Source organism: Passer montanus, unplaced genomic scaffold (genome assembly GCF_014805655.1).
Source record: "Passer montanus isolate IOZ18808 unplaced genomic scaffold, ASM1480565v1 scaffold48, whole genome shotgun sequence".
Classification (NCBI taxonomy): Eukaryota; Metazoa; Chordata; class Aves; order Passeriformes; family Passeridae; genus Passer; species Passer montanus.
In genome coordinates, this window is record NW_024369707.1 from 4,731,389 (window position 1) to 5,018,154 (window position 286,766).

The window sequence follows — 286,766 nt, forward strand, 5'->3', positions numbered from 1 at the left end:
CACCAATGAATGCAAGTCTCCCAAGGATCCATGTAGGTACTGAGGAGCCTTTGAGGAATTACCATTGCCTCTACTGGCCACAAAATTGTTCTCAGCATGATGCTATGGGAGGGCTGGTTTAATTCTGCATGAAAGGTCTTTGCTGGAAATCTGGTGTTGGCTGCCAATAAATAAGACAGAGATCAGGAGTTCCCAGACTGTTTCTGCCATATTACAAATCTGGCCTCTTCAGCTGTATTCTTGGCTTTCTTCCTTACCACAAAAAGTGTGTGAACATCGTGTCATACTCACTATACCAGGAGTTTGAGACCCATACTGGAATATTCATCAAGGGAAACAATGTAATTTGAAAATATGCAAAATCTTGAACAAAGCATTTATTTTTGAAACAGATGGAATAAAGTTTTTTCATCTCTTATAGTAATTTTTTAACATTTTTATTTTTGCCCTTCATAATTTAAGGGAGTGGGGGTTTTTTTAGCTTTACATTGTATTCAAATTACCCTGCGGATTTGGGACAATTTTATTCTTGGTTTGAAATATTGTGTAAGGAGCATTCACAATGAAATCATGTTCATAAGTGTAGCTTTGTTAAAGACTTATATAAAATAAAAGAGAAGCTAGCTGATCCTTCTCTGTCTACCTTAAGTCCAGAAAAATAATGCAGATACTGCTATGGTAACCAGAACTGAGTATTGTACCAAGACTAAATTTATACTGCTTCTCTAGTTTCTTTACCTTGTATGTGGCTATTGAATTTCAAGAATGTAAATCTTTCAGATGAGGACCTCAGAGCCAAGCTAACTCTTTGGTTTAAAAAAAAAAATTAAATACTGTACAAATTTTATGTGGAAGTGAAACTCCTTTAACATGCTCTTTTGAAATGAAGTTTTCTGCCTTGGTTTTCCTGCTCACAACTCTTTCTTTGTAGTCCTCTTTGGCTCAGTGAATATTTAATTATCTACCCAAAATGAAACAGTTCCAGCAGGAAAGAGGCAGACTCTATAAAGTCTACTGTTAATATTATAGCTTCCTTTTACAAAAAATACAATGAACTTAAAATTCTGGTAACCAGATGTGCTTTGCCATGACTCACAAAGGTCTGATATTTCCTTCTCAAATGCTTTTTCTGTCCCTGCAAGCTTTCGCCACTAAAAACCTTCCAGAGAGGAGAGTAGGTTTTGCCCTGTTCCTGTATGGGAATGAACCATTTAATCTGACCTTGAACTTAATTGTGTTCTGCTGCCAAGTACTGCACCATGGACACAAGAGCCTCTATATGGTAAGGGAAACTGCAGGAATTCATTGTCAGGGCACTGACACAAAGAGAAAGGGATATGAACCTTTCTTTCCTATGTTCCTCCCCACTAGGATATTATTTCAAGGTGAAAATTCTAGTTTTGGAGAGCTTTTATTTTCTAGAGGAAAAACGTTCAATCAAAAACAGAAATTACACTTTAGCCCTCATAGCAGTTAGCATAGAAGGCCTAATGAAAGTACTTTCTGGATTTAAAAGAAAGTGGTTAGATATTTCCCTCAAGATATACTTACTTGCTAGGCTACTTTTGTGGGTGGAAACTTTTCCTTACTGGTGCTTTCCAGACAACCACTACTCCAAACCTCTTTGAACAAGAACATATACCTTTTTCTATAGAAACTAATGAAGCTTCCAGAGAAGTCTGTTATTTTGGAGGAATTTTATATTTTCTACTCTGGCTGTCCAGGCTACCTTCCAACTCTTGTTATGCACAATTTAAATAACTCCAAGTAGAGGACAGGAATACATCTCCTACTGTCTAAATGTAGTTTCCCTATTTAAAGGGTTTGTTCCTCATGTTCTCTGTGTTGCCTCAGAATTTAATAAGCACAGAGTGTCTCCTGGCCAGTGTTGTCCTCTGCCAAATCCATAACTAGAAAACAGATTCTCAACTTCCTCACACAAGGATCCATTTGAGCAAAGGTCTGTGCATATACTCTGCAGTTATGGACCAGTTGCACAGGGCCATTTCTGGCAATGGCATTTGCTTCCAGTTTGCAAGAAATCTCTGTTACTCATTCAAGTGTGACACTTTGGAAAGGGAGTAACTCGATACCTTTAGAGGAAGGATAACATTCTCTGGGTATTCCTGTTGTGGAATACAAATGAAGGTTTACAGCTGGTCATTCAGTAAAGCTTATTAGAGTGAGCTTCATTAGCTCTTTTGTATGATTTTGCTAAAGGCTAAGCAGCATTCTTCATGTCTTTGTTACTTTTTGAGCATGGCTTGTATGTAGGCTAAATATAGGAACCTAGAGAGATGGAATTGGTTACAGAAGACACAGCTGTGGAGTTATTATTTACAATCAGATTAGAGAAAAAGAACAATTGAAGGGAACAGAGACCCCACTAATAACTGCTGGGAGCCTTGATTGAAGTACTCTTTTTTTCTTATATCCAAATATATCATTGAGAGACAAAAAAATTCTCTATGGTTGTTTTATTATTGCAGTACTAGATTGTGTTGTTTTTTCTTTGCCAAAATTTACTTTTTGTACTACTACTGTATCATATTAATCTGCTGCTTTGATTTTTCCTATTTTCTGTCTCCCATAAATTGCTGGGTTTCACTGCAGTGTTCTATGGAGAAAAACATCTAAAGGCAGCATTTCCCTTCCTGAACCCAAACCAAACTGCAGAGATGGTACTACAGAGATTAAATTTCCCTTTCCCAAATCAGTGATGTCTATCCATCATGTCACTGGCAGATGATCAGGCTCCAAGACTAACATTGGCATCCTAAGAAAACACAAGTTCTGGCTGTATGGTAATTTAAAGCCCACCTTCTTAAAGTTCAAGTCTGTTCAACAAAATTCTCCCACACATCTCCCAAGAGATCGCTGTGTTGGCTTCAGTCACATTTTGTGACAGCAGTGTCCTGTGATGCTCCTGCCCTTTGAACACCCTCGTCCCAGGCTGTACTTAACACTCTGCTGCAACCTACTGATGCTCCGAGGAACTACAGATTGGGCAATCCCTCCTCAGCCCCACCCCAAGCAGAAGGTTTTAAATAATTTACAGTCCATTTTCAGCACTCGTGGCATCATTGTTTGGAGGGGAATGCTCTTCTATTTTGGCGTTTCTATATTGGAAAGTTTCCTGAAATGCAAACTTAAAATGAGTTGCTGGTTCTGAAAATGGCTGTCAAGTTTGATGAGCACAGCAGGATGAACAGATTGTAGAGTCACTAACATGAGGAATTGTTTCCTTCTCACTGCTACATTCTTTCTAGAACTTCAGTAATTTGTCTGAATTTATGCAGAACAATTAATGAAATCAGCTTTGATAACAGTTAGAAAGCACTCGCGGTGCAGGAGCAACTTGCTCTATTAAGCTACTCAGAATGATAATTTGTGTAGAAGGTAGCAGAGTTTTTCTCTAAAGTGCCTCAAATCAAGGTGCTGGGATTTTTCATTGTTCTAGCATGACAATTACTATGTGCCTTATTAGTGTTTTGTCTTCATAAGCTGTGCAGAGATAATCTGGAATTCTCAAAGGCACATAGTTAATTTAGTAGAAATAGGGAGCCCAGCACTGAGCTGGCATGAGATACAGGAAGATAATTCCTCTGGTTGTACAGCTGAAATGTTGGTTGCAGAAGGATACACTAGTGTTAGGATAAGACTAACAAGCCAGACCTACCACAGATACCTCTACAAAGATGATAGGTGGGTGAGGGAATATCCAAGCTCAACTTTCAAATTATACTATCTGACAGGTGGTGATGGAAGATAGAGCTTATGATTCTAAGAAAAATGAGTGTAAAGTAGGATGACTAAATGAGTGGAAAAGGTAACTATGGACACCACAGTAGCTGTACTTTCTGGTGTGCTTTGGAATGACCAGAGCAGCAGTGCCCTGTGTCTTTCTTTGCAAACTGTCTGCACGTGGCACCTGGCTGGAGTTCCTCCAGAACCAAGGCTCCCCCAAGCAGAGAGAGCAGCAGTTGATGAGGGCAGGTGTGGAGCAGTGGCTGTTAACAGGTTATAGCATGTGCATTATGGCCATGCTCAGAAAGATCTTGGGACCACAGCTGGCTCAGGGGGAGAGGCAGGGTCTGGCAGGAAGCAGTGACTCAGGGATGGTGTTTCTGCAAGTCTCATGGAAAGCCAGTCTGCATCACCAAGCTGGTCACTTCCTTGCTGGTGGAGGGTGATCACATTTCTGAAGAGCAGCCTAGAACACCACTTACTGCTCAAAATTAAATAAGTATTAGTCAGAGAACCAGGGGAAGCTCACAGTCTCCTAGAAGCTGTCCTAGTGTACTTCTTTAAGATTTTTAGCATTTAAAACAGTTCCCAAATTACACACTATCAAAATTATTTCAGAGCATGTCATGCTTTCTATTCCAGTGTACTTGAAGACGAGCTGAGGGGGGGAAAAAAAAAAAAACACCAACAAAAAAATAACACCTGGAAAGAAAAGTGTTGTTCTCACGTTCTGACTTCACCAGCCTACTGAGCCAGCTTCAGGTTCAAGCCCAGACCTCAAGAGGGAGCTCATAAGTACTCTATTGACTTACTTTGTCCTTCACATTTGAACTAAAAATATTTCTCATTTTAGGGCCATGCATCACTGGTCTTAATTGTAGTTCTTTTCCCCATGTCTAATTTCCACATGTAAAATGCACCACAGTGCTATTGAGTAATGCCTGCCATTGTGTGAAGAGCTTTGGAATATCAGAGCCTGATCTGGAGCTGATTTATGTTCCTACACAGAATAAGTCAGAGAACGAGAACATACTTTTGTAGTTCATAGACATACGAAAAGAAACAAGGAAAAGCATTTTGCAGTTTAGTCTGAAAGGACAGTTCAGCAGACAGGACATGGGCACTTCCATCCAGTGATCCTTACCTGCACTGCTTTTCCCTGACGCAGGTGTGTCAGAGATGAGGGTGCCAGCTTTTCATTGTCCCACTTTACCAGCTCAAGAGCTACTGCTGGCACCCTGTGACTTCCCAGTCACCTGGCATGGCTCAGGCCTTGCTGCCAGCCCAGCAGGGACTTCCCAGGGAGAGCTTGATGTGACAGATTTGCTATAATGGGTGTTTGGCTCAGCCCACACACTGCCCCCTCTCAAGATACATCACACAACCTTATTCCATTTCTGAAGACTGCCTTCAAGGAGCCGAAGGCAGCAGCCTGAGGCTGTCTGAGGGGTTGTGTTAAGAAGGCTGTCTGGCATTGTGTGAAGTGTAGAAAGCAGGTAAATTGCACAGAAACATGGAGGAAGTGGTTCAAGGACCATGTGCTCCAAGGGGAGAGCCCATGTAACAAGAGCTGCAGAGTTGCTGTGGGTCTGGAAGGCAGCCAAGGGCTGCCAGGACATGCCTGAATTGTCCTGTTCTTCCCACATTACTTCCATGCTCTGCCACCTGCTGCTGCCTGAGCCTGAGCTGTTCTCTGCTAGTTTTGGTCCCAATAACCAAACCAGAGCAAACAAGTTATTTCCCTATTTGGGCCTCCAGGTGTGTGTTCTGCACAGAATGGTCCGGGGGATGAAAAGCTCCTGAAGGAAAACAGTCTGGGAGCAGAAGTTCATTAGGCTGTGAATGGCTTGGGTAAGGACACCTAGGAGAGAGCTATGAAATACTATATTAGTTCTGGGGAGTGGGGACCTCTCCCCTTATTCTCTAAAGGAAAGAGGATGCTTTAATTTAACACTGGCAGAAGAAGATGGATTATCTGAATACTTGGAGGAAATTGTGTGAGGAGATGAGTTAAGAGCTATTAATCAACAAGGATTGCTAAATTGAAACAAATGCAATCCAATATACTTCAGACTGTCCTGGGCACCAGAACACTTACACAGATTGGGATCACAAAAAAATAATTTATGCTGGGGAAGTTTCAACCCAGGAGGAAATTATAAGCATATGTTTTGGGGCAGCTGTAACCTAGAGCATTGTGGAATATGATTCTTAGTAATTAATATTGCAAAAGCAAGGACACCAGCATCTGAAGTGCTACCTATAGTATATTAGCAAATTACTCTTAGTAATAGGAGTACTCCTAGATAACAGAGTTCCAGCCTTATGCTGGCAAATTAGTTATTGGATCAGAGAGAGTGTCCTGGTGATTAGACAAAGTGGCTGAATAGAAATAGAATAGACAATGCATTATATAGATGGAAAATACATTAGAAGAATGTTAAACATATGGAAAGCATTTAAGACTCTGAAGGGGGAAAATAGCTGGATCAAATCTTAAGTAAGAAATGTGCTCTGTGAGACACAGGGGTTTTGAAGCTAAAGAAAAACCTTGAGGATTGTGGTTTATGCTTTTGTTCTTCCTTTCTTCACTTCCTTATAAAATGCCCACTCTTATGGGAACCTGCAGGTCCCAGCCAGGCACAGAGCAGTGCCAGGCACACTTGTGGTGTCTCTCCCTTCCCATTTCTGAAGCACTGGGACTTCTCTTTCCCACCCTGTGCCACCCTGCCCCCAGCTCCACTTTCCCAGACAGTGTGATTTGCATGTTTTGGTAGCACAATTATACAGTACTTTGACTTCTCCGGAAGAACTGAGAGAGGGATAGAATTTAAGTTTGGAAGTAAGTAGAACTTTAGGTCTGTGATAGAAAAGAATGCCCACAAATGGTTCATGTGAGGCAAAATGTCCTCGAAATACAGATCTTGTGGGTAGACTGTTGGTAATGGCTTACACCTCCATGAAGAACATGCAGAAATCTGGCACAGAAGATCATGTAGGCATTTTTCTAGGCCATGACTCTAGATGGGTGTTCTAATGTTTGCCTTTCTGAAAAAGTGGTTGTGATACTGCAGACCATTATTTCTTTCCCATTTTATCTCTTGAAAACAGCATGTCAAGTAGCTTAAAATCTGTGTGTTTGGAAGCTGCTCTGAGCTGGTTGGCTTTCCTGGAGAGTCTTCTAACCATCTGTAGAAAATAGTAGATTGGGCAAGTTTTTCCCTTTTTTGAGAGATTTCAAGCCCATGTTTCCCATTCCTTTGGCCATAGTGTCAGCAGCAGAAACTGCCCAGTGTCTGGCTGAAGCAATACCTTTATACAAAACCAATTCAGCCCTCTGGAAATACACAAAGACAGCAGGAATCAAAAAGAATGAACATGCTCTTGCATTTTGGCATTATGCAAGAATCCTGAAGTATTGTATGTCAAATAGTACAGCTACTTTTTCAACTGGATTTCTGATCTAGTTCAAAGTAATTCACTACTGTTTTTGCAATAAAGATCTTTGCCAGGGCTGAAATCCCAAACAAAGTTTCCTGCCTTCAAGTCTTCCTTTAGTACCTGAAAGTACTGTATTCTGATGTTGACCATTTTGGAAAGCAATTTCCTGCTTCCCTTTTCATGAAAATCTATGTTAAGAGGAGATGCATTTGTTTTTTACCTTGTTAATGCTATTTTCTCATTTAAATACTGGTGTTTCTGTTGCATGAGTGTGCATGTAACATTTGTGTTTATGTCTATGTAGCTTCATAACTTCAGAAAAAGTTTGAAAACATCAGATGAAAAGCTGAGAAAATAATTTGTTATATTCATAGGTTGGGCAACAAGTTTAAATATGATAATAAAAAATGAGGGTTAAATATAGACTAAATGTAAGTCAGTTGTAATTGTAAGCAGGCAAAGCCTGTGAGGAAGTTGGGTACTGTACTAATATTTGGTATTTCATATCATGTCATACTCTGACCAGGAAGATGGTATTAGCAGGACTAAGTACTGTACTAATATTTGGTATTTCATATAAAACTGGACATGTCATACTCTGACCAGGAAGATGGTATTAGCAGGACTAACTTACCCAACAATATGAGTTGAATGAGAAAGAATTGCAGAACATTCCAAATTCTTACCAGTCTGACTTTTTCTTTCTGATTTTAAACAGAAGAGTTGCAAGTGTATGGTACTTCTATTTGAAAAGCTTTCACTGGGAAAAGCTCTTAAACTTTTATTTACTTCTATACTGAATGTATTTTATTTGAGCACTACTTTAATCTCCAATGTTCTTGTTGCCTGCAGGACAGCTCTTGAGTGTTGCTGTCCTATATACACACAAAGACAATGTGTGTGGGAGTGGGTTATATTTTTACACTGACTTAAAATCCCTGATCTCCAGGAGTCATGGACAGGAATAGCTAAATGCTGCATGACTGGAACATTATAGATAATTGTTTTAGTGGCATAACACATGTGCAGGCACTGATCTTTACCTCTGCATACTGGGTGCAGGGTTCTGACACAGTAATAGTGCAGGTAAATAGAATCATATGGTAGAAAATATTTGGGAAACAGATGCCATTCTCTTGGTGGTGCAGAGCAGGATCTCATTTAAATTTTGTATTTGATATCATTCCATCGTAATTCTGAATGTTCTGTTAATAGATGTTCTCTTAGTCCAGGCCTTTTGGTGTCCTATAGCACAAATCTCCCAACAGAATCTTTTTTGTCTTATACATCTAAGAGATATTCAGCCAGCATATTAAGTCTCACTGTTTTCCAGGCACAGAAATATAAAATCTCTAGCAATCTGAATAACTTAAAGCATTGTTGTGATCAGTGCTTTAGCTCTTGAGTGACTGGGCTGTGTTATTTCCACTCATGGACAAATATCTTGCTAGCTGCAAACTGGAGAAAAGTGTGTGCAGTGCTCTCAGTATGTGACATGCTTAATATTCCTTGTAAAATAGAAAGACTTTGACCCTAACAATAACAAACTTTTGTTGTTTGTTCCTTGATTCTATTCTTTAAAAGAGTTTTACAGAAATTGTTTAGTATGTTGCTGTATCTCCTTATTTAACTACTTGGGATAGGAACATCACTGATTGGTTGTTTCTGACTGATTTACTGCTTTGAGCCTGTGCCTAACTCTCTTCTCCCCACCAGGCCTCTGCTCCCATTCTGGATCTTTACCCTGCATTTTCAATCAGCAAACAACAAAATGCAATCACTGACTGACTATGGGAATTAACAACATTCCAAGGTGAAATACTTGACTGCTACTTCATTGAAAATTCAGAATTCAGAGGACTATGACTCTGTGCATCTCCTGCTTCTGTCTAAACTTGTACCAGAGTCCCAAGTCATCACATTTTGGCTTCTTGAAATCCCCCACAGTGTCTCACTTTAGTAAGTATTAAGTACCAGTGCACAAAATTAATGCTTAGTCCCTTTTAGGATTCATGGTCTGCATCTTTCTGACTTACTCATCTGCAGGGCACAGGCTGATACATTCCAGGTCTGCCTGACAGATTGGGGCAGGGATCTTGTGGAGAACATCCCACAGCAGTGAAAAGAAATAGCATGCACGCCTTATCCAGCAGCTCCATGGCTGGGGCACGCATCTGAAATGCTGGAAATCCCAGATCAGCTTTCTATTTAGGTGAGTTAATCTGAATCCCTCTCTCCCAGGATAAAGCCCTAGTAAACATCTATAGGGTTGTGGTATTCAGCCTTCAGACCAGTGTCTGCAGTGCAGAAGGACACCACAGACACTCTACAGCACCTTTCCAGTTTTCCTGAGGATTTTTCAGTCCCTTATCACTGTGTGACTGTATCTCTGTCTCTTAAAAGCAGCAGGGTGCTGGAGTTACACTTGGATGTGGTCACAGGCTGGTCAGAGCACATGGGAAAGCTGGAAGTGAATGGCCTCACATCTCCATTTCCCTGCTGCAATAAAAAGCTGGAATACTGTTGCCTTTTGGGTGCACACAGCAATCAAATAAGGATTGAGGCAGAAAGGGCATGAAAAACTAGAGGTACTGACAATTACCCAGAAGAGGAGAGGCATATATATCTGTGGGGGGATTTGCATCTTGCTTATCCTCTGTGCACTCTGTAGCCCAATTTGTCTTCGCAATAGATATGTCAAAGCATTTGCATTCAGGCAGTAAAATTTTCTTCTCTGACAGACCAGCTGACCTCCCAGAGCAGGGTTGTGCTATGTCAGACACGTGGCACACTGAGAACACATTCTCACATGACATTCTCATAAACAGACTAAGGCAGCAGAATCTAGATGAAATCATCATTAGCTGAGTACACCACCAGCTGAAAACTGTCCAAAGGTCAGATGTCAATTGGTTTGCTGAAACAGAAGGAAATTTCAAGAGAAAGCTGTCCTCAGCTTAACTGTAATATATCTCTTGGCTATTGATATAAGAGTAAAACAAAGATGGTCTATTAACATTTGTAGATGAAGCTGTGCAGGGAAGGGTGGCAGTACTTTGATGTAGATAACCAGAATATTCAGACATTTAATAAATGGTCTGAAATTCACCACTTGACATTCAGTCCAGGTCCAAAACATTGCATTTCAGAGAAATTGGGTGGTCAAATATGAAACAGGAGAGTAATCAGCCAAGCAGCAGAAAGATGCAGGAGTGTCTGACACCTCAGTGGGAGTACCAACATGGTGATGTTACTGTGAGGGCAGATCTCTCAGTGACGAAAAAAATGAGAGTTTAGTCCAGGAAGGAAAGGAAAAGGGTATGTGGAGGAAAGAGACCTAAGCCTTGAGGATAGCCTTGGCCCTGCCTCCAAAAAAAGATGTAAACTCTTATGACCCCTATGCCCTTACATGTCTTTTCTACATAAAGGCTTCCTTATCTAATCTGAGGTAAATTGAGGTAAAATGAGAGAATATAAAATAGAATAAATAATGACAAATGAATTTGGCTTTTAGGATTAATGGATTAATAATATTCTTGTTTAATCATCTAATTGTAACTTTCACTATAGGTGGGAAACCATTTACAGGGACAGAGCTTATCTCCCACCTGTGACTAATCAACCGGCAGAAACTCAAGTGTCAGCCCCCCCAAGTGAAATCTGGGTAGGGGAAGAGCTTTAAAAAGGGACTTTACACTGTGCATCTATGGGGAGGGAATGACTTGAATATCCCCATTTTTGTTTATGGCATGTGTTATGCCTAATTTGCCTGCATCATTCCACTTCTGTGTAAATGTAAAATGATGAGAAGGTGGGCCTAGAAATTTTAAATTGTTGGGGTCCACATAAAACAACATTTAAAGACACAGTCAGGGACTCTCTGCATGCTAGACTGGGAATTCAGGGAACTATAATTATTAACGTGCCACTAGTCATAAATAAATATTAAATAGTCATAAAAGCAATCCTGATGTTAGCCCCTGATGTTTTTGTTATTATCCCTCAAAGGAGCTATTAAGTATTACAGATATTCTGGCTGAGCAGAGAAGAAATGTTTTATTCCAAGGCTGAAGAGGCTTTAAGGAAGATGAAGCAGCTCAGAAAACAGAGAAGTAGTTTAATTATGATGGGCCCAGAGCCGCAGCCAAAGTCACCTGGACAGTTTATCATGAGGGCAGATGCTGAGGCTAGAGACTGATTTTTAGGTCTTGATATCTGCCTACTGAGCCCACTTCTCTAGGAGAAATACATGCACAGTAAATATCTCTGTGAATCTGCAGTACCAAGTCCCAGGCAGTGCACTAATGCAGCCCTGCATTTTCTGGTGTTTTCACTTATCTTGTACGTGTGACACCTTTCAAGTTGCATCTTTTTTCAGCTTTCTGAGTGCAGTTTTCTTTTAAGAACTATTCCTTGTGAAAATGGCACCTGCTCTGAGCTCTACCTGCTGCTTGTAGTGCCAAAGCATTTCCAGTTTTCCTGTCCCACCACCTCTCCAAATGTGGGTAGAAGAATTTCTGTTTGCTTGTCTCTGACCCATGAGCCATTCCCAGTAGTTTATTGCCTTATAAACTAATGAGAGACAGTGGTCGGTAGTAGCACCTCATTTGGAAAAACCAGGTGGTTTACTATCACGGCATGTTGAAGGCAGAAGGTGGGCCAAAAATCAAAATCTTCCTTTACATGCAATATAGATGCATCTTTCCCCTCTGCCACATTAATCAATATATGGAAATTGAATGAGAATACGTGTGTACACTTCAGGAGAGAGTTTTTCCCTCATGTTAAAGATGTACTTCAGTAGTTAGTTGTGGGTCCCTCTTGCTTATGCAGGGGAGAATGTCAGAGTCCAGTAAAATTAGTGGTTTTAGTTCCATGAACTTTAATGAGATTTTGTCAGTCTCAATAACATGATGTATTGTTTCTATCAAGTAAAAGCCAGAATCTGATAACAGGTTCAGAGTATAGTTGCAGGCCAGTTTTTAACACTCTTCTCTAGTTACATTAAGTATATAGAGTTACCCTAAGCAGAGTAACTATTATTCCATCTTGTTGAATGTGTTTATTTATGAGTACAGAAAGAGAGATGTCTTGGCACCTGTCATTGTTACAGACAGAGGGGCAGAATTATTTTACATTGACTGATGCTGGCAGAAGTTCCTGTTCAGATTTTCAGTTGGTCTCCATGGCTAGCTCTCTCCACTGGATGTTATGTAGCTATGGTGCCCAGCTGTGCTCTCATTTAAGAACAAATCACTTTCTAATAATTTATTCATATTTTTGTACACTATTCTGTATTAGAACTTCTATTTATAGATTTTGTGATATACTCCAAAGATTCAAGAAATCCATCAGAAAGAAGAATTTGATTCTGCAATGTGGAGTATGCTCATGCAACCTGCTGCTTTCATTTACATCATATGAGTTACAGTCCGAGCTTGACCTCAAATTGGCCTTGTTGCTGGATAGGTGAAAAGGATTTTTGTTTAAAATACAATAATTTTTAATTTATTATGTGTCTAAATTTAAGTTAAAAGTAAACCTATTGCCATTCTAGTATTGCTGTTTGTAAATATCAAGTGATTGCCTGAGGGCATACAAACTTTGTGATGTAAGCAAATTGGACCCAGCAGCAGCTCTTATAGTCAAAGAAACTAAACTACATAAATTGGATTTTCATTTACATAAATTGGTTACAATTACCTGCTAAGCAAGGAGTTTATACTTGAGGGATGACATTTTCCCCTCTTTCTCCTGCCAATGCATCTGTGTGAGTTTTTGAGGTTTTTAGTATTTTACCTGTTTGTCACTGAATAGGACAGAGGGAAGATAATTTGACTATCTCCCTTCTCTTATTTCACAAGTTCCCTTGAAGAAGAAAGCAGCAAATTTTAGCAAAACTAAACCTCTAGAGAGTAAATTTCAGAATGCCTGTTTACATTTTTTTTCTGACACATGTTTATGGTGTAGCACTTTGTTCAACCCTTCTGACTCAGAAGCGGGAGTGGGCCCAAGAGTCTTCTAACTTGGAAAATTCAAGTCTCTGGACATTTTATAAAGAGCCAGATTACATCAATCTGAGTGTTTTCCACAAGGAAATCAGCTCTGGCAATAGTGTTCTTGCAGTGTCCAGACAAGATTTCAGAGGGGTTGTGGAAGACATCTTAAATCTTTCTGCGTTCTGGTGGCAGAGAGAGTGAGAAGATTTAGGTCTCACTGTGAGCGTTTATTCATGCAGTGAAACCAAAAGGGATTTCAATCACTTTGTGTGAGAGGCAAGAGGAAATAGAGAACAAAACTTACCCCAAAGCCACATGATGTGACCACATTTCCACGTCAAGGAGCAGGCTTTAGTAGCCAGCGTGTGAGTGTTTGTGGCAGGCACAGGATTGCACAGGGCTGCTGCTGTGGCTCCTACTCACTTTTCCAGCACAGCAGTAGAACAAGAGTCTGAGAGGGAGCAGAGGAAAGGCCTCTGCTTTTCCTGTGACATTTAAGGACAATTCCTCCCCCTGTGCAGTCAGGGGGGTGGGAGGAAGCCAAGGATAAGGGCAGAGGCCACTCACTGATGTTCCTGGCTGTATTTAGGGATGTGCAAGCTGGTGGATGCATTTCCTGAACAAGCCCTTCCAAAATTTGAGTGCTCTGACAATGAACTCCAGCATCTAGTCTTTTTTTTTCTTCTTTTTTTTTTCTCAAATGGAGCAAGAAAGAAAAAAAAAATTTTCCTCCAAAAGGAAAGTACTGAATCATGTCTAGTACATTTATCCTTTTCACTCCCATCTGGTCATGCAGAATTTCAGAATTTCCAGTCTCCACCAGCTGCTTCCCATTGTGGCAGCCATACATTGCTATAGGTGTTGCTGCATCCCAACAAACCACCAAAAGACAGGGGCAGTTGTAGGTTCAGCCTTTACTTCCTCCTGCTTTAAACTGGACCTGTTCTCTGTTGAAACCTGTGTCTACCTTTATAAAAATGACTGAAATACATAATGGCTTTCTGCCTTATTTCTGTTGCCTGCTTTGTTCTTGGTTATGGTTATGTCTTCCTCTTCCAAAGAGTTGACTGTTTGTGAATGTGCAGAGCCCAAGAGTTTTGGCAGAAGTAAAGTCAGGTTGGCTGGTTTTGCTGTTTATTGTTTTATACCATAGATCTTATTGTCTATGTGCTCTGCATTTTCATGAAGGAAAAAAAAACATTTGTGCAACATCTGCTTTTAAAAAAGGAAAATATGACAAAGCATCCAGATTTCATACAAGAGTATTACCCATTAAATTATGGTTACATTCAATTCTCATGCCAGTTCTTTTCCATTGGGAATTTTTACCTGTGAGGTAGCAGGCCAAATGCATTTTAAAATTTAAATTTAGAGGTCACAAGACCAATCCCATTAATTATTTCAAGCAGTAGAAAAATCAAGCACACTATGTATTTAGAAAAGAAAAAAGAGGATCCTGGAATGCAAACCTCAATGCCAAGTACACTTTGTATAGAGTATAATGGAAAAACAGCATTTAAAAATGGAAAGGTCAGGATCTTGACCTGGTTGACTTCCACAAATGGTAAAACATGCTTACTGTGAAAGAAGAGTATGTGCTATGGAGGTATGGGACATCAAAGTGAGAATTAAAAGCATGAAGACAATTAATCTTGCCTTTAGTATCATTTATAAGTAAGGTGAAAAATGTGCAGGTGGAGCACTTACTAGAAGTTTCAAGCTGCTCTGAATATTCCTAAATTAAGACTGTGATCACAGAGAATTACTTTAAGCTTCTGCTATTTTATATTTAAATTTTCTGCCAATTTTTTAAACTAAAGAGGTGGCTCTAATGATGCACACTTGTCAAGTGCTACATGGAACAGAGAATTTCTACTTTAAAAGGGAAAAGGCTGCTTGAGCTGTAGTTTAATTTGTGTGATTATGTGCACTTTCACCAATGCAAAACATGACAGAGATCTGTTTGTTGTGACAATGGACCTCAGTCTGTTTACAAGAGGGTTGGTGTCACAATTAAATCATGCATGACACTGCATCCATCATACCAAATGGAGCCTCTCAGCAATGTATGTTTAATGTAATTGATAATTGAGTCATATTTTGAAATTGAGAACCTATCTTTCATCCAGTGATTAAGATTAACTTGAAGTTGATTTGACGTGATTTTCCTTGCAGCTTCCACGTTAGAATTTTATGAGAATTTCCAAAATTATTCTGATGACTTGACAGAGAGGGGTTGTGAAGAATGAGTCTTAGAAGGGCTGAAGTGCTCAGTGCTGCCATGCTTGAGAATTCATAACAGCTTTGCAGAGAGAAAGGCTTAAACACCAAACTTGTTATTTTCTGCACACTTAAGAAAAGCACTCTGTATTTAACGATGTCTCTAGTCCTGTGAGTGCCTGAGCACTTACAGGATGAGTGTCTCATGAATCACCAAGTAATGCTTCTGCTCCATAAAGGTGCTTCAATCCATGTGTGAATCTTCTCCTGAGAGGCTAATACAGCTGTCACAAATTCAAGGGTTTGCATTGGCACAGCTGAAGTGAAAAGAACTTTTTTTTGTATGTTCCAGCTAGGTATTTATAATGCTGGTCTGAATGCAGTGTTTGAATGCTTTATAAACAGCATTGCTCTTGCATTTTTACCATAGTAAAGGGGAAAGTATTGAAACTGTTTATTGGGAGAATGATTAAAGTGAATTATACAGCTGACAAGAAAATGGAATATAATGGATGGAATTTTTTTGTGAAACTCCAGCTCTGAATGAGACTATTCTTACAAATATTTATGTATAGCCATAAATAGCCTTGTTACTCATTTGGACCTTGTGAGCTAAACATTTGAACCCCTTTATACTACACCCATGGTGAGGATACAGTTTTTTCCATCCTCTGGAGAAAGGTCAGATAGAGAAGATAAATCCTGCAGAATAGGAATCAACACAAGTGTCCAGATTATGGCCTTAACCATTAGGTAGTGCCCTCTCAGGTTTAAAACCAAGCCACATAAAAACTGGCAGTAAATGTTATGCCTATTCATGATGCAAAGACATATTACCCTAAAGAAACTGGTTTGGATGAATGAATGCTTCTTGTAGTATTAAATTTAAGGGTGTTGGGATGGGAGAGGAACTTATCTCTGAGTTTAAAGCATGAATGAATCCAGAATCGCAAGACATTCTGGATTTTCTGGCTGCTTATGTGATTGCATGCCCTGGTCAGAGATAACATTAAATATGTATTCATCTTTGTTTTCATTTAAATTGTGTACTTGAGTACTTTGGAGGCCTTTAAATATGGAAGGGGTTTTTTTAACCCTGCAGTGTTCTATTCTTCTTAACTGCTTGAATTTAACTCTCTAGAAGGACTAGAATTCTGCCCTGGTATTGTAACAAAATATGAGGTCAGATTTGATATTCTGTAATTAAGAAATGGGGTCAGATTTGATATTCTCTAATTAAGGAAAGACATTCTGACCTTGCTTAACATGTGAAATAACAACATGGCCTGTCTTCTACAAGCAGTGCATTTTCCAGTAAGCATTTATAAAAACGATAAGAACACTGTTTGCCCAGTGTTTGAGATTTAATTTAACTGCCAACTTGATCCTGATTCATTAAAGACATACATTTGTTAATCACAGTTCCACTGTGATCTGTCCATTGTAGCTCTTCAGTGATGAGCCTACATCCTCACAAATCTAGCAGAAATAGTTAAATTTATATGCATTCACAGAGCAGGTCATAGCATGAAGCTTGAAATATTTAGAGCCACCCTGTGACCCTCTCACTTGCCTTGCTAAAATAACCCTACTGATGCCAGTGATGCTTCTACTCAGGCAGCTACACCCAACCTGGTGTCTTAGGGAAAGGGTAAATGAAGGGCTGGAAACTTATTTCTCTTAATATCCTTTATGCTCTCAGCCTGTTTTTACAGAGTGTAACCTTTGCAGCAGAGTGGGCCTATATGTGTAGATATTAAAGGCATGTACAAGAGTATTACTTTTGCAGTTTTTAATTCGAGCACTGAAGGAGGAATTTTGTGTATGCAGGTTTTAATTTCCTTCTGTTGCTATCTTGTGTTATGACACATTAAGCTTCAAACAGATCTATCACCTCGAATTTGTTGAGCATATCCACTGTGAGATGAAGCAGTGCAGATGCAGTGCAGGTATCAGCTGTGGAGGGAGAAAATCTCTCAGTTCTGTGCCTGGGCAGGCTGAGCTGTGTTCCAGAGCAACCGTGCTCATCCTGTGAAGGCAGTGCCTGTGAGCAGGTTGGATGTCATGTTCTGCAGGTGGCAGAACAATTAAAGATTGTGCAATGCTGTTATTTGTAACAAATCACAATTACCTGGGAAGGGAAGAGTGAAGACTAATAAGTTTCTGAGTTACTGGACCTTTGTAAAAGGCACTTGCATTTAGAATCATGTTAAAGGAGTCAACCTTCTTGTGCTATTAGTAGTGATGGAGATTCCTAAATTCCATGCAGCAAACATCTGCATCAGCCTTTAGTGACAACTTAAAACTGTACTAGAAGCTAAGGAAGGTCTCATGGACAGGAAGATTCTCTACATTGCACATGGGAAAAAGTTCAAAGCCCAAGAGAAAATGAAGCTACACTTTACAGTGTGTTTTGGGGGTTTTGCAGCTCAGATGATAAAAAACCCACAGCAGTTAGTTTCACTTCGCAGTTAGTGCATGCTGATAAGACAGAAATGCATTTGTGGTCAGGAGCAGAAGAGGCAGGGGTGGGGGAAGGTGTTATCTCAATTTAAAAAAATGCTTGTCTTGAATGTTTGCGTGCACCAGCTTAATGGTAAGAGAAATACGTAAGAAATGCCTTTTTCACTAATCAACTTAATGACCATTTCAGGGACAAAGAAAACTTAGGTAACATGTTTAAATGCACACACTCCTGAATGACCTGTTGGTATGAACTAGAATCCCCAGATAACAAAGCTGGATGTGTGTGTTAGAAAACTAATGTATATTGGGTAAGTTGTGCCACTACAGATATATAAAATGACAGATTTCTGTGATTTTCTTCAAAAGGCAGCTCTAGAAATGTTAGATGACCAAACATGCTAAAGAAGCAAACCTAAACAGAGTGTCACTACCTTTTGTTTTGGTGTCATCCTGGGGGAAATGGCCAGTGGGGGAAAGGGAGTCAATTCTTTGATGCATTTGTGAGCAAGTGGAATTTTTGTCTATTCAAATTCACACAGAGCCGTAAAAGAAAATAGTTTTCACGGTCTTGCTAAACGGAGACAAGATTCACATGGCCTTGCTATTTAATGCAACTGCAAATTGAAGGGTTTTGCTTTTGATTAGCAGTGGTATTGAAACAAAATTTTTCCAAACATTCTTGAAATTTGAAAAAAAAAAGTGTTCCAAATCTAAAGCCAACTTTGAGTGTGAAACCCAGTCCAAACAGTTACTGCCAGCCATTTTATGCTGTGCTGAAATTGCTCTCCATCAGTGATGCTACATCATCCATCCCTCAGGGACAGCCTGAAGTAGTTGTAGGAAAGGGTTCAAACTCATGTTTTAAGAATGACTTGTTTCTGTAAAACTAAATCTCTAGTTCTAGATCAGTTGAATATCCAAAGTTACAACTCTGCTGCTGCTATTTTACTAATGCTAAATGTGTGTTTATCAAGGTAACAGCTTTTTAAAGGTGGGGAATTAACAGCTTATAGCATATACACCTTCTTAGCAGAACCACACTATAGGGTACCCAAAATCAAATGGAAAGCCTCTTAAGGGAGTGCAGTGGTCTTGTGTAACAATTGACAGAAATCTGAAAACCAAAGAACTTCTGAAATACAGAGGAACTCTATAAACACACCCAAAGAGTGCATCTCTTGCATAAGAGATTTTGGTTAACAACCACGTGCCTGTAAAATCCTGGCCACTTGTGCTTTGCACTGTGTGAGACAATTTGAGAGGCTCAGCTTGTCTTTGACAGAGGTCCTTTCCTAGACTATCCCTGAATGTTTACTTCGAAGGAGGATAATAAAAATTGTGTTCTATTTAATCTTACTGCCTTTTTTGCTCATTATTTGAGTATTTGTGGATATTTCTTGCTTCCCTTCAGGCTTGAAAATGTTTGTGGTGTAGAAACAGCTGGCTCTTTTACTTCTTGATGTCTACTAACAGATTTCAGCAGCCAAATGCTCACTGACAAGTATCTGCATATTCACTCAAGCCCAGCTTGCTCATGTGCAGTTGTGAAGGGAGAAGTAATGTGGAGCACAGGCCTGACCACAGAGCTGACCACATCTGAGCAGGAGCAACAGCACTGTGCCCAAAGGCAGAGATAGCTGGACATTTCTGGTCTGCTTTATGGTGATGATTTTCTTAAAACCATTTTTCGGAATGTACATGCACATACTGAATGGAATAAACCATTAATTTTCTTTGTCCTTTCTCACATATGCAATGTGTGTTTTCTTTGCTGTCTGCAATAAATTGCAGTCGAATTTATCCTAAATTACATCCTTGTGTTGAGGCACAATGCTTCCCTAGTCTCTGAGGCTACGTACTCTTCTTCTTTGTTTCTTTGCAACATCAGGCTGCATTCCGAAAATGAGCCTTATATGGATTGTTTGCAAATTGAATGGAGTCTCCTTTTTCATCTCACAGTAGCTTTTTGTGTCAAGTTTCTCAAGAAATCTTTTCCAATCCAGTAGTATTTTCTTACTGAGCTTTAGCTTCAAACAAATGTCATCTCCAAGATATTACAACGTAGCACCTGTTGCCCAGTAGAAATGCCTGGACTAGAGTACTTAACTGTTTTAAGCCAATTCTGGAGCACACTTCAGATAATTCACTTTATGGGGAAACATTTCCATTGCTGCCTTTGGTATCTTCAGTAAGCTTGGAGGAGAGAACCGGGAGCCACGAGGAGGCTGCAGTGAATTCGTAGCACACTGCAACCTGCCGTGCCTTACAGCCAACTACCTCAAAACACACATGGTGCTTCAGGGCAAGGACATAATCCAGTAGATCTTGCAAAACTTAATTCCCTAACACAAAGTCTAGCTAAATGTTAACTGATTCTGTGGGGTTTTGTGTTTGGGCACCTTTGCAGCTTCAGCTGTTGCACTCACACGTGCACAGCAATGTTGCCCCTCAGGATTACACCTAAAGCTCCTCGGGTTTTATTTCAATCTTTTCTTGCAGGGATTGCCATGCACTGAGGTGTGTTATCTCTCATGGTTCCCTCCTTTCCCATCCCTACCAGTTGAACTGGAGAAAGAAAACGCTGCATTACAGAGGAGAATGTAAGTATTATTGAGCAAAGAAATTAAGATACAGCTCTCACAGCAATCCTTTATTCTCCACACTGCAGCTTTAGTGTTAAGGCACAAAGCTGTGTTCCTAGCAGAAGGTATGATTGCTGGGCTGGGGGCTGGGAGAGCTGTGACTATGGTGTAATTTCTGTGGGCTTAAATGGCTAAACTTAATTGTGGATCGGCTGAGTTTTCCATGGTGAAGAGAGAGGGATGCCATTGCAGTTGGCAGAAAGACTGGGAGACATCCAGCCTTGATCTGTGCAGGGTCTCCGTGCTGCCTGGAGAATGCTTTCTAAGAGCTCATGGACTGTGACCAGATTTCTCATGAAACCTGGACACCACTTCGGTGTCATTAGAGCCACCTGGACACCCGAACCGCGGTTCGCACCTTAGCAAGCGGTTCACACCACGAGCAGCCCTTCCCGCGCCGAGCCCACCCGCATCCTTGCCGGGAGAGCATCCCTTGGTGCCCGCCCGCACGGAAAGCGGCGTGGCCGCGCTGGCCCGGCCCGGGCTGCCCCCGGAGCCCCCCGTTCCCCGGGGTGCGCAGCCGTCCCGGGCGGCGGGGAGCGGAGCAGCCGCGGGCAGCGCTGGCCGCCAGAGCCGCTCCGCTCCGAGCCTGCCCGCGCTACGGCCGGCGGCTGCCAGCCTCGCTGCCAGCCCCCCGGCAGCCTCCCTCCGCCGGTGCGCTGTCCCTCCGGCTGCGCTCGGCGGCGCGCTGAGTGACAGCCGGAGCGGGACGGGCGCGGTGCCGGTGTGTGACAGGCACGCGAGGGCCGGTCCGCGCAGCCCGGCTGTCACCAGCGCTGCCGGGGCGCGCTCTGTGCGCGCACGGTGATTCCCGCTGGAAACCCCGCGGAAACGCAGACCCCCTGTTCTTCCTACTTGCGTTCGCTTTTGAAATGCACTGCCTGAGGCTTCAGGCCCCGCGTCTCGCCATCAGTGGAGTGTTCTCCTCCGTTACATAGGTGTGCCTAAGTCCTTAGCTGCGAGGCATAGATGGCAAATTGCTAGGGTTCACGAGCCTTTTCAAATCTCTAGGTATTTATGAGTCATTTATTAGCCATTTTGATATTAAGATTGCTTTGGACTTAAAGCTATGTGTTATGAGACTTACATGACTCTTTAGATGATTAAACATATCATTTCTCTGAATCATTTAATTCAGATAAATATTTTCCTTTTCTAGTTTTTCAGGCAAGACAGCTCATGAAGTAGAGGGAAAGTTTTAAGTGAAAGGTCATCAGTCATCAGTTTACCCCACAGCACTGAATAGTTGCAATACATTCTCTGTGCATAAAACAGAAAGCAGTTCTGCAAGTGTGTTCCCATAAAGTTCATGGGTATTTTCCATCATCTGAGGGGTCTTACCCAGTACAAATGGACAGCTGTGCTAAAGCAACTGCTGGGCTTAGAGCCAGCAGCCAGTTCACAGTTCCTGGTTACCTCTACATCAAATGTGAGTTGTTTTCTTTACATGACTGGATTTGAAGTGCTTTTACAGTCAGCTTTGAAGATCTTCATAAAGTATTCCAAAACTCCTGATTTTTGAAAACTTAGAAGAAGTTACGTGTCTCCCCTGACTTTCTACAAATGTTGTGCATGCTGTCAGCCTTTGTCAAATCCCAAAGCATCCCCACAGCTGCACCACCAACAGATTTACATGGTCCCACCTGCTGGGCACAGAGATCAGAATTTGGCTCATTATCCAGCAGGATGCACTACACTGATGGAGTTTTGGTGGAAACCCTCAAGGAACCATCGTGACTGGTTTGGGCTCTGGCCAGACACTGTGCTGAGTAGTTGTCCCCTAAGAGTCTATCTTTCAATTCAGGTACCAGATAAACTATTGTATTGTCTCATTGCATCTTGGAGTATTATAAATGAAGTTTTGTTAGCAATGTATTTTACTCTGCTGTGCCTTTGCTGCAAGAAACAGAAACAAAACAGAATGAAACTGATGAAGCGAATCTGAAATTGATCATCTGTTTCCTTGGAGGACAGTGGCCTTTTTCACGTGTTGCTAACAAATCTTAGACTATCTTAATATAGCATTTAATTACTCTTCGTGTATTCAAACTGTATTTTATTCAATCTGTCTTTAAAACATCGAGACACCAGAACTAGGGTGACAAAAATCATCTGCCACTTCTGTGAGTCTTCTGTGAGACTTCCTGTTGACTGATGAAACACACTGATGCTGGATTTCATCAGGGCTTTTGATGCAATATCTGAGGCAAATACAGTCAGATCTGAAAAGATGGTCTTTGAAAGATACAGAAGTTAAGATTTGAAGATGCCAGACCAAATTCTGGTTTCAGTTATACCGCTCAGTGGGATCACTTAGGGACTTCCAGATGTGTTTGATTCACCAGCAGGCACAATGGTTCTGAAGTCTGAGTTGCTTGCTGTGTTGAATATGTACAGCTCTGGGGAACTTGAAGTTACCATCTTTTTGCCATACTTTTTTGGGTTGCCAGTAATGTTGCCTCTGAAAGGCAAAGTTTTATAAAATGCCTTATGCTGAGGTCTCATGACAAAGCTGCTCCCTTCAGGGTTAAATCTTCTCTACCTGTATCAGCTAGATTGAGCAGAATTAACCATTGCATCTTGGCTGACAGGCAGATCTCTTGGCAGATGTGCCAGGTTGTAAAAAAGTCCCACAGAACCTGAAATTTCTGGCTGAATTTCAACTGACATTTTGTACCAGAAGTGAATATTCCCACAAGAAAGAAAAATTTGATGTATTCAGTGAGGTCTGTTGGTTCTCAGCACATCTTGCTCTTGGTGCATCAGCACTTATATTCCAGTTATACTAAATCTGGTTTGTGTTGGAGTGCCCTGAAAGTTGGGTCAGCTGCTGTCAAGACTCTGCAAGTAACTGGCAGCTACAAAGGAGGGAAAGCATAAACGTGTGATGTGTAAAGAATTATGTGTAAAGAGCAAAGCACTAAGCCTTCTGGTACTGCTTTTGTGTATGTCCTGCATTGAGTTGCAGCTGGACTTCTGCTGGTAATGTTTGGACAGCCCCTGCTCTAGGTGCAACCCTTCAGTTCAGTAGGAGCATAGGGATCAAATGTCTAAACTCTCTTAGAAAAAAGTGTTGTGTCTTACAGCTCTTTACTGTTTTCATGTAGATTGCTTCTTCTTTTGTGTCCTTCACCTTTACTTCTGCTCATTTATTCATTTAATAGTTGCTAGTGTTCAGCACACAAATCTGTTTGTAAAAAAAGTAGGTGCCATTATAATCAGGAAAAATGAGTTGGCAGAAGTAAAATGTTTGTCATTTGGTGTTGTATAAGAGAGGAACTTCTGCAGTGCCCAGAAAGATAAAAGTGGAAATAGAGACTGAAGGTGGAATATATGTGTGTATCTCACTGCTAGGGGGTAGTAACTGCAGTGTTTTGGCAGAAGTAACACATTGTACATTAATTACTCAGCTCCTCAGCAGGTGGCAGGAGTGGTGCTATCAGGTGTTAATGGTGTATGGCTGCACTTCAGCTTGTTTCCCTTGCCTCCTTAAGCTTTCAAGTAGTAATGGCAATTCACCAGACTAGCTGGTGAAATAGATCAGCATCATCTAGAAGGTAAATAATTTATTGTATTTTGAAACTTTGACGTGAAATTCTTTGTCTCTTCTAATAGAGAACACTTGTTTGAAAGTTGCTTTATGAACACTCACTGCCACTGTCCAGGAGAGCTGAATAGCCATGCACAAGAAAGGGAAATTAATATTGCTGTATGAAGTCTGTTGCTTCCTTTGTGTCTGCCACTGCAGCAGTATTCTACTGGAAATTTTTAAAATGAGGATGGGCCAGTCAGTTCTCCTAGAAATCAGCTTGCTAACTGCTCAGCTAGTACTGAACTTGTTATACTATTATTTCCAGATCTCAATTAATTTGGCTAAGTACTGCTGGCTGCAGTCCTCATCCTTTACATAAAGTGTTGTGACATTGCTTTTATAAAAGAGCTGTGGCAGGTCTTGCTCCTCATCTCTCTTCCATCGTTAAACAAGTTAATAGCAGTCTGGAATTGGGCTGTTGCTCCACGTGTCTTTTTTTGGCACAGGTTTCTTTCCATCCCACTGCAGCCAAGTACAGTCGTGGTGTCCAATCCCTCAGCACTGGCTCTCTCTCACGTGGAAGGCTGGATTACATGGCTCTCTTCTGCACAATATGGGTTCCTCTCCTTTTTACCTTCCCTGAAACCACCATAATTCCTCCCTGGAAGATTAGATCCCCTTAGTTTCCCATGTGTATTTCATGTGGTATGTACTTTACAAATAATAAACAACATTCTGTTTATACTGTGGTTGTATATTTCTAGTTTTGTGTGGGTAATGAACTGGTTTGTGACTCCAGTGGTGTGTTTCAGTCTCTCAAGAAGAGTGATGTGTGTGGTTTCCAGCCTCACAGGGAGCACCCACCGGTACCTGGATAATGATACCAGAGCTTGGACTGTGCCTACTCTGTGTGGCCTCTTCTCATTATGTGATTGGGCTTGCATGTTGTGAATGAAGTATCAGTGAAAACTCCATCTCTTGAGAGAGTACAGTGCTACCTGAGCTACTTCAAAGACAGAAACTGCACTGTGAAAGACTCCTTTCCCTTAAGGATGTTCTGATGTCTTCTGTTAGTCCAGGGTGAACCCAAGTATATTTATAAAGGCAGTGAGTCTGTCGTGGTGTTGTACCCAAAACTGACTCTGTGCTTGTACACAGGTGCACAGGCACTGTCTTCACACACCAGCCACCAAATCTTTTGTCTATTTCCCTGAGAAAAACCCCAAACTGGTGCAGTAATCTTAAGGGCATGTGCATACACAGAAAGCCTCATCCTGGTCTAGTGGTTGGGAGAGTTTGTTCATGACACCAGTGTAAGGGAGCATCACCTGCAGGAGCTGGAGCTCTGTTATGGCAGGCCTTGGCATTTGAGATGACGTAGGGTTTGCTCAGGGCAGACAACTTGTCAGGCATATTTAGAATGTTAACAACCTTGTTCAATGTTGAAAAATTAAATAGCTTGTCTATATTTGTAATTTACCTGTGAACTGTGTTCACAAATCTACACTCAAAAATTTACCTTTCATTTATAGCCTCTGTGACATCCCTTACTTGCTCAAGCACAATACCCACATTATTTGCAAGTAGTCTCCTTTATTAGGCATATTTTGCTGTTTTGAAGGGTCTGACTAGTAATTCTGTAGATGTTTTTCAGCTGGGGTATCCCAAGAACACTTGGTCTGGCCTGGGCAAGGCTCTGATTGCTTTCAGCTGGCTGCTGGAGCTCAGATGTAAGGGCAAATCAAGCAAAGGGTACAGGCAAGAATGCACTACTTGCACATTCTCCAGCTGCAAGGCTCCCTCCTCTGCAGGCAGACAAAAGGGGCAAAGTCTGCTTCTGAGCAATTCTAGGAACTTCATCTGGCACTGGGGATGAAATTGATGCAGAAATGAGGAAAAGGAGATAAGGAAACAGAGCCTCAGAGAGGGTGGAGACAGAGAAGGGAAGAAAATGGTTTAGAGAGAAGAAAAGCATTGGAGAAAATGGGAGAAAAAAGAAAAGACTTTGTGGGGAAGGAGAGGCTGAAGAAGACGATAAAACGAAGGAAAGAAACGAAGAGAGCTGCAAGAAAGTTTCGTCAGGTTGGTGAATAACTTGTGCAGATAAGCCATTAATGTGCACCCCTGGGCTGTCATTTAGGTGGTGGGGAGACCCAGGCACTTGGATTTAAAGGCAGGGTTTTTACTCTTGTCTTGTGTTTGTCACTTGACTACCACTTTCTTTTAAATTCATGGAAAGTGAGTCAGCTTGAGTAACTCAAAATGCTCTCAGTTTGTAGAAGTTGCATTAACTTTTTTTCCTTTTGCCTGCAAGATGAAACAAGGAGTCTTGAGAGGGACAGAATGAGCATCAATAGCAAAGAGAAGCTGGAAAATTAAGCCTTGTGTTGTCTTTGGAGGAGGATGGATACACAGAGAGATAGTTGAATATTGTTGTGGTTTCTAACAGGCAGTTCTGCAGTGCAGAACTGTCACTTCCAGAAGTCAAAACATGTTTGTAACTTTTCTAGCATAAAGTCAAAGGCCTATGAAGTAGTGACACAGATGTGATTATTACACAAAGACTTGCTTTTCATGTGTATAGTATTTCCAGTTTCATAGAACTGGAAATGCATTTCAGAGAACTCAATAATAATTTTCTGAATCTAAATTATACTCGCTGTTTTATAACAACTGTATATTCTTATTTTAGCCAAAGCCAACTTTATCCCTGCTTTTGTTGATAAGAAAAACAAAACACCAGGAGCTAACTGCCCAAGTTCATGCACTAAATCTAAGTAAAAGCTGCAGAATTATTGTCTCCAAGTTTATCCCCCTCACAGGCTGCCCTGCCCCACATGGATGAATAATTTGCCTTACTTCATAGTTCCCCTTTTCCTCTCATTTCTGACATGGGAAAATTTTTCTCTCTCTTGTAAAACGTAAGAAAACTGAAGGCTGCCTGTCCTTTGCATGCCTGCTTAGTGTGAACGACTTCAGCTCAACTTGTCCCTTTTTGGGCAGAGCACGAACAGACAAATAGCAGTGTTACAGGAGGGCACTGAGCTGCATTGGTGTTAGGTGGTGATCTGTGTCAGTGAAGCCTTCCAGAGCTGGGAGGGCTTTTTCTACTTCTCTTTTATTCTTTTTCTTTTTTTGAATTTCCCAGGTCTCCTTACCCCTCCTCCATTTTTTAGTTTGGGTGCTCAAGGCAGTAGTTTATTATTTTTTCTCCTTCATGTCAGTGATGCATAATCACTACCTAAACACATTGCGTAAATACATTTTTTGTAGATTACTTATAATTTCTGGTACTAGGTTTTTTTCTTCGTGATACAGACAGGAAGAGGTCAATGTTGCATTTTTGTTCTTAAATTTTGCACAGGAAGAGATGTCTCTTGGAGCACTGGGGGTAGGTGGTGCTGCCCAGCCTCCCTCCCATCGTTATACTGGGAGCCAACATCCAGACTCTTTACTTGGGTACTGTGAAGTTACTCTTCAGCTGGAACCCAAATACTGCATGTTTTGGAACACAGTGTAATGTTTTGAGATGACATAATATAGATGTTCTTTAGGCTTGTATAAAAGTACATCAGATGGGGAAATCTGGATATATTTGTGATGTGTGTGGGCTCAGACTGTGCAGACAGCAGTGTGAACTGCAGCTACTGTCATTGGGATCCCAGGAAAACATGGGGAAAGGGAGATGGGTACCTCCCTGCAAGGAGTGTCTTCTGCTGCCTCTGTGAAATGAGGTTTTATCTGCAGACCCAAAGAAAAAAAAAAAGGAAACCTCAAAAGTTGAAAGATACCCTGTATTGCATTTTAAATTCCTAATGCAGTCATTAATAAATAACGATTAACTTGCTGCTAGACTTTCTTCCCCTTACTGCTGTTGTGCAGCTGTATAATATTAATTGCACTGAAGCTTAGTATGCTGTCAGCATTGCAGCGACTTGTTTAATTGCAGTGTAGTTTTTCCTTCATGGAGTGTGGAGGAAGTGGAGGGCAATTCTGTCACTGAGTCTGAAAGGGGCTGTTCAGGTGGGAGAATAATGCAGGCTGACTTAAAGCAAACATGATCCTAGGTTACTTTGACATGTTGACCTAAATTAAATTATGTAGATATAATGCAATTTAATGAATGCAATTGAATTGGATATGATAGAGGGGGCAAAAAGGTTTCATTTTTTTTATGTGTTGCTCTTTATCACAAGACTAATACAGAAATATTTTCTCTGAAAGTGGAGTGACTAGGAATGTTTAGAATAGCAAAAAGAAAACCTATTATCTTTGTCTTTTAGTTTTTAAATTATCATCATCTAAATGTATTACTTGCCCATGCTAGATGTACCTGCTTTGGTAACCATGTTTAGGTTGATGATTTTGAGGAGTGTACTTCTAATTTATAGGCAAGAATGAAATTCTGGACTCTTAAGTGTCTTGTGGCTTTGCTTTTCAGGGGTTAAACTAAAAGCTCCCCACATGGGGAGCACAATAGCTCTGCAAACAAGGCCTAGAAGCATCTTTTATCCAAAAGCTGCCTGGAACATTTCAACCAAGGGTTAGTGTGTCTGTCTTTTTATGCAAATTCCTCAGTGATCTTTGTTCTGGATTGGGTTTTTCTTGTGGTTTAGGGGCAGAGGTTGACATGGTTTGAAGAAAATGTATTTTTAAAGTGCAAGAATATTCTCCTGTGATCTGGGTATTTGCCAGGCCCTGGAACAGAAAAATGCATAGGAGAGGGAGGGGGAAGACCGCTGTGGTGTCCTCTGGCCACAGTGGTGTGTAACAAAGCCTTAAATTACTTTTTCTGTCTCTCTCTTCTGCTGTGAGGTGCTTGTTGCAGCTTCCTCCTTGCCCACTCTCTACTCCCTGCCTTCTTTCCCTCTTAGTCCTTTGCAAGCTCTGGCAGCCCTGGGCAGAGTCTGAGCCAAAAATTCAACAGAATAGAGGAAGGAAAGGCTGCCTGTACCCAGACACTGTGCAAAATGTATGTTCAGTTTGAGGGAGGGCAGGGTGCCAGCCTCCACATCCCCCTTCTCTCTCCTTTGGAAGCAAACACAGCACTCCTTTCCGTGCCATGAGTAGGTGCAGGAGAAAGGATTCAGAGCTTGTTGAGTCTTTGGGTGAAAGTGGTGGGCTGAAGTCAGCCTGGGGGCTATTGATTGGACTGTGCTTGTTTAGACAATAAGTCATCTTTGGAGCCTGTCCCGTGGAAGAGCTTTCTCCATTGCTGTGCAAGTACCATGGCACAGGCCAGGCTTGATGTCTTTTGTTAGGAATGCCTCTGTTGCATTTCACAGGCCATAAATAACTTGTGGTATTTGTAGCAATCTCAGTCTCTCTTTGAAGATACAAGTGCACAGCCTTTTTTCCGGCTTCTCTTTTTTTTCTTCTTTTTTTGTTACTTAGCCTCAAGTGGTCTCAAGTCTGAAAAGTGGTTCAGGAGCCTAAATGTGGCCATCCTTGGGATAGAACTGTTTTGTGGCTTTGAACTTGAAGCTGTATGGCACAAAATACATAAAAGTTTGTTCTACTGAAGAACAGTGACAGGGAGAGACCTTGGGCAAACAAGTCCTGGGTCATACCTCTAATTCTGTGTGTGAGAGAGAGTGATGAGTAAGTATTAAAACCAGTAATGAGCAGACTTTGATATTCTAGAATATCATGTGGTGTGTGAATACCTTTTGTATTCACATATTTGCAATGCATAGTAAAATATGTGCTGAGCCATCACATTTCTGCTGTCAGTATATAGGCACACAGTTTTCCCCTCCAATTCATGGGTGGCAGGTGGAGTTCCAGCAGTGGATAGAGAGCAATTACAGAAGCAGTGCAGACGTTAAATACCGTGCGGGGCTCTCCTCTGAAAGCAAGTTACTGAAAAGCATCTGCCTGTTCCAAAGCTGCATCTCACTTAGGCAACAGTTGCCTTTTACATGAGTAACAGTTGTCTTTTGCTCTGAGCTGTGTGATTGCACAGTGCCTCTGTTCTGCTGACACCCTTTCATTAAACAGCTAAAATCTCAGGCACTGATGGAAACGAAGCCATACAACATTAAGTACATTGAATTATACTGGTCTCTTTAGTGCTGCATGAATTTATCCTCATTGCTTCCCCTGAATCAGTGAAAACTCTTTCGGAGGTTTTGTAAGAAAACCTACAAAAGAAGAAATCCAGGAGATCCATGAATAGAAATTTGGCTTTTCTGGTCAAATAATAACCTGTTAGGAAATCCCTAATACAAACCAAAAAAAATTGTAGTCAAGGTAGATGATTACTTTTCTTCAGGTGTCTTTCAGAAAACATCTGCTCCTTTTTATATTTCAAATGCATACCCAGTTGTTTCCATGTTTCTGTGTACTTTCTAAAAGGAATGGAGCTCATGTAACACACCAGCTCCAAGTGGTTTAACTCCAGTTGGCTTGGAAATGGAAGAAGATGGAATGGTAGTTTTGGAGTTGTGTAGCCATGATAGTTCCAGCTGGCTGGAGATGTTGGCAATGAAATGCTTTTTGCCTTCTATGCCTTCTTTCCTCAGAAAGGGTGAGGAGAAAACTGCTTGCAGAGGGGTTTCAGGTGAATGTTACAGTTGCTTGTGTTGCAATAAGGATAGGCAGTAGTACAGTGGGAGACAATGTCTTACATGCCTTAATGTGAAGTTTATCTCCCCTTTTTTCCCTGGAGTTTTTCTTACAGTGAGAACACTTCAAAACCACTCTCCATGGCCTGTATGTTGCAGTTAAATATTATCTTTCTCTCATTTCATTGTCACATCTGCCCACTCCCTGCTTTGCTGCCCTCACCCCTTGCAGTCCTGGATCCTTGTTGTGCTTTGTGTCCCTCTCCCACTTGTCTCAGTGCCTCTGTTAATGCCTCTCTGTGCAGGGAACAGTGTGTCAGTTGTGTCAGGCGCCCTATCTCTGCCTGCCATCCGCGCCACATTAAAACCCACTTCTTCCAGGAATGCTCCTTGCCACTTCTGCCAGTGGATAATCTGTGTGCCCCTGCCCTGCTGAGCAGCTGCCCCGTGCTGCCCTGCCCAGCCGTGCCTCTCTCCCCCAAAGTGGCAATGGAAAGCCTTTGGCTTTGGTCACAGGCCTCTTCTCTGCCTTCAGTGTGAGCATTGAGCACATGGGTTTGTATTGATAGGTGATATTTGAATCACTGTTCACCAGATAAAATACAGTTCAAATAACAGTGAGTGACTCTTCTTGAGAGAAGAACTTTTCCTGTGTCTGTTTCGTTAAAGGAAGCAGTGGTTCCCTGTTCAGTGTAGTGTGGAAGACAAGTCCATGTCATGATATGTGAATATATCAATGGATTTATATATATTTTAAACTCAACTCAGATAATAGGGCTAAAATCAGTTTCCTTGGAATAATGTGGCATGCCTCGTTTGGGGGGTTTTAAGACAAGAACTTTGCATTTAAATTCCATGATGATGGCTGCTGAGCTGTGCTGGAATGAGGTATAAGGGCTGCTCTGCTTGGTCTTTGTGCCCCAAGGTTTCTGGGTTTCTGTTTTCTACCACTGTTTCCCAGTGTGTATTTCACAAGATCCTCATTCCTAATCCTGAAATATCTGTTAGGGATTCAGATAAGACATTTGAGTTTCTTCATTTTGGGAGAAGATTTTGAGTGATCTAGAATGATAGTCAGCAAATTACTTGTAATTAGAACTTGAAAACTGAGGTGTGAAAGCTCTATGATGCACAATGAAGGGATGCTGCTCGGTGTGTAACTGGGTCTGTCATCATCCCAACAGCATGTCCTCAACCCACCTGGCATAGTTTGCAATGCAGCTGGTTGTTGTTAACATCTATGAAGTAAAAGGATAATGCAAGAGAGTTGTCTGACTTTTTTTGCCAGTGTCAGAGCTCCAGACATGCCCCAGAGCCAGTATGCCAAGCACATCCTGCTATGATTAGCTAACAAGGACAATTTAACAAACACTTTCTTCTGTCATAAGCGTGCAAAAGAAATGAAAATTGAGCCATGACTAAAGAGTAATACATTCTAGTTGCTATTATACTGGGCTCAGCTTAGCAGATTTTTTTTAGCTTTTTCATGTCTATCTGTGAGATAACAAGAATAAAAGCCAGCAAAGTGCAGTGCTAACGGTATGACTGCTTTTAGACAGTTTGGCAGGAAATGCTGTTTCCTGTTCTTTTGATGTTCTGTTGACTTTCTCATAAATATTAACCCATCTGGGGCTTCAACATTTGTTGTTACAGTGGGATAGACAATGTCAGTGACAGCCAAATTTAAATGTAGTTATTCCTTTAAGTAGATTGAACAGGTTCTGGTTAAAAAAAAAAACCCAGAATTATGCTGTAGTTCTTTTGACTGCAGTGTAACATCTTCAGATTTCTGTCTGCATAGTCAAGTTGGAAAGTGGGATTAGATTTGCCTTGAAAGTATAGGCTCATACTGGTGTATCTTGCTCTTCTGGATCAGATTAGAGCTTCCAGAAGTCCTGTGTCATGGGCAGATGCCAGGTTCTGTAGGCACACAGTTTGTGGTGATTGGGATGGGGCTGGCCCAGCCTCATCCCCAGTGGGCACAGCTGTGAGCAGCAGGTGAGCAGCACTGACAGCAATGAGCCACGGAGTGCCCAGGGGCACTGAGCAACCACCAAAGGGAGCAGAGGGCACACAGGGGCAGGGCATCAGCATGAGGGGATAAAAGGCTGGGACAAAGAACAAGAAGGGCAGATGCTTGTAGCCTCTTGAAGTGACCTGATGTTCCTCTGTATTGGCAGTTACCTGAAGCCTTCTGTTGAGGTAAGGTGTTACTGTCGATGGGTTGGAGCTTTCTGAAATCATGTGGTGATACTCTGTGTATCGTGGCCATCTCACCTGTGACATGTGCTGTCACAAGGTTCTTCAGCACTCCAGGTAATTATTGTAGTGCCATTTGATGTGCTTTGCAGATCATCAGATAAATTTATATTTGGAATAAGATGATAGATCCATCTCCTCCATTACTTTCTTGAGAGGAGTTATGTCCTTGTCTCTTGAGACACCAAGCAAGAGCTGTCCACTGGGGTGTCAAGGTCCCTTCCAACCCAAGTTCTTGTGTGACAGAGGTGAACCTCTCTTAACCTCTCACCCTGCCTGCTCCTCTTGGCTGGCAGTCATGTGAGCGCTGGTTCAGCAGGATGTTTTTGTTAGGGCAGTACCTCCTATCAGGGCACACCAAGCAGTCCTTTGGGGCTGGCTTTGAAACTTGTGGTTTTTTCAAATCATGTGCTGATAGATGAGATTTGAAAGGCAGAGGGTGCTGCTTGTCAGGGAGCTGAGCTCTGCAGACAGTCTGTGCTGGGTGGAGGCCATCTCTAGGTGTCTCCCTGGAAATGCAGCAGCTTCTATTCCCAGTGTCTGTGCATGCCAGTGACACGGTGCCCCAGCAGCCTCCTCAGTAAATTGCCAGCCTGATCTTTTGTGAAGAGCAGTCGTGTTGAATTTAGTGTTACTACATCAAGAGTGAAGCACTGATACTGAGAGTGAGTAATTGTAACCAAGTCTGCCCTTATGCCTGACAGCGTGTGTTTGGTATTTAGCTGTAAGTGTTCCTAATTTGCTCAGCTGCTTGACAAAAGCATAAATGACATCGAGGTGAGAGTTCTTCTGTTGGCTGCAACTCTGTGTTACCATGAAATAATTGTAACATTACATAGAAAGTGATACATGATTGTTAACTTTAATTAGAGCACTAATTATATATTGAAGTGAATTTCAGCAGTAATGAAAAGTTGCTTTCTCTGCATTTAAATTTCCATCTGAAATGAAGAGAAAGTTGAGAATATTTTCCCTTGGTGTGAGAAAGGGGTGTGTTTAAAGGGAATATGCATGTACCTTCCTATTTTCACTTGGATATCACATGTTCTAATGAAAGCTTTGGCAGCATAGCCAACCATACTTCCTTAAAAAACAACTATAAACAATCTTTTGGGTTAAAGTTTCCATGTGTACTCTGTAACATTTAAATCATTTACTTATGCATTTGCACTTTTTCTACTGGAACTATTAAGAACATAACCCTGTTGAATGCCCAGCTGTTAGTGAGGGGGTGGCCTAGGAAGCTGGGCAACTGTTTAAAAATCTAATTGCACGTTGCACACAGGGAACTGCTTAATGCCCTGAAGTAAATAAATGGCTTTGTGAGTGTAAATAGTTGTGATTTCTTGAAAAACACTATCTGGCTGATCTCTGTTTCCTGCTTGATTGAGAAGTCTTAAAAGACTAAAAAGAGAGGAGGTCAACATTTGGGCACTACCTAAAATTACTAGGGTCCTTTGGAAGTTCGTTTGAGATTTGTCATAATAATAGAGAGAATGACATTGCTTCTGCTATATACTAGGTAATTTTTTAAAGTAATGTTCTAAAGTGGTTCTGTAAGAACGGGATATTTTCATAAATATGAGTTAATTTTACAAAAAGTCAATAGCACAGGCTATTAGGAATTCAATAATAAAAACAAATTACTTGTAACCAGACATTTCAGTCAGTAAGAATGAAAGCTCTTTGCACATATGTGTATTTAGCTCATAGTTTCTACTCATATTTTAATCTCCCTTGGAGTTCAGTATTAGTCTTTCAAAACACACATGTTACTAATCAAAATATTATTCTTCTAAGGATTTCTTCCTGAAATACCAACCAGAAGACATATGTTTATAGAGACTGTGTTAGAACTTAACAAATACAGGCCAAACAACTTATAATTGGCCTAGTTTTACTTATTTTGTATTTTGTTGAATCAACAGCCTTGTGGATGTGAATGTTAATGGATGCCAGAAACCTAAGGGTCCTTTAGTTTTATATTTTGTATGATTTTATTATCTTCTGGAGGTCAAATAAAAGAAAGGGAGTGAAATCCTGACAAGAGACATAAAATGAAAACCACATGTTGTGCAGAAAAGCTGTCCAGGGGACAGTGTCACTCATTAGCTGCCACAATAGCTGTTCCTTGGTTTGATATAGTGAGCACATTGTTGTGCTGTGACAAAAGCCCAGCAATATTATTTCTAAAAGGGGCAGGATGCTTTTTGATTGGGTTGGTGTGTTTTGTTTTGCCTTTTGGGGTGCTTTGTCTTTTGCATGGTGATAAGGGCAAAGCTGTGGGTTTCAGGCACTTCCTTGGGTGTGGTGTGAGGAGCTGTGTTTGAGCTGCTCCTTTCTCAAAGGGTGACAGTGTCCCAGTGAGCAGTGTGGCTCTGAGGGACCCTGTCTCTTTTCCATGCTCTTGTCTGGGTGGTCTCACTGTTCCATTGTGCAGCTTGGGCTTCCTGGCTGGTGTAAAGCAGGAGGAATGTGAGCCTCCCTGAGCTTCTAGATGTGCTAAGAAGGGAAAGGTTTTGGGGCTAATCAGCCCCCACATTGCAATCAAGAGGATAATGTCTCTTACAGTATTGGCACTGTATACACCCAGATCCCTTTTCTTGTCTTGTGAGGGCTGATGTTTATGCCAGTAGGATTCTCTGTAGGTGGATTTCTCTGTGGAAATTAATAATTTTCCCTGTGTGCTTTAGCCCAAGAAGTGTCATGGTTAGGTGATACTTGACATGGTCGAACAGGGAAAAGGTGCTTGGCTGGCTGCCCCTGGACTTGTCAGATTTGGGTAGGGTTTTTTGAGTGATACGTAAACAAACAAAAAAAATCAAGACAGCTTTGTAATATTTATAGCCTTAAAAACTTTCAGAGAGTCCTAACTCTTAGCTTCTTTATTTTGGATTCTTGGCACTGATAATAAAAAAGGAATCTGAAGCCACATTATTATACTGCTAGTGGAAACAATCCATATTCTTCTTGTGGGATCTTTTCTGTCAGACACAAGGATACATCTGCAGCTGCTGTGTTTGGGGGAGTGGGGTGATGGGAGAGCAGCACCTGAGACAACACAAGTTTTTGCTGGCCCCATATGTACAGATTTTACTTTGCATTTCTTTTTTTTTTTACTATGTCCACATTTTGTGCCTAATTTTCCCTTTTGCAGCTGTAGAAGCTTATGCTCGGAAATTGAATGAGATTGTTCCTTTTGGTTCCTTGCTTCTGGCTGAACTCTTTGTATATGCCTCAAAGTGAAATTGCCTTGAAATAATAAGCAGGGATTGTACAGCTGACTTAGAGTTGAAAGAAGCCTGATTGGGAGCCTCTTTTGTTCATTTCTGGGTTAGGTTAAAAACAGAGCCTTGTGTGAAGAGAAATTGTATGGCCTGAATGGCCAGTTCATCACTGCTAGCCTTTGGTTTAAGGCTTTGGCTTAGGTGGCTCTTCTGCTTTGGTTGTGTTTGGGGCTGTCCCAAAGAAGGCAAAAATTCGGGCTCTTGTTTGTTGGGCTGAATAAGCCATGTTCTTACACATTCATGAAATAACAGTTTGCAAAGACATTCTGGAGGTTTTCAAGTCCAGCTCCCTGTTCAAAGCAGTTCCACAGAGATAAGCTTACTCAGGACCTTCTCCACTCTCCAAGGATGCCTTGTCCCTGTGTATGACCATCCTTCATGGTTAAAAGTTTATTTTGCTGTGTTTAATTGAATGTCCACTATCACATGTGTTCTGTTCGTTGTCTCATCCCCTACTGCTATGTCTCTGTGGAAAGCCTCTCTCTCTCTCTTCTCTACACCCTATGGGAGTGTAGACTGTCAAGGTTTTCCATCAGCCTTCATTTCTTAAAGGCAGGCAAAGGTATTTTCCTCATAATTTCCTCCAGCCTCAGTCTGTCCTGGTGATCTTGCAAAGTACTCACTCCTCTGGGTCAGTGGAATTGTGCTGGGCATCTGGGAGCTGGACACAGCAACCACATTCATTTCCTGGGCACGTTGGTAGGTCTGTTCTGCAGCTGGTTCGTTCTTGAAGGTGGCCAGGCCCGTTCATGTACTTTCAGTGATGTCTCAGCAGGGTGTTCATGTCATTACTTTAAACACAGTAGTGTAAATACTCCCTTTGCTAGAGTTACCCTCTTCCATGGGAAGAGCATCTTCCCAAGTATCTGGGTGTATTTTGTTCTTTAAAGATTATTTGTGAAACACCTAGACAAAAGGCTCTGGAATTCATGCGTGTCATGGAGATCTTTGACTGTGACAGGTAACAGACAAGTAACACTCTATTTAGCTGTAAGAAATGCCACAAAACCAACATGCTAGAGGGAAAACAGGTACTGTGGTCTTTTCAGGCTTTTTTTCCATGCCAGTTTTGGTTTTTAGATGCTTTCCCATTGGGCTAGTGAAATGGAGGTCACCTGAACACACGATCAGCTGTGGACAATGCACTTTGAGGGGTTGTGTGGAAGTTAAATGTGTACTTTTCTGAAAAAGGATAATCATTTGCTACCAGTTATTTTTGGGAACCAGTGGGGTGGTGGATGTTTTCTTTCTGTTGTGACTTATCTGTAAAATCTTTGCTTTGGAAGTCGGAGCTCAGCCAGGGTTGTAACTTCTGGTGAAAATTCTTCACAGAGTTTATCTTAATACATTATGTTTTTAATTTGTTAATGCAATCAGCTGGAAGATCTAATGGGAGAAACCTGTGTTGGGGCCATGCCGTGTGGTAGTAATTGAGAGCCTTCCACACATCGTCTGTGGAGCCCTTTGCACCAGACACCGACGTGAAAGAGCAAAGGAACACTGAGAAGGGAACGCCTGTGCCTGTCATGGGAAGCCTGTTTCTGAGTGTTTTTCCTTTCCTGCCGTGTCTGCAGCCGTTGTTGTTGCTGTGGGCAGGAGGAGCGGGAGCAGCTCTCGGTGCTGTCCCTAGAGGGTGCCAGCCGCCCGCGCCGTGCAGGGCCCGCGGCCCGCCCTGCCAGCGCAGCCACAGAACGAGCTCAGGCCGCCCTCACACCGGCACTGCCCTGTGCTCCCCTTCCCCTTACTGTAACTTGAATCGTTGGTCAAGGATAACTTTGTGAGAAGGAAAGAGTTTCAAGGTGAAAAAGCTGCAGATGGTTCAGGAGTTGTGCTGACCGCTTGCGGCAGTAAATGCCTGCTTTCCTGGGTTACTAGGGAGCAGCTGGTGGAAACTAAAGTTACAAAGCCTGTGTTTTCTGACTCTTAGTCACCCCCTCTGCCGTTTGAGACCTCATTGTTTCTATATTTAACAATATTTGCAGCAATATTTCAAGATACAGTGCATGAACATTTTGAAATGAGTGCAACGTCATGAGTGGAAGGCACAGATGCTATTTTTGGCTTGCAGCACCTGTGACTGCCTAAGCTTTCCTTGAAGTAAATGTGGGATCCCTGTCTGTCCTTTAAAGCACTTTTTTTCTCCTCCCTCAAAGCATATGGCAGCAGTCGTTCAGCCTAGCCCTGCACAGCCTCCTGTTGGCATGTGAAAGGTTTGGGACGTAACTTTTGGAAAGAGAAGACAGGGCAGCTCCTTGAGGTGTGTTGGAAATGCTGCCTCTGTAGCAGTGAGAGATGCCTCTCTAACATGGTATCCTCCACATTGCTCTAAGGCTGTAGTCATAAGAAAAAAGTGCATGGGAAGACCTGAGCTTATACTCGAGTATATGTACTTACAGCTTTTCCTCATGTATAAAATGTGCAAGGAAAAGTGGCCCATTAATGAGGGTTTGTCTCGTTAAGCTGCCTGCCATGAAGACTCTCTCTTGGAGCACTGCACGTGTCTGAGCTGATTCCTTGGGGGCCAGTTAGGGTTCCCCTGTTCGATTTGGAGTAAGAGACCATAAGAGTCTTTCAGACTTGGGTGTGTTTGTTCCCCTCTGCTTTCTTTGCAAGTGCCTTCAAGCCTTTATGAAAATAAATATTGGAGACAAAGATCTTTGCTAAGAAAACTGTATCAGCTCTTTTTGTTTTGAAAGGGTGGGTGATAAATATTTAAGTGTTGAGAAATGAGACATGATCTTACCAAAATGTGAGTGATCCTCGTTTGCATCAAGGCAGAGACTGTAATTTTATTGTCATGTCTTGCTTCAAATGTTTATCTGCTACTTGTATGAACTAACTTAAGAGAAGTTTTACTCTAAACTGTGGTTCTGTGTGTGGAGCTGTGGGTGACAGCCACTGGCCACTTGTGTTGTTTGTGTGCTGCTGGGGAGCTGCTCATCATCTGTAGCAGGATATGATGTATGTGGATTGGTAACTTGTAATGGTGGCATGAGCTTTATCATTTGTAACAGTGAGTTCTTATTGCTTGTACTGCTGTGCTGCCTTTAGTTCCTGCTGCTGGCTCGAGGCTTCTGTGGGCCTGACTAAACACACTGCTGTAAGCAGTTCAGGGGTGTCCCTGTTCATTTTGATGGCTCCTGAGCTCACCTGCACTGCTGCTTTAGGATTGTCACACTACAAGAGCTTCTGTGGAGCTTCTCAGTATATGTCATGCAAAGATACCATGGAGGGGCAAGCTTTTTTTTCCAGATTAAAAAAAACCCAACCAAACAAAATGGTGCCTGTCATGCTGGCAGCTGAGAAGTCTCATGGCAAAGGGGGGCTGCAACCTGCAGCCATCCTCCTTGTTGAGAAGAACACAGCCTCCTTTGGGGGTGGAAGAAGGATCAGGGTTGAATTTGACAAGTTATCCTCTTACTAAAATATCTTCTCCGACGCTTGCCGTTGTGCCTACCTCTTTAAAGCTCTCAGCTGAAGACCAAAATACCAATAGATTGTATCCTGCTTATTATGATCACAGGAATTCAAATGCCACAAAGAGCAAGGAAAATTAATGGAATAAAGTGAGCTGTGGGAAGGAAAACAGCTTTTAATGTGGTGTGCTAATGAGGTATGAAATAGGTGTGTAAGAAAATGTTTGGTAGCATCTTTAGAAAATCTTGCAGGCTGCAGAAACAGAACAGGAATGCTGTGGAAGAAAAATAACTCTGTGCTTGAAGGAGAAGTAGCTTACTGTCTGCTGCAGACTTAGTATGAGAAAGAGTTTCTCTCTTCACGCCCTGGCTGCCCTTTTGTAGGGCTGGCATCTCTTTCATGTGGAAGCTGAGGCTGGAATAGCTGCAAGCTCGAGGATACAGATGCCTTTGAATTCTGTTTTCTTATCATGGACTTTATAAGACATGGCAAGTGTGACCCACTTCTGTTCCTGCACAGCTCGGCTGCTACACAGACCCAGCCCCGGGAGTGTCTGAGGACTGGGTCATTGAAATCCTCTAGGTTAAAACAATTGTCTTGCCTATCTAATTTTTCTTTTCCTTTTCTTCACTGAGATGCCTTTAGCAGTCTCCTTCCAAGCCTGTCCCCACAAACCATGATTCTGGTGTTACATGTCCATGTAGCATAGCTAAAATGAGTGGTGGATAAGAGTGGAGTGAGAGTGGGCAGTGGAAGGTTTCCAGTGTGCATATTTCTTAGCCCAGCATTGCTGCCAAAGCCTTCCTAATGGGGAATTAAAGAGTTGCTTGGGCAAAGTAGTATTTTGCTTCCCAGGGGGTTTCACTGAATTTTGTTTCTGGATTAAAGTGCTAATTAATACAAAACAGTGCTGAATGCCTCACTGTAAGAGTAACTAACACTGTTGATAACTGGTGAATAAACATAATGTATGCTAATGAGATCCCTACCTTTGTAAAACAAAGCTGTTGATACTCTGTATGTGTCCAGGCATTTTTAGTGGGCTGGGAGGTTTCCTTTCCAATGATAGCTCTTGCCTCTGTGAGATTTTCTTAAAACAGAAGGGATTTTTTTTAGCTCCTCAGTGGTTTCTTTTCCCCTGTGCATTAGCTGTTTTTCAGTTCTTGAATTTTGATCAAGAGCTGGAGGCTACTTTTAGCTGGCTTTGGCTTGTTAGTTTACTTGCTTTCAGACTGTGTCATTTTCTCTTCAAAGAGTCAAAATGCCAAGATGGTGTCATTTCTACTTCTAATAATAGCTTAATCCACAAATAATTGTAATGAAGTTACTAAGGCCCCTGGCAGAGAATAGTGTGATCCCAAGACCCCTGCAATGAATGGGATTCCTCTCTGAGAACAAAGGGAAGCCTTGGGTCGAGCCCCAGGGTGCTGTTCCAGAAACACGTGCGTGCACATGTGCGACTGTGTTGGGCTGTGCTATGGAAACCAAATTTCAAAAAAATGCTGCCAGCTCTCCCAGCTGAGCGCTGGTGAGTGCAGGAGGATGCTGTACAGACAGACAGGAGATGTGTTAGCAGCCCCCAAGGCAGCAGAGCAGTTGCCATAACAGCCAGCAGCAGATGTTACCCAGGATTGTACTGCTGCTGCTGCTGGAATTGGAGGTGTCCCGGCTGCCAAGTGCATCGGTGCTGTGGCCAAGGTGTCAGCTGCAGCTCTGGAGTAGCAGGGGGCTGATGAAAACACAAACAATAGCAGCAGCAGCAGGATTGCTGGTTTGCTGCAGGAATTACTCAGCTGTGCCACTGTGCCCTTGTAATCCTATTAGGAAAGTCAGACTCACAAGCATGGTAGGAGGCCCCCTCTGCAGAGTTTGCTGGTGAGCAAAGTGTCCCTGGGGAACAGGGACATCTCACCAGCCTGTGAAGGGTGTGCCCAGGAGGATCTGATGGGGAAGAGCCAGGTGTGTGAATTGGCAGGACTGGGGGTCAGGTTCTGCAGTGCCTGCCAGTGCTGCTGGACTGTTTTCCACATGCACTTAAAGCTGTTTGCTCTGAAGAAATAAAGGCAAGAAATAATGGTGATGAGTTTGTTGTTACTAAAGGACAGATCTAAAGGATTTACCTTTTCTGGGAAATGCTTTAATTAGAATTATGATGTCTTTTGCCAGATTGCTGAGCAATTAAACTCTACTTAAGCCCAGAAAAAGTACTTCCATAAAAAGTTTTCAGTGTAGTTCCTGGCTCAGATTGTGAGGAGGGTATTATGTACAAATACCTCATTAACAGACATAAAGTTGATTATGCCCCCGTGGGAATTGATGACAAAACTTTTCATGGCCTTCATTAGAAATGAAAACCTTTTGATGCAAGGTAAATATGGTTTTGGGTGTGCACATAATAAAATTATACATATTAGCTTAAAAGCAGCTGCTCTGGAAACCCTATTGGAAATTTTTAGTTTTCCTAATGTGTAGGAGAAATCCATTTTCTGTAGGTATTTTTAGTGCTAACTTCCTCTCCCGTGCTATTATCTTACACGCTCTCCCATTAGTGCTTGCTGTGTTTCCAGGTCAGCATGTGATTGCCGAGCATCCCTGCCTGCTTTTTGACTGACTTGCCAGGCAGGAGCCAGAGGGACAAGTTGTTAGTGCTGGCTGCCAGCAGCAGCTTCCCCCAGCCTGGACCACTGATAACACACAGAAACCCTCTCCTCTCACCCTCTGGGGAGGTCGTCCCTGTGTGGTTCAGAGTGCCGCCCTGCCCCTGTGTGGGTGTCCAGATGTTTCTCTGTGAAGGCAGAAGGTTGTGTGTAGGAGCACAGAGCTGCCCCACTGTTGAGAGGCATTTCAGAGCCACTGCTTCGCCTTGAGCCACGGTTGTTTCAGCATGAGCTGGATGAAACACACAGATTTCTGCCTTTTTGACACTTGTTACATTTACAACTCAAATGAACTTGCTGTGCTTCAGAAAATTGCAAGAAGTGGTGAAAACATTGCAGGCAAATCCCTCTGTGAGCTTTTTTTTTGGGGGGGTGTGTGTGTGGTAAAAAAAACCCTTAGGCAAAGTGTTTTAAACCCAGCAGTGCTGATAATGAGAGTTAATAACTTTGCAGATATTGGCTTTTTTCGTACATACAACTGTTTTAAAAAGGTATTTAAACTGATCCAGCCAGTTGCTGTGGGTGCCTCTGTGTGTGTTTAATGAACAGCTGGCTCTTTTGAACTGGGAATTTTAATACTTTCAGTTCCATGAAACTGGAATCGGAGGAGGCGGATGAGTGTACAAGAGAGGGAATGCATTTTCTCATGTGAATTCAGGAGCAGAGAGAGGGAGGGCGAGGAGAGCATCGTAATATTGCGTGTGTTTCTGTTTCAGTGGATCAAATCTTTCCTCTGTCTGCATCCAAGCTATTTGGTTGTGATCAGATGATCAGAGCTCAAGGAAGCGATTGGAGAGCGAGCTGGCTGCAGCTGCACTGTAGGCTGTTTTCAGGGACAAGGAGCCACTGTTTTTCAAACACAGCATAAACATAGAAGTTATTTTGTAGGCTTCAGGATGCAGATATGGGCTGTGCTGCCAGCATTGTTCTGCTCCAAGCCTTTCGTTCTGTGGTACAGAGGAACTGTCCACATATCTGCAGGCGCCGGCGACGAGAGGAGTTGTCACATGAAATTCTGCCGCTGGATAGTGATGATGAAATGAGCAGACCCAGGACTCTCATCATAATGGTATGGTACACTTTAACCATGAGAGAGGTGACAGAATTATTATTACAGATGTTTTGTGATTATTTTTTTCCTTTGAGTATATATTCATAGAGAGAGAGCATTGACAGGCAGTTTGTCAGTTCGGTTAGTTTGCTGCTAGATTTGCTGTATCTATAATGTTACTTTATAGGTGAAGCTGTAAGCTGCACATAAGCTCTGTGTAAAGTAAATGTTCTTGTATTTAATTGTTGGTGGGTTTTTTTTGTGAGATAGGCAGCACTGGAGCCGGTAGCATGGTTATGTTTTATTTCAGACTTGGAATTCCAAACAGCAGACAGCTTAGAAAATGTTTGCTAAGTCTGTTCATCATAAAAACAAAAACAAACCCAAAAGCCAAGCCAAACAAAACAAAAAACCAATCTTTACTTGCACCCAGGATGCAGTTGGAATTCATATGAAGTTATATGCAAATAAACTCCCATATATCTTTGCTTCAAACAGTTTGCAGCAGCACAATGTTTGCTGGATCACTGCTTTCCGGGTTACTGAGTTGCTCTGTTCTTTAATGAAGGAGGGCTTGAAAGGATGTCTGTCTCTGAGCGTCATTTTCTTCCTGAATTAAATTTTTATTTTGTCATGGGAATATAATAAGCACTATAGGTTTATTAGAAATAAGTGACAGGTTTGTTCCTGATTATAAATCAATTCTGTTTCAGAATGAGGAATACACTTACTGCCTAGTTACTGCTCTTCCTTGCCAAATACACATATGGTGAGCATTTCCAGAACCCTGGAGTGGTTTGCATCTGAGGTGGTAATGATTTGTTACTCTGTGGCTATCACTTGATAAAAATACTACAAAGACACTGAAAAAAATATTTTTGTCCGTTTGTCAGGACACTCGTTTATATCATTTAAGTGGTAGAGATTTGATGAAGTTCAAAGTGCACTCCTGTGGTACTCTGATCCCACACAGGGCTGTAACTTAGTGGTAAAGGGTAACATTAGAGAATTTAATAGCTGTCCTGAGCAGCTGTTTTAAATAGAGCATTGCTGCCCATGGAGAGGTGTGTGGTGCGCTCATGGCAGCCATAGCAGCAAGGACCCAGCCTCATCAGTGCTTTTGGTATCAGCTGAGGGTATTCTCCAGTGCAGGGGGGAGTTACATGGTCATCAAGAGGAAGGAAATTGATTTCATCATTTTTAATCTGATGTTAAAGCTTCTTCTGCTCTAAAAGTATCTATATCTATGCAGCAAACTTTTTTTTTCCACTTAATGGTTAAATAAATGAGCTCAACAGCATTTAAATGAATAAATGGGTCCTTCCTGGTGGTAATTTCAAGCATGATGAAGTGAGAAATATCTGGAAGCACATCCAAGTGTGGATCATCTGTGTTACTTGCTTCAGTCCCTGGAAGAAAAAGTTAGTCTTGGGTGTTGTGGCAGCAAACACTGTGCCAGCCTTGCCAAACCCAGAAATACTCATCAGCAGCTTGAGTTGTTTTTTTTTGATGGTAAGTCCTGTGAGACCAGGACTCCAAGAGCAAAGGTCCCTGGGCTCTCAGGGAGGTGAGGCTTTACCCTGTAGAGTGGAGGGAGCTGTGGGAGGAGGGACATTCTGCTCAAGATGATGTGTTACCTGATGCTGGATGTGGGCTCAGAGATCCCCTCAAACACATCCCCCAGCTGTGCTAACAGGGGCTTAGCTTTTCTCTGTCGGTGCTTAATGCACTGGTGCTTGTCCTGCCAAAAGGCTGCCCTTCCCCAGGAGCCTTGTGAGATCATTTTGTCCCTCAGTCCCTTTGAGAAGAGGAGGAGTGGTCCAGCCCTGTCCTGAGGCTGGGCTAGGTGCAGGCAGGCACTTGGGAAGAAAGCTGCTGGGCAAAGGTTGACTTTAGGCACATCTTTCTCTTCAGGACGTGTATTATTACCATGCTTTTGTTTTGAAGCTGTCAATTGTGTAAATATCTAAGTGAATTTGCCATTAAGCTTTGCAGTTAGTCTCAGGAATGATGTGGAGACCTGACAAGCTGAGAAAAAAGTGCTGCTTCAGAGCACTTTGTGGCAGAATGGATGGTCCTGTTTCCATCTGAATTCATGTTACTTGGAAGAGCAGCACTTGAAAAGAGAGCTGGAGGCTACTGGGCCTTAATACAACACGTTATGGTCCTAACAAATTAGTTTTTCCCCTGGGTCTGTTGTAGATCATTGAGGATTATGTCTGGATAATAGAGTGGAGGCAATGGTGTGGACGAGCAAAAGAGTGTTTGGTTCCCAGTGCCATTATACACATTGTGCAGATGCCAGGAGCTAAACTGGTCCAAATGAGATTCCCAAGTGCTCTGTGTGAGGGCAGTGAGTAACTGGAGTGCCCAAGAAGAGAGGTGAGGAAATCTCAAATGCAGAATACCAGAAGTACACTGATGGGCCTGGCTGTGATCATTTGGCTCCTGCCAGCTGAAGATCTGCCATTTTGTGTCTTCCTGCCTTCAGATGAAATGGTCTTCCTCTGTAGCTTGTGTGCCACTGTCTGTATGTGCCCTGCTGAAAGTGTGAGCCTTTGGTATTGGTTTCAGGAGACAAACTGTGCCTTCTGGTTGAACAGCTTTTTGAAGTCACCGGGCTCTGCTGTCCTGTGTGTAGCAAAAGTAACACCTTGGTGTTGCCTCGATACAGAAAGCAACCCTGAATCACAGAGAGCAGCAGTCTACCCTGAAATACTTCAAGTAAATAAACAGCTCTAGGGATGTGCCCCACTTTCCTTTGTTAGTCACTGAAGAGGAACATCCTGTGGAATATTCTTCTAGGAATTGTTTTTGCCAGTGGTATCTCCAAACAGGAGATTCTGTGGGTCCCTTCTATGAGAAAAGAAAGGAAGAAGTCCCAAGCAGAGCCTCCAGCTGTTGCTTAACGGCTACCTACTAATCACTGTATGAAGCCTTCAGGTATCACAGCAGGTGTTTGTAACATTCTGGTCCTTGCAGAATGTGAGGATTGATGTCTTTATTTGGACAATATATTTTTTCTTCTGTTTGTTAGTTTAGAAATCTGGTTTTACCCTTAGGCAAGACAGATAAATCATTAGTTTTGGATCTTGACTGGATCTACAGAGCTGGGAGAGACATTGGAAAGAGAAAACTGTAAATTCTCTGTCAATTACTATGGTGTGTCATCTTCTCTTGGATGAAAACCTGGAATTTGCCAGAGACATGGAAAGTAAGTGTCCAAACAACCTCTAATATGATGTACAAGTTCAATCAATTTGTTCAGTGACAGTGATTCCAGTGACCCTTGTTTTCTGTACCTTTAAGAGCATGTCTGCAAGAACTGGCTTTCAAAATAATACTGAGATGTGAGGTTTGAGGTACTGAAAACCTTTCTAGAGTGAATGCAAATGGCTGTACATGCTTCCACAACAAAAAGGAGAAGAGGAAGATGCCTGAAGGAAGAAAATGAAGTACATGGGTTATGTAGAGCTGTGTGGTGTGTTAAGGGGGGCACTAACATTCAAGATGATGGTTTGCATTTGGAACTTGTGACATGGACTTGAGCTTCATCTAGTAGGTCATTCTTTGGGTTTATTCATGCAATTTATTACAAACTGTGCCAGCTGAGGTTTGTGCGATAAGAGCAAAGTGTATTTGAGGATATGATCCTAATTTCCCTCACCCCCAGCTCTCCTGCCCTTGGTAATAAATTACATAAAAATGTAAAAATTATTTTGCATTTTGAATAAAATAGTGTAACTTGAGCTGACTGATTTAGCTTGAACACAGCAATATTCACTTCATTAGTGCTGCTCAAGGTGCTTCTCAGGCCACTTAGTTTGTAAATTAATTTTTACTCTTCTAAAAGTAGTAGAGAGAACAGAAGCATGGCTTTGAGAATTTTCCATCATCTAGTGCTGAAGTTTACCTCCAGAAGTGTGTTCCTTAAATGTTGTTGTATGGTCTGTGTTAGTTTTCTATTTTAATTGAAATAATTTTGTGCACTCATCTCATTTGTATGCATTTCTCTCCTGAAGGCCAGTACAATAAAAGTGCTATCAATGGGTGGCAACTCTAGGAATTGCAGGATCTCTGACTCATAACTTACTGGTTTTGAATGTGGGAATGTCTCTGTGTATGCTCAAATGGTGGGGAATTGCAGTGCCTTTTGGAGGCTCAACCCTGGGAAGAGAATGGTGTTCCCTTCTTGCAATGTCTTGGAGGAGGAATTGTCTTTGCAAAGCAAGATTACCCAGAGTTGCAAAATTTAAAAAAAAAAAAAAAAACCTCAAAATTTTCATGACTTCTTAGCTCAGGTCAGAAGCTTCAATGTGTAATACAGTTTGAAGCAACAATAAGCATATGGAGCTTTATTTGACCTTAACTTCCACTTCAGCACTTGACCTCAGCAGGAACAGAAACAAGCTCATGTTTGAATAAATGAATAACATTAGAGTGTAAAGAGGAGAAGTAGTAAGTGATGCACAAAATGCATTTCTGCTTCAGAGTCATTTTGGCCACTGTTCTTTTACCATTGCAGCTTCTCTGTGTGTTGTGCCCCTCAGACCTGTGAGTGACTGCCAGCCTGTCCCCTGGGCACCAGGGACACTGTCCCTTGCTGCTCCTCAGCAGGATGTTGGGTTTGTTTGGGTGTTTACCTGTTCACACAGCAGCTGTGGCTCTGGGCAGAGTTTCCTATATACAGAGGGGAGGAAATGTGGGTCAGTTTTCATTCTTCAGTGTTGCAGTACCATGTAGTGTATGCATATGGTTCAAGAAAAGCTGGTGTTAAAAGTGGCCTTTTACCACTGAGCAAATCTTCTCCATCTGACTTCAGTTCTCTGAGCAATGTTTTATATTGCTTTCACTTCTTATTAGTGTTGCAGCAAGATGTATAGTATGACAGTTTGTGAAATGTAATTATTATGAATGTGTTAACCAAATTTTTTATGACAGCTTATGAAGAGTGTGGGCTCAAAGCAATAAAGTGATGAAAACATTCTCCTATATATGGGGGATTTATTCTCCTTTTTCTAGGGAAAAAAAGAGAGAAGTAAGCTATTTATTTTTAAGCAATGCCTACCTGAAAGAGTAGGATATAAATTAAAGAGGCACAGAAAGTCTGTAAGTCTCAGTCCTTGGGAGTGCTTTGGGAAGGTGATTTATGCATTTCACAAAAATCCCAATTTAGGATGTGTGTTCAAAATACTACTTGAGAGACCATAAAATTGACCTACAGAAAGGCAGAGGTACTTGATTAAAGCCAAGAATACAAAGAGAGAAGCAAACCTGCACAAGAAAAGCAGGAAAAAGACAAGTCAGGTTTTTCAGGCTTTGGCCATCTGCAGGCACAGTGCTGTGGCACAGGCACACGTACAGACAGAGCTGTGCACACACTGCTTGGTTTGTCACAGGTTTGTCAGTGATGCTCTGCAGTTCAGCTTGGCTCCAGCTCTCTTGGGCTTTAGCAAATGCAAGCTTTCCATATTTCTCTTCATCATTTTGCTCTTTGGATTGTCACACAGAGGAAGGTAGGAGAGTTAAGAAGATCCCAGTGATCTGAGTAGTCTGGGATTTTGGAACAGGGTGAGCAGTGGTTCCAGTAACCTGAAGCTCTGAACGTGGTGTGGTTCACTCATACAGCAAGTCAGCCATGAGCAGAGATTTTGCATTTGTTTGTGTCTCTCCTGTGTTTATCACAATATAAAATACTTTAATTAATTATCACAAAAAGATAAACTGAATAATAATTAAAATACTAACATAGATTTAAATGCCAAGTGCTAGACACAGGATGAACCACCTAAAGCAATCTCAGTAACATCTTTGAAATTCTGGAGACTTGATTTGAAGTGCATTTCACACAGAATTTAGTAGAGGTATTTTCTTTCATTCTGACAGTAGACAGTGTCGTGTTGGATAGAAATATAAAACATGTATGTGTGTACTTGGAACCAGCAGCCTTTAGGTATAACTTCAGAGTATCTCTGGGTTTTTTTATGCATGTCTTGAGCTGCACAAGGAGTTGCAGATTCATGATTTTGTTAAAATAATTTGGTCTTTTGCTTCCTCCAGTGAGGTTTTGGTACTGGGGTGTGTGGCTGCTGCTGGTGCTGTACTGACCTGTACAGTGGGAGTGGGCTAGGTTGATAGTTCATATCTACATAATTGAAGTGGTAACAGTGATAACCTGCTGCAGTGTCTTGGCTGGGAAGCAGGTGGTTCCCTGCTCCCTTACAAGGAGCCCGTCTCCATTAGGCAGGATTCACAGAATCACAGCACACTCTGAGTTTAGCAGCACTGTCACTGCCCGTGGCTCACAGGAGGCAGGCTGGGGCAGCACAGGCAGTCTGTCATGCCAGAGGAGTGCAGAATCCCCTGTGATGCTCCATTCCCACTCCCAGCACATCACAGTTGTTTGCACTGCATTACCAGTGAGAGCATTCCTGCAGGGATCTGCTGCTGGAGCACCAGCCTGCCGTGGGCAGGGCAGCTGGACAGCCTCTGGCTGGCAGGGACGGTGGCAGCAGGGACAGGGGCAGTGTGGAGGCAGCAGGGACAGGGGCAGTGTGGAGGCAGCAGGGACAGTGGCAGCAGGGACAGGGGCAGCAGGGACAGGGGCAGCAGCACTCAGCAGCACTCACATCTGAACGTGCGCTCGCTGTCCCTGGCGCAGCTCTGGCAGACTGGGTCTCTCTGGCTGAATTAGGGGGAGCTGCAGCTGGTTCCAGAGGAGCACAAAGGAACAGTATATTAAGCTCATGCTTTCAGAAAGCGATATTAGTGCCAGCCCTCAGCCCTTGCCTCTTGCTGGCCTTAACTCACTGCTGGCTGCAGCCCCGAAAGCAGGGCTGGGCTTTCTTTTTCCTGCTGTTGTCAATACAGAATCCTCTGAGTAGCACTGAAGTGGACTTAAATGCATATGTCTGAGTCCAGGGTCCATTTCAGGCCTTTGGGCACAACTATGGGATATTGATTTAGCTTGGAAACGGTTCTGCCCTGTAAGAGGTGTGCTGAGTGAGAGCCATAAAGACACCGGGCCCCTCAGAGAGCTCTGGCCAACCAAAAGGACTGCCAGAGTAAAAGCTGCTGGGAGGGAGGGCTGTCGAGGCAAAGACAGTGTGTAAGAGAGGAAGAGTTAAGTGATGAGAAAGAAGCCAAGAGGGAAATTTCTTCTCATCTGAAATTAAATAGGCACACTGCTGTTAAATTTTGGTCAGATACTTGATTTCTACCCACCATTGCTCTGTTGATATATCATATTCTTATGCTGCTTTTTGCCTCCCACCTTGTTTTTTTTTCAAAAGCCTTGGTTTTACTTCAGAATATGCCTCTTCCTTGCTGGTATTAAATTCTCCTCCCTTGCCTTTCTTACTTTCTTACTCTCCCTCTTCCCAAAGTGTAAAATCATCTTATGCTTTGACTTCACCATAAATATGCCCCATTCCCCTCCCCTGCCTGGATTGGAAATCTACATGGAGTGCAACAGAACTGTTCCTGATATTTCTCACTTCCATGACATTTCTTCTTTACAGCACCAATTCTAATACACTTGTTCTAAACAGAGTTTGAATAAACCAGAATGCCACCTTAACACATTTCAGACAAAAGCATTTCAGACAAAAGTTTCACTGCTCTTGAGAGACAGAAATATATCTCTGAACCTTTATCTCCATGCTTCATACTCTTCCATCCATCAGAACTATTTGGTTTTGGTGGATGTGGAGGGTCTCTGTTGCTCTGGGCAGCAAAGCAAGGTTATGTGGTGACAGGAGTCACTTCTCTTCATGGCAGCTGCTCAACCATTCCACCATCAGCTGTGCAGAAAGCTGAATGGAGGAGTAGATACCGTGAATGCACGTGCAGCACAAAATTAAGTGTGGTCAACTGTGTGCTGCAAAACCTGGTGTGGGTAGCTTTGTTCTTGGTTTTTTCTGTGCACCTCAGGGGGATTTCCACCTGATTTCAAAAAACCTCTCAAGAGATTCTGACTTCTAGATTACATTTCCTGAGCCATACAGGGTTTTGGTGAAAGGCAGCAGTGCTTCATGGCTGTCAGCTCCCTGCTGTCATTGAGGGGGTGAATACAGAGCAGCTCCAGCTTGCAACATCTCCTGTAGTGGAGGGGGAACTGGACAAACACAGGCAATGGTTTTGATGTTCCCTTGACCAAAGAGAGGTTTGTAAAGGCAAAACACAGGATTTAATTTCTAGGTCTACGCAGCATTTCAGCCGATTTGAGGATGGCAGCTAGTACTGGCAATTATACTTTTATGGGTAAAACAAAAATTAAGTTACATTCTGAAGTACTCAACTGAACTCTTGTTCCCTGCAGTAATGTTGTTCAGGAATATAGGAGCAGGTTTGTTATCTTCAGAGTGTTTGGAGCTAAGGAATATGAAGGAAAATGGACTGTCGAGGAAATGTGGGAGCCATTCCTGGTCTTTCAGCTTTAAATCACTTCCTTGAAAAATCAAGGCTTCCAGTTTGAATTAATGATTGGAGTGAGGAATACCACAATAGTGAAAGGATTAGGATTCAGCATCTAAAAACCAAGTCACATGAATACTTCAGGATGTTTTGGGTGGCAAGGGTTTGACATCATCTCAAGGCACTATTCCAAGTCCAGTCCAGCTGAAGCTGGCTCAGACCATGGGCCATGATCTCCTGTGCCAAGGTGTGGTAGCTGTGCATGTGTGCACACATTTACAGTCAGACAGAAACAGATTACTTCATTGTTCTGGGGCTGAATGATTTCTCTTATTTTAAGCTCTGTAAGTAAATATATTCTATAAAAATGTACTTTCATTATCCTCTTAATGTTGTGCCTCTTCAGAACAAAATGTTATTTTCTGTCCAAACAGAAAAAAAAGCTGTGTGCAATATCTTACTTTACAATTGCTGTCTGTTAATAATTATTGCCAATTTGTGGTTAGCTTAAAAAATAATAGATTCTCCGTGTGTGGTTTTTGATGAAAAATAGCCATTGTGATGTTTGTTGGACTTTCTGCCTCAGGGATCACTCTGAGTACAGTGTATGGAACCAGTTGAATTGAATTCTTCGTGTCTTTGGTGTTTGTTTTTCCTTGCTTCTCATCTGTCAACTGCTGTGCTCATTTTCTTTTCATTAGTATTGATACTTGCATGAAGATGAGTCAGCCAGATTCAGTTCTCAGTTAAATGTGTGCAAATCCAGCAAAATAAGGTTTTGACTTAAAGCAGTAAACCAGATCAGAAGTTTAATTCTGTGCTGCTTGCATGTTTCTCTCCAAAAAAAGAAATCATGAAGTTAGAGTGGAAAATGTGTGTGGCCTGGCTGGATCAGTCAGTGGTTGGCTCTGAAATGGGGATGCTGGGAGTTGAACACCATGCCACCAATCACTCCTGACTTTCTTTGGCATTTCAAGTAAGGGTTTGGTGTTATTACCTTGATGTTTTCCACAGGTTGTGACTTATGTGCTAAAATTAGCTTGTGCAGAGTATGAGCCTTAGCAGTAAAGAGATTAATTACTGAAATGTAGATTCCTGGAACCAGATGCTCCCCCATCGTCTGAGATGTTTCTGCCATTAGTAAATTATGTGCAAACATTCATTGCAGCCATCACTATAGGAGATCTGATCTTAATGAGATTACAGGGAAGTTCTTGAGAGAAACTGCTCTTGGAAGTGGGCCTATTCTTTCTCGTTTTTGGATCCTTCTCTTTCATGGCTTGAAGTTAAAGAATAAAAAGTGCTCACACAGCTGATCTTTTTCAGTGCCTTAGCCCTTTCCCTGTTTTATTCTCCCACGAGCATGAGGAGACTTTTCCCCGCTCCCTAGAGCTCCCCAGAAAATGCATCCAGCTGCCTGTTTGGTCTCTGCACCTGCCAGGTGGTGCTTGAGCCTGATTTGTTCATTCCAGCTGTGACTCTGGTTGGCTTTTGCAGTGCTCGAGTTCCTCCAGCTATTGTCCACTGTCAGCTCTTTGGTTTTAAGCAAGGGCACAGCCCCTAAGGAGGTGCAGTGTTCTAAGCAGTTACCTAATAGCTTGTTTGTTGCCAAGAATGTCCAGTTCCTTTGGCCTTTCAGCCTTGCAGTTGGCTCTCCTTTTATCTTTTAACTGGGCTGTTAGGAAAGAAACCAAGTCCCTTGTTTGCTGTCTGCTCCCAGGTGTTGGACATGTGCTCCCTAGGACATCCAGATGAATGTGAGCATCACATGTGTCAAAGGCAAAGGGAGAGCAATCCTAACCTTGAATCTGGTGCATCCAGCAGGAAACATCCACTGTTGCTTTGCACTTTCCAGTGTTTCAGATACACAATATATTTTGTTGTTCATGATGCAGCTGATTCTTCATGATGACCATTTGCCCCTTGTAGCAGCTGATTTTATTTGTGGTGACAGTGCAGCAAAGGCATCACTTGGGGAGGGACTCGTGACTGGGGTGTTTGTGCATCTGTCACCTGCTTTTGTTCAGAAACCCTCTGACCAAACAGCTCTGACAGACAGCATTCTTATTCCTCAAACTCTTCTGCAAATGCAAAATATTTTAGCAGAATGTATGGAAGTATACAAAATACTCATAAGCACAGTTTGAACTGAAAAACTATTTGGAAATAACAGAATTGTTACTAACCTGTGCTTAATTCTGCTTTTTATATAAAATATTAAAGTGAATCCAAGCCTGGAATTATACAAGTATGTTTTAGTCTGTCATCTCTGAATCCAAATGAAATTGTAAGTATCAGTTAATAAAATGCAATTCTGACACGTTTTATTGTATAAAAAAAGCCAGTTTTTGAAGAATGCACCAAGGCAGACCTGCCCAGATGAAATGTCTGAGATGAGCTGACACAAAAGTTTGTACCAGCTCCCACTGAGAAGTTTCTTTACACAGTATTTTTAAGCTGCCAAAAGCTTTTGTACGTGCTAAGTGCTTGCCAATTTTTCCTTTTTAAAAGAACTCAAAGGCAATTTTAAGTTACATGAGCCTGCAGAAAAAAATCTGAATTTGTGGCTAAACATTGTGTTTTGTAAAATGTATTCAAAAGACAACTGTATTTCTTGGAAATATTTTCAAAAAAGGTTTTGTTCCTACAGTCAGGACGTGTCTGCAGTGTTTCAGGCAGAACAAGGAGCTGAGTGAGGAGGAACTGCAGCAAACTCTGCTTTATTTCCCATCCACATCCTTTTCTGGCACTTGTTTATGCCTGGCTGTAGTGTGTATTTGTAGGAAATCAGAAGTTAACCTTTTAGTTTCTGATTTTCTGACAAATTCTTTTGTTTCCAGCTCAAGTGGCACTCAATAGAAACAAGAATCATGATGTTCAAGCAATTTCCCAATGAAAGGGAATTTTTTGGACTTTCCAGAATTTCCATATAAAACCCCCCCCAGATTTTCCAAATTAAAAAGACTTCTTGATTCAGTCAGTTGTCAGTGACCAGTTCAGGGTTGATATCAGGCCAGAGTGAAGGTGCAAACAACTGGGTTTGTGTGTTGGATACAAAGAGCAGGGTATGGGAGGGGGGAGAAAGACAAGGGGAGGAATACTGGCTTATCCCATTGGAGAAAATCGTCCAGAAAGGGTGAAGGAAGAGGAATCACTATGATTCAGCTCTCTGCCTTGCAGGGACTGGGACCTGGAAGCTTAGAGCAGCTTTACTGTGTTAAAAACGACATCATTTTGGAGCTGTTTTCCAGTTCACTGAGAAGTCGTAAATACATTTTGCTTTTTTGTCTATCCTTGGACAGAAGAGTTCTATAGCAACTTCTTGGGAGGCCTTTAATACCTCACAGGATTCAGACAGACTTACAGGGATTGGAAAATTACAGGGAAAGGCGAGGAGAATCAGCAAAATTAGTCCATGACTACATTTGTACATAAAGAGTGGACCTGAACTGGCCTGAGAAATAACTAACAGGGGATATGATGAAAGTGATAAAAATCAAGAATGGTCAGATGCATGTAGGCTTTGCTTGGAGTTTTTTTCTCAGAAAAGTGAGAGAAGGTGGACTGAGAATCATCAAATTAAACTTGTGGGGGACATGTTTCAGGGGGAAAAATATACAGAATTAACATTAAAACTGAATTTCCTTGCCACAAAATGTGTCGGTTTGAAGAATGACTGCAAAAATTTGTGAGAGAAACGTCTTTGAGAGCTAGTAAATATGCTGGTGCTGTCTCAGGCTGGGAGCCTGCATGAGTGCAGATGGAAAGGGTATTCAGGAGCAATTCTCTTCCAGTGACCACATTCTGTACTTCTACCTAAGCCCCTGCAGACACAGGTGCAGAAATGTGGTTTAAATCCTACTTGTTATGACCATACTTACAAAAACTGACATTTGGAGTGGGATAACTGAAGGAGCAGAATATGATGGATGACATTATCTCTTTTTTTGGTCAGGTTGGCTTATGTGTAGTTTTAATGACTTCACATGGGTTCACTCAGGGATCCTAACTAAGCACTGCCACTTCGGTATTTTCCTTAGGGTTTTTGCCTTCTTGTTTTGGTAATACTGAAGATTGCATATTGTTTTATGTCTCAATTTGGATAAGCAGTTTTTAATTAGGATATTAATCACAATGAGCTGGAATGGGGAGATAATTCTCTGGGTTTACAGAAAGTTGTGACAGAGTGAGAAATACCATATCAAATGTTGGCACAATTTGATGATGTTTGAGTTCCTGTGTTCCAGGAGAACAAAAAGAGAAGGGCAGTGTCAAAAGGACACAAATTGTCTTTCTCTCTTTTCCACACACCAAATTTAATTAATGTAAATCTGACTTCTGGAGTTCTATGCTTCACACCTTTTTTTTTTTTTTTTTAATGAGAAAATAATCTTGCTTAATTGCTTTTGAAATTTGTGTGCTTTTTGTCTCTTCCAAAGTGCCATTATTAACTTTCAATTATAGGATCCAGATGATGAATTATTACATGCAGTTGTTTTCTCAATTGCTTAAGATACCCACAGGCACTAGAAGAGGGAATTTGTGACATTGAATGTAAGTTACAAATATAGGATATCGAACACAATAATGATTGTAAAGTGAGCTTGCACATGTACAGAAGAGTGTTTTAGTGTTAAAAAAAAAAAAAAAAAGAAGAGGAGAGGATTCTAGGATATTTTATATCAATATTATAGCATTGTAGATGTTGATTGTGACCTTGAGTAAATGAGTTGCCCAGCCTCCTTTTGCTTCAGTTATTCCAGCTGGAAAATTGGGTGAAAATGTGGATTCTCTTTATAAACCAGATGTCTGATCTGAGGTTTCTATTGGTAAAGAAAAAGAAAAAATCATTTTTGCAGCATAGCATAGACCTGAATAAAAAGGATTAAAATTACATTCAGAAAAGCAAGCAATAGGAGCCAAAGTCACAGCTGCATTTTCATGTCTGGAGATAGTGTAGAGTCAGATTATTAAGTTATTTAATCACCTTTCATGTCCCTTCATCACTATGTGTGTTGCTATCAAGGGCTGATTCCAGTCCAGGCAGATGAAAACAAAAGGGGTAATGCTTATTTGAAATTTCCCAATGGATAAAGCTAAAGCAGAAATTAAAGTAATTGCATATTTTGCTTTTGTACACATCAGCAGGACAGCATTTCTAATGGGAAATTTATTCTTCCAACCTGATCGCTGGTGCAAGAAGCAGGATTTAGTTTGCCTAAAGAGAGTAGGTGCAGCCCAGTTTGTGCCCAGTCTGTGGTGGCTGTGCTCAGCTGTGCTCTGTGGGGCTGCAGTGCCCTGGGGAGCCTGGCACTGGCACAGGGCACCAGCTGGCAGCCCCATGGCACAGAACCAGTGCCCTGCTCCCTGTGCTGCCCCGGGGCTGTGTGCCCAGAGGGGTGACGGGGTGGGAGAGGAACAGCAGCAAACACGAGGGCTGAGGTGATGGTTTCTGTAAATGAGACCTTCATTAGGTTCTCCAAGGCCCTTTTCATTTTCATTCAGCCTTGGGGCAGAGGAATGTATTATATTGGTGCCAGGCACAGGTGGGTTTCCAGCCTGGGAAGCTGCTGAAACGATGCTGCTGTTCCACCAGTGGAACGTCTTGTGGGGTGAGCTGACAGAAATGTTGTGGTGGCAGGTTGGGAGCAGGATGGTGTGTGCAGGGGAGCAGCATTCTCAGGCTGTGGGATGGGGAGGGAATGCCTCTGGCTCAGCCAAGCCTGCTTCCCTAACAGGAGGGCATCAGGATGTTCTTTAGGAGCTGTAAATTCAGCAGAGAGGGCTAGGAAGTGGCTTTTGGGGTGTGGATGTTAGCAGCCAGCCCTTGTGTTTACAGGGGCATGTTGAGGTGGTGAATGGGTGGTCATTGATGATCAGGCTGGGAGCTGCGAAATTGCTCTTCCAAGGTTTCTTCTCACCCATTCAGGCACCCCTTTGGCCCTGGGTGAATTCTCTGGCAAGGCACAGACTGGCACAGACAACCTGTGCATGGCTCCTGTCAGCACTATGTGAGCTGGAGGGGCTGTTTCAGCCTTGCACTCAGGGCAGAGACACAGCAGCCTCTCCCAAATGTATTCTGTGTGAGTGTGGATAGCTGGGGCACAAAGAGAAGGTGAAGGCACAGAGGGAGGAATTGCTGAGATCAGCACGCTGATCTGCCTGGGAAGAACAGAGATGGATTGACACAGGCAGTCTCTGACATCAGGGAGTGCTCTTGGAAAGATCTGTTAGCAGAGCTCTGACAGAGAGAAGGGCTGCTTTTCGTGGATATTTATGCAGGGGCACTGTTCCCCTGCCCTGGAGAGCTCACCTTGTGTGCTGATGTCGCTTTAACTGTGATGGATTCCCAGCCCTTTGCCTGGTCAGAGTGAGCTGTATGGATGTATGGGCAAAATGCAAGCACCAACTACTCTAAAGGCTTTGTGCAGTGTTTGTATGCAAGGCTTCATGTATCAGATTAAGCTGTTAAACCATAGGTGGAGTCATATTTCTTTTTTTAAAAAGTCATTCAATTTCAGTTGATTCAATACCAGAATGGCTTTGCAAAAGGTTGCTGTAGGTGTAGTTTTTCTAACTCAGTTGTTTTACCTTTCTGTTTACATTGTTTTGGTTTCATATTTTTGCTTTTTATAAAAAAAGGCCATGTTTATATGTGTATGGATCAATAGTGAGCATTTAATTGCAAAATACAACCTCTTGGTTGATTTGGGAGATTTTTGATGGAGGGAGGAGGAGAGGAGAGAATGTTCAGTCTTTGACAAAGGGATTGGGATGGAGGTCACTAGTGCTTTCTGTGGTCTTTGTTAGGTGCTAGTAAAAGGCAGCAGTGTGTATAGTGATGTGCTTTACCTGTCCAGCATGCAGCTTTTTGCAGTGCAGTTTTTGGGGCAGTCTCACACCACCCCAGAGCGCGCTGTGCCCGAAGCCCGGGCGATGCAGGTAAGGTGAGCGTGGTGTGCAGTCCCTGTCGCCTCAGCTTTAGTCTCACTGTCCCTCTAGGAGGCTTTTGACAGTCATATCTGAAAAAAACACATCCAGTGTGTGGCCACTCATTCAGTCAAAGTCCTGGAGAGCATTCTGACCATGGAGAGGACAGTGTGTAGTATCTGATCCTGCTGGCTTTGTCCAAACACAAAACTGGCTTCTGGCAGCATTGCCCTGGTCAGGGTGTCACAGAGCATGGTGGGGCACTTGCTGGGGATTAACACTGAGGACATGAAAAGCAGCATCAGCCTGTGTACCTGCACTGCCTGGGTGCTGTGGGATATTAACTGTATAAATCTCCTCATTATTTGCCTCAGAAGATGAGTACACCAGCTAGACCTCCAAGTTTTGGAGAAAATTATGTGAAAATACTAAAAGTTAAAAAGAAAAATATAAAGAGCTCTTTGTGACCCTCTCCAGGAACCATTATTTTTCTTCTTCTCCCCAGTACCTGAGCTACAGGTGCCAGCCTGTAACCGTGGTCACAGAGTGCAGGATTGTGTCTGCTTCTAGCCCAGGGGCTGGGTGGTACCTGACCTAATTAGCTGCCTGTTCCTCAGGTGCCAACCTGTAACCGTGGTCACAGAGTGCAGGATTGTGTCTGCTTCTAGCCCAGGGGCTGGGTGTTGGGCAGGGCTGGCATCCTCTGGTTTTAATTCTGTGACTTTGTTGTAGTGGTTCTTCCAGGAAGCTGAAGTGCTACAAGTGCCACAAGCCATTCTAGGGAGGTTCTTATCTGCACTCTGCCAAGCTGTGAAACCTTAGGTGTGTCAGAAGATCTCTCAGTCCTGGTCTGGGCTGCACAGAGTTTCTGAATGTCACTGTCATCACAGGGGCCTTAGTTTAAAAATGAAACAAGGTTTTTTTTTGAAAGCTTGTGTTTCATTTCAGAATTTCACCTTAGCTTAGACATAATATGCAGTTGATGCAGCTTGTTCTCGCAAAAAGGAGCTTTCTTACTTGTTAATTAAGCTTTTCCTCAAATCTGTGAAACAAAGGGCCTGAGTCAGGATTATACAATTATTCATCTATACACTGGCATAAGTCAAGATTGTGTTTTTGACTTGCACTCTGTTCAGGTCAGCATTGCTCCCAGACAGAGCTGAAGGGAAGCATTCATTCCCTGAAATTTGCTATGAATTTGATGTTTGCGTGAGATTTTTTTTTTTCTTTTCTAAATCTGGATGGAAAAAATGCCAGTGTGAGACACAGAAGTAGCAGTCCTTGATCCTTCTTGGTTGGAGTTGGTATATTGTATTATTTTAGAAGGACAGTATGGTGAATTGATTATTTGCTGCACAGCAAATATTCAGCCTGTTTTGGGGTGTCTTTTATGTTGGTTGGAGGTACACACTTTAGGAACTGAATTTTTTTATCTTTCTATGCCTTCTAGCAAAGCACCATTGAAATGTATTTTCTGATGATCACATGATGTACTGTAGCAGTGAATTTGTTTTGTTCAATGGTATTTTTTGCATATTGCTGTATATCACAATTCAAACTGAAGTAAATGAAGCATGACAGTTAACAGATCTAAAAGAGAAATGAAAAACTCTAGAAGAAATGGAGGAAAAGGGAATTAAAGTTACTAAAGAGCTTGTGACCCCCATTGGAAAATCAAATGCTACTGGTTCTGCAGCAAAAGGAATGCATAGTTTTTTTCCTTAACTGGAGCAGAGCTATCAAATATCATTATTCTTCCCATCTGGATATTTCTACATTTCTGAAAACTGCTGGGAGCAGATGAACATGTCCCACAAAGCAGAGCAGAAGGCAATTAAACACTTAATAGACTACTACATAATGGATTGCTTTTTGAAGGGCTACAACATCCTTATTCTGACTCTATGACTTGGGTACAGCAGTTCACAAATGTAAACCAAGGCTTGTGGTTTTCCTGAGGCCAAATACCTCTCCTCTTGGAATACCTTTGAGCTATGGATAATACTTCTCACCTTATACATTATAGCTCTGAATTTAAAAGCAGCACAGTAGCTTTATTCATATTAACATAACCAATTTTGTAATCAAATTATCTGGCATCTTTAACTGAAGAGATAGAGAAGTCTTGAGGAAAAGTTAGGAAATCTTTTACAGTCATACTGATGCTAATGAAGTTTGTTTTATACTTGCTAGAGGGCAAAGCATTATTAGACATTTGAATGGTTTTGTTATTCCCCGTTACAAGAGGGATTTGCATCCAAAACAGATCTAAGAAAGTGGAGTCTTTATTTGCAGTTGTTTACTATTATTTTGGTTCATATCTCTGTGTGAATGATGTAGCTTATTTGTTATTTTAGTGCTTCAACTTTTTAATGCCCTGGTGTTGAGAAAATACAGTGATTTTAGTATTGTTCCTGAAAACCTATCTGCCAGAGATATGGCAGTAAATGAGGATTAATAATAATATTAGGAATGAAAATCTTTTGGACAAAAGACACTCAGTGGAGTAAACTGGATGAGGACCAGCTGGAAGCTTGAACCTAAGTTCATCTTTTGTATTATTTTGGAGTAATTCAAGTTCATTACAGTTTCAGGAAGTGCTAGTGACCCTTATCTCAGTGGGAAGGGCACCCTGGACAGGCTCCTCTGTGCTGTGGGAGGCAGGAAGCTGAGGGAGCCTTGCCAGGGGAAGGAAGGATGAGCTCTGCTTGTTCTGTATGACAGCTGAGCTAAGGAGTGGATAAGCAAAGGAGCCTCAGAGGAACTGATACCTGCCCAAAGTTAAGAGCTGATGATTCCAGCATTAAATTTAACTTCTGGCGAGGAGCTCTGTCTTGGCAGCCACATTCCCTGTGTTACACGAGAGGCACCAGGGACTCCAGCAGAGATAGCGTGGTGGTTTGAGAGAAAACAAGGGTGATTCCAGCTTGGTTAATGCTGTGCTTCTTTATTGGTAGCTACTTGAAATGTCTGCATAGCTTGGCAAAGGGTTTCTGTTGTCTTTTTTGTTTCCTAGGGCCAGACAGATGCCTTTCACCACTAAGTAGGAGTGTAGTGAAATCTGTTTTAGGGCGTCACACAGCAGGCTGGTAGCACTGAGTTTAAAGGAGGTGATCTTCTCAAAGGCAAAGCTGAATGACAAAGATAATGCTGAGGTGGGGGGTTAATTCAAGAGTAGCACTGTGTTTTAAGTTTGGAAGAGGAAAGCAACTGATCAGACGGATGTGGTTTTGTAGTGTTCAGGTCAGACGTGCTGGGCTCAGTGTCTCTGCTCTCCCAGAATGGAAACCTAGCATATGGAACAGTCCTTGGAACTCCTGCAGAGGTTTGTTACTTTGAATCAAATGTTTCTAATCTTGAGAAATGTGTGAAAGAGTTCCTAGATTTTGTAGAAGTCAGAATTATTTGTTGGAAAGGAAAATAAATGGTGCTCAGTATAAAGTTGCAGATCTCAAACAGAGTAACTAATTAATTCAAACAAGTTGTGAGAATGATGGTTATTGTCCAATTGGCAAAAAATACAGAATGAGAAAGCAGAAAAACTATCCCTTTGTCTTAGCTATGCACACAGATAATAAAAATAAAAACCTAATGCATGCCTCATGAGGGCTGTGTGCATAGGGGAGTGCAGCATTGCTGCTGCAGCAGGATGAATCCTCAGCTGGAACAAAGAAGAAAAGGGTCTGTGTGTGTGCCTGCACATGTGTGGGCACTGAGGGAGTTTGTTCAGTTTTAAAAGACCTTTGTGCCCTGCCAGCCTTCAGACAGCTGAGCACTGGGTGAGTCTCCTACCTTAATTAAGAATAATTTCACTGGCCATGTCACTGCTCCTATTGCCACTGCAGTTCTGAGGCACTGAGTACTGAGGGCTTCTACATTGCCAAGGTGCTGCCAGGATTGCCCCTGTGTGGGGTGGTGGGCAAGGGGAGCTGCTGGCATTTCCCTTGTTTGGGGCATTTGGGGAGCAGGCTCAGTCTGGCAGCTTTACTTGTCCTGGGGTGAGAGCAGGGTGTGGAGCTAGAAAGTTCTTAGCTGGCAGGTTACAAGCACTTCTAAAACCTGCTTTTTACAAGACAAAAATGTATTTTGGGCATCAGCGTATGAATTTCTCTGTTTTCCCCTTTTTTTAACTGTCTGCAAATTTAGGAATTTGCAGGGCTCTTCCTCTTATTGGTGTTTCATGCCCCTTTCAAAGGGGAACTGCTACCTTGGTCCAAAAGCAGCAATGGCCCTGGCAGCACAAATCTGTCACTGCCTGCTCTGTGGTCCAGGTCGGCTGCCGACGGGCTCTGTAGGAGATGGCTGTGCTGTGAATGACTTTTTTTATTTTTTTTATCTTTTTTTATCAGACGCACACACATGAAGTAAAAGTGCAGCTGTTTTGGCTTTCGAATCGGGGAGGGTGGTGAGGAGAAAGGATGTAATGGTGTTTGAGACAAAGATAGATGTTCACTTGCAGTTTTTTTTCTACAACTTCCTATTTCGATTTGCATTAGAGGTGGGGACTGGGTGTATTTATGGTTTAATGAGACGCTCTTGCCTTAATAGCAGAATGTTGTTCACAGGAAGAAATGAGTTATTGCTGGTTTTCTTCTTCTTTCTGTTCAGTTACTGTGGATACAGCATGTAACTTTTAGACCTACTTCTCCCTTGAACAGCATATGCAGCTTCCAGTTGTTGTGCTGAAGCTGCTGAAGGAAGGAGGTTATAGGAGCACAGCTTTTAAACAGATATTTGTTGGCTGCTTAATTCCTACGGACGCAATGAGCTTCCGTGGGAGATTCAGAAGGGAGGCCAGTGAACTGCGGAGGAAGAGAAGGACCACTAGGAGAGTGAATCAAGGAGAAATTCAAAGATTAAGCTGCGTGAGTATGCACCCTTCTTCCACCTCTTCTGAGAAATGGCTAAGAAATTGCAGGTCACTCTTAGGAGTATGCTTTGGAAAGAGTAGGATTTATTGCTTGTTTATGTAGGAGTCACCAAGCCTCATTCAGTCTGCAATTAGGGACTGAGCACTGGAGAATGAGACTGAAACACAGGGAGTTCAGGAATTTACAGAACTCGGGCGCATTAGGGAGACTTCTATAACCTCACATTGCTGATCACAAACGTTCTGAGAGCAGCAGTGTTTGACAGTCTCTCTGGCACCTATAGCAAGTGCCTGGAAGTTCCATGAAAATTCGTAGTGCTGCTTCTGGAGTGGAAAGTTCCTCTGTGCCATTTCAGAGTTCGTGATCTGTGATGGGCACCTCTGAAGGCCAGGAAGAGGAGGAACACAGTGCAGGGAGCCACTGGAGACTGCTCCAGAACCTTTGGTGGAAAGCTAGGGTGAGGTTCTTCCCATGGGCTGCGCAGCAGCTTTGCCACAGATGGCTTTGGGACGGGACTGAGCCTCCTGAAACTGAGCCCTCCTGGGGCTCTGGGAGGCTCAAATTAACTGCACTGTGCCTAAACTGATGCATGCCTCCTTCCTAGGACTGAGCCTCCTGAAACTGCACTGTGGGGCTCTGGGAGGCTCAAATTAACTGCACTGTGCCTAAACTATGTGCCTAAACTTTCCTGGCTGGAATTGAAACTGCAAACAGCAAGAGGTAAAATCCTTAGAGCCTGCTGTTGAAGAGTGGTAGGCAAGTACTGGTTTTCAGTGTATTCTCTTCACTTCAAAGTCTACTTTAGTTCACAAAACATTTAATGGCTTCCCCAAGAAGAGTTAATGAATCCTATTCCTCAAGGCAAGAGGTGTTTGGTTTTCTTCCGTAGTTTTTTTCATCCAGTTACTGTGTTTGCATGTGCGTGCCAGGGGCTCTTTTGAGGCATGTTCAGTGTAACAGAATCAGTGATAATACAACCAAGAAGAGTATTCTCATTTTCTTTTTTAAATAGGGAGGAAAAGAGCTTTGCAGTTGTAACACTTGGTCACCAGTTAAGTTTGTGGTTCATATAGTAGTGTATAGTTTTGTTCATCCAGTTACTCTGTTTGCATGTGTGTGCCAGGGGCTCTTTTGAGGTTTTTCGGCATGTTCAGTGTAACAGAATCAGTGATAATACAACCAAGAAGAGTATTCTGATTTTCTTTTTTAAATAGGGAGGAAAAGAGCTTTGCAGTTGTAACACTTGGTCACCAGTTAAGTTTGTGGTTCATATAGTAGTGTTTGGGTTTTGCTTGTGACTAGCTGCCTTTTTGGATAGGTACTTTCCATGGAAGTGGCTCTTTTTGACAAGGCTACTTTATGGTGTAGTTTCTGCTGCCCTGAGCTATTGGCATGCAGTCAAAGATGACATGTTTGAGCTTCATGGTCAAGGGTCCCGGGAATCAGCTGCTGGTGCTACTGAAAGCATCTAACCCTGGCAGTTCACAGGGCTTTGGTAGGAGGTAGGCACTGCTTAGTTGACTTATCCTCTTCAATCCTGGTGAGGGGGCATTTTTGTAATTATGGTATAAATCCTCACTGTACTTTACTAGGGCTCACCAGAAGTGGTTACTTGACTTATCCTCTTAAATCCTGGTGAGGGGACATTTTTGTCATTATGGTATAAATCCTGACTGTACTTTACTAGGGCTCACCAGAAGTGGTTACAGCCCTAGAGGAAAGGATGGCTGGAAATAAAGTCCAAATGGTAACAGTAAGCCAGCAGCCTGCCTGCAGATAAAGAATATATTTGTTCCCTTGTGCGTGTATCCTCAGATAACAGAAACTGAGCATTCAATTTAGTGGTACTAAATAGAAATATCAACAATGCATTGTAGTTTGACCTAAAACATAGAGCACTTGTAACCCTGAGCCTGCTGCCTGTAATTGAAAATAGGAAACAAGCTTGTTTCATCAGAGGCTTGTGGGTCACGCTGCGCTTCCCCTGACGTGGGTGGCTCCTTTATGTCAGCTACACAGCTCAGCTTTGCAGGGGAATCTGTGCTGATTTCTGTTCTTTTAAACATAAGATAGACTAAGATGGGTCACTGTGTCATATTACTCTGTAGATGTATTTCTCAGTAGTTTGTTTAGCCCTTAGGAAATGCAGGCACACTTGGCTTTACGTTTGTGCCTTGCAATCTGTGCCTTTCTGCCCAATATTTCATAATTGGAGCATGTTAAATCTTTGGCCTGCAGGCACTTTTTGCTATCAACCAGCAGCCAATCTCTCCTTCGTGCTTCAGCCCTCTGCACCTCCACACAGATTTCAAAGTGATGTCAGCTCCCACTGCAGCTGTAAAGGATTTTGTATATGGGGACCTTACTCAAAGAGTGCATTTCTTCAGATACTATTCTTAGACCTGTGTTTGCTGTAGATCGACTCGCATTATTTGCTGGAAGCTCCTTTTTTTGTAAGACTAATTATTACCTGATTGGCTTTAATTGTTACTAGGTTGATGATTGAGTTCTGTGTGGTTGACCAGATTTTCCTCTCATTTACATCCTCTGTGTGTAAATGCACTGATAGTCAGATAATTGACTGGGAGGGGAGTTGATGTCAAGGAAACAGTTGCAAGTCTAACGTCATTGTGAGAGCTGTTTGTAGTGGTCATGTATACATGATGTTAAATTTACAAAAAAAACCTCTGTGGAAATACTTAAAATCATTTACTCGGATATGTAGCACGAGAAATACCTATCACTTGTGAAAAAATGAGTAACCATAGTGCAAGCAGAGAAAGAGGTATATTCATTGAGTAAAATGAAGCAGAACACCATGCATGAGATTTGTCCTATGGGACAGTGACTTATTACTAAGTACTCTTGAAGTTAAATGATGTCTTTGAAAAGTTTATTTAGAGCTAAAATGCAAACATTTTTATTAGTTGTTTTTGCTTTAGGAGCTTCTGAAGTGCTTGAGCTGTTTTCAAAAGGGTTGTTTGCTTAGTTGACATGTCTAGGTTTTCATACATCTAAATTTTAGGTTTTAATGGAAAATGAACAATGGATGTCTGCCTTTGCACTGTGTTGAAACTTCATCAGATGTACAATAGTGATCAAAGTCTTTAGCATCAGAGTGTGATCTAATGAACAGACATTAGAGCTTTCCCTTCAGTCCTTGAAAAACAAACTCTTCTATGTATTCTAAAACCAAAGTCTGCTAAAAAGAAATCTTAAGTTTCAAAGTAAATAAAACTGTTTTGAAGACAATCCCGTGCTGTGCATGGTGTTATGTAAAATCTACCCCATTTTAGCAGCAGGCTTGTGCTGGATGAACCTGGTGGAGGCTGGGTGAGGTAGGAATGCCTGGCACATGCTTCTTTTTTGTACTTTTCCTGAACCTGTACACAGGTAACCACGGGTAGGTCCCTCTGTCTCACTAATGCATCCAGTTTCCACAAACAGAGGGGACCAGTTTGCCTGTTGCTCTATCCACTTGTCTTATTGCTGTGTAGATGCTATGGGTGTCAGAGCTGGGCTTCTGCCTCTGCTAGGAGTGCTGCTTAAGGGCAAAAATTGGGAGTAGCTTTTCTTCAAATGTAGATTTTCCTGAGCCTACAAAGACTGTCTAGGTGAAGTTATACACATATATATATATATATTTCTGTGTGTTTGTATGTATGTATGTGTGTGCACACATGCTCCAACAGACTCAGAAGTGCTGTTTACATAAACTTTATTCTGGAAGCTGACAAGTTTGGGTCAAATCCACTGTGTGCAGCTTGTAGGCTGGTTTTGTTAATGTTTCTGCTTGAGGCATGGCTCTGTCTGCCTGAGACTGCTGGAGGAAGCAGACATTAAGCAAAGCATATCCCCAGAAGAGCTGAACTAGACTCACTTCAGCATCCCCTTTGTGGTGCACAGGGCAGGACAATGCCCTTTTCCTTCCCTGGGCTGAAGTAATCACTAACGAGGCAAGTGCCTGAGCAGAACACTCCAGCTCTGTTGGCAGCTCCTCTCTGCTCCCCACAGTCTCATCCCTTCTGCCCAGGGGAAGAATCCACCACATCCTACCTGTCTCTTCAGATGCCTGCATGAAGAGCAGTGAATTGCATCTTTGGCTTTTGCTTGCTTTCTTCATGAATAGGTTCTGTGTAGTAGATTCAAAGAAAGCCTTTTGTTGCTAAAAATGCACTTTTTTTCCCAGGTTTAGGTCAGGTAAGGGGAGAGAAAGTGGCTGAGTGTTGCTAGGTTAAAGGTCTATGTAAATGATTTAAAAAAAAAACAGCTTACGATGCTTTACAAAACTTTCTTGTTTTTCCCCTGAGGTGACCTATGGGCAAATATTTAGTCTAGGCTTCAGAAGTCTTCACTATTTAGAAGCTGTTATTCTAGACATTTTGAGAAGCCAACTAGTTAAATCCAAATTTAAAACTTAGTACTTTCTTGTCAGTGGCTGATTTTAGTAGTTTTATGATTAAATGAAATTTTTTAATCTCCTTCCTAAGGAGAGTTTCAAGATACTCCATAACCAGAGAGAATGAGTAAGTTGTTGCTGTGTTATCCTGAATGGTTTTTCACAGATTGTACTGAAAATTTTACCAACTGTCTAAAAGGACAAGTGCTAGTCCATGAAGATGGGCATTCCAGAGTCACAAGGCTGCAATGCCGGGTGCACAGTCATGGCTGGGAAGCAGAATTCAGGAAATGCATATGACTAAGTCAAACATAGCACAAAGCATCTCCTCTCTCCCCCCAGCTGGATGCTTTGCTGAACCAACAGTCCTGTGTGGCTTCCACAGTTTAACCATGAGGGAGCTTTCAAAATTCATAATGCAAGGAAGGATAAGTTCTGTCTTGAGAAAGAAGAGGTGCTGGGAGGAGTGGGTCACACCCAGTTGCCTGAGAACAGCTCTCTGTGGTTTGAGCAGCCTGGCCGCTCGTCGCTCGCCGTGCCGGAGCAGCTCCCTGTGCCACTGAAGGCTCCAGGGCTCCAGCTGGACCATCAGTTGACATGAAAGTTTTGAGTTAGCTCATCCACATGAGAGGTGTTTCTATTTTTCAAGACATGCTGAATTCTCTTACAGTAATTTTTAAAGCTGGAACATAATACAAAGTAGACTTACAAAGATTGTGATCCATGAAGCAATGGCAGTATAGGATTCATCCTCTTCCAGCTGTATTTGTGTAAAGTAAGTCTCATTTAGTGAAGCAGGTCACTTACTGGTATCAATCAGAATTTTCTTTGAATAAAGATTGAAATATTGAAAACTACTTTTCACTTTTGTTGTTCCCAAAAGGGTCTTCAACAGGTTTCCTTTCTTTTGCTCTGCTTGAGCTGATGGGTACTATTGCATTTTGGCAAGTAATTCCTGAAGCACTACGAACTGGGGGTTGGATTCTTCATAATTCTTTGTGATATTCTCTGTAGCAGAATCGTGTGGGAACTGGAAATCCCCTTAATGAAATTTATTGGCACGTTGGCTTCAGTGCTGACACTGAAGAGTATATTAGTTGTGCTGTGCAGCCCTGACTGGATTCTTTCCAAGTGCAATTCTCCGAGGTTTACTGAAAGTCACAACAAATTAAACATTTTGGACCCTACAAGTGAATGTATTTTAAGGTGGAAGGGGATGTGTCAAAGAAAATTTTCTTTGTGCCACTAATTTTAATAAATTTGTTGACTGTGGATCACATACTTAGCCAAAGGAAGCCTTTGTAATGTGGCCAGAGAGTTTGTTGACTGTAAATAGATGCAGAACAGGCCAAGCAGTCATAAAGAAGAGGAGATCTGAATCAAAAGGAGAGATGTCTGCCTGCTGGTTCTGGCTATGCCTCCCCAGCCATACCTCAGATACCTTTCGAGACCTTGACTTGCCTGCCCTGCGCTTGAAATGCAAAACTTATTTTCCTTAAAGGAGATATCTTACCTGCTGCAGAGTGTGCTGTGAGCAGAGGGAGGGCAGGCCTGTGGGGTGAAGCATTTTGAGTGGGGGTTCCTGTGACTCCCAGCTCAGCTGCTGGAGGCTTTTGGGCACCCCTTAATCCCAGAGTGGCTGTGCTGTCTGTGCCCCCTGGATACAAGTGCTGCCAAGGAATCCCTGCCAGGAGTGCACGGGCTCTTGGGCTGCTCACCTGTGGTCTGGTGGGGGAAAAGGTGCACCCAGTGGAGATATCCTTCCCATGGAATTCACCCCGGGACCAAACTGCTCTGCTGCCCTGTCAATAGGGACATACATTGGTCCTACAGAAATCCAAAAGTTTTGGTGACTCCTTGAAACCCAAATTGTTTCATAGCCTCAGCTTCAGCTCTTTGAGTGTTCAGGTAGCACATCTCAGAACTGCTGGGCATGCTGGATCTCTGGCATATCTGAGACAGGGTTAAATTCAGCCTTTATGCTGCATTTGCTCCAAAAGTCGTGGAGATCTGGCTGTTCTTTAGCTTCTGTTTGGACAGGCTTGGCAGAGAAATACTCAATTGAAGCTGGCCTGCCCTGATGGAATATAACTAGCTACATATATCGACCATATGAAAACATAGAAAGACGTGTTATATCAGAGACACAGTGTTTAACTGGGGAAAGGAAAAGAAGAACAAAGGAGTGTGAGATGACCATATGAAAACATAGAAAGACATGTTATATCAGAGACAGTGTTTAACTGGGGAAAGGAAAAGAAGAACAAAGGAGTGTGAGAAGCACTTCATGTTGGTGTCATCCTAGAAAGCAGTTTAATTTGCTCTTGTGAGGTTTGGTGGGTTTGGTTCATAATATCATTAAGAAGTCTAAAAAAAATGAAGGAGGATGATGCTGTTGTTTTAGTAAGTGGCCTTTTCTAAGTGACCATTTCAGTATTTCAGATGTATATTAGAATGAATTGTCATTTTTGAAAAGCCATAGCTTAGATGAAATATAAAATCTGAGTCATGCTTCATCTTTACCAATCTGGCCATCACAATAGTTTTGATTCTCTTTATGAACATGGATCCTCCTGTCACAGAGTTAGGGTAACTGAAGTCCAGGTAACTGAATTTCATCAACTTCTTTCTGTTTATCTGTTTCCTTATTTTTTTTTTTTCTTCCTGGTATGTGGAAGGGAAGGAATCAATTTAATAATCTGTTAAATTCAATGAATTCTAGATATTCATGATTTGGTGTTAGAATAATATGACATTAAAGCATAGAAATCATAGCAGTTAGTCTAGTTTATTTTTAGAATGGGGAAGCTCTTGGGATGACTGTTCAGACTATTGGTCTCTGTTACATCGTTTCCTCCTTCAGAGAGTGTTCACAGAAACACAGCTTTAGGAGGATGAGATATAATTATGATGAAAAGATGGGTGCACACCAGTGCACAATGTCTGTGCATCTGGAGGCAAGTCAAGTACCATATTTGATTCTGTAATATCATTTATGTGGGTATTTTGGGTAATTACTACTGGGAAATATAATCCGTTCTTACCTAGACCAGAAGATGATGGCAATGAAGCCATATATCACTGGTGGAATCTGGCTGGTTTCACCCCTGTGAAACTGTATTGTCCTCTTATGGTGTTGGCTCTGTTTGAACATCTCTCCAGTGTTCCAAAAGAGTGTGGAAAAGCTGGCTCAACAGCATGCAAAGCTGCACTACACTGTCAGGGTGTGAAGTGAATGGTACTGCTGAGATGTTGTAGCAGGTGAGGAGTCAGAGAGTGCCTTTTTACTAGATGTATTCACAACCATTTCAGCACAACTAAATTCATTACTCACTTGAGATGGAGAATATAAAAAGCATTACAGAAATCCAAGCCAGCATAATTCGATTTTGGCACGGATTGCCAGCTTGGCCTGTTTCCAAAAAGAACAGACAAGTTAAATTGAGAAAGAGGCAGTGCTGTGGTTATTAAATTAGCTTTAAATCAGCCCCACTCATTTACAGATCTCTGCTAGTGCTTGCAGGGAGGAATTTGCTAATCCCAACATCACTGCTTCTGTCTGCTCGGGAGGAAAAAGCCGAGCAGCCACCCCACACACCCGCAGAGATAAGCTGCTAACTAACCAGCTGCCACTTCCCATCACAGCTGCAACACGAGCACTGCTCTGCTGAGCCTTGCCAAGTCCAAAACACTGGCTCTGCAAAGGATGGAGTCAGTGTCCGCAGAGCAGAGTCTTATGGTCTGTAAGAACATGCAGAATTGATGAGGAGAGGCATCACGTTTATTATACTATCATGCTTGATGCTGGCAGGGAATGGACTAAATTATCTCTGCAGCCAGTGTATTGACAAGGATGGGCTATTACTTGCATCTATGATTTATGGGAGCTGGCATAATACAGTATTGCATTTTACACAGGATTTTGCTGTACTGACATGGAAGGAAGAATGTAATTTTTATTGCATCAGTAGGAAAACATCAGCATAAATATTGAAGTGCTTCAGTGAAAAGTTTTGCTGTAGGTTTGATAATGTCATGTCTACCTGTATTTAGTTCAAACGTGTAATGTTTCTCCAAAGACTTCTCTGTTAACATCTGTTAAAATGCTTCCATCAGATCATGCCCTTTGCAGCACTGAGAGCAGGAGAATTAGTGCTGTGGGAACAGTGATGTTCATGTGCTTGCTGTGTTCCTCTGCTCCGGGGTTTTCTCGAGCTGTATTTTTGTCTCATGTAAATGACCTTGCAGCTGCCAAGGAGAAGTTTTCCCTTTTCCCCTGGAGTGTTGGAGCAGCTTTCAGCAATGGCTTTGTGAGCATTGCTGGTTTCAGAAGAGCAAAGAGAGGGCAATGTGTCACAGCTTACCCTGCCTCCACTTGCACCCCAGCATCTGCAGAATATTAATTTTGAAGGGGATGTAGCTGTGTTCACCCCAACCTTACTGGGATTTCCAGGGGGAAGAAGGAATACCTCTTCCTTCTGCCAGCCCAAACAAAAAAGGGTGGTTTCCACAGGCATAGAAAACCCGCAAATGCTACACATTTTTATGGGATTTCCCCATATTTCAGGAGAAGTCCCAAGATTTCTGGGGTTTCCCGGCTCTTCCCTAGTCTACAACTTCAATAGGAAGGTGACTACTTATGTCATTCGTTTGCTTAATGTTTTTTTAGGAGATTCTGAAAACTGACATTCATGATGTTTCCAAGGAGCATCTGACCAAGATTAAGATTGTGTTGACACATGTCTTGTTTTGGAGAGCAGAGATTTTATGATTTCAGTGGCATATCTGTCTTACTAAGAGTTGAGATTGTTGCAGAATCATTAGCCTGACAGTATCAGCTCTGGGAAGGGAGGGTTATCAGTGTAGTCAATGTCACAAATTTTCTGTAGAAAATGGTCATGTTTTAGTGAAACCACTACATAGGAAAAATGCCTGTGTGAAGAACTGTGCCTCGTAAATGTCAGTGCATATATTTCTTTTACTTTGAGTTTTCTGGTGAATGGTTGCTCTAAGGTTTCCTACTGAAGGTAACAGTTTGCTTTCTGCTGAACTCGAACTGAGTGAACTTTGTTCAGGCCTAGGTATCATTACCAAAATCAGTGGTGCAGCATAGATGGTACACTCAGGGTGCACTGGTGTCTTCTCTTCATGGTTCCAACTCCTTGAAATGTATGTTTATAAAGTAATATTTAACGAATAGATGCAATGACAGATTGTCTGAAAAGACAGAAAGTCTGAAACTCCTATCAAAATGATACTGCAGTGGCTTAACAGAGTTTGGAAGGGAATGAGAGCAAGCTGTGTATGGTGACGTGGCCAAGTGACCCCATTAAGTTCCTGTTAATGACAGAAAGTCTGAAACTCCTATCAAAATGATACTGCAGTGACTTAACAGAGTTTGGAAGGGAATGAGAGCAAGCTGTGTATGGTGACGTGGCCAAGTGACCCCATTAAGTTCCTGTGGAGAGCCACTGTCAGCAGAAGACAGAGACCTCTGTAAGGGATGTGGCTGGTACTGAGCCCAAGAGCTCCTTGAGCAGGACTGGATATTTGTGTGTTAACTGGGGCAGGCCAGGGCTGAGTACTGCCTTGGGACAGCTTAAGGTGATGTGGCTGGGTTATTATGAAGTCTTATGTCCTGGTAGAGCTCCTTGTCTTAACCGGACATTACAAAAACAGAATCCAGTCCTGTCACAGAATCCAGTCCTGTCACAGAATCACAAATAAATCAAACATTAAAATGTTGGGGTTGTTTTCAATTTGTTACTGTTATGCGTTGATCTTGACTGTCTTTTATAATGCTTTAATGTCTCAGCATCAGTAGATAGTGCTTTTGGCCTGTGAATGCTAAATAGTAATGATTTTTAGAAGTTTATTACTCTTAAGTGTGCAAATGGAAGTGTGAGAGTTAATAGATCAAGAAGAGAGGTAATAGATTGAACTGCTGAAGGAGCAGTTCTAACTTTTTATTGCCTTTCCGGACTTTGGTAGAGCTTTGATGCTTTAAGCAAGGAGTTGGAGTAGATAACCTGCAGAGGTCCTGAGTTGTTTTGTGATTCTTGCAGCAGCTGTTCAGCAATTTAATAACTTTCCTTGAACATGTGTATTCCTGTGTTTCAATCTAATTTGTGTGGCAGTGTTACTGATACTTAATCTATTCATAAAATCATTTGATGCCAAGGGGAGTCTTGGACTCAGTATAGAAGGGAAATAATGTTCCTAAAAGATCTTGAGATTACTGTGATTACAGAATAAACAAGAACTTTCTAGGACAAAGTCAAAAGAGAGGGGTTATTACATTTGAATCTTTATAATGGACCATACATTGAGATAGAAAAAATCTATATAAGATGGAAAATTTCATTGGAGAAATTTGTTTCATGGAGATGTCGAAGCTTTCTTTTTCAATACACCTTGGTTTTGATGTAGGGAAGACAGAGGGAAATTTTATATAATTTTGAATAGCCCAATGAACAAACAGTGGATAAAATAGTACTTATCCAATATGCTCTTTTGAATCAGACTAAGAGAGTAAATGTTTGTGCATTTGCTTTCCACTAGTGTCCTTCATCTCTCTCATCACTTTCATTTCCATCCCTTCTGGCAGTTCTCTTGCCCTTTCTCATTCACTCTTCCTGATGCTTACATCTTTGAATTAAGCAAATGTTCTCACTCTAGTACATGACTCTTCATTTGTGTAATGTATTCTAGCATGTCAGGCAGCCTTCTCTTTTTCTATTTTTGGGCTGTGTTTCAAGACACTGTGAATTTACTTTTTCCTGTGGTGGTTTCTTACTTTACTGCTGTTTCAGGCAATAGTAGTTCTGCTATGATGATACTAGTGCTGCTTTCTGACAAGAGAAGCTGTGGAGGTGAGCGCCAGATAGTTTATCCCAGGAGAATAACCTTGGATTATTACCAAATAAAACAATGTGGTGGCTTCCACAAGCTGCCAGCAGTTCAAAAGGTGAATTGTGTAAGACAGTGAAGAAATAAGTAGGTTTCTTATTCTGAAACACATTAGCTCAAAGTCCTATGTATGTTCAGTTCAAACTGTGTCCATCAGTTTTCTTGTTGTATTTATGGAGAAAGAGAGAGGGAATTCCTGAGACTTCCAGTTAAATTGATGTGGTGGTTTCAGTCTCTGTAATGAGCTGACAGATTGCTCTGGAGTTTTGAGATGGAGAGTGGCTCTTAGAAGTGACCCAACTTTCTCACTTCACTCTCATGCATGAGCTCAGATGCTGAGCAGAATGAAATGAAAGGAGGAGTTATTCATGCTTTGGTGTACAAAAGCAAAAATGCTGCAGATCTCAGTTTATTAAGGGAGATGAAAGCAAAATTGTGTGTAGAGAGATCACCTGATCTTTTATTTTTTTTCCACAGCAGGAAAAACCCAAACTCTTGGAGCCTTTGGATTATGAAGCTGTTATCACAGAGATCGAAAAAAATATTGGGGACAGCCAGTTTAAGGATCTGATATTATTCCCTGATGATGACTTTTCAGTAAGTACAAGGCAAATACATGTTGTTCCTTTGCTTAGGTTTGCTCTGTTCATTGATTTAATCTCCACTGCTAGAGGGAGAGCCAGAAATAGATCTCAGTTTATTAAGGGGGATGAAAGCAAAATTGTGTGTAGAGAGATCACCTGATCTTTTCTTTTTTTCCACAGCAGGAAAAACCCAAACTCTTGGAGCCTTTGGATTATGAAGCTGTTATCACAGAGATCGAAAAAAATATTGGGGACAGCCAGTTTAAGGATCTGATATTATTCCCTGATGATGACTTTTCAGTAAGTACAAGGCAAATACATGTTGTTCCTTTGCTTAGGTTTGCTCTGTTCATTGATTTAATCTCCACTGCTAGAGGGAGAGCCAGAAATTGTCTAAGGGCTCTCTAAGATTTTCTTAACTCATGCATAATGCCATGCTTCCCTCCCACCAAATTCACTTGGCTTTTGGGTTTTTTTTTCTCTGACATTTATATATGCATGACTTTACTGCTCAGGATTAGATAAAGTTTGAAGCCCTGGTTGTTCCCAGATACAGATGTTCAGGAACCCACTAAACATGTTCTTCTAGAATGTGTACTGGTCTGTTGGCTCAGCACAGTATTGGTTTGGCTAGTCCTAGAATCTCTCCATACTATTATAGTTCAACTTAGTCTAATTCAATCTCCTGGTCCTATTATGTTTGATGTATTTGGCCACTAGATAGAGTCTCTGGTGCTGAGGAAAGCTCTCATGGTGGAACAGTGAGGAGCAGTGGATCCCTGACCCCACAGCCATGGAGCTGCCTGACCTCATCCTGGGTTCTCTATTGCTTGTCCTGGCAAACTGCAGACACTGGAAGCCTGGAGGGCCAGGGCAGCTCTCCAGAGGCAGTGCTGGGTGCTCAGAAGGGTGCCTGGGGAGCTGTGTTACCAGGCATGGGCACGGGCACATTGCCTGCATTGAGCAGCAACTTCTGCAAAATCACCCCCTCTTTGTACAACATTTAGGTTTTGATGAATAGGCATTCTCTAATGGAAAGACATTTCAATTTCTGACCAACTGTAACTGCTCTGTGAGGGCCCTTCCCATCAGCTCATGGCACTGCTACTGTCCTAGGAGGGCAGCTTAATCTAATCTACTGCTTTGTTTTACTAAATGGCTCTATTTCCTTGGTGGCATTAACTGAGTTAATGTGCTCATGGGATTGAGAGAAGCTAAACAGAATAGATTTCCTCATTATTGTTAATTCCTTTATCCATTTTGCACATTTGTCAATTTATGAAATTGAAACTTAGCCTTACAAAGCTGACTTAGACATACTGTGTGCTGTCACAAGGCCCTTGAGCCCTTTGATTTAGAGTAACTGAGCTACAGCCAATGGAGCAAATCTTCTCAGTGAAAGAAGAATCTTGTCCTACTGCTGAAGACCTCTGTCTGTCAAGCATATTTTCATATCCTTATTTTCATTTTATTTCAAGCAGTTATTGCCTGGATTTTTAGAAGCTAGTGTTATTTTGTTTCCTCTGTATTATGCTTTGCAACTATTTGGCATAATGTATTTGAATTCAAAAAATAATGATAAAAAGTAGATTAAGACAGATGACAGAGGTGGTTGCATGGTAGAGGTGGTCTGTACTCACAGAACAGCAAAGGCTGTGGTAGGTGGGGTCCATATCCTTGCCATGAACCTCCCTCATGTTTGCTTCTCCTGTTGAAGTCAGGTGGCAAGAGCCTATGTTACCAGACAGTACTGCAGGGCTTTTGTCCCAGGCAGATTTTCCAGTTGCAAAGTATCTATTTACAGTCCTGATCCCTCCTGCTGAAATACTACCTGAGCACAAAAGTCTGGGTCAGCCATTTGGGTAGAAAGAGATCCATGTCTGACTGAATTAGGAGGTGCCCAGGCTGGCTCTGAGTGGGATTTAATGTGATAATGCCCAAGGAAATGGTGGCCAGCTCTGTTTAACTCCTAATGATTACACTGGCTGCAGACTTCGTGTCTCAGTGTTGATACAGCCCCAATTTGGGCCTGTGGGCAAATGGCCTATGGGCAAAAGTCTCTTCAGAGTAAAACCCCAACCAAAAGAGTTAGCTCAAGCAGTGAACATAGGAGAAAATTCTGCTTTTAATAATGATTTCCTATTTTTGGATCCGTCATGTTCACCACATGCGTCAGTTATGGGTGAATTATTGTAGCTGTTGTTTCAGATTTGTTTCTCTTTTTTGACTTGCATTCAAAGAGAATGCTGTTATTCTCACAAGACTTGTGTTGGTCATTTCCAACACCTTGTGTGAAGTCTGTGGAACAGCAGAGAATTCTTTATATCAGTCTGAGCCTGATAGACTGTATTCCTCCATCCCAGCATCTCCACAGAAGGGTGCATTACAGATGCCTTCTCTGCTTTTATTCCACTTGAGGAAAAGATATTTCACTTATTTTTTAACCATGCTTAATAATTCCTTTTTTTAAAAAAAATTGATTCACACCAATTCTACTTCTTGTTTTCCTAGCAATTCTTTCCTTATAACTGCCCAAAGTCCATTTTCCAATTCAGAAAAAGCATGTCAGCTCAGCTTCATTTTTCACCTGTTCCTGGATCCCATGAACAAATGTCCCTTCTGTTGCTGTGCTGTGACATAATGGCCAGTGGAAATTTCTGCAGCAATACATCAGTAGAGAGCTTACACTGTACTTCTTGGTGGTCATGGGAGGGAGTTGATGGGCTTCCTGTTGTAACTGTCAAAAGCTTGGTGATGATCCTGGAAGTTTTGCATCCTCACCATTGGGTTGCTGTGCTTCCTTCACCTTCTGTTCCCCAAACCTGGCTGCACTCCCCTTGACAACTCTCTTCAAATCTCCAGGATCTGAAGTCTTGCTTAAAATCACTGCTGCCCTTCCTTAGTGACAAGTGCTGGCAGGATCAGCATTCCTTTGCTAATAGCTTTTCTTATGTGAGGGTTTAGTAACTAAATATGTTAATACTATGTTGGTAAATATAAATTAATTGTATTAAAAAGCTAGATTAAAGTATTTAATAGTCACTTAAATTTGTATGGTATAAAAGCATGTTAAACTCTTTGGTCATGAAAATTTGTTCCTCCTTCTCACGGATGACTTTCCTAAATCTGTTTGAAAAGCGGAACTCAGACTTTTTTTAAACTATTTGTATAAATATGGCTGAATGCCTGGTTTTCACCCTGCAATAGAAACAATAATTCATTGTCTAACTTTAGGACAGGTGTAAGATGGCAAAACTTTCCTGCATAATGCAAACCTTACTGAAGTTCAGTCTGATGTGCTCCTGACTGTTTGGGCTTCTGAAAGCCCACTTGGGAGCCCTGTTCCCTCCAAGCATAACAGAGGCCTTAGAAGAAGAGGGGCTGAGTTGTGAAATTGCTGTACTTTCCATCACTGCAGGCATGATTGTTTCCAGGCTTCTTTTTTTTTAGCTCTGAACAAAAGCCAAAATGTCCCTGTTATTCAGGTCGTGAAACCTCTACTTTCTAGATGCTGTGCAGGGACAAAAGTTGTTCATTTGGAGACAGAAGTTCTTAGCAGAACCAGATGCATCTGTAAGGGAGGGAGCAAGACAGGACACTGCCTCTTGGCATGAAACGTGTGGGCCATAGGGGCAGCTGGAATGCAGGCCTTGGAGACTCCTTGGAAAATCCCCTGGAAACCTGACTCTTATTTCTAAGATCAGAAGAGTTACAGTGGTGAAATCATGAGTTATTTCAAATAGCACATGATTCAGCTCCCACTTTCCATGTGAGTATCTGCTCATTCTTAGAGGGGCAGAAATGCTGTCATGATTAATGGGGTTGTGGATACTCTTGACATGCAAGTTTGCATGGGCTGGCAGAGCAGGACAGTGAGAGGTGTCTGGACTCCTAGGGAGGACTCCAACTGTAAATAGAGAGAGCTAATACAGTCAGCAAAGCATAGCTGCTCACACTGAATGTGATTCAGGGAGTGATGGGGCAAAATCTGTCCTTTAAATGTGCTCTGTTCCTGCTTTCCTTTCTCCACACTGGTGGTGAGGTCTGTGCAGGGGCTGCAGCCTGTCAGGGAGCCCTGTGCCACAGCAGCCTCAGCACTGTGGTATTTGTACAGCATAGCTGTATCTCAGCCTGCTTTTTTATTTTGGTGGACTATATCATTTGGTAATATTTAGTGAATCTGTTAACTTGGATGAAAGTGGTGCTGAGCAGCTTTTCTGTAGAGAGCCTGAACTTCAGCATTACCAGGGAGGAACATGTCACCCTGTGTGTGGTTAGGTCTCTCTGAAGGGCAGCCTTTGCAGGAAGTAAATATCATTGTTGTTGCTGCATCCCTCTGAAGATTTAACCACTGCTAACGTGCTTTCAGACTAAAAGCTGTTCGGAATAGATTGAGACTGAAAGTGTTTGAAATGGCTAATGGAGTTTGAACTCCATTTTCAAATGCTAAATTCACCATGCCACTGGGAAGCAGTCACTGCCTGAAAACATTATTGCTAATCAGTGCTTGAGAAGGAGCAGTATTAACTTCTGTGCTTCACTGTAGAAGGTGAATGTGGCAAGAGAAGGTGCTTAGTGAAATTGCAACTTATAGCTCATCCAACACCTGGGGCCAACAACTTGCAAATGAGACAGCCTGGCAGTGCCAGAAATTATGGTTAGATATAGGATATTTATATAAAATAAATTAAAAATAATTCAGAAGAATTATAGATTAGAAAGCTTTAGGCTGATACCTGCATTATTTGATTACCACAGTTTGAATGCACGAATGAGAGGCTAATTGGTCTCTGGGTTGAACAAACAATTGCCATGATTGCCTAAACATTAGAAAATCAGGCTGAATTCACAGCATATTTATAAATACTGAATTCTCTAAATAAAATATCTGATTTTTTGGATGACTGTTTTAGAGGCATATATTCTGTTGTTGAAATTTAGTTTTTTTCTGAATAAAGCTGTTTTGGTGAATAATGCCATGCCTGATCAGCCTTTAAGAGTGTTTAACTTTGAAAGTAATTGACTATGAACAGGAAGAGCCTTTGTGGCCAAGCTTTTGCAGCTAAGTGGTTAAACATAACCAGTTCTCAGAAGGGAAGTGCTTTGTAGTTTTTAACACAAGTTTAAATATAACAATAAGCAACATTTTCCATGTCCCAATTCTTTGTAAATAAACCTGTGATATTCTTTGTCAAAGTCTACAAAGGCAACAAGCCCAGTGTACCTGATTTCTTAGGTTTGTAGGGCTGTGGTTCTTTCTTTCAAGTGCAGTCTTGTTGGGAAGGACAGTGGGGGAACGTACCATGGGCAGAACAGTGGGCTTGGATTACCTGTCTTGTTCAGCTACAGTATTTTTAACAGGCTGTGTAAGGACAGGGAGGCAAATGGCCCCACAAAGACAAATATTAGCTCTCTCAGTCAGTGTGTTCATATCAGTTGACAAGAAGTGTTGTATTAGGTAAAAAAATTGACTTGCTATGTGTCTTACCTATAAAAAAAAGAAACTTGAAACTGCTTTCTGTGTAATATGTGGAGCAGGCAAGTTTTGCTGTGGGCAAGCAGAGCAGCTCTCTCTGAAGCTTATTCACCATCATGACAGGGTCTGTGTGGATTACAGGGTGCATTACATCTGCATTACAAGCTCCATATCATGGGCCACAGGGGCACCCCAGGCTTTCCAGCTGTGCTCAGGGATTGTGTCTTATGACTGCTTAAAAAACTTCACTGCTTAAAATGTGACATATGTATGAAGTAAAAGGAATAAGGCGCTTTTCAGAGACTGTGGGTACTGCTGGGAAGTCCCTAAGCACCCAAGAATTCAGACATCTATTACTAAGCATGGCCAGAAAATTCATACTTCTCTGTCTTCTGTCTCTTTTACTCATAGACTCAATGATTGTGTAAATCACTTCATGCAGGCATTGGTAACACAGATGGGGAGAACCCAGGACCCACATTTTAGAAAACTCTGCTCAGTTTGTCGGAACAATGGGATTTTTTTCTCTTTCTGGTGTCTGTGAGGCCCCCATGATTTTTTGTGAGAGCCATGGTTTAATCATACTGTATCCTGAGCTCTCCAGATGAAGAAGTTTGGGGAATCCCATGCTGTTTCTGCCTGAGTGATACGTGCCCTTTTCTTCATAACTACTCATGTGGAGAGTGATGGGGGGAAATCGAAGAGGTTCACATTAAGGAAAAATGCAGTCAATAATATCCAGGCATTTGTTGTGTACAGCTTGGGTGCTTTAGATTATGGAGAGAAAACACCACCTTTTAATCTCAGGCTGAGAATATGGAGGTGAGCCTCCAGGGATGCAGTAGGTACTCCAAGCTGCTTCATGGAATGAGTATGTGGTAATTTTTCATACTAGATCAGTTGCATGCCACAGGCCTTCCTCTGGAAATCTTGGGTCTTTCTGTAATGGGAGAGAAAATGTGTTTGGGTGGCCAGATTTGTCTGGGTTTCAGTCCTTCGCTATCTTGAATGACAGAGTTACTCCATTGTAACTGAGAGCATAATCTGGGCTGCTGGGCATCGACTTTGGATGTTTTCTCCTCTTTTGGCAAGGAAGATGAGTGGGGCAGTTCTGTTAATTGCAAATACGCCAAGGCTTCCTCTTGTGAGCCTTGTGCGAGGCGGCTGCCCTGGCCAGCCCCAGCCGGGGTCACAGAGGCGCTGCTGGAGGCCGGGCCTCTTGCTGGCCTGCTGGAGCCAAGAGAAGCTTGGCTCCTTGTGGAGAACTTCAGGAGATCCGCTTCTCTCTGTGGTTTCCTGCTCTGGGGCCTGACAAGACAGCTCAGCCAGCAGCTGCTTTCAGAAATAAAGCTTGACTTTGAGGCTGGAAGAGGCTGCAGGCGGTGCCAGTGTCCTGCCGCCTGTGCCCTCAGGTGGGAATGTCCCTCCAAGAAGCTGCTGCCGGGTTCTCCTTGCTTTCCAGCCATTGAGCTGTCCTGAGGCATTCCTTTTGCAGCTTCCTGGGGGTGACTCTGCTCCTCTTGAGTCAAAACTTTTAGCTCTGTATCCACACTCCTCACCAAAAAGGCATGAGGTGGAGAAGGGAAGTGGAGGAAGCAAGTATCGCTGTTGGATTTGGCATGTATGTCTGGGAGAGGATGTAGGGAAAACTTGACTTTTTTTATCAGAAACCTCAGACTGAAGGAACTTTGCTTGGAACAGTTTTATTCCCAGAAATCTACTTGAACACTGTTCTTGCTCATAATTAATGCCTTAGCTGATAGTATTGAATAGTGTGTGTGGGCAGGAGCTGGGTTGCAGTTGTTGGTATGCATGTGTGTTGGCTGCACGACAAACTGAAAAATGCAAGCCATGATAACAAGGTTCTTAACCTCTTCCTGAAACACAACTGCTCTTCTGTTTGGCTTTGACTAAATTGCATATTTTTTTTGTTTATTGTCAGATAGACACAATTTCACTGGAAATCCGGACACTGTATCCTTCTGTACCTGAAGATGCAGAACAAAAAGCAGAAAATTTATTTGTTAGAGAGGTGAGTATCTAATTTTAAATGCAACCAAGAGTTTGGGGGAGATTTGCTATGTTTATAATTAATTTTTTTTTTTTTCTTTTAATATGCTTTAGGTGATTTGAATCAGGTTTGAATTTTGAAGGTCAGTAGGAGGGGGGGAGGGTTGACAGCATGTCTGCAGTTGCCTGTTGTGAGATATTTGTATCTAGAAAAAAATGTAAATGCACTGAATTAGCCTGTCATTGTACTGTTTTCCAGCTGCATTCCCTGTCACCACTATTCCACTGATATTGATGTTGGTATATTTACATCACTGCTAATGATTGGTGATCTGCAATTGCTTTGCACTTTGAAAATATTGATACCTTTCCAAAAATAGATAACCAATTGGGACTGGTTTGGACTCTTAGGTGTTATTACAAGTCATGAATCTCATTTGGAGTGTACATAGAGGAGTAGGTGCACTGTGAATGGTGTTTGGGGGTTTATATTTATTGTCAGTATTTAGAATCTGTTTCATCTTACCATTACAGAAAATTCAACAAGTTCTTCCTTGACAGTTAGAGGCCCACCAGGAGTGAAAAATTGCTCTATCTTTAAAAAACACCTATGGTTGTATTGTTTCCATGCTTGATCTCAGATTGTAGGAGAAGATTTCTCATCCTGCTGCCTCAGGAATATTTTGTGTTGTCACTGGTTTTATCATTTTGAAGGACTTCAGAGAAGCTGTTTGCACTGTTCAAAGGAATTTACTTTAGATGAACCCCTAAACATTCCCATCTTTCATTATAGGCATATAATGTAGCTCACTGTTTGCATTAACAAAACAGATTTATGAAACCAAATTTTCAGCCTGCTTTGAGGAGTTAAACTCAAAGCACTTATGATTAGCCCATAATGTGATGGTTCTCAGCCTTTTTTTCACAGATTGGGATTTTTCACACCTCGCTTCTGGTCTGAAAAGTACTTAATATGTGCTATAATTGCAAGAGGAAACTGTGGAGGAAAAGTCAGTCGCAGACAAGAACAGGGATTAGAAATCCTTAAATCCAAAATTAGCTGGAAATGTAGCTGTTGAATTGTATGTAATGTGACATTTTACAGGCTAGTTCTATTTCTTTTCAGCAGGTCTAAAAAGAGCAGTAGTACTTTACTGCTGGCTCAGATTGCCTGAACCTTGCCTTTGTTAATCTGGCAGCAGTGTTAAAAGATAACATAGCTCGTGGAGTTATCTGCCTTCCCAGAAGCCTCGCTGCCCTTTCAGCACTTTGGGGTCTGCTTTTTATTTTAAGGTTCCACAAGTTGCATGGCCAGCACTGTGCTCATGGCTTTACAGAGAAAGTGATGGGTCTAAAAATGGAACACGGTGCACGGTGCCTGGGAATGGTTACAGTGGAGTACGCCAAGGGGATGCTAATGGCAACCTGGTAAAACACATATTGAGTGCATCTATTAGCTTTCTCTGCAGTACCAGGGAGCCAAGGGGAGCAAAGCAGTGGAAAAAAATAGTACTACAGGAGTAAGGCTGTGCATGGAAGAGCAGCAGAATAAAGACCCTGTTTGAAGTAGTAATGCATATGTTCCAATTTGCAACAAAGCCAAAAAATATACATATATACACAATAAATTAAACTCTATGAAGAGGATGGTTTCCAGCCCAAAATCAGGCAAAACTGAGCACAGGGTTCTGTGAAGGTCTGTGATGGTTGTCCCCTGCAGCAATTGCAGAGATGTTACTGCCCTAGCTGCAACCTGTTGTGTTCACGGCAGGTGTTCAGCACTTTGGGATAGTTGTGCAGGAGTGGAGTTGGTGGCCTTCACTTCTGTCTTGGAACTGTGGAAAAGCCAACTCTTCCCTCACTGAGGGAGTCTTTCTTCAAATATAGCACAATATGAGCAGTGAAGGTGTCCACCTTGCGCACACTTGACTGACTGTCAAGCTCAAGCTGGACTGAATGTCCAGCTCCACATGCTGAAGCTATTTTGGTATCAGCTGTCTCTGCCTGCTCACTCTCTTAGTACTTCAGCAAGTTGAGAGAAAGACATGGAGTGAGTTGGTGAGCTCTAAAAGAAGGGTCTGCTCTTGGAGAGGAAACCAATTTCCTCCGTATGGTGCTGTGTGAGGACATGGTACTGAAACTGTTTAAGACTTCAGATCCACAATCTCTTGTCTCATTATTCTGGGCTCTTGGTGGTGGTCAGGTGGTCTTGTCTACAAGAAGAGGTCATTTGTACAGGGTTGTCAGTAGTCTGTGATAATGTGATAACATCTTGTCTGTCTCTTCCTGGCTGTGTGTTTCCCACTGGGGACAGTAGGAAAGCTTTTCCTCCACCTCTAGCCCTTTCATTGCTATAGCCCTTCAAGGATGAGGGTTTTTTTCCCCCAGCCCTTACCAAAATCCATATGAAGACAGCCTGGGGATTTGATCAGATTTCCCTTCCTCAAGCAGCCATAAACAGTCCTCAGAGGCACACCAGGAGGACTGGGCAGTATCAGTTTATGGATCCAAAAGAGCTGACAAGAGAGGTGGAGACAGATGAGGCTGATGTTGCTGAGGAAAGCTTTCAGTATCGATGGCATTCAATGCCGTCCACCTATAGTAGAGGGTTTCTGTCTCTGGTTATCTATTGAGTTCTCTTAATACTGCTTTTACATTCCTCAGGAACTCAAAACTTTCGTTCAATGCTGTCCACCTGTAGTAGAGGGTTCTGTCTCTGGTTGTCTATTGAGTTCTCTTAATACTGCTTTTACATTCCTCAGGAACTCAAAACTTTCCCTGCTGGTGATATTGAAATGTTATTGCAATGGGTGAGGCAGAAGAATTGACTTTAAATAAGATGTCTGACCACCTGCGTTTTGCTGAAACTGCAAAATGAAAATATAAAACAAATAAAGCCAAGGTGACAAATAAATATTCCCTTAATAAGTATTTTATGCCTGCAAAGAGCATAAATATTTTGCATTTTATGATTTATTAATATCTGAATCCCTTTATTAATTTATACCTCCTAAGTATTAGCTTTATTTTGAAGTTTTTACTTTTTGAATTGATTATTCCTATACCTGTACTTGTATTAAGATCTCTTCCTTGTGGATTTTTTCCATTTTAGCTTTTCTTAGGCAGGACCAGCCTGAGGAACTAAATCAGCTTCCAAGAAAGGAGAAGCTTCCAGAAACTTTTAAGGCCAGAATAAAATTGTCTTCAGTGGTTTGTTGTTTTAAGTATTCCTGACTTCCTTTATCATGCTGCTTCCTTCCAAATTCTGAATTTTCTCATTCCTCACAGAGTCTGCTGCACGTCTGCTGCATTAATACCAGTCAGCATTGTCCTCATGATCCATAATTTTGGCAAAAAGAAACATTCACTTGACTAGAAACAAAATAAAATTCTTCCTTATGGACAATAAAAGCATTCCTAATATCACCTTTCCTAAGTCTGTATCCTGAATATGCAGACCAATGGGAATTCTTGGGATTTTCCCCACATTTCATTTGGAAATATAAGGGGATACTGCACTTGGCTAGTCAAAGTTACATTTAGTTTGAGGAACTTAAACTACCTAATTGTAATGTATTTCATCCCATATTGGTTTTCATCGAGTCAGTATTTTCAGGAAGAATGCAGGCGTGGGCACACAAATACATGCTGTTTGTGTGTGTGTATCTACAGGAATAAAATTCTAGGTATATGTAAAAAAATATGCAGAAAGTAAATAAATATTAGCTGTCAATTCTCCTTTATGAAATTAGTTTAAGCCAGATGATCCTTCAAAAAAAAAAAAAGGTGCCATGTGGATGAATTTTTAGGAAATATGTTTGCAGAGGGACTGTCCTCATGAATGAGGAGGTACAGGAGCCATGCAGGGGCAGAAGGAGTGATCTTCCTGGGTGAAAAACAAATCAAAATGAAATATCAGTGTAGGAATGTTGCAGTTTCATTCAGTGAATGATGTAGTTAATTTTGTCTGTGATAATACAGTGTTCATGTGGGTGTCTCTGAACTTTCCTGTTGAGGTTTTCTAGATACACAAGAGGGAGTTGTCACTTGTAGTAAGCTTACAAAACCCTTGCTACTCATCTGAGGGAGTTTTTATTTGAGGTATTGCAGGTTGGGTTTACAGGATCTGTAAGTAATTATGAAACATGGGTTTTATTAATCACAATGTAAAAAAGCCACAGCCGCCTGTATAACTTCTGAAAATGGTGGTGTGCCCATAGTGTTGATTTCAGAGGCTTTTTGATTTGCAGGCCAATCTGCATTGTTCTTGCCTCTTTCTAAATCAGACTAAAATGGGAACGCCTGTTGACAATGACACCCAGAAAATTTTGTTGTCGTTCATTACAGTGTAATTTTCCCCATCTTCAAAATTTAAGTTTTTTCAGAGCAGGAAGGTCTGTAGTGTCAGGGCTAGACATAGATTATTAAAGGACAGTAAGTCTTTTGACAGCACAGAAGAAAAATATTTGTTAAAATGTTTGGTGCTTTAAAAAATAGTGTGTTTCAATGTTTTAGCTTGTTACTTGCCCATGTCACTGAACATTGTGTGAACTGTTATTTGGAACAGTTTTGGGAGCCCCAAATGAAGGTTGAGGTTGGCAGCAGCCGCTGGTGATGCTTCTGTGCTCACTGGGCTGGATTTCCACCTGGGGTGATCTCAGCTCCTTCCACCTCCCCAAATCCCCAGACACTTCCTTCCTCTGGTGCTGCAGCCGAGGTCAGGGGACAGAGGGGAGGCTCTGTGAGCAGGCTGTGCACGTCATGGCAGGGCACGGAGCCGCTCTGCAGCTTCCTCCGCAGCCACCACCAGCCCCGAGCGGCCTGGCTGGCTCTCCCAGGCTCCTGCCTGTGCCTGCTCCACCTCAGAACAGCCACTCTGCCAGGGTTTCTCTGTGGATGCAGTTCCTCTGCAAGGAGCCCACTTGTCCCACCAATAACTTTTATTGGACGTGCATCTCTATTTCTGAAGGCGACATACTAGTGCTGTCTCAGAGAGGATATAAGCAGGGAAGTTGTTTCCTTTTGTTTCCTCACTTCCCCCCCCTTTTTTTTTTTCCTTTCTTTTTGTTTGAGGTTTTTTGTGGGTTGATTGGTTGTTTTGGTTTTTTTCCCCTCCAAAAGGTTCCTTTCCGTTGCTGGGTAGGTCTTTCTTAAATGTGTTTTTCACAGTGGTAGCCATCATGCTGTCATCACCAGAACCAGAGATAAGAAGTTACACGTGGAAAAAATCTGCAGGATTGTCTGTCCCTGCAAGGAAAAATTAGGCCATCTGGACAAAAGAAAAAAAAATTTAAAAAAAAAGGAAAGACCTTAGTTTGATAGGGCCCCTGGGAATGAGCCATGCTGCCTGCCTGGTTAACAGAGCAGTAGAAAGTTCATGCAAACATGTGCCAAGCCTCCCACATCCCAAAACTTCCATTTCTCCGTCTATATTTTTCCTCCCCCACAGTTCACTTGAGCTCAACAGCCCCTGCATTGGTGCCTCTGTTCTTTGCCAGGAAGTATCCAGCTCTAGCCTCTTTATGAAATCTTTGCCTCTAGAAAGGTTTTACGTGCTCCTCAAATCTGGTTTGCAGGTGTTGTTCCTCTTTGCTAATTAATTGCCGGTAATAACTTCCAATTAAAAAAAAAAATCATTCTAAGTCAGTATGGTTAGCAGAAATATTTAATTTTCAGTTGGGATATTCTGAAGAGAAAATCTTTTTTGGTGTTACTATTTAAGTTAGCTCTAGTTTCCCCACAGAAGCTAGTTCAAGAACAGTGGTAGCTGTTGCACTGTGTTGGCTTGTCTTTTGTGAATTTATTGAGTGATACTTGAATGTGCTGCTTTGTCCCCTTTGATTTTTATTTTGATTAGCTTTTTCTTGGAGGAGCACAATAAACCTTTATAGTTACAGGCTAAAGTACTGTGGCCTGATTTATATGTTATTCACAACTGCTTTTTTGAACACACCAGCCTATAATGTTTGCAATAAAAGCCGACATTGAGTTCTCTGTGGGCTTTAATTACATCTGTTAAATAAAATACATAGTAATGAAAGTACCTCAGGGGAAAAGTAGTCCTTTCTGTAGAAGGTTCACTTGGTTTGCCAAGGAGAAGGGGAGTGATGTGTGAATTGGAGGTTCTGGGCTCACCCTCACAATGCTCTTTGAACTTCTCCTTGGTTTATGTAGAATAGAGTACATGTTTCTCTTGTAAGAGTATTCTTATATCCTAGGTGACTGTCTCACACCTTTAACACAAATACAAGAGTGACAAGTTGTTTTATGAAGAATCATAAGGTGGAAAGTTGGGTGTGAAGTGATTTTTTTTTTTATCTCTACATTCAGAGGCCAAGTGCAATCAATGCTGGAGTGGTTTTCAGGGGTGGCTTTGAACCTGACCCTGGCAAGTGCAGAGAGAGTCAGTTATAATGCTGTAATATTATCTTTATTCTTGGAGAATATGGGATTATATTGTCTAATGGTCACTCTTTATTCTGCATCCTGTGAAATAATGAGGTCTTAGGTCAAATGAGAAGGTAGATACTGGATCCACATGGAATGTGTTCACTGCCTTTGGTTGTGCTGAACTGCCAGGCAGACAAGTGCCTATAAATGTGCACTCACTTCCTTACCACCTTTTCCACACTCTAAACCAAATAAAGCTGTCACAGAAGACTGAATACAAAGAAGATTACTTCTTAAAATAATTTATGGCTACATACTCTGCCTATTTTGCACAAGATGTAGAAAAAGAGATCTGTTAAGCCAGTGCTGAGTAATTTAGACAGCCCATCTCAGGTTTGCACCAGCAGCCTGATAATCCCCTCTCTGTCCCCCTGAGGCAGAGAGCCCTTTGCAAGCAATGACTGCCATGGGCACTTCAGAAGAAGCTGGGCCTGAAGAGAGGGAATGCTCCCAGTTGAAGCAGTCAACCTTTTAATACTAATTTATAATTGTCTTTTTATTCTATTTCGTTCTACTTTCCATGCACAGCTCTTGGTATTTAGAAACCTTTGATCCATCTGTTATTGCATTCTGTTTGATTCTATAGTCTCATGCCTTTCTGTGAGACTGTCTTTACTGTGCCCACCTGAGATTCCTTTCAGTCCTGCTGCTTCTTTCTCTACTGTAGATTCCAACCCTTTTCCTTCCTGATGTGCCTCCTTTTCCCTATGGTCTTGGGCAGCAACTTCTGCTGTTGGATTCCAGGCTTCATCCCTCTCTTTCTTCCTTTCCATCTCAGGTGGGCTGGTGCAAATTTTCAGGTGGAGTGTGGGGAGAAAATAATACAATACTGTGGTGAAATCTTCAGCATACTGTACAAATATCAGTTTGCAATTTAGACTCTCTATGAAGAATAGCTGGAAATTCTGACATAGTGTCATTTTTCTTGTAGATATGCACCTTAGCAATAACTGTACGTATTTCATGCATCTTGTTGCCTTTCAAAATGTCATGTTATGTTTAACTACACTGATAAAAGTTCTGCATCAAATAAATTGCACAGATATTCTGGTCTATTTGACAGCACAGCCAAGCCCTTCTGTATAGTTCAGGTTTGGCTTCCTTATTTAAAGGGTGATTGATGTACTAAGAACAATTTTCAAAGGTGAATGCAAAACCAGAAAGAAAATTTCTAGACAGCAAAAACTACATGATGACATGACTGAGCAAATTCAGTGTGGAAGGGAAAATGAGACTGGTGAAAAATTATAGTCCTATTAATGTATTCCTAAATGTTATTAAGAGGTTAAAGATCAATTCTGACAGGCAGAATAAGAAGTAGAGCACTTGTGCTGCAACAAGGGAGAATAAAAAGAGTAAGGCAAATGTATTTACAGTGGAAGGCTTAGGTAATGAAACAGGATGCAAACAAAAATTGTGTAATCAATGTCCATGGAGGAAGTCAGGCCTAAACTAGATCATGTCTTTTGAGGCAGTAACTATACAATTTAATGATGCTTCCTAGAAGGCAGATGAGAATCAGTAAAGCATGTTAAATTGCCATCAGCTCTCTCCTCCGTCTTGTATGATTCAGTGCATTTGATTTTAAAGGGAAATTGTGCTTCAAAATATGGAAACCCATGACTCTGGCTTTCCTTTAAGAACTGAGCACCCAGTTCTAAAAGAGAAGAATATGTTCTCTGGCATGTGTGCTGCCCAGAACTTTATTGGTTCTCTAGCTTTCTTGAGTCAAAACACTTGTAGTAGTAATTCTATTGTTGTTTGTGTTTCTTCTGTTTAGGCTTGTAAATACTACAGTTCCCAGTGGCATGTTGTGAACTACAAATATGAATCCTATTCAGAAGACTTTCGACACTTACCACAGTAAGAGCTCACATAAGTTCCCTTTTTTATTATTTTTCCCCATTAAGCTTGTGTTATTTGCTAAGCTTTGTCCATATTTGCACTTTCCTTTGTCTTCTAAGCTTGTTTTACCATATTTTTAGTGCCTTGCATTTTTAAAAAGGGGAAGCAAAGGTCCTTCAGAAAAGTTCAAGACTCTGCAGAATTCGCTGGTATCAACAAACTCCATTAGTGCTGATTCAAATCCTTACAAGTGTATTTGTGTTTTCAGAGAACGGTTGATACAGGAGAGGTGGCTTTTCGTTTTCCTTAATAATGCATAAATGTCACTCACCTTTCACTGGGATTCATTCTCCCTTCAGTTACCCTGTGGAACAGAGTAGGATTTCAGTGCTTTATGGCTGCATTTACAGCAGAGCTGGGTGCACTGATGGTACAAGGCAGTAGAGGTGTGCCAGTGTCAGGGTAAGGGGCATTTCTCCTGTGCTTGGAGGCACACAAACATGAAAATCACTGGAACGTGCTGGGAGGAGCAGGAACAAGTTCCTTGACTTGAGTGGAAAGAAATTAAGAATCTGGTGCTCATTTCTACATGCATGAGTTTCTACCCATACTCTTGTTTCTGGAAGGTTTATGTCCTGCCCCTGAGGAAGGTTTTAGAGAATAGTTACCAAAATCACCAAGTGCCAGAATGAGCTGTTTTACTGCCTCCTTTCCTGGAGTTGAAGTCATTAAAATTAACTGGATGAAAAGGGTTTTTACCTGCTCATACGACAGGAACACATGAGTGCTCCAAGCTTGGGTTGGGTGGAAACTAGTACTAACATCATTGCTCCAAGAACTGAAAAAACTCATAAAATTAAGTCTTATGGCCCAGTTAGATGCTGTGTTCAGAGGGTTTTGCACTTCAGATTTGCATTTACTCCTGGATGTTGGTATTTTTACGAACAGCATACACCATAGTACAAAAAGCCATTAAGAGCAGTTTTGCTACTCGGAGATTATAAAAACACCCTTTCTTAAGTACCCAGCCTGCTGATTGGTTTAGAAAATTAATGCATTTAGTGCTCAAGAAAAATGGTTGTAGCACAGCAGTTTTCCATTTAACCTTAAATGTCTTCACTCTTATGAAATATGCACGGGGCAGATGTGGGTGCATTACTATGCACAAAAGTACATTTTAGCTGATTACATACATACCCTTCTGCAAAGGATATTTTGGTGTGGTGCTTAATGGGATTTTCTTTCATGGGTTCATGCTCCAGGGGTACCAGGGGTGTCTTACATCTTACTTTTTCCCCCCTGCTAGCACATACATTGTACTGAGGATTATACTGACACGAGATCTTGTGCCTTGTATCTCTTAGGGAAGGTTGGGGTGCCACACTTGATATTTCAGATGCAAAGTTATAGCAGGGGTTGTCTACATTTTGTCTGCTGGAAGCCTACGTGGCTTTTGAGCTTAACATACCTTTAACAGATCTGGTTTGAGATGCACCTCATTTCATATTGTTTCCAGCCTCTTCTACCTTGATTTTCATGTGCATGTAACAAAGTTTGGTGTGTTAGACTAAATCTTTTCAAGAAAAATAGAGACATTATATGTCCTGGTCATTATACTGTATCTCACTGTTAATAGTTCTGGACCTTTTTACCACTCTTTTTTTTTTTTATTTTTTAAGAATTTTTAACAGCTGCCCTTAGTTGCATTGGAAAACCTGCAATGGTTTTCCATTACAAATATTCTGACTATTAAAGCTTTACAGATGTCAAAAATATCAGTAGATTGTAATTGTTTTATTCAAAATGTTGATCAGTTTTTTGCAGTAAATAAACTGCAAAACTGGAACAAATCAAAGAGGGAATGAAACACTCTTGTGTTCTCTGTGCACTTGTGGTGGTATGGCCACTTCATGAGAACACTGGTTTTGAAATGGGGAAAATGAAAAAAGATAGATATTGTTTATTACTCTGATCATCCTTGTCTGTAATCTATGTATGAATGAATGAAAAGGGTCAAAGTTTTCTTTTTTTTTTACTCTGGAAAAGTCAGTCTTCCTAATAACAGATTTTAGCATGAAAACTTTTTTCAGTTTTCATATAATAACTGAAGGCTTTCAAGATGAGATTTCTAATCTTCAGGTATTTGAAAACAGTACTGGAATTTTTCAGGGCACTGAAAAGTCTAATTTTTTCCATTTAAAAATACCCTTGAATTTTTATTGTGTGTATTTGGCTGTTACTTACTGTTTAATTCTGCAGCATGAGAAGTACTCTGGGCCTAAGTACAGTTATTTATATGCTTAAAATTAAGTAAATATTTAGGTGCTTTGCTTTTTCATATTCAGTTGTGGGTTTGAGTATACAGTATAAAGAACTTAAATGGCATCACATCAAAAAGACATCTCTGTATTTTGAAAAATTGCTTGAAGGCTGTGCTCATCATCTCAAATAGAAAAAAAAGTCTTTAAATCATAAAGTGGTGTAGAAGCTTTAAGATAAAAGTTCTAATGGTCTTGGTTAAGAAATCTATTGAAGAGCTCAGTCTCCTTTCTTTGCCAAACTTGAATGGGACCCCTCTTTGGAAATTGTGTTGGGTTTGTTGCCTGTTGTGATGGAAGAGCAACAAAGAGACCAAAAAAATGGTATTTTATCATTTGTATAGAACTGTTTCAGCTTCAGAGTAAGATATATGTGGGTTAGGGAAAAAGTATTTTAAAAGTGTTGTGGTTTTAAAGGAGACAATAGAATCACAGCAAAAGGTGTACTGACATTGCTGTTGGGGCTCAGTGTGGTTACATCCCTGAAAATATCAGGTACATGATTTGTTTTTAATAAATAAATGAATACATTTTTCCCCCCTCCCAGAAGTGAATGTAGACCAGAGAAACTGCCATCACATTCCTTTGAAATCGATCATGAAGATGTGGATAAGGATGAAGTATGTATTCTGGTTTTGGCATGGGTTGTTTTTTTTCTACTGGGGAAGTTATTTATTGCTTTAATATCAAATAAAGAATGATAATGTACTGTAATTATCTCCTATAAAATATTTCATACTTTAAATAGCTCTGAAATTAGTGGAACAGCTTTGTCTCATGTCATCCTGTGTAGGGGAGGGCTATTAATAATGTCTTATTTCAAAAGGAATGAAAGGGTGATTATTTGTTAGCAAGCAGACATTCACACATTACAGTTTTTGTCTTGGAATTCAGAAAACAAGTCTGTGCAATTTTACCCTTGTCTTTCATACAGGACACAACATCCCACTCATCTTCCAAAGGTGGTGGTGGTGGAGGAGGAGGAGGATTAGCAGCAGGAGTTTACAAGTCTGGATGGCTTTATAAAGGGAATTTCAACAGCACTGTCAACAATAGCATTACTGTTCGGGTAAGGAAACAACATTATTCTTTCTTTATTCCCTTTGGGTTTATTTTCCCCACAGAGGCACACTTTTTGCCATTATCACTTAGCTGTTTATATCTGGGGTTTATATCTCAGGGTTGATTACATTGTTTGTATCTCAGGTTTGATTATATGGCTTTAAATGATAATAAAATAATATTTCATTTGTCTGCAGAATAGAGATTGAAGTACAGTCAGGGGGTTACCTGTTATTTAAACCCTGTGAATTAAGTATCAGCGAAAAAAATTGCAGTACAACAATTTTCACGCTGTTTCTTTCCCACCAATGCAGTCATTCAAAAAGCGCTACTTCCAGCTGACGCAGTTGTCGGATAACTCGTATATTATGAATTTTTATAAAGATGAAAAAATATCAAAGGAGCCAAAGGGATGTATTTTTTTGGATTCTTGTACAGGAGTTGTACAGGTAAGTTCCAGTTTATTTCATTGTAGTGTTTTGGGTGTAGGATTTGTTTAAAAAGGCAAGGGGAAGAACACATTCATTAGCAGAATAATGGTGTCATTAGCAGTTTTAGGAAATGAAAACACCAATGGTTTTGCTCTTTAATTTGATGCAGATGCTCAGACTGACAAGTTACAAAAAAGCACAGCTGAATTATGATAGCAGACCATGCACACACTCTTTGTCCGTTGCGAACATGAGAAAAATAATATTGTGAAATGTTTGGGAGGGGTTTCACTGAAATTATTTCTGAGATGTCACATTTTACCTCATGCTTACTAAGAGCATGCTTGCTTGTTGTGGGGTAAAGAGACTCAGGTTGCAAAGCACTGCCTGTTGGGCAAGTGTGAAATTAATCTTGTATCCTGAGCCTGATTGAAGGTCATCACTTCTGGAGATGATAGAGCATCTTAATGGCATCAGGTAGGTGAGAACCTTATTGTTTGTTATCCAGTAATGTCTAAATCTTTTTTTTCCTTTTGTTACACTTAGACTGTGTTCTTAGCTTTTTTCTCCCATCTTGTTCTTCCTTTCCTCTCATTCTAATAATATATTTCTTTTTTTTCTTTTGTTTCATTCTAAACAAGGTGTTACCTTGAATGGTATGTGACTGTTGAGTGATCTAGCCCAATGTGTTAGTGAATAAGGAAATGCCTTTTATTTAATCCATACTTTACAACTTAACCAGTACTGATTGGTAACAGATTTGAGGATTGCTTTGAAAGAAGCCTTTCAGGTGACACCAGGGAAGAGCTCTGATAAACAAGAAGTTTTCTTGGTTGCGATGTCCCTCCTTTATGTCTAAACCCCTTGGAGCAAGAAAAGTGATCAGTTCCCAGTGACTCACCTGGGAACAAGCAATGGCCATTTTCCCAGTGCTGTTCAGAAGGATGTTTGTTTTTCCAAACAGGGGTAGGAGAGCCTGGAGATAAGCATGTAGGACAGTGATGTTTACCAGTGTCAGTCCAGTGGCTTGAGACCCTCACAGGTAGCTTGGAAGTGCAGCAGAAGCCATGGAGGAGATTCTTACAGAGAAATCCTGATTAGAAACTGCTGCTTGCTCCTGCCTGCAGCAGGGGCTTTCTTGCAAGCTGGGTCTCAGCCAGAGCTCCAGTCCAGCCCTGTAGGGTCTTGTTATGCACATATTTAATGCTACCCTAGAAGGTTCCCTTTCTGCTGTGCTGTTTCTCATGACACTCTAGGAAAATGTGTTGGCTGCAAGATTTCAGCCCTTTTTGACTAACTTCTGACAAAAAAAACTCAAGAAACCTTTGAAATCCTCCTCCCCCTGAACCTTTGACGGATGATTTCTAAATCTACAGTGTTCCTCCAGACTGTCCCACACTGGTTGAACTCTTCTCCTCTTGCCTGCCCTCAGATACAAGTTTCTGTGATAGGTTTTGATTGACATTTAGTATGGGATTCACAAATTTGAGCTAGCTTCACTAGCAAGAAGTTAGAGTCTTAGCCAAGGGTGAATACCATCAGCGGTCCAAGTTTGTGATGGACTTGGAATCATAGGGCTGAAAAACAAAACCTAGCTTAGAGTTGCCATAAGCAGGGAGACCAGAGAATGTAGAGAAAGAGTTGGGTAAAACTGAATTTTTAGTGGAAAAGTGTGATGTGTACGTTGTGATTTCATGAGTTTTAATACCACTGTAAATTATTAAAGTCTCTATGACTTAGAGCTCCTGTTTGATTGAGATAGAATGTCAAAATTGTAGTAAATGTCCCAGAGAAATCATCTCCAGATAAAATACAAAATGCTTCCAAAACAATTCGTTAGTTCGGAAGAATGACCCTGCAGGCATTAGACTTAGCCTGATGTTTCATTTATAGCTCATTCATAGTCTCTTTTTTGAATCTTGTATTACTTCTTTCTGAAAGAAATGTTTTGAACTTGAAATTAATTGTTGAAGATTAGAAGTCAAGGTCCATATGGAAGGAGTTTTATAGAGGAGCAAACTGAGAATTGGTACATTGATGGGGGTTTTTTTAATTTTTATTAACTGATCAGGAAGGTAAAATAGTTGACCTTAGATTTAAAACAAAGACTTTGCTGTAGATCTCATCTGCTTGCCAGAAGTCTGAAGTGCAGATGGAAAAGTGGATATTGAAGTTTTCCTGCCCTGCCTGATGTTTTTAAGGTTCAGCATGCAAAATATATTGCTATATTAGATAATGTCTGATAGCCTTTCAGTACCCTATTTAAAATCTTGGCCATGTCATAAAGGGAAATATATAAAATAGAAAATAAACCCATTAATTTTAAATGCTTTTGTCTTATCTGAAGTAAAATTGAAACAGAGTATTCTTCTTTATAGATTGTGCATAAACTGGTGTACATAATTTACATTACAAGTAATCTGGCTTTAAAAGTTTTAAGTGGCCATTAGCTAAGATCCTTGGCATAGTTTTGTTTAACTTCTAGCTCTTGGTCAAGCCCTTATATAATTTTATATATCTGTCACAGGATTTATTGAAGTTTTAGTCCTTGTTTTACATTATCTTGAATGTATGATTGGAGGAGAGGAGTAATATCAGGATGAATACTGAACACCCAAGAACCTATTGCTGCAAAACCCAAGCCTGTTCTCACTCTGCACTTGATGGACTAAAATTTATAACCCTGAAAGAATAAACCTCTATAAAGTATTTGAGAGGAAAATTATTTCCTATCAAGAGAATTTCCAGTAGCAGAACTGAAAAATAGCACACGTGCACACATATGCACACAGACAATCCCAAGTCAGTTTGAAAAGCCAAGATTTGCCTGACCCCATTGACCCAAGCAGCTCCAGAAGAAGTAGTTCAGGCTTAAGTGATTCCTGGTCTGGGTCATGACATGTAATATAAGAACTGGAGCAAGTGATTAGCAACAGATTGGGTAGGAATCTTCTAAATCATCTCTGCTGCTGGAAAAAAATGTTCATGGAACTTGCTTCTTAGTGTCCTGGGTTCTCATCCTCCTCTGCTAATCAGTATCAGATTTTACCTCTGTTCCTCTCAAATCAAAGTATCACTATCATCTCACCATCTGGCTTAAAAACCTCTTAATAACTTGTTCATATAGAACTGTGCAGAAAAATACTTCCAGTATGCAGAACTACAGGAGACCCCTGTGATGTTATTTGAGACTGTTAAGGAAGAAAAAAATGGAGTGAAATGACCAGTTATGGGGTGGATTTTTTTTTTCATTTGTCAGCATCACTCCAAGGTTAAATCTGTCCACAAAGTGATGGCAATCTTCTGGAATATTGAAATCAAAGTGGTGGCACTGATGTCCATCATCAGTCAGCTTTAAAAGTTCAGTGAAACAATAGGAGGTGGAATGCATTACTGTTCTCTCAGATACAAGCAAGGAGGAGAGAAAATTGATGCAACTGCTTCCTTAAAACTAAGAGATATGTGCCTCATTAATTGGGTGAATTTGAGAAATTAAGCACATTATGTTAGATCCCATCACTTTATTTAATTTTATGGAGCTGTTTCAGTAGCTAAGTACCTGTTAATTCTTATGACAGAAATGGACAGAGTTATCATCTCCTGCTGTTAAATCTGGTGACAGAGAACAGCTCTCAGGACTCAATCTATTCCCAGTATACTGGGCATTTGTTCTTATTTGTGTTTGAACAGGATAGCATTGACTGACCAGCACTATACCTCACCTTTGCCTCTTGTTAAAAATTGTTGAAATCCCCTAAGTTGTTTTTAAAATCAGTCTAAGACAGAAGTAGATGTGGGAAGTACCTACTGTAATAGTTACTCTGCAGGAATTCGTCCTGTTGCAATCTTCTGGAAAGTCCTGTTCCCACTCTCCCCCAAATATTTCTATGACTTAGCAACACTTTGATTGATCTTTTTGTGTGTCTGGTGTGCTGGTCAAGTGTAAGAGCTTGTTTTTTAGAGCTGTTCTCTCCAACTCATGCAGCAGTGCTGCGTTTTTGACCAGAGATTTTTTTATTGGTCCATATGGGAGGTATTCCCTTCTGAACTATTGTCCATCTTAGATTTCTGTGGCTAAATATAGAACATATGTCTGGCCACAGAAGCTCTTAAATGCACAAACTGACAGAAATTTCTGTTCATATTGCACTATTTGAGTTTTCTTTAAAGCCACTGAAGTTTGCTTAAATGTAATTTTTAAGAGTGGCCATATACAAGTCCAACAGATAGATGCCTTTTTCAGTACCTTTTTTTATTAGTTCTAGTGTTTATTTTTATTTTCCTTTTGTTCCAACAGAATAATAGGCTTAGGAAGCATGCCTTTGAGCTGAAAATGAATGACCTCACATACTTTGTGCTGGCAGCTGAAAATGAGCAGGATATGGATGACTGGATTTTTACTCTCAACAAAATCCTGCAAATAAATCCAGAGGGAACCATTCAGGAGAGGAAGAGTGCAGATCTCACTGATCTGAGACTTGGTAAGAGTGAAAAATCTCTTGTATTGCCAGGGGTTTTTAAACAAATGAAAAAAGTGGAACCTTCATATGAGTATTTAATCATTTTAACTGCCTGAGTCTGTAATGGATTCTGTACCTATTGATTCCTGACGAAGCAGCACCAGTCTTGGCAACCCCTGAACAATTTCAGCTAACTCCCCTCAGATCATTTTCAAACGGCTGGAAGGGAGATAAAGCTGTTCCCACAAAGTCAGCAGGAGCAACGTGGCTCCACTTTGCATATGCAGCTCTTTTTTAAATTTAGTCCTCTCTGTCAGTGATCTTGCTGGTACTTTGTGTTTTACTGTCCTGGAACTCTGAAGGTTTAAAAAAGTTTTGTGCTGGAGAGTGGTTTGATCAGTTCTTTTTCCAACATTATGCTTTCTTTAAAAATCTGGAGCTAATAAATTAAAAGAAAAAAAAACAGCTGTGGTATATGGCTCTTTCTCTGAAAAAAAGCTTATTGACTTTTGCTTCTTGCTTTTTTGAGCTTGCATATTATGCTCTCACTGTGGAAGAAAGAATTGGATGCTCTGTTATACTGCAGTCTTCATGTGGCAGTAACTCATTCCTCCACATAATAAATCCACATACAGTTTGGATGCATTCCAGCTGAAATTCTAAGGCTGAAAACACTTGAAACCTTAATACAGATGTAAAATGCGTGTGCTCTGAGCTGAGTCAAAGCTTTGCATCCATATGCATCTGAATCTTAGGGATGGTCAGAGCTAATTGAACTCTTTAGCCTGATGTTTATATATAGTAAGTTCTGATTTTGGAAGGACAGGATACTCATATAGACAAAGATGTTTTTAGAACTTGCGCAAGAGACTTGCACTTCAGATCAGAGGGGTACTTTTGAAAATGTGACCCATAAGGAATATTAATAAAGCAGGAAGAGATATGTGCATAAGGGGTCAAAACCACAGCCTAACAGAAAACAGAAGTCTCTTCTGATAAAAAAGCTGATAACAAGCAACAGGAATGTGCTATAGAGTTAGCTTGTCAAAGACATGAGGCTTTCTTGTCAGGAAGACCCCTAAGTGACTGTAGTGACTTCTTTCACATGGGGCTGAATTACCACGTGAGAACAGAGCACTCCCTGGTGAGCTGGGTAAAGCCCAGGGCTTGTGTTCAGTGCTGTTCTCTGGATCCATAGGTTTGCAGCTCGTGGAGTCCAGACTGCATCCCTCCCTTTCCCAGAGAGAGGGTGAGGTCCTTGCTGAATGCTCCCTTTACTGGGAATCCCAAAGCTTTGGTTGACATAAACCCTTGGTGGCATCGGAAGGGACTGAGAGGAAAAGGTGTCTTTGTCATGGGTGTGAATATTTGTCATGGGTGAATGTGTGGGAGGTTTCACTGAGTAGTCAGGGCTGTTGTTTGGAAGCTTAGATTAAGATACAGTGAGCACCAGTGAGAGATGAGGTTGAGGAGGACAGAGCATCACTTCCATTTGTAGAGATGATGAGTCTGAAGGGAGTAAAAAGAAATTACGTGGAAATATGGGGTTTTGCCTTTTAAACCCTATGGTAATAGCATACATAATGAAACCACTTTGTGATTATTTTTTCCTTCTCTTCAAGACCCTGCAGAAATTCCAGTGAATTATGATTGTTCTCAAGACGAGGCAGATTCTTCAGAGAACACCTTGCACCCAGACTTCGCAAAAGTAATGGATGTTACACTTTTCTTTACAAGTCTAGTGGAAAGAACTTCCTAGGTGAAAAATGTCTGCCAATACATGATCATTAATATTCTGAAAGGTGGAAAAATACAGCACAGTCTATTACAATTGTTAGAGACACAACAAGTGACAGGAATAATCCTTTCTAAGCACCTCATCCTTTTAAGTGAGAAAATATCCATCAGATACAAAGAGTAGGTGCTCCACAGTGTGTTTTGATTTGGACCTGTGAAGTCAATAAGGTTCTGGTCCCCTCAGTTATGTGTGAAATATTTGCTCATCTGAGCTGCATTTCAGTAGAATCTGGCCCTTGGAGAGCCAAGATTTCCTGTGTGACTGGAAGGGAAGTGAGCTCTGAACTGCTCATTGCCTTTTGTAACTTCATTGAAAGATGCATGTGCTACCAGGGGAGGCATTTTGTCCTCTGGAGCTCATAAACTGCTTCATGTGGATGAGATAATTGTCTATGGTGCTAAGAAGCTTTTTAATGAAAAGCTAGATTGGAAATGCTTCACTGCTTTCTCTTAAAAGAATGTACAATCTGTTTGTAGCCTTCTGCCAGTGAGCTGCTGTAGATGCTGTCTGCCTACAGAGGCAAATGCTGTTTGAGGATGTTACACAGATTGGAACTGAAAGCTGTCTATGCAATTGAGGACAGAATTTTACTGTAGGTCATATTCATATATGTGGTCAGCTAGAATGTTAAAAAGAATAAAAAAATCAAATCATCGAACAAAATAAAAACAAAACAACCAACCAAATTAAATGTATCTGATTAAATATTTAAGTATTAAGGGCAGCAGAAGTGTCTGATCATCTTGTCTGTGGGTAGATTCTTTCTAATGATTTAGTTGATGCAGCTATCTCAGAGGTATCTTGCAGATATCTCAAAGACCACTGGTGCCTGCAAGGCTATAGGAGATGGTCAGCTTGTTTTCTGATGCTCTTTTTGCCCTTTATATGGGTAATTCCTGCTCCCCCACCCTGGTTCTACAGGCCTGGCTGCAGCAGTGTTCTGTGGCCTTTCTCTAGTCCGTGCAGATAATCATCCTGGTCCCATCTCTATCTAAACCAGGCTACCAGAGCCACATCTGGAGCTGCCTCTGCAGGTCAGGCCATGGGCAGTGCGTGTTAGGAAGTGAACACAGAGCTCTTGGTCCTGCTGGGCTGCTGCTGCTTGTTACTTAATGCGTACTGGCAATACCATGATGTGGGAGACATGAAACACTAAATGGGGCCTGAACAAGCAAATATCCTGTGCCATGTCAGCTGAGGGTTGTACTCAGTCCTAGGCAACCAGAAAAGATGGACACACTTTTACTATTTCAGAGAATAATTTTTTTTAAAAAAACAGAGAAAATTGAAGTGCAAAGACTGAAGGAATTGAGCAATTGAAATATCCCAAGGGATCTTTAAGAGGAAAGAAATGTGTGGGGCTTACTTTACATATTGGATAAATGAGCTTAACTAGTGAGGAAAAAGGTTTTTGCAGTTAGACATGAGGATAAACTTTTAGAAGGTCGGGTAGGAAAGCACCAGGTGGCTTCAGAAGGTGAAGTTGGTTTTGTCAGAGAGCTTGCTATTAACTTAAGCATGTGTCAGAAAGGAAATGTCTGTGTCTGATCCTGCCTGTGACAGAGGGTGGATGGGAGAGGACTGCCAGCCTTTCCTTTGGGTGACACTGCAGTCTGTGTGCCTGCTCAGCCTTTGAGGCTGGGTGGCATTTGCTTCTCCCCTTTCTGCCCTCACCTGGCTCAGGTATTTTTCTGTGGTGCTGCTTTATTGGGGGTTTATTTCCCTCAGCTTGGGAGTCTCTAAACCAATTTTGGTGCAGAGATCTGACATCTTCCTCAATGGATTGTGGCTGCAGCTCTCTTCACAGAGAGCACCAACTCTCTCTCCCAGGATTTTTCCTGGGGAAAACAGCGAGAAGCACAGAGAGAAGAGAAAACAATTCTTATCTCTATTCACTGTTCTTGTTGTTTTGCACATGTGGAATGTGTTATGGAGATTGTTTACCCAAATTGATTTGTTAATTGGACACTGGTGAAGGTTGTTTTGATTCCTTGGCCAATTAGGTCAAAGCTGTGTCCTGACTGTCTCAGACAGTCATGGGTTTTTCTTTAGTATTCTTTTAGTATAGTATAGTATCTCTTTAGTATGTCATTTAGTATATATTAGTGTAATATAACTTAGCTTAATAAAGAAATTGTTCAGCCTTCTGATTCATTGAGTCAGAGCACATTATTCCCTACATTGGGGATGCCCCAGCAACAATAATGGATAGCACATGTGAACATACAAAAACTTGAATTACTTAATTGATCTATTTTGGGATTCCTTAGAAGTGTGTCATGGCCTGAAAAGCCCTGCTTCACAAGCAAAGAGTGCTTGGAGGTGCTTGGGGATAACTGCTGCAGAAGTGGGAAATGTTACGAGTGAAACATTGATCACTCATTTAGAAGTCTAACAGCTCTATGGATTTCTATTCTTGTGCAGAAAACTAATTTATTATCTGTCACCACAGTACATCACAGAAACAGAAGAAACAGTGAAAGCCTCTCGAAATACAGAGCGACTAAACCTGTTCTCTTTGGATCCTGATATAGCAGTAAGTGACATTTAATTTTTTTTTTTAATTCTTAGAAGTTTTCAAGTCCAGGTGACATGAGCTAACTGGGTTAGCAGAGTGGGTTGCATTTCAGCAAGCAGCTGGGTATCCCCAAGGCTTCAGCAGTGAGGAGGGAAGGGATTGTCTGCAGTCCACAGAGATTCCTGTACAGACTCTACACTTGGACTGCAGGATGGCTGAGGATGGCAGTGACCTCTGGAGGTCATCCAGTCCAGCTGAGCTAAGCTCTGCATTAGTTTAAATCAAGCATTAAAGCAAAGTTTAACATTTAATGTCAGGATTCAAAGAAAGTTATTTCTTGCACTGAATGTGCTTTAAATGGAAATTTTATTTTAGTTAAAAAGGCTTAAGTAACATTGGGATCAGTGTACATTTGAACTTGAGCCTGATGTCAATCAACTGTAAGACCATTATTCAAAGTATTAAGCAAATTGAAATTGTGATGTGGTATATAAATAGCAAGAAAAGAGGGAAATGCCTGGAATCTCATTCTAAAATGTCTGCTAATAATCTGAAAATGTGAGGGTTTTTAATGTATATTAGGAAATTAAAAGCTAGTTTTAGAAACTGCAAGTAAACAAGAAAAAAGTGTGTTCTAAAATTATAGGAAACTAATTTGGTTTCCTAATTCTGCCTCTGACATTATGTATGTCCTCAGGCAATCTTTTTGGTTTGCTTCCTAATTTATATATTAGGAATAATACTCATTTACTATAGTTATATGAAAAGACCAACAGTGACTTTTGAGGTTTTCAGGTGTTTCAGTGGTTGCAAAGACCTTTAAAAAGCTTACTTAGTTTTGGAATATGATGCTTTTTCCTATGTATAACAAATTGCCATACTTATTTCAGGCATTGAATCCTCAGAAAAAGGAGTTTCCAGGGATAAACTCAGTGATAAAACCATTTGAAGAAAAGCCTGCAAAGAGAATCCTGGTTACCTGCAAGTCCCTCAGTTTGAATCTCCAGGCCTGTGTTACTGAAAATGAAAATGATCCCTCAACCAATGTAAGCTTTTCTTATTCCTCTGTGATTTTTTTTCTTTCTTTTTTTGGTTGCTTTTTGTTGGTTGGGGTTTTTCTTCTTTTCATACATGTGTTAGTTTGGAGAGAGAAGTGAAAGGGAAGCTGTATCACATGTGCATACTGCTCCCTTTGGACCAAATAACAAAACTGATTAACTTTTCTCTAGATATTTTGAAGCTGATTTATAGTGCAGACTTTTAGCTACAGTTCAGAGAAGGATTAAAAATGTTTCAAACCTTGAGGATTCTTAACAATTGCTATAAGAGCAAGTTTAAACTGCCAAGACCTGTGCAGGGAGGCACTGGAATATCAGTTGCTGGTGAACTGGGGAGTTTTTGTTGGTTTTCTGGGAGAGACAAAGAACCAAGCAGATAAAGTTACAGGAGAGAAGGCAAAACAGAAAGGACAAGATGTTTCATCTAGTGGAAAAATCCAGCTAAAACCAAGACAAAACAGAAAATTTTGCTTATTCTTACTGTAAAAAAAAAAAAAAGAGCTGGGAAAATTGAGATGCAGTTGTCAGTCTGTAGCTTTTAGTTAGTTCTCCTCTGAAGCAGTAAAGTTATGGGACATCAGTGTCCCAGCAGCTCCACTTTCATATATTACATATGAGGCATTGATTGTGTTCGTTGATTTGTTTGTTTTTCATTTGAAGATGACCTCTACAGTGAGTGCAAATTCAGCATGATGTAATCAATATCTTTTTTTGGCAGACTGGAATAACTGTTTAAATAAAGCCATGATAACTGTACCAAGGGCATGCAATATTCACTGCAGAGGCTGGAAAAGCCAAGGACATTGTATCTGCTATGCACTGCTCTTTATCTCCACAGTTTTCAGGTTCTGGTTTCTGGACAGCTCAGGTGGTGTTATCCTGAGGCTGGTTTATTCTGTCAGAACTATGGATGCTCTCAGGAGGTTACTTTCAGTCACAGGACTGCATTCCCTGGTACTCTGCCATAGGATAAGTGGGCACTGTCAGAGTGGTTTGAATGCTCTTGGTTTCCCAGCAAAATGGAACATGTGTTTCCCACAGAATAATACACCCACGCTTTTGTGTTTGTACCAGTAAACATTTTCCATCCCTTTACATTTGTCATCTTTGTGTTGCATTTCTGACAGTCCCTGGAAAGCCCACACTCGCTCTTCCCTCTTTTATAATGACTCTCAATCTACATTTTAAAAGTCCTTCAGTGTGTTTTCTGGGACTCTATTCATTTGCTCTAATAATTAGTTATCTATTTGGTTTTGATTGTTTGAGTTTCTAAGCTGTCAGTTACACTTCTGGCACCCTGTTAACAAGCTTTCTTTAAATGCCCTTGAAATTGCATGGTTGGAAACTAATCTGGGGTGTGTGTGAACATGTGTTTTTAATGTATCTCATAATTTGTAAATAATATTTGTTTACTTTCTTTTTTTTCTGGTTGCAGAAACCCATTAAAAGATAGCGTTTACCCCCATCCTCTCAGTTACCACTTATTGTGTTTCTGGTATTTTCTGCAGGTAGAGCCTTTCTTTGTGAGTGTGGCACTGTATGATGTCAGGGATGGCAGGAAGATCTCGGCTGATTTTCATGTGGATTTGAACCACACTCTGGTTAGACAGATGATTTCACGTTCCTCGAGTCCATTGGAAAATGGTGCAGTTGAAAATATTGACTCAAATGAAATGGAAGAACCACAGGTCAAAGGGTTCCCAGAGGAGTGGCTGAAATACCCCAAACAGGTATTCCACATGTGACTTGCATGTCTTAGTGACTCGTGTGGCTTATTTTAGTTTGGTAGTATTCTTTTTCACTGGAGAACTTTTGCATGCTGTGTTCTTTTTCATTCTATGTTATTTTTCAACAAAATAACAAAATTCTCTTTTGTGTGTCAGTTGTATGGAGCCACTTGCATTCTGAGCTCCCTGTATAGACCATTTACAATCAGAGCTGATAAAAATTAGTGTCCCTTCTTTAGAGAAATCACCCCTCTTTTCTGTGCTTTTTGGGTCCATTTGCTGACCTCTCCCAGCCAGCCAAACAAAACCACACCTCAAAGCAACACCTAGGTGCTGCAATAATCCCAAAGTGCTTCCACATTATTGCAATAAGCTGTGGGCTGAAACAGCATGTGTTACCTTTTCTCCTCCTTCCACTGCCCTGGGGAATGACTGACTCAGGCCAGCTCTTGGGTGCTGCCCAAGAGGAGCAGTTAGCTTAGGCCACACTAACATGGTCACACTGCTTTTACTTGAGTCAGTCCATTTGCAAGGTGCTGCATGTGCACAAGCTGACTTCAGCACTAGCACAAAGATTTTCTTTTCCATCTGGCTGTTTTGAATAAGTAGAGATAATAATCCTTAATAATCCGTTCTGGATTTGGTTTGTTACTCTTTCCATCAGCAGAGAGCACTGGCAATATTTCCTTTCTCCAGTATCACTGTATACTTTTGAACTGTTCTCTCTTTTATCCACAGGCTCTTTTCTCCATAAGTAATCCTCACTCTGAGATTGTACTGGTGGCAAAAATAGAAAAGGTGCTTACAGGAAACATTGCCAGCAGTGCCGAACCTTACATTAAGAATCCTGATTCTTTTAAGGTAATGTAACAGGAACATCATTTCCTGCTCTGTAAGCTTCAGCCTGCTGAAGGCATTGCAAATCATGCTGACAAATCTCAGGTTGCTGAACAGGACAGGCTCCTGAGAGCCCCATGCTTCAGAAAGCAAATGTCCAAGTTCCACTGGCTGGATGAATGAAGCTCCATTTTGTCTGCAGCTTACAAATCCATCCGTGGTGCATTGCTGTGCTGGTTCTGCCTTAGTACAGGGATGTTCTCTTTCAGCAATGTTTTAGAAATTGTGAGCTATGGAACTTCGTACAGGAGCAAAGGTGGGGTAGGCACCTCTCTGAGAGCAGGCCCTGCACCTGCATTGGGTAGTTACAGAAATCTGGAATAACAACTTCAATGCAGTTCTGAATAAAGGAGTGGTGACAGGGTTTAATTTGTCAGCAGCATCAAATTAGTCTTGTGATACCTCTGCTGTCCACTCCAGAACCTTTTGTTATGAACAGTATCAGGCCAAATTATTGTAGGACACTGTAGCCTCTTCAGCTTGGATGTACTTTATGCAGCATTTAAGATGTTAGAATGATACTGATGAAATAATTCACGTTTCCTTTTTTGCAGTGTGCACAGAAAGTGTTAAAATCCAATAAACAGTTCTGCAGCAAGCTGGGGAAATACCGTATGCCATTTGCTTGGTCAGTGAGGTATGTGTTCATTCTTTTCATGATTTTATAAGCATCTTATAGCTTATTCCCTTGGACTTCTATCTTTTTATTCTTTTCCACTTTTTCTGCCTGAAGCTAAGCAAAGCTTTCTCTCTGGTCCAGGACCCCAGAATATCCTGCAGGCTTTTTGTTTCATTGCCCTATTTTTCTCACAGCTAAACGTCAGTTACTTGCTCATTAAATGTTGCTGTGGTGGAATCTTTTCTTCAGGTATGTAGTGAAGTTGCTAGGGAGCAGCAGCAGAGGTAGAATATCAATTTATCATGAGCTCCACCATTCACTGGGTGCTCAAAATGACCAAAGAGATTTCAAAGTCACAGATTTCATAAGAATTTCCTGCAAAGATAATTGTGGTCTGAAATAAAGTTGCAGTGGCTACCTAGAAGGTAGGTGCACAGGTTCTTGAGCCTCTGTTCTTATTTTGATGCCTGTCAAGCTTTAAGAAAAATCTAACCAAGGACTTGAAATGCTTTGGGGATCATATTGAGGGATTACAGTTCAGGTACTCGTGCATTTTTCATGGTTACTAGGTGATGGAGAACTTCTGCTTTCTCATTTGGTCAGCTGGGTTTTATTGCAGGTCAGTGCAGTGGAGTGGTAGTAATGGATTTTTAGTCTTTCTCTCTCTCCTCCTGCATAATTTCTGGTCTCACCTCAAGACTGAGGCACCCATGTGCCTTTTGATCCACTTTTACCAAATTGGGCTTTTTTTTCCCATTTGTTATCCTTTCAAGTTTTGATGTAATTGCTTTCTCTGCCCTTTTTTCTTTCTCAGTCTTGTGTGATTTCCCCAATTTACTGCTGCCCTGGGATGAGAGAGCTCTGTGACAGAGACCCTCCTGTAACAGCTCTCCTTTCTTTCTGCCATGCATAGAGCAGGAAATATAAATTTCCATATTCCCTATAAAAAGAAAAGCTGTCAATTGCCGAGTGACAACATTCCCCCTCTGTGGATAGATAGAAGGTAGGAGACTAGAGACAGTGGTGAAGGTAATGTCACCCCTAAGGAGTTACAGCTGTGCAAATTATCAAGCATTAAGAACAAGCCTGCCATTAATAGGCCACAGCTGGATCCAATTAAGAGGGGTATTATAAAAGAGCAGGTTGATGGGTCAGAGGTGTGATGGAGTTTGTTGGCTGTGCTGAGATGGAGTCAGTGCTGTGAGGAGCTGCCCCTGAGAAATCTCCAAGAAGGTATGAAACCTTTGCAATAAGATGGCAGCACCCCTCCTCTGTGGCTTCTGTTCTCACAGTAGCAGGCCAGGTGGAGAGCTGCCTGAAGCCCTCAGTAGGGAGAAAGGAAGAGCAAGTGCTGGGTGGAAAAGTTGTGTTGTGGCGCTGCCTGGAGTTACGAGAGAGAGCTCCATGTCTTCTGGGGTGGAGCATGGAGCACCAGGAGGGCACAGTTCCCATGACATATACAGGGGAAAAGCTTTGATTTTAGAATATGGTTCTTAGATGGCAAAGAAGAAAACATGCAGTGAGCTATGGCCATTTGAAGGGTTCATTTATATTTTGTTTACATACTTTTTTGTCAATATCCAGTCAGAACAGGAGAGGTGAGTGCTCAAGAGGACAGATAATGTGGTTTGATCTGTCATCACAAGCTCAAGGATACTCATAAATATTTGCTACTTCTGTGTAGCCAGAGGACCATTCATCAAAATCATATTGAAGGGTTGATAGGGACACTTGTACCATGTAACAGACTGTGATGGCAGGAGGTGCAGGCTTGGCAGCAGACTGACCTGAAGCTCCCTATTAACTCTGCCTGCCTGTGCTCTGTGGCAATGCCATCAGGGATCTGTTCTGCAGCTCAGCCCTTGCTGTAGTAGCTGTCTCTAGGTGTTGTGATGATTTTAACTAGTTCAGGGTCTGGCCAGGCACTCATGGGTATAAAGAAGGCTTAGAACATTCTTCCACAGCTTCAGCAAATCCTGCCAGAAATAAAATACAGAAAGGTTTTCTTCTCATTTTGAAAGAATTTCAGTTTTCTTTTCATAGGCTTATCCAAGTGTCAATGCCTTGTTGCCTCATGATGAGGAGTGGGCAGGAGCAGGATTCGGGCTGTGCCCCTGTCCTCTGGCTCTCAGCTCTGTTGTACTGTGTGTGCCACAGCAGTGCTGCCCAAGTGCATCCCACAGTGTGCCCCAGCCCAGAACTGTGGCTGCAGCTCTGTTCTTGCTCTGCCTAAGGGAAATCTCACAACGGGAAAGACACAAGTAAAGTTTTGCTGCTGTGCCTGTGGGGCAGAGAGCCCCCTAAATACCTGCCAAGTTAGGGTGCACTGGGAAAATACAAATTCCACACTCATTTACATCTGCTTGTGTGTTAACGTTGCTCAGGTCCAACTTTGGTAAAAGCAAAGTATAAAATCTATTTCTGTTTTCACAGCTTGAAAATAGAAGTTTCCACATGAGGCTATCGCACTACAGGGGGAAAGAAATGGTTTGGCTGTGATAAATAGCAAAACCCTGGGTTTGGAAATGATGTTTTCCAATTAGTTCATTCTGGCATTAACCACACTTCTGTTTTTGTGTGGAAATTTCCCTCCTTAAAGCAGTTACAGATGGCCACAGTGCGATTTTTACGTATGCATTCAGCAAGCCAAAGTCTTGACAGCTGAGTATTGCACATGTGACTGAAACTCTTAATTAGCTCCTGTGGCACCAGTTTGTTAGCATTGCTCAAAAGCATGACTCAGGGTTCTTCCCTGAGTTCCTGCTGGGAAATCTGGTGTCTGTACGCTCTTGCAGGTATAATTACAGTACGTGTTAGAATTACAGTGTGTCAGAGTCTCATTTTCCTGCCAGAACTGCCAAAGTTTGCAAATATCTGCCTCAGCTACATATTGTAGATGTGGGGGGAAACTGCATTCACAGAGATTAGTTTTTATGCTCTTACTCCTTCAAACCTTCTCCACCCTCATAAACTTCATGTTTTAGAGCCTAATATTGGAGTCCATCAGCAGCTTGTGCTGCTGCTGATTCGGGTCAGCTGCTGTAGGTAGCTGAAGGCAGTGAGACTGCCCTGATTTACAGTAGCTGCAGGTCTTCCACTGAATTTCTAACCCTGGAGGTGGGCAATTGTCCCTCAAATCATAAACCACTACTTCAAAAGTAACCTTTTTTAAAATTAAATTATGAACAATGTGCAGGTTTTCTGTGCTTCACAGATTTTTAGGATTGTGGACAGCTAACAATGTCAGAAGAGCAGAATCATATAAATAATTAAGTACTGAGATGATGTTTCAGTTTTTTTGTGTCATCTATTAACTTGCTTTACCCTAAATTACCACTTTTACAACCTCTTCAGGAGTTTAGTTCAGTTAACTTTTTCTTATTAACATATCTCAGTAAATAGGTACCCAGCACTAAGGTACATTGTTAATGTGTTAGACAAATATTGGACTCCTGGACTGTAGAAGTTTTTAAAGCATTTCCTTGTTTTGGTGTGACAGTTGTCATTCTCAAGTGCTTCCAGTATGATCCCTGTCACAAGGAGCACTCTAGTTCCGCCTGCAAGGATATGGCAAAACATGGGATTGCATTTACTTAACTGCAGCTGTAACACACTCAGTACTTGCTGCTCTGGCAATTCTTCAGCTTTAGAGAACCTGGGGAATGGAGACACCAGTACAATTTGACCTGTGCATAAAATACACCTTTTTAAGAAGGGTTATCTTGTTTTCAGTGGACATCTAAACTACTCATGTGGTTGTAAGAACTTTATATCGATGGAGTACTGTGTGTAAACTGGAGAGTTAAAAATACTTCTCTCTTTTGTAGTGGTTTCATGCCTTTAATTTTGTCCTGGGTGCATTATTTAGGCAGGGTTATGCTGCTGAACCAGTCCTAGAGGCTGAGCATGTGGTAGCCAGGGAGCACTGATGCTCTGGAGCAGTGGTAGTAGGCAGGATGACTTTGTAAAGCCCTTCTGACTCCAAACCAGAGGGGAGGAGTGGGAAATGGTGGAATCTTTTGGGTTTGAAGATACCTTGAGGATCACGATTCTGTGTCCCTGAGCCTCCTGGAAGGCAGTGCTCAATACCACTGACCCAGAGAGAGCTACTTCCAGCTTCATTTCCTTTCTCACTGACATCCACAGCCCTCCTTGGTGAGTGCCCCTGCAGCCTGCTGCACTGAGCAGGGGTTTGCTCAGTATCAGAGCCTGCTCTGGAATCACTTAACAGTTTCCAGCAGGGCTGGGTTTGCTCAGCATCACGCTGCAGAGCCCAGTGGCACAGTGGAAATCACTCACCCAGTGTTTTGGTCCTCTCTGTTAGTCTGGAGGAGGAAGCAGTGCCAAGTCCGAGAAATATCATAATTTCACCTATACTGTAATAATAATTAAATCTTTTTCTTTCCTTTTTCTTTTAGTTTTTTTTTTTCCTGACAGCAGTTTAATAGGATATCTAGAGTAAGTGGTGGCTGCCAGAAATGAGGTCTGGTTTCTCCCTAGTAAGCTTTTTGACATGGTGTGTTGGTGTGGACCTTATTTCCCCCAACAGCTGGAGGTAAAAACCTGAGAAGAGAGTTGATCATTCTTGACAGTTGCAAATATATGAAATAGGGATGATTCTCTCAGTCAATTAAGTGAAGATATGGTGCATTTATAGTTATTCTTGGGCTCCTCTTCCAAAGGTTTGCTCTGTTATTTTGCATCTGGCAACAATTTGTCCTGGCATCAATTCTTCTTCTCACTGGCAGTGGAACAGAGAAGTAGATTAAGGAAGAAAGATTGGCCAAATGATTCACAGAACAGCACTTAGTGTCAAGAACATTTTACTTTTGTTAAGCAATGTTCTTTCATACTGCAGTTGAATCCAAGGTTCATTAATTTGGATAGCTGTTACATTATCCGGTCCAGACAGCATGTGTGACCCTTGAGGATATACAAAGGGCACTGCAATGTCTTAATTAAATCCTGCAAGTGTCAATGAGCAGGAATGGAAATGTCTGGAAATGTTTTCCTGTGCACACAACAGCTGATATTTATTGTTCTCAGTTATAGATGGGTATCCTTCTTTTCCAGTTCATTGGGCACTTCGTAGCTGGTTCATCAAAAATTTAGTTGGTGTTCCACAAAGTTGTTTTGTGAAGGAATGCTAAGCCACAGTGAGTTGGTGTCGTGCTCCTGGAGGGCACAGGGCAGATTTAATGCACAGGAACTTTCATTGAGGCCTCTAACCTGGTTCTGTTAAAGCCTGTGTTTCATTGTGGTAAGAGGTGGTGGTTGAGGTTTGACAGCTAGCTATGATTTCCATTCTTTAAAACTATAATGATTTTCCTTGGATAATAACTTCTTGGATGAAATTACCTATGGATGAAACTACCTACTGATGTATTGAATTCTTGAAATTGATTCCTTGAAATAAGGCATCAATCTCTTTGTTGAAGGGAGGAGTCATGTCCATGACAGGTGAGAGGCTCTTGCTCAGACCAGGTCTGAGGTTTCTGCAGGTCTGGGATGCACATGAACTAAACTGAAATTGCCTTTGTCCTGCAAGCATAAAGCTTGGCAGGGCTCTGCTGGGTGAAAATCTGAGCAGACACCATGAATTTGTGTAAGAATTCATATCACAGCCTTGTTAGAACATTACGTGACAATTTCAAATGCTGAAATATATATATATACATACATACATGCATATGGATGAATGTTTATAAATATGTCATTTTTCTTTCTTTATAGGCCAGTGTTTAAAGATAATCAGGGAAATGTTGACAGAGACTCACGATTCTCACCCTTATTCAGGCAAGAAAGTAATAAGATTTCCATGGAAGATTTGATTAAACTAATAGCAGAATACAGAAGGTAAGGAAAAGTTTCTAGTTTGCTTTGAAGCTTTATAAAGCTGTGCAGAATAATTGTAGCTGGGGTTTTTTTCTTCATTTAACACAGTGTGCCAAAGTGGCCATGTTAAATTATATTACATTAGTGTTTTTCACATTAGGTTGTTACCTGCCAAAGAGTGCTTGAGGTTGGACTTTCCAGGAAAATTGAGACGTCATTTGGCAGAAAATAAATGTTATTATAACCTAAAAATAGTGATTGCTTAAATCAGCTTTTATCAGGGGAGATGCAGGTGAAGTACCCAACATTATCTCAGGGGGAAAAAATCAAAAAAGAAAAAAGTGACAGAGATACAAAATCGTCCTTTTGTGGGATTCCCAACTCCTTGCGTGTCCGTGGCAAACTCAAGAATGGACATTGAAAGTAAAAACCTTCTCCAAGTGTTTTACAGCCTGTAAATTTCTAAGGAGGTTTGGCTGGGTAGTTTCCATACAGGTATAAATCAGGTTAATCCTAGAGCAGGGTCTGTGTTTATACTGGATAAGTGACATAAGAATTGAACCATGTATTTCTCCTTGTCTCTTCTACTCTAAATGGGCCTAAAAGAATCAGCTTTTATGGGGTGAGATGCAGGTGAAGTACCCAACATTATCTCAGGGGGAAAAAATCAAAAAAGAAAAAAGTGACAGAGATACAAAATCGTCCTTTTGTTGGATTCCCAACTCCTTGCTTTTGTTAGTTTGAGTGTCCATGGCAAACTCAAGAATGGGCATTGAAAACAAAAACCTTCTCCAAGTGTTTTACAGCCTGTAAATTTCGAAGGAGGTTTGGCTGGGTAGTTTCCATACAGGTATAAATCAGGTTAATCCTAGAGCAGGGTCTGTGTTTATACTGGATAAGTGACATAAGAATTGAACCATGTATTTCTCCTTGTCTCTTCTACTCTAAATGGGCCTAAAAATGAATTAATCTAAATAACTTCTGTTCAATTTATATTAAAAGAGATCATAAAAAGATTAAATGTTGGCTATTGGGCTTGGATTAAGCTCTTAACTTCTTGTGCCACCTTGCTGTTACTGGTCAGGACACTCTACTGCCTATTCATTAGTGTCACCAGTGCTGTGTTTGTGTCCCTAAAGCATCTCCTGGACAAAAGAAATTTAGCACTGTGCTCAAATTGCTTGGGCACAAGGAATGTGCCTTGGTCCCTTTTCAGCATGGCACTTGTAGAAGCCACAATGCTGTGAACTCCTCTCATCCCAGTACTCACTGAATTCCTTTTAGGGAATATTTCATTCAGATTTTAGAAAACAAAAATAGATAATTTAATTCCTATAAATTTTCCTTCATCATTTCCTTCCTTTTCTACAAAATAATACTGCTTGCAAAGAGAAGGCAGGACTTAGACTAAGAAAAAAAAAAAGAAACCACAAACCAAATCATATTTGTGCTGTTACATTTGATTAGAGTTTAATATCCAATAGGTATATGTTAAATGTGTTTAATATAACTTAAATAAGGGTCTGTTTTTCATTTTCAGTTAATTCCTGTGATGTTATGATCTCTGTTGTTCTAATTTTCTAAAATGTTTTCATTTATCTCATTGCAGAGCAGAGAAGATTAGTAAAATCCAGACTATACCTGGCTGTTTGGACATTGCAGTTGATTGTGTTCCTTTGGAACATCCAAGTATGACTCCACTTTAAAATTAATTATTTTAATTAAATAGGACATTGTTGTAGGCTTTCCATTCCTAATTGTGCCTCGAGACAGTTCTGACAGAGGTGTCCATTGTGTAGGAAAATGTATGCAGGGGAGTGGTTTTGATTTGCTGTCATTTAATTACACCACTCTTTGTTGCATCCTGTACCTGGCCAGATCCAGCCCAGTTTTCAGTGTCTGTGAAAGAGAAGAAAGAAACCCCACTGCTGCAGCTGGCCCAGGGCCACTTCTCCCTGGGCTGCAGAGCACCTGCATTACTCTGAAACTGGCCGTTTCCTCTTGTACTAGCTTAGAAGGAAGTAAAATTTGGCATGGTGTATGTGAGGGATCACAAGCTTCTTTCAGCTTCCTTACAACATATTGGTAGACTTTTCCTGGGGATTATCCTATGACTTGAGGAAGGAATTTTTAGGCAGGGTCTGTCCAGTGACTTTTCCCAGAATAGTTCTGGTTGCTCTGGTCATCTCTAAGTTGGTGTCCCCTCTCAGCTTGAATTCCCCATGAAGTTAAATGCCTCACTGCTTTAATGGTATAGGAAGAGAAAGTATTCTCTGTCCAGTTTTAATCTCTCCCAGTCTCAGTGACAGAGGGCTTATTTTTGCCTTCTCTTTCCTGATCTGATTTCAGTTATCCCAATTGCATCATATATTTGATCTAGTGCTGCACTGCTCATTTCTTCATTTTATTTAGTATGTTATTAGATAATAGAAAAACTTAAATGAGCTGTTGAGCTGTAAAATTGATGAGAAGCAGCATCACTCATTACATTCTGTAGAAGTTGTCCATATACCAATGGGGCTGTTACACCATCAAATGTCATCAAATACTGGGGGTGTCAGAAGAGGTTACCAGTGCTGTCCAGTTTAATTCAAGTGAAAATCATTTAAGGATTATATATTGCCACTGATCTGAGGTAATGTGCAAATTTAAGGCATCTCAGCATTTTTCATAAGTTAAGGCAGGATTTTGTATGTTCCATCTCAATATTAGTTATTCTCAGTAGTAAGTGCAAACAAACAAAATATGTGATGGGTCTGTTTTCTTTTCTTTTGAAGACTGTGTAACTTCATCCTTTATTCCAATCAAACCATTCCATAATGTAAAGGAGCATCAACCTACAGTGGAAGTTGAGGAGTTTGTGCAGGAATCAACAAAATATTCTCGACCTTACAGGGTGTATAAGAACCAAATATACATCTATCCAAAACACCTCAAGTATGACAGCCAAAAACACTTCAACAAGGTACAGAATGTGACTGGTTCAGGCCGACGTGGGCTCTTTTAGGAATCCAGGAGAACTTATAAAGCTGAGGAAAATGGTGATGTCACTGAGTTGGCTCTTCATCTTTTTCAGCTTTTGCAATCATAAAACACTGGTACCATTTTAATGAATCTATGGGTCAATTTTATGTTGTAACAATGATTCAAAGAGAGATAATGTGGTAATTCTTTCTTCACAATTTACAGAAGGGCTTTATATTAATGACAAAATGTGTGCAGATAAAGTTAATCTTGATAATGTTTGTAGTTCTTAATGAAACCTGGTATCACTTGTGTTTCCATGGTGGTTGAAACCTAATTAAGATACAAATCCTGGTCACTTAATAATAGTCTACTTCTACATAGTCATTTTGACGCCTGGCTTGCATTTTGCATTTTTCTTGGAAATTTTATTTTTAGTTATATCACTGAGGCTTACAGGCATTTATAAACATTTATACACCATCTGCATGTTTCTCTTGGATTCTGAAAAGGCCTTATTCCAGCTCTCTAGTTTACCTGAGTTTTTCTGGCTACCCCGTTTCTGATCTCAGCTTTGATATGCTCCTGTCTCTCCAGGCACGGAATATAACAGTGTGCATTGAGTTCAAAAGCTCTGATGAAGAAGGAGCAAAGCCACTCAAGGTGAGCTGCAAGAGCACTGTGTTCAGAGGGTGCTGCTTCTGAGAACAATACTTATAAAATCCAGGAATAAGGGTGATGGTGAACCAGAACAATTCAGGAGAGGATGTTGTCATATGTCCCTCTAATTTTGCACTGTGCTTCTCTTAGATCCCAGCTGGTCACAGTGATTCCATTTTGCAGTGCCAGCATTCTGACTGCTGGAGGGGAAAGGAGATAATATTAGAAAATGGAACAATTTTTTACAGTGCAGCTTGCTTATTCTAGAATTTATCACTTATCCTACATTTCTCATTGAGTTCTGCAGACCTGATTGAAAAGAGTGAGGCACAAAATTAGAAGGACCTGAGATTTTATTCTTACCTTTGTCAAGAATTAGTCTTAAGTCTTAACTTTGGTATTTCCCAAGGGCTGTTGCATAGTGCAGTTGTGGTCTTGTGTTCCCAGCAATAAATAAAACTGCCATTACTCAGTAATCAAGAGCTCCCAGACAGGACCCTGCCAGAAAAGAGATTTTTAACAGGGATAGCTTTTGTAACATTTGAAAGTCAGTAAAAGCACTGTATTGTGTAATGAACTGCATAAAAGTGAAATAGATTTTGTAAAGCTTTTTGCAGAAAACTCTGAAATTGATAACAGCAAGGAAGAAGTCTAAGGAGTCTGCATTGCTTAATTGAGCATAGGGTAATTTTCACAGAATCAATGGACTTTTACTGGAAGTGTGTATTAAAAATCCAGGTTTGAGCACTTAAAACATTTCTTTTAATATTTGATAAAGTAATGATCAATCTTTCATGATAATTGTTTTAAATGTACATACATATTAGATATACCAATACTAGTATCTTCAGCAAAATTTCCCAATGTAATGAAAACATGTTACTTTTATCAGTGCATTTATGGGAAGCCAGGTGGACCCTTATTTACAACCTCAGCCTACACTGCCGTGCTACATCATTCCCAGAATCCTGATTTCTATGATGAGGTCAGTCTGCTTTTTCTTTCATTAAATATTTGCCAATCCCACGTATTTGCCAATGAGACAGAAAAATATCTGTACAGAATGCTTCTGTTGCCATTGCTTGTGTGTCTGGAAGGGCTGTGCTATGTAGATTGACACGCAGTCTCACGTTTTGTTTTCTCTTCTTAAATCAACTCAGTGGATTGTTCCTTTTGTAGGATGTTCTGAGTACAGTTAAGATGCTGTAGAATTAATTAGGAACAGTCCAGCTCTGTAAAATGCATGTCTGGATTACATTAAGCATCCAGCTGCATCTCTGAATTTAATGGAAACAGTAAACATTCAGATGAAGTGTGGAGCCAAGTGTCAGAGCAAATCCCTCTCTGACATACAAGATCTGCATGGGGGCATTTTGTTGATGCAGTGGTCTGAACAGAATGTACAGGGACGTGTGGTGGCTGCAGCAAGTCCTTCAGCTGCTGCTGCTGAGGGTGCAGCTATTGAGTAGTTCTTGTGGTGCCCTCTGCCAAATGTTACTCACACATGTATCTTTTTGTTTCACCAACACCAAGTGTTTGCTCCCCAGGCTTCCTGCAGGTGAAATTAATTTCACCCTGTCAGGGACTGGTGTGTTGGTGGCTTGTGAATGTCCGCTGTCTGTTCTGGATTTTCCACTGCTGCTTTATGTGTAGTGATGAGACTGGCAAACAGCACAGAGTTTATAGCCAGCATTTTCCAAACTGTTCTCATAGTCAGTAAAATTTCCTTTTTCGGTAAAAATTTACTTTGATAAAATTGATGAGGCAAGATCAGCAGATAATGTACAACTACATGTGAAGTACCAATTTTAAGATTTCTGTTTAGGAACTGGGGGGAACTTAAAGCATTAGATTTTCAGAGATTTTGAACTCCTTGCTAATCCTTTGGGGTTTAACACATCTGAAAATGTCCTTCATGTGATGATAGTGAGCCACTTGGTTTGGGAAGATTACTTTCAATGAGTAATCTGAATGGGGAGCTGAATTCAGATGTGAATAGCCAATTTGACTGGAAGAGGTGTGCACCTGTCCTAATGTCCCTAGTAAAGCAGGTGCAGAATTTAAAAGAATGCAGGATGTTAAGAAGAAAGTTGTCTTCATCCCTATCTCTGGGTGCCCATTTTATATCTGTGTTTATGGTATTAGGTTCTTACCCATAAGCTGGTTTAACACTGGAAGCATTCATCAACGATTTCTAACCCTTACTTTAGCACAGGATTAACTTGGATAAATTCCATCACAGCTCACAAGAGCAAAGGGTCATTTTTATTAGTTCTTATGGTAACATGTTCTGGTTAGTTTCTCTTTTATTCCAATAGGTTAATAATACTTGAAAAACAGTATGTAGGATTTCATGGACAGCATGATATGGGATTTAAGACTGAGCAGAATTGATACATAAAAGTTTGTTTTCATGTCAGCCTTTGTTTCGTGGTCTTTGCCATGCAATGATGCTGAAACAGTAGCAGAGATGTCATTTTAGTTTTAGTTTGGTTGTCCTGAAAATGTGAGCATGGCTGGCTGTTAAAGTGCAGCTGATCACTTCTAAGCTGAGTCCATCACTCTTTAGTTCTGTCCTCTTTCATCTTATGCTCTTTTATCATTTATAAAATATTCCTCCATAAGACAAAGTTGAAAAATAGCTGTTTTAAGTAAAATTGATAGATATTTTCATAAACAATTTTCTTACCATGGGGCAAACATTACCTAGTAAAGGCAGGCTGTACTTAGATCTCTGTGTAGAGAGATGTCACTCATTTAGCCCATTTCTGATGCCTGGTTTAATTGATTTTTAAACTAAAGTGAGGTGTAACATTTTACATTTCAGGTGAAAATTGAACTTCCCACTCAACTCCATAAGAAACACCACATTCTGTTTTCATTTTATCATGTCACCTGTGACATAAATGCAAAAGCTAATGCCAAAAAGAAAGAGGCTCTGGAAACACCAGGTACCTGTAGTAGAATTATTTTCAATTATAAATATACATTATGTACATTCAAATAAGGATTTCAAAGTTTTTGGCTGGATGCTATTGTCTTCCTTTAAACTTTGTTTTTCCAAAGAGTCCCATTTATTTGTTCTTGTGCACAGTGGGGTTTGCCTGGCTCCCTCTGTTGAAAGATGCCCAGCTGGCTTCCCAGGAGCACCAGGTGCCAGTGGCCAGCAGCCTGCCCCCCAACTACCTGAGCCTGCAGGAGCCTGCAAGCACAAAGGTATTATTCACTCACCCCTCCTTGCTGCTCACATGGCACAGAGCTGTCATTTCCAGGTGTTTTTCATGAGAGCAGATTGCCATTTGCATTTGCTGGGGAGTGTAAATGGTAAATAGGGTTTCTGGTTGAGAATATTCATTTGCATATCACTGACTGGAGGAACCAATATATGCAGCACTGAGCTGGGTGTCCTATGTTGCTGATTCACAGGTGTATATGGGAAAAGTTTATTTTATGTATTCTACAGTGTTATAACTCCTCAAAATGTGAATCAGAGTGGTCAAAAAGAGCTTCTTTCACAAACTCAGGCCATATGACATTCATTCTCCAGCTGATGTGATCCACAGTCATGATTCATTCTCCAGTTTTGTGGTGTGATATCATATTTTCCTGCTGATCCAGTCCAGCTTGGATTATTTCTGCCTCCTTGTGTTTGTTTTGCCATTGTCATGAGGACAGGGTGGGGCAGGATCTGGTCCCTTGACTGGCAGCGTTGGTCTTGTGCTGCAAAGTGGGTTTGTACTGCAGTGATGGTGTTTGAGAAAGCACAGCAGCAGTTCAGGCACTCTCATGTGCAAAGCTGTGCACTGAAAATTTGATGCAAACTTGAAAAAGTAGAAACAGGTGGAAAAATATTTTTTGTTGTTTTTGCTTTAACAGCAGATTGGCAGTGATATCAAATGGGTAGACAGTGGAAAACCACTTTTCAAAGTCTCTACTTTTGTTGTATCAACAGTAAATACTCAGGTAAGCCAACATTCCTCTTAGCTCTGTGACCTGCTTACACACAAAAAGTGTCTGGGGATGTCTGAAAGGGGTTTTTAAATAATGCATGAATTTGTTTCTATAACATTTAAAGACTATTTCAATATAGAAGGGCAAGATGCCAATGATGGAATACATACTTAAAGGCTTACCTTTAAGATCAGGAAAAAAAAAAATTAAAATTATACCAATAGATAAATTGTGGAATATCAGTTTAAACAGAAAGGAAATAAATTATAAGCATCGGGAGGGGGAAAAAAAAAGTCTAGCCTTTGAAATCCCCTAGGTTATGAGGAAAAAATTAATCACAACAGTGAAAAAGGATTTGTCAAAGAACCTGGAATTTAGCAAGCTGTGCTGACCAATGGGTTGGACTCAATAAACTGATTTTCTTTCTGTGACTCCTGTATACGATGGTGGGTGACCAAGAGTGTTCATGGGTGTCACAGGTGATTGCTGTAACCAATTTCTGGCACTAAATTCTAATCATCTATAATATACATTAATGTGAATGTTTCCTATTTTAGGATCCATACCTGAATAACTTTTTCCATCAGTGCCAGGAAAGAGAAAAGGATCTGTCTCAGCCTCCTACCTCAAACTTTATTAATTCTTGTAAGGTAAAGTAACCTGTATAGTACAACCTGCAAATTGTACTGTACAACTGTATTTAGGGCTCTCTCTCAACTCATCCCCCACTGCAGAGTTGCAGCCGTGGCACAGGTTTACCAGGGGGCAGAGGCTCTGTGACAGCTCCAGTCAGATGGATGTGATGTGACAGATGCTCTGCTGGTCACCAGCTGCCTCCCATCCCTTCTCATCCAGAGCAGGGCTGCCTCTGCCCCAGCAGCAGCTAATCCAGCCCGTGCCAAGCTCTGATCCCATCAGGGGATAAGGGAATGGTGCTCCAGCAGTGTCTGGGGAAGGGAGCTGCAGTATTGCTGATAATCCTCTCTTGCCTTAAATAACTTCTATCCTTACCTCCTCTGAAAACCTGGATGCTACTCCAAGGGTTGCTCAGGGTATTTGGTGTGTATAAATCAGGGGTGCTTGTTGCCTCTCAAGTTCTGAAACCAGAAAGAATATCTGCAAAGATGAAGCGAGAGCTGCATTAAATGTGCCTGTATTCAAAAGAGGTCAAAAACTGTGAAAAGAGAAGAGTGTGTCAAGCAAATTAGAAGAGCAGCAGATAAATGTAAGGTGCTAATTCTTTGTGTTCATGAGTGCTGAAATCCAGAGTTCTTGCTGTGCACAGTGCTTGTGGAACATTAAAGACAAATAAGCAGGAAAAGTGAAGGCAGATGTGACTCTGTTCCATCTCTGAACTGAGTGGAACCTCATACATATGACATTTATTCTATTTCCTTTTAGCACTCTGTAAAATCCAGCAGGTGTTTGGGGGTTTAGATGTTGGCACCATGTAGGTGCTTCCCCCTTCCTTCACAGGTGGTGTTTCCTGTAGGAGTGTACCTTCATCAGATACAAGCTGCTTGGGAAGAGATTTTTGCTTTAATAAGCAAAGAATAGTTTCAATAAATAGAACATGGTAGTTCCCTGGACAAATCCATAAGGATGGCCACTATTTTTGTTTGTAGATGCAGCTCTACCTGCACACCTGAAGGGAGTGGCTATGTTTTCAAATACTGTATTGATTTAAAGAAATTAGTAAGTTGTGTGTTCACAAATCAAAACATCGGTGTTATTTAGAGGTTATACCTCTACAGAATGAAGTCCTTAATTAATTTTTTGGAAAGCCATTGAGCATAATGGGCAAAGTTTAGGAATCCATAAAAGCTTTACAACTTGCTAGTCAGTAAGGTGGTTGTCTAAACCACTAGAATTGCATCATTCTTTATCTGCTGTTTGTAGTTTGCCTTCTAAAAGTATTCCAGTGAATTTATTAGAAAACAGAAACAATGTTGTATGCAACAAGAAATTAACTGTGCAATATAACCATAGTAAATAATCTTCCCTAGGGTATTTTGCTTTTATTTATAAATTGCTGGTACCTTTGTTAGAAGTTCTGGAATGATTTGGAAATACCTGAAATAAAAACCTAGGAGAAATTCAAAGGAGTTTGTTTGGTTAGAGAAGATAATAAAATGTCAGGTTAGTGTGTTAATATTCATTGTTTTTAACAAAAGTATTTTAGCCGTATTTTAGCCACAACACACTGAATTTGTCAGATCTCTACATTAAAAAAAAAAGTTTTCCTAAAAATATTAGAAAATGCATATTTTGAAAATAGTTTACTTCTTTTATTACCCTCAGATAGTATCTTTAGTGAAATATAAAAATTTATTTGGGTTTCTCTCCTTTTTTTTTGCCCTTAAGTCAGTGTAGCACAAAATACTGGAATTCTGGACAATACCTACAGTTGTGTTGATGGTCATATTTAAAACAAGATTCATGGGGAGCAGTTCTCTCCTTGGCTGACCTGTTTTCCTGCTGCTGGTTCACCAGTGCTGCTCTGCTTTTTACTTGCTGAAGCAGCAGAGCTGCATGGCCCCTGCCGGCTCTCACTGCTCACATTGAACATCTCTCACCTTCCTTCTTACCTCCCTTACAGAATTTGTTGAGGATTGAGAAGATCCATGTGATTATGAATTTTCTTCCTGTAGTCCTGAACCAACTCCTCTGGGTTTTGGTGCAAAACAGTGATGATGAAGTTGGAACAGCTGTGACCAGGTATCTGGGTAACTCCTGTGGGATGTACAGAGGTCACTCAGGAGCACAGATGCAGATGTTAGTGCAGTTATAGCTGCTCATTTAGACCTCAGTAGGTGAGAATGCTGCTTCCTGCTGGCACTGGGCTCTGCAAATAACACGTGGAAGTGTTGGTGTCATGTGGCTGGAAATTATTGACCGTGGTGGGCCTGTCTGATTGCCCTGAGGCAGTCCTAGGGAAAGGTCTCATTCCTGAGCAGCTCAGAGCTTCCTGGCAAAGCTGGGTCTCACCTTTGCTGTCTGTTTGGCTCTGAGGATGTGGAGTTCAGCACAGGGAGGGCTCAGCACCTTGCTGCTTCCAGTGCAGAGTCAAACAACAAGGCCACACCGTTCAGGGGCATTTTTAAATTAGAATATATCAGCAATAACTGAAAAGCAATAGAAGCATTTTCCAGAGAGCAGGCAAACAACTGCAATGATTTGCTGAGTCTCTCACCCCTCACATAATGAAATTGTCTTTATTGATGCTGTTAATCAGGGCAGCAGGAAAAAAATACTGGCAAGATTATTATTATTGGTCTCTGCAGGAGAGCAGAAAGTTGTGCTGCATTTACTTGTGTCCATAGTGATGTTTTTGCTGTCCTTCCTCCAGCAGCTAAACAGGGGGACTACAATACTCCTAGGAGGGAAAAATTACCAGAGTCCTCTGCAACCCTGTTAGACTGATCTGCTGTCAGTATTCTTTCTTTCCTTCCAGAGATGGTGCTTCAGAATTCGTTCCTGAAGAATGATTATTTAGGGAAACTTAAAGGAACAAGGAGGTAGAGTTCCCCATCTTAGCCTTGGAAAGCTAGAGTTTCAATAAACTTTATCAAAGGATCATTTTTCAGGGCAAAGTCAGTCTTACTACAGCTAGGTACTGGGATTAAAAGACCCTTTCCTTATAGGTGTGTGGGATTTCATCACTGCACGCTGTTTTTCAAGGGGGAGAGCCAGCAGACCTTTGTTGGGGACACTTTTGTGTCAGCAAATCAACTGATGTTAAATCTAGAGAAGATGATGAATTGTGTCCCAGGGTAGAATTTCAGCATCAGTTAACAGGCTGGGGAAATGCTGCAGAAGAAGCAGCTGTTTAAAACACAGTTCTAATGATTAGATGGAAAAAGGGAAGGATGTTTTTTTTTTTCCATGCTTCAAATTTTGACTATACACACACCTGGCCCCAAAAAAATTTTAAAAAAGGAAAAGAAGAAGGATTCTGTGTTTTTTCTTGCATGTGTGGTGTCTTGTCTTTTGTGCTGGCAGAGCTGATGCCAGTGGGAATGTGCATGTCTGCTGTGTGTCATTCATTGACGTGTCCTATATATACACACTGTGTTTTGCTCTGAATAGCTTGAAGCAGCTTGTGTTGAACTTACTGAAAGCAAAAACAACAGAATGAGAGCATGGATTGGCTTATGTGGTGTGGAGAAAACATTATTCCTTTTATACTCATGGTTATTTACTTGTCTGTGGGCCCAGTCGTGTCATCATTTCTCTGTCACATTTTGCCGGAACTCATTTCAGTTCCAAATCAGAATGAAGTTCAAAAGATCAGAATGCCCACAACTGATTGTCATAGCTTTTGTGTTTTGCTCCAAGTTTTCCTTCTCCTACTAAAAGCAAGAAATGAGATAAATTAAAAATACTCAAGGGACTTAGAAAGCTTTTGGATCCAATAATAGGAATTGCCAGAAGTCACTCAAATCACCAAGCTAGTCAAAAGGAGTACTTGTATGTGGGCCACAGTCAGGCATATTATTAATCTATTTTAGTCATACTGTTACTGTGCCTATCCCTGAATTCTTTAACATAAAAAAAATTATAAAATTGCAGAGTCTTTTCTATATCAAGTATCCTTTAAAAATGAGCTCCCAATAATCAAAAGGAAAGGATATGGTTAAATTGAAGACTTTCCTAGATTTATGTTTTCTGGAACAGGATGATGTCAAACAAAGATGGTCCACGTACAAATTGAAGAGAAAACTTTGCTGCCATTCTCACTTTCACACAGTTAAATTCTCAGTTCCCTGCTGTTTGTAGGAGCACAGGTTTTGAGAGTGAGTGCTGGTGTGATCCAGGCAATTTTCTTCCCTGTGGCTGATCCCCAAGCTTGTGTGTGATGTCTCCAAGTGCCCAGCCTCTCCCTGCTGTGCAGTGCAAGGGCAGGAGCAGACAGGGCTGCAGAGGCACCTGCTGCAGCTGCAACCCAGCCTTGGGCTTGTCTTTGAGGAGCTGTGCCAGCATAAGCTGAGTATCAGGAGATTTGCACAGTTACAGAGACCTGAGAGAACTTAGCAAGTAGCATTCCTGGAGAAAGGTGCTCTTGCCTCTCTGTTTCATTAAACTATTCTAATTTCTGTTATCCCTACATATCCACAGCCTGCATAAAGCTCAGTTAGTTAATGTTTTCTCTTGTTGTGGTGACAGTACAGTTATTATCCTTAACACTGGGTGCAATGTTAAGCAAATGCATGTATAACAGCACAATCCAAGCAGTGGAAAGCCCAAGAAATGACTGGCTTTTCCCAGTGGACAGATTTGCACGTTATTCATCATTTGGATCACATCCCTCCTGCACTGTTTTAGATGAGCTTACAAGGATAGTACAATGTGAGTATCAAAACTTTCTCTGCCTTATGACAAAAAGTAGCTTCATTTTTTGTTCTTCTTTTATCTTGCAGAGTTCTTACCAACATTGTTGCCAAGTGCCATGAAGAACAACTGGACAACTGCATCAATTCTTACGTGACGGTATAGCTGGTGTTGAAATGTTCATATTTTTGTGGAGAGATGGGTTGAGTTTGGTGGTTTTGTGGGTTTTTTTCCTGTTTACTCTTAGTTCTATGTGTTTGTAGCTTTTTCTGCATTTGCATCATAACTTTCTGCCACTGAGTGACTCTGGTTAAGAAACTTTAAAACCCTTCTGTTGAGGACAAGCAGCTGCTCAGGTCTCTGCTGCTGCTGCAGCTTGTTTTTGTCCCATAGAACAGCAGGCTGGGCAAGCAGAGGAGGGAGAAGCTGCAGTGCATTCAGCTGATACCCAGAACTTATATTTTAGAACTGAATCCTGGTGCAAACCTAGCCCTGAGCTTTTGTAGTAGAGTGTGTCAGTCTTTGAAATGATGTTAAAGCAAGAATTTCCCACTGTGCAGGGTTTGAGAGAAGGGAAGGGGGAGATAACATGAAAGGTCATGAAACTTCAACTGTACAGGTACCAGTGAGAGGCATTTGATGCTGCTTGCAGTCTGCATGAATGTATGTGTTCACAGGTCATGCACTTCAGCCTCTGAGTAGTTCAATTTTAGTCTCAAGTACCCCAGTTTAAGCACAGAAGATTCTGTGAGGTCCAGCAGAGCTCTTCAGGCTCCAAAATAAATAAATAACATGTAAATGTAATTAATTAAATGGGTATTAAAACCTCTTCTACTGAATACCTTTTCAAAATTGCAGTAGATATCTACTACATGACCAGCTAATAATCTTTAAGTTACAGGTGATCATTAGGTTACACCATAAGTCCACTTGGTCTGTTTTCTCATTTCCAGCAGCAGTCAAAACCCAATAACTGGTAATCTCTTTGTTTTCCATCTGGAAGGAAACAAATACCTACTTTACAAATGCTGTTTTGGGAATAAGTAAGTCGAGAATTGTGACTCACAATGCAGCAATAATGTGAAATTACACTGACTTAAATAACTGGACCCAGAAGTGCCAAACTGCACAGGGAGAAGCTTATGGCATCTGCTGTGGAAACAAAGCTGAATATTAATAATGTGTTTTCAAGAAATATTTGTTTCTTTTGCCAACCTGGTTGTATTGAAAAGATTTTTAATCCCAACTGATTCCCTGTCAAAACTCTTGCTTTAGGGAAGGTGCAGTGGTACCAAGCTATTAGCTTTAATTGTTGAATAACCGTGGTAGGTTTATGAGTTCCTAGGAACTTGGTAGGTAAATTCCTCCCTTGGGGGCTCTGTTTCTACAAGGAGTGTAGTTTTGCCCATCAGTCAGCTGCAGTGGGTGCTCTACACCCTTCAGGATGAGGAGCTGTTAGCAGCTCTGAGTAGCTGTTGCCACTGGAAGGGAAGGAGCAGATGGAAGGTGACCTGGACTGGGTGGGTGGAAAACCCTCCACGCTTCCTCTGCTTGCTTTTGCTTTTCTTCCCAGGTGGGATGGCTTGAAAGGCAGTTTGGAGGTGTCAAGATCCTATAATCTATTGAATAGTAAATCACAGCACTGATTTTAAGCAGAATTTCCTCTTGATTCACTTTGAGCTGAAATCAACAAGAAGCTGTGTTTAAAACTGAGGGTTTTTTTGTAGGGGAGTAGTGTTGTGCCATTACTGCCAGGGAAATTAAACTTTATGTGAATGGATAGTTCAGTCAAGATCTTTTGGCAGCAAAGATTGTCAGCTCTTAGTGATACACAAATGATTTATCATCTCCTACTGAGGCTTTTTTGTATTTGTTTTAATGCACATATGAAAATTTTCATTTTTTCTTTCTTCTTCAGTACGTATTCAGGACCAAATCATTTGATGAAAGAACTGTCCATGAGGAGCTATCCAAGAATGTGACTGGTCTGCTGAAGTCAAATGAACAAGTAACTGTGAAACAGGTTTTAAAGGTGAATGATAGCTTGAATTAGCACATTTGTAGTTCTACTACTTGTTTTCTGCCTGAAACTCACTTATCTCTTTCTGATCTTCCTTTTCCCTGTATGACCTTTGTGCAAATCATGTCCCGCAGTGATTCAACAGTCAGACTTAGCAGAGCTGCTGCAGGTTCTCAGCATAACAAGTATCTCAAGATGCTGTGGTTTGCATAATAAAAATCTTCCTGCCTATTACAGCTCAGTCAGAACCTGAGACCTAATTCTCACACAGTATGATGTGGGCAATTACTTTTAGGATACTCTGTTGTAATTTTTAACTTGGAAAATTCAAGGAAAATATTGATCTGTATGCAATTCATACATCTGTAAGGTCTGTCCCTGAGCCTCTGGGTTATGGTACAAGAGCTGCCAAGTCCAGCCCAGGACTCCCCAGAGGCAAAAATGTGTTCACCTGTTTAAAATGAAGCAGTTCTGATTTTCTTTATTGAGCCGTTAGCAAAAAATAGTCTGAAAAAGGCAGAAAACCTGCAGAAATGCTGTGCCACAAAAAAGTGCCTGTGGTTGGGTTTATTGTGGGGAGGTTTGGGGGTTTTTTCAATATGTAAACTTTTGAAGTGTATTTTTTTCACATAGATCCTGAGATATTAATCTGTGCCATACTTATTCACCATTTCAAATGGTATTTGGAGAACCACTCTGTTCAAGTACCATCTTATTCTGTGCCAAATTACCTATCTGATGGAACTCACAAGGCAGGTTATTCTCTGAGGTTCTCTGCATCGCACCTTTCTGCCAGTTCCCTGCAAGCAAACCATGAAGACAGTGCTCAGTAGGAATGGGAAGTTTGTAGGAGTAGTGTTTGGAGGCTCCTTATTGCAAAAAGCCATGGCGACAAAATGCCTGAGATGGCTTCACCTCTCTTAAGGACATGATCCAGTGTTACTCAAATACATGGCACTTAGATTTTTAAATTTATTTCTCATATAGTATTTAACATTGTGCATTACCAAGACATGCAGTCCATCTGTAAGGAATGTGCTTATCATAAGGTGTTTATCAGGTAATCATTATTCATTCTCTTTTCCTTCTTTTGAACAGCATTCCTGGTTCTTCTTTGCAGTCATCTTAAAATCAATGGCACAGCACTTGGTTGATACAAACAAAATAAAGGTAAGTTTATATACAAAATCCATTAGGGACATATAAAATGCAGAATCCTGGCAAATACACTTGAATGTAAGTACTTGAACTTGCTTGACTGGCCAATAAAATAAATCCTGTGATACTTGGTAGAATATTTGGTTGACCTGCAAAAACATTATCTTACCTGTTAGGCTCAAACCTGTACAAAGATAGATTGAGGATAGGTTGAGGACATATTTCCCACTTTCCTATGGACCAGATTCTTCTGTCTGGGGTTTGTGCTCAGAATAGATCCATGGAGCTCTAGGAATATTTTTCTTCTATGTTGAATGGCCTGTGGTTTACTGTCTTTGTTCTTGGCCTGAATGTTTGATGTGGAACATCACGCACTCTTAAGTTGATGATCTATTCCCTGCTTAGGTTTCTCGGACTCGGAGGTTTCCAGAGTCATTTCAAACTGAGCTGGACACACTTGTGATGGTTTTAGCAGACCATGTTGTTTGGAAGTACAGAGATGCTCTTGAGGAAACCAGGAATGCAAACTACAGCACTGCCAAATTTCTCAAGGTGAGGTGTTCTGTCATTACAGCACATGCACTTACTTCCCCATATTTAATACAGACTCCAGACCAGTCCAGTCTAGTCAAAGGGAGCAAGACCAATTCTAAGTGGATGATGGCTCAATTTCCAAGTTCAGTGTGACTGATTGTTCAGTTTTCTATGGCCTTTGGTCTTTGAGGATGCAAAACTTTCATGTAAATCTGCTCTAAAGCAATTGTAATTCATTTGTCTATGCTCTTAAAGAGTCAAAATTTTCAAGTTTTGCAGATTCTTACCTTATATTCAAATGGGTCAAACATTTGGTAAGGAATGTGACTTTAGTTAGACTTGAGCTGATACTCTTTTTTAAAATGCTGTAATTCTGAATGTCTGTGGGTGGATTAACTGTTCCTAACCAAGGAGCTACGTTTGAATGTGTGTAGCAGGAGGCTTTGCTAGTTTTGCAGAGTAGGAGGGAATTCAAGATTGCATTCTCTACCTGTAGGCTGACTCTACAAGGAAAACATGTCAGTAACTACAGAACCAGGGCCCTCAAAACCTTTACACCTTCTGACAATATTTAGCCCCACCAGTCAGGAAGAGCTGTGTTCTCACCATAAAGCAATGTAGTGTCATGCTTTGTCCCAGAGAGAGAGAGCACAGCTCAGACAATGAGCACTGGGGCTGGACTGGTTCCTCAGCAGTCCTGTCACTGAGGGATGCTCAGCTCAGCTCCCATCAGCTGCCTCCTGCAGTGCTGGATGCAGTGCTGCCAGTGGATGCAGTGCTGCCACAAGAGAAGCTTTCTTGGGTGCACTGTACACACTGTGGTGGTTGCTTTAGGCTGCAGACACAGTGAAAATGAAAAGTTTGATTAATTCATTGTTACTGAAAATAAATATAAAAATCAAGTGAGATTCACCAGGTCCCTGATGTATCTTGACCTGCTTAATACTTACCTCATCTGTGCACAGGATTCCAGTGTACAGGTGACACAAAGTGATCAGCCAGGTAACTGAGGCCATGTATTGGGGCTTTTTCTATACAATAGTAATTCTTATTTTCCCATTTCTTAGCGCTGTTTTACATTTATGGATCGTGGATTTGTGTTCAGGATGGTCAACAACTATATAAGTATGTTTGGAGCTGGAGATGGCAAGGTATGGCTCTGCTTTATTTGTTTGTGTCTGTTTTTCTAATGTGACTGACTAGCAGAACATTTCTTATATTGAAACTATTTATGATTCCATGACTTCACCATGCTCAGAACTCAAGTCAGTGAAAACATTTAGAGTAAATATGGATTGAAACCTCCTGGGTTTAATAATCCATGTGCCCCCTTCTCTGGGAGTAAATGGCCTTGTTCAAACAACTGCTCAGTCTGCAAGAGCAGTCTCTGCATGGACTGCTCAGACCAAAGAATCCAAAAGACAACTGGCAGTAATTTTGAGGAGAATGAAGAGCATATTAAAAAGTTATCATTGTGTAAAAACAAGTGAGACTGTAGCATCTTTACTTTGTGTGAGTGCCATGTTCTTACCTCATTGAGGATGAAAGAAGGTAAAACTGCTCTAAATTAGTTTGTGCTGGCTATGAGAAATATTCCCTGCAGCCTGAATTTCTTCTATAATACCTGCACTAGTTACTGATCTAGTTTGAACAATAAATTTCAAACAGCAAGAGGTCCCCGAATTATTCAGTGTGACTCCTTTGCTCTTCATCCATCAGGATGAGTCACAGGCTTTTTCTCTTCCATGCCAGAGTTTATGAGCATATATTTAGTTCACAGTGTAGTCAAGATATACACTTGAATGATTCATCTTTCCCCAGAAAGCTTTTGTCCATTAACTTTTTATAATTCTTCACTGGTAATATGTGCATTTGTAGCTAAAGAATGAGTTTACTCTTTGCTTTGCTTTTTACCAAAACCAGCTTCATTCTGAACTCACACAGGTCTTTCCCTTAATCTCTGTCACAGCTGTAGAGTGGAGTCTCTCAGTTATTAATGTCATAGCCTGAAGTCTGTAATTCTGTAAATAATATTATGCAATCTGAAAACTGTTTCCACATTTCAAACTTCCCTAAATACATTCAACCACAGAAACGGATGTTAAATTTAAAAAGCCCATTAATGGTCAGTGGAAAAGCCTAAGATTAATCAGTGTGCAGAGCAGTACTTAGCACCTTCTTGGCAGTAAGTGTGTGAACATTGCCAGCATCCCTCCAGACCCATCTGCCAGCCTGTGGGAGTGGGTTCACTGTGGAGCTGTGACAGATGTGCAGCTGGAGCAGGCTTTGTGGCACTTGGAAACAATAGTCACCAAATAAAATCAGAGATTTCTGACCTCAAGGAGAGAGAGGCCTTGCATCATTTTCATTTCAGTCCAATGCCTGAGCAGGAGTCAGCCTTCTAAATGTGCTGAAAGATCTCTTTTTATGTGTTTTTTACCTCTTTAAATTGATTATCTATGTCTTAAAAAAAAAAAAGATACTGCAGTCTGACCTGCCTTTTCAGAAAATTTAACAGGTTATATTGTTGCCTGAATATTTTGTGGGTGTATCAGTCTGTAGCAGTGCAGTTCGAATTTATTGCAATTCTGGATGAAGCAACACAATTTCTGTTCCACAGAAATATCCCTTATGGTATTCCATATTTTGACATTTAAATATTGTTTTGAGAAACACGTATTCAAAAGTTGAAATACCTCATTAGAAATCAGTTCATTGCTCTGCTCCCTCAAAATGTCACAGTTCCTCTTGGGGAACACATTTCAGATGTTTCACTTCTTTATTTGCCATTAGCATGTCCAGCTAACAATTTGTATTCCTGAAGAAGTGCTACAGTGCAATAAAATATTTTAGGGGAAAATTCCCTACCATCCCCTACTTGGTAGACTCAGAAAAGTGCATTTCCTAGGTATCCCAGCCTGTTGGTGGCAGCAGAAATGCTGCAATTCAATTTTAGTGCAAACTAAAAGACTCTTACCAGTGCTTTCTAGTGTTAGGGCATTCAGAGTAACCCTGCTGCTGAATGACTGCTTGGCCACTGAGAACAGTGAGATGAGACAATGGAAATAAAAATGTGTTGCTGGAACTGGTGCATTGTCTTTATATCTCAATGTCACGTCATTGCAGAAGGAATGATAACTTCCTGAGGTAGGTGCAAGGCTCCAAAAATGATCTGGATGGCTTCTTTGAAGGGAGATATTAAAGAAATAGCACCAAAACTGTATATTACCCAAATCCCTTGGAGGTGGAACTCACTGGCATCCACAGAGGAAGTTTTTGCTACTGTCAGTAAGCTCTGGGTGTGACCTGTGTGGCTGAAACTTTACTTAAAAAGAAAAAATTCATATTGACTATGATGGTTCAAAATGTCTGTGGACTGGAGAAGATGCTTCACTATGATTCAATGCTAGGGTATATGTCATCAAAAGACCCAGTGTAACTTTAGGATACCTTAAATATTTGTTTGGATCAAGCGTGGGTTTATCACTACATCTTCAATGAAAAGTCACAGTTCAAAAATCCAGAAAGCTTCTTTGTCTGAGAACAAATTATTTTGATAACAGAGATGAGAACCACATGTTTATTGTTGGTGCAGCTTGGCATAACAAGCTCTAAGGTTTCGTAGTTGGGTGTGAGTGTGAAGTTTGAGGTAGAGATAAGCAGTAGAGCTCTGGCTCACCATTTTCCCTGTTTTAATGTGAACTGAACCATTTCCTGTTGTGATTTTCAGACTTTACACCAGTTCAAATTTGACTTTCTCCAAGAAGTCTGTCACCATGAGCACTTCATCCCTCTGTGCCTGCCCATAAGGTCTTCAAACATTCCTGGTAAGGCTCCCCTCAGGAGGATTTCTGTGAACAGTGAATTATTGGGAGGTCCAAAGAGCAAGTAATAAACAACTCTCTCCAGAGCCGTGTCTCTACGTCAGGCTCAGAAGCCCCCAACAGCTTTTTAGTTGTGGTACTTAAGCAGTGTGATGAAAATAACATTTCAGTTAAAAATAAAAATAATACATTTTCAGTTAAAAATAAAATTTCAGTATGCCTGTAAATAAACCTCTGGCAGCTCACTTAGGGGGTGGTAGGTGGAAGCTTCTCACTAGAAATTTTAACTGGAATTTTTGTGGTGGCTCAGTAACTAAATCAGTAAGGTTACTGCCATAGGCTTGGGAGGTGGTGATCTAGGAAAGGATTTCAACAGGTACAGCAGGAAGGGGGAGAGCTCAAAAAATGGGCTCGTCTCCTTTTTACCTCAGTTTTCAGCATAAAAAAATTAGTTCAATTTTGACACTCGGGGCTTTTTTAAGTAGAAGCTGTTTAGTTCAATTTTTTTGAAAACCAAGCAAATATTCTTTTTCAAATAATTAAAAAGTGCGGTTTTTTTTCCCATTTCCTTTTGTTTATGAAAAATGAAGACACTGTGACGCCTTCAGAATCAGCACAGGAGTATCGAACATCAGGTATGAGCAATATGACTGCATAAGTGAGCAGGATTTTACTTTGACCACTGCCACTGCATTGTGGCAAATCTTAGGCAGAAGTTATTTTTCTTTTTCAGAAGTGGAATTACTCTCAACTTCTAAACTCTTCTAAAACTCTTCTGGCTTAGGATATGGCTACAACAATTTGAACTTTGTGCCTGGAAGAAGTCAGTAGTCCAATGAGCAAACAATTGACATTCTCATGTGGAACATGTATATAAATCATCCTTTATTGTATTTGCTGAGACTCTCGTGGCAGGGAGGAATGATGAATCTGACTCCATGTTCTCAGAAGGCTAATTTATTATTTTATGATACTATATTATATTAAAGAATACTATACTAAACTATACTAAAGAATACAGAAAGGATACTTACAGAATGCTAAAAAGATAATAATTATGAAAACTCGTGACTCTTTCCAGAGTCTCGACACAGCTTGGCTCTGATTGGCCAATGAGTTAAAATAACTCACACCAGAATCCAATGAAACAATCTCTAAACACATTCCACATGAGCAAAACAGAGGAGAGGCAAATGAGATAAGAATTGTTTTCTTTTTCTCTGAGGCTTCTCAGGAGAAAAATACTGGGCAAAGGGATTTTTTCAGAGAATGTGAATGCCACAATCTTTTATATTAAATAATAAAAACTGCATGATTTCAAGAGATGATAATATTAGATTCATCTATTCTGAAAATTGAAGGAGCAAAATGAGGCAGTCAGACCAGGAAATCAAAGTTTAACACTGGATTGATTGAACATTTGGAAAATGAAGGGGGCAGAGAGGATGTATGTAACCTGTGTATTAATCTAAACCTTCTTGTCCATTCTACCCCCAGACATTCCAGAGTACACACTGACCAATGAATTTTGCCGTAAGCATTTCCTGATTGGAGTCCTGCTGCGGGAGGTTGGCTTTGCCTTGCAAGAGGACCAGGACATCAGGCACTTGGCCCTGGCTGTGCTTAAAAACCTGATGGCCAAGCACTCGTTTGATGATCGATACGCTGAGCCGGTAAAGAAACTCCCTGTCCTCTGTCATTGCTCATTCATGCAGCACCTAAACACACATGAAACTTCCTCGGCCACTGGTATGTATTTAATAGTTTCTTGAGGATTATATTGTGTCTTTTATTTTCAGGCAAAACAAGCACAGATAGCAAACCTGTATATGCCACTCTATGGAATGCTTTTGGACAATATGCCAAGGATTTACATGAAAGATATGTTCCTCTTCAATATCAATACTTCCAATCAGGTAATTCATGTGGATTTTTTTGGAGCACTGGAATTATCAAAGTGAGCCAGTCTGACCCAGTGGGAAGAGGTCCAAGTTTATGCAGGCCACCAGTTAGGTAGCAGAATACAGTTCTGAAATTGCTGATATATTTGCATCTGCAGAGTTAAATTTGGAAGATCTCTATTTGCAGAGCACCTGCAGAGCCCTGGGAGTCTGTACTGTCTGTAAGGAATGGGTGTCTGGAACAGACCCAGGACATTGCAGTCCTAGGGCTAGAAATTCAGGGTTAGAGATTTGGAGCCCCAGACAATGTGCCCAGTATCTCTGCCACAGGCTGGGCTCCTCAGCAGGAGGCTGGGACACACTGGTGTAAAGAAAACCTCCCATTGCCCACAGAGTCTTTGCAGGATTGCTTTGTGTACTCAAAGATGGTGCAACTGAGAGACCATAAGCTATACCAGGAGGCAGAGGGAATGCATACAAGTAACTGAAGGAGCAAAGGGGTACAGAAACATCACAAAACAGCTTTAAACTGCACATCTGGAGGTATATGTTTGTTTCATAGAAGATATGTTATAACCATACTGCTTCAAAAACCAGAAGCAGATTTCTGCTGGGGCGTTGTGTCTTTCAATCCTTCTAGCAAATTAAATTCCATTTCATTTGAGCATTGCTAATGACAATTAATGTTCCTTTCCCAGTGCAGTGTTAATGTTTCAGAAACAAACACTAGCTAGACTTGACCAGTCCTTTACAGCTTCCACTGTGAGAGTCTCATCTTGCAGGTAACTTTTCAGCCCATTATGGCAAGCCTTGATCCCTTAAGGCTGTCATGTCAAAAAACTGGAAGTAGGGTTCTCAAACTTGGAATCTTAAAAAAGCCTCCTGGGTCTAAGCCATGAGTGATATCATCTACTGGAGCTGGTTCTGTTTCTTTCACTTGCAGGGATCCAGGGATGACCTGAGCACGGCTGGTGGGTTTCAGAGCCAGACAGCAATGAAACATGCAAACTCTGTGGACACCTCCTTTTCCAAAGATGTTCTGAACTCTATTGCAGGTACAAATTGAACAGGCACATAGGCAGATTTGTGTGTATCTCAATCCATTGTGCTTTCTGCTTAGAATTCATGGAGGATATCATTAACTTCTGTTATACCATATCCAGGGAAACATGGTGTGCAATGTTTCTCTTCCCTTTGGGTGTCTTTGAGTTGTCTTTCTCTTGTGAAGCTGTTCTACTTCCACTGCTTCACTTACTCTCCTGCTTTGGAATGATGCCAGTATTCAGGCTCTAAGAAATCCCTTTGCCTGAGTTCATTCTTGTAGTCTCTACCTGACTTAAAAATAGTTCCAAGGTTTTTCCTGACAACTCCTCATGTCTCCTGAAGGTAAATATTCATAGCTTTTCCAGGCTTAACAGAAGAGTAGAAATGCGACTTATTTTATCCATTATCTCCAATCCTATTTCAAAATTCAGGGAAATGAATTCAGGCATCTTTCCACTGATTTTTGTGTCCTTAGGTCAGTTCTTACAGAATGCAACAGGCCATTTTAATGCCATGAAAAATGGCAAACTGAATCATTGTATTTCAACTTGTTGCATGATCTCAGTACTAAACATACCCATCAATAGCTTTGCTATTGGAAGTTCAAAGCACTTGTCTCAATCCAGCATGTGACACATTTTAAGTTCTCCATTTTTTTTGTTGGTTTTTGTATCCATAAATGTTTTGGTTTAGCATGTTTGCTGTGACTTTCATTTACAGCCTTTTCATCAATAGCTATCTCTGCAGCAAACCATGCTGACTCCAGAGCTTCCTTAGCAAGTCTTGAATCTAACCCAAGTACCAATGAAAAAAACAGTGAGAGAACTGACACGTGTGAAAAGGTACATGTGCACATGTTGAAAACACTTGCTAGAGCTGGGAGTCCATCACTGTGCTTAATGAGGCCCTTTGCTGTCACCTCAACAGATCATGAGACCTCTGTCTTTGATTGGGTCAACTCTTCGTTTTGACAAGCTGGATCAAGCTGAAACTAGAAGTCTTCTTATGTGTTTCCTCCACATTATGAAAACCATTTCAGAAGGTAAAAACTGTGCACTCACTACTTAATTTATGTTGCTGTAAAATACTGTGAATACTGAATCCAAGTGAACATTAAATTAGAATAATTATCAGTGGATTTTACAGGCTTTGGGCTAAGTTTAGTTCCCTGTAATGGATGTGTCATATATTTTAATATTTCCCCTTAGATGCACTGATTTCCTACTGGCTGCGAGCACCCTTCTCAGAAATAACAGACTTTTTCAGCATTTTAGAGTAAGTTTACTTTGTGGTTGTTTGATTTTTATGTTGAACATTCTAAAGTGCTGGATGCAAACAATTCCTCTTTGGGCTTGCCCACCTACTGGAATAGTCTGAGATAGCTCTTGTATCTTAAATTATTTTGCTATAGTCTTCCAAAGTGATAATGAAACATTATTAATAAGATATATATCCTCCAATATGTTGTAATTTCCATGAACAAGGGTCAATACCTTGGGTCTTCATCCTAAAAGAGATTTTCATATTAGTTTCTCATTTGGTGTTGGGATTCTGTTCTTCCCTTGAGAAAAGTGTTTAGCTCCTCAAAATTTCCCAGCTATAAGAAAAGTCATGTAATGTAGGATGACCTGCTTTTCACATCCCAGGGTGGTTTACTCAATCTAATCCATGCATGACTGCAGAATGCAGCAGTTAGCTGGTTTTGGAATTTCCTCACCCATCTTGTGGTTGAAAAGTGAGTTATTTACCTTCAGCTGGTGATGCAGCAATGCTTTTGCAGCCAAGTTTTTGCCTTTGCCCTCTCAGCAGGCAGAAATCTTCAACTGCAGAGAAAGGGAATGTGGATGTGCTGCTATACCTCATGTGTCCCTAGGCTGGGAGCTGCTGCATTCTATTCTTTTTGCTTACTAGCAGGTGCAGATGCTATAGGTCTCATTGAGGCACTAAGATCAGCATCTTTTTTCATAAGTACAAAGCCATTAATAGGCATAAAATGTGTTGTTTTATCTTTCAGGGTTTGTCTGCAAAACTTCAGATACCTAGGAAAACGCAATATTGTCAGGTAATTCTGTAGTTAGACTCTGTGTTGCAGTATTTAAATATTGCAGCATTTATTGGACTTAAATGAGATTAACAGCGTATCCATCCATTTTTCTCTTGAAAGAATCACTTTGTGGACCTGAAACCAGTGTATGCTTCATTTTTTTCTTTGATGTAAATTATTTTATTGTGATGTTCTGCATATCTGAGTAAATATCTGCTATAAAGAATTAATTGCATGATGTGATAACCATTATTGCATTTACAACCCAAGATACTGGGGCCATTCTTGACCACATTTCTGTGCATATGCCAAACAAGGGAACTTTGAACACTTATTTCCTTCCATGTCATGGAAAAATTAGTTTTAATGGACATAGGTAATTGTTTCATGCAATTAAAAAAAAAAATCTCTTGCCTCCCTGAAAAAATGTGACATCATGTTCAGCTGTGAAATGTGGAATGCACGCTTTGTCTCAGCTGATATTTCATTTTTAATTTTATATTACTGCTGTGAACTTGTCTGTATGTCGTGCAGTGTCAAAATTAAAGGTCACCAGATGAACCAGTTCTTGCTCCACACCAGGTTTAGTCAGGCCTGCATTTGCTCTTCAGGGACACGACAAAATCGATGTCACATTTCATAACAGATCCACACTTATTTTCTCTTTCTCTTAACAGGAAAATTGCAGCTGCTTTTAAGTTTGTCCAGGCCACCCAGAATAATGGAACTCTGAAAGGTTCGAACTCCTCTGGCCAGACATCGGGGCTGCTCTCACAATGGTAATAGTACATTGAATTTCTAACTCAATAAACCCCCAGCCCTTGTACTCGGTCACAGCACTGACTGAAAACAGGTTGACAGAATATGTAACAAGTTTCAGAGGCCTCAGAGCTTTAAACTGTAAAAAAGTTGAGTCTCTCTGGCTTGACTTACAAGCTGTTGGTTAGAGTGTTATGTTTAGGGAGTAATTCAGTCCTAGAATAATTTTAATCATGTAAATTCATAAAATTATATTTTTAAAAGAAGTAAACAGGAAGTGTATTTTTAGAAGTTACCTGAATTTTGAGATGTTATAACTTCCTGAATTCTACACTAGTTACAAATATAAAATCCTTTCAAAACTTATAATAATCATTGGTATTTTAGTTCTAAGCTTCTCATCATAAATTAATGATGTGTTTGTCAGCATCAAAGAGGACTAAAAGAACACATGAATATGCATACATGTCATTGTCAGTTTATCATAATTTTTTTCACCTCATAGAAACTATTATTTCTTTCTTGAACAGGATATATTGTTTCTTATATTCTGAGCTAACAGAATTTGCCTCAGTTTTTCTTCACTCAGAGATAGTTTTTTAAACATCAGCGAGTTACTTAAGCTGATGCTTTTTTTCAGTGCCTAATGGAAGTTTTTGTCCCCTGTGATTTCAAGAAATCACAGCACATGTTTGTTTTGTCCACCTCACTGACTTCCTTCATTTTTGTTTCTCTGAAGAATTTTGCTTCATTTTGTTTAGTTCAGCCATTGAGAAGCACTGCATGGAACTGACATGGAAAATTCTGAATAGGCGCAGTAGTTTATTCTGGTTTTCTGTTCTTAATGGAACCTTTCAATTGCAGGATGCATTCTACTTCAAGTCACGATGGCCACAAGCACCACAGATCTCAAACGTTGCCAATAATCCGGGGCAAAAATGCACTTTCTAACCCCAAACTCTTGCAGATGATAGACAGTAGCACTGCAAGTAAGTACAGAAATCATTTACTTCCCTCTGGAATTCTGTCAGACTTAGATCAGGCTCTATACAGACCTTTTCTTGACCAGAGACTCTTAAAATGATGAGATTGGAGTCGTCTACCCCACTTCCCTATTAGGCTTCTTCCCTCCTTTGAGGAAGAATAGAGACAGTGAGAGGATGTACTCACATCACTGGTGCAGTTGGAGAGAACTGACTCAAATTTCCTCCCCTTTCATCTCCTATGGGCTGTTTTCTTCAAAATACCGCTTTGGTTAAAAGTGCAGTTAGGGCCCCATCTCTGCTCTGAGGAGACTTAAGGACCAGATTTCAGAATTAAATCATCTTTAACGACACTCAGAAGATTGTTTTTAATCTTTCTTTTTTTATGCTGCAGGCACCTCCAATGAAACAGACATTGTACAGTATGTAGACACAGAGGCAAACATTGCTACAGAAGTTTCCCTCACAATCCTTGACCTGTTGTGTCTTTACACTCTGAATCACCAGGTATGTTTTGCTGGCTTCCTTTTGTGCTTGAACTGGTGGGAAATGGGGTGAAAGGAAGGCCTGAGGGAGCAGGTACACAGAAAACCTGAAGTGTCCAACAGCAGAATAGGGAAATAAGATATGCCAGTCCTCAGTGAAGGTCTTTTAGAAGGGCATTGGTTCATAGTACCAATAGAATAGAAAGAGAGGGAAGAACATCCTGTATATCCAGGGCTATGTACAACCCTGCTCTGCTTGGAAGTGTCTTGCAACTACTATCACATCACCTTTTCTTGAGCCATGTTTATCCCACTAGATTTCAGTGAATTTCAACAGCAGATTTCCAACCTGCTTATTATCTCTATCTCTGCAAGTCAGCAGGTGAATCCTCTGCCTCCTTAAAAATTTCTCAGATTGCTTCAGCAAGCCCAGATGACCTGCTGAAGGTCTCACAGCCACAATACAGCAAAGAGCTCCTTTCACATTTTAGTGCTCCCTCTCTGTCAGCCTAACCCTTAAATACAGTGTATACAACCCATGAGTAGTACAGGCATAGCAAAGTGCTTTTCTTGAAAAACTGCAAGTCTGCAGCAGGCTGGGAATGCATCATCTGCAGAAATTTTACACTGAAAGAGGCATCTCTGCAAGAGCACTCCGAGGTAATGTCCAGCAGATCCTTCTCCTGTTTATTCACTTCAGTAACCACAATGTCCTGTCTTCTCTGTGAACTTTTCAGAGGCAGCTCCAGCAATCTGATTGCCAGAATGTGTTGATGAAGAAGGTCTTTGACACGCACATGCTCTTTTTGCAAATCAACCAGTCAGCAGCAGCTCTCAAACACGTCTTTGCTGCTCTTCGGCTCTTTGTGGGCAAGGTAACTCTGGGTTTACTCTGTTAGTCATGCCTAGCAATATGTTACAGCAGGTTCAGCTTGGACACAATTGGACGCTTGGCAAGAGTTCTGAACTTACTCTATTAGTACTTATTCCTGACACAGTCTGATTTATTGCTGATTAAAAGAAAGAAGGTCACAGTGTCTGAAAAAACAGTTCTGTTCTGAAATCGAGAAATTTGCTAAGAAGGGGGAAGTTTCAATGCAAGTAGATGAATGATGTCCAGCTCTGTGGTGTATCCATTGACTTGCCTGCTTTTACCACCTATGGAAGCAAGCTTGAAACCCTGGAGGTCCATGGTCTTTGTGGCACATACCTGGTTTGCAGAATCCTCCAGTGAATGGTTACTGCTGTCCCCAGAGGAACCAGCAGGAGAGTATTCAATACACTTCACCAAAAGTTCATGCACTAATGCAGTTTTACAAATACCTGGTTTTAAACACAGGAAACAATACAGTTATGTGTCAAACCATTTCTGTGCTTGCATTGCACTTGTGTAAATTGTCATGGTCAATTAGGCACTTGGTGCCAGCTGCAAAGGCTGCACAATTTTCAAGTCAAAGAGGTAGATAAAAGATCCTCTAAAAAACAACCACAATGGAATGTAGTACTCATATAACAATTGGAGAAGTGACAATAAGCAAGGCTGGCCTTGGTTCCTAGGTGTTTCTATGAAACACGAGAGTGTAGCTGAGTTTACAGCACGTGGCCTCCCTCTGGCTGTTGTCTCAGGGAAAAGGAGGAGGAAATCATGCTTCTCCCAGTCGTGCAGCTGGAGGACATGGGGGAAATATGAAGTCACACCATCCACACACAACTTTAAATGACATCCCAGACAGCTGGGAATGGAAGAACTCTGTGCAATGGGGAAAATGAATAAGTATCCAGAACTGCCTTTCTCATTTATCCTGTAGGTTTTGGGATTGAATTCTCCCTTCATGGTTCTGTGAGAGCAGGGATCTGTTGTGGTTCCTGCAGCAGAACCCCTCGGGCAGTAATTAAGATCTATAGCCCACATGTACATTTCTACCTCTCCCCCTCAGTCTTCTGTTGCATTCACCCTGCTGGTAACAGTGGGTATGGTTTGGAGAGCCCTCCTCTGTTGTCTCCTGCTCTTCAAACCATTGACCTCTGGAAGTTTACTGACCTTCCTACTCAAAGTATTTTCCTTCTGCTGAACAGCTTTTATACCCATGAAGAACTCCCCCTGCTTTTCCTGGTTAGCTGTCATGCATTCCTGGCAGATTCCTTGCTGCTTGCTGGGCTTGCTGTGTGCCAGCTGCTGTGTGGGCTTCCTAGAGCCCAGTTTGATGGCATACAGTGTTTGTAGGAAAATCTGAGTATAGTTCTTAATTAATCTTAATTTGATTGTGAGATTGTTTAGTTTAAACCCTGGTATGAATAACTGCGGAAGAGTTACTGAAAGGTTAGAAAAGATAGTTAACTCAGAATAACTGCACCAAGTTCTGAGAGCAGTCCTGAACATGTTCACACTTTTTTTCAACAGTTCCCATCAGCATTCTTCCAAGGACAAGCAGATCTCTGTGGTTCCCTCTGCTATGAAATCCTGAAGTGCTGTAACCATAGGTCACGTTCAACTCAGACAGAAGCATCTGCTCTTCTTTATTTTTTCATGAGGAAGAACTTTGAATTTAACAAGCAGAAATCAATAGTCAGATCCCATCTACAGGTAAGTGAAGTGTGAGATCAATATTTAACTGATGTGCATTAGTTTTTATCAATTTTTTTTATGCATTGAAACAAGGCAATCCTTTTGCAGTCCTCAAACAGGCAGTACTCTGTGGCAGCTTGATTTTCCTGCCAAGTCTGAAGTTGGACTGGATTCTCTGCTCTTCTTGGGCAGCTCAGCTCTGTTCCAGGGAGAGACAACAGCTGTGAATGTATCTGCACTGCCAGATTCATGGCTATTCTTGACTCACATGTTGCTTACAGCAGTTGGAGCACAGCTGATAAAGGAACTAAACAGAATCTGACAGTACAGGAACAGACATGTAAAGTCCAGTAATAACATATTGACACTGCAAAATTTGAGCAGCTACAAACTTCTGAAAGATTACTCACAGTCCTTGCCTTTGCACATGTTACCTTTATAGGACAAGTATGAAAATACGCTGTATGAAATTACAAGTACATCAAGTCATACTAACATAGGGGTTAAAAACTCTTCTGAAACTGTGATTTCTTTGCTAATTGCATCCTGTGTTTGCTCCCTGTGCAGCTCATCAAGGCAGTGAGCCAGCTGATAGCGGATGCGGGGATTGGCGGATCTCGATTTCAACATTCGCTTGCAATTATAAATAATTTTGCTAATGGAGACAAGCAGATGAAAGTAAGAAACATTTTTTGTCAATCACTACCTCTTACAAAAGGTCAGCAGTTCCACAGGAGCAAGTGTTTCAGTAAATAAAATTGTTGGTTCTATTAGCCAGTGATTTATGCATTCATAGTGTGCCTTTCTCAGGCAATCTGAAGTTCATGAAGGTGTTTGTGACTCAGAACCTTAATAAATGAAAATAGTATTTAAACAAAAATATTTTTATTTGAAAATTGTATTATTTGTTATTTCTTGCTTATTTTGTTCATTTGCCTCATGTCAGAGGTCATGCATTGGGACTAATGGAACACAAATGCAGTTAGAAAACAACTTTTAGTCTACAGTTGCTCCCTTTCCTCTGTTCAGTAAATGTGTAGCAAAAACAGGCACAACAGTTGGGTTTTGTAAGACCTTGCAAGCTCACTGAAGGTGTTCTTGGCTCTTTGACAAGCTACCCTTCTATTATAGTTACGATCTATACAAAAATTGTTGAAAAAGCATTCTGGTTTTTAATTTTTACAATTCTTGTCCAAACACGTGTCAATGTGCATTTTCAGTTTTATACTTTGGAGGTGGTGTTCTTCTCTGAAGGTGACTTTAGGGTATCTCCACTGAGATTAATAATAAAGTTAGCATAAGCAAATTGGTAGATAGTTAGCAGAAGTAATTTGATGTGTTATCTAATAAGATGTCATTACAATTCTACTTGCTTTTGATTTCACATCACTACAGTCAGACACACTGCTTCTGTGACTTCCTTATCTCTGTGTGACATAGAGGAGGGATTATTTAATTTCATTTACTTCTTCTGAATGTTTTGCTTTTAAACCAAACAAAGAATAGAAATAAGTCTGAAAACAAATATATTTCACTGCTTATCTGAAAAACTGAAGAGCTGAGCTAAATATGTTGAGAACAGCTGGTGTGAGTAATATAAGGACTCTGTTTTAATCTAGCACAGTGTGAGAAGGTCAGGAGCCAGACTTGTTCTTTATTCCCGTGGTGAAACATGCTGGGAGTGTAGTTAAGCAGGACTATCTATAGCACACAGTGCTGTTGCTCAGAGGAAAGTGTGCAAGAGTCCAGTTCTGGGCCCAGTAAGTAAGCAACTGTTCCAGTTCCCTGAATTCAGCTGAGCTGTTGCACATGGCAGTGGAACAGGTGACTGACTTGGGCCATCTTGTAGTGCTGTGACAGATCAGGAAAAAACACCCAGGGTTGGTGTGCAATGTGTGCGTACTCTGGAGCTGTGACTGCTCCAAAGCCTGCCCAGCTAGGGAAGGGAATGGAGGCCCTCTGTAAGCAGAACTCTGTCTTGTTTGGGGGTGCAGCATGGGCTCTTTGGATGGTTTCAGTGATGCATTGCTTATCTTTCCCAAAGAACGTTAATTTCCCAGCAGAGGTGAAGGATCTGACCAAGCGCATCAGGACGGTTTTGATGGCCACAGCTCAGATGAAGGAGCACGAGAAGGACCCTGAGATGCTGGTGGACCTGCAGTACAGCCTGGCAAATTCCTATGCCAGCACACCTGAGCTACGCAGGACATGGCTTGAAAGCATGGCCAAGATTCATGCAAGGAATGGAGATTTATCAGAGGTAAAGTGAATAAATGAACCTGAAATCCATCTGTCTTCAGGCTGAGCTGTTCTGATGAAAAGGGCTTTGGAACACTGACAGCAGTAGTGAGTTAAGAGAATCATACAGTCTCTCTCATATATTGGAAATCAGAGGAGTAGAGGTTTGCAAACACCTGGAGATGTGATATGCTCATCCCAGCTTGCCTCACCTTGGGTACCTGATACATGCTGGAGCAAGACTTGAAACTGTCTGACAGGGAAGCTGAGGGCAGTGTCACTTTGGCACCTCTGCTGCCTACTCCTAACAGGCACAGCAGCTGTGGTGCAGAGGAGGTTATGAGCAGTGAGTAACTCACACAAAAGATTTTCTTCTCCCCCACTACAGCCTAGGAGAGGAACTTTGCTTATAGCGTGTTGTCATGTTCATCAAAGACTAAATGGATGATGCAAAATTCCACTGCATAACCCAGGAATACCTTATTTACTAAGTCATCTTAATGGTTTTCTTGAGAAAATCTATGCATTTCCATAAAACACCTTGTAAAATTTATACTTGAGGAGGATTTCATCATTTAATCCTTCATTTTCTTAGATTACTTTTGTCTTCCCTTTTCTGCCTCATGATTTAGCAGTGCTGAAAGTGTATGCTCCTTATCACACGTGTGCTGTAATTCAGGGTACTTTAACATATCCTTGTATGTTGGTCTCTTGTTTCAGGCTGCTATGTGCTATATTCATATTGCTGCTCTCATTGCAGAGTACCTGAAGAGAAAAGGTAAGATCAACATATCCAAAACCAACTATATATCTAGAAATATTAGTGTTCAAAATCATTTTTGGCTATCCCACTTTCCTTCCTTATATGTAAAGTATTTTTAAAGCAGATTGAATTCTTCCCAAATGTTTTCTTTTTAAACTATATCATAAATGCTAGTCTTAGACTGGAACAGTGAAAGTGTGTTTTGTGTAAAGAGGTTTAATTAAATGTTTAGCAAGGTAGTGCTAATAGAGAATGCTCCACTTGTCAGTCTGTTGTTGTTAAATATGCATGTATTAACACATACCAGTAGCAGTATACTAATACCATCTTACAATATCATAGGTTACTGGAAAATGGAAAAGATTTGTACCTCACGTATGCTCCTGGAAGATGCTCAACTCTCTGATAGTAATGTGTTACTAACAACTCACAATGGAGGAAGTGAGTGCTCTAACCGTGCCTGTTTGTGGGTCAAATAACATGATTAGGAGATCAAACTGCTGTTTTCCAACTGATCTGGAAAGATATCAACCAAATCAAAGCTGTTTCTAGTGCATGTTGAAGCCTGTTGTAGAAAGCAATTGGAAACATCATGAGTTTCTTTCCTGATGCTCTTTGGCTGGTTTGATGGATTGCTCAGAATGTCTCTGGTTATGGGCTTTTGCAGCAGGAAAATCCCTCTTGGGTCAATTGGTGTTTAGCATGCAAATCCATGTCCAATTCCTTGGCTGTCCAAAGCTGGGAGGGCAGGGGGATGGAATTAATATCTGGTTATCCATCTGTAACTTAGTATAGATAAAGGGTTTTTTTTTAATCTATGATACTTATTTAAAAATAAATGCAGGCTTATATTTTTTAATGCTTCTATGCCAATGGTTATTTAGTTTATGAAATCTGTATGTCATAGTAATTTTCAGCATGAGATATGTTAGCAATTTCCACAAAGAGCAATTTCCAGGGTCAAGGGCAAATACCTGGGGAAGAGAAGATGGTTTTGGGAAGACTATAGTCCTTCAATACATTTGGAACTGTCTGTGGACAAGATGAAAAAATGCATCCTTTTAGAAGGAAGCTTTCTGTGAAGAGCAATAGTTGTGAGACAGTTCAGTAGTGGTAAAAGACTTTGCCTGAATAAAGATTATAGTAGCTGGAGTAAAGAACTTGGGTGATTTTAAACCTGTATTTAAACAGTTTTCAAAACCTGAGAGAAAGAATGCAGGCTCCCATCTCAGTGTCTGTGGCTTAGCTTTTTTAATTGAACATAGTAGCGTTTTCCTACTGTTAAATTAAAGATGGGTTTTGCCAGGAGTTTTTCACCTCCCCTTGCAGCTCTACCTTTTCCACTCCAGAGCAGCAGTAAAATCCTTGTAGGGCAGACCCTTCCTGATCCATAAAGAGTGATGCCTGTGCAAGTTGTTTCTGCTGCAGCCACAGTACTAATGCCCTCAGCTTAGCAAATACTTGATTTAAGCTCAGTTTCATTCCTTATGAGCCTTTCCATCCACACCTGCTGCCACCAGCCAGGGTTTCTGCAGGGGAGTCCCTTGGCTGGGGCCCTGGCAGCACTGCTGACCCAGGGCAGGACAGCAAAGCCACCATGGCCACGAGCCAAACGTGTCCTAGGGCCACCTCCCCTGGGCTGTGCAGTCCTGGGGACTGTGCCCCCAGGACCCCTGACAGGAGGAGCACCTGTGTCCCACCCAAGTGTGGGTTGTGTCACCTCAGGCTGCCAGGGTCATTCCTGTGCACAAAGGAGTGCTGCACATGAAGCTTTGCAAGGGCTGCCAGCACGTACAGCTCAGGAGCCAAAATGCCAAAGAGAGGAATAACAGTGCTAGCATTCCCCTTTGCCTGGAGAAGTGAATTTATATCATTGAGGAAAATGGGGAATAGTCTTGTAAATTCCACCAGCTCCATTTGTTCTTCTCATTACTTGGGCTGCAAAACAAATGAACTCATCAGCTCTGTTTTAATGGCATCTAGTAACTTCTTGAAGTATCTGTTCACTCAGTCATTAATAGCCTTTCTTGTGACTTGCACTTCAAGGCTTGTTTTCCATGGGATGGCCTGCTTTTCTGAGCATCACCCCCAACATTAAAGAAGAAGGTGCTATGAAGGAAGACTCTGGGATGCAAGATACTCCCTATAATGAGGTCAGCAATGTCATATATCTGTTCTGGATTAACAGAATGTTGTTTCTAGTCCTGTGCATGTTGCAGCAAATTAGAGTGAGTGCCTGCTCTGGATTAACAGGATGTTATTTCTAGTGGAGTCCTGTGCATGTTGCAGCAAATTAGAGTGAGTGTACTCAGGCAATGTTAAAAGGCACACAGTTTTTGACTGAAATGTCACAGCTGTTGCACTGGTGTTTAGCTAAGGAGAACTTAAAGTACCAGAGCTGAAAGTCAGGGCAGGGAGAAGCCCATGAAGCAAACCCATTCCTCTGCGTGAGATGTCAACTATTCAAGTGTTTTCATTTTACTATTATTTCAAATTTTTTTTATCTAAACAAGGGCTAGGTCACCAATACCTGATTAAACGTTGTGCAATTGCAATAAACCTTAATATGGAAGTTCCAGAATAAAAATGAACTAGAGGGTATGTGCTTTTGCTGCATTGCTATTAATTAAATGCCACCAGCTGTCAAATCACTGAACTATTTGAATTTGTGAAATTGCAGAATATTCTCGTGGAACAGCTGGAGTTGTGTGTTGAGTACCTCTGGAAGTCTGAGAGATACGAGCTTATTGCTGAGGTCAACAAGCCTATCATTGCTGTTTTTGAAAAGCAGAGGGACTTTAAAGTAAGTGGATGTTTGGTTTGGGTCTTTTTAATTATGCTAAGGCAACAGTAAAGATCAAAATTTTTAGGGGAAAGAATGTGCTTTCTTTAAAAGGAATGTTTTCTTTCTTCCTGTCTGTAATTTCTCTTTTTAATGTTTTGGGCTGTGAGAAAATAAAAAACATTGAAGTCTTTCCTGACTCTTTTCAGCATCAATGCAAGAGTAACCATAAAAAGATTTCAAATAAACCTCTTGTCTTAGCCAGTGGGGATATGTTTTTTTTGCATGGACTTTAAACCAAGAGCAGATTTACATTGTATTTAAGTTCAGAAAATGCTGATAAATTGCATGATTTCTTCACAATTTCAGGGTTTCTTAGCTTCTTATTTACTTGGCAATTTCAATTTCAAATATCAATAATTGATAGCCAGATGGTAATTGCATTTACTGATTTTTCTGGGTTTAAATTGAAAGAGACACCAAGTGGTAGGTTGCAATAAGCTGTATGCTGAGGAAGCAGGTCCTCAGATTTTAACTTAGCTGAAATTTTGGTTCACTATCCTGAGAAAGTGCTCTTTAGTGGTAACTGTGGAAAGCACATCTTTGTGTGGGGTTGGGAGCTGATTGGGGGTGTTGGAACCTTGTTCTACCTGCACAAACAGCACTTGGGTTCTCTGACCCCTTAGCAGGCCAGCAGCACTGTCTGGATGAGTCTCTGTGAGCCTGTACACAAAGCTCCACTGCCACAAAACCCTCAGAAGATGACAGAAACCTTGCAGTGAATCTTTAGTGACCACTAATGAGGTTAAACTGTTCCCTCAGCACGTCCAGCCATCTTGGCAAAGGTTTGGGAAGCCAGTTAAGGCAAGCCATGGCTGTGCAGAGCTCTGGTGGCATTCCCAAGGTGCTGGCATGCCCTCACCTGCCCTCCCTCTGTCTGTCTGTCTGTCCATGCAGAAACTGTCTGACCTGTACTACGACATCCACCGCTCCTACCTGAAGGTTGCAGAGGTGGTGAACTCTGAGAAACGTCTCTTTGGGAGATATTACAGGGTGGCATTTTATGGGCAGGTAAGTGAGCTTGGGCTCTTTTGTCTCCACAGTCAGATTTCAGACCTGTTCCTGGCAGAGTTCAGGGAAGCACTTGGTAGTGAATCACAGGTAAAAGCTCCTCATGGGTCAGACTCCCAGCAGGGTTTTAGTCAGCAGGGAGCACTCAGTTGCCTCTGTGTAAACCCCTGCTGTGCATTTAGTGATGTATTAGAGACCAGACTTCTGTGTCAGCTTCAGTTCTCAACTTCATAAAGCAAAGCTGAGACTGAGGCAGGGCAGGTTTTTTCAAACTACAACATAAATAGAACCAGATAAGGCACCTTTGATATATGGCACTCTCCTCCAATAGATCTCAAAGCAGAGCAGTATGCAGTAGATGCTTTGTTGTGTTTTTCACTGACTCTGCCTCCTGCTTCCAGGCTACCTCTGGTTCTGTGCAATGTACTGTAGAATAGCATTATTCCCTCTGCTGTGCTTCAGCACCCTTGAAGCATTATTTTGTGCTTTCTTCCACCACCAGTGTAGCAATCCAGCATGTTCCTTTTAGTCCTGGTTTTGGCAAGCATAAAATTTCCTGTGCTCTAAAATATAAAGTGTGTAAACAACAGATTGATGTGAATCATTCTGTTTGCTAATTAGATTTTAATGCAGAAATTTGCTCTTTTCTCCTTTTGATCTTATTCAAGGCTGTGGTAAGTCTAGTTCTGTTGCATGTTTTGTTTAACTCTCCTCACACATCCTTCATCCTTCCCTCTACTGTTACCTAACATTAATTTTCCTGTGCTCTCGATTCTTTGGTTCATGGCAGATAAAATAACGTTGCTGCATTCATTGTTGCATCCTGCAAACTAACTTTTGTTTGTTCAGTTCCTGAATTACCGAGCTGTACCTGTCACCATGTTGTGTGTGCACTGTGGGGCCCAATGCTGCTTCATCTCATCTCAGTGGAAGTTCCTCCCAGCTTCACTGGGAGTGGGATTGGAGCCCCTCTTCCTCTGTTGCAAGTCTTGGGGTAGCATTAATGCTGTTTGAATGCAAGCCTGCTTTCCTGGCCTGCACAGCAGCTCCCAAGGGCAGGGCTGCTGTGTCAGGCTGAGGTCCATGGCAGTGGCCACTGGAGCACTCTGGGCAGGTCATGGCCCTGACCAAGGTCCTGGCAGTGCCTTGTAAGAGCAAGGAAATGGGAATTCACTGGGGAATGGCAGGTCATGGCTCTCTGGGCAGATTAGCAAAGTTGAACTTGCCAAATGCAAGGAGGAAGTGAGCTGCACCTGAGGAAGGGCAGAGTTTTCCTTATGCCTGGCCTTCCTCAAAATGGGAGCAGCACAGGGCAAAACAGGGCTCTCCTGCCTGCAGCCTCTGGCCAGCACTCTCCCAGAGCCAGTGGCTCTCCCACGGGGTAATTCAGCTGCAGCACTTCTGCTGAACTGGGTTAGCATCTCTGTAACAGTGCAATGACTTTCCAGGTGCCAGTGCCACAAGGACAACTTCATTTAAACAGTTTTAGTGCTCTAAAGGGTGTGACTGTGTCACAGCTGTGTCTTCCTCTGTTCCCCCCAGTCCCTGGGCTCTAAAGGCAACAGGCACTGCCTCTCCTTGCCCTTTGCAGGAGAGATGTCATGTGGCTGCTGTTCCTCAACTGAAACAAAAGCTCCAGGGAAAGCAGATTAAAGAACAAAAGAATAATGTTAATACTGGGAGGGAGAATTTTGGGGATTCTTAGTGGAGAAAGATGATCTGCTGCTGTACCTGAAAACTGTTCTTCATGCAAAAGCAGAGGCAGAATTTGGTTACTGCATTGCTGCAGGGACCCTGTGCGAGGATGGTTTGAATTAATGTGATCCTCAGGGAGGACACAGTCATCTGTTTTCACCAGCAAGATTTATTTGCCAGCTCAGGGAGCTGGATCTCATGGCAGCTGCTGGTTTAGACTGCACATTCTGCTAAAGGCCTTTGGTGACAATATCTCATTGCACCCCCAAGTGACCACACTAGCCAGTGCATATGAGTTTACTCACAGATGAGTGTTTGAGAAGTCAGTATCTTTCTTGAATTATGAGCCAAAAGACATCCTGTTAAATATACTGAATAGCTGAGATCTCATGTTGTGCTGATAAACAAAGACATTCAAGACCCCTTTTTCAGAGCAGTGTCAGGCAAAGGTAGAGCTGAGGGTTTGTTCTCCTGTGTGTACAAGAAGCTGGAGGGCAGAGTTTCACAGTGATCACAATCACTTACTGTGGGATGAGACAGGGTAAGAACCATTAGTTCCTGGCAGGTCAAGCAGAAGGCTTTACCTCAGCACCTTTCACAAAGGGCAGAGAAGGGTCTGATGTACTGTGAGCTCCAAGGCTCTGTCTGGAGATGTGTGAGGATGAGGAAGAGCCTTATCAGAACTCCCAGTGATAGGCCTGGATCAAAACTTGTCTCTCAGAGCATCAGAGCTCAGTGGAAACCAGTAACCTGCTGCTGTTCAGGAGGTCATCTGCCTTCCATCACCTTCAGCTGCTCCCTGTCATCATTTTTATCTGTGAGGCTGCATTGTCCGTGCAGGACCAAACCAGCCAGGATGAAAATAATCCAGGGATATGCATTGATAATGTAACCTTGGCTGCTTAATATTTTAAAATCCTGAAACTGGAGGATATTTGGCTTCTGAAAAGTATTTAATCTTACTTTTAATAGTCTTTGCCAGACATATAGCATATGGCAGACATGATTATTTATAGCTCACAGTTAACTTCTGCTTGTCACTTGTCAGCTGAAATACTGTAGGGAATATGTACTTGAATGATGTCTCTTGTATTAGAGATAAGACTAAATCTGTTAGTTTTTTGTTTTCAAGTATTTTTTTTAAGTAAAACTATTAACAGAGATATCATCTCAGTGTGCCATGCAGCATCAGCAGAGATTTGGCACTTACAGATAAACACTGTGTTCCAGCATGCAAACATACACAGCATCAGGGTTTAAGAGCATAAACTGTATTCTAGCTTGCTATGTGATCATTTTGGAAAACATGAGGGGTTTTGTTGAAAACACTGAATAATAACAGAAAGCAGATGTCTTTTGACAGAAACGGTCCAGAATAGTATGTTTAAGTATGATTGTATCAAACTAATGAGGTTTTCCCACATAAAGCAGTTTTGCTTCAGTGGAAACAAGATCAAAAACCAGATTATGATCCTGTAGATATTTTCTCAGTGTAATCAATAGGAAGTCAATTGCCTGCCCAGCTCAACAGATGTTTGTAGGATGTCAACTTTGGGGCTCTAGATTTTTTTCTCTAATTACCTGTGAAGGTTTTCATATGCCTATGGAATTTAATTGATAATGTTGTTAAAAATCATGCAATGTTAGAAGGTTGGTGTGAGACTGAAGAAGATGCTGTCAGATGAGCTGCTGTTGCAGCTGTTAGTTACTGGTTCCCAGTAATGCCCACAGTACTCCTGACACTTGCCAAATTAAAAGACAATTTTATTGCCCCTTGTCCTCACTGAAGGAGAAGCCAGAGATGCACATATTTGTTAATCCCCATTGAAATAAAGTTTGGGAGGGGGTTTCTAAAGAAGGAATGAAATCCATAGCTTATTTTAGTTTAATTCTTTTGGGGGTTTTGTGAAGATTTGTCTCATCAATAATTTTAGAGGGCAAAGTTGAAACACACTTCCAGATAAAAAAGCTGGATTTTGCATGAGTACCTTCTGAATGGATTTTGGAGATATCTCTTGCCTTCATTAATTTCTGCTTCTCTGTTTTTCTGCAGCTGGCAGTTTGCTTAGGCATATTGTAGAATTAGCCATCCAAGCCACACCCTGTGAAGTTCAAAGGGCCCTGGGTCTGACATCATTAATGCTGTCTGCCTTTCCCCCTGTCCCTGCAGCTTCAGGTGTTTTCCTCTGGCTCACTTTGCATTAAGGTGAAAGGAAGAGGCTGTGAGTGTAGCTGCAGTGGTGCCCTTCACCAAGCTGCACATGAAGCCCTAGGGGGGGCTGGATTGGGACATGGGGCTCATGGCATTGGGACAGATCCAGTCCTTGTTAATGGGGCAGTGGCTGCTCTCTGCCCAGCTGGGACAGCTTCTCCTGGAGCTTTGAGGTACATGTTCATCTTGTGGCAGCTGTGTCTCACCTGCAGGTGATGCGATGCTCTGTTAATTTTCAGAGGTTGGCATTTCTTCTGAAGCCTGACAGATTCATGTTCAGATCTTCAGTGGGCCCTTTTATTAAAGCTCTGCCAAGTCCATCCACTGTATTAAATCATGACCTCAACAAGACTGTGTCTTTGTTGCAAAGGAACACAGCCTGTGTATCTCTTTTTTTGTTTTTCTTTTTCTTTTCAATTGTAATTTGCTAATTATCCCTGGAAGTTCTGCAATTCTATGTGGCCTTTCAAGGTGCCCACCAGAGTTTCTCTTCAGCTGGCCTGAGGAGATGCAGATTGGTTTCCAAGTGCTCCCATGCCATGGCCATGGGCAGCAGTGCCCAGCCTGTGCCTGCACATGTGGCTCCAAGAGGATGCACTGGAGGTGATGTGCTGCACACAACCCAGCTGGGCTCAGTGTCCAGCAAACAGCTGTCAATTAAACCAAATTGTTAAGATTTAAAGCATTTTTAATTCTAGTTTTTAATCCATGAGGGTTTTTTCATCATACACACATCATCATTTTCAAGAAAACCCTTTTAACTCTTTAAGCTGCTTGGTCTCTTGAGTGAATAAATGTGTAGGGATCTTTTCCTGGGTAGCTTTGGAGATTGCAGACCAGTATAAACACTGACCTCTAGGCACATGTCTGCTAGGAGTGGACAGAGGTAAGCTTTTCACTTAGGTGCTGGAAGTGGCCTACTGGATGCACTGGTGGGTATACAGGCAACTTTGATTCCTGATGTAAGCACCTAATTTAGGTTTTGCCATGGCTGTTATGTTCACTATATCCTTTTGTTTCTTTCCAAACAGGGCTTTTTTGAAGAAGAGGAAGGTAAAGAGTATATCTATAAAGAGCCCAAATTAACTGGCTTGTCTGAGATCTCTCAAAGGCTGATGAAACTTTATGCAGACAAGTTTGGAATAGATAATGTGAAGATCATCCAGGACTCCAACAAGGTAGGAAAAACATGTGGTTTTTCACAAAGGAGAGAACTGAATGCATGGTGCAAGATGAGCAGGCAGATATTTGCTGCAGTGCAGAAGCAGGTTGTTTTTTGTCTCATTTAGCTTTCATCCATTTTTGCTGTAGTCAAAGGTCCCACTCTTCTTAGAGAACTCCTGGTAAAATACCCTTTTATCCATCCATGATCTGTGTATTTCTTTGGGAAGTCTCAGTTTTCATCGGTATGGCTATAAATAAATAAACACATCAAAAATGTTTTGGATTCCTTGGGAGCTCATCACACTTACCACCATTTCATTGTTGTGCCCCCGTCCCGCAGGTGAACCCCAAAGACCTGGATCCCAAGTACGCCTACATCCAGGTGACCTACGTGACCCCTTTCTTTGAGGAGAAGGAGGCCGAGGAGCGGAAGACGGACTTTGAGATGCACCACAACATCAACCGCTTCGTCTTCGAGACGCCCTTCACGCTCTCGGGGAAGAAGCACGGCGGGGTGGAGGAGCAGTGCAAGAGGCGCACCATCCTCACCAGTACGTCTGCTGCCTGCTCCAGCTCACCCTCCCAGCCCACACTGTCCATCAGCCAGTTGTGCAAATGCTTGGTCAAATACTGGAATCATCTGCCCAGGGAGGTGGTGGAGTCACCATCCCTGGATGTGTTTAAAAAAAGACTGGATGTGGCACTTGGTGCCATGACCTAGTTGAGGTGCTAGAACATGGGTTGGGCTCGATGATCTTAAAGGTCTCTTCCAACCTAGAGATTCTGTGATTCTGTGCAGAATCATAACTCCTCTTTTCACCATGTCTTCCTTACAGACCTGCTGACCAGCTTAGGGATAGTTATTTTCATTCAGCTGCTTTATTTGTCCTTATAATTGACATCTTAACTGCTCTTGCAGTGATGTAACTTGGGAGTGGTTCTGCTGGAGGCAGCTTAGCACTCGGAACCATTTTCTTTTAATAATAAACAATTCAAATAAAAAGCCAAGTAGGATGTCTATTCTGCTAAGAGTAGAACTTTCAGATAGAAATTTTTGTTCAAAATGGGAGTAATATCTAGCTTAAAAAAAAACCTCTATAATGTATCTAAGATTTCAATCAGTGTTTTAAGGCAGGAATGTCAGGAGCACTAGATGCGTCTTAATGAGTCACGTTAAACTGAAATTTTTTGCTCCTTATCATGATTGAAATCTCTCTTTTAAAAAGCCTCCTTTGTGAGACTGCTGCTGAAACTTGTCATGTCTGAACTTTGATGTATGAGGAACTGTCTGAGATGGATGTCTCATGGGCAGCCATGGGCAGCAAGGCTGATGTTCACAGCAAAGGCTCCCAAGTGACAGAAAATAGAGTTCCTTACCAACTTCAGTGCATCTGCTTCCCCCAAAGGACAAAGTGAAAAAAACTTCTTACAGTGCAAGCACAGTCACCTAAAAGTTTTGTTCTGGCAAGCCAGGAAAGAGGCACTGATATCTGAGGGTGTCTTGTTGCATGACACAGCTTGGCTTGTAAGAAGAAGAAAGGAGGAATAGCTTGTGTGTGGTTTTTTTAAGTGCTTGGGCAGCAGTAGGTGTTGTGAGATCTGTACTGAAGCAGGTAGTTTCACTGACTTGAAAGTGCAAGTCTGTTATGGTCTGTCTGGCAAAAACAGAGAGGGCTGTTCTTCTGGCAGAATATTTCCCCTGGGTTATTACATGCTGTCATCAGCTCCCACTGCTCTCAGCCCTGCTCCATCTTTGGCATTAGGTGGGAATTTTATGCCCTCCTCTTCTCCCCTGCTTTTCCCCTTTGACACCTACCTCACCTCAGTGCTTTTCACTAAAGGAAACATTCTTTTCTTCTCTTGTTTTTTTCTTTTTTTTTTCCACTCCTGTTTGATAAAGTCATGTTTTCATTTGTTTCCTGGGTCAACTTAAGCATTTTCAGTTTGAGAAGAAAGCAAAACTTCTGCTATGGCTGGAGGAGTGCTGAAGCCAGTTGTGCCTGGGTGGCTGGAGTGGCACCTGCACTGCATCTCTGCTCCAGAGCCTGCTGGGCCAAGGGCGAGTGCAGTGTGGCTGCAGTCCTTGGCTCTCTGCCATGCCTGGCTCCTGCTTCCAGCTCTGCAAGTCATGGGTTTCCTGCTTTCTAATGAGACAGACATGCTGTAAACTGGAGTTTTGTTAGGTCTGAGCTGACTGGAAGCAGATGCTTAGTGGAGAAGGACATGCATGGAGTTTGGGAGACCTTCCAAAGCATGTAGGGCAATCAGAAATGTGTTAGCTCAGATCAGATTTAATGCACATTAACAGTACCTTTGCTAAACTCCCTGAGATCCATGAAAGGCCTTGAGTGGAAGTAGAGTTTTAAAGGTGAATAATTCCTCTGTCAGCTCCCATGGCAGTATTTAGGCTGAATGTTAATTGCATCCTTCATTGCTTTAAGGATGATGTTTTAATAGGTTCATCTGCAGGTGAGTGTCCTGGTTTAGCCTCAGCTGGCAGCTAAGCCCCATGCAAGTACCTCTTCACTGCTTTAAGGATGATGTTTTAATAGTAGGTTCATCTGCAGGTGAGTGTCCTGGTTTAGCCTCAGCTGGCAGCTAAGCCCCATGCAGCAGCTCACTCACTGAGTGTCCTCTGGTGGGACAGGGAAAATCAGAAGTGTAAATGTGAAAGAACTTACAGGTTGAGATGAAGACAGTTTAATAGGTAAAGCAAAAGCTGCACAAACAAGCAAAGCAATGATTCATTGCAGGGGTTGAGTCACTGCTTCCCTGGGAAGGCAGGTAAAGGTAACTCCAAGAAAGCAGGGCTCCAGCACATGTAACAGTGTCTTAGGAAGACAAACACCACACTCTCAATGTCCCTCCTCCTTCCCCCAACTCTATATGTGCTGAGTGTGACACCATGCGGTGTGGAAAATCCCTTGGGTCAGTTGGGGTCAGCTGTCCTGGCTGTGTCCCCTCCCAAATCCTTGGGCACCCCCAGCCTCCTTTCTGCTGTGTGGGGAGAGGAGCAGAAAAGGCCTTGATGCTGTGTAAGCCCTGCCCAGCAATAACCAGAACATCCCTGTGCTATCAGTGCTGTTTCCAGCACAAATCCAGAGCACAGCTCTGTACCAGATACTGTGAGGAAAATTAACTCCATCCCAGCCAACACCAGCACTGTGAATGATTCCCAATTCAGCTAAGCTAGGGACTCCTGGCTCTAAAATATGTGGAATATGCTTGATGTGAGGCTTTGAGCTGTCTGAAGTTCAGTGAGGACTTACAGTTTGGTGCCTTAACAGAAGACATTTGTGAATTCGAAAATCTGAGCACTGAGAGCTTTTTACCACCTGCATGGGGCAGAGCTTGGTACCAAACAGTGATGAGTTCAAAAGGAAATGCTCTTCTAGTGCTGGGTACATGAGAATTCAGTTTGGACATGCTGTGTCACTTCTACTCATTCCATGATTAAAACTTAATTTTAATGGATTAATAAAGAGATTGACAAAGTCAAAAGTTAATACTTTGGCTTAATTGTTTTGCTTTCCTAAAAGCTCTCTTGTTGGGTGAGTTCTCTAACTCATTTCTCTCTCTTGAGCAGCCAGTCACTTGTTTCCCTACGTGAAGAAGAGGATCCAGGTCATAAGCCAAACCAGCACAGAGCTGAACCCCATCGAAGTGGCCATTGATGAGATGTCCAAAAAGGTCTCAGAGCTCAATCAGCTTTGCACAATGGAAGAAGTGGACATGATCCGACTGCAGCTCAAGCTCCAAGGAAGTGTCAGTGTCAAGGTAATGTCAATTTGCTGCTTTTTTTCCTCTTTTTTCAGTGCTACCTAAATTTTTATTCTGATTTTCATCATTCCAGACACTTTTTGTATTTGGCATATCCTGTATTATGGAGCTGTTAGATCTCACTCTAAACACCTTAAGGAATGGAAAGTTTCTCACTGGCATTGAGACTGCTGGTTTTATATGCTAATTATTTAATTCAAGTCTACTCTTAATAACAAATAAGGCCTTTCCAACAAGACTGTCAAGTGTCACTTGAGAATATGGCCCACCACAAGTGGGTGGATTCTTTAAAGGCAGTTTTGCTAGGATTGGCTTTGCCATTCCCTGTTAAGGAAAGTTGGGATTGTGACAGGCGTGTGTTCTCCTGGTGCTCTCATTGAAATATCTACAAACAAACATGTAACTGTGTGGGTGCTCAGCTGGCTGGGGACTTGGAAAGGCCAGCACACATCTGCAGCTTGTACCAGGTTGAGCAGCTCCTGTTTCTTCAGTAAAACTCCTCAGCTTCCATCCTGGTGACAAAAGGAGTGAGGGGATGTTCTACTCACAGCCTAGCTTGCCTCAGGCCGGTCTCTAAGACCAAGAAAAACAACAAGGAATGGCGTGTTCTCTGTTCCTAAGCTGTGTATTTCTCACCCAGGTAAATGCTGGACCGATGGCCTATGCTCGAGCTTTTCTTGAAGAAACAAATGCTAAGAGATATCCTGATAATCAAGTTAAGCTTCTGAAGGAAATCTTCAGGTAAACATTCATTTTAGGCTTTTCACCCCCCGCATAGCACATGGAGAAAACTCTGCACAGAAAACTCTCACAAAATCAGGCTGATTTGAACCAGCCTGATTTACATCTGCATTTACCCTATCTGACAAGTCATTCCTGAGAAACATTTACCGGAGTTCTGGGCTACCCTAGTAGAATACATTCCTTTTGATCTGAAATTCACTTCCAACAAGGTGCAGTTTGCAAGGGGGAGAAGAGATGCAGCACTGCGTGTGTATAGATAGGTTTTTTCATCACTGCAAAACCCGTGTCATTGTTTTTGTGGTTTTGTGCTTGCAGGCAATTTGCTGAAGCCTGTGGCCATGCCCTCGATGTCAACGAGCGCCTCATTAAGGAGGACCAGTTTGAGTATCAGGGGGAGATGAAGTCTCATTACAAGGATATGCTCAGCGAGCTCTCTGTAGTTATGAATGAACAGGTCAGAACATCTCTTTGGGTGCTGCTTGGGCTCCATGAGGGTGGCTAATTGTGTCTTCTAGTGACAAATGAAGCTGTAGAGCAAAATACTATGAGTAAAACCTTACAATGCAATAGTGACAGATCAGAGTTTATTTTTTTGTGGCTTTGGCTTTTGTTGCTTCCCCTCTTTTTTTTTTTAATAGAAGTATAATCTCTATCTGATCAACAAAGGTGTGTTTTCTTCCTGCCTTGCTACATATTGAAAAGCTGAATGTTTGTGAGGCTGTGCTGACTGGGGTTTAGAGGTATAGAAAAATAGTCTAAGTTAATGCTTTATGCTTTGCTTGCTTTGTCCTATAGCTGTGTTGTATTTAATTAAAACAATAAATTGCTATTAACATGTAGCTTATAACCACAAGAGGTATCTTTATTGTATCTATTTATATTCAGCTTTCAGAGAAAGTTATTTTTCAAATTTTTTTATACTTGAGTACACTATCAGGATAGATGCCATGTATTTTAGAAGCTTCAGAAGGATGAGCCATGCATATATATATATATAAAAAATATGAACTGCATCCCAAAATTCTGAATTGGCCTCCAGTGCACACTTGCAGCTATTCTACTGCTGTGTCCAGGCAGGTTTTTTTTTTAATATTTTCAGTTTCAATTAAATATTGAGCTATTAGCATACTGAAGTGCTAATTAAACCATGTTTAATTATATCTCTGCATGTTTATGAGCAGGCTATCTTAGATTGCATGTGATAAATAGTTTCTCTCTAGCAGCTGTGCTGCATTTCCAGGTGCCTGTAGCATCCAGAAGCACTGTTGGTGTAGAGTGACTTGGTTTAACCACTGGTGTCAGTGGTGGCATCTCACAGCAGTGCCTACATGGCTCTCCATTACCCCGTGGTGTATTTTTCATCTTCACATATGAGGAGAATAAGGATTGACCTGAATTTTTTGCCAATTGTTGTACTTACTGTGGAATTGAGTGAGTTTTCCCTTGGGTGTAAAGCTCCTAATTGCTTGGAGGCCTGGTGCCTGCTGGATGGGCTCGAGCTCAGGGGTGGCTGCAGGTCTGGGAGTTGTGCTCCTCTCCTCTTCAGGTGTATAAAGATTTGTGAACCTCAAGCCTTCCAGTGATTTTATCCTAACCAGTGTGTATCAGTGTTTTGTTAAGTGTGTAAGTGTTAAGGGTGTTATGTGCTAATCAATAGTCATGCATCTCACATGGGGGTTATTGTGGCCATCAGTCAGTGTGCACAGGCAGCACCATGTCTTGTGTGAACCACTGTTTCCCACAAGAATGGAAAATGGATGGTCAGCTCAAAAGAGGCATGAGCAGCTCATGAGCTTCAGTATTCAGAAAACATTTGGAGAGTTCTGTTAAATGCTCATACCTGTATTTTTGTCTATGAGCTCTGAGTTTTCTTCGTGCTAAATAATACAAAATTACTTGTACAAACCAGTGCTAATGTGTAAAGAGTTCATCCAACAAAAGTCAAAATTGTCATCTCTTTTACCAAAATCATCTGAATTTTAAAGTCCACCCTGAAAACAGTCTCCCACTTGCAATCCTTTGGGGAAGCCTAAAAAGTGACAGCCCCATTTTCTGGGCAGTGGGGGGTTTTGAGAAAACTCTACTCTTCCTGCAGTGAACTCATGAACTCTCTGCTTCTGAGCAGAGTATTTCCTCAGAGAAATCACATGCCATAAACTGTGGCTGAAATATTTATCTCACAGTTGGAAAGCTTGAGGCTCTCTTGCATCTGTGCTGTGTGCTTTACACCAGTACAATTTGCCATCTTTCCCATTGTTGTATTCAAGAGAGTTTTGTTTCTCACCTACTGACAGTGACTTTTTCATCACCATATGTTTTTCTCTCTTTTGTTTTTCTCTTTTTTGTTTTTCTTTTCTGACAGCTCTGTCATGGTCCTTGCTTATACAGCTTCTCTTCTTCCCTGTCTAACATTTCCCTCAATACTATAGCCAAAAGTGGTATGTTCATTTTTCTTACATCTATTTTTTTTCTTTTAATGTCATATACTTCCCTCACTTGCTGGTTTTTCTGCTGGGTATGTTTGTTTCATTTCATCTCTGATGACTCCCTTCTCAGGGAGTTTAAAGAAGATCTAAGCTGTGTGTGTGATGTATTGTCCATGAGCAGTCTTGAGGGGCCTGTTTTTTAGGATCCTAGTTGTGAACCTTGGGGAGGCCAGTGAGACAGCTCGACAAGGGCCCCCTAATGCAAAAGCAAGTGCCAATTGCAGTAAAAGTGGCTGCCAGGGTGTGCCCAAGTTCCAGTGCCCTTCCTGCAGCCCAGGGTGTGAGAGCAGCTCCTGCCCAGAGCTGCCAAGCTGCTGAAGCTGTCCCTACTCTTGGGTGACACCTGGGGTGTGGCTGACCTGCAGCCCTGGCCGAGGACAGTGGGGTGATGGTGTAGGGTTCCACCTGGAGCTTTGTCAAGGGGACAGGTTTCTCTTCCAGTGCTGTGTGCTCAGTGGGGATCACCCTGTCTCTGCTCTGGATGCTCCAACGAAGCGCCCATGGAGGAAGACAGGTTTTCAGTCTGCCTTTATAGGAGTAGGAAAGAAGAGCTATCATCAAGGCTAGAAGAGCTTCTTCAGGAAAAATTTCTTCCCTCTTGCTAAAGGCTACCCAAAGGACAGGGCAGCACTTTTGGCACTGCTGCTGGACTGCAGCTCTGCCCACAGGCTCAGCCTGGCCCTTGGTGCCAGCCCTGCTGCATCCCCCGATGGCAGCGTGGGCACAGCTGGGCCTGTCTGTGCCACCGTCAGGGGTGCTGGTGTGGGGTCCAGGAGTCTGCAAGGTGTAGGGATCTTGTGTGGGAGTGGTGCAGTTCAGGGAACCCCATGGAGCTTGGCAGAAGCTCCAGCTCCATTTTGCCCCTGACTCAGGATGTCATCCCTGCCCCTGCAGCCTCCATTTACCAGGGAAAGGTCCTTTTCCTCTGTCAGATCCTTAGCATCACTGTGTAACAGCTAAAAAAATGGGAAACCCTTGCTTAGACAACAGACACTTCAGACACCAAATTATTCAGATTTTTTTCACTTTGCCTTTTTTTTTTTTTCTTTCTGGAAAGATTGCCTACAAGGAGGACTCAGCAAAACATCCCGGGATGGAGCGCACGTATTCCTGAGTCATCCATAGAGCCAGCTCCTCTGTGCCAGCAGCAGCCACTCCAGCCAATCCTGATGCCTGACTGCAATGTGGGAACACATGGCCTCAGGAAGATCTGCTGTCTGGGGTGGGGTTTGTCCTTTGTTGTTGAGGGTATTTTTTCCTTTTAGATTAATAGTACTGAAAATTAAGTTGATGAACAATACCAGGAAAAGGATTTGAAGGTTAAGATTTTAATTTATTGGAAGTCTTCATGGTGTTATTTTTAAAAAAATGCAAGCTTGAGATTTTTTTTTATTTTTTGCCTGCCCAATATTTGCACATTCCCTCTTTTTTCTTTTTCTTTTTTGTTGTCAGTTTTTGATTTTGAGCAGCCTTTATTAAGCCAGGCTGATTACAAAATTCCCATTGAATAGATAGGTACACGGCAAACCCTAAGTTTGCTATAAATTATAATATATCTAATACTAAGTCCTAGTATACATATATTTTAAAGGTCAGAGTGGATGTTTTATAACATTTAAGCATATTGCAATTGTAAATAGAAGATGTGTAAAATATGTCATTTTTACAAAATTTTAAAAAATATCTTTTTAGTTAATTATGACAGTACTAAGAATATGGATAACATTTCAGTTACCATTATATTAAAATATTTGTGTATGTGTATAAAAGCGTCCATAAAATTTTCTCTTTGAAGCTCTGTGCATTGGTTCATTCCTATGGCAGCACTCCCTGGAGTGGTGGAGATCAGGAGCATCCCAACTGTCTGTCCTGTTGTAGCTGCTGATAGACACTTCTGACATCTGCAGAACTTGGCTTTGGGTTCTCTCCATGGCCCCAGACTGAAGTCACCCTGACAAGCAGGCTTGGTGTAGTTCTCCTGCTTGAGGCCAAGAAAACTCAGCTTTTCCTTTGAAGTTCATAGTCCCAGACTTTGCCCAGGGCACACTGGGAAGCGATGTGCCTTCAGTGAGATGTTTGTTTTCAGTTTCTGCATCATGTGGGGATAAGGTGGAGTGATTGTGCCAGTTCTTTCACAGAAAATCCCTCCTTGCAGCAGTCCCTGTTCACAGTACTGTTCATAGTGTGTTAGAATTTTTCTTTCCTGTGCACACAGTGCCCACAATTCTGCTAAACTGTTTTTTTCTCTGTTTAGCTCATTTTACCTGGAGAAGCTCTGGTGATTGCCCTGAGGCCTCCACAGGTTTGTTCAGGGCAGAGGCCAGTGCTATCTGTTTCTGCCTGGGGTTACCAGGAGGAATTTTCCAGTGTTTTGCCTCGTTCTGCCCTCCTGTCTCTTCCCATAACACCCCAAGTTCACAAGTGGTGCATCTCAGCTGGAGTTGTGCCTGGCCCTGCAGGCCAGAGTCAAGGGTGGGCTCTGAATTCACCCATCTCTGTGTGCAAGGCAGAGCTGCCATGAGCCAGCCTCCCCCTGCTGTCTCACTCAGCAGATCAGGAGCTTTCCAGAATTCTTGGCTGAGGTTTGGAAACCCCCCCAGTGCCCTTGGCTGGTGGGGGAAGGAGGGCAGTGGTTGGGACGGGCACACCGTGGTTTGGGATGGCCCAGCATCAGTGCAGCAACAGTGTGACCCTCACCTGGGGCTTGGGAAGAGCCCAAGGAAAGGGAAAGGGCCCTGCACAGCAGCATCAAACACACAGCTGGGCAGGAGCTGAGCCCTCCTCATCCTCACCCCAACAGGCTCTCTGCTCTTCGGACACTGCGCTCTGCAAAAACAGTGGTCTGCTGAAAGAATTATGTCTGGCCCAAAATTTAACTTGCTTCATGCTGTGTATGTATATATAAACCTGCTGTTTATATATGTATATCTATGGGAGGAGCCCATATATAATGTATATTTGTGTCATCAGTGGTGGCAGCAGGACTGTGCTGTACAGAGAAGTGAGTGAGCACAGAGTCCTCTTGTCCCTTGGTTTGTTGGTCTCGCTGGACTCATTTTGTTTATGATGGTTTCTGGATGGGTACTCCAGAAGCCATCAAGGTGATTTGGAGACAGACTGTTTCTAGTTAATGTTCACAAGAAATGAGCAACTACATCTGTTGGTGGCCATCTCTGGGAACAACTGGATGGCAGAACCATGGTTTGCGCTGAGGGAGCATTGCAGGCTGGGCTGAAGCCAAGCTGAGGTCTGTAAAGCAGAGGTAAGGAAACCCCTGGATTGTTTTCCCAATAGCTTGCACACAAAATGAGTTTAATGAGTAAGTCCAAGGGCTGTGGGATTTGGTTTATTTCAAGCAGCCCCCTCTGGGACTTGAGAAGCAGCCCATATTCTGGGCTTGCCTTGTTGCTGGTGTTGGAGATGCTCAAGCCTGAGCGTAGCTGGGTCCTTGCTCCAGATGGCTCTTCCTCTCCTGCTGCGTTCACACACTTTAAACACTGTTGGGTGAAAGCAATTAGCACAAACATTAGCTTTGAACCAAGGCTGCAGCAGGGAGAGAAAACAAAGCATTAAACCGTGGATGGTCCCGCTGTTTGAGGGGAGAGAATGAAAGAAACGCAGGAGGCATGTGAGGCTGTAGGATGATTACAAGGATGGGGTTTGGCCCTTTCCCATGATAAAACTCAGCATCCCACACTGCAGAAGTGAGATGTGTAGCACTGAATCCCACACCCAGCCTGTCCTTGATGCTGTAGGGAAAGGCTCTTCACACAATTTTTGCTTTTTAAACTCATAGCATTACATGAGGTCTGCACCATGTCTTTTTTCCTACCAAAAGCTCCCTTTGAGACTCCTTTTGTCTAGGGCAGCCATAAGATCATGATTGGCTCTTCTTGGAGCTGAGGGTTTCTCCAGTAAATTATTTCACAATCTTCTGACACCTTTTCCTCCAGCTGGAGGAGGCTCATCCCCCTGATGCTGTAGACAAAGCTGGTGACAGATTGCCTTTCATCCAGGGAGGAGATCTGTGCAAGCCAGACTCACACTGAGCTTCTTTAAAAACTTTACAGAGTGCAAAAGAAATTATTCATGTTTGTTACTTAGTGGAAGCTATCTCAACATCCCAAAAGGAGTTAAGTGTTATACATATTTTATGTTTAATCACATCTTTAGTGACACCCAACCACAACCAAAGGCTTAAATTTCAATTAGAGGGAGGTGTATTAAATGTTTAATAGGAATCATTCCTTACAGGGTAATTATATCTTAACATTCACTGGAGGGATGTTATCTTGGCAACCTCATATTGATCTGAGGAGGAATAATTTTTTTAATTATTTTTTGGATAATATCCAAATGAGAAATGAAAGGGAATGATCTATACCATTCATACTCCAGACACACCCACCCCTGTGCTGGCCACCCATGGACCTGGATCTGGGAAGTGAAATTGCATCCATTCATACCTTTAAATGTGGCTTTTTTTATCTCAGCATGAAAACTGCTGTCCCACGTGTGCTGAGAAGCTCCAGCCTGCAGGTACATTTTACATCAGTTTGAACTTTTTTTTAATTGACAACTCAATATTTCAGCTGTAAGTAACATGGGACAATGAACCTTTGAGACAGATGATCTATCAAGGATATCTGCTATGGACTTGAACGTGTTTGCCAATTTTTAACAAGTTTGGTATGCACACAAAAGATTTTTCTCTTAATATTTAGATTATCACAAAAATAGTCAGTGTTCACAGTCACTACATATTAAATCCATGAAGTGAGCTCTGAACCTAGGCAGTTAAAATCAAAGCATGTTTAAATCAAACATCAAATGAGAATAAAGAAATGTGATTTAGAGGAAAGTATTCAAACCTGTAGAAAAATAAAGTTTTAAAAAATGAACAAACTAGATTGCAATTCTCATTTAAGAGAATTGCTTTGAGATAAATAAAAACTAATCTGAAAGGCAAAGAACAGCCAAGCCCATGTAGAACTATGACCATGACCAGGAAGGACCTTCAGCTTCACCATCACTGCATTCCCTCTGCTTTCACACCAGCTGCTTGGACAGGAACCACTTGGCACAAGCCACCCAGCCCCACGCTGGTTTCCTGCTCCTTCTGCCCTTACTTTGCTGTCTGCAAGCCGCAGCATGGACTGGGAAGGGGTTTTTTGTTATTTTGTTTGAGGTTCTTTTGCTTTTGCAGTGGCCCCAAGTACACACATCCTAACAAGGAAGGGCAGGGTCCCATCCTGGTGAGCACACACTGCAACAGTGGAGAGAAAACCTCCTGGGAGGGTCTTTTGGGCTGCCAAGGTGCCATGGGCCAGATGCCCACAGGAGAGCCCCTGCTTGGCTTCAGCTCCCAGGTGAGCCCATGATGGGGACAGGCACTGCCTGCTCAGGGCAGCCTGGGATGGGGACAGGCACTGCCTGCTCAGGGCAGCCTGGGATGGGGACAGGCACTGCCTGCTCAGGGGAGCCATCCCTGGGATGGATGGGACACTGCCAAGGCTGGGACACTGGATCACAGGCACTCAGGATGTAATCCCCTGCCTCCTTACAAACCCAGTGCCATGGCCACTCACACAGCTCTGCTCCACTGCCTCCCTCTGGGCTGACCTCTCCTGTGCTTCAAACGCTGAATCCTTCCTACTGGGAAATACAACAGAAGTTATTTGCTAATTAAAACTGACCAGAATAACCAATTTTAGCTGGGAAAAGCAGGGGAAATTTTGGGAAATGGCAAATTTATGCTTTTGTTTCAAAATGACTTAAATCAGGGACGTGCAGGGCCCTTCCAGCCTGTTTTTGTTTGCAGTCCACAAAGATGGCTCTGGGCAGCCATCAGCGTGCTGGGCAGCTGGGGAGGAAATGAGAACATTATTATTATTCTCAAGAAAAATCCAGCACAGTTCCTTGGTGAAATATTAGCTATGGAAAATATCAAGTAACTTTTCTACCTTCCAGGCATGTGCTGGAGCACTTGGAGATGGGAAAAAGTAAAAGTACAGTGAAACCAGCAGTGTTAGGGGAAAGCTGCCACAGAATATTGAGTGGTTTTAAGGCAGGATGGTAAAGAGCTCATCTGGGAGAGCCTCCTCGTCAGTGAGTGGTGTGTGTACTTCACACCATAGCCTCAAGATGCAAAAACACTGGCACCCAAACAGTTCTGGCTGGTGGCACTGTGGGAGGAGGTGCTGCTGCCCCTCAGGGAAGTTGTACCCAACAGGTTTGGGATCAGCCCTGGGCATGTCCCGTGCCTTCAGGAGCAGCTCTGAGGCACAGTCAGGTGGGAGTCAGAGCACTGAGTGCCCTTTAAGCTGGGGCTCACAGCCTGCACGAGGTATGTGCATGGTTTGTAATGCTTCATTCAGTTGACAATGTACAGGTATTGTTAGAAAATTCTCAGTAATGCAAAAGTGCAGTTGTAATTGCTGACATCTCTGTCCAGGCTGAGGTTCTTCATAACTCACTAGAGCATCTTACATCTGAATAGCAGCAGTTTCCTTTTTTCCTATGAGCTACGCCTCATCTTACAGAAGCTGCATTTTTGGTGTGCTTTTTAAGCTGTGCTCCCCACGTGCTGCTTCAGTTAGCTGTAGTCACTTTTTGTTAGGGACAGCTGTGAGGGTGTTACTCACACTGTGACACGTTTTTGTGACCTGCAAATGCCATGTGGTGTTCCCTGTAGTTCTGATTTAGATGTCATTGCACAGATTGCCTGTGGTGAGATAGCTTATAGCTGCAGGGTTTCAAATATGCTCACGTTTTATGTGCGGTTTTTTGCTTGAGAAAAGAAAGCAGAGTAAGAAATTATTATTATTAATCATAATAATTTTAGGAGGTATTTTGTGCTCTGTAATTGTGATGCTCTCTCCCATGAGTGAGGGCTTGTTTTAATTTGAAAGCTGTTGCAAGCTCTATGCAGGTAACTTTGGGCCCAGTTGCGAGTTCCTCATTATGAAATCTCCAGCTGAGCATAAAGATTCTCTTGCATGATGCATAGGTTTGTACTCTGTAGCATATGTTGTCCTTGCAGGGTGCTGGCATAAAAGAGACTAATTCTGATTATTCCACACTAACTTGAGGATCCATTTAAAGGGACAGAGCCTTGGAAATTCAACACAGCACCTGAAGTGCCTTCTTAAAAATTTGAAATGTTTCTGTGGCCAAACTTCATGCCAGCCCACTCCAAAACCATAAGCCAAGGTTTTCAGATGTGACTTGTGTATCTTGGTGTTTCTATTTCACATTTTCAGGTTAAGCCTGGTTTTTCAAAAGTATTGAGCATCCCCTACTGGAATTCAGACCCCCTTCAGAAACCGTGAATGCTCAAAATCAAAGCTTCTTTTTATATGAGTGATGTGGGAATTAAGGCACAGTCAGGCAAATGGTCCTTGCGGAAGGAAAAGGATGCTTAACAGACATTAATAAGTTAAACAATTACCTTTTCACAGACTAATCAGATAACTTTGTGCCACCATTGCCTAATGAGATGTTGAAACCTGAGAATGCTTTACACATATAATTGATTTTTGCCATCTTGTTTCCAGGAGGTTGTGGAGCTCACTCCCCACAGCTGCCCCCGCTGCGAGCGAGTCCCCGCTCAGCCGTGGCTCAGAGGGAGCGTTTAATTACTTTAATTAGTCATGAGAGGAAGGCAAGGTCTTGCTCAAGCCGAGCGAGCGGCCAGGTTTGCCTGGCCTGGCTACACGTGAGGCTGGGGGCCATGCCACGGGCTCTGCCTCTTTACCTCCGAGTGCTGCTGCTCGTGTCCCCAAGGCAGCCCTGTCCCATGTCCCGTGTCCCCATCCCGCTCAGCTGGAGCGCTTCCTCTGCCCAGTTCCATGCCAAGGTCAGAGCATCCCCGCAGTGTCGCAGTTCCCCCGGGCAGCTGTCACTGCCCGGGTCCCTGCACAGGGACATGGGCCGGAGCGCATCGCTCTTGGGCCGGGAATGGCACAGGAACAGCGGGAGGCAGTGCTGGAGAAAGAGCAAAGGCTGTATTCAAGAGAACCACGTGGTTTATGTAGAGTGATATGATCCATTCTATTCGGTTGGCTACGTAACAAAAACACCTTCCTCACACACCGTCCTTGAGAAGAACAGAAAGACTAGAAAAACACCACCTGCAGATTGTTTATACTGACAAGTTATCACATCCTTACAACTCCCTGAAAGTTCTCACAAGCCGCTGTGACAAACGCTTGCCATTTCTGTCTCTGTGTCCCATGGCATCCGCAGGACCTGCTCAAGGTGTGGGAGACACGCGGGTGACACTGGGGAGGCGGCTCTGGGCAGGGATGGGATGTGGGACAGGGATGTGCTGTGGGACTGGGATGTGGGACAGGGATGTGCTGTGGGACTGGGATGTGGGACAGGGATGTGCTGTGGGACTGGGATGTGGGACAGGGATGTGCTGTGGGGCTGGGATGTGCTGTGGGGCAGGGATGTGCTGCTGGCAGGGATGTGCTGTGGGATGTGGGACGGGGAGGGGCTGCGGGCAGGGATGTGCTGTGGGACTGGGATGTGGGACAGGGATGTGCTGCTGGCAGGGATGTGCTGTGGGGCAGGAGGGCCGTGCCCACCTCAGGCTGCTCTGTCAGTGCTGCTCCAAGCTCCCCAGAGGCACCACCCAGCCCTTCTGCACACCTGAAAACCAGCCCAGCCAGGCTGTGCTTCTGGGGGACACCTGCCTGCTGGCATGGTAGCACTGGCATCCTCCCACACGGGTGTCCCAACACCTGCACACAAAATGTGAGCTGTGTATTGTTTTCATTTCAATTCTAGTACAGGTTTTATTTAGCCAAACACAGCTGACACTCCAGCATCACACAGGTTCTGCAGATCTCAATGCCACTTTCTATGGGACTCTTAAAAATGTAAGGAAGGGCCAGTGGCCCTGCAGGGATGGACCTTTTGGGGGTGAACACAGGCTGGGGCTGGGAGCAGCACCCTCCCCAGGGAGTGCACGGCCAGGAAACTGCATTGAACACAGAGATGACCAGCAAACTTGAGAGACTGCACCATTTGTCCAATTATCAGAACACTTCCAATTTCTGCTGCAAAATCTACTTCATCAAATCCTTTTCTCACAAGGATGCATTTCTTTACGTGGATGTGCATTTGGAGGTGAAATGCACCCAAAGCGAAATGTGCCCTGGCCTGGCAGAGCAGCACCTGTGGGGACACTGGTGTGGCTGCCAGCATGCTGGGCTCAGCTGAGGAAGGGCCTTGCAGGCTTGCATGTCCCACTGCATTCAAGCTGCTATCTCAGTGCTCAGAAGAAAATACATTCAAGTTGAGCATCAGTCTTAAATCTGCTGCTGAGCCTCAGGCAATGGGTTAGGCCAAGTAAAGCATAGGGATAATATAAAGGCATAAAGGTCTAAATGTCTCAACTTTGAGAAGAATGAAAGGAGAGGAATGAAAATTGGGAAAAAATACATTTTCTTCTTAAATTTACTCTTTACCTCTTACTTTACTGTTTAAATGGAGAAGCCACTGAGAGAAGGCCAATATGGGATCAAATTTTACTCAGTCCTTTTGGATGTACAGAAGGAAAATTATCAGAAGTGTGTCAGCAAAACAGATTCAGCACACACAAAAAAATCTTCTTGTTAATTTTTAAATATATTGAAATATTATTTTTTACCTGCCTAAGTGGTACAGCCAGATTCAGAAGGGAATCAGGCTCTTTTGCACCACAATGAAGCATAAATTATGTCAAAGTCAGAAATCAAGCAAGGACTCAGGGCACAGTGAAGTTCTTGTACAGTGAAAATTGGAAGGGTTGGCATTGACCCTGAGCAGAAATGCTGTTACACTTTTACCTGGTAATGCTTTATAGGACACTGTGATAATTTTTTATCCAGTGCTGCTGACATTCAAGGCTGATTAGCAGCAAACCTTCCCAGGGACTCCAGCCCTGACAGAGATGTGGGCTTCAGATTTGCTGCTGGGATGATGGACCTGTGAGCTGTTCCATTCCCCAGGGTGTCCTGCTGGGGCAGGTGGGCTGCTGTGCTTCTCCCCATCCTCTCCAGCGGGGCTGGAGATGCAAGGCCAGCTCTTGTGCTCTGTTGGTCGGGTTTAGCCCCAGAAAAGGGAGGCTCTCTCTTTTTGCACCGGGACTCCCGTGCCACCGGGAGGCAGGACACACCTCCAGCTGCAGCACGTCACAGAAAACATCCACACGCCTGCTGCTGAGGGATTTTCCAGGACAAAATGCTGTGGTGTGCTAAAAAAAATCATCATACTGGAGTAGCAATGAGTCCTTTTTGGTTTTTTATCTCACTAACCTCAGGGGAGCAAGAGGGATTTGGCAAGTGAGACAGCTACAAGAACTCCTCAGCAGTGGTGCTGGCTGTGCAGGTGCTGCTTCCTGCTGGTGGCAGTTGTCACACTGTCCCTTCCCAGCTGTCTGTGCAGTCCTTCTCCAGGGAGCCCCTGAGCAGCCATGCACACACACCATCTGCATGTCCCCATGCACACACAGTGCTGCATGTTTCCATGCACACACACCTGCAGGGGCAGAACAAAGAGCTGAGCTCCCCTTGCTTTGGATGAAGATGCTGCACAAGGTTTCTGTGTTTTGTTTGCAGGTTTTCTGCTGCAGTATGGTTTGGTATGCAGTTTGCACAGTCCACTGAGATGGAGCACATGCACCAGCAGCCACACAGAGATATTGCTATGGGGCTCCTAGCACAGAGCTTTGGATATGACTGCGGGTGAAAACTACTTCACCTGGGTCCATATCCTACCAGGGACAACTTGCCATAGCACCTCAGGTGTGAGAAATTGCCCCTTCTGTTAAAGCTCAGGTGTTTTATAGCAAAACCCACACAGTTCTAGGTGTCTGCAGTAGGCTCAGGAAGGCTCACTGAAGATACTCTCACCAAAATCTGCAGCCTGCATGTGTGCCATGGCTAAGAGGCACCCAGCATGTTTCCCTGCAGCATCCAGGAGCTGGCATGGTAAGCACACGTCTTGGACCCCACTGAATTTACCAAAAACAAGGTTGGGTGCATGGAGCTCTTTCTCTTTCCAGGGAACACTGGTCAGCCCAGTGGCAAAGGCAGCTTTGCCAGGTTTTCACTGTCCCAAATCTCCTGAGTCATCTGGCCCTTTCAGCAGGGCCAGCTGTACAGGGTTACAAGACAAAAGTTATTTCCTCAGAGGTTTCTGGTGCATCAAAAGGTCTGTGCCTGCTCCAGTCTGGTTCCAGAGGAGCAGCAGGCGTGGGATGAGAGGAGCAGATGTCTGCAGCTACAGGTGGGGTGAGCTATTTGCTGAGCTGGTAAGGGTCCCCTGCCCAGCCAAACCTGCCAGCTGCAGGGTCAGCAACAATATTATAATTACACATGGGTGCTGTCACTGCTCCAGTGCCTGATCTGCTTGCTGGAGAAATAGACCCATAATGCTCCCTACACATTATCCCCAGCACAGGGGCACCTGCACTGTTATTTCAGGCTGGTTCCAAGCCCAAGAAAAATTAATGGGTGCTGTGGGCTTCATCTGAGAGCTCACATTTGTTTCACCTCTCTGTATGCAGCCTGAACCACGTAGAGCCCTCTGGAGAGGTTCCCAGGAGGTGACAGCAGGGCTGATGCTGGCCAGCAGCACCTCCCCATACACACACAGCCCTTCTGACACCTCTGGAAAAACAAAGACTCATCATGAGTCACCTCATGTTTGAAGTATCTCACAACAGTTTTTCTTTCTTCCCCCAGCCTCCAGCAGCAGAGTGGGGAAATGCACACAGATGAAATGTTTGGGTTGTTTTTTCCCCTCTCTGTCATTCCTGAGTCACTGTTGAGCTATTGGGAAGTGAAGGACCTCAAAGCAAAAGGTGTGTTAAGTTATTTCCCTGTTGACTTTCTGGCATTCTCAGCTCTGCATTTTGAAGCAGGATTTGGGGAGTGGGAAGACTGTTCCACAGGTTTTTGCATCTTACTGCTGGAAGAAAGGTGGCTTTAGGGACGAGGTGATGAGAGAAATGCTGGGGATTGTGTTTCTCTGGCTAATGCAAGAATCATGCCTGGTCTGTCTCTCATTACACTCCTGGGTGCCCGGAGAGAGCCCAGGCTCTGCTGCAGCCTTCCAGGAGAGCTTTGGTGTTCCTGCTTGTCCATCACAGCTCTGGCATGTGCTGTTGACAGCAGGGTTCTTGCACCGTATCAGCTTTCATTTAGAAATTCAATTTTCCTGAGAGAAATTACTAATTCTGGAATTGAAATTCCAGATACACAGAGCAAAAAAGTGTAAATCACCCCGCGTCAGGGAAGAGATGAATTGCTGCCCAGCAAAGGGTGACTCTCTCTGTGTGCCATGGAGATGATCACTGGGCTTTTGGGGCAAACCCAAGGAGGTTTGCTGTCTTCCTCAGCAGTGAGGAGAAAGGCGAGGGTCGGGCGGGTTCCTCCTGGGCAGCGATGGGCGCTGACAGCGATCCGTGCTGCGGGGGAGGCCAGCCCCGCATGAATAAATCATGGTCCCGTCTCGGCACCTCCGCAGCTCGGGCAGCCCCCGGGGCCGGGAGTGCGGGCTCGGACTGCCGCTCTCCGGGCTTCAAAGGCAGGCAGCAGCGGCATGGAGGGCAACACGCCCCTCCCGCAGGTGATCCGCAAGCTGCGCTCCCAAATCCACAAGCTGGAGAGGGAGAACAGGGCCCTGAAGGGAGAGCTGCGGGGCCGCGGGCGCACAGCGGGGCCGGCGCGGGGAGAGGCGAGCGGCGGAGCGCGGAGATGGGAGCCCGTGCTCGGAGCGGAGGGACCGCCGGCATCCTGGGCATCCCCGGCATCTTCAGCATCCACAGCATCCCGGGCATCCCCGGCATCCACAGCATCCCGGGCATCCCTGCAGGGAGGCGGCGCGGCCGCTGCAGCGCCGAGGGAGCAGACAGGTACCGGCCAGGGAGGGCTGTCCTGGCAGCAGGGAAGGGAACGAGCTGCCAGCTGCATTCTGCTGGACTCCATGGAAGCGCCCTGGCCCCATTCTGTGCTCACACCAACCCCACAGCGCTGCATGTCCTGCTCTGTGGGCTTTTCGGGGTGCATATCCCCCTGGCTGAGCTCAGTGAAGTATTTTGCTGCTGCTCAAACAAATGGTTCAACGCAAAGAGTTCAGTTTGCTTAAGCAGAATTTTCTGCTTTGGGTTTTTGCAGGCACGGACTCTCCTCCACATGCCTCTCCCCTCTCTGTTCTAGGCAAAAAAGGGCCAACACTCTTAACCATGCCATAGCCCCTCCTGCCTTAGTCAAAGATGAGAAAATGCTACAAAGAATAAGGGGTTGGCTGCATACATCACACAAGATGTGCAGTTCATTTTTGCAGACAACGCATTTTGTTCTCGTTGAGGCAGAGAGGGGCCAATATAAAGGAATACATTCTCTTCAAAATTTTATCAGAGGAGAAAAATGGAAATATTCTTAAGTTGTAGAAGTCTGGTTGGGACTTCTAGAGGAATTAAAGCAGGATGAAGATGCAGGAATGAAGCAGGAATCAGAGCAAAATGTGGCTTGGAGAGAAGTATTGGAGAAATGGCCCCACAAGTTTTCATGGAGACAAATCTGTGTGGAGGAATAAGATGAGAGGCTGGATTTTCATGCAGCCAGAGGGGTGCTGTGATGAGCAGTGGCTGTTGCCAATCCCACTGACCCAGTAGCCAGGGCACCAGCCTGAAGGCCTCAGGCAGGGGCTGCTGGTGCTAGGGATGTCACCAGTTTGGGAAGAGCTCCCTGGTCTTTTGGCAAGGGGAAAGCTGTGGAAAGAGCTTTCTAACTCGCTGGCTCTTCCTCTCCAGCTGCATTCCAGGGCAAAGGGTGGGACCTAAAGCGGCTGGCTGGCCTCCTCTGCCTCTCAGCTTCACCACATACAAAATGGTTTTGAGCCTCAAAAAAGTGATTTAAAATAGAATGGTAGATCATTTGGGGTTGGAAGGGGCCTTAAATATAATCTAGTTTGAACACCCCTGCTATTGGCAGGGACACCTTCCACCAGACCGGGTGGCTCAAAGACTCATCCATGCTGGCCTTGAACACTTCCAGGGATGGGGCATCCACAACTTCTCTGGGCAACCTGTGCCAGTGCCTCACCTAAAATCTCACATCCCCTCTTTTAGCTTAAAACTGTTCCCCCTTGTTCTAGCACTATCTGCCCATGTAAAAAGTCACTCTCCAAAAATACATTGAAGAATTCTGAATTGTCATTTTTATTAATAATACTAATATTGGTTTATCCCTGTTTTTTTTTTCTGCTCCTCAGATACTGCCATGACTGTGAGACGCTACCCCAGGGCCTCCCCAGCTCCTGCTCCTTGCAGCACAAGATCCCACTGGGCTGGCAGGAATCCTCCAAGCACTGGGGTCCCTGAGGGGCCGGGCAGAGCCCAGCCACCAGCCCCTCCTGCTGCAGCACAGCTCAGCAGGGAAGAGGAGGAAGGGCTTGGAAAACCACCAGCCCCTTGTGTCTCCTACAGCCACTCCAGCAACATGAAGCTGTTTCAGGAGCATGTCTGTAAGTGCCGGTAGGTTTGGTTTGCCCTCTCAGCACCACCTGCCTGGGCTGCTCACAGGCTTCACCTAACTAGATACATGGATTTTGCTCTGGGTTTTAGTATGTTATCAGCAAAAGAGTTGTTTGAATGTGTATGGGCCCTGAGCACACTGGAGACCTCCTCGGAGGAAGCTGTGCTCCTCCCTGCACTGCATGGGGTTTGGCAGGGGTAGCTGGTTAAATCTGCTATAGAAAGGAGAGGCTGAGGGAGAGAGAATGGGGTTGAAATATTTGCTCTGTTAAAGCCAAGCAGAGTTTTGCAGATTGATCTGATGTTCTGACAAGCTAAGCTTGAAAGGGATTTTTAAACTTTGAACAAAAAGCGCAGAAATACCAAGGAGCTCTGCACTGTGCCTTTAGAAGTGTGATTACTGTGGCTCATGGATTTAGATGTATTGTATCATATTTCCCCTGTAACTGAAGCATTACAAGCTAATGCTTTCAGCCTTGAAAAAGTAGTCTGAGGACAGCTTCTAAATTAAGTGAAATGGCTGCTGGACCAGCCCTGAGTGTCTCTGCTCATTGATGAGAAGCTTTCCAGCACAGGACAGCCACCACAGGTGGAACCAGCAGTAGTGAGACTAACATATGATAGCCCAGCCACATCCCATTGCTGATATACCCACCCTGGGAATCCGTGCTGATTCCTGGCTTCAGCCCAGTCATGCTGTGCTCAAAAGGACAATCATCCACATGCCCTCAAAGCAGGTGTTTGAGCAGGGACAATCCAAGGCTCTGCCTGCTCGTGGATGTGCTGGGACAGGGCTCCAGTGGCCTCCACCTGCTGTGTGGAGGTACCTGTGCATGGCACAGCACACCAGCTTTCATTCTGTCCCCTCAAATCCTCCATGCCCAGCCCCTTGCACTCCCTGTGCAAAGCCAGTTTGGGGCCCAGCTCCCCTCTGAGAGGCTGCAGGGGACAACAAGGGCAAGCCCTCAGAGGCACCTGGGTTTTTTTGTAAGGACACTTCAGGGTCAGGCGTTTTACAGCAGCTGGACACCTAAATTTAGTCTCTGGCAGGGAACTGGCATCGTTTTGCAAAGCACCCTGACCCTGTAACTCTGGGTTTCTGTGAACCCCGCTGGCCCCAGGGACACTCTGGGTGCACATGGACACTTTGGGGGCTCACCCTGGAGCCAGCTCACGTGTGAGGTGTGTGTGGGATGGCAATGGCAAACACTGCTGCTTGCTCACCAGGGGAAGGAGCTTTCAGAGCAATGACACCAGCAGCACAGATCTGTTACATGGGTGCCTGGGGAGCTGCGGGTGCCCGTGGCCAAAGACAGCAATGATGGTTTTATTGCTGCCATCAGAGCTGCCCTGTGGAGCTGAGCACTGACCCGTGGGCACTCGCAGAGGTGGCTGTGGGAAGAGCTCTTCACTTCATCCCCTCGGCAGCCTGGGTGACATCCTGAAGCACAAAGCTTTGTGTTTCTCACACCCCAAAAAATTTAATATCTTTTATTGTCTTAATGGTGGCTGCTCCGTTATATACTCACGTGTCTGACACAGACACCCATCTTAGCTTTTCACCAGCAAGGTAATTTCTAGCAATTAGTTCAGCAGGCTTATTAAGCTTAATTTTTTACAAGGATCACATTTTTACTTTCCAGCATGCTGCTTCATGTCAGGTTTTCCTATTCTTAGTTTATTGTGGCTTCCTCACATTTTGTTCCAAAGCTATAATCCTGTATGTGATATGAATATTTTTGCTTTAAAATTAACTCTCAAGAAGTATCATCTTGAATTTTTATAGACTGCCATTGCACCCAAGTAATAATAAAAAAAAAGCACTGCTAACAAATCATCTCTAATTTGCATGTCTAAAATATTTTAATTCATATATGTTAAAGTATTATTTCTACCAAGGGATTCCCACTGTGTTTGGTAAATGAAAAAAATTATTCAATATTTAAACACAGGATAAGAGAGCTGAGAACTCTTTCCAGGGCTATTATACTAAAATTACCGAAGGGTCTCTGTGGGTGCACGTGCACCCCCAGGGTTCTGTGCACACACAGCTTTGTACACACAGGCCAGGCACTGACAGGGAGATGTGAGACTCGATGGAAAAAGGCAGATGCTTCCAGCAGAGAGCACCACGCTTGGTCCTTTGGGAGGGCCATGTGAATGGCATGACATCCTGCCTCCAGTAGCATGCAGGACTTGAAAGCATTTACTTTTTCCTTGTTGGGTTGGTGTTTTGGTTTGTTTTTTTTTACTTTCTCTGCATGTTTTATACATTTGTCATCCTCATAATGATTTCTCTTCCAGTAGCATGCAAGTCTTGAAAGCATTTGCTTTTTCCTTGCTGGGTTGGTGTTTTGGGTTTGTTTTTTTTTTACTTTCTCTGCATGTTTTATACATTTGTCATCCTCATAATGATTTCTCATTTTTTCTCCAGGGGTAAAGTGAAGGCTGTGAGTTTCCTCTTACCAACAGATATGTCATCATTTGCCGAAAAGCAAGTTTCTCTCAAAAGCCCACAAAATCAGAGCACGAAACATCTGATGACCATCACTGAAAAGGATATGTGAGCTGGTGAATTTTTAAAGGCCCATTGATTCCTGAGATCAACTGGCCTTAAATGATAGCTGTGTGTCAGGTTCCCCTCCTGCAAAACGCTGTGGCAGGGTGCCCACAGAGCATCACCCAGCCGTGTGTTGGGTCACTGGCCTGATGTTCAGCACGGAAATGGGAGCCAAACAAAGCCAGCTGGAAGCCCAGACACGGTGATGAAACCACACAAAGCAAAGGTGCCTGCACAAAGTGGTCTGTGTAATGTGTTCAAGGAGCCCTTACCTCAGGACTGATGAGAACAGGCTGCTGAAGCTGAGTTTGCTGTGTTTGTCACAAAAAGCAGAAACTCTGTCACCACTTGTGTTTGCTGATTCCCTTGACAGAAAGGTGTCTGATGCAAATGACAAAATAACTATCAAAGAGCCTGAGAGGTTTTCTCTGTAGGTAAAACCTTCAAACTTCACTAATACAGCAGAGTTAAGGAGATATTACAGAGTCAGTTAATGCTGCCCTGAATTTCTGCAAAGCTTGGCAATGTCCTTTTGGGGTTCACTTCTAACAGAGTATGGGGAAAAGTAAGTACTTATTGCTATGAAAGTGTGACTAAAATCTGCTTCTCACACAGCGTGCTCATCCAGCTGGAGACTAAAGGCTGGACACCAAGTCAAAATAATTCAAAACTGTGAATATCAGAACTTTTTAGGAATGGCTTCTCAGCTCAGACTAAAAATCATTAGCAGAAATTCAGCAAGCAAGTACAACATAACTGTGAGATAGAACTACAGACACCTTGCAAAAAATGAGCAGTGCTTGTTAGTTTAATCACACAAGTGAAGATAACATTCCCTGTGTTTATTTTGATTACAACTATTTATGGAATCAAAATACTGCACACTGCCATTTCTTTCTGTACAGGAAGCACTGATGATTGAATACTGTATAAAGAATACATGAATAGTAGATGTTTGTACAGATAACTTTAAGGAAGATTTTAATCTCATGGTCTACTCTTAAAGTCTTGAGTTTTCTAAGTTTTCTTGTGGAAGCAGAGACTTAGTAGAAAAAAAACCCTCTGAATTTTCCATTATGTTGTATACTTCTATGACATACTGTGTTTCTTTTTTCATTTTGAATTTCACCATAGTTTTTTATATTCAAGTGTGGTTTTAATATATTCTCACTGTTGAAGTAATAATTTCAATTTCACTGCTATTTATTTGTGTATTTTTATGTTCAGCTTGGATCCACACAGTGTTGCATTGTAATGTAAGAAGTAATGAATTAATGCAAACGAGGTTCCAGTTTGGAAACAGTCCATTTTAGAAGGCTTTACTGGGAAGGTTTTATAAATGTTTTAAGGAAAGCATCATTTGTGGGAATTAAACACTGCATAAGTGTTCAGTTAAGCACCTAAATTTAGTTGTTTTCCCTCAGGAAAGTACAAAAGTCTTTGAAAAATCTGGCCCCTGGACCTTTAAGGTACCCAAATGTTTACAGTTAAGGTTTTTACACCAGATTTAATTGGATTTGGGAATCCATATGCTTTAGAAAGCTTTCAAAAGCTCAACTTTTAATTTTTCTAAGCCTCAGCTTCCATGAAGCAGCAGTGGGAATTTCCTTCTCCTACCCTTTTTGTGTCAGTTCACTGTAGATATGTGACTGACACAAGAACTGAGCACTTTTGTAGGCCTAGAGGAAAAGGGGAATAGAAAAGGTGGAAAGGAAAAAAGGGACAGGAATCAAAGTAATCGCTGACAAATGGCAGTCGGTATATTAATGAAAAGATTTATTTTTGAATTATATTTTTGCAGTCTTTAGAAGTGCCTACAGATTTAAGAACACATGATGATGCACATTAATTTTTAGAAGCAGTGGTGCAGATTTGACCCAGCTCTGCAGCTGCAGGAGAGCCAGGTGGTAGCAGATGCCACAGAGAAACCACTGAGCACACCACTTTTACCACAGGACAGCATGAAGGAACTCACCATGGAGCACTCACTGGCAATTAAAACATCCCAATATTAAACACCCAGAGATTGCTCAGAGCAAGAAGGCAGGTTTAAGCAAAGCAAGTGTTCAATGGATCTCTTCTGGAGGAAGCTGAGCCAGAGCATGTGCTTATGAGGTGCTCCAAAAGCTACAGGCGTTCATTGCATGGGACCACACCTGGAAAACCCCTGGAACACCTCTTTAGTGGAGAGCAGCACCGATGGCTTCACTCTGTGCATCCTCCTCTGCTGCTCTAATTGCACTAATTGTTCCTCTAGACTGAGCTGCCCAGCTCCTGTCTCAGAAATTTGGAAAAAAAAAAAAAATCCAACCAGGTGAAATTTCATCTGGCTATACTATAAAGAGGAGAAGATGTCTTTCATCAGTCTTGGCTCTCTGTCTGGTGCTTAAAGAGCCTTGCTCTTGCTGCAGACACAGAGGTGGAAATGTGATGCTCCAGACTGTCAGAGAGGAGTAACTTTATCACCTCCTCCAGTGAGTTCTTGCCCAGAGTTCACATTGGTCTCATGCCTGCATCCTTAGTCGATGAATCCACAGCCAAAGGTAATAAATCAGTGTGCAGGGCACATCTTCTGTCAAAGTCACCCACCTATTCCAAGCTCCATTTATAGGAGTGAGAACACAATTTATGGCGCATCAAATTGTCTACAACCTTTATATCCACTGTATTTTTGCTCCTCTCTCTGAAATCCCTGACAAATGAGCTTCAATTTTTCCCTCCCATTTCTGATCAGGCCTAATCTAAGAATATGCCAGCACAGAAGTATTTCAGTTGGGCAGCCTCTGATAGCAGGTAATGCTGATCTCTAATACTGTTGTTTTCAATTATTAATTCCAGCACTAACAGTCTCCTTCTGCAGTCCAGAATTTATTTTTTTTCTTTCTAGCCAGGGTGAAGAAAATGATAAATAAACTTGAAATTCATTTGAAGGTCTCGAAGTTGCAGGCCTTGAAGAGTCCTTCAGTGTTGTGACAAATCTGATGCTTTGTAGCTCCACAATTTCCATGTTCTTCTGTGCACAGTATGTATGGCTGGTCTTTTCTACTGTTGGCTGCTATCAAGTACACATTATTCTCTCTTCAGGATGCAAAAATACAGGTTGTTTTATATCATTCTGAACTTCTACTTCCTAATGCCTTTACCCAACCAAAGATGAGTCAAGAAATTAAGCTGTTATTGCAGTTAAAACATAGGTGGAATGCTGCTAACCTTACATGGGGAAGTTGTTGGCTGTGCTGGAGTCAAGACAGATGGTCACTTCAGGGAATGTTTCTTTTATGGCAAGTGCTCATTTGAGTAGGAATATTTCTAGCTGGATGAGTCACCTCTTTCTCGATTGCTGCATCAGATACCAACACATGATTTTTACACAAGGATATTCAAAGATGTGGCACAGGCTAAAAATGCATCTTCAAAGTATCCTGCAAGGGTTTCTTTCTCAACTGGAAGAATTATATGGCCCATGTAGATGGATTAAAAAAATTCCTCCACTGCTTTATTTTTACTGAAAACTGTGATGAAATGTCTTTTTTTTTCTTTTTTTTTACAAAATCATGTGGTACTCATATACAAAATCAGTCCCATAACAGCAAAATGCACAAAATCATAATAAAACTTCTCTGTTTAATGTAAAAGTAAGAAACTCAGAGTAAAGTGCAAAAATTAGAGCGAACATTTCTGTTCTGTGGCTCTTCAGCAGCAGGTTTGACTCTTCCCTGGTTTGGAGGACGAGGACCATCATCTGCATGCTGGTTGCCATGGAGACTCCCATCGCTTTTGGAATCACAAGTTTTGCCTGAAAGGAAACACTCCTGCACTGTGAGTTTTTAAGGACCAGAGAGGTTTCTGTTTGTCAGCACACCACATACTAGATTAACCACCACATCTAAGCAGGTGGGAGGGAAGGCAGTAAAATATTTTCCAGTAATTAGCGACAACATATTTAGTCTGTTTAAAATCCACAAAACACATAAATAGAACTACAAGACTTGCTGCATTAGATTAGGTTGTTATGGCATCAAATCTGCTATCTCAGTATCAGCTACTTCAAAGGAGAATGAACTTTGGCCACAGAACATAAGCATGGCAATAAATCCTTCTGACTCCTGCAGCAGGCAGGACTGGGGACTCTCTTGAGTTGGTAAGGCTCCCCCATAACTACATCTTTGCTAGGAAAAGATGTGTACATGAACACTTCATGCGTCTGTCCCTGTGTTGTCTAAGGTTTATCCATTCTATTTGCACTCCCAGAAGGGCTCTGGGGTTTGACAGCTCTGTCAGCTTCCTTCTCACTAGTGCAAACCAACACCTGGGATTGCTCCAGAGGTGAAAGTTGTCTGGCCCTAAGGATTGTGCAGAAGGATAATGTGCATATGTTGGCATGAATGTCTGGCTTGACAAACTATGGTTATTTAGAAGATTAATATAAAGAACTTGCAAGATTAAGCCTCAGTTACTTTCTAGTTCTGTCATCTTTGTGAGATGCTAACTAAATAACTACCTGTTAAATCTCCAACTTTCATCTGATTTCTTCTTTTGAGGCTGTTTTGTGCATCCGTGGGGCCATCAACATACTTCATTGCAATAGCTGGGGTCTGGTCCTTCTTTTGCTGGGTCTGAGTAGCTGAAAGAACACAAAAGGACATTTAATTGGATTGTATTAATGTTCATTTGTTCAAGGAGGAAAATGTGTTGAGTTGACTCTACCTGGCTGATGAGAACTTGGTACAGTTTCAATCTTGCCTTCTGGAAAGGACTGAACAGATTCATGGCCAGAATCTAAATCTTTCATTGGCCTTCCCATAATCTCATTCTCAGTTGCAGATTTATTTCTAATGAGGAAGTAGGTGTGCATTTTCCCTTTGCCTTTTACTTCTATTTCTCCTCTTTCAGTAATCTCAAAATTCTTGTATTTTAGGCACCTAAAGTATCAGAAGCAAAATGACACATGAAAATTCAAGACAAGTAAAAATGACACTGATGTTTTCAAAGGGCTGAGTGATCAAATCATAACAGTCTGGGGAAAAGAGTCTCAATTTGTGAACAACTGAGGATTTGTTTCAACTGTTTATTCAAGCCTGCTGTGCTTTCATAGCATTACACATACAGCCTGATCAAAAATTAATGGATCACATAGTCAAATTCTTCAGTAGGGTGGAGCGTTCTTATTTACCAGTAAATAGAAATGAAGAACTGAGGCAGCCAATATGAGCTAGACAGAATTATCCCCAGTCATTTCATCAGAAAAGGCAATCAGGTCCGTCAAGCATGATTTACTAGTTTATTTTACATCCAGACTTGCTATTCCCAATTGCCTTTTTCATGTGTCCAGAAATGACCATTTGATTTGCTCTGGGACTGACATGAGGCTGATCAGCCTGCAGTTTCCCCATGTCCCCCTTGCCATTTTTCCATACAGCTGTAGCTTTCTTCAGCTGCTGTGTGCTGACAGTCGTGGCCTGCCAGAGCTGACAGCAGCTCTGCAGTGCCACCACCCAGCTCTCATCACCTCAGATCCCTGCATTTCTGTAGATTGAGATGTCTCAAAAGATCCCTGCTCTGATCCTCCCCCAGTACTCATAGTTCACCTACTCCTTGAACCTGGCTCTTGGTGCAGGGACCTTGAAGAACTCATCAGTGAAAACCAAAGCAAGAGAGGCCTTAAGTAACTCAGCCTTTCTTCAGGGCACTGTCACTAAATCACCTGCCACAGCAGGTCCATGTTTCTATTTATATTCTAACATTGCACAGCTCCTCTGACTGCCTTTGAACTTTGTTTCCCATTTCAGTGCCAGCTGAGTTCTCATTTTCCCAACATCATTCCTATGTGCCCAGACAATGCTGTTGTACTCCTTCCTTTGTAGTTTGTCTTTGCTTCCACTGTTGCATACAGATTTTATGCATACATAAAGTTCTTGGAAATGTAGAATTAATTTTTTACAAACATGAGTTTCTGGAAAGTAAATTACAGCATGAAGAGGATAGCTGTTTAGGCAATTAATCCTTAGTAAGTGTAAATGAATCTGTTTCACTACAAATTGTGGTGCTCAGAGAGATTTTAAGCCTTTTATGTTCTAGATGTTCTGGCTGTCTTTCTAGCACCTACATCAATTTATCAGTACTTCCAAATAAGTCATCACAGTTGTTTTTTCTAATATTTTGCTCTCTCAAGCCTCTGCTCCTATACATAAGTACATTTGGAATAATTAGGAAAAAAATAAGACTCTTTACAAGCAGTGACTTCCCTTTACAAGCTGCTTAAATGAGTGACTAAGCCCCATCTACACTGAAAGGTGCACTGCCAAGGCAGTGGATTTGAGCAGGTGAGGTTCCCCTCAGTCACTCACTGGTAGGCACTGGAGCTGAGGTGGATTTTGCTGGGGACGCCGTGGCTCTCCATGCGGGAGGCGATGTTCACCGTGTCCCCAAACAAGCAGTAACGAGGCATCTTTTCTCCAACAACCCCCGCCAGGACAGGACCTGTATGGATCCCAACTCGAATCTTTACAAAGATAAAACACCCCCCAAAAGTGTCACTTGTTATTTAACATCTTTCTTAGTGCTATCCAGCCACCGAAAAGTTCATCTCAACACAACACTGGACACCAGAATGATATCAAATATCCACAGGGAGAGCTCCTCATGGGAATGTGCCCAAAGCCAAAGAGGAGTAGAAGCAGCTCTTTGAGGTGCTGCTGCAATACATTAACCAGAAGCTCAGCACAAGAAGCAGACAGACACACGTGCACCTTTGTGTTAACTTACTTGGATAGGATTTCCAGAAACTGGGTTCTGTACTCCTTTGGCTGCCATTATCATGCCCAAGGCAAAATTAGCAACTCGCTCTGCGTGAGTGGGGACAGGCACAGGGACACCCCCCACCACCATGTAGGCGTCTCCAATCGTCTCCACCTTTAATTGAGAGGGACAAGCACATGAGCATGCCAGCTGCATCTCGCTCAGGTTAGTGTTTTGCTCTTCAGGGCTCTTCTCATCTGCGCCAACTGCCCCTTTCTCTTAAAAGATGCTTCCAGTCACTGAAAAGCTTTAGCACACATGAGCTTCCTTGAGATGGAGGTCCTTTGCTTCACTCCACACTAAAAATTCCATCACATTCTGTCCCTGCTCACTTGACCCACTTTAGATATCAGTGTGAGAGAGCCTAAGGAGGAAGAGCTGCTGTGCAAGAAAGGCTGCAACAGTGCAGACTGCTTGCCTTCCTCTCACCCAGGGCAGAGCTGGGTCTATGCAAAGAGGCACAGCCTCCTGAGCCAGGAGGTCACCTGATGGATGAGTGCTGTTAATTAGCTCTCATTCACAATTGGTACTAAAAGCATATTTCTTGTTTGGGAGAGATTTATTTTTTAATAGCCACAAAAAAGCAAGAGCGCCCATTCACTGTTGATGATGATTAAGGGCTCACACAAAATTAAGGAACCTCCAGTCTCCAGGATCTCACAGAACACAATGTGGGCTAAACAATTTGGGAGCATCCTTCCCTACAACCAGCTGCTTTCCCACAACAGCTGCAGCCTGTGAGACAAATGCTGAAGGGTTTGTCCTCCTTCAGTTATCCAGTCTCTTTGGAATACATGCTAAAGTACCTGAGAAATGCTTTGGATTTTGATACTGTAACACAAATTTTGCTGGGAATAGAACAGACCTGTTTGAAAAAGAGAATTCTTAAATGCTCAAAATCCACTGTAAAAGCCTGTTACATGGTAATGAAATGTTCTAAACTGCTTTTATAAGGTTCCACTGGCCCATTTATCATCAGTAAAAGAGAAATCTTTTAGGTTAGACTAATTGACTTTCTTAAAAATTAACACCAATAGGAGTGTGGAAACATAACATTTGGGTTTGTTCATTAACACAATGACTTAAAACAGGTCAGCACTTCAATCTCAAAGAATGTGTTCCTGTCCATGCCTTTTATCAGACAGCCAAACCCACAGTGATGCCAGTAGTTTTCTGTAACAAATTAAAAACAACTGTAAAAAGCTACTAATGTAAATAGATACCCTAATTATTTTTCAGCCATAGTAGAAGATTTAATTTAACAAGATTTATTCGTAACTTCAGATGTTTATAAGCTTGGGCCAAGTTTCTTTGATCAATGTCACTATTTCATTGCTTTCCCAATTCCCTGCAATAGCAATCTCATCCTTGCTCTCTGTACCCCAGTAACTTCCTCCAATATTAATAGGAGTTATATACAGGCTTCAAAAGGAGATTATTATAGTGACAGATCATTTACTTATGAGGGATGATTTAGAAAGAATATGAGGCTAATTCATCCTGAAATCTGTGGGCCATATCCTGAATTCTTCAATTATTGAATACAGATTCCTTGCCAAGGAAGAAATGCTTCTGGTTTCCCAGTACAATTTATTGTGGGATGAACTGCAAGCCTTGCCTGAGCAAAGAATAAATGAGATTTGGATTTCACCCTTTACTATTTCTGCCTTCCTAAATATTTCATGAGCTGAGGACAGAGAGAAACTTAGGAACTGTTCTTCAGCACATTAAATCTGGTACCTCTGGAAGTGTTGGTAACACTATTATTACAGGCCAGCCAGGGCTCTGATTTTTCCAGCACAGTTTGGAGACCACATGCCCAGTCTAGGTCTAATTGATGCTCTGTGGGGGTTGGCAGCAGAGGATACCATTGCTGAAGACCTCCATGAAACTGAAGTCTAGCTATTGGCTGGCTATTGTCTATAATGCTATTTCTCACCAAAGTGACCTATTTAGAGGTTCAAATAAAAGAACTAGGCAAATTTTTCATGTTGGATAGGTATTTGAGAAAGGAGGAAGAGAGAGAGATATGAAAGAAGAGCCGTTCTGGCATTAGCACCGTGGAAAAGGCTTTAGCCTATGACAGAACTTGAGTTCCTATCCAATAATGCCCACTTCTCCCTGTTTTTCAGTTTGTGTGGCCACTACAAATAGGTCATATTTTATGGTTTAATCAACAATCATGCTGTGGTGATGAGAATTTGAGTAGATTTTAAACCAAAACAAACAAAACACCAAACAAACAAACAAAAAAACCAGCAAAAATTTGATTTAAGTAGATTTTAAACCAAAACAAACAAACAAAACACCAAACAAACAAACAAAAAAACCAGCAAAAATTTCTGCAGCCTTTTTTGATCAGTACCTACCTTGTACACATCATGCACTGTGGTCAGTCTGTCAAACCTCAGGTACATTGAATTTAACATGAGAACTATCTGAATAGGCTCACACTGGGCACAGATGTTGGTAAAGGTCACCACATCACTGAACAATATAGTGCACTCCTTGAACTCTCCTGTGGGCAGAGAGAGCAGTGGTGTTTGTAATGGCTGCACAATCACAGTATCTGTTTGAGACTTGTTTGAAAAGATCATTCTATGGCCTCTCATATGTAATAATCACACATGGGTGCTGAGAGGAAGGAGAGGTGTCAGAGTGTATCAATACAGGAATAATTGCACATCTCAAACAACCCAAACATGTTGGGTTTTTGCACACAGGAGAAGTTTAAGGGAATCAAAATAATTTTTAAATTTGACAAAAGAACACACATTGTGTATGAAATTCATTACCTCAAAAGCAATTCTGAAAACCTGTTTACAAGTTACAATCCCACAGAACACAAATGCAGGATATGAACAATAAGTTGTTCCACAACTCCCAGTGTGTAAGAAAAGAAAGTAGTAGAAAGTGCTTTGAAAAGTATACAGGAAATGCTGAACTCGTTATCCCTAATTTCATATATGTGCTTACTAAAGGGAATTTAAGCATATTATTGTTACCCTTAATGACAATGGGAATCATCACAATCCTACATTTATAAATAGCATAGAGGTACTAGGAGAATTTTCTGGCAAAGACTTTATTCCCTTCACTTCTGAGCCCTTGTCTTCCTATATACCCACATTAAAACCAAAATCTCAGATTACTGCTGAAACACTGAATTTTGTTCACTGAATGGGCAGCACTACCACCTTTCACCACCTAAGGAACAGTTTTAGCAAAGAGCTTCCAAAGCTTTCTTTGAAAGAATAGCCTAATTTTATTATCAGCAAAATTAAGAGTCTGTGATCCTCCTCCAATGCATGGATGTCACCAAGTGGAGCATGGACTCCAGGGCAGTGGCAAAGGGGCTGTGCCAGCACCCCAGTCTCTCTATCCCCACCCCTGCTGCACAAATCACCCATCCCAAATGCACCCTGTTCATTCACCTGCCTCAACTCGCTTGCCCTCTTTCAGCTGGTTGGCCACGTGCTGGGGGAGCATGGCATAGAGCAGGGCCTCCGTCTTCTTCTTCTCCTCCTCCAGGTGCTTGGACAGGATGCGCAGCTCTTCCTTCTTCCTCTCCAGCTGGCTGGAGAGCTCCATCTCTGCCAGGCGCTGCTGATTGAGGAGAATCAGGTCCCTGGTGACGTCGTGGGGCGCGATGTCCGCGATGTGCATCTGCCGCTCCTCCAGCTCGTGCAGCGAGCGCAGCAGAGGTGAGCACAGGTACAGCATGCACTGCAGGGGCTCCATCCACATCATCTGCCCTGTGGGGAACCAGCGTCGGCAAGGCTTTTCAGCACTGTGGCCTTTCACAGGGTGCTCTGCATTGCTGGAGTTAATTCTAGGGGGTGAGTTCTAAGCTCGGTGGGTTTCTGTAGGGTCTGGATGATCACAGGAATCTGTTCCCTAGGAATTCGAGGTGAACTGGTTCGGAGGAGCCAATAAGAAAATTTTGGAACCCAGGAAGCAGTCACTCCCTCACTGCAGGTGCTGGGCAGAGCCCAGCTAGGATTCAAGTTCCTCCTCCTAATGAGGAACCCCAGTGCTCACAACATCTCTCCTCTCCTTTCTGCTCCTCTCTGCATTTTCCCCTCCTCTCCTCCTAGTTCTCGGGCTGTTCCCAAAGCCAGTCAGTCAGAATCGTGCATAGGGGAACTGAGACTCACAGAGATTAAGCAAAGCATTAGAAGTTTAATTTCACAGTGCATAGTTTATGTCCCAGTAAAGTCAATGGCACTTTCCTCCCTGGAAACTGAAGCTTTCAGTTACTATCATAATCTAAATAAGCAGTTACAAAAATGCCTGAAAGGTAAAAGGGATTTTTGGTGGGGAATCTAGTTTTTTGGGTTTTGCTTGAGGTTTGATTTTGACTCTGATTGTTATTATTGTTGTTGTTGTTGTTGTTATTATCTTTCTTCATAAGTATAATTGTTTTCTAAACAGTAATCTAGGAATTCCTATTTCTTTCTTTTTCCCTCACCTCATTGCCATGGTTGCTGGATGGACAGCTTTAAAACTAAGAGGATTGAAACATCAGAAATACATGTGAACTAACCCCCAGAGGACAAGGGAAAGTACAATTGTACCCATGGCTGGTCAAAGTTCCTTGTTTTGGTAGCATTACTTTTTTCAAGGTTGTCCCTAAATGCTTAATTTTTTTCTGAATCTCAGGAAAACAAGATTTGACACTCATTACATAAAGGTGAAAGGAGACAAGAGAAAATTAGGTCACATTACATAGTTCAGAAAAGAAAAACTGAAGTCACAGAACAATTAAACCAAATGCCATTGTGGTGAATTACACCAAGCAGAGGATCATCCCATATTCAGTTGTCTCAGTAAAAATAAAGCAAATACAATATCTCATTTGCTGAGATAATTTTAACTGGTAAACTCTCTTACGTGGCTTTGGGGAGGTGTGTGAAGACAGAACCTGAAAATGTACTATAAAAAATAAAAGCACAGAGAACTAATCTATTTTTAATCACATTGGAAACCCAGCCAGCAGCAAATAACTCCCCTTAAAGGCATAAATTAAGAACAAACCATGTATTCACATGTGAGTTTTGCAGCATCAGAAAACCACCATTTTTCTAAGCCTTTCAAATAGGAGTTGAGTTGTTGCTTCTGACTGAAAGCCTTCAAAATCTGGTGAGGTGATAGCAGAATTTGTGTACAAGCATCTACTGCTTCTCTAAGCAGACCCATCTAATCTCCTCACTGCCCAAAGGCTATTTATAGGAGTGGAGGGAGGTCAGGAGTGCACCTCAGCCTAATTCCTGATCTAATAGGAGCACTTCTTCTATTGCAAACACTGAAGTACCTCTCAGCTCCAGCATTGGCCGTTCTTTCCATGACTCAGGCATCATCTCTCTTCTGGTCTGGAAAACAAATTGGCTGTTGATGAATTTCTGAATGCTGGAGATGGTGAAGGGTACTTCTGGGTGAACGATCCTGAAATACTGATCCAAGGAGATGCCCATGGTCTGAAGGCCAGGTACAATCTTCTGAATGCTCACCCCAGCTTGCTTCACTTTGAGCTTAAAAAGAAAATATGGACCAATGTTACAATTTGTGTCCCTTTGGGTTCAGACCAAGCAAATGTTCATAACATTTCCACACACTTAGCCTTTCTAGAGCACATGGATTATTTCTGAGCGAAGTTTCTACCCTGTCAGTGTAGTGCTACACAGCCCTGAATGCATGCCCTTCATAGCAAGACAAAGCCCAAGAAAGGAATGTTGTTATTAAAATGTTCCTTCCTGTCAATTGTGAGAAACCCCCAAAACTACCTGCTATTATCCCTGCTGCATTTGTGTGGGCCTCACAAACAGCCTTACAGGAGAAAATCTGAGAATTTTGCAGGAGAAAATTTGAGACACTGGAGTGTCTTGTATCCCAAAACGAAAATAACTGTGGCATAAAATGCCTTGGCAAATATTAATTTTCTAATAGATGCCATGGGTTACTTTCTCTTAACGAAGTGTAAAGGTTTAATCATTTTCCTTTCCTCTGCTGACCATACATGAGCTCTTAAATTCTGCAGAAATGTTCTTTTCTGCTCGTCATTGGTTATTGAAGCTCTAACCTGGCTATCAGTAATGGGTGTAGGACTTCTTTGCACACTAATAATTTTATTAAATTATGCAAACTGGCCTTCATGAAAGGTTTAAGACTCTGTATTTTGGCTGATGTGGGCAATGGCAGGAAGCAGATTATATGTTCTGGTATCTCAACCAGCACAATGCCAAAACGTGTTCCTTGAGGGGAATGGATTCAGTGTTCTTCTGCTGTCCCATCCTCAGCTTCTCCCTTCTTTGTTCCTGTCTTAAGCCAATATTCTCTCCACAGGGTTCAGAGCAGGAGGACCTGTAGCTTGGTGGGGACCCAGGCGAGCTGGGAAGCAGCCAGAGGGCAGCCCCGCCAAGGGCTGTGTGAGCAGGAGAGGAGACTCAGCCCTGCCCCAGAAGGTAAAGAGATTTGGGGGTCCCAGAGGGGCTGCATGCTGCCTGATGCAGTAGTGGCTGGGCTTTCCAGCAGAAGCATGCAGGATTAGACTCAGGAAGCACAAGGAGCTTGGGACAATCCTTGGAACAGTAACTGGGAGGAGAGCAGGAAACTGTAAATACAAAGCCACTTTAAAGGATGGGACTTGGCTCTGGTATATCCAGGGACAGGGAGGTGACCAGAAACCTCAAAAAATTCTGCTCACTATTTGGTAACAGATAGACTGCTAGACTGCTGCAATAAACCTTGCTGGCAGATGTTTCAGACATGGGAACTCAATGAATTCAAAGAAGATCCTTATCTGCAGTGATACAGAGCATGTCTCTGTACAGAGTATTCCTGCAAATCCTGTAAGAGAGTGTACACTGCACACAAGAGTACGCAGCAGGGAACTGTAGGACAGTCAAAACAAAAGGAAATTACTCTGAGGCTTATGCAAATTAAGGGCCCTGACCACATGCTTGTCCTACCTCTTTGTCAAAAACCATATGAAAAGGAAGTCCATTGCAAAATGTTTTTGTGTCAATCCAGAGGCTCTTGGGATAAACAGGATCAAATCCTCTCAGGAGCTTACCTGTGGCGAGATGTGTAGATTTAAAATCAGGCTGCACTTCATAAAACCAATCAGCATGACTTTTTATCACTCAGTGAGACAGGACCGTATATCACAGTGAGGGAAGACAAAGCAAACAGTGTGTGGGCCCAGAAATGTGCCCCATCTGTGCTAAATGCTCTGCAGTGTAATCCACAGCTGATTAGCAACTAATCTGAGTTGGCTGAGCATTTAAAATTTAAGCACACAAAAACCAAAAAGCACTAGATGCATGAAATTATGTAGAAAAAATAAGAATAGATGAACACCTGTAGATGCTACTTCTCTATGAATCTGCAGATGCCACAGCAATATAACACAGACACATCCCACAAAAGTGTGTACAGAAGTGGGTTTAATACACTTTGCCAGCTACTAAGGAACACTAAGAGAAAAAAACCCAGTGTGATCTGGGTTTTAGACTCCTGTACAATAAACCATATGTACAATGTCCATGGCACAGAGACAGAATTACTGTTTGGTTTCTATTTTACTTACCCTGAGAATTTTTACAAAAGGGTCACAAATCTACAGAGTAGTTTGTGCTTACTAGCAGCTATTTTTGTAAAAGGAATACAGTGGGTAAAATATCAAAACAGCTCATCTTTTGAGTGAAGTACCCTAAACCTCTGATCTTCATGGCATAAACTTAGATTCCCAGTAACCCACCAGAATCAAAAAGATGATTACTTCCAGTGATCTCTTTCCCCCTGAAGGTAGCTATGACAGTTACTCCAGTAAGTTCTGCTGAGAACAAATGTTCAAGTCACTCAGGAGATTGGTGCAAAATATTGCAAACTTAGAATCTCTTACTGCTTCAGGGAAAGTCAGTGTGGGTTTTTAATTTATCAAAATCTGGTTCTTGATAACTCACACTTATAGCTAAAGAATTTATTTTTTTAGTAATAATGCTAGTCTAAAATTTTATTTTAAATATATATTAATTTCTTGCTTAGTATATCTGCCCTTGTAATGCATGTGACACTGCACCAGGTGCTACCAGGTTCAATTTTTCACTCATCCCAGAATGCAGACATCTTGGCAATACTCAGCTAGATTCTCATTCCATTTGGGGAATCAAAAGATCCTAAAATTCCTTCCATTTTATAAACATATATAAACATCTAATACATAAAGGCAAGAACAGAGATTACAAGATTAGCAGGAGACTTTTGGTAGTGGAGGATGTAATTTGGTATTCAAAATTTACTACAGTTGATAATTTTGGAAAGGAGTAGTATCTACCAAGTTAAAAAACACACTTTTAAATTCAGCATCTTAAACCAAGTGACATGAGAATGAAGAATCAAATTCACCACACAATGGCATTTTATAGAAGAACACTTTTCAGATGAAAGCCCTGTTTAAGAGACAAAAGTGACAGGTCATATTCCACTTAAGTATCTGTCATTACTAAGCATGCTTATTATCTGCAATTTTTCTTTGATCATCAATGTCAAGCTGAAAGAAACTTAACCAGAAACATTTTGAAAAGTTGCAGAGGAAATATAAATGGTAACTTCAAAATGGATGGGTGGGTGGGTTAGGGAGGCTTACTGATTTTCTAGCTGAAGAGACTCAGAAATGATGAGGAGCTCCCTCTGAATGATCTCTCACCTTTTCCTAATGTGATTATTCCTCTCAATGTTTTCCAGTGACTTTTCTTAACAGGACAAACAGAGTTTCCTCTGTCTCCATTTGCATTCTTGGCTTTTTCAAGGTCCTGTTGAAATAAATCCAAAGGGAAATTCAAGGGTGTTTTTATCTTAAATATATTTTAGTAATATGATGATAATGAATATTAAAATACCTCTTTATTCAGTTGGTTCTCAATTTGTTTTTCAGAGTCAACAAGACATTGAGATGAGGAAGAAAATTCATTTCTTTCCTTGCATGGAAATAGAGGGTTTTGAGTGACAAGAAAAACAATATGTTCTTTTTTCCCAGTTCTTTCTTCTTCTTCTGTTTGATTGACTATTTTCATTGAAATCTCAATGTTAAAAAAATCCAGGGCTGCTGCACCAATGATTCCTGAAGGGGAAACAAAAGACAAGGTATTGCCAAGAACAAAACCTTTTCAATTCCCCTTTTAGAGGGTCCCCAGTGGAATTTCACTGTTTCAGAAATCACTTTCCCAAAAAAACTCTGGAAGAAGAAAGCAACACATGTCGTCCTTGCTACAGCTGCCATGAGGAGAATATGCTCACAGGAGCTCAGCTTCAAAGGTATGCTGCTTTTGCCTTGGCTGAGGACAAATACTGATTTTCACCAGGAGCAGCTCAGCAGGACAGCTGAAGAATGTGCTCAAGTAGCCATAGAGCAATAACATGAATTCAACCCAAAGAGTGCAGGGAGTCTAAAGAGATTCTGCTACACAATCTATTTCGGTCATTGAAGAATACTGTATTTTGAAAGGAAGGAAGTATCTTTCATGCAGATGCACAATCAGTTCTCTCATTTCTGGTCAGGTATTAGGCAAAATACTGGACATCAAAATGACATCAAAAGCTCCGTATGAAATTCCAAATAATTCTTTGCTTTCAATATCAAATAAGTTTTAACAACAAGGGAAGTTTTGAACTTCTAAATTCAGCATCATTTATGAAAGAAAGGAATATGATCATCTCTTACAGACCTATAGCTCTCTAATGCTTGCACAAGCACAGCTCTGGAGATGCTGGTAAATGCTGGTGAAAGATTCAGTCTGGAGCAGGGTTCAGTACAAGGCAGATGAATGTCTTCAACTTAACTAGAATTTCTACTTCACAGGAATTTAAAAAGCACAAGTCACTGAGAATTAATAAACAGTTAATTCTCACAATTACACACCATGAACTTGAACTCTTCTTCCAGGGAGGGAATTCTATAGCAACAATGGACATTTATGGACTGGGTTGTCATGCCCAAAATTTAATCAAATTTTGATGAAATTTACTGGGAGCTAGGAGTGATCAGGGAAATAATGAGTTCAGAGTCTGGACACTGAACTCCACCAGGCTTCAATTCCATGGCCAGACCTCATCTGAAAAAAGATACTGAACTCTGAGTGCACCTGCAAATAGATGATTACTCTGCATACATACTGCATTGATCTGTACTCCGCATTAAGTCTCATTACCTGGCACAATATGGCACAGACCTCTTCTGTCTGAATAGTAATGTAAATGCATTGACCCATCTTCATTCTTTTCTACTCTAAAAGATGGTGCATTCATCTCCTGAGGAAAAAAACAAAACCAAAACCTCAATATCTTTTTTCTGGAAAAGTCTACTTTTTCAGAAAGCAGACTGATAAATTCCACTTGTACAAAAGCATGTCATGCCTTTATAACATCCACTGTAATATAAATAAGCTGAAAAGCAGAAAATTACATATTCTCACCTGTGAAGAAAATCTGCTAGGCATTACAGCCAATGTAGAAAGTAATATCTAATGTTGAGGACTAGTCAAAACCAATCCTTTTTAGAAATTATCCTAACATTTGGAGTAATCTGTTTCAGAACATAGCAGAAGAGAACATGCTTTGGTGATTGTTCTCATTATTTATTCACGCCTATGAGGTGCTGTTCCTTGTGCTGTGAACTCTGGCAGAGTCCATGCAGAGCTGCTCAGCAGTTACTACCCAGACTTGCCTGGTAGGAAAGGGACAGGTAGCTGTGCAGTGCGTCCAGGTTCTCTATGAACTCATAGAGATTTCCACCCAGTGTCCTCAGCATGTGGTCGTAGCCTGAGCGCTTACAGAATTCAAAGAAATACTTTCCAAACTCCCTCAGAACAATGTCAGCAGGAACACCTGGCAAAATAAAGATACCTTAAGGAATAAGAAAGGTTTGGAAGTTCTTGCAATGCTGTCAGGTGGATTAAGACTGAAGACAGAAAATTTGCAACATAGGAAAGGCATTCCCAAGGACACAGGAGACAAAACCTGGGCTGCAGTCTCAGGCCTGACCCAGCATGATCCATTTTTGAGGCATGCTAACACATACCTAATACTTTGCAGGCTTTGTCAACAAGCTGCATTGTGATCTCATCTTTGTACACCTCAAAAGTCAAGAAAGAATCCTGGACTCCAGCCTGCAGCCTACAACAGAGAAGACAATATTCCTGTCTCAGCAGTGCTGTAAATACAACATGCTTGGGTGACCCAACTGGCATTTCTTAAATACTGTTTGCTGTGAATGCACTCCTCAGCCTCCCTCGAGCATTATATTGGAACACACTACTCCACCTAATGATGTAAGTTTAATATTGAAGTGCTTTAAATTAATTAAATTACTTTAACGTGGCTGAATGGTGGTAAACTCTTTCAAGGATTAGGACATCATACTGTGGGGTGCTAGAACCAGTGGAGTCTTAGTTTGTCTTCTGGTCTACTGGTTTGTTGTTCAATGTGGCCACAATATCAAATTCTTGGGGCTTTGCAAACCTGCTGATTTTTTTTTTATTTGCTTCAATGGATGATAATATATGGTGGATGGATTAGATGGCATCTAAGTATCATTTATGTATCTTGAAAATACCATATAGCTCATAAAAACAAGACAAAACCAGAGATGATAACAAAGCCAGATTGAATGGGACTTCCATCAGTCTGGTCTAGGGGAAGGTTCCCTGCTCATGGCAGGGGGATTGGAACCAGATGATCTATGATTCTGATTTAGCTGCTTTTCTCAGTACTGCAATTAAACTGACTTTATATTAAGGATGACATCTTTTCAGTGTAATTACTTCTGATTATTGTCACTGTGAGCCAGTGAGTCTATTGCAAAGTTGTCTATAAGACTAAATGTCATATTTAATTATCTGATATGACAAATTAATTGGGACAAATTAGTATCAGAGGATGAAGTGTTACAAGGCAAGAAACTCTTGCTTTTGCCCTTTTAGTTACTCCTAATATACTTGAGATACACATGAGCTACCATTTACCAATAAGAAATTATATCTCCTGCTGCTGAATTCCTGAGCACTTCCAATGCACTACATTTATTGGGAACACCTTACCTTAATTTTTCCCATGTTTCTTCACCATACTTTTCAACCACCAAAGACTTCAGGCACGTATTTATAAATCCATACTGCAAAAACAAATATATGAACATGGAGAAGATGTACTGTTTTTTCAAACGCCACCTTTTTGTATTTCAGATTGCTCTGCTAATTTTATACGGGAAGAGAAGAATAACGCTTGACGGCCTAAAGAGAAAGTCATGTTGGACACCATTATATCTGCCAGTAAACAGCGCAGCGTTTTCCTCAGCGTTTCCCCAGCGCTCAGCAGGGCAGAGCGCGCAGCCGGAGGTGTTTTGCAGAGAAGCAGCGAGGCGGGGCGGCCGGGGGTGCGCTGTGCCGGGCCGGAGCTGGGCGCTGCGGCCGGGCACGGCATCCCCGCCCGGCTGCGGCAGCGCGGGCCCGCCAGCCCCGGGACCGGGCAGCGCCGGGAGAGAGGGAGAGCGGCGGGGCAGAGCCGGGAGAGAGCAGCGGGGCAGAGCCGGGAGAGAGCGGCGGGGCAGAGCCGGGAGGGAGGGAGAGCGGCGGGGCAGAGCCGGGAGCGGCGGGGCAGAGCCGGGAGGGAGGGAGGGAGAGCGGCGGGGCAGAGCCAGAGCGCAGCAGCCCCGCGTGGTGCGGTGCGAGCGCCCCGCAGCCGGCGGGTCAGCACCCTGCACGGCACGGCGCTCAGCCCCTGCTCTCGGGGCTGCCCGTCTGTCTGTCTGTCCGCCCGGCCCCGCCGCGCTCGCCCGCGGCGGTGGCGCCCGGTGGCACCCGGTGGTACCCGGTGGTACCCGGAGTCCGCGGGCAGGGAGGAGCGGCCCCGAGCGCCGCGGTCCCGGTCCCTCCGCGCCCCCGCGGGCTCGGCTGTTTTCCGCAGGAGAGGCGCGCTCCCCGCGGCTGCGGCTGTGCCGGGAATTCCGAGCGGTGCCGAGGAGCATCCCGGGGCCGCGGCATCGCCGGCACGACGGCAGCTCACGGCAGCTCCCCCGTCCCGCTAGCCGCTGCTGAGCCCCGGCTGGACACTGGCCGGGATCATCGGGTCCAGGCTCCGGAGGGCAGGGAGCCGGGAGTGTGGCAAGGGCAGAAGAGGTTTCTTGCCAAGGGTTTCTTAAAACTGCCCTTAGCGGAGCAGGAGCAGAAACGGTGGAGTCCATAGCCACCCTCACCCAAGGACAGGAGGTTTGTAGGGAGAAGCAGCACTTTCCATTCGACTGCTACTGAGGTGGCAGCTGCTGCCTGACAAGAAGCAGGGGGTGAAGGTCCCTGCATGTGGCTGCCATCATCCAGGCTGTGTCTGCAGCCACCCAGCCTGTCTGAGAGGAAAGGACAGCAGCAGGGATGTTAACAGGAGCTTAGTGATTGGTGTTACAGGCAATGCATTCATGGGGTTTGGTACTTGGCAGAGTTACCCGGCAGGGGCTGCCCGTCTGTCCGTCCATCCCTCACCAGCAGGGGCTGCCCGCCTGTCCGTCCGTCCCCAGCAGGGGCTGCATGTCTGTCCCCGGCCGCAGCTGTTGGTGCAAGACAGGAGCTACCTGTCTGCATATCTTTCCCCGGCAGGAGCTACCTGTCTGTCTGTCTGCAGGGGGTGAAGGTCCCTGCATGTGGCTGCCATCATCCAGGCTGTGTCTGCAGCCACCCAGCCTGTCTGAGAGGAAAGGACAGCAGCAGGGATGTTAACAGGAGCTTAGTGATTGGTGTTACAGGCAATGCATTCATGGGGTTTGGTACTTGGCAGAGTTATCTGATCTCCTAGGTTTATTTTTAAAATAATTATTTGTAGAGTGAGAGATTTGAGTGGTTTGAGAGTCCTGAGGGAACTCAGTGAAGAACTATTTGGGGAAAATCCTTCTCCCCTTGATAAAGATGAGGTTCTGTCCTCCATCAGCTAAACTGGCAGAGGCAGCCCTGTGGGTGCTGAAAGCCCTGTGCCAGCGCCTCATTGCTGCTGTGGGATGCTGCAGGGGATGTGCATTTGCCAGGGCTCTGTGCCTGTCTGGCAGGGAGGGTTTTGCTCTTGGTGTGGTGGTTCTAGGGCACTGTGCTCCTGGCTCTGTCTCTGATCCTCAGCCCTCCACTGCTGCATGTGTTCAGCACGCACATCAAAATCTGGGCCAAAGCCCTTCACCAGGCTACAGGACTGCTGAATTTTTGGCAATCACAGCCCTCCCACCAGCCCTGTGCTGTCTCTGCCCTCCCACAGCCTCCTTTAAACTCCCCACAGCCTCCTTTAAATTCCCCACAGCCTCCTGTCCCACAGTACCAGCACCTCCCCTGTGACCTCAGGGATAATAAACCAGGTCTCTTCTCAAAAGCTGCCTCGGGAGCCAAAGCCTGGTCAGAGCCAGGCCCAGGGGAAGAGAACTAACTAAAGTCTGTGCCCTGCTGTATTCCCAGTGCAGTTTAGCACAGAATCATGTACACGAACCCCTCTGTATTTCCTGGACAGTATCAAATATTTGTTCAAACATGTAAATATTTGTTCAAACATTGGCCAGCACAACAGATGGTTTGACTCCTGGTTTTCTCTCCGTGCTGTGGTTCCAAGGAGTACCCACCATGCCTGCTGCAGGGCAAGAGGTGGTCCTGGACCCACAGACTCAGCCCCACAGCTCAGCCAGCCAGCAGTACCTGAGGGGAATAAACACCATATCATCTAAGAATGGTATAGGCTTACTGCCTTCCATGTATAAATTAATTTATATTATACAGAAATGAAACTCATCTTAAGGTTTACAAAACTTGAGTCACTGGTGGGATTTGCAATTACAGAAAGAACTTCAGTATCATCTCTTCTAGTTTAATATCATTTCTTTTTCTCATTGTATGCCATCTAAATAAACAATGCAGTGATTTTAGTAGCAAAGATTAGCAACTATCAAAAAGATTTGGAGATGCAATTCAGGTAAGTTATCCAAAACTCACATTAGTACTACATCTATTGTACAAGGTAAATCATATTTTAAAATTATTATTGCTTTAGCCCTTCTTTGGTTAGTGAATTGATTCTATTGTTTTTTTTCTGGTCTGTTTGTGATTATGAGAGAAATCTGGATAAAGAATATTCAAGTCAGGATTGTTTTTTGTGGGTCATTAGGCTGCTCATCCTTCACAGCCCCTGGCCCATAATGTGTCCTCAGTCATCTCAAGTCATCTCTGTCATCTCAAGTTAGATAACAGAAACCTTCCAAGCACAAGAATAGAAATCAACAGGTAAAAAAAAATATATATATAATACACTTCTGGTGTCACTAGGGATTTTTTATTTCTTTGGCACAATGTAATCAACACTTCCTAGAATTTTGAAATCAGCAGCTATTTCTGTGTATAACCCCCAGTCTGCAATCAAAGACAACATCCAACATGTTTCTGTATCTCAGCCCACTCTGTGTAAAATGAAGGAAACAATACTCCCCTTTCCAATCTGTTGCTGTGCTTGGTGATGGTGATGCTGGTCTCTCTTGGCACAGCACAGGCAGGTCTCCCAGCCTATACTGGACCTCTTTGCAGAGATCTGGCATTGGTCCAGCCTGCCCCTTCCTGAGCAGAGCAGGAATGTTTGGGGATGTAGAGGGGAGGCTGGAGCAGGATGGCTTTGGTTTCAGAGGGTTTCTTGCTCCCAGAACACACAGGGTGGACAGGCATAGGCTCAGACAGAACTGCACACTGGAATTCTCCTGGAGGCTGAGCCTCTTGCGAAGGGCACAGGATACCTTCAGGTGAAATGTGTCTGAAAAGTCCTCCAGGGGCTGCACCTGCACAAAGCCACTCCTTCCTCCTGTAGCCCACTCAGCATCCTGATATCCAAACAGCAGCCTGAGCACTGTGCTGCTGGAAAATTCTGTAAACTTCTGCAACATTCCTGGCAGTTTGTCAGTAAGTGTGCCTTATATTTTTTCTGCCTTTGTGGCAAAAGATTCATTAATTCAGAAGGGAGGTGCTGTGGCCTTGCAAAAAAAGATGTTCATCCATACCTGACAATTGATTTTATCAAGAGCCAATTTCCCCTGGCCTTTGTCGTGCTTGTACCCAGTTAGTTTTAAACAACATCCTTGAGCCCTAGGCAGTTCAGCAAAATAAATGGGGCATCTGCAAAGTGCACTGTATATACTGTTTCTTCAATTAGATGAGAGGTGAAAATATGCAATATAGCAATTTATAACTCCTGGTTACAGCCTTGGAGAATGCACTCCTAGACCGTCATGGTCTGCGTATGCAAGGCCATCCTCCTTTTTCTTCTTTTTCTCTCTGCTGTGTGATTATTACCAGCAATGCAAAGTCATATGTGAGTTGCCATGGTGGAGGGGCTCCTTCCATGACTGTCTGAGCAGAGTACATTCTAAACGCTGCACCCTGGAGCCCAAAATACCACAGCAGTAACAGAATCCTTTCTCCAAGTGGTTGCCAGCACTGTCTCCTACCAAAGACCCCTAAGGATGCAGGGCTTTTCAGCATACTTCCTTCAAACACAGCCTCACATCCGTTGTTCAGATATCATGTGTTCACATTTGTCTTAAATTAGCCTGCACAGTGACTTTTTAGTGACTCAAAGTGAAAAAGAATCTGTCCTTCTACTGATGCAAACCAAAAAGGAAGTTTTATATATATATATGCATTGGTAGGCTTCCAGTACTTCACACTACCAAACCATGAAGACAGCTGATGCAGAGTCTAGATCAGGAATAAAAATAAACACAGGAGATGTGCTGTCCTGCATAGTTTGGATGGCTCCAATTTTCAAAACACATATTTTAAACCCCCAGCAGTTATATTTGAATTCTTATTAAAGACCCTGGGCAAAATTTAAATGACATCAATGTAGACTAACTCAACAGCAGTGAAACTGCATGAGTGCAGGCTTTGTCCTCAAGAAAGCTTTCAAAACCCCAGCTCCTCTGGTTATCTGTTAAGCTGAGCTGGAGAGAGGAGGCTGTCAATAATGTTTTAGAGGGGAATTCAGTTGGAAAAAGTGACCAGCTCAGGTCCAAAACCTATGCACAGGTGCCCTTGAGCACACAGATGGGGAGGGAACTGAGGAAATGAATGATTCCTCCAGGAGCTGGATGCTCAGTGGCACAGCTCCCTCTCCCCTGGCTCTCCATGTCTGCTGCCATGGGGCTCTGCTCTCCCTGTGTGTGATCCCCCTGAGGTTTCCCTTCCTCAGCACTCCTCTGATCCGTGGGAGTCAGGCCTGCATCCCTGGAAATGTCTCATGCCAAGGAGAAACAGGCCCTGGAGGTACATTTGCATGAAACTTTCTGGTTAAAGTCTTCGTGCACGTTCCTCTGGGTATTTTCTTTCTCTCACTTCTTGTATGGCTACTCACATTCAAGAGCCAGCATCTGATATCTTTGTTTTCTGCAAAGAAAAAGTCTCATTGCTTGTATTTTCCCCCTCTGATTGCTAGTTAATGAAATTGGTTCCAGCTGTAACATCACTCTAGCAATGAGCTACAAAGAATCACTTGTCTCAACTGCCTTGGCCAGGCTCCTTTCAGCTACAGCTCACAGATGGCACAGTTATCCAGGAGACTGGAAGAATGCAGTCAAGAATAATGCAAAAATGGGTAAAAGCTGAGGCTCATCAATCTTTGGTGCTTTGCTATTGTGTCTGTATTGTACTCCAGCCTCGTAGCTCCAACACAGGAGCCTGTGGAGCTGTTTGGTCACTCTCTGGCACCTTGTACTTTTGGGAATGTAACTCCAAATGACAAGGTGCCTGTGCCAAATGAAGAAATAGTGTAGTACCAGCCTGTGCAGGAGGTGCTGCCTAACAGGGAGTATCTGAGGGATCTGTGGTGTATTTTTCTTCCACCTCACCAGTGTCCCTCGCCTGTGATTTGAAGAAAGGGCCTTTCCTGGAATATTCATGTCACCAATCATCTGCCATGCAACTCAAAATCTCCAAAGGCCCAGGTCAAGAACCCAGAGTAGTTTACTAGCACATCCCTGATAAAGTCAAACAAAAAAAAAGGTAAATTCTGGCTGTAGCTTTACTTGTCTTTCATAGTGTGAGAGATTGTTCCTTTACTTTTGGAAATGATAATCCAGATATCTCCATTGTGGCATAATAAATATCTGGGTTTTGTTCTTAAGAGGTGGGCCCAGGTTTCCTGTGCCTGTGGGTATTAAGACCTCTAACTGTTAAATTGCAAATCTTACTGGGTGTGTTGATGATCCAGTGAGTTTTCTCCTTGGCTAACCCACTGAACCACCTACCACTGATGCTCTCTTGCTGCTTCAGAGGTAACAATCTGCTTCCTTGTTGCTTGTACTCCTCCGAGTAACATTTTGCAATAATTTTAATTATACAGCATGCTTACATTTCTCATACCATTATTAGCAAATACATGTTTACTCTAGCTTTCCTTGTTTGAACAGAATCTGTGAACTATATTCCATGGGGTATCTTTGAAAAATACTTGGATCCATTCTATACTAAGGTGAAGTTTAATATCCTTTCCTGTCACTAGGGACAGGCTGTTCTACAGCTTTAGGTCTGAGTTTCCAGAGGCCAACAGCTCCCATTATCCTCAAAAAGAATTGGACCTGAGCTTTGACAGCAAAGCTCATTTCACTTTATGAAAAGGAGGAAGTATACGAAAACCAATTCCCTTGTTTAAGCAAGAGAACAAAATTTGTCATTTTGGTAGGGAATGCTAAATAGAGAGTAGTAAACTCTGCTGGAAAATCCAAGTGGAGATCTGTGATGGAATTAAAAGAGGTCCAAAGGCTGAAGCTCTGAGGAAACCCTGTTGATTTGTCAAGTAGCAGGGCTCTTAGCCAGGAGTTTATAAATGTTAAAGCCAGAATGGTTAATGACTTTAAAAGATTCCAGTTCTAAGGAAGAAAGGTAAATTCTATTGAAGTGAAAGGAAAAGGAAGACTGAAAGCATGAAGTGCTTGCCTCTGTGCCCAGTGTATGTCAACTTGGTTTTTAAAGGCACAAAGGGATGATGGTTCCTATTCCTCTTGCACAGGAGAAATGCTGTGATCAGGAGTGAGGAAATGGCAGGTCTTGCTGGATGTTAGAGCAGCTTTATTTTTGTAATGGGCTCTACAAAGGGTAAGGACTTAGCTGGAGAGTTAAAGTGACACATCTGTGTCTGGTAGGGTGAGCTGAGGGGATGAGAAACTCACAGACCAGCTGAGAGCAACTAGTAAGAAGCAGCTGGAGGTCTGTTTCCTCTGTCTCTGCCTACAACTGCAATCTCCTTTTTGATCTCTGCTTTCGAAACTGGAGGTGTTGGTGATGATCTAACCAGCACCTGACTAGCCAGACATTTGTACTTGGAGGGCAGCTGGTTCATGTGATGGGCAGTGGATGTCACCCGGGCAAATCCCTTCGGAGGATTACCCCAAAATCTCTGTAATTTTCCTTTTACATTTAAACCATCCACTTCCATCCAACCATCAATGAACAAACTTGAAAGGCCCAGTGTGTTGAGCAGTTGTGCAGAGAAGACAAGAGCTAAAATCTATACTACCAAGAAAACCTGAGAAATTATCCCTTTGGTGCTTGCTGATAATTATTCTGTCTTCTGATTTCCCTGTGTATTTGTATTTGATTTATGTTGTAATGCAGGAAGGTCCTTCCCTCCCTCTCCAACCAAAACAATAGAGCCAAACCAGCCAGCATTAGATGTTTAAAAAGATTCACCCCACAGTTTCAATTATTGTTCTGACTTCTGCTGTGGCTGGTTACATTCATCCTCAGGAACAGAAAATACCTTTCTGTAAACTAGCAATAATAAGAAAAGTCTTTCTAGCTTAGGCTAGCTACTGAAAAAGCACTGCACCTTTCTGACCTCTGCTGTAGCCATTTAATAGCTCTTGTGAATTAATTTGGGGACAATAGTGGTCTTTATTCTGGTTTTGCTTTTGTGCTTGGCTTTGCACTGATATGAACACTAGATATACTAAAATTGAGATTTTGAGGGTTTTAATGGAATGTGGAGCTACAACTGAGATCTCCAGCATTTCTCTTGAGACTGATTTTTCCTCTGATAATTTGTTTTGCCAAAATCAGTGTTTTCCTTTCTGGACTTGAACCATCTTGGTTTCATGAGAACTGGTTTTATGTAGTGTGTCTCTGAGGCTAGGGAGTAGCTGTGTTGAAAGGCTATTTTTTAAAGAATAAGAACCTATATCTGCACCCCTGTCTAGTCTGCTTGAACTAGTTCTACCCCAGATGGATGAAGAACAAAGAACTTGCCAAAGAGTGTAAGATCTGTCCAAGAAGCAAGATGAATTGCTGGTGCTCATCTCTGAGCCACCAGCAGGATCAGAAGCAGACAATTGATGTATGTGTGAGCCATGCTCCAGTGTGGATGTGTCACACTCTGGGAACTGGCACTGACCTCACAGTGGGTGTAGCAGAGAGCTGCCCAAATCTGGACATCACTGGCCTTACAAACATGGTTTGCAAGCACAGCTAACTTCTTAGTGCTGTGTGAATGCCAGCTTTGCTCCATTTTTTGTCATGACCAGGACTTGATGCTGGATTTCCCTGCTGACAGAAGGGAAATCCAAATCCTGGTGTTTCACGGAGGTGGAGGGACACGAGTTAGTGTGGGAGCTGGCTGTGGAATCAGTGCAGTGGGATGATGTGTACGTGCACATGGAGAACAGGAGCTCCACTGCAGCACGAACTACAGCTCAGATGTGCAGTGCTGTCTTGGGCTGCGTGGAGTTCCATGGCTCAGCAAAGCCTCTGCATCTGTCTGTGGCCAGGGAGCACACTGCAGTGTTTGTGTGCATGGAACCCCTTCAAAGCATGCAGGATCACAATGCTGCTGGAGCAATTTGTCTTCCCTGCAGCATGCACAGCAGGCCTGTAGCCCCTCAAGGAGCACCCTGGGGCTTTGCTCCCCTCTTTTCATGCTGCTTTGCTAGTTTCCCTTTCTTTTCTCCCTTCTTTTCCTTACCCTGACAGAGTAGCCTTGTGGGGAAGGCAAAGCAGGGTATTTCTGAAGCACTGCAGGGCAAACAAACCAGCTCCAAATGAACATTGACTGGGAAAATCTGTGCTGCACAGTGTGGCCATCACAGTATGTGTGAGCTGCAAGGAAAGACTGCCAGGCAGGTGAAGAGCCTGAAGGACCTGAAGGACCTCAGTTCTTCGACAGTGACAGTGTTTGTGAGAAATAGATTTAAACTAATTTGTGAATTATCTCTAAAATGTTAATTTTATCCATGCTTGATGGGTGTCAGTACTGTATAAAGTCAACATCAGATACCAGAGCATGCTGTGTCTCTCTCCAAAGCCTTGCACAAGTGGTGTTGGTAATGCAGGGGAATGGTGATGTCCACATTTTCCCAGGGGGAAAACAGAGGAGCAGTGCAATGTGCAATGGGACACAGGGGTGAGGATCCAGCATGTAACTCCAGAGCTGCTGGCCATCAGACTCTACTCTGGACCCGTTTTATTAGCTGAAATTAGCAAGTACAAATGCATAGGTGGTGAGATGTGAGCTTCTAACTGAGAAGCAGAACCACCATGCAGTTAATTGGGAGGAGGCTAGCACCAACTTGTACAGCTGTTCTGTCCCAACAGCTTGCCTGATGGTGTAATACATTAAAACAACAATAATCCTGCTGTCCAGTAACATGTACAGGCTAGTTACCAGAATCTTAACTGCAGCTGGATGCAGAGATGCAGGAATGAATATCGCAGGTAAAGCTAACCCAAATCTATAGTGACAACTCTTTTCAAGGATTGGTCATCAGGATGACAGAGTTTAAGTTACATGGGATTCCACTGCTTCCCAGACTTCCATTTGCTGCCTGTAAGCCAATAGTTTAATTCCACGTTTTGCCCTATGGCAACATCCAGCTACCAAACTTTCTAATGCTGTTTTATTTATGAAACTTGCTGGAGTTCTAGGCAACACCTCTTTTCTCACATGGAAGAGTGATCTCTTTAATGGGGTTAAAGAGAAGATATCATTTCCTGCTTCCACGCCTGAAAGTGAGAGAATTGTTAATTTGTTAAGAAAATTACCTTTTGAGTACCTTTTGAGGCTGTTTTTCTAACACAGGCTTACATCCTCAACTATATGCCTTGGTTTCCATGCTTTGGGGAAAAGAGATGGGAATAGAAATGGAATATTCTGATGCCAAAACAGTGACTGGCCACAAGCAGCAAGGCCACTGCTGTCCAGTGCTGTCCAATGGAAACTGCCCAGGCTTTGGGCTCTTCTGACAGGTAATGCCTATGACATGATGGTCTGAAAATCCATCCTGTGTTCAGGATTGTTTCTGTGGTTCCTGTGTATTGCAAATATTTCCTTGCACAGTTTTCAAAAGAAGGGAAGACAAGGCAGAGCTATTCAACAGCCATCCAGTATGAGAGCACGTGGTATATAAAGTAATCCTGAAGAATCTTGTGAATCCATGCATGTCATCAGAATGCATGCAGGATTACCCAACAGAGCTCTTGATTCACAGGACTTGGACTAATGAACACCAGGAAAATAATAGATTGTATTGGGTAATTTGTGTGTTTGGACACCCAATCCTTCAAGCCAAGTCATTCTTGTAGGCCTGGAAAATCATTGAATGAAAAATTCTGCCATCACTACAGGTCTTCATTAAAACAGAGCAAAGTCCTCTGCATTCCACCCACTGTGTAATGCTGAGAAGAAGACACTGTGAGTAAAAGTCTTGCTTGAATCATTAAATTCTTGCCAACTAAAAGCAGATACTTTTTTTCCTTATGGCTGCAGAAACTGGACCTTGGATGAATTTCCTGTCAGCGGTGGGTCTGACCAAGCGCTGTGCATCCGAGAGCCAGCCTGGCTCTGCCTCCCCACACACAGCAACTGGGCTCCAATGGATCCATGGCAAGGGGGCCTGAAAGGCATATTAACTTTTAATTAAATGTTTGCCTTTCAGGTTTAGAAGGCCTCCTCAAGATATGTGTCAGTAATATGTATAATGCTATGAATGAGCAGGAAGGTCCTTCCCCACTGAGAAGAAATATTCAAATATGTGTATGTATACAATATAAATGTTTGTAAAGCAAGACATCAGGCCCAGTAACACCTCTGTAGCAATGAATGCAAGCCTCCTGCCTTACTCTAGTTGCATTCAGTGCTGCAGCAGTTTCACAGTGGTGGCTCTGGAAGCATGCTCTGGAGGAGGAATCCCAGGTGCTGGTGCAAAGAGTTTCAATCAGAAAGAAAAATGCTAAAATTAATGTCACAAGCTAGTGCTGAAATGTGTGGAAATAGCTTGGCAGGACTGACTGGTGTGGTGTGGATTTTTATGTAGGGAAGGCTGGCTTAGTTGGGGTTTTTTGGTGAGGAATATCTAGGAAAGAGACAAGGAATGTGAAAGGACATGAAGAGAGACAGAGAGTGTTAATGGTTTGTGCTCTGGAAACTAAAAAATGTATGTTCCCTGTGGAAAGCCATGCACCTGTTTCACCACATGGTTTTTTCAGCTATTTAGCCCTCTTCAGATCATCTGAGTATTTTTGAAGCTTGGCAGAAGATACACATAGTAAGTTACTCTCTTCTTTCTGGATGCTTTCCAACATCTGGGAAGCTGTAGGGAAAAAAGCAAAACTAGAATATCGTAGCATTTCTTCTCATAGGCAAATGAACATGTTTTCTTGTTAGTAAGCACTGTAGGTCACTCTTTGCAGAGCCTAGCACTGCATTTATTGGAACCCACGTGTGTGTGTCAAATAACACTACTCCTATATATGATGTACCAGCTATACCTTACACAAAACTCCAGTAAATCAGTCACTTTTAATCATTTCTCCCCCTTTTGGAAATGCATTTATAAGTGTTTTCTATTTACCCATGGTGAAGAAGTGTTTGAAATATATTATTAAGGGTAACATTTGTATTTGAGTAAGAGATGTCCATTCATTGGGATAAATCCTTTAAGTCAGGGTAGTTCTGAAATGTGAAAGCAGCATTAAATTTTAAAAAAATTAATTAATTAAATAAATAAACAAACACATGCCACTCTTCCTGGGTAAAAATCTACAATTAAATGAATCGCCCCTTTAACTAATCAAAAATTATTTAAACATGTTTCTGCTATGGCAACTGGCCCAGCATTAGGCTGATTGATGGGGCTTGTGAGATGACCTTTAGGACTTTCCAATCTGGTCAAAAATCTTCCCAACTCCTGATGGTCCAGCTGGCCCAGAGATGGAGCGGGGGATGTCTTCCTAGATCCTGCATTCAGAAATCCTGCAGCCTTCCTTTTGGCAGTGGAAGCATATAAAAGTCTTTGGTACTTTTCCAGCCACTCACTTAAATAAGATCATATACTGAGCACTAAGTGTGAAAGAAATATACATGCCTTTAAAAGTCAACAAGGAAAGTATTTTTGTTTGTTTAATTTAAAAGCTGGCATTATGCCTCTTGCTCTTTACAGCTGCTAATAGCTGACAGCTTCGACCTCTGCCAGGCCCTGAAGGGGGCTAGAGATGCTCAGGGCACAAGAGGACAGGATTTACACCTTTCCATTTGGCTGAATTTGTCTGATTTGGCAGAAGAAAACTCTTTGACATTCCTGGTTTGAAGAAATCTGCAAACCTAGGTTTGCTGAGCTGTTGCCTGATGTCTAGGAGTTGCTAAACAGTGATAGCATTTCAACAACAAAATGGCTAAAATAGCACAAGTGTTGCTGCTGTTATTTCTAAAACACCTCAGGACTACCCTAGAATTTACTGACTTCTATTTTTCCTGAACAATCTGGTACTAGAGACAAGGTTTGCAATTAACATTCATCCCACATTCCCACATTAATACACACATTTGTTAAATTCATGTTCTGCTAAGATGCCTGCTTTGCTTAAAAGATAAAATAAAACTGGAAATCTTTGAGGAGGAGAATTTCTGAAGGTCTTCAGCTAATGTGAACCCAAACCCTTGCAAGTTAATTAAGAGCCTTTTTAAAGACAGGTGGATTGATGGGGTTTCCAATAAATCTGCATACACACAGTTGTCCTGCATACTGCAGAAGTCAAAAATATCCCTTACAATGGCCTTTAAAGTAAAATAGAAGGAAATTTGTAGTAATTTTGACAAAAAATAAATTGTAGCATTTTAAAAATGCCAGAATATTGGGGGTTTTTTGTGTTTTCATGTCCTTTTTGGTTTTTGTTTTTATACCACACCCATATAGAAACCAATAGAAAATAAGGAAGCATACAACTGGATCCATGTTACCAGTTGCAAAAGGTTTCTGATAATAACTTGTGCCTATCCCTAGCTGTTATAATTTCTCAATTAGAAGAACCAGAAAAGTTGGTGAGGGAGATTATGGTTAAGCAATTTGTAGAATTTTTTTTTCATTCCTCCACTCCCAGTTAGACATTGGAAGGATCCCATTAAACACAGAACAAGAAAAATATCTCCCAGAAATAATTCTTATTGTCTGTCTAAACATTACGACTAGTATTCTCTCTCCATACTAAACCAGAATTGTTTTACAGAGTCATTTTTTTTTTCCAGTGGTATCGAACTTGCTGTTTGCTCAAATTAAGAAATATCAATGGTATACACAATAAAAATTGATTTTCAAGAGTGCTATGTGCAACACAGCTCATTTGAGGAATATTGCTTGGCTTATTCTCTATGGGCAGAATCTGCAGACTGTCTGACAGCATTTTAAATTGAAGTAGTGATTTTAGTAATGACATGAATAAAACATCCCCTAGCCATGAAGCTGGAGCCAAATAAGCCTTGAGATCTGGCCACAGCTGTTTTCAATCCTTAGAAAGAATTTGGGTCAGAGGGAGACACTAAGAAATGTGATTGCCAACCTGAGTATCACCTTGAAAAGGTGTCACTGTTTGATCAAATATTTATTTTCTTTTTATCGGCACAGGAGGCTTGTGTAAAGTAATTAGTACCAATGAAATTTTCTTGATACATTGTAATTATATTAGGAAAATTTTGCCATGCATCTGATACATCCATCATCCTAGGAAGATGACCTTGCATATAGATTTTTATTCAGGTGTGTGTAGCTCTTCCTTTTTCTGCACTTTGTCTTTTAATATCTTGAGAAACTGTAGCAATTTCATGGGAATGGGTCTGTGCTACCAACACACCATGCTCTCTCATGGGGACATTATTTATTTAGCTACTTCTCTAAGAACAAACAAATAACTCATTGGCATCCAAAGCTGTTTTTTTACCTTGCATCCATGTCATGACTGTTCCAAAAGCCAGGCTCAGCTTTGCCAAACCCACAGGACTCTGCACAAGACAGATGCACACCAGGGTGATCTCATGCATGTTCCCACCAGGTTCAATATATTTACTACGTGATCTTTTTCTTTTTCTCCCTTGCTTTAGGCCTCCCTTCAGACTGTAAGGCCAAGGACCATAATCCCATTCCTGAAAACACATCTTCCTTCCTGCCACACCTTTCCCATAACCTGCCTTATCTGCATCATTTGCAAACCTTTTTGCAGAATATTGTCTATTTTTTGTGCTTGTCTAGTGCCAGATAAAAGTACTGTTTGTTGGCTCTCAGATGACAGTGAAGTAAAGATAGTAGCAATAATCTTGTGGTTTATAGAGGCATCTTGTCTGAATTTACTGCCATGGAATAAAAGCTATTAAAAATAATTTCTTGCATTGAACTCAACCTTGTGATTTGAGAGTTGTTTAAGGGCTGATACACAGTTTTTCATGGATGTTTTGTATTTTTTAAGCAGAACTGGAAAAAAAATGGACAGTTGTACAATTTGCTTGACTACCTGATGGTCATGTGCCATTACCATTTTGCACACCCCTTGGACTGCTGAAATCTTGCTCTCTCTGCCTCTTTGCATTTCCACCACAACCAGGAGTTACCAACAGCACAACTCTGCCAAAAAATGTGTAACCAGGGCAATTAATGCTCACTACTGTGTTTCAGGCAAGTTCTGCTGGGTTAGATCAAGCAGCAGCCAAAGGCAGGCTTGACTAACCAGCATGCTTTGTCTCAGGCAGAGCAGGAAAACTGCAGCACAACTGCAGTTCATTCCAGGGAGAGCCCTGGTTTCTGGGAATGCCCATTCCAGGTGCCTGGCATCTTTAGCCTGCAGAACCAGGTCTGGAAGAGGATGTTTACCAGCTGTCTGTAAAATAATGACTGTTTTCTGAGGCTTCAGTCACACGGTCATTGTAGAAATGGCTTTGTGGCACTTGAAGACATCCATCCCCAGCCATAAGCTGAAAATTACCTTCTTCCTGGTACAGCTGAGATGTCAGAATAAATCATCTGGGCTCTCATCATGGGTTTTAGTGCAAAGACAGCAGGTTAGTAAGTGCTGGTAGGAGTGATGTGAGTTCACCCACCTGACTTTGCTGCTGGAATTTAAACACTGACTTTTTTATACAGTCTGTTTTACTCTGGGTTGACTGTACGACTGCTGCAGAGTGATGACAAACACCTGAATGTTGGTCACGTCTTAAAGTGGCACAGCTGCTTGGCCACTAAATGCCTGATGTGAGGCTGAACATGAGTCACTTTACAGCACAAGGCTTCTTGTGGCAGTGTAAAGGACCTGCAAACTGCACTGGGGTAGTGCCTTCTGCCACGCAAAGGTAACTTCTAGAACAATGTATGCATTTTAGAAGAAATGTACATGTGGGAAACCTAGAGTTTTACCTAGGTTTAGAGAATGTGAAAAGGCCACAAATGTACAGGCATTTTAAGTATGCAAGGAAAGCAATTCTCTGTCACTTGGCACACAGGAAACGTCAGAATAGCTGAGGCGTGAAAGTCAGTAACAGCCACAAATAAAGTAATCTCTGGTGAGTGTAACCGTGAAAAATGTGAAATGTGTTTTTCCCTCAAGCTTCAAAGTAACTTCCTCCAGTCCCACAGAAACTGAATTGATACTAAGACACTAGATCTCATAGGAAGAAAGATTTGTCAGCTATTTCACACATTGTCCATCAGCCCTGTCTGTGCCACACAAAGCAGTGGGTAAATGCTCCCAAAGGTCTGCATTACACACCTGCATCTGCAGATGATACCAAGAGCTGCTGCTGCTATTACTACTGAAGTGAATAAATCCAGAGGTTCTGGAAGAATGTGGCATTAGTGGCTACCCCTGACAGAACTCACCCCATGTGGACTCTGACTTGGTATTCAGCAGGTTACTAAGCTTCATTTGACAGGTTGAATAATGAGGGATCTGTCACATATGTAAGTAAATAGTTGTAAGGAATAATTATCTTTGGTGTTGCATTGTTTTTGATCTTCCTTCAGTTTCCAGCCAATTTGTCGGGCTCTCTTTTCCTACTAGATTTAAATGGCAGTACTCTCAGAAACCCAGGTGGGTACTTTATACACCAACAAGTTACCCCTAACCTTTTGGTAGGTGTTTGTGTAGTATGATGGTACTGGTGCAGCTTTTTACATTTTACTTGGGTTGGTGCACAGTATTTTCTTCTGTGGTTTGTCATAGAAAACAGGTTGGTTTTTTTTCCTGAAAGGTTGCCTTGAGTGTTTTGAAGCATCTATCTCTTTGAGGCTATCTTCTGACACAATATATTCGCATCTGTTCACCTCTTAAGAGCAGATTGTTGTGATGTGATAGGGAAGATATCTGAACCTGAACCATTTGTCTGGCTGCACCACTGCAGCTTTCACCCTTGGCTGGAACTCTGTAGCATGATTTTTTTTTTTTTTAATGTGAGTTTTGCACAAACAATATGCTCCAGCTACATCTCCTGTGACACTACTGAAGCCTGTTCACACTCTGCCCTCGACAGTGCAGCAGGGGTTTCCCAGCTCAGCACTGGGGCAGTGAGCCAGGAGCCTGCCCGTTCCCGATGGGACACAGACAGTGACCCACGGTGCTGCTGCAGTCCCTGTTGGACACAGACCCAGGCAGGGTGTGGATTGCTGCCGTCAGGGAAGCTGCAGTGCTGGGGAATTACAGGAATTACAGGCCATGGTTTGCTCGTGTCTTTTGCAGTCACATTGTGCAAGATCCCCATCAACGACCTGCATCAGAGATGGGAGTTTGCACTGGAACTGACACTTGACTTAGCCTGTTAAGGACTTCAGTGTTATTCCAACGATCTTGAAGTGGGTCAGGTACTGAAAGGGAAGCCAGTGGTGTTTGGACAGCATTAATTTTGGTTATTATGTGCATTGTCTGGTTAGACCTGTTTTTGAAATGTGCCACTACATGATGTGCTCATTACAGCAACCTCATCGTCTCCTCCTGCCCATCCTCAGCACTCTGCTGTAAACAGCCCACTGTGACTCGGCCAGCACTGCAGGCAGCTCTTGTGCAACCAGTGCTGCTGGAGCCTGCTGCTGCTGCTGCTGTGCAGAGCCATGCACAGGGCTCTGGGGACAGCCTGCCCTCAGCTGTGCCCAGCAGCAAGGGCTCTGTCCGTAAGCCAGGCCAGGAACAGAGAAAATTGGGTTGAGACAGTACCTCAACATCCCTTCCTGCTTGCAAAAATATTTGAAAGTAATTTAGTCTGTTTTAATTTTGAAACTGTTGAGTTATTTAGACTGTCATATTTTAGCATTTGCTGTGTTTGTGGTAGCATTTAAATGCAGCAGAAATTAAATTTAAACACATCCTAGCCAAATGTTCCAAGCAACAAGTTTCCATGAGTGAGCAAGCAAATAACTTTATGCTGCTTGTTTTCCTTCTTGTCTTGCCACTCCACAGCCTTTCACTGCAGCCCCAGGCCTCTCAGCCACCCCTACCATGTCAAAAAAGACCCCAAACAAAACAAAAAATAAACCCCAACTATGCTCCTTGTTAAAGTAAACAAAATATTTTGTACATTATTCCAGAGGAGGAAGTAATAAGGGAGAAAAAGAGAAAACCTCCAAACTTACAGATCTACCTGAAATGCAAGTAGCTTTATTACAGTGAATTATGCCTCTGCCTAAACTCCTCTGAAACAGCGATTGAGGAAGATAAAACCAAGTTTTTTCTTCATCCAGGACATACATGAAAGGGAAAAAAACCCTCTCTAAATGGATAGAGAAATAATAATGTGAAATGTTGTGCCTTGAAATTGTTCTGTTTCTTCAAAGAGAAATGTAATGGTGTCCTGGTAAATCATATTTCTGAACATTGATCCTGTTTCTACAGGAAGCTATTGTCCCTGTACCCACTGAAATCTAGGAACCCTGAACACAAATCAGTCGGTTGTGATTTGCAGGGAAGGAATTAAGGCATTACAAATATACATTTATCAGGTTGTCCTGAGCTTTTTTTTTGTTCTTTCAGTGATTTAGAATAACATTCTGCTTTTGGCAGAATACTCAATATAATCAATTAAAAGCCCATCTGTGGTTCATTCATTGGATGCTTGAACTGTCTTGGTTACTGTCTCATGTATCAATTATACAAATCTGAAAGCAACCATCACGTGCAAAGTGATGCAGGCACTTACAGAAAAAAATAAGTGGAAAAAAAAATAAAGAACGGGGTGGGGAAAGCCCTCCTCCTGAATCTGGGCTTTACAGGGAAGGATCTCACTCGTTCCCACCACATAAGGAATTTTTTTCTACCTTACAGTGAGTTCAAGGCCTGAAATGCCTGTTCCTGAGTTTGTAGTCAGGCGTTTAGGTGCTCTGCAGACCAGGATGTGGTCATTCTGCATCCTTCTGTGACAGAAATACTTTTTTCTTTATGCTTTTGTATTTCAATCCCTCACCCAGCATAAGGAAGACCTGAGAACACGCATGCCTGATTCCTTGGAAAGGATGGTTACTTAAAAAAAAAATTAAAAATCACAGTTCTTGGCTTTGGTGAAGCACAATTAAGCCTTACGAAGCAGAAAGTCATGATTTGAAATAAAGAAATCATATGCACAGATATACATTAAATATTTTTCTGGAAGTTAATGCAAGCCATGTTCTGCCTAAAGGCCTAATTATAAAAATGTAAATTTAGATCAATTCCAATATAATGTGCTCTTTACATGCTTCTAAAATGTCTGATACCTTTCATATGATTAAATATGTTAAGATATAAATCAGGTTATAAACCCAGTATTTAAATAATCAAAGATTTGCTGTGACCTTCAAGACATACAGGTCAATACAAAGAGCCATCCCTTTGGTGTGGTGACGTGGTATTCAGGTGGAGATGTTCTGTGTGGACTGGCAAGCACCTAAGGAATGTCCCCTATCATTTAGTGAAATCATCAGTACCTAAAATCAGAGGACTGATAGGGCTTCAGGAAAAAAAATCAAACCCAAACTGACTTCTTAGGATAATGCTGAGCTCTTGTCTGCACTAGGGTAAAGGATTGCGGGGGTGTTCATGGCTCTGCGTGTTGTTGTGGTTGCTGTAAGCTGGGTTTAAGGCTGCTCAATGCTCACATGTGAATTTTCCAGCAGGGTGACCCTCCTGTGCACAGGAAGCATTCCCTCATGGCTGGAGCACAGAAGGACATGAGGTGTTTGGGGCACAGCTGGGGTGACCTGGGTAAGCCACAGGGTGCATCACGCTTCCTGTGATCTGTCCTCCCCCACCTGCCTATCTTCCTTCTGGTTTGACCCACCTGGAATTAACATTATAAGCACTTAGCAAGCATCTCAGTTAGTTCTCTCTGTAAGCTCAAAGGGTAGCTTTTAGTGAAACCTCTTTTTATACGTTATGTATGGAAATAGAAAACTTGCACTAAGAAATGGTAATTGTCCTCACCTTGGACAGTCACAGAACAGACCTCAGAAAGAAAGGAGCAGCTCCAGAGGAATCTGTGTTAGCAGATGTGACACACTGGGTCATAAATCTGCACCAAAAGAAGGCTCAGGCTCCAAATTCAGCACTTAGTAATAAAATTAGAGCTATCATTACACTTGTGCTAGTGTGTGGTAGCTATAAACTCATGTGTAAAAGAAAGCTATTTGATCTGAGAATTGAGATTACTTGGTAGGAGCATAATTTTATTTTGTTGGGTGTTATGTGCCAGCCTGAACAGTGTCTGAGGGTGAGTCAGCACTCTTCTACTTTTAGATCAAAAATGTACATTAAGAGAACTTAGAAGGCAAAAGGTTGTCCTGGGCTGCCATCAGCATAAGGCCAGTGGCAGGAAGCATAGAAGCAATCATTAGAGAAGTTAATCCAGAGCCATCTGCAGTAATGGGGACAGTAAGAGTTGGGGTTTTTTTCTTTTTTCTTGAAAGAAGAAATGCCAGTTTCTCAAAAATGGTTTGTGGAGAAGGTTTTGGGTTTTGAAAAGTGCACTAAATTTGTTGAAAAGTGTTCTTGCAGCATTTTCAAAATGAAAAATCTGTGTTTTAGTATAAATTTACTTTTATTTTACTTCTGCAAACCGTTTTTACAAGAGTCAAACATTTTCAAATTATTTTATCCTAACTGTCATGGACTGGGAAAAAACCTGCATTAACATAAGAAGTTATCCTCACTTGGCAAAGAAAATCCTTAGGAGGAGAAATGACATTGAAATTATATTGAAACAATGTGTGAGCCATATTCTTCATATTAACAACGGGTAATCTTTCCCTTCTCATCTCATCTTTGATCTGCATTTTGACAATACTGTAATTTTGAAAAGGACTGGTTCCTATTGCATAGTCATGTTGCAATCATTGTTTATTGTGTTGCTCTTATATAACACCTACTCTAGGCGTATATACTTAATTCTGATCAGGAGATTAAAAAAATATGTCATATATGAGCATGCATAGTCCCAATAGGAAGTGTTTGGAACCAGCTCCAAGAGACCAGACTGGTGAAATCACTGGTGCAGAAGGTAAACTAGCTCAGAGAAGGAAAGCTGTTTCTGTGCCCTGTGAGCACGTGCAGTGTACAGGCACCTGTGGAAAGCACTGACTATGGAGGTACGTGGAGTGGGATGCAAAAAGTGCATCACACCGTGCTGTGGTATTCAGAGCCCAGTTCAAGAGTCACCCCAAAGAAATCCTCATCCTGGCTGTGCCACCTCCTTCCTCTGGGGGATCTTGAGCAAGACATGTTGTGATGCACATTTTGCTTCAAAACCCACTAACTTTTCAGTCAGCCCCCTGGCATCTGGGACCTAGATTCTTTCTGGCTCACCAGCCTAACTTCTAGAAGTGCCCCTCTGTTAACTTCCAGAACCTGACATTTTCTGACCATTCTACAGCAGCTGCCCTTTGCTGAATGACCTATATTTAACTCTGGGCACATGTAAGCGTTGCCTCAGGTGGCATCCTCATTTCCCAAGCATCCACGGCAACGCAGACACAGGGCATGGCTGAATACACCTGGCACTGTGCACACACAGGGCATGGCTGAGTGTCCCTGGCACTGTGCGGACACAGAGCATGGCTGAGTATCCCTGGCACTGCACAGACACGGAGCATCACTGAGTATCCCTGGCACTGCACAGACACGGAGCATCACTGAGTATCCCTGGCACTGCGCAGACACGGAGCATCACTGAGTATCCCTGGCACTGTGCAGACACAGGGCATGGCTGAGTATCCCTGGCACTGTGCACACACAGAGCATGGCTGAGTAGCATCGCTGAATACACCTGCCTTGCATCACGACGTTGCGGCGGGAGCCGCCTGCCGCTGGCGTGATTCACAGGGGCAGCGCTGGCAGCCGGGAGACTTCCAAGGGCAAGGGAGAGGAGAAGGGACGCAGCGCCAGGCTGGCAGCAGCTGCTGCCCGGCCGGGGCCGTGCCCCGTTTGCCGCGGGGCTGCAGCAGCTGCGAGGCCCACTGCCGCAGCCCTGAAGTGCCACCAAAACTTTTACTTTAACCCTAATGGAACAACTGCCACCAGCCCGACGAGCGGGACGTGGAGCAGGCGGCGGAGTCGCCGTTCCTGGAGGTGTTTAAGGGGAGTCTGTGTGGGGCGCTGGGTGATGTGGTTCAGGTGCTATGGGGCAGCGCTGAGCGGACGGTTGGACTGCATAGTCTTACAGCCCTCTTCCAAGCCGGAAGCCGTGGTGCCGCGATGCCGCGATTCCCCGGTTCCCCGCTCCTGCGGCCCCGGCCCCTCTCCCAGCCCTCCCGGGCCGCCGCGGCCCCGCCGCCCCTCACGGGACGCGCCGCCCGCTTGGCCCCGCCCCCCTCGCGCCAGCGCGGCCGGATCCGAGAGTGCCGGGCGGTGGGAGGGGAGGGAAGCAAGGGAAGCAGAGCAGGGGAAGGAAGAGAAGGGAAGGAAGGGAAGGGGGGGCGCCCGGCCCTGCGCAGTGAGCGATGTTTGTCCGCCATCGCGGCGGAGGCTGAAGGAAGCGCCGCCAGCGGAGCGAGGGGCCCGCGCCGCCGCCTCTCCCGCCCGGCCCGGCCCGGCCCTGCGGGGCGGGAGGCGCTCCGCGGGGCAGCGCTGCCGCACGGGGAGCGGGAGGCGCAGGAGCCGGACCCTGCGATTCTGGCCTCCCTCATCAAACAAATCAATTATGAAAATCCACGTACGGCAGTGGGGAGGGGGGCAGTGGGGACCGATTTCTTTGTTTTCAAGGAAAAGGCCTCAAAGAGGGAGCCGAAGGTTATGCGCCTTCATCAACAAAATTAGTTAGCCCCGGAAGGTGGGGGGGGCAATATTTATTTATGTCTTCTGCGGAGTTTCCTCTTGCTGAATTTATCTCTCTGCTCCGTAGAAGAGGCTCTAAGTCGTACGATTATTAAATTTAGGAGGCACAATGCCAGCTGCTCAGAAGGTGCTGCTGTAAACATGTAGGCATAGGTAACTTGCTGCAGGTGCGGTGGAGTCGTGAGCGTTCCTTCGCCTTGATTTACCGAGGGGAAGGAGCCAGATTGTTAATTTGAAGTGCCATAACGCTGCTGTGTTTTGACAGTCGCTTCAATTAAAGCTTACGACAGAATAACAACTACAGCACGAGTAATGGCGTTGGGGAACGAGAGGGATAGGAAAGGTTCGGTGTGCCGGAGGATGACCAGGAAGCGTGTGTGTGTGTGTGTGCTAAAAAGAAGATACTTAGTTGAGTCTCTGGCTTTTAAGGCTTTGCCTTTTCATGTTTAGTGTGAACTTTTCAATGCTGTGCCTGATCCCAGTAGGCAGTGGTGTAGAACTAATGTGCTGTGCCTTTATAGAGAAACTGGACATACCTGTTTGTCTCATTTCACTGGCAAGGCATATATCAATATATTTGCTTCATCCAAACTCTTGCTGATGAAATTAGAAGATTCTTTATAGTGTCAGCAGCCAGCTTTACAGCAATCCGAGTTACACTGTTTTACTCTTTCCTCTACTTTTATTCACTGATAGTTGCATTTAGTGGTAAAAGTAAAAAGAGAAAAGTGGCCTATGAGATTAGGAATTTTAGCTGATGATAGGTTTTTCAACTGCATATTTCATTTATTTCTTTTAAAAAGTCCGTTTCAAGTTTTGGATTATATAAATAGAGAAGACTTCCTGCCATGTGGCCGTGGTTTTACAAACAAGTAGTAGGAAAACTGTATAGAAATAAACCATGACAAAAACAATGTGTATGTTTTATAACAAACTGCACCTAAGATAGCAGTCTTTTAATTTGATAAACAGGTTCATGTATTCCAACAGTGAATGTGTAGCTATGGGTCAGACAACAAAGGCAGAGCTGACAATGGGATAAACTGAAGTTTGTGTCTTTCACCTCTTCTGTATATGAAACTTCTTTTGCAGGGGTGAGAAATGCTCTGATAGAGCCCTGTTCTTACATAAAGTTAAACATTGTCAAGTTTTTTAAACTGCTTTTACTAGCATTGTCTTTCTTTTCAGTTGCTTAAAGAATATCTAGGTTAAAATGTGAAAAACCGAGTGTCTTTTTCCTAAAATAATGTCACAAGTCATCAAGGCCTGCAACTGTATGGGATCATCTGTTGATAGCAACTTTCCAGGTGTCCCCTTGCATTTTTTTTTACCTAAGACATTTTGTTGACAAACATTTTGTTGATCAGGCGTTTACAGAAAAGAAACATGTACTTTGTTGAGAGATTTGGAGGGGTTTCCCTTTGTAAATTGCAGAAGTCAGCAGCACTGACTGTTGATGTAAAAATCTCAACACACATTTTGTGTATGCCTGAGTGCTTGTGCAGTCTGGTCCAGGAAATGACTTGGTGCTAGAGAGTGCAGTGGGATTGTTTGTGTCAATGAGGTGCATTTTCGTGGGGAGTACAGTCTGTGTTTAGAAAATGTGGTACTCATGCAGCAGCTATGGATCCTGGCTCCTTTGTCCCAAATGTGGTGGTTCTGCTCTTTGGCTCTCAATTAACAGTGCTTCCAGAGGTGGTTTTGTAGGCTGCTTCCATTTGTCCTCTTATTGATCATCTTTCCTCAGGAGGTCTTTCTGTTTTAGATTAGTTTGCTTCTTGCTTGGAGGTAGCTATTTACCATTACATTAGGCTAGAAACAGCCAAATTGGAGTGGTGGTGTTCCTGGAGCACAACAATATTAGCATAACTTCCTCTATGTAGGTTCTGTGTTTTTAATATTTTACATTTTTATAATGTATTTCATACTTCTGTTATTATGGTTTATAATAGCTAAAGGAATGAAGAAATAGTAATTTGCCAAACATTACCAAAGTTTACCTTTTCTACCTTATAAAAAATCAGGTAGAGATGGACCAAAACTTGGAAAAGCAGCAGTCTACCTGGAGATCTTATACTTAGGAATTAGTTTTATTCTAGATTTCTTTTTTTCATTCTTGTAATTGGTGCCAGATTGTCATCCCAAGTATCCATTGAGATTTGCTAGCTCCTGGTGTGTGCTGTGATGTGCTTTTTCTTACCTTGGGGGCAGTGGCATGGGGTTCCCTGTTTAGCTTGTACAGTAATCAAAAGTAACTGAGAAGAACATTCCTCTGTATGTTTTACCAGTTGTTCTTTTCCTAATTTATGGACTATCTTACTATAAAGAACTTTGCATCTCTTGTTCAACCTGACTTAAAGATGGTAATAATCTTTGCATGAGAGGTATTCCAGATGAGGATTCTCTGAGACTTCAGACTTGAGCATATTTCAAACTTAGGAAGAATAACAGAAATAAATTTCTGAGACAGCTTGTTGTATATTCAGGAAAGCAAACTCATGAGGTTAAGTTTGTGCACTTATCCTTATGTACCACCACAGAAGACTTCCAGTGTGCTACTTTCAGTATCCACTTCTGGTACTTTTAACACCTCCATAAAATCTAGCTGTTCCATATTTACCTAAGGTCTATCCAGAGAGCAGTCAGGGTGATGTTAAAGCCAGGGATGGAACAGTGGGAGAGGGCATTTGAAAGACAGAAGGTTCCTTTTCCTCAACTTTCTTGTTTCAAATTCATGCACACTACAACAGATATGAATGTGGATGCTAAAAATAGCAATATTTCAGAAATGTCATGTAATTGTCCATGGTGTACATTGACTGCAGTTAGTAAGTTGTTTTTTTTTTTAATTATTTGGAAGAGTGCAGTGGCCTGCTGGTTTCGTGTGCATTATATGAAAATGCAGGTTTGATACAGCTACAGAATGTGAATTGCACCTGTTCTGAAGAAGTGTTGGGGTTGTTTTCTTCCAGGTTTAAAGGTGCTCTCAGGGTCTCAAAGTGGCTCTCACTCCTTAACTCTCAGTGAGCCCATTACTGCTGGCTACAGGAATGCTTTCAAAGCTCTCAGACAAGTTTGCAGCAAATCTGATTTCAATATGATTTAGTTCATCTGTCAAAAATGGTGCCAAAAACGGTAGGTTTGCATTAAAACTTTTGGAGAGATGTGATTTCTGTAAGGAAGATCTAGAATGTATAAATCATGTTTCCTGCAAGTGTATTTGAGCTGTTTTGCTGTGACTGGTTAGCTAGTGGAAAACTGTAGCCTTAAATGTATTTTGATGGAAAAGTTGTACATAGTAAAAAAAAAATTTGACATTTCTTACAGAAATAATTAGATTGTGGGAATTCTGAAAGCATTTGGGGAATTAATTTTCAAAATTTAAACAAGCAACATTAAGATATGTTGAATGAGCTTTTTTGCAAGAGCTCATTCTTCTCTCAGTGCAGGTGTCACCATAAAATTGGTTGGACAGATCTTTCTGAAAGCCAGCATGACCCAGTGTAGGTTGTTGGGTTTGATCATTACAGTTGGAGGGGTTTTTTGAATGCTTGCAATAATTCGCCTTTCCTGCAGACATATCTTTCTTCTCTAGAGCAGTGCTACAAAGTAGTGTTTTGCCAGTTCTCAGAACTATTTTGGTGGATCAGTGTTACACAGTTACATTATGAATTCTGCACAGCATTTAGAGAGTTTCTGCATGTGCACTTGCAATAGAATAAAAGTCTTTAAAAATGTGTAAGCTTCTGACTAGTTTTGTTTGAAATACTCATGCCCAAGGAAATTCTGATTTTGATCAATCTTGTGCAGAAAGACAGACAACCTTTGGTTTCTTTCAGCTGTTTATCAATTTATGTTAGTTCTTCCTCGAAGAAAGTTACGTAAACTTAAAAGTAAATACTCCAGCTCTTCCATGAGAAGGAATTAAGACTCATATTTTCATTGCCAGCACTCCTTTCTCTTCGATCTAACAGCCACTTGTTCTAGGCTTTGTGTAGGCAGAAGGCTTTTTTTTTTTCAGGAAGCACCAACTGCTTCTGTGGTTTGTTTTGAGTCTTGGGGAATTGATGATGCAAGTTGAGATCAGGTTTGTTAAATTTATGCTTCAGCCTACAACGTGAAGATCTATCAATTCCAGAAGTTGGTGTAAATTTGGTCCATCTTGAGCATCTTAGAGCAGATAGCCCCTAGAAAAAACACTGAAGTGTGGTTAAATTTTGAAGCATTCAGGTTATGTAAGCAGTATGTGAGGATCTGCTGTGGCTTGTAACCCTCAGAGTCTGTGTGAGGTGTTGGGGAGAGCAGGGAGAGGCACAGAATGTGGGAAAAGAGTGGAACGGGGTGGTTTACTGCAGGCTTTTTCAGCTCTGAATAAAGTAATGTGAACATACCAAGTGCTGCAAGATCACCTGGTTAACTCCATGTTTTACATGCTTGGCTTGTGAGTCTTGATCACTTTATCTTCTCAGACATATTTATGAGAGCATCTTAGCTCAGCCCATGTAGCATTCATGGTCATAAGTTCACATTCACAACTGAAATTTTGGTAGGCTTAAAAACTAGGAATAAAACAGACCAGAACACTAAAACACCCTTTCTTATTCAAAGGAAGGGGTTTTGTGCAAATTAAGAAAAACATGGAAATGCTTGCTTACTGATAAGCTTATTAAATCCTTCCAGTTTTCACAATTATTTTTTTAATGCTGTGAGCAAACTGAATGTCATAATAATACATTTAGAACTTTGAAAAGGTGAGAGCACTAATTCCAGGGTAGCCTAAGTAATTAGTTGTAGGTGGGTTTTTACTTGGTTGTTTTATTTGTAACATAGGGTGCATATTATCATTTAGTTTTTGCCTAATCTCGTTAGCATTCCTCAGTTCTGTAGATGTTCAGGTTTCAGTTACAAATTTTCTTGGTTTTCCTTGTTTACTGGGTCCTAAGTTCTGAGCAATCATCATTTGTGTTGGTGTAGAGTTTTGAGCCAGTGCCTTTGTGTGGCTCAGGAAGGAACAGTGCCAAGTGAATCTTGCTGTATTTGAAATTTCCTTGATTTTGCATAGGACTGCAAGGCTAAAGCTGAATGATCTGTTAGGATTTTTATACTGGTAATTCAATCTGAGCTTTTTCAAGTGGCTTCATTAGGGTTCTCCATCCCTTCACTCGAGTTGTATAGCCATGCATTATTAAACAGGAATTACTATTTTTCCCTGGTAGTGGTAGGTAAAAGAACTCTATGACAGTAGCTGTAAAACTGATGAAGAGTTTTTGATATTCTACATGAATAATTGTAATAGTAGTATGTAACATAAAATTAGGCATTTTTCTGTAAAAGACAGTAGAATTTCTCCAAATTTTCCTTTTAAACTATTCTGGACAGATACACACAGCATAAGTGACCCCATTTTTCAGAATTTCAAGCAAGTATTCTGAGGTCTTAGGCTTTGATCTGTAGGGCAGGTAGTCTAAGTGCAGGTGCTTTTAAATTTCCATCACCACGACTGATGTGTAGTGTCAGTGTCTCTGTATGTGGTGAAAACATTTTGTGATAGACTGGGACAGATTTTTCTTAAGATAGTTTGAGTGAGTCCATTCATAAAACAGAGTGATTGTGTTACAGTCTGTAATAGGTTCTTGACCTTGTACATATGCTCACTGGATCTTATCTTTGATTTCTAGTAGCTGTACAAGTGGAAAAGCAGCTCTTGAGAAGTAAGGTCATGCTTTTCGTTCTGAGTCAGGTTTTGTGGAAACACAGAGCAGAAAAGTAGCATTGTAGAAAACTCCAGCACAGCCAGGCACATTTTTAATCACATGATTTTTTTATTTTTTCGAAGGTCAGTTAAAGCCAGTAGAATTTTTAGATGACTGATGTTTCTTTTCTGAAGGTGCTAGTAGTGGCATCTCAGCATAAGTAAATACTGTTAGATGCCTTAACAGAAGAACTTCCATATTGACTTGAGCATTTTAGGGAAGGTAAAAAGTGCACTTAATACATGAGTAGTGCAAGGAGGACAAAACGGTAATAAACACTTAGGTGTGGATGGTGTTTGAGTGGCCTCAATTCTGTAATTAGCTGTGTGTAAAATCAGCGTTTGAGGGCTGAAACTGTCTTGCTCATAGTTTAAATAAGGTATAATACTATCCAGAATGTGAGCAGATAACTTGCTTTGTTGGTTTATGGTTTATGAATGAGGTTCATTTGTGGAAAAGCCAATTTTTGTTTAATGCTAATGAAAATAAACATAAATTGAGGCAATAATTTAAATTATACATGTGAATGATATAAAATTGGACAAGCTTATATAATAAATTCATAACATGAATTTCTTAGACTGCATGTGGTCTGAGCATAGGCTGTGCATGTCTTTTTCTTACATTTTGTATGTGAAGAATCTTTGTTGAAATAAATATTTTACTACCACACTAGTTTTGTTTTTAAAGTGTGGATAGCATCTGAGTGGACCTGACCTGGTTTTTTATATTATACATTAATTTAATATTCTGCATTGCTGTGAATTTTTTTCTTTTGCAAAAATTTCTGTGTTGCTCTTAAGTCTTGCAGGCACTGCTGATCTGTGCATCTGACCATGGTGTTTGCACTGTGTGGTACAAGAGTGCCCTAGAGAGAGGTTATTGTCAGGACACAGTGGTATTGATTGTCTGTACAGTTGTAAGAGATTTATTAATTGTGTCTTCCTTCTCCTACCTGAAGCTGAGGAGGAAAAAAGAATCATCCTGTGTTGGCCTCTGTTTATCACAAAATTTTATCTTTCTATTCCTGTGCAAGTTCTCAAATTGTGCTGCTGCTGTTATTATGGAGGAGGAGTTTTCATCAAGCCCCCAAAACCTCTCAAGGCCCTTCAGCGCCACCATCTCCCTTTCTTCCCCTCATCCTCCTCATCATTCATTGTGTTCCTTGTTTTGAAATGACTGCAGGAAATGTGTCTGTAATCTGTATAAGCTGGTGTGTATTTCACAGATTTCCTCTTTACGTAGTGTTGATTTTTGGACAATTGTAAAGTACTGTGCTACTTGTAGGTTAATTGAAAAAAGCCAGAAACAATTCCTGTGGGATTTGCCTTCAGTGTTGAGTAGGTGAGGAATAGTCTATTTGTGGTTCAGGGAAGCTTTCTGAATTCAGGTCATTAAAGCTGGAAAGTTAATGAATTAATAGATTTTTTCACTTGGAGGGATGATACCCCTGAGGAGACTCGGTGCCTTCCACAGAAGGTATGGATGGGCAGAACAGCATTGCTCTTTCCTTTGGCACTTCTTAACTGGGATTGAGGTATGCAGCATCTGTCATTTTTAAGGTTATTATAACGTTACTATTATAGAAGTCATCAATACAAAAGATTTGCCAAAAAATCTAATTAATTTAATTCCTTATTAAATTAAGACTTTTTATTTCTACTTTGTAGTGTTTGTTGAGTGGTCTTAAAACTAAATCAATCATATGATGACATAGTGAATCAAAGTTTTAGTCTGTTCTGACTAGGTTAAAGACAATATTTCTGTTAATTTAGAGTTAGGAATGATCTGAGCAGTCTGGGGTATAGTGGTGCTGCTTCTACTGACAGTGACCTGGTGTCAGGTATGGCACTCTCAGGACAACCTGCTCCTCATCACCTGCAATACTGAGCTCCCACTGTTGTAAAAGAAAATTAATAGAGTCGGGGACCTAAATCCCACTGAAATTTGAGATTTCCAGCTATCTTCAGTCTTTGCTAGTAAGGCTTGTTAGGTTATATGTAGGCAAACGCCTTCCCTTTCTGCTTTCAAGTCTTTGGTAAATTGGAAGTAATTCCAGTGAAAGAGGAAGGAGCCACCTTCCTTCTCCTGCAGTGTAAGAGCCTGCACATGGCCCCTTATCCCAAGTAAGCAGCTTGGAGGGAATTTGCAGGTGAGTGTAATTTGTGTAGTTTACTCACAGTCACACAGTTCTCAGGTTTTGAAGAGCTTGTCCTTGGCTGTTACAAGCTTTTATTGCAGTAGAATGCTAAATGGCTTGAATGAAATTTTTAGGGTTTGTAAATGAGAAAAGGCATTCCCAGTAATTTATAAAATTTTGTGCCACTGATTGCACTGTCTTGTCATTTTACCTTTGCCAAGAGCCTGTTTGACAGCCACAGACACATGGCTGAGCTGTACCTGTCCCTCCCCACACTTACAGTCCTCCAGGATCCTGCTGACAAGTGAGAGGCATGATTCACTCCCAGAAATCCAGATTTTCTTTGTTCCGTATTCTGCTGTTCTGATTAGGTTCAAATATTTTCTTTTAACACCAACTTTGTTTAGCATAGAAACAAAGCTATTGTATTTCTTTCAGGAACATATTTCCTCCTGTTACACGAGCCTTTTCAATTTTTTTTTCCATAACTTTAATTTGAGGAAAGTTGTTTTAGGATTACTACTTCTGAAGTGAGTCGGGAGGACTCTAAACTTCTCATTAGTTTTCACAATACTGATAATTTTTATTCTTTTGGGTAGAACAGAGTAAGTAGATCTTTGGCATCAAATCCTTATATTTCTTCCTGTGTTTCATTCAGAATGGGTTTTTCTTGAGCGATCCTGACACAACACACTGTTTTTTCCCCATGGGTTATTTGTACCTTAAGTGACAGTACATCTACTGTAATAAGTCCAGAACTTACTTCAGGTCTGAAGATGCTTCTGTTAATTTCCAGAGCTAAAAGTGAAAGATTAGACTTTCTGAACTGTGACTTAGGTCTGGATTTCAGCTCCGAGTTTGCAGAGAAGTAAGAGTGTAGACAGTGTATAGCAGTATATAGTGTATATGGAGAGTATACATACAGCAGTATAGACAGCTCTACTTTACCCCTGTTAGTTTGAAGTGCTCTTGGGAAATCAATACTTTTATTGCAGGTATTTTATAGTCCTCTGTTTTCAGGTGCTGCAGTAATGAGCACTGTAGAAATGTCACTGAATGTTTTTGAAAAGAGCCTTGGTTAATAATGTCACTCTTTTGGCTGTTTAAGCACTTCCATTCTGTATCAGTGACAACTATCTTTTGAGCTAGAACTTCCTAGATTTTGCCTCTTGGCAGTTCAGTTCTTCTAGAAGCTTCAACAAAACCAATTGTTTTCCTTTAAATACAACTTCTTAAAAAACAAGTTTAATAATGTAATATCAGGTGGGCAGAGGCTTGCATCATGGCAGGAGAGATTTACTCATTCACAACAAATGCCTTTTGATATTTGAAAGGCATTTGGATTTGTCTGCACATGCTGGGGAAAAAAGATGGTATTTAAAAATTTTGATTTCTGTATTTTAATTAAATATTATTCTGGTGTCTTCTTTGGGCAAAGCATGCAACTGGTAGAATAAGGTTGTTAGTGTAAATAGTAGCACCTTAGTTTATGTTGAAAAGCAGTGTATTTTGGTGTGTTTTGGAGGACAACATCCATTAATCCTCGCTGAATAAAGCGTATGCTTTTTTCAAGCAGTTTGGGGCTTGTGGGAAATAAGGAGCAAGGCAGATGAGTGAGGAAGAGACAGAGTTAAGCTTTGTATAAATGATCACAGATGCAGGTGTTACCATCTTTATCCCCTGCTGTTCCTTAACCTACTGATAGAGATTTTAGAGAGAGCCTTGAAGACTGGTCTGTGTGAATCCATATATATACCAATAAGAGGATGAAAAATGAGGCTGGTGAGCCAGCATTCATTTTTCATTGGTCCAATCAGACAAGCAGTATTCTGCTTTTGTCTGTCTTAATAAGAGTTATTTTTTATCTGTATTAATAGAGTGACTGAACTTAACAACCTTTTGTAAGTTGAACATTATAAATTGCAAAGTGAACCCATAAGCTGATTTTTAGGGAGTATAACAGTTTGTAGTTGCCCATTGGTATGGGATAGTGTTGGGAAAGTGTGCAAGGGTATGTAAGAAGAAAGTTGTTTTTGTTCACAGAATGACCACTGTGTAACTTTGTGTTTCAATTTATTTGTATACCTCTTCAGAACGCCTCTGGTTTTTGCATTTTTTAAAGAAATGAAACAAAAACTTTGTGATTATCTGGTGAGTGGTGGCTGCTCAAAATTACATAGTTCATAGTCTCAGTTCAGATGAAGCAGGTGTTTGGGAGTTGTTTTTCCCAATTTTCTCCCGTTCAGCTTTTTATGTTCCATAGATTTGCAAGACTAAAGATGAGGAAGAGCATTTGGGAAAAACAAAGAAACTGTATTAAATTGAAGTTGAAATCTAGAGTAAGAGAGGTATGTTGGTAGTTCAAGATTAGTCTCATCCTTCTGAATTGGTTCCTAAAGATAAATGAGTATCTGATCCTTAATTTTGTTCAGTTGCCTAAACATGTCAAAACTGTTGCTGCAGTATTACGTGTTCTAATAAAGACTTGTTTTAAACTTTTTGTGTAGGCTGTTAAATTTTGCTGTTGTGTAGTGAAACTCCTGTCAGGCCTAGCTATAATGCAGGCAGGTGTTAGATTTTAAGAGAGGAAACAAATCCTTTTTCCTGGGATTTACTAGCAAAGGAAGTTCTTGGAGCATATTGCATTTTGCTACAAAGCTCAAAACCAGCCAGCCAACCCACCTTCCTCTTCAAGCTCCTACCCCAGAGCAGCCCTTGTTTTGTGAGACCAGCTTGCTCTGAGACAGTGCCTTGGAGGTAAACCAAATGTGTCAGTCATGGTGCAGGAATGATTCTGCTTTTAAGGAGCCATCACATTTTAGGCTGCTTAACCCAACTGCTCCGTGCTGGCAGAACAGCTTTTCAGTGCTGCAGAACCCATTCAAGCCAAGTGGAGAAGGAAGGGGTTTATTCTAAAATACTGCAGTTCTTGGATGTTTCAGTCAAGAAGGAGGACTCCTCTTTGATTTCATTGCATGTTCTGCTTGCTTCTGTTGGGTAAAGCCTGGGAAAGAGAGGTGGATATTGCAATTCCTGGATTTCTGCTTCTGACTGAGTGTTGTCATGGAGCCCTGCCTGCAGAGGCTCAAGCCTTTCTGAGGGTGAGACTGGAGTTGATTCTTCCCTTGGCCTTCAGAGGATTTCTCTCAGCACTGGTTATTCAGCTCATCTGCTGAGCCTGGAATGGAACATGGGTCAGGCTGTGAACATTGCTTGCAGGAGGAATCTGGAGAAGTTTGGGATTTGCCCACCCAAACAAGGGCAATGCTTGAAGATCAAGAGAAGAGTGAAGAACAAAACATGGGTATTAAAAATTGTGTCAATATTTAATCTTGTAAATGGCAACTGGCAGATGTCATAAGCAAGTTGTAAGCATTGATTCCCCCCCACCACACACACCCTCTGAGGGAGTATAATACTGTAATAGGCATTTCCTGACGCTCCTTAGGAGATGGGGATAATACTGTATTGTCATCTTCGATTGTTGTTAAAGGTCACCTAGGAGCAAAAGGTGTCCTACTTATTAGGACAGTTGTGGTAGAACATTTCTAGGACTTGCCTGTGACTCTTGACAGATGTTCTAAGATAAATAGCCCAGATGCAGGAGAATAGCAGTGAAACAGGGTGCCCCTTACTTTCTTTGTGCTCCTTCTCTTAGCCTTCAGTCATGCTTTTGGTGTGTCACAGCCAACCTGTTCAGATAACATGGTTGAGGAACTTCATAGAACTTTGTGGTGGTTTTGGTTGTTCAGAGATCAATTGTTTTTATTTGTGGGAGAGTTTGGGTAGCCCATGCATCCTCTTTCAGATAGACTCATTGTTACATAGTTAGGAAAACTTAGGAACTCAGAAAAGTGTGGAGATTGAGCTATCCATTTGACATTAATAGCAATACATTTTAGCTGCTCTGTAGTTGAAAAAATGTAGTTCCCTATCTTAATATGCCATTTTTCAGAGATATTCTTGGAGCAGATGCTAGACAATGTATCTCTGTCATTGTAAATTCTTGTCTTTTAAATTAACAATATTCAAAGGGTTTATAAAAATTCAAATAGTGATTAGGTTCTGAGGCAGGAAATGTGCTGCTCTTGCCCTTTTCTGGATAACCTCAGCCAAACTTCATCCAGAATGAAAGATACAGGCTCAGGATACTGAGTTACTGTAGCAGACTATTTAATGTCATCTTGATGAATGCCTTGTCTTGCAGTGGCAGGGGACAGTGTGGATGACAGTCTCCTTTGCCTCAAGGACTGTGCCCCTGTGGTGGCAGTTTTAGATGACAGCAGTCAGACCCTTCTCATTTTTTCTGCACAGGGATAGGAAATGGAGTCAGAATAGGTGGCAATTACTAGGTGCAAATGCTACTCCCAGCACTGCTAACTAACTTTAATTGTTGGTATCCGCTCACTTCCTTCAAGGTAGAGAGCATAAACACCTGTATTCTGTAATTCCAGTTGGTTCTTGTCCCAGTGCTCTGTGGTATTAGACATGTGAAGGATGTCATGGGAAGGAATGAGGCAGGTGGTCACTTTTTTTGAAAACTTTGAGAAGCCTTGTTCTCAGTAATCACTTCCAGGCTGACGTGTTTCACCTGCTAATGTGTAGAATCGTGGTAAACACTGTCCAGCTATGCTGTAGAAAAACTGAGTAATAGTGTTTGTAACATTTTTGAGAGTAAAAATGTCCTGCAAATGTGTTGACAGTCTATTAAAACTCCTGAGATTTAACAAGTTTGGTCTAAGATCTTTATGTGAACTTTCTAGAACTTGTCTAGAAATTTCTTCTGCAGGAAGGTGAAGAAGCTGTGTCTGGTCACTAATCTTGAGAGTACTGGTTCATGTATCTCCTGTTGCTGCTGATGGACTTCTGGGCATCCTCCTGCTGACACTCTGTAGAACATCTGCTTACTTCTTCCTCGCTTCTTTCTTAACCCCTCTTGTTAAGAAGACTCAATAGCTACTTAAAGCTGTTGTAAACTATCAAGATTTCAGCAGGCTCCTAGCAGTTTACTTCTGCAATTTTTCCTTGCAATTCACAGCATTTCAAGCATGGTTGTGTAAGAGGAGTGAGCTGTGTTGTGTTAAGGGCAAAATGATGACGAGGAAAAAAAAATGACGAATGTGGCATGAAGTTGCGTTCAGAGGAAACTGTTGTAGAAGTTAAAGTAAATAGAATGGAAATTATACCACAAAACATTTATTTCCTTGCAAAGTAATCTGGATTTCCAGCATCAGATAGGTTGGATGTTCCTGAATCTGGGAGTTTGTGTTTTTTGACTGTAGTTGGTAGAAGCTAGGGAGCAAACACCAGGTTCCACTGGTGACCTCAAGTATTTTGTTGCTCACCTTTGTTACCATACAATGCATTTCCATTGGAAGACTGGTACAGGCAGTTTGAAAAGGTCACGTTTCCAGGGAGCCCTGGTTTTCCAGCTTCCTCAGCCTCCAGCTGTAATGTGTCACCAGATCACCAGGTGGTTAAGGCTGGAAGGAACTTTGGGAAGTCATCCTGTCCTGCCCCACTGCTCCTGTGCAAGCAGGGTCACCTAGAGCTGGTGGCTCAGGACTGGATCCAGATGGTGTCTGAGTGTCCCTAAGGATGGAGAACTCTGCAGCCTCTCTGGGTAACCTATGCTGGTACTTGGTCACCCACACAACAAAAAAGTTTTCATGATGATCACAAGGAATCTTCTGTGTTTGTGCCTGCTGTATCTGCTGTTGTCACTGGGCACCCCTGCAGAGGCTGGTTCCCTCTTCAGTACACCCTCCCTTTGGATTTTACATGTACTGATTTGATCCCTGCAGGGTTTCTCTAGGCTGGCTCTAGAGGCTCAGTCTGTCCTTCCTATGAGAGATGCTCCAGAGGGTTGTTAGTGGCCCTTCACTGGACTCTGTCTCCAGTGTGTTTGTGTCTCTCTTATACTGGGGAACCCAGAACTGGGCACAGTGCTCTACATGGCTTTCCAGTGCTGAGTAGAGCCCTTGGCCTGCTGGCAGCTCTTCCATATGCAGCCTAGGATACCATTAATCTTCCTTGTCTCAAGGGCCTGTTGGTTTGTCATCAGCTTGATGTCCAGCAAGAGCCTTGGGTTCTTTTCTGCCAAATGTGCTTTCCAGCCATTTGCCCCAGCAAGCATTAATGCATGGGGTTGTTCCTTCCCCCTGGGGATGGGATGTTGCACTTCTTTTGGAACTAGGTGTCTAGAAGGGGGCTGATAACATTTTGTATTAATTTACATGTTGATCAGAAAATAACAAGAATTGAGCTGTTTGCTCATTCTGGTTGAATGCTGTGGTAGGTTATTTGGAACAGGTTGTGCCTGTAAACTTGTAGGAGGGAGAGAGTGAGAAGTCTCTTCAGGACTGTTGCCAGCTTTACCTGTTTACAGGTGATAATGGCCATAGATTGCTGACAGTGGTTGTTTATTTGAATTGATGATTTTAATAGGGTAGAGAAACATTGTTAAAGGAAGGGGCTTGAGTGTATCTGATCCCACACTATGGAATAAAGGATCTCTCAATCCTTTGTAGTGTCTTTTTTGTGAAATGACTGTACTTTCATGTACACTGACATTTTAGTCTAATTTCCTCAAGATGTACTTGTGCTACACTCTGAGTTCAGATGTTTGTGCTCGAGTTGCATCTTTGAATCGTTAGCATTTGGGCAGCAGAGTGTGGAAGTTTTCCAACCAGCGGCTTCTTATAAACAGCTCTCTCTCCTGCCAATAACAGACTTGGTCGCTTTCCCATTCCCCAAGAAAGGTAATGTTCAGATAAGCGTGAGTACATTAACACGTTTCCTCTGCTTGGACACTGGCTTCTTGCTGTCTTGGTGAATCTGGGTGTAGACACTACTGAAATTACTGGGATTTTGCTTCTGAAAGCCTTTCCAAAGCCGTGTGGTTTTTTTTCAAAGACCAGCAGAAGCAGCAATCTGCACTGTGCTTAACTCTGCAAGAATACAAAGACACAAGCAAGGCAACTGTATTCTGTCTGTGGATTTTAGTTCTAAAATATAACCATTAGAAGCAATCTCAGAAAAACATCTTGGCTCTGACCCTGTATTTGTGGAAGAGGATCTCTCACAGACTTCGTTGCTAGGGATCTAGAGAGTTGCATAAATCTTCATTGGTGGGTCAGACTGGGGGATTAGGATTGCAGTTGTGTTGTCAGAGATGCTTTTGTAGAGAATTCTGAAAAATGCCAATATTCTTAGTAGTATCAACAATTTACTTACTGGGGTTTTTTTTGTTTGTATTTTAAATCTGCCTACAAGCCTGACTTAAGGAATGGGATGAAAAGACATGAACCTGTGAGTTAAATAATCAAAGAATACATTTCAATTCTTACATGCCCTTGAGAATACAGGAATATCTCTTCTGCTCAAATACTAAGCAACTTTTCACCAGCAGGGAGGAAATAATACATTTTTGCTCAAACTTTACTGCAGTGACTTACTGCCAAATAGAATGGAATTATTTAAAGTATTAGGAGTCTTTGCTGTGTTAGAAAACACTGCTGCAAACAAGTTAGCTATGCTGGATCTTTTTGGAAGACAGTGCTCTTCTAACTTGATATTCTAGAACTTGAGCAAACCTGTTCCCATAAGACCTCACTGATGTTAATCTGAGTCAGAAACAGAATAAGAAGCAGCATTGAAAAGCACATTTTTTATTGCTTAATCCTAAAAAGTAATAAGATAATTTTATAGTACTTTTTCAAATATTTACCTCTGGAGATGTGTAGTCCTTAAAATTACCTTCTATCGACCTTGCTTGTGCTGTCAGAGTAGCTCATTGTGTGTCAATTGTAAAGTGGCAAAAAGCTTTGTGTTCTTGTTTGTATTCAGGGACTTGGGAGAAAGTAGTGTTGGAATCATTCCTTCTGTTTTATAGCATTTGGATTAAAAGTACAAGAATTAACAGTTTGCTTTTAGCTTTTTGCTGAAGGGATCTGAATTACCAAGTGTGCTGCTTTGTCTCTGTGTGTAAGGTACAGAGATGTTCCCTGTGACCAACCAGAAACAGGAGCTCTGTAATACCTCTGCAGACTGCTGCCCAGTGATTGGCCTGCTTTATACAGATCATACCTTTGCTCAGAATACAGAGTGCAATTAAATTGCAGTTGAGATAAAAAGGTTGTGTTGGCTGAGAGTTTTTTAATTAGCAGGGGGAGCCTCTGCTTTGTTTGAAAACAAAACCTTGGGTTTGTGAAAGGAAAGCTAAAAAGCTTTTACTTGGATTGCTGTCTGCAAATCTAAATGGTTGCCTTCATTATCAGTACTTGTGAAATTGCTGGTTCAGGCAGGCTGTAGAAAATAAGTTCCCTGAAGGAGCACCAATGTAGCAAATGCAAATTAAAACCAAAATTACTGACCTTTCAGTGCTGCTCATAGCAGAATAAGGAAGTGTGGAGGGACCTGTGACATTCCATGCACCATTCCTCTGTTACTTTGAGGCTTTGCATTTAGGAGGTAGGGAGCTATGAATTATTGAACGTTTGATTTTATTTTGGTTTTGCTTTTAGATACATAATGGCACATCTTAAGTTTGGGATACATAGAGTTAAGTAGTGAAATGGATCTGGTGTCAGAGGAGTGGAAAAAGTAACAATTGGATTATTTTTATAATAATAATCCTTGTATTTAACCAAAACCCCAAAAGATGCACAGGATAGAAGATCATGTCTTGTTTTCATTTTATTCAGCAGCCCATTCCCTTCCAAGGCAGTGAATGGCTTCTCTTTATTGTGAGCTGTATTGTTATTTATCATGTCTAGAAACTTGATATGATATTTTGAAAATACATGTAAAAATATACATGGATTAAAAAGATTCTGCTAAATAATCGTATTTGATTACAAATGCAGTCAAATCTAGTTTGACTGTCTGTCTTTCTCTATTCACTTAGAGGGTTTTGTTGGAAGGAGAGGTGAATTAGGGATGGTTGTGATTTTCCTCTGTAGTGTCATACCGTTATTCTTTAGTCTTTTAATTCTTTCAGTTCCTATTTTCAAGACTGCTTTGACAGTATTGATAGATTCTGGGATATTTTCACTTCCCATAGTAATTCTTGGAATAGCAGCTTTTTTCCCTTCTGCCTTCAGCCCTTTTCTTTAGCTATAAAATGCTAAATCTGTTCCTGATTTTGTATAAACTAAACCAAACCTAACTTTAAATAAAATTGGTTCAGTTTAAAAGTGTTTGGTTTGGTTTGTTTTTTTTTTTTGTTTGGGTGATAAAACTTGGCTGAATCACAGACTTTGAGCAATACTGGCTTCTGATATTTTTTCCTATGCTTACTTGCAGTCCCAGATACTGCTTTATCTATAAAATATCATGTACTGAATCACCTTTGCATTGGTAGAGCACAAGTGTGAAATTATTCACACTAGGTACTAGATAGAAGTTTTCTAGTGTATTGAGACTATTTCTTATAAGAGCTTTTCTCCTTCTCTGAATCTTTTTTCCTTCTTTCTGTGTATTTGCTGAAGTTTCCAGCATCTGAATAACAGATCAGGCAGATGCTTAGTGCTTGGTACATGTCCTTTAGAAAGGTATTTATTCATATTTGTGCAAATTCAGTGCAGGTGTTTAAGTTGGCCATTTGTGGGGGTTTTCACCTATAATTATTTAAATTGTAGGTACACTGTTGTAGGTGTGTAATTCTTTAGCCATTATTCCCTAGTTGGCTCAAGCAGATGACCAAGTTTCCTAAATCTATGTCAGACATTATTATCTTTTGTTGTGCAGGTTAATTTGGGGTCTGGTGAAGCACATCAGTGTTGTAATACAATTTATGAGGTGTCAAATAATGTGTTAATAAGGAATGGGAGTTAACCATCTATCACTGTTAACATGTGAAGGAAAAGTGGGGAAGATACTTTTGTCCACAGTTACCTGCCTTTCTACCTCCAAGGGCTCTGGGGTTGGATTCTGGGCATTTGCAGTTCTGAAACAAAAAAGCATTAAACTTTTGAAAATTACAATTTTCATAAATATTTCTTGAAATCTGTACTAGTCTCAAATATTGTTTTTCTTTTGATAAAATTTGAGAAATCTTGTGGTAATGGAATCAACAAGATGGGGCAGAGCAATTACCTCATTATCTATATTCTTTTTTTTATTCAAAACAATAATGTAATGTTTTATTTTTTACAGATGACTATGGATGAGAAATATGTGAACAGCATTTGGGATCTTCTGAAAAATGCAATCCAAGAGATTCAGCGTAAGAACAATAGTGGTCTCAGTTTTGAGGAGCTGTATAGAAATGCTTATACAATGGTGTTGCATAAACATGGTGAAAAACTCTACACTGGACTAAGAGAAGTGGTCACTGAGCATCTAATAAACAAGGTTTGTCCATTTGTGAATTAAAATAGAAGTGTCTTATATGGAAGAATTCTGAACAGTTATTTAAATGGCAGAAAATCTAACTTGATTATGTTACCTTGTGTTGCGGTTGTGTAGCTTCTCTCAAAAATGGTAGCATAGAGCTAAACTCAAGCTCAAATGATTTCATGTTCCAGGTGCTGTTTCTGGTAAATTACTGATGGAAGGCAGACCTAGGAAGCACTTGAAACACTGTTAAAGTAAAGAACTTTTTTTTTTTGGAGAATAATGTTAAGAGCTGATAATATTTTTTAAAGGTTTGTGTCATTTTTGGTGGCATTTGATGACTTTCTTAGGCCAAATTTTGTCTTGTTTGCCAGTCAGTTTTTTTCATTTGTGGAACAAATAAATACCAATGTAAGAACTTGTTTTCTGTAGGCTGATGAACTAATTCCCAGGTTAATGAGACAGTTGTGCCTGGATTATGCTCTTTAAAGAGGCAGCAGGCACTGTTCAAAAACAGCAACTCAGCAATAGCAAAAGTCCTGAGTAGCTCACATTCTGCCATGTCAGCCTTTGCAAAACCATGTAGGTCAGTCAAAATGACTTGCAGAAACTTTCTGAAGATATCATCTGAGAAAAGGAGCCTTCAGGTCTCGTGTTAAACTATGGAACCACTTCTTTAGTCTTTGAGAGAAGTTTAGAATTGATTAATAAATAGGTAAGTGGGAAAAGTTGGAAATCACTTTTTAGGACTCCAGATAATATTTCATGGCAATAGGATTCTAAGTCTATGGGAGGTGCCTGCCTTACTCCTCATGGTAACATCCATAGCAGAGAGGTACCTGTCTACTTTGATCCCATGTTCTGGCCATGGGCTCAGATGGAGTATCAGATTTTTGTCCTGTTTTTACAAGATCTGAAAAGGAAAGTCAGAGACCATTGTGCATCTTGGATGATTATTTCTGGCTGAGTTACAGAGAATGGATGGGAGATTTATGGCTAAATAATGCAGCATGCTTGGGGACTTTTGTGTGTGTTCCAACTGGAGTTACTGCTGTGGCAGAGAAATGTATTATTTCTTTTCTAAAATCCTAGTTTTTAAAGGTGTGGTCCAGATAAGTATAGTCTAAAACTGCTTTGAATGTGGGGCTTTTTTACTGTGTGCACCAGAGGAGACATCCTCTATGAAGTGGTTAAATAATTTGCAGTTCTTTTCTATAATTGTAGCACATCTGTGACTCTCAAAAACTTCTGGTTTCATTATCTGTGCATTCATAATCTGTACTATTCACATAAAATGTGGCAAATGGCTGAGGCTTTTTTTGCCTTGTTCTTGTATATGTCTGTGCATTTAATAATCATGATACTAAACTTTTATTCTTCCTAGGATTTAGTTTAGCCTAGTTTAATTTGATGGGTGTCTTTTTATCTTTGTTCCTAGGTATTCTGCCACTTATCTTAGTTCCTAGCTATTTTGCATATTAAAAATTATGCATTTGCAGAATTAATTATTCTGAAGTGCTGATTGTGGCAGGCTGACAAAAGAGCAGAAGATTCTGAGTTTGTACTTTCAGTGCAGAGGCTGAGAGGACTGCACAGATAGCAGTGCAGAGAAATGCCTTTCTGACACTTAATATTCCTGTATCTGGTTCTTTAAATAAAATCTTCTCTCATGAACTTATATTCTGATCTTTAATGTGATTAATCAAATTATATCCGTGTGTGGGTGATAAAAAGATGACCAAAGCCTTTTCAAATAAAAAGGTTAACTGAGTTTTAGTAGTTAATTGCTATAGAGTTAAAAAGGCTAAATTATTCTGATGATTCTAGCCTGTAAAATAATCCAAGGAAAAGACTAAAGAAATGTGACTTATGCCAAAAATTTCTGAAAAATAACAAAAACTTATAGAGGCTAAAAGCTACTGTTTGTCCCTTTTGAATGTTTGCTTAGACACATTATGTTGAGGCATATATAGATGGAAGTATGGAAAAAATAGTGCATTGTTTATCAAGAATAGGATCAGTTCTATAATGACATCTTCTGTTTGTGCCAGTGTTGCTTGTTGTAAGATAGACAAAAAAAGAAGTTTTGTTTAACGTTACATTTTGTCATAGAAGTTTTTGCAAAGTCTTTTATGTTTGCTGTCTCTTTGCAAGAGCAATTTTCTGGTAAATGTTAAGTAGCTAATGAATGATAAATGATCTCATCACAAGTCTTTGTAAAACTTCTATTCAGAGATTCAGTGGTGGATGCTAGAATTTAGAAGAGGGGGATTTTGCCAACTGAAATATTGTTCATTAAATTCTTTTACTTTTGTAAAAATGGAAATGTTCACAGATGAGTAGATTTTACTGAAGAATTATACTCAGTTCAGGGAGCACTGCTGAGGAGCCTTCCCCAAATCTGAAATAATTGTTGAGCCATAACTGTCATTTGCTGCCCACATCTCCAGGTTGTCTTTTTAGAATAAAAAGTTCTTGTGGTATTCCAGTCATGCTGGTTAATTAGGAATAGATGAAGAGACTAGGTAGAGGCAATACTAGGTAGAGGCAATGTATATGTTCAGTTGTTTTTACAAATAGTTGTAAAGCATGGAAAGCATTCCTTCATTTTTGGCAAGGCATGGTTAAGAGCTGTATTTATGATTTATGCTAATTTAATTGCCAGGTGAAAGTTGTGCTTATTCAGCATTTTAATTAGCCATCAAAGACTAATGAGAAAAGTATTTAGCTTCTCAACAAGAAAACAGCACAATGCGCTGTCTTGACAGCTTAATTGTAAATAAAATAATAGGTGCAAATATGATCAATGCAAGGTGCATGCATTCAAGGTATTACCAAGAATGCTTGGTTTAAGACTTGCAGACCCCAGTGGTGTGCAGTTCCAAATCACCCTGTTCTGGCTGTGGGATAAAGGCTGTAGTAAGCCAGGTACTCTGCATCACTGAGATGAGTCAGCTCTATTGAGCTACCTTGTTTCTACTACAGGGGAAGAGCATGCTAAAACTTGTCTTTACCTGTGTATTGACATCATTATTTAAGTATAGTACACGTAGAGCTATTTTAAAATACTGTTGAATTTTGAAAGTACTGAAACCTTTCATCTTAATTCAAGTATTTAATTCCTGTGCATCTGATACTTCACTAATTACTCCCTTTCTTGCCCATTGACAATCTTGTAGCTTGATGTGGACGCTCTTCCTTCACACTTCTCAAGCCTAGTCTGTTATTACTTCACACAAATGTTAAGTGTTTTTAAAACACACAAAGCTTAGTTTACAACTCTCTAAACCATTTGATGATAAGCAACATCATTTGTGTTACAGCAAAAAAAAAAAATGTTTACAGAATAATATTTTTAATGCTCATTTTATGCATAAGTCAGTGGGACCCAATAAGGTGCAGTCCCAGAGTCCTGAGGGGAATTGATGTAGTGGACAAGCCACTTTCCATGATACTTGAGAAGTCATGGCGTGGCAGTCAGGTGAGGTTCCAGATGACTGGGAAAGGGGAAACATTGTACCCATCTTTCAGAAGTGTAGAAAGGAGGATCTGGGAACTCCAACCTGTCAGCCTCACCTCTGTGTCTGGGAGGATCATGGAGCAGATCCTCCTAGGAGCTACGCTAAGGTACAGGGATGACAGGGAGATGGTTTGGGACAGCCAGCACAGTTTCACCAAGGGTGAGTCTTGCCTGGCCAACCCAGTGGCCTTCTGTGAAGGAGTGACCGCATCAGTGAGCAAGGGAAGAGCCACAGATGTCATTTGTGTGGATGTCTGTAAAGGTTTTGACATGGTCCCCTATAACCTTCTTGTGTCTAAATTGGAAAGACATGGATTCTGTGAGTGGAGTTCAATGGATAAGAAATTGGTTGGGTGGTCACACCCGTTGGATGTGGTCCATGGCTCAGAGTCCCGATGGCCATCAGTGACAAAGTGGTGTCCCTTGGGCCTGTCCAGTACCTGCTGTTCAGAGGACAGTACAGGCAGTGAGAGCCCTTTGCTCAGGAGGGCACAGAGCAGGAGTGGGTGCTGAGGCAGGTATCGGCTGAAAGAAGTCCACTCTGGGACTTAGACAGTTATGTCTGGGGTCCTTTGCAAGCTTTAGAATTTGCTGTCTTAGTGTTGCAGAGAAAAGGGAGAGATGAGAATCATCTCCATCAGGGAGTTTGAAATTATTTCCATAACATCAGTGAAATAGGGAGGAATGACATGAGAAGTTGTGTAGGAGGCAAATTACCTACTGAGCATTAGAGTGCGTCTGACTGGCAATGTATGAAGTTTTATCTGCCTTTTTATTTTCTTAATGATGTTTTCAGATGATCTTGAGCAAGTCTGCTATTATATGGAGGGCAGACGGATGTGAGGGAATTGCGTGAAAGTACATAACTGTTCAGAATCCCCAGTATTCTCCAGTGTTTGTTTTTTCCTTTTAGCAGTAGGATAGCAACTGCAGGGATGAACAGACATTTCTGGTAGTCAGTCCATTAACCTACTTGGGTTAATCTGAATCCTAAGATTTTAGAATACTATCTTTTAGACTACTTGGATTTTTCTAAAAGAAGCTCTATAGTAAAAGTTCTGAGAGCTTGAGGCCTTGGTTCAGAAAGTGCTGTTCTGTACTGCTGCTCCCCTCAGGATGTTCTGGCTGTCCTTACAGTAGTGGAAATTACATAATTGAACTATATGTGCTGCTGCATCAGGCCAGGCACTGTAAGATAGAAATGGTAGGCCATAAGTCCTCTTTATGTACACTCAATCAAGAGTTATTTAAAAGTATTGAAAGCTTATGCCAACAAACTGCTCTTACTGGGGGAAGGTTTCTGTATTTCCTGAAGCTGTGTAGCCAGTAGAAAATACAGTTTGGCCTGAAGTTAAACACAAAATTTCATCCTTGTAACTATAAGAAGACCTTATATATATTACAAAGTTGCTAATTTATTTTCAAGTACATCTGTATATGGACAGTTCTATTTAAGCTGGCTTTCCCTGCAGTTTACTTCATAACTGCAAATACTGTTACAGAAATCACCACAAGCTCAGCTAATTTAAAGTAACATTCTGCTGATAAAAATCTTTGAGATTTGAAATGTTCTAAGGCTTTGGCAGAGTAGCAGCTGTGTCTCCTCTTTGTTAAAACAGTGTGAGTATGCACTTTTTTTTACTTCAGATTATTTATTCTACCAAAGTGGTGTGACTCTGCACCTTTGCATGGCTAAGATGTTTTGTGCATTATAACAGTTTCTCTGTAGTATTGCTGAATTAATGGCCCATACAAGGAATGTGTTGAACACTTGTTAAGTATGAAGTTGCTGTAAGTGATAAATTGCTTGGCAGTAGTTTGGTTGGCTTTTGTAGCAGCTGAAAGAATGGCTTTTTAAACCTCTTCTGCAGTTTCAAATAAACATTGAGAAGCTTCAGTGGGAAACTTTGAAGGTAGCTCTGTTGTACAGCACCCATTTCTGAATTTCAAGCCCATTTCCAGAAATTCACCATATGGAGCAGAGGTGCCACTATTGCAGAGCGTGTCAGTGTCTGCTTGGAAGCAAGTTGTCACTGCTACCTGGTGGCAGGTGTCCACCCCCTTCTGTGTGACTTGGCACTGGCTGGCCCAGCAGGATTTGTGATGGATGTGGGATGTGTGCAGTTATGAGGGCACACTGCCTCTGTGTAGTCAAAGTAAAGGGTATCCTAAAATTGATCAGTAACTACCCTTGGTTATTTGTGCTTATAATCTAATCATGCTTTGGTAAATTTTATTAGTGTGGATGAACTACCAAATGATGTTTATAAAGCTTTTCCATACTGACCAAAGAAGTGAAAGAAACCATGTCATGTTAGTTTCTCCTGTTCTGGAAGATTCTGCATATTCTTCACAAGTATGTCTGCTGAAGTTTTTAGTGTGTATTTGTTTTGGCTAAAAACTACCTGGACTGGGTGACAACAGAGCACACATTTGGGAGACCAAAGGGTAAATGATGATCATGATCAGAAAGAATGGTGTAGTTAAGCAGTGCTTATAACTGCATATTATGTTTTCCAAAAGCAAGCAGGAGAGGCCTTGCTCAGGTGTGCAGAGTAGGTGTTTGAAGTTGTAAGAAAGCTTTGAACAACCCATGCATACCTGTATTGCATAGATGCAGTGACAAGGTGAATATTACTGGGATAAGTTTCCCCTCCTTCATCTTTCCCCTCTTCCTTCCTCCCTCTTCTCTTTCTCCTCCTTCCTCCCTCTCCTCTTCCTTCTCCTGCTCCTTCATTCCTCTTCTTTTCTCCTTCATCCTTCTCCTCCTTGAGACCATTGTGTTGGATGATGTTCCACAGTGTCTCTGGTTTGCTCATCTGAGTTTGTGTGTGTACAGTAGTGTGGCAGACAGGATTTGTTACTCTGGTTTGGCCTGATAACTTCATGAAACTGGAATGATAGAATGAAGCCTGTCAGGTGAGTGCATGAGATGTTGGTGCAGCTTGTGGCTGCCTGGCATCTATGTTTTGTTTTCCTGTTTGAATCTCTGTACTGAAATTACACTATCAGCCAGGTGTCAGTCCAAGTCAATGAATGTGAACATTCTGTTTGGTTACAACAGAGGGCAGAATATATTTTGCATGTTACGTAAAAAGTTAGTTCCCACATTTTATTAACTCTGGAACATTTTTTTTTACCTTCTCACAGGTCTGTCTTTGACATTAGTTTCAAGTTTCAGCACTGCAGTATATGCCTACTGGAAAAAATCAAAAAATGAAAACGGATGGGCTTTTTTATTAGTTGGGAGAGTAGTGGCAAAGAGGCTTAAAATCTGAAGTTGATGAGACAGATTAACTTGCAAATTGCAAATACATTCATGAAAAAACGAAGATTACTTTCTTTTTTTCTATGAAGTCTTGTTGTTGGTATTAATGTAAGAGTCTGATCTTTAGAAAGCAGTTGGTTCCTTTCAGAACTGTTGTTTGCTGTATCTTTATGCTATCTCAGCTTGTCTCTCTAAATGTCATCATGGCCAATTTTCCACCTCTACTTGTTCCTGTTTGTAGCATTTACTGCTACTACCCAATGTTCTGAAATTACTTGTGATAGTAAAATTACCAGCAATTGAAACACTATAACACAGGAAATGAAAGCTATGAGGAGTCGTCAGAGACTATTTTTAACTATTTGAAACTTCAGGAATTCCTTTGAAATTTAAAACCCATGTTTATTTTGTTTCTCTTGTTGCTAGCATAATTTTTCTTACTTATTTTACCACAGAAGGGAAATATGAGGTAGGGATAGTCAGCACACAGGAAAAGAAAGAACCTGTTTGCAAAATTCAGGTCCATGGAGGAGCAAGAATTCTTATGCTGAAGCTAAGTTTAAGATTTAAATGCTGCAGAAGAAACTGACTTGAGTTCATGTCAATATTTTTTTTTTCACTTCAGGTGCGAGAAGATGTGTTAAACTCCTTGAATAACAACTTTCTACAAACACTAAACCAAGCGTGGAATGATCATCAAACAGCAATGGTGATGATTAGAGACATCCTGATGTACATGGTTGGTATTCTGCTATTTCACACTTTTAGCAGTGAAGTAAATTGTCCTTTTACCGTGCTTACCAGTCTTCTTTCAAAGACTACTCTCTGTCCCTTGTTTTCAATTTTCTGTGTGCATACAAGACTGCTGCAGGTGTTTGACAAATTGTAATTGGATTCATGCTTTAGGTTATCTCATTATCACCTGAAAAATTGATCTAAAAAATATTTGATCTTTGGAGTTCTTAAAAAATAAGCTAGTCAGACCCATTCTGGCAGATTTTAGATGTTGATTCAGGTAATGGTGTTTTCTTACTGTGGAAAGCAATATGGTGTAAAACCTCCTGAAACTTCCAGTGTGGTTGTTCTTTAAGCTTTAGGATTCAAAGAGGATAACTTTGCTTGGGTATGATGTGTGTGTCCTTGAACGTTAGATTGTAGTTGGATCCTTTGCTGTTCATAAAGAACTTGTGTAGAAGATTAAGCAGTGTACATAGAATGAGGTTTTTGGTTGCATGCTTGCCATTTCTCACCTATAGTCAACAGAAAAGACTTCTTTTTTTTTTTTTTTTTTTTAAAGAGAGAGCCTAACATTTTTGTGTCTGGATTGTGTTATGCTTTAGGTAGTTGGCAAGTACTAAAATTCCCATAATATTGGGGATGTTTTAGGATGCAAGAGAATATTTTTGCTTAGCTTCTAGACAAAGGTTTTGACTTCAAAAGGAAGTGTTGAGACGCCCTGTTTTTTGTGTAAATTTTTTTTTCCCTCCAAAGTATCCTACATATAATAATTGATGCAGTACTTGACAGTGAAGGACGGAAAATAATGGACTTTTCTGGTCCAAAAAGCAGGTGAACTGGAATTGTACTCTATCTGCTAAACAGGAGTTAAGATCTTGTCTTGTAACTGTTAAAGATCTCATGCTGTGACATTGACTGTGTTTGTATTAGCTGTGAAGTCCTCTTTGGTCAATAAGCTACTACAAGTTAAAAGAATTTGAATTGCAGAATCACAAACAATTCTTTTTAACTGGTTTACTGGCCTTCATGTTGGAGGAGTTGGTTTATTTCACTAGGGAAAAGACCACATACCAAAAAATAGAGTGCTGGGTAACATGCCATCAGTGACACTGAATGATTTGTGTGCCAAAAGGAAGATGGACAGATTGTTTAGAAGATGTACTGTCCTTGCTGTGAGAGATCCTGGACTCCCTAATCTGTTTGTGAAGGACAAATACAAATCAATTGCTGTTAGCTGCATCTAGGCATATTCAAGAATATTTAATGATTAGATTAATCTACCAAAGGTAGTGGTGAATTTTCAGAAAGGTTGGAAGATGGAATTCAGAGTTTTCTAGGAGAGCAGCTGTTGTGTTTCAGCCCAATATTATATATTATTTCAGCACAGGAGGTGCTGGATGGTCCAAAGTAATGGATAATGCAGTGTTATCTGCTGCTCCAAAAATCAATAAATTCTGATCTTTCAAACAGTGGCAGAGAAAACTGGCTTATAAGCTTTCCTTGTTTTAGTGGCTTGACTGGTATATTAAAGGCCAAAACCTTTTCTCTTCGAGGAAGGGTTGCCTGCTTCAGTAACCACTCCTGGGGGAGCAGGAGAGCTGTTTCCTGAGCATTATTTGCAGTCAGAAGAGCAATGCCTTGACTTTGTTTTGAAGCCTGAGAGTGCTGTTCAGACATCCAGCCAGCCTTTTCTTTTCCACCAAGGTTCCAGGAGAAGGAAAGCTGCAGCATTCCTTGAAGTGTAAATTGACCTTCATTGCCTGTCTTTTAGATTGAGAACAGAAGAATAAATAAGCTTGAATCCTCTGGACTAGGTAGCTTTCTGTGTGCTGTTTGACAGTTCTTAATTATTTCAAGTGGGTGTTCAGTTGAGCCCTCTGCTTGACTAATTATATGACTCCCACAGATTTTTTTTCCCTTGTACCACAGAAACAGAAAAAAAAACATCCACAATAAAATATATTTATAGCATAATAATCTTTAAAAAAATCTTTCAAAATGCTTATATAGACTTAGGGGCTAATGTTTGTTTGTTTTTAAACCTCTGTAATGTAATATGGAGTTTATAACTATAATTTTAATTTTTATTAGGTAGAACTATCTAGTGTGAAGGTCTAATACAATGGGCAGTCTCCTTTGACTTGGAGGGACATAAGACAAATTGTCAATAATACATATTTTGATTACAAATTAAAGAATAATCAGTGATTTAAAACAGGACTACTTTGAAAGATTTGCAGTTTCTCCTTTGTCGCTGAGATGTCCTCTTGAGTCAGATGTAATTTTCTTCATTCACAAAAGACTTTAAGAGTAAAAAACTTCCCACTCTTGAATGTGTGTTCATTCAAAAAGTTTGGGAAAGCTGCCAGTGCCACAGAATTATAAAGCACCTGTGAAAGATCAGACCTGACTGCTTTTCAAAGAAATAATTTTGAAGAATTTTATAAAATAAAGAATGATTTGTCCTTACTTTCTGATGTTGAGTCTGACTGACACATAGGTTTATAATGATATGCTTTTTCAGAAATAATTTATGCACTTCTATTCAAGCAAATCTAATACAAGACATTAAAAATATTTTATCTAAAAAAAGCACCAAACACTATAACCTGCGTCAGCAGGCATTGTAAATTAATATGCTTGTGTTCTAGCAGAAGTATCTGCAATTATCTTGTGTTTGTAAGTAAAGCATGACCCAATCCTTCTCTTGTTTTGTAGGCCATCTCGATTACACATCAGTTTCAGGAAATGTACCTATTGCCCAACAGGCCACACTGTGACATCAGTGAAAGTAAAACATTTAATACCCTCTTGAATTCTGGTCTTACTCTCTTGAATTCCTGCTTCAGCCTAGTGATTTTACATCTTGAACATCTTAAACTAAATTGTATCTGTTTTAATGCCACATTTTTTTTCCAACTTTGTTTCACCCATTAGCTGCCATATGATTTAAGTCAAAACAAACACCTTTCCAACCCACCTTAATTTCTTTCCTCTGTTTAATTTTTTCTGTTTTTAAAATAAAAATCAATACAAATAAATCTTTTTTAGGAAGGCATGTGTTTTGTACAGTGGGGTTTGTGCATTATGGTGCTTAATGACTAGAACACTTGCTCTTTGAGATTATGGCAGGATTTCATTGTTCATGCAGAACATCCTCCACAAAACACTCTCAAGTTTGCCTCATAGTTATGTTTTTAAAAATGTGTATTGCCTCTTGTGATTGCTCTGTAGTAGAAGTCTGTTACTTTCATTTCTGTTGCAGGTGTAGTATGAGGTTTTTGCAATCTTTTGCACTTACTGTGCAAGGTTTGTCTTGATTATTTTGAGACATTCCAGGTTCCCTGACTGAATTTCAAGTTTATGTAGTTCCACTGGATTATGTTTGATATCACACAAGCTCTCTTCCTTTTTACCTGTTTAGGCTGCAGTAATTGGTGCCAGAGTTGATATAATACACTGTGAATTGTGGCACTGTCTGTGACAAGCAGTGAGGTGCTGAAGCAGTCGAGTCATGTGCTAAGCAGCATCTTTGCTGAGTCTAGTCAGATACTAAGGCAGGTTGAAGTATTGAAGTTCATTTGGCATCTCTGAAATTCAGCCTCACAGTGGCAGTGCAGGTAAACATACCTACAGTGGGCTTTATTTAGCTGCTGTATGGAATGGGAGCAGTGGAGCTGGAGTTGTTTGGGCTTTTCTCCAGGCAGTGTGGATGTGTGTATTCTTAGAATGTCAAATGGAAACTGAGTTCAACTGGATTCTGTGGTGTCTCTATTACTTGTGCTTGCTAAATTTAAAGCAATTTCAGGTATGCAAGTGCAGCAGTCACACCCCTGGCTGCCTTACAGGCTGATGGGTAGTGCCAGTTACACACTGTCAGAAGTGAACAATTGCTCCTGCAAATACAGCTGTGGATTTTCCAGAGGGCAGAGCATTCCCTTCTCATCTGTGCTGTGCACAAAGCTGGTGTCTTTTTTTAGGCCAGCACTGACAGGTTGGATATGTGAGTTTTGACGAATGACTCTCATTGTCCATGGCTTACACACAAGGTAATAGAGAGAAGTGTTGTTTTATTTCCAGAGCTGGGATCAAAGACACTTACTGTATACACAAGGGTGTCTGAAGGCTGCTGCATCATCCAGGTAGTGCATCCATGCAGAGATGGCTAAAATGTGGCTACTGGTACCTTACAGTAGGTGACTTCAGTTCAGAATTATTCTGGAGTGTCAGCAGGATTGTAATTCATCAATAATAGCTGTCTGAAACTCCATCCTTGTCTTGTGAAAGTTACTCCTACCTTTAAGCACCCACTGCTTCTCCCCACGGGAAGTGATTTCTGTTCAGTAGTGTGTAGCCTTGTCAGTCAAACCTGTTCCCAAACGGGGCTCTCTGTGATTTGCTTTTTTAGACGGGGAGAGCTTCCAGTAAATGCGATCTGTTACCAAGGGTGAGCAAATCAGCAGGATCAGAAATGTTAATGTTGCTGCTCTGGTTTGGGTATTGTTGAGAGGTCTGGCTTACTACAGAGGCTGCTGATAAACTGAGAGGAGTTACTCTTTCACAATGGCAGTGTTCAGCACTGCCACAACAGAAGCTATGCAGATGAGTCATGGCCATGGCTTTAATCCTTTTAGATACCCTGCTGCCTGTGCTTCAGAGCCCTGAATATTTTTTGAAATAATAATTATATTCTTTTCTCTTCAAGTTATAGTATTAGACACTACAATTTAATTTGCTCTTTCATCTCTTTGAAAATGTATTTTAGGCTTGTTTTACCTGAGAATCACATTTACTTCTTTTCTTGATGTCAGTGTGTAAATAAGGAAGTGAAATAAACAATCCTGTTCCTAAAAACAGAAAAGCGTAAGTAACCTATTCCAAAGATTTAGCCCACCACTCATCTCTGAACTGACTTCATGAGAGCAATTAGTAAATGTTGTGGTTTGAGACATCTGAGCTTGCTTCAGAAGCCAGAGAGGAGGCATATCTGACATGTTCCCACCTTGTTTTATCATTTAATTTAAGGGCTGCCTTCTGAAGACAGAGAGTGGGAAATCACACATTAATTGCTGAACCCAGTGTTTTGCTTTCCTTTGGTCACCAAGTGGCAATCTGGCATATAATTAGCCTAGGAATAATTTTTCCATGTGAATGCAGGCGCTAAATGCTGGGCTGTCTGTTCCTTCTTTTTTTTTTCTTTTTTTTTTTAAATTGTGGAATTTATGTAAACTTGCAATTTTGGAATATTTTTTCCATAATCTTCATTCCATAAGCATAACATTTGTTGTTTTAATGGTTTTTCCATTAAAGAGTAGCTTTACTCTTTAATTCTGTGTGTGATAAAGCACTTAATAAGATAGTGGTGGAACCAGTGGAGAAGCTAATCTTTATACTCAATTTCATAAATTAACTATCATCCTTTATAGAATTTGATTATTTTTCAGGATTATTGTTTTGTTATAGCTATATACATTCTTACAAAACCTCATCCTAGTCAGATTTGTGTGTGGGTACACCTAGCTTTTTCTAATGTCATTGTCCTGATGCTTAAATGGTAGCAAAGCAGTATTTTTAGTAATTGCCCAAAGTATTATATTAGAGGAATGGATTATGCCCTGACAGAAATTAACAAAAATACTGATTGCTCATCTCAGGAAGGGGTTGTAAAAACTCAGTTTTTCTATTCTTAATACTGTTTTAAGTGGTCTGACTCAGTAGTGGTTGTTAATCAAATACATGCATTTTCTGTCTGCTAGTGACTTCATTAATAGATTCCTTTTTTCAGAGTTAAGTTGGGAGGGAGGAATACGAAAGAAGAGAGATTTTTTTGGAGCATTTCTTTGGGTAGCAGTAAGAGACTCGGGGTCTGCTTAGCACTCTCAGTCAAATCTGTATGATGGATTTTGGGCTATGCAGTCTTAAAAACGCTGATCTGAGGATCAGTGTTGGTTTTTAAATGTAGGTGCATAAAAATAGGTAGTCGAGGAGCTTGATCCTTCCCATGGACAAAGATTATTTTGGGAGGTAGAATTTAAACATACATGGAAATGTAAAAAATATTTTCTTCTCTCCCTCTTCTTTTTTGGGGGAGCAGGTGGTGTATGGGTGAGGTTATAATGAAACATAACAAAATTTTGAAGTATGTTTCAAGTGGAATGAAAGTGAATTTGGGGAGGGTGGAGGGAGGGATGTCTATAGAAGTCTTATGTACAATTTTGCAGTACTAATCCATAAAGATTTTGATTGTAACTCTTCTTGTTTTGGCTCTATATTTGCTACTCTTTACCTAATGATGCTATTTCAGGAAATTTCACTGAATGTTGAATATCTTTTGCCTAAAAGGAGTGGTAGGAAGATACATGGAGGGGAGGGGGAAGTTAAATAATTTTTCTTCAAGATCAGAAAGAGATGGAAGGTTTGAGTAGGTAAATAAAACCTCTTGCAAATAGTGCTATGCATTTAGTCAGTGCTTGGAGACTCCTCTGCACCCAGACTAAAAAGTGGGAATGCTATAGATCTGCTATGGCATGCTTTAGTCACAAATGCTGTGTTTATACTCCTAAGCAAAATAGAAATCCAAGTGTAAATGAAGTTTTGGAAGACGGGACTGATTATGAATTTTGAAGGGTATACATAATTTCTTTCTGTTAAGTGAAAAAATATATTTGGTCATATTTCCACTGTAGAGAAGGGGTTGATCTCTTGTATTTTTGAATAGCATTGATGCAGTGAATTCACAGTTTCATTGCTGTTCATGCCCTTGCTGTAGGACCGAGTGTATGTGCAACAGAACAACGTGGAGAATGTCTACAACTTGGGCCTGATCATTTTTCGAGATCAGGTCGTACGTTATGGCTGCATCAGGGATCACCTGAGGCAAACTCTGCTGGATATGATTGCAAGAGAGAGGAAAGGAGAAGTTGTAGACAGGTAAGATGTTTGTAAGTGGAGTCTTGTTGTAAATAATAGCTGTCCGTTTTTAAAGAGTGACTCAAGAACATAGACAAATAATTCGTTATTTAAGATCACATTTGTGGCTAAAATTTTTTCGTATTTGGAGTAACATATTTCTTTGTGTATTATATTTTAGCACAATGGCAAGCAGGGAAGCTTGTTAATATAATTTTCAATATTTACCTTGCTACTCTGCCTGCATTTCTGTGACTAAGATTGCCCAACATGCAATCCAGGAAAAGAAAAGACTCCCCAGCTACAGCTGTGTATTGTCCCCTACTGCCAGAAAGTGGAATCTTTTTCTAGATGCAGTTCTTTTGTTTTCATTAACTTGCTGATATATTTGAATTTTGGTGGCATTTATTTTGTGTTCAGCTGGGGTTTTTCATTTCTTTAGATTTTTGTGTGGTTGGTTTTTTTTTAACAGCCAGCCATCCAAAAACCTCAAACTTTGCATAGCAACTTCCACATGTGCAGTTGTTTTGAAGTTGAAGTTGCTCAGTTCTGACCTATGTGTGCAGTTTTCTTTGAAGTACTATTTAGGGTTAATTTCTTATATATTAATATATATTCTTCATAATTTTATGACTTAGTAGAACTTGAGCTGTTTGTCCCTGTCATTGCATTTAAAATATTTAGTCAACATTGTCAGCTCTTTAGTTTTGAACAAAACCAAACAGCCTTGCTCTTGTAGTGTTCTTGAAAATGTCATGTCCTGAGCAGATTAGAATGGACTTTTTATTACTACATTTTATTAAAGTTAATATTGTCTTATGAGCTGTTATTCTGCTGTGTACTCTGTCTTACAACCACGTAGATTTCTCAAGTTGTTAACAACTTACTTTTTGGCAGAGGCGCAATAAGAAATGCTTGCCAGATGTTAATGATTCTAGGTCTTGAAGGAAGGTCAGTCTATGAAGAAGACTTCGAGGCTCCATTTTTGGAGATGTCTGCAGAATTTTTTCAGGTACAGTAATGTTCTATTACCATATTTGGAATGCTGTTATAACTCTCAGATCCCTGAACTGTCAGATTTGGTGGTACTTTACATACTTGTTGCTTTTTTGATGAGTATGTCCATCTCCATTAAATGAAATAAGAGAAATAGTTACTAACTTTTCAGGGAAAAGTAAGAAAAATTTTACAAAATTAGCATAATTTGAATGTAGTTTTGAGCTATGGGTGCCAATGACGTGTACAGTAACCATCATGCTAATCTTATGCCTCCTTTAGGTTATTTCATGTAACTTAGTCTACATCTGCTTTGCCCCCCACAGTCTTTTTGAAATGCCACTAGCATGAAAGGTTCAAACTGTTTCAGGCTTGGAAACCTGTCACACTGCCTTTGAGGAAACTTTGATACCTTCATAGTTTCCACATCTGTGAGGGGTTTTTGTAATTAAATAAACCAAGTCAAGGAACTAAGCATATCCCAGTGGCTCTCCAGTTGTTGATCAACCACCAAATAATACATTCCAAATATTTTTGAGGGCGTTTCTTTTGTGAGATACTTGGAGGAGGAAAGCCAGTTAAGTGCTTGTGGAGTGTAATCATGATCATCTATTGCTGGAAATCGATAGAAATTTTAAAATAATGTTAAAAATATCTAGATAAGGTAATTTGTGAGTCTCCCATTTCTTATGCAAGATCAATTGTCATATGCTCTGAGCTCCTTACTTCTTTGAAAAGCAGAAGCATATGTTGCACAGCCATTTAAATGTCAGTGTTCTGGTTTTCATTAATGCTTATATAAAATTAAGAAAAAAAATTAAAGTTCTCTTACTTAGCTTTGCCTGAAAAATAAGACATCTTTTCTCCAAAGACTCTGCTGACCAATATTAATAAAACCAATTTGACATGAAATAATGTACTCAGCATTGTCACTAATGAGATTAAGGAGAACTACCATAAACTGGTATTTGGAAGGAATTTTTGATCCTTCCCTTTCCCCATCTTTGTTTACTTTGAACCTCTGGCTAAAACTGTAGTTGGTAACGGGAAACTAAGTTGGCTTGGGTTGTTTTGCTGTGAAAAATACATTGTTTATATTGCATGTACCCCCTTATTAACACATTTAGTATAATAGAATCTTTGTGTTAGGTGTGTGTGTGAATCTTGGATGTGTTGGACATGCTGTGTTTGATTTGAACTTACTTATAAATACTGACATGTTTCCTTTTTACCCTTTACAAAAAAGTCTAAAGCATTAATTTTTGTTAATTACAGATGGAAAGTCAGAAATTTTTAGCTGAAAACAGTGCTTCTGTATATATAAAGAAAGTAGAAGCTAGAATTAATGAAGAAATAGAGCGGGTGATGCATTGTCTGGATAAATCAACAGAAGAACCCATTGTGAAAGTTGTTGAGAGGGAGCTTATCTCCAAGCATATGAAAACTATAGTGGAAATGGAGAACTCTGGGCTAGTTCATATGCTGAAGAATGGGAAGACAGAAGGTAAGACTGCATCATTTGTGAGACACAAATGCTTCTGATACTGCTTATTGTTTTTAAGCATGGGATAAGTCAAGCTTAACATCTGTGTTTCTGTGTAATTGTGGAAACATTTAGTAACTGTTTCACAAACATCTGAGACTATTCAGTGACTATTTGGGCTCTGTTTTAAGAGCCATCTTACACTTAACTTGTTTCTGTTTTGTACCAGATACAGGTAGTTTTTTGGTAAACCAAATATCTCATAAGAAAAGTACAAATCTGTTGTAGTGGCTTTTGTCTCCAGCTGACCATGAGCCATTTTATTTTATTATTTCCATTCCTCTAATATGTATTTGTGACAATGCATTACATTTTTTTGGTCCACAGGCAGTTATTTAAAAAGTACTTGTGTGAAAGATTTAAACAGAAGCATTGCAGGACCAACTGGGGAGTGAGCATTGCTGCAGAAAGGAGTTTTCTGTTATTTTAAGGATAAGAAGCAGCTTATTGAAGTGGTTGAAACAGAAGGGCTTGGCTTGATTTGCTTTTCCCTAATAGAGGTTAATGTGAGACAAAATGACTGAATGAAAGTTCTATTTCCATAATAACTTAAGTTTCTAAAGCAGCATAACAAAGAGAGGGATTGTAGTATCTATATTTAGAAATCAGTGCTCACTCTAAAGCCATGAGAATGGGGAGCAGCTTTGCTGCTTAGATTAATGGCCTTTGTTCATTAAAGCAGCTTCACAATTACTAGGTGATAGTCAGAGCATGAAGTGAGCACATTTCCTAGCTGTAAAAAAGAATTACTCTGTTGGAAAACAAAATGATAATACTATACTTAACACTTTCTTCTTTAATATCCAGTGTAGATAATCTTCGGGCTGAGGGTGTAAGGATATTGAAGGGGGTTCATAAAATACAGGAATTGGTTTAACTTTTATAGGCCTTGGTTTGATTCAGTTAACTAGTAGAGTGGAAATGCTGCTTTTGAAGATGAGATTTTTTTTTTTCACAAAGATACAAGGATGGATTGTTCTTTTGGAAAGCAATGTTTAGCCAAAGCTACTTCTCATTATTTTAGGTGTATGAAACATAGTAGTGTAAAGGTGTATGACTGGCTTTAAGACAAATAAACTCTTAAGTTTTTACCAGTTTTTGCTTTTAATACAGAAACAAGCATCACATTAGTGCTGTCCTATTTGGTTTAACTTGCTTTCAAAAAAACATTTGATGCAATGCTTGATTTTGGGAATGATAATCTTGGAAGGTACTTTCTTAAATACTGCTGGAAAGCATAATCTTGCTGAAGGTCTACTAGGTTCACTGTCCTTTAGAATTAGCATCATCTTTTGCTGGCCTGGAGGTCAGCAATGACAGGTTCCCTGCTGCAGACAACCTAGAATAATTGCATACAGTCTTTGCTTTTCATTTTGATGCTGCTGCAGTCAGCATCTTGTCAGGGTTAAAGGAAAGAGGAGAGCAGAAGAATCTGGTGCCTGAGCTGTTACAGGATGCTTTCTGTGGCTCAAGAGGCTGAACTCAACTGTCAGCTGTAGCTCTGAGATGAATGAGGTACAGAAGTGTAACACACAGAGGTGTCCAGCATAATCTCTCATTCTTGCTTGCAGACCTTGCCTGCATGTACAAGTTGTTCAGCCGTGTGCCAAATGGTCTGAAGACAATGTGTGAGTGCATGAGCTCATACCTGAGAGAGCAAGGCAAAGCACTGGTTTCTGAAGAGGGAGAAGGAAAGAATCCAGTTGACTACATTCAGGTAGTTAAATACTTTACTTCCTCTTCTTTCCCACATTCCCCACATTAGCAGTTCACCATATAAACAATTTATGAGGTATACCTTAGTATTGATTCAAAAGGGGTTCTTATTAATAAGCTAAATTTATAAATGCTTTTTAATGTACCTTCTCTGAATCTTCAGACATGTTTAGAACTCTTGCTGAAATTGGTTGGAAAGCACAAGTTTTTGGGTTTTTAGTATTTACTTTTAATAAACAACTTATTCAGCTTAACATCTAACTGCTGGGAGCTTCTTAAATTTCCTTAAATTCTGTGTCTCCAGCTGCTGGCAAATAGCTTTATAGTGTCCACTTTGTTTAATTTCATGTAACATTAGCTATCAGTGTTTATTGAGGCAAAAATCACATGGCAATATTTCATGGCAAGCTTAGCTGTGACTGAGAGGTGAATGTGTTTATCAGTCATAACAAATTACTCATTCCATTCTCTGTCTCCATAAGAAACAGAACAGTTCTGCATGTTAAAAAATGTGAGTGTTCTTTCTTGTTGTCTCCCACTAAGTAATGTGTACCATTAATTTATCAAGATCACAAAATATGCTTCAGAACTATTTGTCATGTTTTCCATTGTCTGTGAGAAAATGGTTTGAAATTTGCATGTAAAACCTTTAGAGTTCATTAAACCTTAAAGCTGTGTTTCTATAGCTGGAAGATGTTTTATATTTATTGTGAAAGTGTGTATTCATTAAACATTGCATTTTTTTAAGAAGTGTGGTCCAAGTCCTTGTGTGTGTTCTTCATGAGAAACATTCAATGTATGTCTGTCAATCTCTGCTGTTTTGTTTGAAGACAGTAACTGTGCTAGAACTGGTTACTCTTTGAAGAAGCCATTTGAGTATAAAAACGTTTTTGATTGGATTATTAATTTTCTGGCAATGCTGAAGCAAACTTCTTACTGGGCTTGCACAATAATCACCTCTTCAAGGCCTGGTAAAAAGAAGAGACAATGCCCTTGAAAAATTATTAGTTTTAATGATTAAGGACTCATATTTGTGGTGGTGTGATTTAGGAAAAAAAAAAACAGGGGAGGGGGGATGTGTGCAAATTATGTGGCAAATAAGCGCCTGGATTACTTTGAAGTAATTTTAGCTCCTGATGGGCCTAAAGAGGTATCATAAAAAATTTAACCAAGAAAGACAGATCTAAAAACTTAATTATAATGATAGTATCAAGGTTTCCTGGCACAAAGGTGGAAAGCAGAATGAGGCTGAGGAAGACTTGCCCATGTGCTTTGGCAGAGCTCAGCCCCTCAGTATGGACTCCAGCATCTCATGAAGATGTCCTGGGACAGGGATGGACATTCAGTCTGAAAAACCTCCTGAAAGGTTTATCCACCACTTCCACTGAGGGGATGGAAGCAGAGAGGAGTATCTATGAAATGAGAAACCACCTTGCTCTTTTCATCTCAGCCACATTCATGTGAATCTGTCAAGGACAGTAGCACCAAGGAGAAAGACATGGAAGCTGCATTAAACCATCAAGAAAAAAACTCCATCATAGCTCAGCACTGCTTCCACAACATGACATCACCCTGAGCGTAATTGGTGAGATGCTTGCAACAGCATTGCCAGGGGATTAGATTTAAAACTTTGTATAATAGTTTGAAGGGATGTTGAAGTGCTTTTGTAATTCAAGGTACTAACAGTTTCTCCCGTTTAACACCAGGTTGTTCAGATGGTGTACTCCTGGAGAGGAGACATGAGCTAACCTTGGTAAACAGAGAGATAGTGGGATTTACTTTGAATTTAAAATTTCTAGTACGCATTAATTAGCCTGTCTAAAGATCATTCCTTTAAGTGAGATGGTGAGTTCCTAAGAAATATTACTATATATTTGAGTAATTCTTGAATGGCTTCTTTAAGTAACCGCATATGAATAATTTCTTAAGAATCTGAAGACGTATATATCATTTAACTTGAAGAGTTTTTTGCAGGCAGTGGTTGTCCCTGACAAATGTAACACTCAAGTGAAATTCTCTCCCCCTGCCTGCCAAATGCTGTCTGTGTTAAAACCTGTGTGTGTCATATATACTTAGCAAGGTGCTCAGGTGATGTTAAGATCCTTCCCCCTTCTATATTCAGTTGCTTTAACCTTGGGTGGAGATGTAAAAATGATGCTGAGAGTCCAGTGGTTGAGTTCAGAGGAGGTGTTTCAGTTCAGGTCCCTGATGCATGTATCTAACTTCTGTGTGCTCCCAGTGACTCCTAGTGATCAGCAAGAAACACACGACTGAATCATGCCAAACATGTCCCTGGATTAAATTAGAGAGAAACAAACACTGACAAGTTCAGACCTGTTGTTGCAATGTCTTTTCTCCTCAAACTTGTTCAGTAGCTCTAGGGATGCACTTAATGGGTGCTCAGCCTCAGCTTTCCCATATGCTGTGTTTATGATGCTGACTTTGTCTATATTGTTTGAAATAGAAAAGGCTTAATGAGTGCAACAAATACCTTCTTTAAGTTGTTGATTCAAACATACAGCAAGTCAACCTGTTTAACAAGGGTGTTTAAAAAGTTTTCTTAATCTGAGAAGTGCATCATGATGAACTGCACTAGTGTTTGACACCAATATTTTAGCCAGTTTATGTGAAAATTGCTTCTATAAGAGATTCATGGCAGCAGTAGAAATTTAAAAAGGCAAATGACATTTCAGATTTCTAACAATTCTGAGCAGAGATCATTGCAGAACCTCTGTCTGTACATCTGGTCTTCTCTATGGCTTCATCTGTTGTTTCCCAGCTTACAGCTTCACATCAGTGAAAATGGTTTTGCTTTCTTCTCATTTTTGACAGGGTTTACTGGACTTGAAGAGTAGGTTTGATCGCTTCCTTCAAGAATCTTTCAATAACGACCGGCTCTTCAAGCAGACGATTGCGGGTGACTTTGAGTACTTCCTCAACCTCAACTCCAGGTCTCCAGAGTACCTCTCATTATTTATTGATGATAAGCTGAAAAAGGGAGTCAAGGGAGTAAGTATAAATCAGCTCAAAATATCATGCTTTTTGCTCTGTAAACTTGGATGGAATTAAACTAAGCTACTTTTCTAAGAATTATTTTTGTATTAAGAGAAATGATAATTTTACCTTCAAAAAGGTGTATGTAAGACATCTGAGTTCATAACACTTTAAATCTAAACTTACAGAAAAATCAGGCATAAAGAGATCTCTGTGGCTTGTCACCTACCTCTGAAGCAGCATATCTGAACTACTTATAGCAATACTGTCTCAAAAAACAATCAGGTTATGGTAGATTCTGCAGCTCCCTTCTTTTGAAACCTTACATATCATTTCCTTAAGTATATTCATAGTTTGGCAGCTATTCTCATTATCTAATAATTTCTTCTGAAAATTAATTTGGTTAGAGAAAAGGATTTGTCTTTGCTGCTTTTTACTGTTTTTATATACCAGAGAACTATTACCATATCTGTATTCTAGTTCTGAGTACATCTGTTGCCTTCAGACTTGGCTTCTTTCATGACATTTTCTGAGGTACAGAATCCAGACTGGACAGGATGGTTCACCTGCGGCTTCAGTTACTCTAAATAAAACTTAGTATTAGAGCATACAACTTATGCTTTGGGAATCAAATAGTAAATTCTGGTTTTTTATAAAACAAAATATAATTTTATTTGTGTGGCACTAGACAGGCTTTGCAAAACATGTCTTAACAGTTAAAAGCTTTCATTCCAAATGAACTTTTCTACTCCTAATACTGATTTCTCTCATGCTGTTTTAAGCTTACCCAGGAACTTTTACTGTATTTATCAAATTCTGCCCATTCATTGTTTCCCATTTCCCTTGCCTTTCCCTTCATTTTAGATCTATTTCTTACTCCACTTTATTGTGTTAGTGCACTGTTCTTTTGGCTGTCAATCATATATTGGAGCAGTTTTGTTGGCTACTGTTAGACCATCTGCTGCTGTGAATTACTTTAAGCACTTAGGCTGTGTAAGACACTTGGGCTAGAAAATTAAACCAAGAAAATTACTTCTTTTACAGCTAACAGAGCAAGAAGTAGAAACTATATTGGATAAGGCAATGGTTTTATTCAGGTTTATGCAAGAGAAAGATGTTTTTGAACGCTATTACAAGCAGCACTTGGCAAGAAGACTTCTCACAAATAAGAGTGTTTCAGATGACTCTGAGAAAAATATGATCTCCAAATTAAAGGTAAGACAGTACTTGCATACTTTTTAGGGGTTTTTCTTTCTTTTTTTGTTTTTTCATAATTATGGTTTCTTCTGGTTTTGCATGAGACGTATAGATAATGTCGGTCTTGATGGCTGCTAAATGCAGAGCTGATTTTGAAAGCCCCAGCAGAAAATACAAATATTTTTTTCAAAAGTTTTCATGGAAATAAAAGGAAGCACTGAAAAGCCCCTGTGATGGGAGTGCAAGTTTTTCAAAGGTTTTCATGGAAATAAAAGGAAGCACTGAAAAGCCCCTGTGATGGGAGTGCAATCTAGAAAACCTTTTTTTTTCCTAAGTTTTTAAATAATAGGACAACTGCAGTGACTGAATTTGAAGACTGTGTTTTGTCCTGGATTTTCCATTATTCACAGTACAATTTTGGTATCACTTGTGTTGATGTTTAGTTGTCTCCATCAGCAGACTGGTGATAATGCTCAATTCCTTGTTGATTAAGTGGTTGCAAAAAAAAAATCTTCATATCAGCCTTTAGAAACACATTTTCCTTAGCTGGGTAAATAGAGCAAGAGATGAAGAAGAAGGTAAAGCCTATTGTTGAACAGACTTTAAATGAAGTTCTATTGCAGCTTCTTCTCAAGTTGCATGATAAACAATTAGAGCACTTCTGAAGCAGAAGCAAACTGCACTGATGCTTATTTTTGAACTTCATAACTTCATCAGTGAGCCAAGCCCGTTTGTATCAGATTTCTCCAGATTTCTCAGTATTAATTCCTTCTCAATTACCTCTCCACCACTTTGAGCCTGATGGTTCAGAAAGCACAGGGCACACATGCATTTCCAGGTGAATGAATGCACATGAAGTGCCCTCTTTTCTTACAAACTGCAGAGTGGTCAGGATGCTGCATCTAGCAGGCTTCCCTTGCCATGCATTCACAGTATGTGTTAGAAACAGGCACACAGCCCTGCCTGTGCACCTCTGTCCGTGTGCAGGTGTTCCTGATTCTCACAAGGCCTAGGGATCTTGCTGGGTAATCTGCAGTCAGCCTTCAAAATAAAACACTTCTAGGACAACAGGAGTTCCTAGTATAAATAGGGTTCATTCCCCTTTACAGAATTGTGCTAAAAGCAGGTGAAAGTGCATGTCTTGATTTGATAAGCTTTCACAATTTTTTTAATATGATATAGAAATCTAAGATAAAAATAGAGTAATGGAGAGGCGGAAAGCAAGTTATGATCTGTGTAGGGTTAGATCTTCGTATACTATAGGAATCTTTTCTGAGATTTCTGAATGTAATACAAATGGAAATTCCAGTAACCAAAAGTACAGAAATGCCATTTTGGGGATTTATAAGCTAACTTTAGCCTTGCAGTTTGCCTGTCAGAAGCTTTGTTTTCATAGTGCTGGTACAACATATTTTTTTTGTGTGGTTTTAGACTGAATGTGGATGTCAATTCACATCGAAACTGGAAGGAATGTTCAGGGACATGAGCATCTCAAACACAACGATGGATGAATTCAGGCAACATCTTCAGGCGACAGGGGTAAGTGCTGGGGTCTGTGTGCTTGACCTTTTGCTTCAGTACAAACCCTGCACGTGTCCACACCTGTGCTTGTTCATTTGTTGGTAGATGCACGTGCTGAGAAGGACTTGGTCAGCTTGTGCAAATTGTTCCTTTTTTTACTGTGTGTCTTATCTTATAAACTGTATCAGCATTTCCTGAAATGCCAGAGTCGGCTGGGACTTCCATGCACAGCTGGAGAACTTCCATGCCAGTTCCATTCCATGAAATGTGTGTTCCATTCCATGAACCCGCGTGTCACAGGGGCTGGGCCGTGGCCGCTCAGCGGCTCTGCCGGCCGGCACCGCCAGGGGACGCGCGGTGCCCGGCCCGCTCCCGAGTGCATTGCCCAGCAAAGCCTCCCCTTCTCCAGGGTTAATCAGTCAGTTGTGGTGTGGATTTTTTGCTAAGAGCAAGAAAAATGCTGCAGGCATTTGCAAAGCACACCATCTCATGTTGAGCTTTCCTGATACAATTAATGCCTTTGCTGAAACTGCTGTTTTATTGCAAATTTCAGAATTTGGTTTTTGAAGTGTTCTTGCAAATTGGTTTAGTTGTTTAATTAGAAAAAATACATCTTTTTGTAAAAGTAGGCCCCTGGAACATTTTAGGGAGACATCATTCTTTTTGAGATATCAATTTACTTGTTCTAAAATATTATTTTTCTGTACTGATATTCAGAGCACTTACTAGTGTATAATAAACAGCCAGGTAGTTCCCTGTGTGCAGGTAAGTAGGGTCAGTACATCAAATCTGTTGGAGTCAGTTTCAGAAGTCTGAATGCCAGGAGTATTTTCATGGATATACTCTGTCCAGTGTCCCTGGTTGTACAAGGTGATATGAAATCTTTGTTGTCTTGAAGCAGTTGACTGAAATCCTTCTCATCAGCATTCTGTGACTCATCATGAGGAGAACAGCATGTTCTCTAAGGGGATTCAGAAAAGGATGGAGAGGAAGTGGATAAAGGTGTTTTTGGACAGGCAGCTTTACTACTGGATGTTTGGTTTCTCTGCTTTAGAGGCTAGTCATGTTTTGCTTTCGGAATGCTTGAAATATAAATTTCAATAAAAATTTGTTGAAGTATTCCCTTTTTTTGGTAGCATGGCAGGCTTGGACATGTAGGGAAAGATGGGGCTGTGCTTTAAGATTCATGTACTTTATGTGACAGTCTTAAAATAAGTGAGTTAATAAATGATATCTCTATCTTGTTTTTTTTTGCTATGTACAGCTAAGATGATGAATTTAAAATGCTAACAGATGTTCTGTTAGGCTTTATTTGAAACTTCATCTTTCTCTTGGCAAGACACCAGCAGTTCATGTGATGGTTTCCTTGTGGTCAGCCTAATTGTGGACTTTTAATAAAATTTCCAGAAGTACTATTTAGGAAATACAGGAAGATTTGGGGGATTTTGTTACTGTTAAATTGCTGGTTATACTGTGTTTTATATGAAGTAGTTTGTTCTGCTCCTTTTTAAACAGTTTCAGTACCTTCAATGTGTACAGTGCCTCCTAGAGGTGTCAGACATCTGCTTTTCTCACAATAATCCTACCTGCAAACTTTCCTTCTGGATCCTCTATCCTGACATCTAGGCAGTGCCACGGTCTGTGTAGATGATTGGTTTGCTCTCAGAAAGTGGGGAGCTCAGCACCAGGGAAAGTCCAGGCTCATAGATTGAGAAATTTCTGTAACTGTGATCCTGGACCATTTCTTGGAGTTCTGTAAAGACTGGGTCACTTCAGGGCACTTTCTACTAATTCATACCATTTTCATGCTGAAAAGACATCTTAGAAAATAAAGTGCTTCCAAAACTTTTTTGTGTTACCAACTGCTTAGTGCTTGTAGTATATGATGGGAGGCATTCTGAATTAGTGCTGTGTTCTAGTCTGGCAAAGGCCAAAAAATTTTGGGACATTGTTGCCATCTCAGCTCAAATGTTTCAGTTCCAGGTAAATATATTTTCTGTATCATTTTGTCTGCACTGATGGCCTTTTCCCACACTTTGGCTGGAGGAAGAAAACTGCTGAAGCTTGTTTAGGTTTGTCAGAAGTTTCCTGGGCACAAGCTGGTTGGTGCACACAGGCATTCAGTACACACAATACAAAAACTCTTCTGTAGTGCACGGGAATGCTACTCTGCTATTGAATAGTGAAAGTTTGAGTTCAGGTGGCAGCTTTGGATCTTCTAAAACATAATGTGCTCTATTTCTGTGTAGTAGATTTATAGAAGTTGAATATTGTTTGTTTTGGTTTTTTGTCCATAATGTGTGCTCTTTGAAGGTATTGGTTCTACCTCCTAAAGCTGAAAGAAGTCAATTTTAAGCTTAATAATGCTCAGCTTAGTTGGAATATCTAATGAGGATTATGCATCACTGGTAGCCAGACCTTTATCATCTGCCAACACATCTTTATAGATCAGCACTTGAGCTGGGAAATGTTTCCTCACCAGGGCTGAATACTCAGTCATGGCTGTCCTTAGGGAGAGAGGATAGGTGGGCTGTGCAAAAATGAGTACTGCTGGCATTGCAGTCCACAGATAAGCTCCCTATGGTTCAACATCAGGTAGTATTTCCTCTCTACTTCCAGAGAATACATTTACAAAGAGTTCTTTTGAAACTGACATGTTTCATGCAACCCAGCTTTATTGCATGTCATCAAAAAACCCATTTACAAAGATCTGTTGTGCGTGTCACAAGTTCTGTTTATGATCACAGACACTTAGTTCTTGATTAAGAATTCCTTTTCTTCAATTCTGTATGCTCTTAAATGCCAGAGGGGAATAATGTAGAGGATTTTTGCTGTACCATCTGCTCTGATAGTGATGAATCAATGTATTTGTCTGGTTTTATAAAAAGAATGTTTACAGATATGTCTATTTCTTTTGTAGTTAGACAAAATTCTAGGTATTTGACACTGATACAGACAAAATGGTGAAACATAGTCTTGTTTTAAAACAGTGTATGTTTTCTTCCAATTACCCTTAGGTCTCACTAGGAGGTGTTGATCTCACAGTGCGTGTCCTCACAACAGGTTACTGGCCTACCCAGTCAGCCACACCAAAGTGCAACATCCCTCCAGCTCCCAGACATGCTTTTGAAATATTTAGAAGGTATGTATTACTGCAGATTTTTAGGTAGAGGTTTAAGAAGAAACTTTCTAAACTTACCTGTACAGATTTTTTTTACCTGCACAGATGGTTTTTTTACAGCTTTGCTGTTAAAGTTGTGCTGGCAAACTGGTTTTTTTTCAGTTTATGTGAAAATTGGAGAATGCAATACTTGCATTATGATGCTTGAGGTTTTTGGAGATTTTAAATAGAGTTCTGAGAAAAGTTAATGTTTTGAAAAAGCAAAAGGTTATAAATTATAAATGTTTTAAGGATGTCCTCAATAGCTCCAAAAGGCTATGTAACTTTTAAAATGTATTTCCTCTTCAGTACAAAATGTGAGCTATATATTGTTCTCATTTCAATTCTATTACAGATTTTATTTAGCCAAACACAGTGGGAGACAGCTGACACTCCAGCATCACATGGGTTCTGCAGATCTCAATGCCACTTTCTATGGGCCTGTGAAAAAGGTAGAGAATCAAGATTATATAAATATTGTATCTTTTGTTAAAAGTAAGCAAATGCTTTTTTTTTAATAACTTCAGACTTTTGTAAAATAAAAGCAAACCCATTGAGAATGTAAGAATAACAAAAAGATACCTTCCATCAGCCTTATAGTCTGATTCTTTCTGTGCAGTAATTTTGTTTTGACATTTTTTTCCCCTCTGAATTTAGTTTGAATGCATCAATCATCATCATCTTTTACTTGTAGAAAAGTAATAAAAGTGATCTTGAAGGGACCTCAGTCATTTGAGTGATTTGGATTTTTTTGACTGTCAGTGAAAAGTGAAAAGAAACTTATTATTTGTTTTTGCTAAGCCAAGTTTAGCCTGCTTTTCATGTGCACAGTGCAATGTAAACAACATTTTTCTCAAAAACAAGACTCCAGCAGAGTTTATAGAAGTACAATGCTTAATTTATGTGTGTACAAGAAAGGAATTTTGTAGTGATTAGACCAGTACTAAAATGCTAAGCTAGAACTAGTTAATGTCGTTATGTTTGGGAATGTAGGAGGCAATGCAAATTGAAAGTAAAATTCTTACCACAAACTGTTAATAACATGCACTTGTGAGGATGCTGAAATTGTGTTACTGTAGGATAAGTATGTTGATAACTTTAAAGATAAGCTTAGGAAAACTTGAAGGGTGGACTAATGATGGAGCAGGGGCCTCAGAGGTGGTGAAGTCTCCATCCTCAGCCATGGTCAGTGTTTGGTTGGTGGCTGTAGATGGCCTGGTCTGGGCTCTGTATGAGCCTCCAACTCATCCTCCCTGGCACTGTAAGGGAGCTGCTGGAGGAGCATCCCGGCCATGCCCCCAGGTGTTTGCTTTTCTGTCACTTCTGTAGGCTGATCACCTAGAGAAATGTTTCATCATGAAACTTCCATCTTATCAGAATAAAACATCTTTCACTGAAGAATAATCTAACAGTAGTTTTTGGAATTTTAAAATAGGAAGATGGCTCAGAAGTTGGTGTAGGAGGTGCCCAAGTAACTGGCTCAAATACACGGAAGCACATATTGCAAGTCTCCACTTTCCAGATGACAATATTAATGCTATTTAACAACAGAGAAAAATACACATTTGAGGTAAGTCTGTCGGTTTCTTACCTGATTCTAACTAACTGGTTTGGACACTTTCTTGTCCTCCTGAGTTAGGCATTTGAAGATCAGGTGCCTCTCATTCTATTTGAGTATGGATCATGCCAAGCAGATCATTAGCAATGCACCTGATGCAGTTCTAGGGGAGGAAATTATTTGGGAGCTGAAGGTTTCAGAAATGTTTGAGAATTGTGAGTGTGGTTGTTCCAGGCCATTGAGCTGTAGAAAAGCTGAAGTTGAAATGCAGCAGGTGGCTCCATTTCCTCATTTTGTCTTTGAAAAACTGGATTTAGAGGCCAAAGGGTGGAGAAGGGTTTATCCTGGCTTCTTGAATACCTAAGTAAAATTGGCAGGCTGGACCGAGCTGGAGGATGAATCAAAGAACTTTCAGCCCTTCTCTGAGCTGATCAGCCAGAAGGGACAGTGAAAAAGGGTCTGGATAGATCCTTAACAAGGAGACTAGAGGGGTGTTGCTGGGAAAGGTTGAAATGTCTGCTAAAAGATGATGATGAAGAAGGCTTTAGAAGAGGAGGGGGATCATGTGCTTTGTTGTGTGAGCACTATATTGTTAAGGTAAATTGATAGTTTTGTTTTGGACATTATCTTCTGTTTGAGAGAGCATTGGCAGCCTTGAAAAGCAGTATGGATGCAGTTTGAAGCAGTTGATTTCCAGGGTTTCTCATCTGCTTTTGACTGTGCTATGGATAGTAATAATCATTTGCCTTTTTGTTTGGATTGTGTTTTCAGCTTATTTGGCATACTTCTAGCCTGTTAATAAAGAAAGTTTCTTTGAAATGGTCTCAGTAGTGATTAAGGCAGGATTTGATAAGGGACTCTTAATAAATTACTGATAATTTAAAATGTTATTTTAGAACATAAAGTCCTGTGTGTTATGAAATCCATTGCAGGAGCATTACAACTTTTCAGAATATTTGAGTGAGTGAAAACAAGGAGGGGGACTTAACAGCTCTTTTTTCTTGAAGCTGATTTTGAAATTGGGCTAGTAGCTGCCTTTTTCCACCACATTGCAGGCTTAATGAGTAATACAGCTTTAGCCAATATGAATAAATAACACTTGGGAGAACAGTGAAAAATACAGTTTTTAATCCATGCTCTAAATTATACTTTATTTTACCAAGACCAGATGATAGAGAAATATGTCCATCTGCTTTTAGATTGTGTGTTTTGTTTATTTCTGATTTGGGAGTTCTTAAGCTCTTGCTTTGTGTCCCACTTGAACTAAAACATTAAGGAGGCATATTTGTGTTGTTTGGTTTCTTTGGTGAAGTGTGTGTGTTGTCTTTAACCCCAGCCGGGAAAGCGTACGAAAACTTCAGAGGAGAATGAATTTTATCTTTGTTCATTGATTATTGGATACCTGATTAACTGTTGAGTGCTGGGCAACCATTCCTTCTCTCTTGTGTCAGATGGGTGCTTTCAGTGCAGCAGAGCATGTGAGCTGGCTTGTGTGTGCTGGTGTATCCTAAAACTCTTTGATACACAAGTGTTTCTGCAGACTCACAGCTCAACAGATTCATCTGAAGTTGCCTTCACAGCTGAACAGACTTTGCTGTTTTATTTTGCATTCAGTGTGATTATTAATTGCAAACTTTATAAGATCCTCATAATAATCCTAATAACCATTAGGCCATGTGATTGAGGAAACAAATGGGATACTAATAATGCAAAAATTATCCATAAAATACTATGGAAACTTAAAAGGTTGTTGCATAGAAAAATTTCTTCACAAAAATGTATACGTTTATTGTATTTCCATACAGCAACATTTCATTTGTATATGCAAAATAGCTATTGGCCATAGAGGTGAAGGTTAATGCTATTGAAGTGGAAGAGAATCTTCATGCAGGCCTTCAAAGAATGTTAATGTTTTCTACAAATTCATTTTCTAATCAAGTCTTACACTCAACATATTTTTCAGTTGATTTACATTACAGCTCAGTATTTTAAAATGTGAAATGCTCATTATTTGTAATGGCATCAGAAATAATCATGATTCTTTATGTTTAACAAACAAGAAATACAAATGTGACCATAGTAGAAGTTAAGTTGTGGATTAATTCCACAGATATGAGAGATTAGAACTGTAAACTGGAACTGTAAATTAGACTACCTGTTCCCTCTTTTGCTATCTGCTTTGGAAGGTACACAAGTTGTAGTCTGTAAATAAAACTAAAAATTTATTATTTCAACAAAATGACAGTTCTTTTCCTTTGTTTTTTTCTGCACATTTTCCTTCTAATAATCTGTGTTCTTCTATAGAACTGACAGAGTTCCATACCTGGAATGATCTCTTTTGTAGCCCCCAGACAGAGCTCTCACTTGGTAATATTTTAACACTGACATTGTGTAATCAGTACTACTCCTGTGCACAAATCTAATGTGTTTTATAAAAATAAGGCATTTTTGGAGATGGGGAAGAAGTATACATTTCTCACTGCTACATCAAATATCTACATAAAAATATGTTCAGGAAAACATTATGCTACAGGCTGAGGGAAAGAGAGCACAGGAACATCTGTTATTCCCATTTACATTCATAGCTGCATTTTTTTAATTCAGCTTGAAAGTTTTGGCTCCTTCTGAGGCAGCATATTGCAGTGCAATTATTTGTGGTCCTTACTTTAATGCTGGGTTGTAAACTCTAAAAGTGAAATGGTTCAAGTGAAGTGCAACAGCAAATAGACAGTGGTTTATATAAGGATGGGTAGCATGAAACCCCTCAAATTCCCTTTTGCTGTTTGTTTCACTTTTGTTAAAAGCAGAGTATATATACATGGCCTTGTAGAACTGATGTAATTTTGAAAGGATTCATTTTAACTGTTGATTAAAAACCAAAGTTTGGGAGCCTGCATGTCACTGGCATTACATCATTAATAAGCTATGTTTGGGTTGTAGTCTTTAAGGCTTTTTATTTATCTGAGCTCTGAACTCTTGCACTTTCCCTTGGTTTGGTAAGTTTTATACTGATCAGTCCATTACAGTAATGTTTTTTGTTGTTATGACCATGTAAAGGATTATAGCTTCTTGGGATTTTTAAAAATATTATTTTGCACTGAATGTGAAAAAAAAAGTGTGAAGGTGACAACTGTGTTTTAAATAAAGCAGCAAAGGAAGAAATAGTAACTTTCTGTGAGCAGCTTGGGAAGAAGCATTTTGATACTAGTAAATAGTTAAGTTGTGAATATCCACATAATTTGTTTCAAATGGTATAAGTGTTTCTGAATGCATTATGCTTCCTAAGAATTCTCTTAGGAACATATTAGTGTTTCCAAATAATCTATAACCAGAAGGTACCAAAAATCCTGACTTTTTTAAATTTTTGCTGAGTGATTTTATTCTTTTTAAGTCATTCCAGTTCACTTGACCTTATGTCAAAAACAGTTTTGCATGGCTCCATGTTGAGTCATCACTCTGTGTGTAGTGTTGGGTCAAGTTGAAAAATAATGCTTAATTTTGTCTGAGCCGGGTAGTGAGGTGCTGTGCATGAGGTGCAGTCCAGTTCCTGGTAAGTCTGAGTCAAAACCAGTACATCCAATCATTTTTATTGTATGTTGTCAGTGGTGCCTGATGACAGAAAAGTGGCTGTTTTTTCTGGGTTGATTTAAGAAATAACTTGAGTATACTCAAGAAATATAATTATTTGATAAAATTTAGTTGGATTTTTCTGGTCACCCTTTAAAGAACTTTTAACAAGTTGTTGTAGTTTGCACATCTTAGGATTTTGATCACTTGGAGTTCTTACTGCTGGTTTTAACCTGAGGTCATCACATGGACTTGTGTGCCACAAGAATCAGGAATTTATGGGGACAGTGGAACCAAAGTTGGGGAAGCTGAAAGCTTAGAAAGGGATAGCTCTTGTGGGCAGCTGCATGTCTGCAAGGTTTGTTTTTTCTCTTTAGTTGTACAAGTCTCTCAGGAGTCTGAATGGGAATATGAAATCAGAAGTGTCTGCAGTTTCCTCGGGCTAGAAGTAGGAAGAAAAGAGATGAGAAAAAATGAACTTTTACTGAATGGGAGCTCAGGAAATACATTAGGTCTGAGACAGCAGCACAGTTGACTTTCTCCTAGAGCATATCAAGGCATCATTCTGTATCCAGTGTAATTTATTTACTAGCTCATGACCACTGCTGATGACAGCACTGACAGAGGTTCACCAGTTTGTGTACATGTTTTACAAACAGTCTTCTTCCAAGTTCTTATGTTGGCCACGCTATAATGAGCTCTTTTGTATTTCACCTGGAGAAGTCCTAGCCAAAGGCATCTGGGCTGTAAATAAATTGTTGGAGCTATTCAGAAGGGAGGTATGATCTAGAGTATTTGTATGCTACAGTGAAACCAGACGTTGCTTGCTCCATTTGTAAAGATCTTTTAAACAGTGTGGCTGAACACAGAAGTATTTGTGCAGCTCTTGGTCAGGAATGGTCATGAACAGCATGGATGCTTTCCATCACTGAGTTAGTCAGAAGGTTTGGTTTCACCCTCTTCAACACACCCTGGAAACAGTTAACAAATCCTTTCAGCCCTCTCAGCAATTGCAGGGAGATGGAACAGCTGGCTATTCATTCTTCTCCTTGCAGCTCATGGTGACTGTTCTGTGAGAGAATTTGCTGAGTGCTGACCCGGGTGGATCATTTTGCACAGTACCCACTGAGACCTTGCTGCTGAATGAGTTCTGACCTTCCAAGTGCCACAACTGTCACAGTATTACTTTTAAGCAATTTGTGCAATACACAGTACCTCTGCCACAGCCATAAGCTAACGAAGTATTCTTCTTTAGGAAATTCAGCAGGAAACTGACATCCCTGAAAGAGAACTGGTTAGAGCCCTACAGTCCCTTGCATGTGGCAAACCAACACAACGTGTTCTCACAAAAGAGCCCAAGTCAAAAGAAATAGAAAATGGTCATATATTTACAGTGAATGATCAGTTCACATCTAAACTACACAGAGTCAAGATTCAGACGGGTAAGTCAGCCTTATATTCTGCTCTCTTGCAGTCCCAAATCTGCGTTTAAACTTCAGATTATCTTTTGCAGGATTGATGTCCATGGAGGTAAAAGGAGAATTATTTTTTTCTTGGTGCTTATTTGCATGGAAATGAAAATTCAAATGGCAAGAACACTGTGGAAGTCAGTTAAGCCTTTTACTTGACAAAATTTGTAATTATCTCTTACAGGAAATACTGAAAGAAAAATAAAATTCAAATTAAATAATAAAATGAAAAATATGCTACTGATTGATTCAGAAATAGGAAACTTGCCGTATAAGTTGCTGTACTGCAGTGAAATGAGTAATGTTTTTAGCCCATAATACAACAGCCATTTTCTAGTACCAGGTAGCTTATCATGGTTTTGGGCAGTGATGTGGGTTTAACAAATAAGGGAAGCTGAGTGTATAATAACCACTTCATTAGCTTATAGAAGTGCTGGTGCTTGTGCCTGTAAGCAGATTTGAGTACTGTTCAAACTTTAACATAGTCATAATTAAATAACAGTTTGTTATCGTGTCAGTTGCTATCAAAATATGCCAGAAAGTGTTAGTATGTTCTTGTGGCTGCTTTTCATTTTTAAAAAAAAAATCAACTTTGAAAATGTCAAAACTCGGGAAAATATAACTTGATGTCTAGATGAAATAAATAGTGACGCTAACACACAATGAAATACATTTTAATTTTGCTAACATAATTTACATTATCTGTTTTCTTTAAGTTGCTGCCAAACAAGGAGAATCTGATCCAGAAAGGAAAGAAACAAGGCAGAAAGTCGATGATGACAGAAAACATGAGATAGAAGCTGCTATAGTTCGGATAATGAAATCTAGAAAGAAGATGCAACACAATGTGCTAGTAGCAGAGGTATGCTAGTACAGAGTTTTGCTTTTGCTATTATCTCATTAAAGTTACACAGCTCTTACTAACATGATTCTGAAAGGCTTTTGAGAGATGTTGTATTTAACCCATCCTTTCTTTTCTCCATGTCTGTCTGAAGACACACCTAAATCCTTCCCTTTACTTTAGCATGTACTCATGGGTGTATCTAGTTTTCCTTCCTGCTTTTAGTGCTGTTATGATGTTAAATTGCTTGAAAAGCAAACCAGTTGCTTTGATCTTGTTACTGACTGTTGGGTCCAGGCTAGAGAGATTTGAGCTCTTAGCAGAGAAGCAGTCCTGCTGCTTTTCACTGCTAAGCTCACACAGCTCCAGGACATGACACATTTTGCACTCCTGAACTCCCTTAGAGCTGTGAAATTGGGAGCATTCTCAGGTTGTGACCATGCCTCTATGGAGCTTTGAATCATACCCCAACATGAGCAAGCAAGTGGAGGGACTGTCAGAAGTCTGCAGGCTGCTTTTTATGCTCCATAGTTGTCACCATCTCTGCCTTAATACATTTTTCTGTTTGTTGTGTTCTGTTAGGGTACTTCAGGTTCTTCCTTGCGCTGTGATTTTATATTGTTGGGTTTTATTTTGTTGTAGGTAACTCAGCAGCTGAAGGCCCGATTCTTACCAAGTCCAGTTGTTATTAAAAAACGTATTGAAGGACTTATTGAGAGAGAATATTTGGCACGAACACCTGAGGATCGCAAAGTATACACTTACGTAGCATAAAATGCGTTCAGAAAATTTGATTTATTCTTGGACTATACTCTTCGCATGAACTGGGAAGTTCTTTTAAATCATTAATATTAAGACGACCATCTCCTCTATTAAATTACAGTACATGTTCTAGACCATTCAGATCAAGCCTTTTACTCCTTTTGAGAGTTTTTGACATGAATTAATTGAGCTTCAGGCTTTTCAACGTTATCCCTGTAGAGATCATCCTTACAATTCTTCGGGAAAATGTGAATGTGCCGCGTTTGTTTTCAATACTGTATGAAAACAGAAATAAAAATGACTTTAGAAAATACAGCTCATTTAAAAAAATAAATTTGTTGGAATTTCATTTCCCCAGATCTTCAGTGTTGATGTAAATGTGTTTCTGTAGTGTTGCTTAGCACTTCGCGCATTGTATAAGTTGGGTTTAAAAGAAACCACGAGTGGTAAGGCAAAATTCCCACTTACCTTGCTCTGCTTCAAATGTTTTTTTAACTAGACATGTTTAATTTAAATACTTGCTAATTTTTTTGACGACCCAAGAAGACAACTTGAGCATGCTTCACTCTTCCAGCTGCACTCACTGCTCCAACAACATGAATCAGGAACTTCTGGGGGCTCAGAAAAGACCGTAATAATTTTGGCTTTCCCTTCTGTAATTTGAGTTCTTCTAAATTAAACTCTATATTGATTAGGTTTTTTCTGGTTTCTTTATAGGAAAAAGGACAAGATTTTAGTGTGTATAAACTGTATAATAATTTTTGCTGTTGTACTCACTGCTGATGGTGGATTGTACAGGGCGATGTTTTTATTTCACTAAATGTAGACAAAATAAATTTAAAATAAATGGATTTAGTGTACACAAACAATTAATTCAAGTGTGTTAGAGTACAGGGTTGACAATCTTTTGGAACTAAATACTGTCCCCTGGGGAAATACTGGGATTATATTTTGTTAATAAACATCATAGATGGAGCTGTAGCCCCAGGGCTTCCCATCATAAATGCATATTTCAGGAGATTAAAGTGAAGCCAGCGTGCACTATTTGTTTTTAAAAATGCATTTTAAACCTGCAATAAAAAATTGTTACTGTAATGAAATTTTTAGTTCTTACCCTGAAACTTTTTTTCTTCTTGACAGTATGCTGCAAAAAATAGATTAAAAATAGCAGTTTGGTGGCATCATTCTTCTCACAGTTAGAAATTTTTGAGTGTGTGTGAAAAACACCAATCATTTGTTTTTGAAATTTTTAAAGTTTAATAGTAATAAAATGGTTATAAAAATAGTAATATAATTAGAATAATAAAATTTAAACATTTGAGATTAGGACAATATGAGACAATAAAAACAAAGAGATACGGATGTCCGGGTACCTTTTTCTGGGCAACACAAGCCCGAAACAGGACACCCATTAACAGAGGATTAACCCTTAAAAACAATTGCCTGTTGCATATTCATACATCTCATACATGATGCATAAATTCCATTCAAACACAGGATTCTGTCTGGCCACTGTCAACTTCTTCCTCTGAATCCTCATGCCGTCTTCCTGTCTGAGCGAGGTGGGAAGAAGTTAATTTTCTGCTGATAAGGGAGTAATAAATTCCCTTTCTCTGAAAGATTTAGGTGTCCTGTGGCTTCTATCTGGTGCGAGCCCTTTCTTAAACAAATATCTTGCATAGCATAGTTTCTATTTTAACATTGTGTTATAACTTAAAACTATATTAAATACACTACTTAAGAAAATTAATATAGCATAATACAATATTCATTTTAATACTTGCGAAAAGCCAATCATAAAATACACATTTTTCACAGTGTGCATTGTACTTCAGTTTTTATTAAACCGTATTTCTGACATTCCAGTGCACATATTCTGTGCTTTCCCAGCCATAACTATTTTTCTGCATTAATTCAAACCAGTATTTTTTGTCTTAGTTCACATTGCTTTCACCCATAGGTCTTGAAAAACATAGTGGGATGGGCTTTCCAATATGAAGAGCTGGAAATGAAGAAAAAAGAAAAGCTTGGTTACAGAGCATCTTCCAGAGCAGTTCTTGATGGGCTCTGCTGAACAAGTGCGTGGTGCTGGTGCAATGTTCCAGTGTGAGTGGAGAGTGTTTTTCACAATGTGTCACAATTTTACCCCTCTCCAGCCTGTTAAGGTACAAGTCCTGGCTGTCGTTCAAGAGTAGCATATTTCTTCTGAAGAGAGGGGCTGGAATTAGGATGATATTTTAGCTTGACTATTTGGAAGCTTTTTTTATGAAGCTTTAAGTTTACTGCACACCTCCAACACACCTACGCACACACACGCAGAGTAATTTTTGAATCAGCAGAAGGAGGTGGTGGCTGAAGAACTTTCTTGCCCTTGTTCATCAGGAATTTACCCCAAAAGAAATGAGCTGGGCCATTGGCCCTATTGAAAAGGTGTTTGCTGGCTGTTACTAAACGCCTCTCTTTCTGCACAGGGTATGCAAATCTTCAGTAGAGATGTGGTCATTGTTTAGGCAGTACAACAGTACTAAATACAGCTGATCTGGGGTTTTGATTTTGTTTGAAGTCATCAGAAACATCTTCCTCAAAATGTAAACCCATGTACCAATATGAAGGTTTTCTTTTATGTATAACTGACTCTTTATAAGCATTAACGTTGTGATATTGCATGTTAATGTTTTCCCATGTGCTTTGCAGGGAGGAATGGGTTCAGGTCCTTTTCCCTGTGAAGTTTACAGAGACATGAGTGTTGTGATTTGGGACAGGAGGTCTTTGTCCTGTGCAGTGCCTCTGTACTTCTGTTGTACATCAGCTGAAGCTTCCTACTTCTGGTGGCTTTTGGAAGGCAGAGGCTGAATGTTGTGTGAATGATTGTATAATTAGGTGTTGAAGAGTGTGTTTTTAAAAGCTGTGTGGGCAAGAGTGTTTGCCAGAAGAACAGCAGGTGATGATGGCTGTCTTCAGAAGAAATATTAAGAGCTTAGTTTCCATTTTAATAGAATTTTGAAGACACTATTCAGGAAGAGACTTCTGCTGAAGTCAGATTTCAAAAATATGCCCTTTGCCATTGAACATGAGGTAGAGGATTGAAAAATGGAGAATGTGAAAGTTCTGGTAAGAGACAAGAAGACAACACTAGGACTGTGCTTAAGGTGAGTTTGATGTTTACATGTTTGTATGTTAGTGGGATTTCATTTACAATCTATAGTAGAATTCTGCTAAGCCTTATCTAATTTCAGTTCTTCCTTAATATCTACTTAAGGATTCTTTGTAATTTTGTTAAAATTTCATTAGTAGGATTACATGTGTGAGTGCAATTATTAGTAAGTTGGGTTTCTTTGCATTAATATACAGCTAAATGCAGTAAGAAGACTTAATAAACATGGAGTTTAATTATTTGGAATTTTTAAAAGTAGGGTTTGAGTTTTATAGCTGTTTGAAGATGTGTCGGTCATTGTTTAGGCAGTACAACAGTACTGAATACATCTGATCTGGGGTTTTGATTTTGTTTAAAGTCATCAGAAACATCTTCCTCAAAATGTAAATCCATGTACCAATATGAAGGTTTTCTTTTATGTATAACTGACTCTTTATAAGCATTAACGTTGTGATATTGCATGTTAATGTTTTCCCATGTGCTTTGCAGGGAGGAATGGGTTCAAGTCCTTTTCCCTGTGAAGTTTACAGAGACATGAGTGTTGTGATTTGGGACAGGAGGTCTTTGTCCTGTGCAGTGCCTCTGTACTTCTGTTGTACATCAGCTGAAGCTTCCTACTTCTGGTGGCTTTTGGAAGGCAGAGGCTGAATGTTGTGTGAATGATTGTATAATTAGGTGTTGAAGAGTGTGTTTTTAAAAGCTGTGTGGGCAAGAGTGTTTGCCAGAAGAACAGCAGGTGATGATGGCTGTCTTCAGAAGAAATATTAAGAGCTTAGTTTCCATTTTAATAGAATTTTGAAGACACTATTCAGGAAGAGACTTCTGCTGAAGTCAGATTTCAAAAATATGCCCTTTGCCATTGAACATGAGGTAGAGGATTGAAAAATGGAGAATGTGAAAGTTCTGGTAAGAGACAAGAAGACAACACTAGGACTGTGCTTAAGGTGAGTTTGATGTTTACATGTTTGTATGTTAGTGGGATTTCATTTACAATCTATAGTAGAATTCTGCTAAGCCTTATCTAATTTCAGTTCTTCCTTAATATCTACTTAAGGATTCTTTGTAATTTTGTTAAAATTTCATTAGTAGGATTACATGTGTGAGTGCAATTATTAGTAAGTTTGGTTTCTTTGCATTAATATACAGCTAAATGCAGTAAGAAGACTTAATAAACATGGAGTTTAATTATTTGGAATTTTTAAAAGTAGGGTTTGAGTTTTATAGCTGTTTGAAGATGTGTAGGCATGTATTTTCCTCATACATGAGTTTATTTAAAAGGATTTACAGTATTCTGCATTTACCATCATTACAAATGTGATAATCCTATGGATCCCTGGTGCACTTCTTGCTCTTTTCCATGTTCACTATCTTTACAGCTTTGATTTACTCGTTGTGTCCCCTGGAATTAATCCATACAATTTCCCCACTAGCTATAGAATAAATGAGTGCCAAGCAGGCAAGGTCTGTGATGTTAAGCTACTCCTGAATGCCATGTCTTTCCTCTTTTCCAAAGACAAACTTTGCTCTGTTGACCCTGAAGCTTCCAATGCAACACAATTTGTTCTACTGCTCATTTAGAATCAGCCATTGGTGTCAGATTTACTTTCCTTCACCCCGTGGAAGTTTTCTTCAGCTGGATGGCTGAAGTATTTTTATTCACATGTATTGCACTCAAATTGTGTAGTTCCTGATGGGTGATACTTGCATACATATACATATGGTAATAGAGCCTTTCATAATGCAGAGTTTTGGTGATAAGCTTGCACAGATATGGGGTTCCAATGTTTTCAGAAGTACCAAAAACTGGAACTAGTGGCCTCTGCGTGTCCAAAACTGGCCAGAACCTCTATAGCTCAATCAAACCTTTGGCTCTGCTTTTTAACTCGTGGTGCTTAGGGGGAGCTCCCCCTTCCAGGGAGCCCTTTAGAGCTCTTTGTTGGTTTGACAGCCTGGAACTGGACTAAATAATGTGCACAGCTGGCATCATCTTGTGTGTGTGTCTGGGACAAAGCTGCATTTCTGTTGATACTCTCATTCTGATAGCTTGAACAGTAAATGTAATAACCACTGTGCTCAGCCCAACATGTGAGTTTAATAGTTCCTCTGTCCTCTGAAATGTTCATTTGAAAAGACTGTAAGATGCAGAACTTACATATCCAGTTGAAAGCTGTATTAAGGTACAGAACAACAGTTCACCCACTTTTCTGCCCTTCGCTGTGCAGGGAAGTGTTCCTAGAATGTGCCCCCAAACTGCATTTAGTATTCTGAATCTTTCAGGGGTGGTTGGACCTCTTACCCTAGGACAGTGCCTGTTGTGCTGGCATTAGTATGTGTCAACTGTATAAACAACTTCACTTTGCTCTTTTCTTCCTTCCTTTCTTCTCCAAAACTGGAGCTTTCACAGGGAGTAAGTCCATGGGAGCTAATGCATGCAGTAGCTTTCAGATGAACACAGAGCTTATGGGTAGGAAAAGAAGTAACATTTGAATACACAGCAATGATGTTTTGTTAATCATTCTTTCTCCGGTAGTTTAAAACTTAACTTTTATTCCAAGTACAACAGATGCAGAGGAGCCCTCGGATCTTAGAGCTACCCTCTTCATCCTCGGTGAACGCTGTGCTGCTGTGGTTCACTTCCCTTGCGTGCCATCTCCTTCAGATCTGTCACAGCAGTGACGTTTGGTCTGGCAGGGGCTGAACCAAAGGTGGTGGATGCTCAGGGCAGAAATGTTTAGGCAGCAGAGTGAGGTGTTTGCTGTCATCGTGCTGGCTGTTGTGTGGGGAGGAAGGTGCACCTCTGGGGGGAGCGACGGGAGCTGGAGTAAAACGCGTTCTGAGGTTGTGCTGGGTTTACAGGCAGAGGGGTGCAAAACGCAGGTTAGGAACTTGAGAACTTGAGCTCACCACGTGCAAGATGTTAACCTGTGCTGGTGGCTTCGGGGCAGCCTGGGGACTTGCAGCACAGCTGGTGTGTCACTGGGATGGGGAGTGTGCAGAACAGAGCTGCTGTGACCTGCCGTGGGGCAGCCGGGCCGGGTGTGTCCCGGGCAGGGACCCCACTGCCCGCTGGTCTCACAGGGCTCCCCCGTGTGCCTCCTCACCCTCTCCTTCCCTTGCCTGAAGCTCTGTAAAGCACCCAGCAGCGTCTTTAACAAGCTGCTCCTGCAGTTTGTGTCTCAAAACTTTTAAGAATGTGTTTTGGAATAGCATGGACTGGCAGGAAAAGCAAACTCCCATGTACAAGAAATGTTTGAGGTGAATAAGGACTGAGAGTTACATACACGGTGTCAGATGATGAAACAAAACACTGTTAGATCTGTAAATTGAATCTGAAAATCATGGCTTTTTAATCTAGTCTTGTGACACCTTTTTAAGTTATAATGCCAGATTTTATTTCTTGAATATGTTTCTTAGGAACTGAAAGGAACCTTTTGAGATTTCCACAGACCACAGAAGGATGTGGATTACTTGGCAGTGATAAATATATTTATGTTTATTATTTATTTCTCCCTTGCTGTAACCACTTCTTTAGATAAGGGTGACTTATGAGACTTAGCATGTACTGAGAGCCTTGCACATCCTGAACTTGGAGTGGTTTCAAGAAATTAACAGAAAAATACTAACAACCCTGTCTGAGGCTGAAATCCTGGTGTCTTGAGCTCTCTTGTTCCAGCAGTCGGTCTGCAGTTACATGATATGACAGGACTTGGGCCCACTGCTCATTACCTTTAAAAGGAAACAGGTATGGTGGAAATCAGGGGGATTTAGACCCCCCCCCAAAAATAACTCTTACCTGAAATCTTGGAAACAGGGTATTTCCTGTGCACGTGTCATGTTCTTTGAGTGATGGAATTTGACAATGAACTCTGACTTTTCAGTTGTATAGAGGTTCTTACTATGAAGTGCTGCTGTGGGCAGAATGACACTGCAGCTTGCTCCCCAGGCAGCAGAGAGCAGCTGGTCAGTGCTGCTGTGGTACCCAGAGGGGAGGGTGCAAGCAGGGGCTGCACCCATGCACCAAGCACTGTCAGCTGCTGCATTCTTCAGCACTGAGCTCCTGCAAGAGCCCTGCTCTGGTGTGTTCACCTGCTCTGTGCTGTATGAGCAGGGCTGTTGCCAGCAGGGTGACCAGCACCAGTGCTTAAGAGCCCTGCTCTGGTGTGTTCACCACAGGGGCTGCTCTGCTGTATGAGCAGGGCTGTTGCCAGCAGGGTGACCAGCACCAGTGCTGGTGTTTGACTGGTGGCCCAGCCCGAGCTGGGAAACTCTCCTGTGACACCTGCAGGAATTCATCCCAAGCCCCAGGCTGCATGACTGAGCTCCACAAAGAGACAGCTCAGCTGCTTCTTCCCTTGAAGAAATTGCTACTCATTGCACTCTTGGATGAAGCTGGGGATTGTGTTCCTCCAGGGATGCAAATTTCACAAAGAGGCAAGTATAAATTCTGGTTCTAGGAATGCAAATTAACCTCTTGGTCTTTTGTGAATTGGGATGCAGGTGAGGGAGTAATGTCTAAAACTGCACCACTCTGCTCTTGTCTGATGGTTGTGGTATAGAATGAAATCAGCATGGAATAATATTTATTCACTATCTGCTTAGGCAACAGAAAAATGAGCTTTTAGGAATTGGTGAGTAGTAGAAAAGAGTGAAAATACTATTACAAAAGAATAGGAGATAGGCTCCAGGTTCTCAACTCACTATGCTTCTGTACTTTTTAGCATCTTTAGCTTCTTTGGCACCTTCTGCACTTTAGCTGCAGTAACAAATGTGCTTTGAAAAATCCATGGATGTGGTCTTATTGCCCAGGGAGAATCATGCTTTCTGTCCAGGTGGGCTGTTAGGATCATGTTTAGTCTGGTGGTATTTTTATCCTCTTGTTTTTAATCTCAGTTATTTATTCTCATTAGGTTAGTGCTTGAAGCCTCAGTTCTGACCACACTGTATTTATCTGATATGTGGAAAGAAAGCCACAGCATTAGTCCTTGCTTTAAGGAAATTAGATGTAAATATGATAATGTGAGTGTCTCTATTTTTACAGTCTTTTAAATTAAGGCAAGTTTTTCAAGGACAGCCCAGCTTTTTTTGGGAAGTGCACAGACTGGTAAGTGCACTCTGCCCCATTCCACTGTGAGCCACTGAGGTTTAGGCTGGTGCTTCTGGTCTTCTCAAACACAATCTCTGACTTTTTTTTCCCACATTTTTTACCTGCGAAGAAAATCTTGCAAATGTGATGTGATTGTATGTAGCAGCATGAGATCTGCCTGGGTCTCCAGCCAGCCTGACAATCTACCTGCTCTCAGCAGCTGCTTGTCCTGAAGCAAGAAGCAAACTGCTGCTCAGGAGGGAAAGGCCTGTTTCACCTTCCCAGTCCTGGAGCTGCTGACCTGGACTAGCTGTAGTCAGGACAAGGAATTGTCTGAAGAGCCACATGCTCCTGTTTGCCTGAGTAAAACTGGGAAGGAGAAAAGGGGCATCCACCAGAAGGTGCAACTTCCAGCCCCTGTTTGTGAATAGCATTCATTTTAACAGTTCTGGTTTTGGGAGGAAAAATCACAATAAGAAGTCCTGCAGTCCTCAGAGTGATGCTACGCTAGAGCCCAGTGGTGCCTTACAATGGCTTTTGAGTTCATGTGCAGATTTTTCTTTGCAGAGTTACCAGAACATGCCCCAAATCCCAGTAATGCCTGAGTTTCCTAGACTCGAGAGCCACTTCTGCTAATATTTGTTGGCTGTTTGGATCTTGCTTCTTTTGAAATTCTGTTAAAGATGAGGCCTATAATCTCCTGCAGCTTGTCTGTCAGAGCATTTGGTATCAACTTAATTATGCAAATCTGCAATTCCAGAATAATGTGGGATCCAGGCCAAGGCTCTCTTAATTAGAAGTTTGGGTGTATTATTCTGTATCTCAGGAAGGTTGTCTTCAGGAAAGGGAGTAATTAGAAGCCTTCACAGTGCGTGGGTCTGACTGGTTCCTGAAGCTGGAGCTTGGCCTCGCTGGTGGGGTCAGCACCTCCTGGGGGCTCGCTCTTATTAGCGCTCGGCAGGGTGCAGTCACACCCACCCTGCTGCTGGCCTTCCAACAATTCTGCTCTCAGTCGCCTTCAACAATGCTAAATGTAAGCTGATTAAACAAACACTTCACTGGGCCCTGCAAGTCTTGGGTTTGTTCAGATCTGCCTGTTTTCTTTTTCTGGAAGATTTTTAATTGAGGTGTAATGTATATAAAAATTGCTGGGTTAAAACTTTCAGAAATGAGTCCCTTAAATTCATGTGTAGCAGGCTGACTTCCCCTTTGTCCCACTCTGACCTGTGGAAGGGTGACACTGGGGATGTGGCAGAGAGATCCCAGAGATGCCATTTGGGTCAGTGCTGAATGCTGGCCCTTCAGTGTCACCACAGGAAAAGCTGAGAGAGTTGGGCTTGTTGTGTCTCAAGAAGACTGAGAGGGGATCAAATCAATGTCTACAAGGGACTGAAGGGAGGGTGTTGAGAGAATGGACCAGGCTCTGCTCTGTGGTGTGAAGCAATGGCAGAAACTGATGCCCAGGAAGTTGCACCTGAATGTGAGGAAGAACTTCACTGGATCAGGTTGCCCAGAGAGGGTGTGGAGTCTCCCCTCACTGGAGATATTCCAGAACCATCTGGACCCAATCCTGTGCCATGTGCTCTGGGCTGATCCTGCCTGAGCAGGCAGGTTGGACCAGATGCCCCATGCAGGGCCCTTCCAACCTGACCCCTTCTCTGACCTTTGTTACCAAATACTTGTTTCTGCTATAACCTCCAGTTGGCTCATTATGTTTAGTGGGTCTCCATTTGGGTGCATGGAGTGTTTTGGGTTTTTTAAAAAATATTTTAGACAAACTGAAAACTGAGGAAAAATGGAATTGTTTGCTAGTGCCCTGGCTGAGGACACATAATCTGGTGAGAGATGAATATGACCACCAGCCAAGGCCATGCAGTGCCTTTCTACAACATATTTGTTACTACTAGGAAGCTCACCTCTGTGTCCCAGTGCTGCTTTCAGCTTTGCCCTTGCCCCAAAGCCTGCATCACCTGAGGATAACTTTGCTTATTCTCCTTACTGCAGTCACCAGGTGCACAGGGAAGATGTGGTTTAATCTACTTAAATGCAGTAGGTTAGATGGGGTTTTGGTCTTTTGGTCATTGGGTCTTTAGTTCCTCCAAAGTGATGATGGATTGGAGTCACAGAGTTTGAAGCCAGAGACAACCTCTGAAAAGGCTTTTGTATTCAAGTAAGGCCTTAATCTTGATTTTTGTCTCTGTACTGTGTATGCTGTATATAATTGTCATCTAGTAGGTTAGTTTAGTAGTTTTGTCCTTGTTATAGGCAGAGCTTGAGATTGGTGTAAAGCAAAAAAAGTTTTTAAAGGAAATTAGGAAGCCTGAGTCATGTATTTAATGAGGCCTTCTCCCAAGGTGCTTAGGTAATACATACTCAGTCTCTCTCCAGTTAATTACATTCTAATAATCCTTGTAAAGTACCTTCCTTACAGGTGTTGCTCTGAACTTATTAAATCCTGTGATGCATCATCACTGTTGATGGTGTCAGCTGGAGCAAAGGGCTCTGAACAGTGCAGAGGACTAGGCGCAACTCAGGAATTGATTATGAAAAGGAATTTTTAATTAAATTAATTAAAAGACTTTCCACTGTAGAATTTTAGACTTACAGCACACAGTGTTCTCTGAGGTTTCATACCATAAAGCGTTTATTAGTTGTTTGTGTTTGGACTTTAATTTGTGCAGGGCTTACCAGTGCATGCATTAGTGCCAGTTCATATTTCTCCTGCTCTTACACACAGCTGGAGTGTCCCAGCAGCTTCCTGCATGTTCTGCTGTGTTACCAGTCACTGCCAGGTGGGAATGGGGTCCTGAGTTTTTTGAGTCCCATATCAGAAGTGTTCACCCCTCCTCCCCTCCGCAAAGTGGCTTTTCATGTATGATTGAACTGCTATTTTTCTAATCTCTTGCAGAAATCTTTCCTGGCGCGTTCAGTAGGTCACAGTGAAAAATGTGCTTTTCCTTTTGGCAGCGACTGGGAAGCTGGGGGAAGGGGAGGCAGAGATGAAGGCAAG

General features: G+C 41.4%; 4 protein-coding genes across 4 annotated transcripts; 3 read left to right on the top strand and 1 right to left on the bottom strand.

Annotated features, from left to right (window-relative positions):
- Positions 1-43,137: 43,137 nt before the first annotated feature.
- Positions 43,138-164,821, top strand: DOCK10 (dedicator of cytokinesis 10). Its single transcript, XM_039722389.1, is given in 56 exon segments — positions 43,138-43,302; positions 75,286-75,405; positions 82,811-82,900; positions 91,109-91,191; positions 94,039-94,111; positions 94,426-94,560; positions 94,868-95,002; positions 99,282-99,465; positions 101,067-101,152; positions 103,695-103,778; positions 104,651-104,806; positions 106,327-106,548; positions 107,284-107,406; positions 107,997-108,079; positions 113,795-113,917; positions 115,506-115,585; positions 116,674-116,861; positions 117,458-117,523; positions 118,413-118,505; positions 120,348-120,471; positions 120,615-120,736; positions 121,397-121,483; positions 122,029-122,121; positions 124,071-124,189; positions 126,892-126,961; positions 128,721-128,834; positions 129,921-129,992; positions 130,386-130,532; positions 131,582-131,665; positions 134,245-134,341; positions 134,929-134,973; positions 135,836-136,011; positions 136,138-136,254; positions 137,183-137,294; positions 138,004-138,125; positions 138,211-138,325; positions 138,492-138,558; positions 139,298-139,345; positions 140,005-140,106; positions 140,951-141,075; positions 141,464-141,576; positions 142,292-142,429; positions 143,956-144,138; positions 144,688-144,798; positions 146,165-146,380; positions 147,079-147,136; positions 147,464-147,562; positions 149,168-149,274; positions 149,802-149,924; positions 150,861-150,974; positions 155,913-156,059; positions 156,386-156,596; positions 159,632-159,822; positions 160,466-160,566; positions 160,885-161,023; positions 164,113-164,821. Coding segments are annotated over 56 exon segments (6,618 nt in total). The 3' UTR covers positions 164,233-164,821.
- A 10,828-nt stretch (positions 164,822-175,649) lies between these two features.
- Positions 175,650-180,152, top strand: LOC120508643 (putative coiled-coil domain-containing protein 195). The gene is made up of 3 exons (XM_039722451.1): positions 175,650-175,962; positions 177,324-177,585; positions 180,020-180,152. Exons 1-3 carry the CDS (start codon positions 175,650-175,652, stop codon positions 180,150-180,152), a joined length of 708 nt encoding a protein of 235 aa, XP_039578385.1.
- Positions 180,153-181,919: 1,767 nt separating this feature from the next.
- On the bottom strand, positions 181,920-199,252 carry LOC120508638 (guanylate cyclase soluble subunit beta-2-like). The gene is made up of 15 exons (XM_039722442.1): positions 199,039-199,252; positions 198,021-198,115; positions 197,667-197,827; positions 197,152-197,251; positions 195,844-196,064; positions 195,651-195,756; positions 193,912-194,015; positions 192,258-192,474; positions 190,378-190,698; positions 189,313-189,461; positions 186,911-187,057; positions 186,493-186,647; positions 184,853-185,067; positions 184,647-184,769; positions 181,920-183,941 (listed from the first exon to the last, which is right to left on the bottom strand). The coding sequence occupies exons 1-15, from the start codon at positions 199,134-199,136 to the stop codon at positions 183,790-183,792; spliced, it is 2,364 nt and encodes a 787-aa protein (XP_039578376.1). The 5' UTR covers positions 199,137-199,252; the 3' UTR covers positions 181,920-183,789.
- Positions 199,253-239,578: 40,326 nt separating this feature from the next.
- On the top strand, positions 239,579-275,878 carry CUL3 (cullin 3). Its single transcript, XM_039722312.1, has 15 exons — positions 239,579-239,778; positions 247,174-247,287; positions 254,056-254,216; positions 255,093-255,207; positions 256,467-256,695; positions 258,306-258,451; positions 261,283-261,459; positions 262,489-262,659; positions 264,073-264,180; positions 267,180-267,304; positions 267,678-267,774; positions 268,758-268,892; positions 273,703-273,889; positions 274,633-274,778; positions 275,400-275,878. Exons 1-15 carry the CDS (start codon positions 239,581-239,583, stop codon positions 275,529-275,531), a joined length of 2,241 nt encoding a protein of 746 aa, XP_039578246.1. The 5' UTR covers positions 239,579-239,580; the 3' UTR covers positions 275,532-275,878.
- Positions 275,879-286,766: the final 10,888 nt, after the last annotated feature.

Bases quoted from the DNA above. Each gene is read 5' to 3' on its own strand.
- LOC120508638 (XM_039722442.1), bottom strand. From the start codon at position 199,136: ATGTTCATATATTTGTTTTTGCAGTATGGATTTATAAATACGTGCCTG. The intron at 192,475-193,911 runs GTAGGACAAGCA...TTTCTTTTTAAG, and splicing joins ATATGGTTTTTGACAAAGAG to CTCAAAGTGAAGCAAGCTGG. The intron at 183,942-184,646 runs GTAGTTATTTAG...GTTTCCTTTCAG, and splicing joins GAAAGTTGGAGATTTAACAG to GCAAAACTTGTGATTCCAAA.
- CUL3 (XM_039722312.1), top strand. From the start codon at position 239,581: ATGACTATGGATGAGAAATATGTGAACAGCATTTGGGATCTTCTGAAA. The intron at 256,696-258,305 runs GTAAGACTGCAT...TCTTGCTTGCAG, and splicing joins GAAGAATGGGAAGACAGAAG to ACCTTGCCTGCATGTACAAG. The intron at 258,452-261,282 runs GTAGTTAAATAC...CATTTTTGACAG, and splicing joins ATCCAGTTGACTACATTCAG to GGTTTACTGGACTTGAAGAG.
- LOC120508643 (XM_039722451.1), top strand. From the start codon at position 175,650: ATGGAGGGCAACACGCCCCTCCCGCAGGTGATCCGCAAGCTGCGCTCC. The intron at 175,963-177,323 runs GTACCGGCCAGG...TCTGCTCCTCAG, and splicing joins AGCGCCGAGGGAGCAGACAG to ATACTGCCATGACTGTGAGA. The intron at 177,586-180,019 runs GTAGGTTTGGTT...TTTTTTCTCCAG, and splicing joins GAGCATGTCTGTAAGTGCCG to GGGTAAAGTGAAGGCTGTGA.